Source organism: Oryzias latipes, chromosome 14 (assembly GCF_053564925.1).
Source record: "Oryzias latipes strain Hd-rR chromosome 14, Olatipes_Hd-rR_3.1".
NCBI classification, from domain to species: domain Eukaryota; kingdom Metazoa; phylum Chordata; class Actinopteri; order Beloniformes; family Adrianichthyidae; genus Oryzias; species Oryzias latipes.
Window position 1 is genome coordinate 21620011 of NC_136250.1, and position 205243 is coordinate 21825253.

Here is a 205243-nt window from a genome sequence, read left to right on the forward strand (position 1 = left end):
AAACCTGTCTCCACTGCAGCGTGGTGCTCTTCCCCACCTGTTTTGTTGTGTGTTACACCTTGTAGTTTTGTGCTGTGTGCTCACTGTGTGTAGTCATTTGTTTATATATGTTTTAAGTGAAGTTGTAGGGGTTAACTGTCATTTTATTTCACACATGTTTTCTCCTGTTTGTTAGTCTTGGGAGGTTAGTGTTTTGTCCTTGGTTATTTTTTTATTTTTTCCTTTTTCTTTCATTTAAAGGTAAGGTTACACATTTCAGTTGGGAGGGATTTTGTTTGTTATTTTGGCCTTGGTTCACCCTGAAACCTTTTTGCTTCATTTTTAAGTTATTGTTGGTTTGGTATTTATTAATTGGTGAATACATTTGTTATTTTGTACCGAGACAATCTTTTGGTGTTTGGTTATTATTTTAAGTCTAGGTAAAAACATTCACTTTCATCTTGTACTCCTCTGGGTCCCCCAAGACATCAAAAAGGGGCGTAACATTACTACAGAGACAGACAGAGGGCCGACCTCAGTTGGAGTCAATGCGTACAACTCACCCAAACGTAGTCCCTGTTTCAACTCAACAGTGTTACCTGTAAGGTTAAGCAATTGAATTGGTAAGTAGTTAACACCACCCAGTGAGGGCCCTTGGGCAAAGCTACTGCATACCTGCATGAATGATCCCGGTGATGGTCAGAGGGACCGTAGGCTTGAACTGGCAGTCACGCCTCTACCATCACAAAGTATGAAGGAAGAGTGAATGAACAATGGACACATTGCAAGCGCTTTTGAGCGTCTGGAAAAGCGCAGATAAATCCAATCTATTATTGTTAAGGACCCAGGCAACAGAAACTCCCTCTTTGACCCCCGTCACTGAATGCGCCGCCACCAATCCACTCTTTTCTGAAATATTGGGCTTTAAATAACCTTCAAAATCTAAGGACAACACAATTTAATATTGAACGGATTGTTTTTTTTTTATTTTTTATTGTTGTAACAGTTTACCTTTTTTTTTAATAAGTTAATTAGATGTACAAATGAGATTTTCATAGAAAATGTCAAAATGTGTTTCTACTTAAATTTGATAAGTCATTTTCTTAAAACATTGAGATTGTAATTGCTTTTAAACAAATGATTTTGTCACAAGAACAGGTAGACGGCTGGATCCAAGTGCAGCAGGTTTATTAGCTCAGCTCTGCCCATTCTCCACCCATTTTAAGTTCTTACTCAGGATTTGACGGTAGATGGTTCCGCCCATCCTCTCATCAACACAATAAAATAGCCCTGTGCAGAAAAATACCCCATAGCATGATGTTTCCCCCTCCATGCTTGGCAGTGGTTAAGGTGTTCTTGGCGTAACAGGCAGAGTTTCTCTTCCTGCAAACATGACAGGTTGAGTTGATGTCAAAGAGCTCCATGTTGGTCTAATCTGAACACAGCTCCTTCTACCAATCAATCAAGGTTGTTCATTGGTAAACTTCAAGCAGGTCTGCACATGTGCCTTCTTAAACAGGATGACTTTGTAAGCAGAGATGTTAATTGTGGTTTACAGTATTACCAATGGTTTTCTTGGCGACTGTGGTCCCAAACAAGTGAGATCTTTGTTGGGACCACAGACCTAAAGGTGGATCGATGGTCTTGTTCTGTGTTTTGTCCCAATTGCACCAACAGTTGTGACCTTAACCTCCAGCTTCTTGCTGATTGTTTTGTCGTCCATTCTGGTCTTGTGCTGGTCTACAGTCTTCTCCCTTAAAGCCTTCTGCTCCATGTTGGAGAGTTTGGACTCTGACTGATGTGCTGATTTTGTGGACAGGTGTCATTTTGTACAGGTGGATAGTTCATACAAGTATCTTCAGTTCATGTGTCAGGCTGATTAGGAGAGTAGTCTGTGTGAACCAGAACTCTTAATAGTTAATAGGGGATTAAATACTTAAAGTATTTCCCTCAGTGAAATGCAAATAAATGTATATACATTCTTTAAAGTCAATTTCTTGACCTTCTATTTCTCGTTATACAAATGAACCTACCATTAAGATGAAAAACTGTCAAATACCTATTTCCTTCACTGTAGCAAAAAGATGAAAGTTAGTGTGACAAACTTATTCCTTTCGGAACATCAGCTCCTAAAGCTGTCTGACACCAGAGTCCGAAGAGAGTATTTTAATCCATCTAATTATATATCAGCATATATAATGCAGCAAGTATTTAACATCAACTTTCCATAAATTAGTATCATAATCTGAAAACAATAACATTCCATGTTCTGGATGAGTTAACAAAATAATTAAAGACTAAATGACTAAATAAATAAATAAAACAAACATAATAATTATTTAAAAATAGACAAATACGACTGAGTTAAAGACCCTCTCCAATGAAAATTGTATTTTTAACATGTTCTTGTGTCATTTTCCTGATGATGGAGGTCATATAAAGAAAATTAGGATAAATCGTGGTGAATCAGGAGCAGACAAACAATGCCTGTATCTGTGACGTAGGTGCTAAAGTGTGAGAGCCAACCCATCCTGGTCTGCTCCATTTTGATGCATCCATTTGCAGACGACTAGATCCATGTAGGTCTATGTATTCCGCATCTGAGCTGGTATGAGGATCAAACCTATACAGCAGGATGGCTCTGACATTTCTCAATATTTTTGTTGCACAGCTAATGTTAGGTTGGGTTATAAGGGACTGGAAGTTAATGGGAGTATGTTTAAACAAGGAGATGATGGGAAATGAGGAAGGGCTTACTGCCCCCAACTTAGAGGTGAATTTCTAATGAACTGCTGCCGCTCTCCACAAACTTTGTCCTAAAAAACCAACAAAAGATTTTGGCTAAAAATGTCATAATCATCATTAAAAGATTTTACAATAATCAAATAATAATTACAATATAGTTGGTGATAATGAAAATAGTGACGAGACCTGTATGTCCTAATGATTAATTCTAGAAGTGTAGAAGGGGACAGTTATAGATTTTTAAAAATACACGTAAAAGAAAAAAGATTTTTCAGAAATAGATCTACCAACAGCTGATGGACAGAATTGTGGCATCGAGATATATCTATATATATCTTTTTAGCATGTTTCTGGGAGACATTTTAAGTTTAGTGAGAAGTTATTAAAACCTTTTTTTGAAACTGCTTTTTCACGGGACGCGTAGATGTTTAATTCTGACTCTAATACATTATCATTCATCTGAAACGTTTGGTGTACTTTTTATGATGAATCAAACCCATCAGTCAGTGAATTAGTGAAAAAATCCGTTAAAATAACAGTAGCTTGATGAAGCAGTAACTAACAGTCCTGCAGGAAAACGTTCCAACAGTTGAACGGTTTCCAGAGCAGCGATCAGGTGATTCTTTTCACTCCTTTTACATTCATTTTTATCAAATATTCTCACACCATAGATTCATCTACAATAATATTTATATTTGTTTTAAAATAGCAGAGGGTTAAATATGTGTGCTAGCTAAAAATGCTAACCGCTAAGTGCACGTTAGCGCCGTCAGGAGGGATTTAAAATGTTTCAAAGTTAATATTTAAAAAAAGATGGTTTAGATCGTGTTTTAATTTAGTTTCTTAATTATCAGCACGTTATTGAAACCACATGAGGTATCTGTATGTTATTTGAGCCGCATGGTAACGCGTGTTTTTTTATCCTCTAGACTATAAAGACTACAAACATGGACGAACACCGTTCCCTCCCTGATTCCATCAACCCCAATTATTTTCCAGCGAAACTCTGGAGTCTGGTGAACGACCCGGGAAATGAAGCCGTCTGCTGGGACAGCAGCGGCCAGATAATCATCATCAACCAGCAGCTCCTGGAGAGCCAGGTCCTGGCGTCCGGAGCCGCCCCCTACGCCGGCGCCTTCAAGACCACCAACTTCTCCAGCTTCGTCCGCCAGCTCAACCTGTACGGCTTCAGGAAGGTGGATCCCATGAGCCACGTGAAGCAGCAGGAGAGCGCCTTCTGTCATTATTTTTACAGCGCAAACTTTCAGCAAAACCGACCGGACCTGGTTGCGAGTCTCAGGAGGTTCACTGTGGGGAATAAAGCCAAGCTCCACGCCGGCGTGGAAGTGAAGACCCGGCTTCCCAGTCGACCTGGAGTGCGGGGAGGAGGTCAGCACGTGACCAAAGGTCAGAGAGCTCCATGAGTCATTCAGAAAAGAAACATCTACAGACTCCTGATGGTCATTGGTGTTTGGTTTGTAGAAAGCCTGTCCCTGCTCAGATCCGCCCAGCAGCTCCTGACCTTCTCACACAATTCTAGTCCAAGCCCGCCGCCCAAACAATACAGCGGAACGCCGATGCCACCAAAGTGCATGAAAAGGGTTTACTCTGCAGGTCTCTCCTCACCAGCTGACGCTGCAGGGACCTTGAACCCCTCCTGCACAGGTGTGCCTTCACCTGGCAAACTCCTGCACCATCATCAGGGTTTACTGACTCCAGCAAACCATGCTGGGAATGGCCTTTATCAACCTGGTTACTATCGGCCAGGTAAGGATGACACGCCAAAGACAGAAAAACTACAGACAGTCCCACTCAGGTCATCATTTGATGTATTGTCAAAGCGTTCTTAGAGGTATTTTAATTATGATTATGCCACTTTTAGCCGAAACCCCAAAACCTGTGTGGTTTTCTATAACATAGTATCTGCAGAGCAGCAGCAGTAGTTTATTAGAAATTCGCCTTTGAGTCGTGGCCGGGACAGTTGGCGCAGAGCAAGCCCCGCCCCACTTCCTGTCCCCCAACTGTTTCCATGCACTGGCTTTCAGTCTCTAACAACCCCAACCTAACACTACTGGTGCAACAGAAATGGTGAGCAATATTGCCGCTACCCAGTCGTACAGTTTTGATCCAGATTCCAGGTCAGACGAGGAAAACAAAGACCTACATGGATCTATTCGTCTACAAGTGGATGCATCATGGAGCGGAGCCGGGAGCTTGTGGCCTGCTGATTGTAGCTTCCATATCACTGCTTCGATCTTTTTTTCTTTTATGTCTGCTCCTGATTCACAATGACTTGAATAAAGAAATACTCAGAAATGTAATTATACACTTAATTTTATTTATATATGTCCTACATGATCAGAAAAATGCCATAAGAACATAGTCAAAACACTATTTTGATCAGAGTGGAACTGTTTAAAGACCTTTAATCTGACCTTTTCTTCTTATTTCTTGAGTTTGCCGCTGCTGCCACCCAGTCACCTCACCCCAAATACTGGGTCTTCAAACTGGGTTGTACTCCCCAAAAAACTATTACCAGGTACTGGAGGTCCAAACCCAAAAACTGTTGGATTCTGTGCATTGTTTACTCTGAACCAGCTTGTGCGCTAATAAAAATGTTTTATTTCCCCATTTTTAGGCTGGGTTTCCTGTAAAGAAAGCAAACACCAAAGGTTTAGAAGAAAAGGAGAACCAGGACGCAAAGATCTGTGACGTTAACTTGGACAAAGTTTTCCAAATTGCAGATGAGGTGATGCAGTCTTTCCCCAGCCCTCGTCTGGCTCCGGTTAAGACCCCTGTTGTTGTTTTGGCCCCTTCCTCCACCACAACAGCTGCTTTAGCAGCAAATGCATCCAGCAGCTCTGTGTTCAAACAGGAGGAAGCGTCTCCGCCCTCCCGCCTTCAGCAAACACCCAAGAGCGAGGAGGTTTTTCAGGTAGGCATCTGTAGCATCATCAGAAAGAAAAAGGCTTTCAGTAAATCTCCTTGTAATGTTACATCTGCTTAATGTGTGTTTATACAGTTTTAATTTATTGTACAGTCACAACATTATGTTTTTGCTCTAAATTGATCTCTTTTGTGTTTCTCTGAAAGGCTCTCGCTGGTCCTGCACCAGAAGAAGAAACCATAAACGTTGAGGTTTGCAACTCTTGAAGTAACTGCATTTCTTTGGTGACATCCTATCCCATCTCCTGTTTAGATCACAGCTTATTGATTAATTTTGGCTCAACAATTTGATTGGAGTTTTCCTATGACTTCACTTTTATGCATAATTACATCAGTCTGTTTCTACATATTTATTATTTGTTTATTTCTCCCACAAAGTTGTTACACTCTGTTCCAAATGCACATTAATGGTTGTGTAAATTCATCTCAATGGCACATTTTTAAGCTGTATTTTCTCATTTTAATCTTCTTGCAGTTTAAAAATGAATTGTAATTAGTTTCAAAAGGTGATTTGTTGGATGTTATAGTTTGTGAAAATATTGTTCCTCTACGAATTGTTTTCCTTGAGGTTTATCATTTCGCCTCCGGATTTGATAACTATTATAAAACATGTTGAAATGATTTGAAAATAAAACGTAAAATACATATTTCGGTTTATGTGTGACCGTTGCATGTCCATGTTTGGCCGCTAGGCGGAGCCTCTCAACCGTTTTCGGACGCGCAGCCTCTTCACAGCTCCGCCCAGCCTGCCTTAAAGTGTTGCGTTTGAGTGTACTCGGAAGCGGCGAACCTTTACCACATTTGGTTAATTATTCGGTTCTTAGAAAAAAAAAACAGCGGTCTTGCTTTGAAATGTATTTACAATGATAACTATAGAAATGGGAAAAGTTAAAGTATTATAAAGGTGGAATAAAGCTCCCAAGTACGTAAAAGCACATTTGCAACATTATTATACTGTATACGCGTTTTATGCATTGTGATTTATTTATTATATTTGGTCTTACGTGTCTTTATACAAATAGTTAACCTGATTTTTGTCATATTCAGTCATTCGATTTTCAGCGAAGTTTCCAAGAGAAGCGGGATGTCCGTTTGTACCTGAAGGCACCGGGACGACGAGCAGGTAGAGTGACAATGAGATCCCAGGGGAGCGACAGAGTCCTGGAGATAAACTTTTAAGGCGGTGTCATAACTGTACACGCCGTCTGTCCACGCTCTCGTCTTCAATCGGGAACTAAATGGAGGCTGGGGAACTTTTACATGAAACCTTCTGCACGCTTTCGTCCTCGAGCTCGTGCGCATTTTTCAATATACTGCGATTCATTTTCCGTCGGGGTTCCTTGAAGTCTCGGATCTAAGTTTTTTTCTTCAAAGCTGCACATTTTTTAGATAAAGGAGTAAGATCTTTATTTTATATAGTTTTCTATTATTAAAGGTGTTTACGCGCGGATTGAGCGCAGTTGACAGAGTTCAGTCGCGACTCTGTCTGTCTTATTACAAAGTAATAAGTGAAGCTGCGCTCGGTTTTCACTTTAAAAAGAGGGGAATGGAGTTGAAGAGGATATGCTTTGGTCGTTCTTCGTGAAAAAGCTCTTACACAACCCTCGCATGTGTTCGCCCGCGCGCCTCTGATCTGACCGGCGGCAACCTGTGGCCCGTTCTTTGAAGTTCAATTCATCGCTCCCACCGAGGATTTACCGCCGGTCTGCGGAGCCCCGGAGCCCCGGAGCCGGCCTCTGTCGACGCCTGATGCGGGAAGGGTCACGCAGCAGCACGGAGACAAACACGGTCCACAAAGCTCCCTGAACTCCTTGTTGCGCCTCGGTTCGGGTCCACCAGCCCTCACACTATGACACTGGATCCTAGCTCATTAGAGCCCGTCTTATCACGGAACATCTCCTCTTCCGAGCATTAACTCTGGTGCTGGATGGAAGTTCTGGGACCTTGGGGTTCTTCTGGAGGATCTCCGGTCCTGAAGATTTTGGATTATATCAGTAAAGTAGTCCATTCGAGGGGAAACTGAAGTGCGTGCACCTGCGCGCACGCGTCCTCGACCCCCCCCCCCCCCCATTTTTTTTTCTTCTTCTTCTTTTTTTTTTTTTTTAACCCGCAGTGCTCGCCTGCTTTGAAGTCCACCATGTGCGGCCGGGCACCGCCGCCACAGCCGAGGCCATGACCGTCCACCCGCGGCGCCTGGCCGGGCTCTGGCCGTGGCTGCTCATGGCGGCCCTGCAGGTGGTGCTGGGCCAGCCGGGCCTGGAGTCCGAGCACCCGCTCCTCCGAGCGCTCATCAAGGTGACTCTGCTGAAGCACGAGGCCACGGGGAAGCCCATCGTCGTGGAGGGACTATTCGTGGGAGGTAGCGCCGGGAAAGCGGAGGGAAGACTGATGCAGGTAAGACTCACCTGGATCAGACCTGACAGCGTCACGCGCCCAACATATCATATGTGACCAAAGCTTCCAGCTTAAATAAACAGTTTATTTCTTTTAATGAAAACACGTGGGTTCTTGGAGCAGTCTGTGTTTTTGGCGCCATGTGTTTCTTTAGAAACGGAGCACCTTTACCTGCAGATCTGGAAGCCTTGAGCGGTGACTGAGTTATGGTGCAGAGTAACCTGATATCACACCTCTGGCTGGGCATGTGATGACAGAATGTCTAAATTCCTTCAACAATAGTGATGACAAATGCCTTATTAAGCCTACTTTGTTTTAGATTTGAACTTTGGAAAACATGTCAGGCGGAGGAGGTTTTCCAGGGCCACACAGCTTTGTTTTGGAGCAACTCATTTTTTGGAGTTCACCTAACATCTAGGTGGGGTGAACTCTAGATATAAACCCACAGTTTTTCAGAATGTGGTGGATTAAAGTTCTGGGGCCACAAAGCTGGCCTTGTGTGGATTTGTTTGCGGTCTCCAAAGAAACGAGGCCCCCAGATATGAGAGGCTGTGAGATCTCGTCTCCCTTCACTCATCAGGTGTGGCTGTGTTTGTGAATGGTAAGCCTGCTGCTTTAGCTCCCCATAACCGATAAGGCTTTATGCGGCTTCTTGGAGGAGAAAGCCCAGCTTTGGGGATGGTGAAAAGCCGTCGCCGCCGCCGCCGTGCTCCCCTCCAGGTTCACGCTGTTTGTGTGTGGGATGTTGACAACATGATACACATCGCAGTTCTGCTGAGATCAAAGGCACCCTCTAGTTCACCGGGATTTCCAACTTTCTTTCAAAAAAGTCCTTCCCCCCCGCTTGCTTAAATCCTCACACGGTTTTGCAGATTGATGGGGCTTAGGGCCCAATGGAGGACAAAGACAGGCTGCTGTTTCCCTAAAGGTGTGAAGGAAGGTTCAGCATAATATTCCCATCTGTGGCCCAGTCAGCACGGCGGCAGTGTCAATCCCTCCTTCTTTTCTTCTTTCTGTTGCCTCCTGCACGGCTGCTATCGTCTGTTTTCTTGCAAGTCAGATCGCTGATTGTGGTTCGGTCCTGGACAAGGAGGGCCTAGTTTTTTTGGCAAACTCTCCTTTTCCAAGGCTGTTCTCACAAACCCGGTGTTATGCTGCAGGATTCTCTTTGTTGCAGCACAGGCCTGTTCAAACAGGTTTTTTTTCTTTCTTTTTTGCTGCTAAAGGCAGCTTTATGGTTCAGCTTTACGTCCCCGTCTTCTAGCGGATGAAGCAGATTAAAGATGGGAACTGCCAGGGTTTCCTGACTGTGCGGTTTTGATTCCGACCCAGACTAGTATCAATCAGGTTCAGGACCCACTCCAATGAAAATGGGGTTTTTAAAATGTTCTCGTAGCATTTTGCTCACGATGGAGGTCATATAAAAACAAAATTACAATTAAAGTTGCATTTCAAAGCATTTCCTAATTCAAATCGTGGTAAATCTGGAGCAGAGGAAAAAAATGGGGTTTGAAACAAACACCACTGGGAATGCTTTTTACATTGGACTAAGAGATGATTGGAGTGGGACCTAAAGCTTCCTGCTCTGCTTCATTCTGATGCATCCAGTTTCAGACAAATAGATCCATGCACGTCTTTGTTTTCCTCGTCTGAGCTGGAATCTGGATCTAAACTGTACGACTGGATATCTCCAATATTCTCACCATTTTTGTTGCACCTGTAAAATAATTTTGGGAATGGGAAGGGCTGTAAGCTAGCTGGGGAGAGTGTAAACAGAGGTATGATGTCAACAGTCTGTGCCAACTGTCTCATCCACATCTTAGAGGCGATTTTCTGATAAACTAGTGCCGCTCTGCAGAAACTATGTCCTAAAAAACGACGCAGGTTTTTTTATCTTTTCTAAAAATGGCATAATTATAATGAAAAACCACTGGGAACGCGTGTAAAATAGTTCAAAAGGGGATGGGAGTGGGTCTGTCAGCAAGTAGCAAAACCTAACTGGGAGCGACAGAGGTCACGGTTTTCTTCAACATATCCAGGTCATGAGACTTTGGTCCTCCTCTCCCTCTGATCTATTAAACGGTGATCTCCCTGGACGTGTGCCCTGTCCTCTGAATGAACGCGTTCTTTGGAACACTGGCTGGGGTCTGGCCAGCACTGTTTGGACAAATACAGAGGAAATGCAGAGGAATTTTGACTCTGTCTCTTCCAACACGGAGCTCAGCAGCCAGAGGAGTCCAAACACTTGCTGAACCATGGAGGATTGTTGATGGATGTTCTTCAGGTCTCTGTTGAGAGAAGGAGATGAAGCTTATCCTCTTTGCAGACACGGAGTCCAATTAGAGCCTAAATAGACTGTGATTAAAGCTCCACCTATTTCCACTTAAAGTCATCTTGACTTCCTTTTTTTTCTCCCAGCGTTGTAGTTTTGGCTCTTTGTATTTGGTTTTAATTGACCTGTGAGAGCCTCTTCAGGAACATCAGCTGTAATTAAGGCCATTTACTGAACGCCAGTTAACTCTGCACCACTTCACATTCCTCCGTCTCCCTCCATGATGTCCCTAAAGGTATGGAAGGCCTCCCGACTCCCCTCTCTCTCCGTCCCAGGCTGGTGTCTGCTTGCCCCCCCCCCCCCCCCCCCCCCCCCCCCCTTTCTCCTTCAGCCCTCAGCACCGCCGTTTGGGAAGCAAGGATGGGAGGGCGGAGGGGGCACTTGGGGAAAAGCATCAAAGTGGGTCCAGTTCCGAACGTGAGCTGGGATGATTAAAAGCTGAGATTGTTTACACTGCACTTCCCATATGGGCTCTCTCCTCCCCCTCCCTTTAGATTTCCTGTCCATACTTCCTATCTCCATGGACGAGATAACAGCCTGTCCAAGGCTCCTCGGGGCTCCTGGCTGCTTTCCGATTTGCTCATCACATGTTGAGAAAGGGGAAAGAAAAAGTGACAGAAAGCTGGAGGAGTTTCATTCAAAAGTCATAAGTTCTTCATTTTTCTTATCATTTTCTTATCAGACAGTCTTTCTGATGGACTTTGAAGGGTTTTCTATAGCTTTTGAACTTATATTAATTTTTTTAAGCCTAACAGACTTTAGAGGGTCTCAAATGTGTTTTTCTGCCTTTTTTTCTAAGAGAAGACCCACTCTGATTTAAATTGTGTTGTTGGTGTTCTCAACATGTTCTCGTGACATCTTTCTTTAAAACTTTTTAAAGAAAACCTTTAAAATAGTGAACGTCAGACACAACATGGAGCTTCTGTGTAAACTGTCTTCTTCTGAAACCAATTCGTGATTTTTTTTTTTCTGTAATCCAGATTGCTTTTTGAAGTATTTGAAGTGTGGGTTTGGATTCACCATCATTAGTCCAAAAGTAGGGCTGCATGGTGATGTAGTGAGAAGTGCTCTGGCCCCACTTTTCCTTTATGTGTTCTCTTCATGTATGTGTGGGCTTTTCTCTTGGTGCTCAGTTTTCCTCCAACAGTCCAAAAACATGCTTCATAGGTTAAATGTTGACTCTAAATTGCCTCTAAGTGTGCAGGTGAGTTTGTGGCCCTGCAGCAGACTGGCGGCATGTTCAGGAACCCCTCTGTGACCCTGAAAGGGAATCAGCGGGCTCTGAAGATGGATGGGTGGATAGTCCAAAAGCCAGGTTCTGTGGTGGCTCAGTCAGTGTCATGTCATTTCCCCTTTTGTGATGGCAGCATCCATCCATGCCAAAAAATGACAGTTTGTTTCAAAGATGGGAGATTTTCGTCCAAACAAATGTTTTGCACATTCTATAGTCACAGCTGCAGGGGATGAGCTGGTCAGATCCCATCAGCGGCGTTTTGAGGAAACGGGCTCTGCCCTATTACACGGCTTCATACATGTTTGTAGGGAGAATGACACCAAACCCTCCTCTGGAAGCATCGGTACCTCCAGATCCTCAGAGCCAGGATGTCAACATCAGCCTCAACTCTTTCTGAATTTCACTGCACTTTGTACAAAGGATGTCATGTTAGGAAATGAGATGAAATCAGCATCAAACGGTGTGTAACTTTTGGTTTAAACTAGGGCTGCGCGATATGAGGAAAACTTGCGATATTGCGATAACGATATAATTTGCGGTATATAAATAAATAGAAAAATGCCAAAAACATCATTCCCATTTCATTGCAACAGTTTAATCTGATTGGTCAAAGCATAAAGGGATTTATTTGATTCGTTAAAAGCGTCAAGCTGCCATAAGATTGTTTTAACACATTTTGGGTTTACGATTTATTGCGATATTCGCAGTCTTTTGCGATATACCCATTGCAGAGCTGGATATTGCGATAACGATAAATTTGTGGTATAATGTGCAGGCCTAGTTTAAACTAAAATCCTCTGTATTGGACCAACAGATAAATCTTTTTGAGGAACCACATTCTTGTTGCTCATGTCTGGCATGCAGTCAGGGACAGTATGGATGCCATGTGAGGAGCCCCTCAAGCACGTTGAAAAGAATACTGACCCTTTTCTGGTTAAGTGCCGCCTTTTGTTGTTTTTATTCTGTACAGTATGTGGTCACCTGCTCCGCCTGCCTGTGGTTACTTTCCTAAAACGACAGTGTTTTGTTGCCTTGAAGGGCCCCTAGGTGTGTCCAGGCGGAGAGACAGGCTGCAGACTAATGGTTTCTCCTGACAAAGCTGAGGCCTGCAACACAGGAAGCAGGGGCTCACGCTGTCCTGTTCAGCATCCTCCACAAGAGATAGCCGTCAGGCTGGATCTTAGGGCACTGCAAAGAAGTGAAAGGCAGGTAGGGGAAGCAGGGCAGATCTCTTAATCCTGCTGGGCCCCCTTCTTTTTTAGTCATTAGACCAGGTCTGGAATTCTTGAAGGTTACACAACGCATTCTTGTCTCCCCTCCATGGCTTTCCCCATGCAGATAATCGGGAACGATCTCCTTTTTGCAGGGTGTAGTCTTCATTGTCACCCATACTTTATATTAAAAAATAAAATAATTTTGAGATTTAAAAGCACCCAGAAGATGAAACAGGTTCACAACAAAGTGAAGGCTTGTTTGAGTGCTTTGTCATTAGATAAAACATTATAAAAACCTGAATAGCACACACGCGGAAATTGGTGGTAAAGCACTAAGTCTCTGTGTTTGCTGTGAGCAGCTTGATTGTCTGGCTCTTTGGGAAACCACCAGCAGGAGTGAATGCACTTAGCTCTTTTAGCTTGTGTCAATACGTTGCTGTGCATCCATTACAATGGAAAGCGGTGACTCACTGAAGGCTATAAATGTACACACAAACATACATTTATCCTCCTTTCATGCCGCTGCACCTGAGCCAGGCGGGTCGGGGGTGCTTTCAAGGTCAGAATTTCAACGCATTTTTCTGCTCTCAGCCAGAAAGAAAGCCTTCTCGAACGACCTTTCCGGTTTGGCCCCGACAGCTCAGGTCATGTAAAGCACCCGTCTCATTCCAGTTGAAATCGATCCGCAGGGAGTACGGTTAACAGTCGCCCGTTCGCTCTTGAGGAATCAGTACCACGTTTGGCAGAGGCTGACCGCCGTTCCATATGGCAAGGAGAATTCCTGCTTTGCTCCTGGGAACGTCGGTGCTTTCTGTTTTGTATCATCCCTTACATGAAGGGCTGTGATTACAGGGTTGGGCTGACTAGTTACATACCTGCCCTTAGGTTTCATCATTATTATATTTTATAAATAAAACTCCTGTTATTGTGTCTGTACAGCCATGCATGGGGCTGCAAGACGCAACACGTTGGGATGTTATATAGCCGTCGTTCTGAGCGTTTTATCTTCAAAGACTGATTTTTCTTACAAATACACGTATACCAGATTGGATTGAAGGTGCACTCTTTGTTAAAGGTTCATTATTGCTAATATTTATACTGTGGTATTTCAGTCCCAAAGTCAGCTTCTAATAACTTTTCCTGTGCCTGCAATGGCAAAAGCTGACTCTTCTCCTGGGGCCAACATCACAGGCTGCAAAGTTTTTCATTTCACTGCATCTCTTGTTCTTCCCGACCCAGCACCGCAGCTTTAAATTCTTTCTCCTCACCTCCTCTGCTCCCTTCTTCAGCCCTCTCTCCCTTCTTGGCGGTTCTTTAAAAAAAGGCTGAAGTTCATCGCGCGTGCTTCAGTGTCAAGGACAAAAATGGCTGAGTGCACTCAAACTGCAGGAAGCACAGGGCTCGCTGTGAGCTTGGAAGAAAAGAGTCATCGCCATGCCACAGATAAATGCGGTTTGACAAACTACCGCCCTCTCCCCAGCTCCCTGTGTGTCCTAAAGACACAGATATAAATGTAGAGGCATTAAAATCCCACTCCGATCATCTTTTGATCTACTTCAAAAGCATTCCCAGTAGTCTTTTAATTATGATTAATCCACCCTCTCCCGCTAGCTTACAGCCCCTCACCACCCCCAGCTCACTGGTGCCATAAAAATCCAATAATAGAGCTATCCAGCCGTAGAGTTTTATGCCCAGATTCCAGCTCAGACGAGGAAAACAAAGCCGTCCATGGATCCACCTGCAGGTGGACGCATCAGAATAGAGCGGGGAGCTTGTGGCCTGCCGCTGTAGCTTCGTCACACTGAAAAGCTTTCATCCAACAACGTTTTTTGACTGTTTCTGATGTTCAACAATTTGAATATAGCAATGCTCAGAAATGGAATTTTAAGATTAATTGTCTCTATAGATGTCCTCCATCATGAGAAACATGCCACAGGAAGATGTTCAAATCCTTTTCTTTGGACTGGGTCTTTAAAAGATGAGTGCAACTGCTTGATTCTGGTGAATTTTGAAGCCGTTTAAGTTTTCTCAGCTCAAAACCGATTATTTTTGAATGGCAGATGTGCATCCGTGGAGCACAAAAGTATCTTCCTTAAAGAGACGACAGAAACACATTTTCTACTTTTCTGCCTGAACGCTTGACTCGACGAGCCACGAGAGGAAGAGGCTTTACCTGCAGGACGTCGGTTTTTGTGTGCGTTTGTGTTTGACTCCTGTGAGTCCGGGATGTGTGTTTGTGAGCAGGCACACTGGAGGCCGAGCGCCCACACTGAGATCATTTACCAAACTCTATTAGGCTAGATCAAAGTCACTTAGATCTTTTAGTGCTGCATGACTACAAGAGCCACATTGTAACCTCAGATTAAGGGGAGATAACGCCGCTTACAAAAAATGCATTATGTCTCTGCGAGTCACATGGTCATTTTTAAACAGCATGTCCTGCTTTTGACCCTTTTCCTGTTTTTCAGAAATGCTTCAGTATGGCGGTCCTCATGCTATCGCTTTCACCACCAGTGTAATTCATTAAATTAGCAGCACAGAGCAGATTATACGATGATTAACAATGATTTAGTGCTGTGATAAACAACGAGCAGAAAAGTGGGTTCATCAAAGTTTGCTGCTTTTAATTGTGTCCTTGCAGTACCGTAATGTACCCGAGACCACCCATCATGCTTTGTTAGTCCATGCATAAGTGGTGTCAGGTGGACGTGTGAGCGACTGGCATATCTGTTCACAGCGGCACCAAACAAAGACATTTTGAGGGCCATGCGGTGCCAACCTAGGTGATTGTGTTTCTTGCGGCTGCTTCACAATAAAAGTCACCTTCTTTTAAGCCGCTTGAATGGTTTCACGTAAACCAGTGGCAGTGCTGTGAGAGAAAACACAGAGGAGAATATCAAGCAGATAGAATTACAGTCAACCTGCAAATGCTCTGCCTCAAGGTAGGACAGATAAGTATTTTAAGGTCTTTATTGATGCATAATTACTTCTGCTTCTTTTTTTGCTGTTCAATTCATTCAAACATGAAACCCAAAGTGCTCAGAGTGATACTGTATGTTGGTAAGTTTACATATTTTTAGTAGATTTTTTAAAATCAGACACAAGAGTTAGCAAAAATAAAGACATGAATTAAGATAAGCAAAAGTGCAGATTAAAACTATTTTTGCCAAGAATAAAAACATAAAAAGGCATTGCTATTAAAATGTTAAAGATTTAGTAGATAGGAAGGGGAGCAAAGAACAGCCTGACTAAAACATTTGCTGCAAAGAAAACGGCCGAAACTTTCTGTTGGGGAAAATGTCTGGGAAGTTATCTAAATGTGGGTGGAGTCAGTTTCCCTGAAGGAATTTGGGTTTATTCTGCTAAACTCCAAAAAGTCTAATGTGTTTAAGTTCAAACAAAATTAAAAAAAGAATCACAGCAGGCTGTGGTGCTTACTTATACAGCATGTGATGTTAGCTTCAGCGACAGCGAATAACCTCGACCTTACCTCGTAAGGGGGCCGTGTTATTTCAGTTATGTCTACATGAAAAGCTGCGAAGGTCAAACCTGATCTCATATAAACCCAGAACTTATATTGTGAAGGTTTTAAATTGTGGCTGATTTGTTCTTTTAAAATCTCATGGAAAAAAATGTATTCTCTTTTAGTTACAATTCAGAAAGTAACACAAACGTTTTACAAATTCTTTGCACACACCTCAAAAACAATTTAGGACTTGCTGTGACAAACTGGTTTTACTTTGGGAATGTTTTGTGTGTCAAGGACATTGTCCAACCTTGGTCCAAACTGGTGGTGTCTTTTTTTAAATCCTGTAATGAAAGCTGCCTCTAGTAAGAAAAATATAATTTTTCTGGCCATTGTTGATAGATCTGTCATATTTAGACCAAAATATTCAATCAAAGAATTAGAAAGTGCCCTTTCTAGACCCTCATGAGAGTTGACTGGGGCAACATTAATGGTTCAGAATCAAACGGTGACTATTTCACCCATTTTGAAGTGGCTGAACTTAAATTTAACTTTGAATCAAGGATATTTAAGTGGGGGAGAAGAACGTTTTTGTCTCCGATCCTCATCCTGATACAGTCCTTTGAGGGTACAGACCCTTGAAAAACCAACCAGTGTTACTGAGACCCTGCTGTTGAGGACGCATTAGGACAAGCCTCCAGTCCTTCTTGTTTTTCAGAAAACCTTCTCTTGCCTACTGCTTATTACCTGAATCTGTGTGTTCTACCAATGAGAGACAGCAATGGCACGGGTAGATGGAAAAAAAGTTGCATGATGGCGCTCGTCGACACCCCTGTTCTAGGACTAATGGACCATCACTGAGCATCCCTTAAGAGTTACTTTATTAGGGACAAACAACTGTTGGATACTAGAGATGCCACAATTCTTGTTTTAAAGGCAATCTCAATGTTACACCATTGAACTGAATGAGAGGAAGAGTGAATCGTTGGATCCTTACTGCATACCAGTGTGTTTACGGTAAAAGTTTCAAGCAGATGTGTAAGGAAGATTTATTATTTATTGTTGTATTTCATTACACCAGTTTTAGCATAAGCCAACTCAACGGGTTTTCTTCTGATTTTTAATTTTATTTTTTTTGTGCTACACAAATCATAGATCTAACTAAAAAAAACGTTATCCAAACCTTCCGGTTTGAACCAATCAGTGAATCGTTGCATCCTTATTTTGCTATACTGTAATTTTTTCCTTTATTTTTCGTGCCAGCATTCTCCATGTGGTACACGTTCGAATATCATCTCCAACCTGGAAAATGCAGGAATGTGATACAAGCAGATACATTTATACAGACTCTAAGCATTGATTCCAGTTTTAAGCGTTTACTTTTAAGCTTATAGTTTTAAGCTTGTACAAAAACTTTGTACAGGTTGCTCTTGTTTAGTGTGGTTTAGCAGATCAAAAAAAGGCAGTTTGTATCGAGGGAACCGGTCATCATTTTTCATTATCCCTTCCTGGTAGGAGCTGCTCCAAGACTGTTCAAACCAGTACCTGACAGTTCTCAAGACAATATAGAGCTGAAAAAAGCTATATGTACTCTTCTTTAAGATAGCCTGTATGTGAATCCAACTCCCAGGCTTCGTTGCCTCAAAGTCTGTTATTTAAACCCCCAGATTGCAGTGCGGGAGTGAAGTAGAGCATGGCGACGTGCTTTGTTCTGGGTTCTAGGTTAAGGTTAGCACAGCATTACACCGCAGCAGCCCTGAGCGCCACTCTTGAAGACTAAAGCAGAGTTGCGTGTGGTTTGCTGTTTGGTCTGCTCACTCTGAGATTAGCAGCAGGTTGGCAGGGGATCGGGTAATGACATGTCTACCGCTTTCAGAGTCCTTGGACTGTCTGAGGCGGCACGGCGACTTGAAAGAGAGGCACACACACACGCATACTCGCAAAAGTGTGGCCCCACTTCTTCTACCAGACAAAATCTGGCCATGAAGGATACTTAAGACACAGCCTGAGACAGATATAACACATTTCGTTTGTCAAATGGCACAATTTTAGTCCCACACATAACTGAACCAAAACAGTATTTTTACCCTTAAATGTAACTTTAATAAAACAGTTTAGTAAGCCATAGGAGGAAGTGTGCTGATAGTTTTTGTAACACTTGACTCAATAATTGGCATTTATCGTTCTGTTCACTTTCTTATATCATCAATCCCCTAAAAAAAGCAAAATATTACATTTTCTTGTGCTTCAAAGTCTTTGTAAAGACATTTAGGTTTCACCTGCTTCTTTTTGCTTCCTCACACTCTTGTCTGCTACATGTAGACATGTTTGTCAAGCGTGTAGCTCAGTTTGATGTAATTCTCACATTTGTAACTTTTGACCCTGTGTTTGTGTTATTTGTTCCCCTCTTTCTACTCAATTAGAAGCTCTTTAGTGAGCTTAACGGCTGCTGTGGTGTAATTACACCATTGCTAACATATTAACATAATGCTAGCATTTCCATGTGCAGCCTTCACAGAGATGTGAGGAAATACTTGTAACTCCTTTTAGTTTGCTTTCAGTTGATAACACACAATCATATTCAAGGATCATTCAAAAGCATTAGGACCACTTTATTACTACGTTGGGTTTTTATTGTATGGACAGGAAAAAAGACCCTTCTGGTCCCTGATTTTCCTCCAGAAATCTGAAATCCCGTTTGTCTACTTTAGCTTGTTCGTCAAATAGAAACTAGCTAACTAACTAGTCCCAGAAAAGTAGTTATTTTTATCAGTTTATTTTGCTATCTTGAATATAAAGTTTCTTATTGCATTGACTTTTTAATAATGACTTAATAAGAAAACAAAAAAAAAAAACGCTGCTCTAAAAATTTAAATTGTATTCAATTGATATCATAGATGATCTTGTTTTTGGAAGCAACAAGTTTGTTTACACCCTTCTGTGTTTATGAAGAAAACGCTGCACTGTGGACATCACTTCAGTGTGTCCTGTGTGACTCAGCTTCATGTTTATAAAGCTCAAGTCCCGATCTAAGAGCCAGGAGCCGAGCCAAGTGTTGCAGTGCAATGCCAGACTTATGTGAGAGGGAGGGCGGGAGCAAAGGGGAGGCAGGCGGGGGAAGAAACCCATCCACTGCAGTTCTCTGACCTACCTCTATGCTCCCAACTTGCACTGTTTGCCTACACAGTTAACTATTACCAAAAGACTGTGTACCTTGGCTTCAGCCCAGCACTCTTACACATACTGTGGGTCATTATCAAAGGAGCCCTGCATTACAAGCCCTGGAGTCCTTCCAAAAAGGCAACAGCTGCATTTTGTGCTGGTAGACCTATCGCAGCACGAAGCTCTATCTAAGCGCTCTCTGTCTACCGTCTCCCTCATACTCCTCTTTTCTTTGCTTCAAAGACTCTTGGCATGAAACAACCCCAACTGCCCTTACCCGTCCTTGCTGATCTCTCTGTTTACAGTCTCTCCCGCTAGCTTACAACCTCTCGCACCCGTAACCTAACATTACTAGTCCAACAAAAATATAGCAATATAGGAGCTATCCAGCTCAGACGAGGAAGACAAGGACACACAAGGATCTAGTTGTCTATAAGTGGATGCATCAGAATGGAGGAGAGCAGGGAGCTTGAGACTTGCCCATTATATTTTCTACGTAACAGATATGATTTTTTTTCAAACAACATTTTTTTCATCTGCTCCTGTTTTGAATAAAGAAATACTGTACTCAGAAATCCAAATTTAAGCTACATTTTCTTTGTATACACAAGAAAAATTATACAAAAACATGTTACAAAAAAACAAAAATACAATTTTAACCGCAGTCGGACTTTAAACAGGCGTAAAAGCAAGGGAGACTCCATTTAAACAGGCTGAAGGGAGATTTTCCATGTCTCTGGAAAATCTCATCTTGGCTAAATACACTTAACCTAACGTCAAAACAATTCAGATATGAATAGGGCTGGATGATATAGAGGAGGTAATGCTGGAAACTGGCGGGTGTTCATTTCAGACCTTTCAAAATAAAGGTCTTTTGCGATAGACTCATTCCACTATTGAGAAAAAGTTATATTGCGATATATTTAACTAACGTTTTATCGCCGAGCTCTAGATATGAATGTTAAACACTGCATTTCTCCAAATGATTGTTAAAGTAAACGTTTTAGAAGCTTTATTTATCTCCCTCATTATCACAACACTCAGGTTGTGTCCGAATCTTCTACACTACTCACTGCATAGTGCACTATATAGTGCGTTTGTCAGTTTGTAGTGCTGTCAGAATCAAGTGCCCTAGAAATTTCCCAGAAGTCTCTGTGATATACTAGTGTGCATTGATGCTCACTAGATTGGCAATAGACCACAATGCATTGCGTTTAAAAATTTTTACCAAAAAAAATTATTTAAATGTATTTTTTAAAAAAACAATCAATGTTTTTATCTTCAGAAGACAGTAGACTCATAAATGCTCGTCGCAAAATAACTCATATCAATTCGATTTTAACTTTGTGAAACCGGTGACGTCATACCCGCTGTTTAAAAAGATAGGGAGCAAAATATGCGAAATTGCTTTTAAAATCCAGGGCACTACATAGTCCTATACAGCACTATATAGTGTTTAAGTAGTTAGGGCTTGGGGGGGGGGATTCGGGCATAGGATCAGTTTTTAAGCTGTAGAGTAGAAAAATATTATTTCAGTTAATTACAGACCTTTATTATGAGGAACTAGTCCACTCTCTGACAATGTAGATGTGAAAAACATTTTTATGTTATCAGACGTTGACAAAGTCATGGTTTTGCCAAAACAGTAAAAAGACAACATTGATCTTTCAACACTACCCACTATTAAACTTGTTTTAACCCGTTGTTGAGTTAAAAATCTGAAAACCACCCTGAAAAACAATCTACGTTTAAGTTACATTTCAGACTTGATTTATTTTCCCTTTAACAGATACATAGATTGCAAGAAAGTCTTTCTGTATTGGGGCTCTTATGTAACTGTCTCTGGTGAGCCTTGTGAGAACCAGAAAATCAAAATTACTTATTTAAAGATAAGAAGACGGATTCTAAGTTGAGTGTGAAATATGAGAAACCAGAGCTTGTTGATAACTGGGTCATAATTATATAACAGGAATAAATGGTGGCGCTTATCTTTGTGTTCTGGTCTTTCATGGCCGGTGACACGTTCAGTAACTACAAGCTGTGCTTTGTCTCTGCATTTTCTATTTTTTTTTAACGTGGTTCTGTTAACACACCACAAATAAAAGTCATGCCACACAACATAATATCTCATCAAAATGGAAGTTCAGCCTTTTATTTTTATGCCGTTTTTGTCACAAGGAAATCATTAAGCTCCAGATGTTTTGAACTTGTGACCACATGTGAACCAGATGTCGTAGTGTGGTCACCTCCACTTAGATGCTTGAATGCATTTTGATGCCCCCTGTTGGTTGATGCTGATAGATGGTGGGTATAATGTTGCTCTAATTTTAGATGGTGCAGAGACTGTGTGTCTGTGACACTACTGTATGTCTGTTGATCTTTTGGTTGTGTTTTCCACACAACAGAAGTCTGCAAATGTGTTTAGTGTTTTATGTCACTCATTTGATCAGGTGGCAGCTGTGTTTCGCCTGAGCTGGCTGCGTCAGCTCACATAAACACTTTAATAGTGTATTTTCAGTTTTGGATTGTGGCTCCGGAGACGGCGTGTCAACAGAACGCTCTTTGAAGCGGGCGTGTGGCTCTGAAATGCTGCACAGTGTTGTGAGATATGACACATTCCTGTCCTGGTTAATTGGAGCAGGTACATCTGGAGAAACCACCTTTCCCTCTCACTGACACTCATGTGATTTTTCTTTTTTTAAATCATAAAGACGTGCCTTAAACCCAACCGACAAAAAACGCTTCAAACTTTGAACATTTGCAGATTTTTTTCGTTCTCCATCAGGAAGTCCCGTTTTTTTTTTATAAAGTAAAGCAAAGTAGGGCGATATCTTAAAAAACTTTTTATTTAACTCTTGGGCTTATGGTTCCTTCTTTGTCATTCTACTTTTTAGGCCCAAGGAAGTCACAATAAGACTTATGTTAGTGGCACTGAAACTTAAATTCTAGACTGTAGTGTTCCCTGTGGTATTTTTAATCATGGTTATGCCGTTTTTAACCAAAATAAAAAAACCTGCGTCGTTTAATAGGACATATTTTCTGCAGAATGGCAGTAGTTCATTAGAAATTTACCTCTGTGTTGTGTCTGACCAGTATTGGACCTATCCAGGACAACGAGGACGTAGATGGATCTAGTCGTCTACAAGTGGAAACATCAGAATGGAGCGTAGCAGGGAGCTTCTGGCCTGCCAGTTCCAAAGGCATTTTTTGTCTGCTCCTCATTCCCACAATTTGGATAAAGAAATAGTCGGAAATGCAATTTTAACATTCTTTTCTTGATCTATAACCTCCATCATCAGAGATTTGCCACAGGAAAATGTTAAAAAAACACACCAAAAACACAATTTTTATCCAAGTGGGATTTTAAATAGTATTTCTAATGTTATAAAATAACAAAAAGTAGCTATAAAATAAATAATTCAAATGCTTAATTCCCCCAAATAGTAGAATTGCTAATTGGTAACGTAAAGTACTTTCCTATAAATCTCTGTTTACTGATAATATTTTTGAAAGGTACACATAATGTTTGTTCAGGCGTGATATTGGAAAGCTAGGTTTATGAAGCCACAGTAGTTGTATCCAGGTAGTTTTTAACATAAAAGTGAATCAAGCTTTATTTAAAAAAAAAAAAATCCAGATTTTTAAAAAATTAGACAATTAGGCAATCAGAGTCTAGTTAATGTAGGCATCCCAAGCGCTCTTGCATATCATCTGTACACTCCATGTGAGCACCATTTTCTCAGTCAGTAACACCTTAGTCACATAAACACGTATGGTGATTGATTGACCTACAGGTTTTTGGATTGTTCAGGCCAGTAGAGGGCTGTAGACATGAGGGGCTGCATCTTAGGCTATGAGCACACCAGGCATGTGAAACCCAATCAAGAAAGCTTTAAACGCGGGTTCTTGAAGGCACACTTAGCCCATGGTGTTCACACTGGACAAACAGGGATGGGCTTCTTCTTCTTTTTCTTTTTCTACTGTTTACTAGTGTATGTCCCCCAGCTACAGTTGGAAGAGGCTTGGAGTAAAATGTCAAAGCGTTGTAAATCTTGCAAATTTTGCTCCAGGCTTTTTTTTCCCACAGCTCTTTCCTGATAAATGAAAGACATGGTGTCATATAATTCTGGCCGGGCACAAACTACATTATTAATTTCTCCTCCATGATCAATTTTCAAATGGTTGGCAGTTCCGTCAATTAAAAGGGAAGCCATCCATATGTCACTACCAAATCTGAATTCCTGATTGGTCAAAGTTCTACCAAACGTTCTACCTGGTTCAACTTTCAACGTGCGTTCAGTGGATGTGCCTCTTGTACGTAGAGCCCGAAAACCTGAAATGAGCCTGAAATGCGCATTTACACGCGTTTACATAGACTTTTCATTTGAAGTTGCTCGAATGCACATTGCCTGTGTTTTAAACGTAGCTTCAAAGGGGTGTGTATTGCAGTTCCCTTGAGGCTCGTGCGACCACCTTAAGGAACGTCATAAAAAATGGTAAAAGTGTTTCCTGAAGTATTTTAAGAAAAATGTAATTTGCACACACTTGTGACGTACACGTGATACTGTTGTATGGTGTCCTTATGCCAAACTACAGTCATTAGTAAGATTCTTTACTGACCATACACAAATGCTTGACACACAGGGTGTACAGGTGATACTTCAGTGCTGTAGAATGTTCACACAAGCTATACTCTGATTTTCAGGCTGCAAGCAAGGGATGTGCAAAGAGTTTTTAAGTGTTGGGAATGAACTGCCTGTAGAAACAAAAAGTGCATGAACATTATTTCTCTGCAGGTTCAGCGAGTGGTCTACGACCTTGCTATTATGCATGGGCGAGCTTCGTACAGGTTTGCCCATTTTTTGCATCCATACAGCCCATATCCAGCCATAAAGGCAGTTGGGATTAAGGATTAAAACTGGATTTATGGTCATTTCTTAATCTGAGAAAGAGTCCAAACAAGTTAGAGGATCCTCAGTACTGTTGTCAATGCCTTTTTTTTAAGGATGGGTTTCTTTTTGACCCTCACTTGCTACAATCACACACTCAACACACATACTGGAACCTGTTGTCCATCATCGTAGTTAAACTGATTTGCTTGCTAACATACTCATTAACACTAAGAGGCGGCACAGTGGTGCATTGCCCGAACTGACAGATCCCCATTGCCACAGAGCCATAGTGTGAGTATGGCTAATAACAGGACCCTTCAACAGGCTCCAATGTGTGGGTGAAAGTTGTAACAGGTGTTAAATGACGGCAGCGGCACTTCATAGCTGAGAGTCACTGAGAACTTCAGAGCAATACCACACCGGCCCCAATAGGGATTAATGACATCTCTGTGCTTCGAGTGTGCACAAGTCTTGTAGTTACTCAGCACTTTCTGACCATGAAATTGCTGCACTAAAGAGCATCATTTTGCTCTATTTGAGAAGGTGCTTACTTCACAAACCTGCTGATTAAGTGCAGGCGCAGACATTTTGTGGCCTGCGGCAGCACCGAGGGTGAAGGTTCGATGGAGAGCAAGGAAGAGAGAGTTTTTTCCTCCACACCTACCCAGTCTTTGTGCTCTCGCATAATGATTTCCTTTCGGGTCACCTCTCCAGCCTTTCAGGGCAGTGAAAGTGGATACGTCCAAGGCCTCTCTATTACATAGCCAGCCAGATAGGGAGTGCTAGATAAGTCCCCCTTGTATAATAAATGTTTCATATTTGATCTTCACAGGTGGGGCCAATCTCACAACAGCCAAAGCCAGGACGCCTCTCCTGGGACAGCTTGCACAAACACTTGATATTTAAGAGGCGAGGGACGTGGTTACGTGCCTTTTCACTCACCCCGCGTCATCATTTAAAAAAAGACACCCCCAAGGTTGTGTTTCCTCTGACTGACCATGTGGTGTAGGGGGGGATTAAAGGTTAACATACCCCTGCTGTTTCAGGCTTTATGGTGTGAATCGTGCCTAGAACCCTCACTTCATGCTTTGTATTCCTCCAGTTCTGCTCACGGGTTCAAAGTTCAGATTTGGGTCCAGACAATCATTGACATTGTAAGTCAAGAGTATTTTATTGAAAGAAACCTGACCTGGAAATCTCGAGGGAGTACAGGGATGCTGGCTCCAAAATATTTATATACTGAGGGAAATAAAATGTAAAGGCTGCATGTCAGCCCCCTTGTTAGCAGGTGTAAGGTTTCATGGCTGCGGTCCGAGTACGAGGCAAGTGAGACTTGGGAGGGAACCCACTATATGAGTTATGTTCCTCTGACTGCACGGGTCTGCGGTACCCGTTTCCCCTTCAGTGTTCTAAAGCAGTTAGAACTTGTTGCTCGTCATAATGAGGGTGAGGGTTTCTTTCAAGATTATTGGCTCCCCAATTCAGGGGAGCGTTCCTCTACCCGCCCAACAATGTCCTCTTCACACCACCCATCTCTTGGCTTGACGCTTTGACACTTTCCTCGTTGGTATGTTGGGAATACAGTGACCTGTTTTTATCTTTAGCGCCTATATCTGTTTCAGTTGTCATTTCTAATGAGTCTAATGGCTTTCAAGGGACTATATAGGCTGATAAACTGTGAATAGTTGATTTAAAAATGGTAAATATCAAAACAAAATTATAAATTTAAATCATTTGCTAGTTAACAAGTTGGAATTTAGACTTAAAACCGAATTTCTGCAAACATCACAACTATTCAATAAAATGTTGGATAAACCTACAATGCAGTAGTTATCATTCTTAATAAACTTAAACTCCTTTATAGGAATTATTGCACTACTAAATGGTAAAAACCTTATAATATTTAGTTCTACTTTTAACTGTAAAATTAAAAAAAAAAAAGATTTGAAAGGAAAATCTTTACAAGAAATGACTTTTTTTTCAAGATATTTGTTGCTAGATATGTCAAATCTAATACAAATCCAAGTACTTTTTGGCCAAATTTACAACTGTTAAAGCCATGTAAATTTCAGATTAAGAGATTTTTTTCTGTCAATAATTCAAAGTACAAAGCAAAAAAAATTCACCACATTCACACTTGGGCTGCTAGGATCAGTTTGATTTCTCAGATGATCTATCTTCTCATGGTAAAAGCCTCTTTAAACTGTGTGTGTGTGTGTGTGTGTATTGTTTGTGTTTGTCCCTATAAGACTTGGGTCTCGATTTGCTTGCAGTCAAACCCTAGCGTGAGTTGTCAGCAGGTGCAAGGGATTATCATTCAAAGGTCAAAGGAGGAGAAACTAGCACTATGTACTTACTAGGTTTTTTCTATCATATTATTTACAGAGGATACGAAAAGCAGATAAATCGACACACAGTTTATCAATACTTCTAAGCTAATACTTTGTTTATTTTGTTTTTGAATGTTTTTAATTTTGTTGTTACTATCAACATGACTGTGTTTCTTCTCAGAATCCACCAGATTGTGAGGGCATCTCTGGTCTGAAGCCATTTTCAAATCACCTCATACATTTTTAGTTAGGTTAATGTCTGGGCTCTGGCTGGACCATTCCAGACCATTTCAAACTAATACTTGCACCCTTTCTTTGTTGTTGATTTGAATGTATGCTAGCGGTTTTTGTCATGTTGACAAAAGAAGCTAAATCCTGAGGGATTCTGTGTTACACCGGAGCTGCTTTTAATTCCCTTTACTGTGGCTTAAACCCATGTTCCAGCTGAAAAAAACAACAAAGCATGATGTTGCCACCACCATGCTTTTCAATGGGTTTGATCTTTTGGTGATGGACTGTTGCTTTTAAGCTGAATTGAACAACTCAATTCTCCTCATGGTACATGAAGAGCCTGATGTGGCGCTCTAAACTACCTCTTTAAATGGACATTGCTGGTGTTTCCTGTTTCTTAGCATTGGGATATTTGGGATTTGTCAAAATGTCACACGGAAGAAATGCTTTTGTTTTTTGTATTGGGCTGCTCATATGCTTGTGAATTGTCTAATGAACGGTACATTTTAACTGAAAGCACAAATTCTTAGAAATCATTTCAGATTTGACAAGGAAAGACAGATTTGTAAATAAAATACTTGATAAAGAACAAGCAGCTTGTTGCTTTGGAGTAGGTAAAGGACATGTGTCATTGTAAATAAGAATTTGTTCTCAATTGACTAATCTGGTTTAAGTGAAGGTTAAATAAATGAAATAGGATGCAATGAGTGGCATTTGTGTATGATGTTAGAGCATTCTCTCCTGTCAATGGCAAAGTCCACTGAGAAGCTCAGGTTTGTGTTTTTGTTGTTTGTGTTTGTAACCAGCAGCGATGGAAACAGCCATTTCCTCTTTTATCTACCTCGGTTTCCTCCTCTATACAGGTCTAGTCATTGCAACCTGCATGTTTGGCTTCGTCATCATCTGCCTGCTTTTGAGTCTCAGATATTTTTAGATCTCTTATCTGATACTGTTATGGCAATGCAGAATAAACAAACCATTTGGATAGCTGCAGGCTTTTTGGTTGGAATCTAGCTGCTGGCTCTTTGATCATAGAGGCCTTTTAAGGCTGCCAAGACGCTTGAGAACCTGGGCTGGGCCGGAGAATCTGGAAGAACAGAAGCAGGGAGAAACCTGAGGTGTAAAATAGTGTAATCCCGTTTGGTTGGTTGGTGCCCTTGCAGACTGAGCAGTAATATGACCATGATGTCAAGCTTTTTTGCACTTACACTATGTGTTAATGTGGGTTAAGTTAACCTTTTGAAGTTTTCTTATTACTTCTTACTTTACATATGCTGTTTATTATACCGTTTATTGTGTATTAGTTATCTAGTAAGTCTTTTTATTTTGAAATGACAGGATTGTAAAATTCAGTGATCAGTAAGTGTTTCTTTGGTTCAGGAGACTGGTGTTAGAACTAGATTTTACTTTCAGTTTTGATTTAATTAAAGACTAAGGCTACGTTCACACTGCAGGGCGTAATGCTCAATCTGAGTTTTTGAAAAAATACGATTTTTTTTGCAAGGCCGTTCACATTTCCAATTAAATGCGAATTTTTGTAATCTCCTATGTGACCGTGAAATGACCCAGAAGTGACCCGCATGCGCAGAAGAGTACTCAAAGGGGAACGACGTCACTCGTTGTTTGCGGAAGTAGCTAACGTTAACAATGGATGTCAACAACAGTGTTGTCAAAGCGGAGCTCTTTTTGCAGTATTAAATTTATTTTCACGAAAGGAGCCAGCACAATTACAATTTACTCAATTTTAAGAAGGCACTGGAGCCACGATCGTCTGTACCCACTGTTGTGGAATGGGGATGTGTATGCGGTGGGGCCGCACGCGTGTGTGTAAGAGAGAGGAGAGAGCGCGCGTGCAGCGAGGTACAGAATGAGGGGGGCAGTGTGGGCGCGCATTCATGTTGTGTGTTATGAAGGAAGGAGAACGGTAATAAAAGAAGGCTTCCCCCAGAATGAATGCTATTGACTCTTTATTAACCTGCTCTGGAGAATCCTGGAGAATCTAAGGGTCCGAACGGGGAAGTGAACCCCAGAGGAGGGTCCGCATTGGGTCCCCCGCGCTTCTGACCACGGTCGGAAAGGGAGAAATAAAAAAAGTCATCGTGGGGAAGGTTCAACACCGCGCTCTGCCATTTCGCTGGGAATTTTTTTTTAAATCGCTCGGTTGCGATAAGAGCCCTCGAGTTTGGCCTGAATAGAGCGGTCACCCCAAATATTAATCCAATCGGTGACCTCGCTTTCCTTCCACTGACTGGTCTCAGCAGCATCGTCCACCATGATTGTTGTTTATGTTCTACTTCCCGCCTACTTCAACGCAGAATTATTAGAACTTTTGTAGCGTATCGATGACCTACGGGTCGGATTCATGTGGCCAGACGGAGGTCGCATTTGAAAAGATCGGATCTGTGTCGTTCAGACTGTCATGAAAAGATCAGATACAGGTCGCATAGGGGCAAAAAAATCGGAATTGGGTCATTTCAGCCTGCAGTGTGAACGTAGCCTTACTGTGGATCTCTCCTGGGTTAGTTTCCTTTTGAATATGTGCCATAAAGCAAGTAATGCAAACTGTCATCTTTTGATGTTTAATTGAAAGAAAACCTTTATTAACCTTTTCACATTGAACTGGTTTGTGTGTTGCCAAGTCTAATAAAGTTTTAAAATACAGGTATAATAAACTTTATTAAAAACAAACATTTAAACATTTTATAGTGCAGAGTCTCTGATTAATACATTAGCACCAAAGATGTTGCCGTCAAAGCTTAAATACCGCACGTTGATCGGTATTAATGCGATCAACGTGAATCAGCTAATTTTGACATGGAGAAAATCGACTTTTCATATTGGCTTTGAACCGTTATGCATCACATTACTAATGTAAAGTATTGCATATTTCAGTCAGACAACTCTTGCAGTAAAGAAGATTTATTTCCATATTTCTTTCAGTTTGGCAAAAGGCTCCGTTCAGATACATAAAACAAAGATCTCCATAGAAAACTTTGGGTATTAAACTATCCCTAACGGGGCTCACAGGTGGAAGCCGGGGAGGAGGGTGGGGTGACGAACACAGAGCTTGCGGAAGTGGATGAAAAGGATTGGACCGCACACCTGGAACTTTAGTAGGACGCTGAACAGGTGAGTTGATTAGACTGAACCGCCCGCAGGGAGGAGTAACCAGGTAAATGCACTGCTCGAGTTGCCTGCCTGAAATACTCCCAAGGTCATTCATTATTGCAAAGCTTCTTTTCTCCAGCTCATAATCTGATGGGGTTGATTGCACAAACCGAATAGACTGTATCACAGAACTGGACCGAGTGTGAAGTCAGTCATAGAAAATGGGTTACTTCTGTCACCATGTTGGAACCAGACGACATCAGTAAGCAGTGATTGGTTCTAGTTGGTCAAATCAAAATTTCTACAGCAAGCACTCTCGCCGATCCGGATTGAGTTTGTGGAAGTCCACACCCTTACCTCTTGAAAATAGCCTCAGTAGAATCAATAAAATGTTTCAAATGTTAGATGTGAGACTACGTAGTTTTATTGAGGCATCTGATTGGTCTGTTTAGAACTGGAATAACTTGCACTTCAGAAAAAATATCATGAAAAAAAATTAGGCTAATCAAAAACATGTTAAAAAATGTATCAGACAAAAAATGTTTATTTTGACAAATAGAAAGACTGAGTAATAGCTGCTTATTTCTCTATAGACGTCTATGGGAATTTGGCATCTGCCAGCGGGTACTTCTTGTCTGGAACAAGAGAGGGGCGAGGTCACTCAGTCCACTTCCCAGTTGAACAGTTAAGGTAGTGGAAAGAATGTAAACACCGGAGCTTAAAGCTGCGATGTTATAGGGTTAAGAATGATATGATCCCTAACTTTTCCCCAAATCAGGGATTAACAAAAATATTTTTCTCAAAGAAATGTTTGAAAGGATTGATCAGGATGCTTCAGTCATTTAGAGAAGAGAAGCGGAATGTTTTCTGTCAGGACTTGACCCACCCTAACTTATGGATATACAAACATCTGTTATGCATGAGAAGGTAAAATATAGCCTCGTGAGTAAAACCATGTTTTTTTTAGATCTTTCTCAACTATCAAATGTAAAACTGGAATTAGTTAAAAACACAACATTTCGTTAGTTGGGAGGGAACTTAGGTTTCTTTAATAGACTTTTGGAGGCAGTATGTTATGGGGGGGTGCCAGTTATAGAGTAGCTGTGTGTGGTTGCTTTCATTTATTGTGCAAAAATGTAGACTTTTGCTGACATTATGTGCATGTGAAGCTGTGCATGAGTGCTGTGTGGTGAGGTCACTGCTCATTGGCCTGTTTCTGGGGGTAAGGTTGGGGAGCAGTGATGCTTGCTAGAGAAGGGGAGTGTGGGAACCAAGCGGTCAGTGGGCAGGGGGGTGGGGGCAGGGGAAAAAAGATGAGGTAAATGTTCTGGAGCCCAACAATCAGCATGTTGATGTCTTCATTGGCTGGCCTATTTCTACGGGGGCTGCAGGATCCAGCAGGTCGCCGGGTCTCAGGGGGCCTTAGGAGCACAATACCATCACATCGGATGACGGATGGACTGCGCCGCTACAAATAACATGGAATCAGCCTATGGTATAGAACAGGGGTCGGCAACTGGCGGCTTCGGAGCCCTTTGCCTCTGTGGTTTTGTAAATTAACTATCATGTTCTAAGATTGTCGTGGTGCCTTTAACACCGTCGGGTAGTGCGAGGGGCGTGTCTGTTATGGGATGGAAAGTTCTTCTAAAAAGAAAGTGGTAATCTCGTAGGGGACACATGAACGCCCCCCCCCCCCCCCCCCCCCAAAAAAAAGCCTGTTTTTTTCCTAGACTAAAAACACCCATTTCCGCGTGAAATGGTATCCTGACAACTATCTGCTACTTTGACCGTATGTTGCGCTGTCTGTGTAGAACACGCTGGAGGGGGGGGGGGGGGGGGGGGGGGGGTTGCATGTGAGGGAAAACAACGAACAGGTAGAGAGGCAGGGGCGTGGCTTAGACTCACCTCTTATGATTCCAGACCCGCAACAACAGCTGCTTCCTGACAAAAAATAGTTCTCATCCATAAAATTAATATACTTTATTGGGTTTACTGGATTTAAAGAGAAAAAAATAGAAAGGAGTCAGCATCAAAGTGAATTTGTTTCCATCATCTCACTCATCAAACCCCTCTGTGTGTTTGACAGACGGAAAAGTCTATTCAAGAAAATGGACAAAAGATAGGAAACATAACGCTCATAAATAATTAAAATAAATAATGAAATAACAGCATGACAGTATTTTGAACCAATACAAGTGTTGCCAAATGAACTATAGCGATATTTCGGTGAAGCGATGTTTTTCTAACACCCCTGGTGTTGCGGATCCCTGTGATTTTATTTCTGTGGGAAACTGAGCCAAATGGCTCTTTGAGTGGTACAGGTTGCCGACCCCTGGTATAGAAGCGCGTACATCCCATGATAAAGATGTATGTCAATGTACTACACTGCAGCCATTCATGTTCAGTTTGCCTTTGTGCTAGTGTTTACTTGAACTTTATCAAAATACAAACCTGTCTAAATTATCAAGAATAGAGGAGAGGAAGGTAGAAGTAGGCAAGAATAGAGGACAAAACCCCAGTGCACCATAGTCTCCCCAGCTCCAAAATTACTAGCAGCCTATTAACAACTTTATTGTTAAGTTTAATTTAAACAAATTAACAGTAAGTTAAATATTCTCTAAACACTAGCTAGTCTGACAAAAAGCCTGTCCAAATAGGGATGTTATCTGTCTAACTTTGAATGTAGAAACTGTGTCGGCCTCTCTTACATGAGCTGGGAGTTTATTCCATAAAACAGGGGCTTGGTGGCTAAAGGCTCTACCTCCAACTATACTTTTATTAACTCTAGGAACCACAAGCAGTCCTGCATTTTGCGAGCGAAGTGTTCTTTTTGAGTGGTACAGGACTATGAGGTCCTTAATATATTACGGGCCATTTCATGTAAGGCCTTATAGGTGAGCAGGAAGATCTTGAACTTGATTCTAGAATCAACTGGGAGCCAGTGAAGTGAAACTAACACAGGAGTGATGTGATCTCTTCTGTTAGTTCCTGCTAACAATCTAGCTGCTGCGTTCTGAACAAGCTGGAGACTTCTTAAGGAACTCTAAGGACACGCTGCTAACAAAGAGTTACAATAATCCAGTCTAGACTTAACAAATGCATGGATGAGTTTTTCAGCATCACTCTTAGAAAGTATATTTCTGATCTTAGCAATATTCTGAAGGTGAAAAAAATGCAGTTTTACACGCCTGAGATATGTGAGCCTTAAATGATAAACGCTGGTCAAATAAAATCCCAAGGTTTCTAACTGTGGAATTGGGGGCTATTCTTATGCCATCCATGGAGACTATCTGATCAGACAGAGCATCTCTGAGGTTTTTAGGACCTAGTATAATGACCTCAGTTTTTTCTGGGTTCAGGAGGAGGTAATAAAATGTCATCCAGGTCTTGATGTCACTGATGCAGGCATTCAGTTTCTCTATATGATCATTTTATTTAGCTTTAATAGATAAATACAACTGCGTATCATCTGCACAACAGTGAAAATTAATGCTGTGTTTCCTGATTATGTGTCCTTTGGAGTAAAATACTGTGGTCGATAGTGTCAAAGGCTGCACTGAGGTCTAACAGGATCAGGATAGAAAGTAGTCCCTTTTCTGAGGCCAATAACAAGTCATTAGAGACTCTATCTAGTGCAGTTCCCGTACTGTGGAGAGGTCTAACTCCTTACTGAAAGGCTTCAAAGTGGCTATTGTCCTGTAGGTGGCAGTAAAGCGGCTTAACTACAACTCCTTGAATTTCTGATAAACTATTTCCGCTCTGCAGAAACTATGTCCTAGAGAAGGACACAGTTTTTATTGTTTTTGTTTTGGCTATAAATTGCATAGTTATTATTAAAACACCACAGAAAATTTGTAAAACGCCATTTTCATTCTGGCTTAAAGTAGCTGTTATTTTTTCAATAGTTCATTTTAAAATAAACCTGTACAAATAAATAAGTTCTAATTTGTTGAGAAATTAACTTTAAAGTCTCATAAATTTTCACAGTTCTTGAATTTTTATAATAAAATGTAATACTAGATTCAGAACATCACCCTTTCAGACGTATTTGGAAGGGAAATCGGACTCAAAACTGGAGTTGTGCATTTGTTGATGTTTTGAATCAGGGTTAAGTGATATATCAGACTGTGCTCAACCGTCTGAATCAAAAACATGCTCGGATGAAAGTAGAGCTGGTAGCATTTTTTGGTACTTATCAAAAGTAGCAAGAAGGTCTAAAAATAGCTTCTGTTTGGCTTTCTGTTACTTATTTGTTTTTACATCTTTCTGCATTTTTGTGCGTGTTCCAGGGATGCTTGTTTGGGCCCCACACCACTAGCAGCCTGCTATTTTTTTGAACTTATTTTATGCTTCAAACACCTAAAAAGGGATTTTTCTATTATTTCTTTCCCTGCATCCTGGTGTTTCTTTGTTAGGTAGATTGACAAAACCTTATTCAAATGTATTTATCACTTAATTTAATGAAATAATAATATATATATATATTTTTTTACATTTTACTGATAAAGAATTGGGGATTTTACAGTAAAGTTAAGATTGAAACATCTCCAGCTTTCTCGCTTTCTCTCCTGACTCATGTTGACATCATTGACTGTATAAGAGAACTGGACTGAGTTATTGAGACGTCACCCATGTTGGAAGCAGTAAGCAGTGATTGCTCCAAGTCGGTCTGAGCCCAAGGTTTCTATGGCAACCACTCTCACCAATCAGTAGTGAGTGTGTTGGAATTGTACACCCTTACCACTTGAAAGCAGGCTAGGGAGAATCTGTCAATCAAACGTTTTGAACGTTTGATGTGAGACCAGATACTTTTATAAAGGCATCTGATTGGTCAGTTTATAACTTGAATAACTTGTACTACAGATAAAAAAATGTGGAAAAAATAGGATTAGCAAGAACATGTAAAAAAAATGTAACACAACAAGAATGGTTATTCTGACCAATAGAATGACTGAGTAATAGCTGTTTATTTCTCATTAGAAGTATATGGGATTTCGGCTTGTTGGACCCTGCAGGTACTTCCTATTTGGAATTCCAGGGGAAGGAGACTCAGTCTAGTTCTCAATTACAGTCAATGGTTGGGACAGTTTGAATACCCATCTTAACTCCACCCCTTGAAGTTTAAAAAGAACAAATATGCTCAGTATCGTCCGTGAAAGGTCCCTGACCTCTGGTGGCTAACCAAGTCTCTGACTTTAGCCCCCCCAACTGCCTCTGCTCTCTTAAAAACACTCACAGCAGGAAGCTCGTGTGAAAGCATGAAGCGCCGTCACCAGCAGGCGTCAGATTACGTGGGCACAGAACCAAGCTATGTCCCCTCACTAACCAAGGATTTGCTGAGAAACCGTTGCTTCCATGCAACTGTTCCCTCAGCAGACACACACACGCACAAACTGCTGCTGGTCCTCACATCACAATTCTGCAGAAGTTAACCATGTGATAGAAATAGAACACAGCAGCCTTTAATGTTAGAGGCACTTCGAGAAAACACAGGCTGCTGGTGGGACTCCTTGGAATAAATTAGGGCTTGTGTGGCCAGCTCATATGCCACTATAAGAGAGCAGATCTTTGACTATTTTGAAGCTGTGGCTAATCAAACACAGTGTGGAGGAATGTCCCTGCGGGTTGCATCGTCTTTGAAACGCGATGTAATTACAGCTGAAGATTGTATTTTCTTCCTTTTTAGCTGCGATGGCGGTGAATTTGCAAAGCAGACTTGTGGAGTTTTCAGAGCGAAGACAATTGCTTTGGAGTCGTCACCTACACTAATGCTTCAGTGAGCATGAGCGTCCTAGAGAATAGAGCTATAAAACTTATAAAGGGACGCTGGAATGCAACAATCTCCTCATTCTAACACTATCGGGGTAAATAATAATATTGATGCGTCAGCGTTTGAAAAAGAGACGGATCCTCTTTTTGGAACCTGATCACAGTAAAGACAAAGCACCAGCACATAGTTCTGTTGTGCTGTACACATCGGTTTGAGTTCCATTGAGCAAGACAGTAAAAGAACATCTGGAAGATGGATAACACGCTGCTGCAGATAGCAGTAATTGTGTTATTGAAACTTGAGAGAGCCTGGATTCCGTTTTGCACGTGGGAAGCATACTCCGCATACCCCGAGGACACAAAACTAGAAATCTTCTGCATCAGATATGATCTACTATCAGCTCTAGAGTCTCATCCGTGACAGGCCGCATATACTGCTCTCACTGTGGCTCTGTGTGGTTCCTCTGGTCAACGATTCCACAATTAGTTTAAGATTTTTGAGACATTTCCTTCTGCCAGAGTCTTTAATGAGAGCGCTTCATTGTTAGTGAGCCTGCTTGCAGCTGTTGATGGAACTATCTGGTGTGTTTGGCTTGGTGCCTGAATTTGCTTCAGTTTCTTACAGGAGAAAAGGGGCGGGTGGTGGTGGTGGTGGTAAGGGCGCATTGGACATGCTTGTTGTAAACTGATGGACAGAGCTTGCTATGTCGCCATGAAAACAGGAACACTTTTTTTCCTTCAAGCGGCGGCGTTGGGGGGCAGGGTGGGAGGGAGGCTTGAAGTGAAAGTAACTCCCTGTTGCTTTTTCCTTTCCAGCTCAGTTGACATAAAGAGCTCATCCATTTTTCATCTCAGTGTTTTCCCTGTTTCCATAGAGTATAATCTTCTTGTAGGCTTGTCATGCTGGAGTGTGTGACAACATCAAATAGCAACGTAAACTCTGCATAATTCGCTGCCTCCTCTGTCCCCTCTGTCATTATCATCGCCCATCAAGCGGTGCTGACAGACAAAACACTCTTATCTGTTTCTCCCTGTGTGCTTTCCTCATGTGCTTTAAACTTTATAAATCCAACTAAGGCAGACAAAGCAAGTCTCAAATTACATTCTGCAGAAATGACTTTTGTGATCTTATTTCCAATGTTAAAAAAATTCCAGAAGCATGGAAACATGAAATTCCAGGTGCTGGGAGTGAGGCAATGGTCAACTGTGTGCAGCCAAAATACCGGAACACCTATAGAAAAGAACATTATAAAGATCATGTTGGCTTGTTTGGCTGCCTGAGGAGATGTTGGCCCTGTTAGCGGCCCTTTTGTGCGCTTTGTGTGCGCGCACAATGTGTCAGCGTGGTTTCTATGCCGGCAACAGCACAGCAGAGTTACTGTAAGTGCCCGGCGGAAAGAAAAGGGACCGGGATGAAAGAAGTCAGATTGCACATTCAGCCGGCCCATTTAAAGGAAGCGAAGCCTACACAGATTCCTGTCAGAGCGCACTCATGACCCCAAGACTACTCACAGGTGACACTGTGCACCCCCCACACACACCCATGATGCACCTCTCCACTCACCTCCCATTCTACCGTTCTTTCTCCCTGTCACCCTGTTTCAGATGTTTCACCACCTTCAGCTTGGCTTCCTATCAGTGGTCTTCATCTCCCTGGCTCTGGCGCGTTTCAGCACGTACAGCTTTTGTCTCTTATCACCGACCTGCACTGCTTATCAGACCCCCCCCCCCCTTTATGCTCAGGGTTTTTCTGTTTCCCTTTGTCTGCTGTCGGCATGCTTTTATGATTCTGCTGCTGATCAAAACAGGTCCTTCATCGGAAGGTTCTGTCCATGCTCAGCGGTGTGTCTCTACACTGAGAGATGGAGGGAGAGGAGGACCAGTGCAGTTGGTGAAGTCATAGACAGATAAGGAAAAGGATGATTGTAGAGAAATGTTTCTCTTTTTTTGCACTTTGCACCCTCTCAGTTTAGTATTTTTTCTTGACTTTTTGATTTACAGTTTTTGAATATTGTTAACAGTCAAAGTGTTGTGTCAGGACAATCAACTGGACATGAGGACAGGTACTTCCTGACGTTCCAAACAGGAAGTACCTGCTGGCTCCAAGACACCGAGATCCCATAGACTTCTATTGAAAAATAATCAGCTGTTACTCAGTCATTCTATGTGTCAGAATAACCATTCTTGCTCTGATACCTTTTTTTAACATGTTCTTGCTAATCCTATTTTTTTTTCATTATGTTTTTATCAGATGCCTCAATAAAAGTATGTGATTGGACCAACCCGGACCAAACACTGCTTACTGACTATTTCTGGTTCATAGTTGCATCTACTGTAAATTGCGAAAAAATGGCGGCTGAATTATTTCTTTAGAGCCAGAAGTAAACCATTTTCTTTGGGTGACGTCACACTTACTTGGTCCAGTTGTCTCATGAAGTCAAGGGTCAGGACAGTCTTTCCTTCTATTCACTGGAGATGCACACATGAGGAGAGGGTGTGGTGCATAGGTAGAGCGGTCAACTTTTGATCAGAAGATTGTTGGTTTGGTTTCTTGCCATGTGTCGGAGCATCCCTGAGCAAAACACTGAACCCTACATTGCTCCTTGAGGTTGGCGCCAGTGTTGGATAGTCTTACATACCTTCATTTTTTAATAATTTTTACATTAAAAGACTTCCTATTTTCAGGGACTATATCTGAGTTTTCCACCATACGGAGGGCTGTATTTTAGTGGCTGTATGTTAGTGACCAAAGGTCACAGGCTACGTCACACGCTAGTCAGGTAGTTTTCCTCACATGACTGCAGAATATAGATGTATGAGTCAGTTGGTGCCGTTTTAGGAGCTGTTCCTGCTGCAGCTGGTGAAGGCTGTAATTTTCGACATGAAAATTCAAGCTGTAGATTGATGTGGATTTTATTCCCTATCTTGGAATTGCATTATGGAGTTGACCAATTTAGTGATTAGTGGAAGTCAGCATGCTTCCTAAGGTCTTTTGCTATCACCATGCACCTAACATGGTTTTCTGACACTAAAATATCTGTAAATATGGTTTTCTACCCACAATTATCCTGAATAATCTCATATTCCCAATGAGACTGTACCATGTAAACGTGTTCCTTCAAACATTGTCTCATATGAAATAGTAGAAATTTCATGAATAGTAGAAATTTCATACAATAAAATTAATGAAAAACCAGGACAGTTCTCATATTTTGATCATGATGCGAGTTCTTAACCACAATATGTAATTTGGTCTCAATTGGGGTCACGGGGTCACTAAAATCGACCCAGCTCCTGTTTGACCACATGTTTTGTACACGCTGGGCATCACAGGGCCTGCAGGCGACACTGGTTGACCAAATTATGAATCTGACATTTTAAACACTTGTGGTTATGTGAAACCCTTCCAAGAGCTAGTCCATTGTTTTGGCGTCTACTGTGTGACTCCAAGTGAAATGTTGTGGGTTTTTTGTATTATTTATCGCAAAGGCAGCGTTACTTAGTTGTTGTTGTTGTTTACCTTTTGGCATGTCCACTCAGGGGTCGCCACAGCGAATCAGTTTTCACTGAGTCTCACAGACGGTTTGGCAGATATTTCGACACCGGATGCCCTTCCTGACACAACCCTGGGTTTTATCCGGGCTGGGGACCCAGGCAAACCCAGACCTGGGCCCCCTTTTGGCTACATAATTAGGCAGTGAAGGGTCTTGCCCAATGACCCACACTGAATTAAGCTCACTGGACCCTTTGAAAAAACGAACCCTGGTTTCCCATGTGCCAGTCAGCCTACACTCAGCCAACTGAATCATCCAGCTGTAGCTGCAAGGCTACTTAGTTGGCTATCAAATTTAATTCACAAATCAATTCACAGATCAAACCACAATTCTCACTTTTTCTATTGCTTTATAGCAATAATTACATTGACTGAAGTGTATAATTTATTACAATCTACTATATTTATAAAAATTGCAAATCTCCGACATCTCAAATATTCGTAGTTGTTTGAACAGATCGAGAGCATTCAGGTATTCGTTAAAGCCCTATTTCTGACAGCTTTGTGTCTCAACCCAATGTGATGCCAGTCTATGTACTGTAAATAGGATCAAACCCTCAGAGAATTAAATTAACCAAGTTAAATTGAATTCCTTCAACCTGCAACAATTTTGTCCTGGTTTTGCCCAACTTGACCGCTCGTTTACCAGCGGCCAGCTTACTGTGCATCACATCACTGATGAGAAATGTTCTCTTTTAGTAACATTTCAAAGAGAGAAGAAACATTCACTCGTGACTTGTTTGATTGACCATAGACTTTCCTTCTTCCCACTTGTGAAGCGGTAGAGAAGCAGTTTGCAAACCACCACCGGTCTGGTTTGGTGCAAAAATAAAAAATGTGTTGGATTATGGTCCAAAGACAGGTCTGAAGCTCTGGAAAGGCGGGCACAATTTTAGCTGCAGACTTTGGATGTTTTACTTTTGACCACAGACATTTTTTATAAATGACTTCCTGGGATTTTTTATAGGCCGCATGATTACAAGGTCGTCTCTGGAACTGCATCAATCAGGACATTATCAGCCTGATACACCTTCTCCCCAGGGCAGAGATTTTGCACTGGTGTTTTCTTGTTGACTTTGTGTGGAGGAGTGGACCTTTGAGAACATCATGCAGGGCATGACCAGTAGCTACATGGTAGGGATTTTATGATGGCCCTTTTGAATCACCAGGATTAGCTTTGTGTGCAATCTTCACACGTTGGTCTGAAGCTGCGTGTTTTGCTCAACTTGGAGGGGAAAAAAACTGTTAAACAAAATTTTACAGGTTTTTGAGGAACAGGTTTGTCAGCAGAAATGTCTAAGTGCTTGAGGCAGGGTTTTCTTGAGGGTTTCTCAGCTTGACTGGCACGCTAATGGCTCCTATCTGATCTCCTTCTTCTTTCCACCTTTGGCCCGATTGGCTTGAAGGACCGAATAGACGGCGTGCTTTTGACCGGCACCACACCAAATGGGTGCAGCAGCTCAGTTGTCAAGTCTGTGCTGAGGGCCTGATGTACTGCTTGGAACCTTAGCCCCTAATTAAACTTCTAAGAGGAGCGACCGCCTCTATTAAGAGCAGCGTGAACTCTGTGCTTCGTTCACCTGCATTTCTGCTCCATGTTGAGAGCTTGTAGCCCCTGGAAGGGGATCTCTCCTCCAGATGATCCAGTGTAAAAAAGCAGAAGCGATGCAGCTGGAATTGTTATCTCCTTTGATATTAGGGCCCATGTAATGTGGAAAACACCCAGGGCTAGCTCCACTTCCTGCTCAGATGATAGGGCTTTCACATACCAGTTGGTTTTTATAATCCCCTCAAGATTTGTAGCTTATTGCAATGATTTCAACCTTAGCTATTATAGATATTTCCCATTGCTGTTTAGCTGAAAGGAAAAAAATGGGGATTAGATGATGTTTTCCTGTTTCCACATCGTGGAATTAGATAATACTCCACTTAGGGAGGGAAAAACTGTCCCTTTAAAATAACATGCAGCTGTTTTTTTGACTATGGTCAAACTGGAAGGGCAGATAGAGCTGATAACAATAAGTGTTTGTCTATTTTTGACTTGTTATGTAGAGCTGAGTGATGAATGTCGGCCGATCTTTCTCCAAACTTCATTTTTTGCTTAGTATTTTCCTTTGGTTGGCGTGGGGGAGGAAGGGAGGAAGTGCTTTGAATGTCATTGCCTGTCTACCCAGAGGGGCTGCATGTTGGGACACCCCTCTTTCACCAACCCCGCCTCCTCCTCCTCACACCCCTTCTACTGATCTCCCAGCCTCTCCTCAGGCAGTAGCTCTGTCTCCTCTGCCGGAGCTGTCTGGCCCGGAAGGGTCCACGTAATTTGACAAACACACCCTCTTCATAAAACCCTGCCAACATCACTTCAGCACTCGGGAGTAATGAAAGCTTTCTCATGCTCGTTTAGCTGTAACTGTCTGTGAAGTGTGCTTGTGAGTGGATATCCAAAGTAAACCATGAATGTAGTGAGGTTTAGCAGTTTGTTTTTCTTTTTGTCATGCATCACTTTCCTTCTGAGGTTAGGACAGAACGGATGGAGCGTAAAGTCTTAATGGGGCATTTTACCCCATTTTACCCAGCTCACCCCAAACCATCTCGATTGGGGTCAGGTCCTATTGACTGTGGAGTCCAGGTCATCTGGCACCCCATCACTCTCCTTCTTGGTCACATAGCCCTTACACAGCCTGGAGGTGTGTTTGGGTGATTGTCCTGTTGAAAAATAAATGATGGTCCAACTAAACACAAACCGTATGGAATAGCATACCGCTTCAAGATGCTGTGGTAGCCATGCTGGTTCAGTATGCCTTCAGTTTTGAATAAATCCCCAACAGTGTCACCAGCAAAGCACCCCCACACCATCACACTTCTTCCTCCATGCTTCACAGTGGGAACCAGGAATGTAGAGTCCATCCGTTCACCTTTTCTGCGTCGCACAGAGACACGGTGGTTGGAACCAAAAATCTCCAATTTGGACTCATCAGACCAAAGCACAGATTTCCACTGGTCTAATGTTCATTCCTTGTGTTCTTTAGCCCAAACAAGTCTCTTCTGCTTGTTGCCTTTCTTTAGCAGTGGTTTCCTAGCAGATATTCTACCATGAAGGCCTGATTCACACAATCTCCTTTTAACAGTTGATTATAGAGATGTGTCTGCTGCTAGAACTCTGTGTGCCATTGACCTGCTCTCTAATCTGAGCTGCTGGTTACCTGCCATTTCTGAGGCTGGTGACTCGGATGAACTTATCCTCCTCAGCAAAGGTGACTCTTGGTCTTCCTTTCCTTGGGCGGTCCGCATGTGAGCCAGTTTCTTTGTAGCGCTTGATGGTTTTTGTGACTGCACTTGGGGACACTTTCAAAGTTTTCCCAATTTGTCGGACTGACTGATCTTCATTTCTTAAAGCAGTGTTTTTGAACCTTTTTTGAGCCGCGGCACACTTTAACCTTGACAAAAATCCCGCGGCAAAACTTGCAGAAAGACTCGCGTCTCTGAGCTTCATTGTATTGTTCACTTGTTCCACGGTCTGACACCGGACTCTGTGGAAAGCTACACCGCTAAAGACGAGCTTTAGCTGGTATTTTTGTTAGAACTGAGTGACTTTATGAGCAGAATCAGAACAAGGAAGTGAAGACTTTAACCACTTCTGATTGGTCAGACTGATGACATGTGATTAAGCCTTCAAGAATGATTGGCGGAGACAGTTAAAGGGGCGGGACTTTTCCGCAAACTGTCATAGCTGCAGGTAAATCGCGGTACAGTCATTCTTATCAAAATTTCTTTAATAGAATTAAATAAACACAAAGAAAAAGTAATTTTAAGATCTTTTATATTCCTAACTACTCAGTGTTTTATCAGGGCCTGTTTGGATGAACAAAGAGCTGATTTCCTGGAGATGGAAAATGTTTTTAGATCAGTTAATGATTTATGAGGGCAATTTCCCACGGCACACTTGGCCATCTCCCACGGCACACTAGTGTGCCGCGGCACACTGGTTGAAAAACACTGTCTTAAAGTAATGATGGCCGCTCATTTTTCTGTACTTAGTTGCTTTTTTCTTGCCATAATCCACATTCTGACAGTCTATTCAATAGGACTAGCAGCTGTGTATCCACCTGACTTCTGCACAACACAACTGATGGTCCCCATCCCATTTATAAGGCAAGAAATCCCACTTATTAAAACCTGACAGGGCACACCTGTGAAGTGAAAAAGATGTCAGGTGACTACCTCTTGAAGCTCATCAAGAGAATGCCAAGAGTGTGCAAAGCAGTAATCAAATGAAAAGGTGGATACTTTGAAGAACCTAAAATATGTAGTCATGAAAATAAAGAAAACTCTTTGAATGAGAGTCTGGGAGCTTGAGGGTCCTGCGCAGTATCTCAGCTGTTCCTAGCACGGCGCTTTTCTGGACTGAAAGGTCTGAGGTCTTTCCAGGGATCTGTTGTAGCCACTCCTCCAGCTTGGGGGTTACTGCCCCGAGTGCTCCAATTATCACAGGCTGGCACCACTGTCACCTTCACTTTCCAGGCTTTCTCCAGTTCTCCTTTTAGGATTAACACAGAGCTGACATCCTGGTAATGGTAAATCTTTTTAAATCCGTGAAAATAAACAATTTCTCACAGAACACCTGACCATCTCCGACTGCACACTGGTTGAAAAACACTGCTTTAATTCTCCGTGTCAGCATCAGTTGATTTACATACTTGCATAAAAAAATAACTACTAAGTGTTAATTTGCTTTTTTCAAGTTCAGAATCGCCTGGAATTACATTAATTGTGTAAATGGTCTAACAATTACGGTAGTTTGAAGAATGCCAACACTTTGTGCACTCTAGGTCACTCAGGTAAAGCGTGAGTGACCTAGAGTGCACAAACACAAGTCCACATACACAAATCCTAATATGGTACTGCTGGCTGTTTAGTTATTTACACAAAGGTCAAGATTTAAAACCTTAAATAAACTGTGTTTATGTGTTGTTATTTAGACACCTTCACCCACACCTATCAAACCTGTTCAACAAACCTTTATGAGAACCTGGTATTACCCCCAAGATCTACTTAAGCTCTTCAGGCGGTCTACAGAATGAAAGTAATTATGTAGTAATTATGAGTGCAAACCAAGCCCAAATCATCACTCCCCCACCACCACGTTGAGGTTTCTACTTCTTAATCAAACATGTCTGCCTTGCTTTCATCTGTTTATAGAACATATGCACATTCAGCTTCCAGAAGCAAAGATGTTCTCAGAGGCTGAGCTGAGAACATAGTCTTTGTAGACATTCCCCTGTTGGCAAATGTGACAAATATTTTTCTGTTTATAACATGATTTGCTTTCAAGGCTTATCCTCCATAGAAGCTGTTTCTGTGAGATCATTACTGATGCTGTGTGATAAGACACACTTGAGTCCTGCAGACCAACAAGCCGTTAAAGCTACAGCTTTTTTGTGCTGAGCGGGACAGGTAATAACTTGGTGATGACCAGTTAGTTAGCTCTGTTTGATGAGCTGCACCTGACAACTTCTTGTTACCTTATCTTCCATGGAAGCAGTGAGAGTTTTAGGACTCTTTTACACCCTTCTTTGGATGTTGTTGTCATTTGATTTAACTCATTTTTATTGTTTTCAAACTGGATACCAAAACCTCAAAGCTGAGTAGTCGGCCGGACAGCAGCTGAGGCTAAAGCACATGCTGTTTCTGACCATAGAGATGATTTAAACCAGCAAACTCGCTCATATAAGCTTTTTTTCTGGATGCTGAGAATAAGAGGATTGAACTTTCCTCTTGTTTAAATCTACACTTATTCTGTTTTGGATCATCTTTACTGTTCTGATAGGGGTGGAACAATTTATTTTAGTAACGATTCGATTCTAGTCATTATTTGTGGTTAACGAGATGATTTAGTGGAGATTGGTTCCTTTTGAATGATCCAGTTTGATCAGATTTACTGACCTAGAATGGATCCAGGACATCTTTAGCCAAAACTTCAACCAGTGTGACGCAGATATAATACCTGGTTCTGAACAGTGCAGGTGAAGTTTTCCACATTCCTTGGATTTCTTTAAGATAATCCAAAGTAAGTTAAATATTTGTACAAGCAATCAAGTAAACAAGAATTAATGTCAAACCATTCACATTTTAGTTTCCTAAAGTTCAGCCCACTGTTGTTTTTTCACGTCCATATTATACAGGGTTCATATAGGGTCTTAACAAGTCTTGAATTTGAAAATGTGAAAATAAGGCCTTCAAAAGTCTGAAAATTACGTTATCTTAAAAAATGGTGCCGTTTAAAAACTTTTTCCGCATGACTTTTCTGGTCTAAAGTTTTATTTTTTAACCAAGATGATGTAAGTAAAGCGTGTTATGCATGATTATGCTGGATGCCAACCGGTTATTTAAAAAAAAAAGAAGAAGAAGAAGAAGAAGAAGCATCAGCTTAAGCCTTTTGACACAGTGCAAAGTAGAAGGAGGTGAGAAGCTATAGCTGTGACCGGGGCTGAAAGTAAGCCGGTCTGCTTTGGTTAACAAACACACTGAGCATGTGCGACTTTCAGGGTACGTTCGATTTGTTGTTTAGGGACGGGCTAGTAATTCAGAGTCAAGGAGGCATATTTATGTGCAAATTTGTGATTAGTTAGTTTGCAACGTGAAAGGAAAAAACAAAATACCATTAAAAAACTAACTATACCACACTATATGGTCACATGTCTTTGGTAAATTTAAAGTGTTTCCACACATTATAGTAAAATAAACCTACTGTGCCTCAATCCAAATAATATTTTCCAAGATTGATAGAATCGATTTATTTCATTTTGAAACGATTTATAACGGTATAGGTCGATTTGATTTACAACTTGCCTGAGACAGATTGATCTGGTTGGATCTTAGGAATAGAAATCGATTCAATGATTAAGTTGATTAATCGTTACAGCCCTATGTACTGAGCATGGTTTGAACTAAAACTTAACACTTCAGATAAAATCTTGGGTTTTACCTTTTAATCTTTCAAAGATATGATAGAATGATCAAAAGAATAACCTATGGAAGCAGATTAATATTATTATTATTTTACAAATTAGTATCTACATAATTGGCGGCCGGTTTTGCTCGTGCTGGTTTGCGGCGCCTCCCCTCCTTGAAACCAGGGTTCAAATCCGGGCTGCTCCCTATTCCCTTCTCTGCTGCTGTGCTGGTCCCAAGTCCGGTTGGATTGAGAGGGTAGCGCCAGGAAGGGCATCCGGCATAAAAACATTGCCAAGTTTATGATGTGATTCATCCTCAAGGGAGGGTTGTTTCACTGTAGCAACCCCTGATGGGAGGAGCCGAAAGTGAAAGAAGAAGTGTCTACATAATTGATTGGACGTTGGATAATTGTTGCTGCTTGAAAAACTGTTTTACAGCTTTAAAATTTTACACTAAAATGACTAAATGATTTGATTTTAACCCAATAAACAAATACATAATGGGACGCCATTTTTGTTGATCCTAGTAACAAAATACAGATAATTCCCTCTTTTGATCCTAATCTTATTGGATATTTTTGATTGTTTTTGATAGTGAAAATTGACTAAAGGGTTTCGTTTGCCAAGTAACAAAAAGAGGTTAGTGACTCCACTTCATGATGTTAGTTCTGAAACAAAAACCGTCGGCATATGGGCATGACTCACGGTGATAATGAGCTGGCAGAGTGTCAGCATGACTGAACGTCAGCTTGAATCACACGTGTCTGCTTCTAAGTTTTCATTGAAAGCTGGAGGATGGAGCTGAATGCTAATATCCATAAAGCGCCACACCTACAGATTACCTGAAGCCTCAGCGGCGCTGGGCTGAACTCTTCTGCAGTCCCTGAAATGAATGAGTCATGTCCTCGCACATGCAGATGAGATCAGTGAACTTCAAAGCAGGCAGATGAGGAGGCACATTTTTTCCACTGTTGGAGGAAATCTGCACTATGGAAAGTTTATTGTCATCAATGGATGGTGGTACAAAGGCATACCTATAGCATTAGGAGTTTGGTGTTTCCAAACCAGCAATAAAACCAAAGTGGTTCTTTTTAAAAGGTGATTTTCTGTTTTGACCCCTGCCAGGCTGAAGTTTGACGCCATTAAAACAGTTTAGCTGGATGCCTCAATGGTTGTCCTTCCTGCCATAGTAGGTATTTGTGAGCGGGAGTGGGAGGGATGTGACCGTCAGGAGGTGACGAGCGGTCTTCAGGTCAGAGTCACCACTGGGACGGCTTGATGTGGTTTTTCAGGAGAAAGCAGGGGTGGGGTGCAGCCTGGCGGAGCGGCAGCTGGGCTCTGCCACACGGCGCTGATTCCTGGAAGGAGCTGGTTCTGATTTACAGCCCACCCACATAGCATAGATGGACCTGACCAGGGGAAAGCTACACTGCCGGGAATTTCATTTTTATAACCATGTTTTAGAATTTTATTGGTTTTCTCCGGTCTTTTAACTTGACCAAGACTTGTTGGCATAGCATTGTGTTATTGGGAGTCCCCTGAATGGTGAAAAAACCAGCACCCCTGATGGTGTGACTGTACAGACGTAACGCCATAAGTACTGATATAGTAATGGTTCCTTTTCCCAGTCTATCAAGTAATTTTATTTGATTGACAGTTTTTATAAAACATTCTTAATGCAGAGTGCTATTCAAATGCCTCTCCTATGTAAATAGTCAAGGGGCTTTATTACTTTAAATCTCCAGGAATGTTTTTTTCCTGCCTTAGCTGGCATTTTACTGGCCACTGCTGGACAGTTGGGGTTCTGCACCCCCGGTTGGCTGCAGCTGAGACAGGATTCTTGCATTTCCTTACATGTCATATTAGGTCACTCTCTTTTGTGTCTGTTCCAAACACACACATTCACAAACTGGCGGTCCCGCCACCCTCGGGGGCGACGAGGAATGAGATCCAGCAGAGGAATTGTAGAGGTTTAATGTGGGACTGCTGAGTGACTCTGGAAGCTTTTCAGATCGGGTTGCAGGACCAGCCAGCTCTGTATTGTGAAGAAGAGTCAATCTGTTTGGCTGAATGGGTCTTGAACTCATCAGTAGAGGGCTGATTGTGCTGTAGACCCCCGGACCTGCCTGTAGGCGCTAACTGCAGAATACCATTGTGAAAAATTCATTCAAAAGGAATGCCATTAATGATTTTAACCAGAGAAATGAATGAGATCTCAGTGATTCATGGCTAAAATTTTGGGAAAGTTGTGAATGAATCAGATGTTTGTCTGGTTTCTATTTTGTTTGTTTATAGATTTCACTAAGGTTGTTTTATTTTATTTTTCTAATAGCCCACAATCCCTGCTTAACTCTTACATGTTCCTGCCTAGTTAAACCTGTAGTGTAGGCCTGCACAATTAATCGCAAATTTATCGTTATCGCGATTTCAAGCTGTGCAATATCCATATCGCAAAAGTCTGCGAAAATCGCAAGAAATGGTAAATTTTAAATGTGCTAAAACAATCTAATGGCAACTTGAGCTATTTAATGAATTGAATAAATATCTTTATGCGTTTGATCAATCAAATGGAGCTCTTATGTTAGATGTTGCCCTCCTAATTAGACGAGGGTAATTTGGAGAATAATTTAAGGTATTTTGACTCTTACTTAAATTAAACTTTTGCAGTGAAATGGAAATGCTTTTGCTTTTTTTCCTAGTTGTTCATTTATTGCAAGTTAAATCGTCATCAGAATATTGATCACTGATATCTCATATCGCGAGTTTTCCTCATATCGTTCAGCCCTACTGTAGCGATATGTTCAAAGTGGGCTTGTGATGCGCTTTGACATGCTAAACGCGCATTTCCTCAATGCGTTAGCACACAGTGTTAACACTGGACAAGCAGGGAGGGGCTTCTCCTTCTTTTTCTTTTCTACTATTTACTAGCGCAGTGTTTTTCAACCAGTGTGCCGCGGCACACTAGTGTGCCGTGGGAGATGGTCAAGTGTGCCGTGGGAAATTGCCCTCATTAACTGATCTAAGAACATTTTTCATCTCCAGGAAATCAGCTGTTCATCCAAACAGGCCCTGATAAAACACTGAGTAGTTAGGAATATAAAAGATCTTAAAATTACTTTTTCTTTGTGTTTATTTAATTCTATTAAAGACATTTTGATAAGAATGACTGTACCGCGATTTACCTGCAGATATGACAGTTTGCGGAAAAGTCCCGCCCCTTTAACTGTCTCCGCCAATCATTCTTGAAGGCTTAATCACATGTCATCAGTCTGACCAATCAGAAGTGCTTAAAGTCTTCACTTCCTTGTTCTTAATTCTGCTGATAAAGTCGCTCAGTTCTAACAAAAGTACCAGCTAAAGCTCGTCTTGGCTGTCGATCAATACAGACCATGAATTTCTGCTTTTTTTTTTTTTTTTTGGATGCTGGTGTGCCGCGGGATTTTTGTCAGGGTTAAAGTGTGCCGTGGCTCAAAAAAGGTTGAAAAACACTGTACTAGCGCATGTCCGCCACCTACAGTTGGAAGAGACTTGGTTTGGGGCACAAACCTCAGTTACTAGTTTCTCTTCCATGATCAATCTTCAGATGGTTGGCACTTTTTCTTAATTAAAAGGGACATGCATACATCACTACCAAATCCAAGTCCCTGATTGGTCAAAGTTCCATCTGGTTTATATCGCAATGGACATTCAATGGATGCAGGTTTTGTATGCACAGCCCAAAAATAGTTATTAAAATGTGTGTAGCAATGAGTAAGAGGTTTGATGAAGTATTTACATAGACTTTCACTTGAAAATGGTCATTTGAATGCGCGTTTGAATGCGCGTTGTCAAAGGCGGTATGAACATAGCTGAACACTTTCTTTGGACTATCGTTTTTATAAAATCAACGTAAATCAGCTGATTCTATCGTGGTGGATGAGTGGCTTTGAAATATTTTAGGTTAGTAATGTGTTGCATATCTGTGCAAAGCCGATATGAAAAGCTGCTTTTCATAATCAGCTGATTCATGTAGATGGTCCAAACTGTCAAAGAGCGTGTGACATTTCCGGTGTTAAATGGTTAACACATAACGTTGATTCAGTCCAAGTTACATTTCAGCACCAAAGCTGTGAAACATTAATCATAAATCTGTGCTGACGGGAAGCTTTATGACTAAACCATAAAGGATCTTTTGATCAAGTTTGCTGGAACCTTCTTCCCAGAGTCTTGCTGACTGTTTTGCTCTGTTCTTTTCTACACTGTAAAATCTCAAGAACACAATCAACACTCTGTCCTCTATATGTGACAAACCCATACATGGCAGACATCAGTAAAGGGTCAGATTGGCGTTGAAGTGGAGTTTGAGGACAACTTTTGATCTGTTTATATCCTGTGTGCAACAAAAAACAAAACATTCATTTTTCATTTTTCTTCTCACGCTAACCCTAAACCTTCACAATAAAAGTTTGACTGACTACCAACGCAGCTTTAGTGGATCGAGAGCTGGAGTGTGAATTGATCCGTGCTGAAAACATGGACGTTTGTTTTTTTCTGTTTTGATCTATGTCTTGCTTAGTTGTTTGCGTTCCTTGAATGTAGAAGATCAGGTCATATTACTGCTCTACTTTCCTGCTTTGAGAAAAGAAGCGTTTGGCTCGAGGGCTGCAGAACTTCAAAGAGTGCAGGGCGGATGAACTGCTGCAGGCATTTCGTGTACCTTACCCACCTGATTGAAACAGTCTTTTCGCCGTGGGCCACTTCTGGAGTGCAGCATCGGCTGGCCCCGACAATCAGACAGCAGATCTCTGCTCCTGCAGGAGAGGGGGATGTCTCGGCTACCAGAAAACACTGGCACAAGTACAAATTTAAGACGTTGCCTGTGATGTGACAGTGCTGCAGCGATGACAGGCCGCACTCTTTTCTGGGCTCCCCCCACATGTTATTTTACAGAGCAGGAAAACAATGCCTTTAAATTACAATGAGCTTCTCTTTGAAGCTGCAGTGAAAAAACATTCCTGGGTTCTGTCATCGCAACTTATCAGAGTTCTCTCATTCTGCTTTGTAGTTATGTTAAAATACTGGAAAACCTTTTTTTTTATTGCATAATAATAGATGGAAAGAGTATACTTTTTACCGCCTGTTTTTCCACCAGACTCCAGTCTTGACTGCAGAGTTCAGTCATCGGACACTCAGAATCTTCTAACTAGGGTGGCACAGCTCTGTGAAAATAAAGCCAACTGCACCCGGGCTTTTCAGCGAACAGCAAAAGTGATAAATGAGGACATATACCACTCCAAACTGAAGCTTTTGAAAATGAAACAGCCTCTAAAATGTTTAACTGTGACAGAATGACAGGTTATAAAAAGACAAAGGAAATACATTTAGCTTTTATGTTTATACTTAGACAGATATTTCATCTGTGGAATAACTTAAACCACAAAAAGAAAAGCAAACGATTAAAAACATTTCTACACTTCCCCTTCCTGTTGCTGAAAGCTTGGAGCAGGGAGCTGCCATTTGAATTTCATGGCACAAATGCAATCTTTCTCAAACTGCTTTTTTTTGTCTGCTCCTGCTTCACAACGATTTCAAGAAATACTCATACATGGAATTTTAAGTTTCATTTTCTTAACAAATTTCCTTAGAAAACACCACAAGAACATGTTAAAAACACAAATTTTTGATTCTAACATAAATTGTACTGAATAGCCTATAAAGACTTTTTCTAAATTGTGTAGACTATTTTTTTACATGCAAAGATATGTTTTTTGTTTTTGCAACTCACAAAAAACTTGAAACACAAAAATAATTTGTGAGAATCTTTTTTAATTAAAAATGTTTGAGCTTTTTGTATTAGACCCAAAGTTGGTGCAGATTTATTGCAAAAGAACGACCAAAGAGAGCTGTTCAGATACACAAAGTGTTGGTATAAAGATTAGAAACAGAAGGGCTCCAGATAAATCCTTCTGCAGGATAAGACTGTCGGGGAAAGTAAACATGCAGCACCTGCGTGTCCCTCAGAAGCTCCGGGTAGGCCAGTCCATTTAGCCCTAACTGCTCCAGGAAACCATGTCATACTGGGAAGAGTCCAGGTGTTAATGTTTCCAACTTTACAAACATTAATGCAACAAAAAAAGACAGAGTTCATGCTGAAGCTTGGATGATCAAAAACAGTGTCAAACATGCTCTTATTTAAGTTGACGAGAAGACCCAAAAGTCAGCTCCTTATCCACACCAAGGACTCAAGATTGGTTTGGATAAAAAGACTGCAGCTTACTTGAGCTGATAGTAGGAGTTGGTGTGTTCCAAAGGGCAGCAGTGTTTACCTGCCCACTTGAGTAGATTCCTCGGTCAGCGGGCTCAGACGTTGAGGTACAGGCTTTGGTGCCTTCAAGTCTACTGTCTAAACCGGAGACATTCTTCGCCTGATATCTTAGTTGTGCTCTCAACAAAGACGCTGAAAGGCCATATTGAAGACTGAGTGGGGTCGGGTGGTGGGGGGCAGATAGACGGGCCCGCTGTTTTCCATCCGGCCCAGAAGGGGCGTTCTCGCAGAGGCCGAGCAGGTGCGAGCCTCCCCGGTTGTGGGTGTGCGGCCGTGGAGGCATGCGCCTGGGCAAATGTGTGCGCTGAAGTGTGTGCATTGGTGTCTCAGTAATAAATAAAGCATGTGTTCCAGGCTGAATGCTGCAGCAGGTCGAAAACGCACACGCTCCCTGTGTTTATTAGGCTTTCCTCGTTCATCAACGCAGCAGTAAGTGATGAGTGTGTGTGCGTGCTTTCGTATGTGTGTGTGTGTGTATATGATAGGGAAGATGGAGCGACTTCAAAGCAGCACGGCAGCATTCTCTCCGCCAGGCCTGTTTACACTGCTCAGTAAAGTCTGCATTCCTATGTCTCATTTTTCCATAGCATTCCATGAAGAGCCTACTGCACTTGGCTGTGTTCCCAACTTAGTGCACACACACATGCTCGCGCACACCCCCACATACTCACACACTCTCAGACATACTGTCCATGCATTCTTATGTGCACACATCTTCCCTGGGCCTTAAACACAACAGGGCCCAGCTGGGAATGAAATGCCTAGGAGTGGGGCAAGTTTTTGGGAAAGCAGGAGTTGTATGAGACGCCACGGGAGGGCAAGACCTTCTCCCCTGCGCTCCTCACCTGCTTGGCTGACGAACTCTATCGCTGTTGTTTCAACGCCGGAATCAAACATCTGTGCTGGTTTGTCTTGAAAAGCTCTCAGTGAGTTCCGGCCCATAAATCAGACAGCCTAACGCCTGCCTCACTGCCAAAGGGAAATATAGCAGTGGGAAAAAAACTGTTGTGCAGCCAATTACAAGGTGCGTTGCAAGCAGCGTGCCACATCAGAGATATTTCTGTGACTATTTATTGCTAAGAATGCATTAAGGACTAACGTGGTTAAATTCCCATTAGGAACAAACTCAACATTACCTCCGTTAGATATTGTGTGGAGCTGCACGGTCTGCTCTTTATTACTCCTTTCTGCCAACGCCAGTCACAGGTGGTTCCGGACGGGCAGCAGTGTGGACTGGAAGCATGGCGGCAGACAGTGACATCTGAGCAGAAAAAAGAATTCCCAAAGAGTTTTCCTCTGGATTGGTGTGCAGATATTCCATGACCGCATTGTAGAAGAACATGTCTTCTCCTATGCATGACTTTTGCATGTTAAATTAAAAAATAAAAGTGAAGAGGTTGTGAAAGATTTCCTCTATCCCAAAAAAAAGACACGAGATTGATTTGGAATCACATCCCATGCTAGTTGGAGGAGGTGTGGCGACAAAAGATATTTAAAAAGTCGGCTGGCGATGTTGATCCTGTTTCTATTCGTTTTGTGCAGATGGAAACATGGGAATGCCTCAGAGCATTTTCTTTATGAACTTATTCTGCTCCAACCTGGCAACCGAGCACAAACATTTACCTGAAATTATTTAGTCATAATTGTAAAAGTGAAGATGGATGTCATAATTAATACAGAGGAGGTTGTTTGTGTTACCAAGTACATAAACATAGCAACTAATAAGTAGAAAGTCTTCTTTCTAAGTGTTTTCTAAGTGTGTTTTTCCTTTTGGCTTTCAGGACTATTTTTCAATACATTAAGTTTGCATATACAGTATTTGTGTGCCAATAGCATTTCAAATGGTTCCTGGTCTGTCTTTTTACTCGCTGTGCTGTAGACTCTTATCTGTGCTTCAGATCTGTGTGCTACACACTCTTAACCAAATTTTCAAATTCCCACTCAGATGAATATTGTCTTTTTGGTGTGTGACATTTATCTCATGATGAAGGACACATGCAAATGGTTATACAAATGATACAAGAATACTTTGGCGTACAGATGGGTTTATTGTTATATCAAAAACTACAATAAAATTTCAGTTCTGTGGCTGCACGACATGCTCCATTATCATACCTCTGCTACTGTGCTTGGCCATTGGAACTAGGAGCTTCAGCTTCACAAATGCTGTCTTCCACAAATACGTACCTGGAAACTTTAACAAACTGGAAATTGTTCGTATCATCTTTTCTCTGTAGCAACAGCTGAAGAAGATTGTTTTGACCCAGCGCAAGCTAAAGCGTTGGTGTTTACTGTTTTCTGCAGGTTCAAATCAGAGCTGAACAATTGGAAAAAGACTCTGCACTAAAGAACTGAAGAGGATTAGAAAAAGGAATCAATTTTGCAAATTAGAAACAGAGAGACCAGAACAAGAGAAATGAGAGCATTTAGTTGATGGAGATTTAAGGCTTTCTGTGCTGGAAAAGACTCAGAGCTTTGATGTTTTAGTCTAATAAAAAATGGTGACATCTGGTGGCCAACTGAAGTGAGAGCAATCCTTTTTTTTGTCTTTCGCAAAACTATATTTTTGTACTTTTCTGACAACAATTCTTTGGTTTATAAAAAATCTCAAAGGAGTTGTATAGGATTCTCAAATATTTTTATCAACATTTCCTTGTTTTTCTACCCCTGAAATATTCAGGATGGAAAATATTGGTTAAATAAATCAAATAGCCATGTAAAGTGTTTTTCTTATGGACAAATAAGATGCATATGTTCCTAATTGGTGGCTTTTTGGCTTTTATCTCCTTACATGCTGATTTTCTCACTTTTAGCTCTGAAGCTGATAGTATCGACGTCATAAAAGCAGCTTGTTTTTCATTATATGGTAACTTTCTGTTTTTGTCTTCATGTCTGACAGCGTTTTTAAAACTTTATTACTTTTGTGTCTGCTCAGTGATTATGGTTTGTCATGCTGTGTGCTGAGTGATTATAGATCAGTTTGTCCTCGTTTTTCAAAGAGGGAACTGTGAAGAATGGTCCAAACTATACAACTCTAGTTTGTTCAGAACTAAGGAGTTCAGTTAACTTGCAAAGTGAGCTCTGGTGCGTTTCAGTGACAGTGTGAATGCTCATGGACTGTCCAGTAGACCAAAGAGTGAAGAGTGGTAGAAAAAGAGTGAAGTATGCAAGTCTGAAGGAATAAAAGTGAAGAAATCTATTGTGAAAAAACTTTGGAAGTGTTTTTTTCTCATGAATTTGCAAATGTACGGTAGTCAGAGTGGAAGTGTTTCAGTATAAAAACGTAAAGCCTTAGTCTCATCCACCTATATTGGGGTTGACCCGTACAGGTGGATGTGGGAATTTGGGTTGTCTGGAGGGTCCTATCTTAAGTGGAGCGCAGGTTTGTCTTGCAGTTCCCTTCAGGCTCGTACTCCCATTTTAAGGGTTGTCATTAAAAGTGGAACGTACCATTATCATGTGTGTGGTAATTTGTAAGGATGATGTACGTTACATATACCTATGACATACAGGTGATGCTAATACACAGGTGTACATACTGACTTCTTAACACACAGATGCCGTGTGTAGGTGATACGCAAGTAAGTGTGGGACGTCTGTAGGATGTCTACACAAACTGCAATCAGCTTGTCTAATTTTCTCATTGCACACTTCGCAGTGCTTGCAACTGCCTGTCACCTGCTACGACAGGTGACAGGCACTTTATGATACTTCATGCGGGCCACCTGCATGCCCAGTACAGGTACTTTGTCCTTTTTTCGCCTGCAGACAGCCCGTTTGCCCCCGTAAGGGCAGTTGTGACTAAGGCATAAGCTAACAGTAGCTGGAAAATCTTTGGTATGTCCTGCCCATTGTCTGTCTACGAGTGTGACAGGACCCTAACCGTGAATGGTTGACGCTTCAAGAAGTGTGACTTTTACGTTTGACTGCTGGTGTAGAACCAGAGAGTTAGCCTCTCTGCAGGCCAGTAGCCGCGTTTACATGGGCAAAAGTAATCGGAAAGAACGCCTTATCGGAAAGAAAATGCGTCATGTAAACGCGCCGTTCGGAATACTCTGCCCCGATCAGACTCGTTCGGATCAGAATTTCTTTCCGATCGAGATAGGTGGGTTATACCGATCGTTTATCCGATCGTGGAGCATGTAAACGGTCATTCCGATCGTGTGTCACTACTGCTCTGGTTTACGTCACGCATAGACGGTGTTCGCTTAGAGAAAGCTTTGGAGCGCATACGGGACCGACCCCCGTGAAAAAGCGCCGCTCGGCTCTCGCCCCGCTGGCTCTCGCCCCGCTGGCTCTCCCACACCCCTCACGAGGGTGATGCGGGGAAAGAGCGCTTGCCCCCCGACGCTCACTCGGTCCAATGGCACACGAGTGAGCAGAGCAGAACAGCTGGATTAATAACTTCGTGTCTGATGGGAGGAGGATGCTTTGTTACGTGTGCGTTTTTTTTGTTTTGTTATGTGTGTGAGAATTCAGACTGCGAGCCGTCCCGCCACTCTGGGTTTGCTGCTGCAGGACTCAGGAGAGCCGCCAGCTCACGCAGCGAGTTTGGGGAAGCAGAAATAAATAAATGTCGCTCAGTCCTTAGAATCGTTCAAACAATCACGTGGATTTGTGTTTCCAGTTGTGTCCCGACAAAATAAAGACTGATGTTATTCCCAGACATTTACGTGCAGCCAAGATGCAGATTGCTGCGTTTCATGGTCCTGGATTTTGTCCATCAGGCTGTGTTAGCCTGTGTTTATAGCCTGTCCTAACCCTTCTTCCAGCACTGATCACACGGATTAAATAAAACGATGAGCGAACATGCGCTTCATACTATTCATGACATTAATAAAAGCACGTTTGGAAGATCGTCTCGTATATTACCGAGCTGCTGCATAAAATAAATGTCTGTGGCAGCTGTTTGTTTAGAACGGGACCTACTTCCTCATCCGGGACTTTTTAACACTACTGCGCATGCCCAAATGATTCATTACGACCGAAAGTGTGAGCCATGGGAACGTTTGTTCTAATCGGAAAAAGGTTTTCTGATCCCATGTGCACGAGGGAATTTTAACCCGACCATTGATCCGATCAAGATATTCTGCCTATGTAACCGCGGCTAGTGATGAGTTGAAGGAAGCCTGGAGGCCTTGTGAACGCAGCGAAGAGAGATCACCCAAACACTAACAAACCGCGGTCACCAAGCCACTGACTTGTTGTTTATGTTCAACCATGTTAAATGTGTAGTTCACTGTTGCCCTGAGGCCTATGGAGCAGCTCTAGTGGTGGGGGTTCTATATTAATGCGTATGTATTGATGTTTGGAAGACCGCAGATCCTGTGCATAAACTTCACGTTGAGGCTTCATCTGATGGTGCAACCCTTTGCAGGTGGTCAGTGTTTGGACTGGATTATTTCTGTTTACGGTCAATGGTTTGTGTTTGAGATTTGGACTTCATTTCTGATCAATCGTACTGTGATGTCGTCTCCATGTTTTATAGCTCTGTCTTCTAACCTTTCATTGTCATCATTTGTTACATTCAAACACCTTCCTTTGTAAACATTTTTATACAAGCAGATCTTGACAACACTGCTCAGCTTGTCTGCTCAGAAGTATTGCAGACTCGTTTGGTTTACCCTGAAAGTCCTTCTTGTTGCCTGTGGTTAGGGCTGTAAAGAGTATTCGAGTACAAATATTTGCAACATCCAAGATTGCTGATTTGCAATCTTTACAGATCTAGAAGAGTGCAGTAAAAATAAAATTCAGACAGGGTAATTATTACTCTAAAATGCAGAGAAATGTCAGATTTCTAGTTTGTAAACTAAACAAATCGAATGCGGTTCTGTCACTAGAAGTAAATAAAGCTTCAGAAAAAAGTGTCAGAGAAGTTTCTAATTTTTTTAAAGTAAAACTTGACGTACATTTACAGAAGTAAGTTCTGAAAAAAAAGCATTTCAAATAAAAAAGTAAAAATAGAATAGAAATATGATAAATCTGAATTTAAGAATATTACACAAATCTTGTGATCATTTTCCTCTAAAGATGAAAAAAGTTTCTGACATGTCTGTTGGAAACACTGTTGTCAGTTTAAAAAAAAACTGTGAGTGTTTTGAGTTGTTACAGTTAATTGAGGTGTTGCTGTTTTTTCTTTTATTATCTTCTTGTCATCTATCTACTGTAACTTACTTTGAGGATGGAAAATCTGAACCTTTTCAGGATTTCTTGTAAAATGATCCAGAGCAACAGTGATGTTTATGTTTTGTTTCCTGCTTAATTTAACCAGGAAGTTGACAGAGAAACATTTGAGTGACATAGTTTAAAGTGATAAGTATCCTTTCTTTCTTTTAGTCTGATCTCCTGTTCTAAATAAATGTATAAGTGATAGTGATTAAATGAATATTATTTTGATTTTCATTTCATTTTTATTTTCCATTCAGACATATTTGATTGAAATTGTACGAATCGTGGTTAAGATCGTTGATCTTAATTAGTGACAAGTAACAATCCACAGCCGTATTTGCGGTGTAGTAGATCACCGTGAATGCGTGCGCTGCAGGTAGATATGTGCAGTTGCGTTTTCATTTGGAACCTGTTGTTTGCAGTGGCAATCTGCCAGGCCTGAATGAAAATCCGCGGCTCTCATCAAAGCACAGGTGTGGTTGTACCCAGATCCGTGCCTCTGTGCACAAAGTTCATACCTCTTGAACTTTTGTGCCTCGTGTTATCTGATAGAAACAAGGGAAGCGGCTCACACTCAAAAGTGGGAAAGGTGAGCAGAGGTAGCCGGAGAAAAACAACAGGACACAAACAGTTTTTCCCTCGTCTGCAGAGCCAGAACTCGGTTCACCTCTGCTTCATTTTTTTCTTTATGTCTAATTCAGTCAAGCTGATGGGTTGAGCTTGAGGAGTTCTGCCATTTCCAGAAAATGCTATTTCTGGGCTGATGAAAATGATTGTAAGATTGTGTTTCAGGATATGGCTGACACTGTCAATAAAGTGAATGGGAAAAAAAGACAGAGCTTTTGTTTTTACAGGAGCAAAGCACTAATCCCTCTTGTTTATCTGCATTTGCAGATAGAGACGCTTCAGATGACACTGTTGTTTCAACATGTAAAGAACATCTACCCTGCAGGTGTCATAGCAGCCATTTTCACTTTAAATCCGAAGAATTGTTGCATCATCTACGGCACTAAGGGCTGTGGGTCAGTATCTAGGCTTTTAGCGCCCCCACACTTTTCCACAGGCGGGTCACACTTGCACACATATGCTAACGTGCAAGCAACTGCACGTCCAGCTGCCTGTAGCGTTAATAGCTGCGCTTACACTCATTAACCAACGCTCTTACGCAAACCCTGACTTGCTAAATGATTCATTTCCATGGTTGCGTTTGGTAAAGCATGGGGTCAGGGTTAGAGTCTGTCGTGTTACCTCAAGCCATCTCATTTCTCCAAAGACGATGAGGGCCTGATTGCTGTACTCTGGCAACAATATTCTGATCTCTTTCAGTTCTTAAATGCGGATGCAGTACTTCTTTTGGCAGCTACCTTTCTGAGCTTTAAACAAACACATGTCTATACTGTAGAAGGTTCTGCCAAGGTGAGTACGGTAAGCTTTGATTAGACAGAAGCAATGTCGATCTTACACAAAACTAACTGAAGATAAGAGCTTTCCTGCTCTTTATATTAGCATTGATTAATCTTTTTTCTTCACTTTCAGGGTTGAATGCTGTGCTTTGGCTGACAGATCAGTCGCAGAAAAAAACTCAAATGTAGAGACACCTTTTCTGATTTTAACAGCTTTAACAGTCCCGCTTACAATTCAGAGGCGAATTTCTAATGAACTACTGCTGCTCTGCAGAAACTATGCCCTAGAAAACGCCACCGTTTTTTATTTTTTTCATTTTGGCTAAAAATGACGAAACAATTAAGAGATCACTGGGAAAGATTTTACAATAGATCACAGGATCAAGGATCAGGATCAACGGAGTGTGAATTTATTCATAAAATTCATCATTGAATTTTGTATTTAACCTTGTAGCAGTGCACAAAATGGGTGCAATCTTAAACTAAAAGATGACCATTAGCTCCACAAGCCAATATGTGAACCATTAACTATGTTTATGGCGCAAATAAAGGTTTATACAGAAAAAAACGCTTAAAAATTAATTACATTTTAGTTGTCATTGGTAGGATTTCTGTGGATTTAAATCCAGATGCTGGACTCTGCATCACTTTTTGCTTTCTAATTAGATCAATTTGATTCATTTCCTCACTGTCATATGCCCCTTCAGGGTTTCAAAGTCTCCTGACGGAACTTCTTTGAACCTTTCCTTTCCTTCTACACTTGGATCAGATGAAGGGAGGACCACGTACTGATGCATCGCTGTCATCTCCCACTGCAGCCACCTGCATTATTTCGATTGTTTTTGTGGTCGGCCTTTTAACCAGCAGGTCATCAGCAGCCTGGGACCTTAACAGCTGGTAATGGAGCAGTAGAGCTCCCCCCACTGACACAAACTGACAGAGCTGCCTGGGCCTGGTTCCCTGCTGGCTTAAACTATAAAAGCTCTTGGATTATTGGCAGATGAAGAAAGAAGAACCTCTTAAGTGAAAGGGGGAAAAAATATTGACTTCTTTCCACAGCTACTGTTTTTTCCCCTGTGTATTTGTTTGTGGGGCTGGTAGGTTCCTGGCTTGGGAATATTTTTGGGGTAGTCTTTGATTGAGCTGGAAAGGAATGCCTTTAATCGTGCCTACAAAGGAACCGAGGGACATGTCCCCGTCGGTTTTGCAACAGATTTACACCGATGAGGCGGGACAGAGGAGTGAGCATTTATCAGTCTGTGGGGAAAAGTTTGCATACTGGTCTCTGTGAAATGGAGACTCCGTGATTTGGTTTCCCAGGCTTTGTCTGTTTCAAGGCCAAACAAAAAGCCAGCAAAGACGCTGCAGACGGTCTTTCCTGCTGTCTACAGAGCAGCCTGGACGTGCCTTTAAGTGCTAGATGGTGGCACATGCAGAGAGCTGGCAGACACTGAAGTGGTGCGCACGCATCGAAAATAGAAGATAGTGTTTCATCTAGTCAACAATGCAAAACATAGACGGTGTGAACGTTGAGGTGGTTGCCCACATAGCCTCCGAAAGTCAAAGCGGCCACTCCTTCTGAGCCTGCTTGGCTCAGCTTTGGGATTATTATCTCTTTTATTAGGTATGATTGCACCGCCTCGAGCATCAACACGTTTAATAATCTTGCTGAGAACCAAACGGGATTGTGTTAACAGGACGATTCAAAGTGGCATTTCACAGTAAAATCTCAAAGTTGTTGCTGTTTCTCAGTGAGTCCAAGCACCAGGAAAGAAATGTCAGTGAGCGCTCTTTCTTTTATAGATAGAATTCTTCTTTCTTAAAGGCCACGTTGAGCTGAAAGCCTCTAATTTTAGCCTTGTAAATGCAGATTGGTGGGTGCAGCTGGCAGCAGCTCCTGCAGGGAAAGCCATGGGTTTATGCTGCCCAAAACTTCACTTCCTCTTCTGACGATTAAGGCCGCTTTTAACGCCTCTAACAAATTTTGAGTACCAGTACTTATTGCTGTGCTTTTTAGTCATTTTTGTGCCACTTATATTGGATTTTTGTTATTATTCAAAACTATTTTCTATTACGTTTCTTGATTCTCCTATTAGTCTTTTCTACATAGTTCAAATGTACTTTATTACACAACAGCTAATTCTTGGGTAACAGCCTCCAAAACAAACTCCTGTCTGTCTTTCCTGGCTCTTTTCTGTCCCACCACGGTTCTCCCAGCTCCGGGTTCAGCCTTCAGACAGATGCGCAGCAGTCCTTTGCAGTGCATTACGTCAGTCACCAACTCCAGGGTGACAGCTGTTGATGTCGCCCTTGGGTCTTTTTAATTTAGGGATTTCCGCTGGGTGAGATGAGGGGGGGACCTGTGAGCTCAGCGCACAGCCACATGAAGGGGCTCAGGCCAAACCAGGCCATCAATGGCCCAGATTGGGGTGGAAAGACTTAGAGCGGCATGGGTGGCTATGACCATCCCCATCAGGGTTTGGATGAGCTCTGGGTGATCTGTCAACTCCAAGGAGGACTGATCTACTTAAATGATCTTTTTTGTTTACAATCTCACGCCAGAGAAAATTCTATTTTCTACATTTTGTTTAGACTTATAGGGGAGGTAAATTCCATGTATGTGATTGATAGTTATTTATTAAAAAAATGTAATATTATTTTGTTATTTTACCAGATTTTTTTCAGTAATACTATTTTTTTTTGTTTTAAAAAGTTTATTTCTCAACCTCTTTAAATTTTAAAACAGTATTCTTTTATTTCAGGTTTATATAAAAACTTTACACATTTCACACATGCAGACATATCTTCACTAACTTATTTGGTCAAAAGAAAAATAATTCCAAGGCATTTTTGCCAGTTTTTTGCAATGGTTGTACACTTCAGCTTACTTTTTCAATAATATTCCTTTGTTTTAGTCTTGTTCTGTTTTGAATTTTTTCCCTGTCACAGTCATATCAGCTTGAGCTGTATAATCATAATTTCATTTTCTGTTCATGTCTTGTTTATGCCTTGTTCATGTGTTGTTCATGTTTTGTTTGTGTCTTGTTCATGTCTTGTTCATATTAAGTTCATGTCTTGTTCATGCTTTGTTCATGTTATGTTTATTTCTTGTTCATGTTTACTTGTTCATGTACTGTTCATGTTTTCTTGTTCATGGATTGTTCATGTTATTTTCATGTCTTCTTCATGTCTTGTTCATGTTTTCTTGTTTGTGTGTTGTTTATATCATGTTCATGTCTTGTTTATGCCTTGTCCATGTGTTGTTTGTGTTTTGTTTGTGTCTTGTTCATGTCGTGTTCATGTTATGTTCATGTCTTTTTTGTGTTCATTTCTAGTATTTGTTCTGTTTATATTCTGCTTACGTTTAAATGTAATTTTCAAATGTTGTAGTTCCCGTCAACAAGCCTTGTTCCCTGCACATTGGATCCTTCTGACATTCTTGGCTTTCTGTTGTCATGTAAAGTTTGTAGTTTCTTGCATCGATATATTACAAATTCATAAAAAAAAACATTTAGTCAACTTGAGTTAGAAGTGTCAGTCTAAATGTAAAAATACTAACTATCACTTATTAACAGGAGTTCTATTACGGCACACACTGACAGATGCTGTTTTTGTTGATGAAGTCTGAGTTGTCATTTTCAGCATTGATACAAATTTCAGTACTTTACAAACTCACTAATAATCAGTTTGCCGGATGAATCTAATTCTGCCTCTTGTTTGTGAAGAATCTGAAAACTGATGAGTCTTTGTTGTGTTTTTGCAGTATCACCCTCTGTCCCTGTGCAACACAAGCGAGGATGAGCGACAAGATGGCGACTTCATCACCATCGTCAAGCTGGAGCACAGGGTGCCCCGCTGCCTGCCGCTGCTCGACAAGGTACCCCCCCCACACGCAAACGCACCCATGCAGATGTGGCACTGATAAGCACTGCTCGCCCTTTTCTCTCCTTTGCTCCGTCAGACAAATAAAACGTCTTAGTCTGCCGTCTCCTCTCCTCTGCTCTCGGGTTTCGACATTAAAAAGAAAATGGTTTTGGAGGGAAATGTCTGGCTGGATCGTAATGTTTTGTTCAGAACAGAGGTCTCTTTGGTTGGAGCAGGAGGGGGTGGGCACTACTCGGCTTCTATGTAGCAAGTGGCTGAGAGCCCTGGCTCTGGATGTAAGAACTTGGAGTTTCAGCTGTCACAGGTCAGATCCTAGTCAGGCCGCCAGAGCCAGACTCCCAGTGTTCTCCATTACTGCTCCCTCTAATATGAAAGCAGCGGTTCAGATGAATGTGTAACTGTGACGAAGATGACCTACATCTCCCCTGTGTTTAAGCACTCTGCCATACACACAGGCTGGCATCCCCCAGCTTTAAAGCAGCGTGATTTAAGTGCTTGCTATTTTTCACTTGTTTTTCAAGTGGTGACAAATTAGCAGGCAGGAATATAGTTAGGCGAATGCCTTTTTTTAGCCTGTGTTTTCTTTTTCCCTAATTTAAAGCCATGTCGAGGAGAAGCTTGCCAAGGCGACGATGTAGACATTCCCATAGCTCCCCACGCTGCTCCTTCTCCTCCTCCTTCTCCTGTTAGAGCCCTGGGGAGGAGGGCTGTCACTCAGGACGGACTGCAGAAAATACTTTGGATGATAGACTATATGGAAACACAGTTTTGTGCCTGTAAACAAAACTTCCTTTTCCACTCCAATGCAACAGCACTTTTGAACAAAAGCCAACTACTTGAGCGTGGCTCCTTGCCTGCCAGAGTGAGTGTGGAAGGATCTGCATTGTTGTTGTGGTTGCTTGGAAAATATGCACTGCAAAAAAACTCCAATGCAGCCACCTGCATCCTGGCTTTCCCAGCCTGGGTCCGGCTGAGTTTGTTGGGTATTGAGTTCGCAGCTGTCGAGACGATTGCTCCCTGCCTTCTCAAGCGCATGAATCAGACGGCGTGGGGTGTGCGGTGCCGGCTCGCCTCTGCACCTCTATGGGACTTGTTTACAGTTTAGTCTGACTACAACCCACTCTGCCAATCTATAGATACTCGGACGGCCGCAGTCGGCTCACGTTGCACCACATTGACTGAGAATAGGCTATAAGCTAAACAAAGTGGCATTTAAACCTTGAATGAGTAAATTTGGTTGTTGTTCCTTTGGTTTTTAGGGATTCCTGCGCTTTTTGAAGGGAAATCCACTCACTGACCTGTTCCGGCTCCTTAGCCAGTTTTTCAGTCCTTGTGTTATATTGAGGTAAAGAGGAAAAGTATTTCTTCTGCTCCATGGCGATGATTTTACTCACAACTCCAAGGTATATTTCTAATGAACAACTGCCACTCTGCAGAAACTATGTCATTTAAAATGACACTGCTTTTTTATTTAAATTTTGGCTAAAAACAGCATAATCATATTTAAAAGACCACTGGGAATCCTTAGAAAATAGATCAAAAGAGTGGGACTTTAAGGGCCTCTTCTTGCTATTAAATATGAAATCAACAAAAGGTCTTGCTTAAAAAAAAAACCAAAGGACATTATGACCGCCCTCTTTGTTACTAGGACAAAAGAACTAAAGCCGTGTGCTTAAGAGACAACTGAACACCTGATGAGTCAGCAGCAGCTTAAACCACCTTCAGCTGTAACAGTTAAGTTAAAGGGAAATTGTTTCTGTCTGATATTGCACTTGAAAGTGTCTGCTTCTTTTTAAGGTTTGTTCATGAGCAATTTTTGAATGATTATGTAATCACAGCATGGTTTATGAATTTCAGACAAAAAAGACCTACGTTTTATTTATGTTTATAAGTTTAACTAGCCACAAAAACATGAGCACGCTGAAGTATTGTTCGTGTTTGTTTTTGTGTAAATCAAAAATGTTGTATCAACAAAAATGTTTTATTCTTTTTTATGTGATTAAACTGTTTCACTTTAGTTAAATGTGTTTGTTGGACACTTCACCTTAATGCTATTTTTGTTGTACTTATATTTTAACTGAACTTCAAGTTTTTCTAAAAGTGCTGAAATTGAATTTGTCCTTCTGATTAGAAAGATTACTTGGACCAAACATTGGAATCTTTGACTTTGATTCTTCTGTTCTCCAACACAAACCTTGAAGAAGAACTAAACTGTTTGTCTCTGATTTCATCAACGTTGGTTGCGTTGGTTGTGCTTCATGACAGTTAACAGCAGTGCAGTAAGTGACGCCGTCACATGAACCCAATGCATCATGGGAGTCGTAGTGGTGTTGATGCCGGACAGACTCGCGTCTCTGAGCTTCATTATCTTGTTACACACTTGTTACACGGTCTGACACTAGAGATGCTGCTTGGAAGATCAGCAATAGTTTTGAATGTTTACCACTTGTGAAAAATATGTGTCATGGTTGAATGTTGGCCTTCAGATGATCAAACAATTGAATTGTTTCCAAGTTGGAACTTCTCTGATCTTACGTTTGTCTTAAAGTCCCACTCTGACCATCTTTTTATCTGTTGTAAAAGCGTTCCCATTGGTCTTTTAATTATGATTATGCCGTTTTTAGGCAAAATAAAAAAAATACTGAATCATTGTCTAGGACATAGTTTCTGCGGAGCAGCAGTAGTTTAATAAAAAATTCACCTCTGTATTGACATTGAGCAAACACGCCCCCAATATCCGTCACGTCTTTATGCGCTCTCCTGCTAGTTTAAAGCCCCTCACAACCCCAGCCTAACATTACCGATGCAACAAAATGGTGAGCAATATCAGAGTTATCCAGCTGGACAGTTTTGATGTCAGCTTGGACAAGGAAAACCAAAATCAACATGGATCTAGTCGCCTGCAAATGGATGCATTAGAATGGAGCCACACAGGGAGCTTGTGTATTTTCTATTTAACAATTAAGCTCCTTTTCGTATTAGTGCTGTGCAAGTTCATGGTGTCTGTATTATTAACTGACTTCTTGGGTCTTCTGACACGGTTGTGTCTGATAACAGAAGAACCAAAAAGTCAGGAAGCTCCTTTTCAAACCGCATTTTTCATCTGCTCTTGATTTGCAATGATTTCAATAAAGAAATACTCAGAAATTCAATTTTGAGCTTCATTTTCTTGATCTACAGTATGTCCTCCATCTTCAGAAAAATGCAACAAGAACATGTTAAAAACACCAAAAACAGGATTTTCATTGGAGTGGGTCTTTAAAAACTGTCCACAGGCGTTATGTTGTATCCTGTAAGTGTCCAGTTTTTTTCTAATCTGTGTTTCAGATCCAGATTTTCTTTTTGCAAAAGCTCAAATCCAAAACCTAAAATGCTCTCCTCGATGGCAGCAGAGACCGTAGGGTTTCTCTGCCAGGGTGTTGTGCTGCTGTGGAAGCGATCTGTCTGCTCCATGCCTGACTCGTCTGTTTACACGGAGGCTCTGGAAATGTTTTCAGCTCCAGAACAACACTTGACTCCGGGAGAAAAGGCATTTCTGCCAGGAGCGCTTGTGTTAACTCCGCGGCATGCAGAATTGACTCTGAATAAGCGCTCTAATCTGCACTTTTTGGGATGACTTCTTTTCTCTCCAGCTCGGGCAAACAGCATGAATTCAGAGTCATTATGTGAAAACTGCTCCTGCGGTGATTGAGTCTTTGGCCCGTGTCTGAACTTGTCCATTCTCAGAGAGCTGGTCTTATTGATTCTGCTCCTCAGATGAAAAGGCCTTTGGACTGCTTGTGCAGTAATCCTGTTTTCTTTGCCGGGGCCTTTCATGTCCATGCGTGTGTGCACACTGCATGTGTGTTAGTGGATCACATTGTTTCAAGTGTGCTTCCATAGATTCATCTTAACTTTGAGCTGACAGCAGAGTATGTGTAATATTTGAACTGTGTGAATGATGACTTCTTAAAAAAACCTTTTTTCCAGAATCTAATGACAAAATAACATTTTTGAGAATTAGAAGGGGGATTTTTGGAAAATAGTTTTTCACTTTACAGAAAACAAACAAACAATAGGATTCTGGAGTTTTTAGTTCAAATATGAAAATAACTGTAAAGAGGCCCAGTGACCATTACGTTACCATATTAAGTTATTGAAGGAACCAAAATGATTTGTCTGTTTTTATTTGGGCGGCGTATTTTACCCAAAAAAACAAAAAAACAAAAAAAAACCTATAAGGAGATCAACAGCTAGTAAATGTCCAAAGTAACTCATTATAATATTAAGATTTTTGGATTTTTTATTTTTAACCTGAGACCTTCTCATTGACTTTTTTAAAAAGACCAAAGCAGTTCACTGAGATATTTACCTTTTAAGCTTTTAAAAAAGAAAACTGCAACTGAAAAATATGTCCAAAGGGAGAGGAAATGGAGGCATTTTTCTAAAAGGAGTGAACAAATAAATGTTTTGTGTTTTCTGTTTGGCTTTTAAAAGTGTGAACCTTCCATTGAGGTTGGAAACGTTGCTCCTTTTCACAATGTGCAGCAGGTCGTGGAGCGTCGCATCATGCCTGATAATGCTGTTTATTTTGTGCTTGGCTGCCATTGATAAAGTAACATAACATTAGTTTAAAAAATATGATTTTTTCTTTATTTACAAAAAAAGGATATAAGCCACAATTTCTTGACATAGTTTGCTATTGTAGTAAAAACGACTTACTTATATAGGGTTAACCTGCTGAGGTCTTCATCTGATATCCTAAGTCCAGAGTTTGCAGCTTATTTGAGAGGATTTAAAACAGACTGAAAGGGAAATAATGGATTTCTTCTTTTTTTGTCTGTTTCGAATCTCATTTTCTAGTTCTAGAGGATAAAACCCAAAACCTGAGGAAATCGGGATTAGTCTGCATTCACCTCCCTTTTTTGTTCAGTGGCTGAGCCCGGTGTCTCTAGCTCAGTGTTTTTCAACCTTTTTTCAGCCAAGGTCCACTTTTTCCTTGACAAAAATCCAGCGGCACACCAGCAACCAAAAAGTTTTAAGAAAGACGGACTCTACAGTCTGTATTGATGTACGGTCCCTGCATGAGCTCACGTTCCTTTTTAAAAAAATAATAATAATTAAGGGGAATGAAGTATTAGGCTGCAGCTGTTTTTCATAAAAAATGCAATATTTTGTTATAATAATATTTTATTAATGTAGTTCAAAATTTGCCCAGGTAGTTTTTCCCCCCTCCAGCTTATTAAAATGCAATTTCAGCTCAATCTCACCAAAACCAAATACAATGACATTCTTTCTAAACTGCTATTAATTTATTTTTGTTTTTGTTTGTGCAAGAGCAATTTTTTAACAAATACATAATCACAGCATGCTGGATAAATGTGTCTGTCAGGCACGTCACCTTAATGCTGCTGTTTCTTTTATTTGTTATTATATTTAAACTTAACTTTAAGTTTTTCAAGAGTGAATAAAGTCTGAAATTGAATCGTCTTTCAGTCCAGACATTATTAGAAAGCAGTTCTTTCTTTTGTAAAGACGACTTTGGACCAAACACCGGAATCTCTGACTTGAATTTCTTTGCTCTCCAACACAAACTCGAAGGAAAAATAAACTGTTTTCCTGCTGTCATGACAAACATTTGCAAACTGCTAGAACAGATGTTTGCGTATGTTGTGTCACATTAACCCAATGCATCATGGGAATTGTAGTTAAATGCAGTGGTGCTGATGCCGGACAGAGTCACGTCTCTGGGCTTCATTAGTTTATTCACTGTTTACACAGTCAAACAACGAATCCCGCAAGAAGGTACCAAGGTGCACGGATGATCCGTGATCCGTTCAGATCACCACAGACTTGTGTCGCCGTGGTTGCCTCCCTGCTCCCTTCTCTTTCCTCCCTCTGCCTGCTTCATTTAAATCAATTGTCCTTTCACATCTAACCCGATTCGTGCATCAAACCCGCATTCTCCTAAGTCGCTGCTGGACTGTTTGTCCAAAAGTGTGTTTAGATATCTGACGCTCCCGCCGCGTGTGGGCGGAGCTACCGTCAAACTTTTTTTTTCTTGCCCTCCATGTGAAAGTCAAGAAGATGTTGAGAGATCTGGTGTACGTATGTTGAAGAACTCCACAAAGTTGCCGGCAAACTACTTAGTGTGAAACCTGCGCCTTTTTTGACGATATTCTGGTGACAATAAATGTTCTGTATCCGGGAAAATGAATCATTTCCTGCAGCACACCTGACCCTCTCTTACGGATCTGTAGTGTGCCGCGGCACACTGGTTGAAAAACACTGCTCTAGCTCATCGGAGACAAGTCAAAGAGGAAGAACATCTGGAAAAAGATTCCCTTTTCAGCTTTTGAGAGAAAATGCAAAAAGCAGCAGGTACACAATGGACACTTTAGTTGGTTTGAAATGCGTCAGCGTTTAAAGACTTCACCAACTGCTTTGATTTCTGTCCAAAAGTCTCTTTTTGTTTTTTTTGCTACACCCAGCAAGACCAGTTGTACATTTGGGCTCCTGTCTGGTTCTTCTGCCAGTTGCAGCTCCATTTATGAACTCCTGCAGGCTTTGCCTTTCCTTTTATTAATATGTTTGTAAAGACATTGACTTTTTGAAGCCCTGCAATAAAACTTTCCTTCGCATGGAAACCATCAGAGTTTAGCTGTTTCCAGAATCAGATCATGTCTACAGCATTAAAACGTTAAAAAACCATCTGGGAAGGGGATGAAATCTGTTATTTGGTACAAGACTTTTATTTAGGCGTCATTGAAGACGCTCGTAATGCCATGATTTACTTGTAAACAGAAGAAAAACATAAAAATCAGCTCAGACTGGAATGACAAGGCAGATGTAGACAGTTAAGATTATGTCTTAAAAACTAAACATGTTATGAATGACACAAATTTAAAGTAGGATTATGTGGACAAATTTAAGGTTAGTAATTGATTGAGTTATTTGCAGAGTTGAACTGAAGATATTACAGTTTCAGTGGTTCTGTCACAGCTGTTGTTGTGCAGAAAAGCATCATTATTTTGGGGTTATGCTGCACTCATCAGCTCTGCAAAGAAACAGATCGCCCATCATTCTGAAGGCAACCAAAAGACGGATGCACAAAACATCCCCAAAAATCCACAACCTCTTCTTGGACTGGCATGTAATTGTCCTTAAACGTCTGGAACGTTCATGGAAGAGGCCTTTAGCTTGATGTTTGGAAAATCCCCCAAACAAGACACGACAAACGGCTGTGTTTACTTCTTATTTAGGATCGCAGAAGCTTTGGCTTTTGCAGGCCTCTCATCTCCTTTAGGACTTCTATGATATGCCACAGAGGGGGTGAAAGACTTTCTCATTGTTGTACATCAATGTGCTGCAAAGAAACTGAAGTATTTCTACAGTCTTAACTGCTGGGACGTCTTTCTAGTTTTTCCACCAAATTTGATACTGATCCTTAAATGTAAGAGTTACAATCAATAATCATCATAATTTTTTTTTTTTACAACAAAAATTTGATTCACACTAATAATAATAAAGGGATTTCATGTGATATTTAGGTTTGTTATTTAAATATCGTACCAAAAAATGGAGATGTAATACTGTAATATGGAACCCATGCCAGTTTGTCTGTTACACACTGATCTGCCACCTTGTGTAGATTGTGTCAGCATTTCTTTTTTATATTTATGTGTTTATTTCAAACTGAAAAAATGAACATAAACAGAAGTATATACGATACATGACTACATGTTAAGTTAGAAAAGGGCTTTAAATTGAGTTTGACAATTTATTGAGTCTAAGCCTCTTTTTTCAATTAAATCCAAACTTAAATTTATACAAACAGGTTTTGGAAAGAATTACAACAAAAATACAAATACACCGAAAACAATCAAATATGGTAAAAAAAAAAAAAAAAAAAAAAGGTAAAAAAAAGTATTTCACAAGAAATAAATGATAAATGTTGCAGCTTTTCCTGGTGATCTCGTTGTCTGATTAGCGTGTCTCCTTCGTTCTTTCATTTCTTTCACTTTCTGAAACAGATGGTGCTCCTACTGTGAAAGTATTTTTCCAGAGCCAGATTCTTCTGTCCCATGTTCTTTTCATGGTGATGCAAATATCAAACACTTGCAGGGTTTTTAATCAAGCCACACAATGGCCACCTTTGTCAGGCGGCTCTCTCATCCACCTACACAAGAAGAATCACAGTCCCGCCCTGCACCAACAGGAGCTGTGCTCACTGCTGTTCTTCCTGTGGTTTTGGGTTCAGCTTGATAATATCTATATGCATTTAACTCATGTCTCCATTGATGTGTGCAGAAAATATGTACTGTGCTTCTTTTAAATCACCCAGAGTCTGCAGGATTGTGAATAGGGGAAAAATATGATTGTAGAATGAATGATAATAATTGTTTTAGATGTGATAACAATTTCAAAACCTTAAAATATTAAGAATAGGACTTTTAGAGAACACATTTAGAGGTGAAAAAAAGGTCAAAGGATGAAATGTAAACCATTAATCTTTTCATTGGGAATCTACAAATCTGGATTTGCTTTATTTGTCTGGCAAATATAGTCATATATAAATCTGTTTTTATTATCTGACCGGAGCATTAGCATAACCTTCAACATGCTTTTTATCAACCAGGACAAAACAACTGCTACTGCCGCCTAGTGTTTGCTTATAGTACTGCAGAAAATAATAAATAAAACAATAAAAGAATCAGAGTGCGTAGTTAAGAAATCTGCTTGACAAGAGCTAAAGGATTTTGTAAGTTATGGTTGCTTAAAAATCAATTTTTTGCTTCTTAACCCTTGTACTATCTTAGATGACCCCACCCTTACATCGACGTGTTATTCCTACCATGACAATTCAATTCAATTTTATTTGTATAGCCCAAAATCACAACAACAGTTGTCTCGATGGGCTTCGAAGTAAAACATGAACTCAAAAGGATCATGAATACAAAGAGTTCAGTAGGAAAATACTAAAATGAACTAACAAACTGACTAAGCTATACTGGCATCCCTGCCCTTAGACCCCCCTTCGCGGTAAGGAAAAACTCCTAAAAAACCGGATTCCGGAAAAAACGAAGAAACCTCATGGGTGCCCACATGAGAGAGGGATCCTCCCCCAGGACGGACAGGCGATTTACCAGAACTCTTAGAGAAGAATGAACTTATCTAACACTACAACTACATATATAAAGTCCAGCAGACAAGCTTCATCCAGCCGTGGTTATCGGGACAGTCAAAGGCGCGAGTCGAGCCTGAGACAGGAACCACAGCCAGGTGTAGGAGCAGGAGCAGAGACGAGGTACTCGGTCAGGTACAGAGCAGAGACGAGCCAGAGGCAGGATCCACAGGGTGGATAAAGGTGGAAAGATTTCATATAATCCATGGACACCAGTGAAGATCACAAATCATTGAAGAAAAAAGGTTCAGAGCACTGTCTAGTGGGTCTAGATGACCCAACTCCCAATGGTAAAGTGCCTAGGATAGCACAAGAGATAATGGCTTTTATCTCTAACTTTCAAAATTAATGATTACATGGCACCAACACATCAACTTCTTTTTTTTAATGATAGGCAATAATCACTTATGTGTTATTTTGTTGTAAGAAGTTTCACCTTATTTTGGTTTAGATCACAAGTTATACTAACTCTGTTGTTTATGAGCAGACAAATGTATCTAAAATAGTACATATTTCATTGAATCCTATATCAATTTGAATATTTAAATGTATATAGAAATCTAGCTCTAAATTGAATCAATTCAGGTATTGATTCATTGAGTGTGACATGAGATTTATGCATTTCTAACACCAAAGGCAAATAAGGGCAAACTGAAAAGCAAAACTTATATTGGGAAAAAAGAATTGTAAATGGAGTGGCAAGAAAGAACCGATCTTGTTGAGCCTATTTAGCTGAGGGGGAATAGTCCATTCTCAGAAGAAAAACACATTTCTGTGTTTCAATTGTCTTAGTATTATCTGAAAGAAATACAAAGACAACAACAAAATATGCAAACACACACAAAAAAATCCTACAGGACAGATGGGTGGATCTGAAGATAGTTTAAAAATTGAAAGTAGCAATTATTTCCCTTTGTCCATATTTACAAGATTGGGTAACATTTTATATTAAAATTCCTTAACAAGCTTTGTTAATGCATAGACAAGCATTATAATAGAATTTTTAGGGTGTTAGTAGGACATTTATTAGTACAATAAGTCTACTAAGGTTAATTAAATTACTTAGTTAACACATTTACAAGTATTATTATTAGAATGTTCTTAAGATGCTAATGATACACTTATTGGCATTATAGACGCCTAACAAATATGTCAGTGTTGATAAGCTCAGTAAGATGTATTAACAACCTTTGTTAACACATTAAGAAGTATTATTATTGTTTGGGGTTCTAGTAAGGCATTTATTAGCTTTATAGATGTCTTACACAAGCCTAAGTGTTAATAAGCTTAATAAGTTTTATTAACTAACTTAACAAATTAATAGGCTTTATTCATGTGTAAGATGCTAGTAAGATATTTATTAGCATTATAGATGTCTTCCAAATACCTGAAAGTGTTAATAAGATTCTTTAACATCTAAAGTCAGACCATTGTCTTCAAAGTACATATTACTAAACTGCTTATAAGCTTAACAAATGTATTAATTAACTTTGTTAAAAGTTTATTAAATGTTTTGCAGCACCTCATCCAAAGTGTGGGACGTTTTTACCACAAACAACCACAAAGCATAAAGCTTATAAAAAGAACTTTATAAGAAGACTTATTGTACTAATATATGTCTTATTAACACCCTAAAAAATTCTATTATAGTGCTTTATGCATTAACAAAGCTTGTTAAGGAATCTTAACATAAAGTGTTACCAAAGATTGCTCCCAATAGACTCCACTAAAGAATATTTTGGATTGAAAGAATTCTTGAACTGAAGACATGCTTCTCAAGCCTCCTCCTCCCTGGACTGCTGCCTAATGTTTTCAGCTCATCTGTGTAAAGATAGAAGATGATCTGCACATTAATAGCACACAGAGGCTTTATTCAAGCTGTTCCTTGGCCTTACTTAAAGAGGACTGACTTATTGTGAGACAATTTCTCGCTTCTCACAGTAGAAGTTCACAGATGGGGTGAAATCTGAGTAGTACGGCAGTAACTTATAGGTACAATTTTCTACCTTTTAATAGGAGAACTGCTGGTACTTTAGAAGTTAGCAAACCACCGACTTATTACAAAGGTCTACTTGTGCATCACAGCATATGCCAAGTAGACTTAGTAAGGACAACCATCTCATGCAAGTTAGTTAGTGTAGCATTGAGATGAAGCAGATGAATGAACACAACATTCTAGAACATTTGCAGCAGGGAAAAAGAGAAAGGTTATTTTGAGCTTTCCAGTGAAACTGTGAGTTAGACAGGACTGCAGGCAGCTGCTTAGCACGTCACCTTGAACTGAAGCATTGTTGGCGTACAGGTCTGTTTAGCGCTGTTGTCACTCTCACCAGTGAGGTGTGAGTGATTTGCAGAGGCTCTCTGTTGCACTTTCTCTCCACGTCTTGCTATGGCCTGTCAGTTTATTGCCAGCATTGCTTAGAGAAACACCAGCTCTGGGCTAACAGCACAGCAAACCTCGCTCTCCACATGGACGTAAGATTTGGAAGACATTAGGACTGCACGATATGAGGAAAACTTGCGGTATGCGGTATTAGTGATCAATATTGCAATGACGGTATAACTTGGGATACGTGGACAAATAGCAAAACAACCAAAAACATAATTTCCATTTCACTGCAACTGTTAAATTTAAACAAGAGTTAACCCTCGTCTACATAGGAGGCAAACATCTAACATAAAAGGGCTTGTTTGATTCCTTAAACACTTCAAGCTGCCATAAGATTGTTTTAGCACATTTAATGTTACCATTCATATCGATAAATTTGCCATTAACTGTGCAGGCTTAGAAGACATGTTGTTTAGCTCGAGAGGTGGAGATCTCAGATCTCTCCTTTTCCAACGTCTGTCGATTAGCAGCTTGCTGTTTCCCCGTTCTCACTTTTCTGCTCCTTCCTTTCCCGCCCCCCTGTTCAAAATCACACATTGGTTGTGTACCGGGTCCACATGGTTACTTTAGGCATGAGGAGCTAACACAGCGTGTCTTTCTGCACTGGCACTGGAGGATCTCAGCATCTTAACCACAGATGTTTTCAAGCCCAACAGTGAGATTGCATCTGTGCCTTTCAGTGGGAACAGCTTTTCAAAATAGAAGCAGCTGGACTATCACCTGTTTATGTGAAGTCCACAGGAAGACACTTGTTTCATTGTTAATGGAACGCCTTATTAAAAGGATTTTCACTTTCTATTGAGCATTTATTTTGGTTTATGAATGACCAATATTTTTTCATAATTGCGCTAGGGAGGGAGTTTCATGAAGCTGGTCTTCATCTTCCTTCTTTGGACTGTGGAGGAAGTTCTGTTGACTACAGTTTAGCAGAAGTTGCTGCAAGAATCGACTGATGTGTGCAGGAAATCAGAAGGTAGAGTTGGGACTTGGATTTAACCAAGTGTAGGTCTCTGCTTGTCAAGTCAGATCATCAGTATCCGGCTGATCTGCTGCAATTAATTCTTATGGCCTCATCCTATGTTCTCATCAATGACTGTATATGAGAACTGGACCGAGGGAGTGTGACATACTCCGTTCTATTGATTTACGGCTCCAACCAAATCAAGTTAATTCAGTCACTATTTTTTCGCGATACGGACCTCGCCATGTTGGAACCAGAACCAGAATCATTGGTCTTAGTTGGTCTGAGTCAATGTTTTTATGGCAACCATCTCAACAATCATGAGTTAGCTTGCTGGAAGTCCATACCCCTACCAGTCCCTAAAACAGAGATAATCAGTCAAGCACTTTGAATGTTCGAAGCGAGACCACATACTTTCATTGAGGTGTCTGATTGGTCAGTTTTTGACTTGCTACAAAACAATTTAACTTAAAATTAGAATTATGTTGAAGAAAGGTATCAGATCAGAGATGCTTATTCTGACGATGGGATGACTGAGTAATAGCTGTTTATTTCTATTTAGAAGTCTATGGGATTTTGGCATGTTGGACCCTGCAGGTACTTCCTATTTGGAATTCCAGGGGAAGGAGACTCAGTCTAGTTCTCAATTACAGTCAATGGTTCTCATACAACTATTGTTTTTGTCCCTGTCCTTGACTAAGGTGATGGAAACTGGTTCTGAAAACAGTTTGCTAAATCTAATGCTAATGGTCTGTTAAATTTATTTGGATTGTAAAATCATATACATAGTTAACTTTACTGTGAAGTGCTTCCTCTTGTTTCCTTACAGTAGCTTTAAGATTTTAAATATCACTAGTTTAATAATTGTCATTCATATTTTGAAATGAAATATTACAGATTTCAAAGTTAACATCTATGTTAAAAGTGGGCCCTGCTTGTAATTCGCTGACACCGGGGTTTATATCTAGCTGATTTGGAGCCAGATTTTCGTCTTTTTCTTGCCTCTGTGACATTAATCAAATCTCCGTGTTTCTTAACATAAGTAAATAGGTGGAAAAATGCCCTTTAGTTGTTCCATTATGCTCATTCTAGAATTCTCTTTTTTATGTTCACCTGCCAAAAAAAGGTCACACCCATGTTTGAGCACAGCTTCAACTCAAAATAAAAGTCCACAAACGTTTTCATTTAGATCCAACCACACCGGTGAAAAAAGGAGGAACAGTGTAAAGATGGATCATTGTGCATTGACAAGTACTGTTATTTTTTTAAGCCTGTCTGAAGGAAGAAGTGAAAATGTCGTCCCGTGGATACAGTTGCTTGTAACAGAGAGTCAAAGTTCATCAACATAATTTTTGCGTTTAATTAGAAGCCTTTTTTTCTTTTAATCGTCATCTTAAAAATGTTGGAGATTTCTACGGTCGATTTATTAACATTGCATCAGATTTTCTGAAGCAGCAGTACAGAGACTCGGGATTTGAGCTGATTTCCTCAGAAAGATGACAGATCGTGTTTCCACAGTCAGCTAAGGTTTTTTCTGGTAGGAAAAGTGAAAACACTCCTTTCACATATCATTGTGCACTTGTGACTGTACACACACCCATGCATGAATGTTGTGCTGGTGCACATAGGAGCATCTATGCACGCAAGGCTGTTTATCTAACGCCTGAGGACAAACACACCGCCCGCTTTTAAGGCAGTCTCAGGCATTCAAGAATGAATGCGTCTGGAGGCATTCATAGAAGGTCGACGGATCTCACTTATCACTTCAAAGGGAGCGTGCAAGGGTCAGGGTTTCATCACGCTGGCGTTTGGTGCATTGGATCAGGAGAAAATGCCGCGCTAAAAATAGGATGCTGTCTCATGATCAGAAAGAATAACAGAGTCCAGATGATACCAATCTGTGCCAAAGCTTGGCTGCTGAAATTGCCAACTTTGGGCTACCTAAATGGCAACAGTGGGCCACATTGTTTGAAATAGAATTAATTTTAGAATTTCTCTCATGTTTCATCTGAGAATGCAACACGAACAATTCAGTATCAATAAAACACCCTCAAACAAGCACCGAAAAGGTAATTTATGAAGCATCGGTCTTTAGACCCAACGACGAGCAACAGATTTTGTTTGAATCCTTCAAAACAAAAGTGGCACACTAGCATCCCTGTCATCTCAAAGCTACAGCATTTTCGACTAAATGACATCTGCTAACCCAACAACACTTACTCAGAACCCTGAGCTGTATTGAGTTTGTACCTGTTTTAATAAATACCTGTTAAGTTTTGGCTGCCATCATTAGTTTGCCTTTAGCGAGATTTTGGCACAGCTCAGCAAATACTATTTTACAGAAACAATGCTTTAATATTAATCTAAATTAGAGATTATGTATTATATATTTAATAGTTTGTTATGCATCATGTATCATGGTTGAAAATCAACATAAAAGTATTAGTATGCTTAAACGACCTAAATAACTCACAGCTATTGGAAAGGTTGCTGCTGGTAGATTAAATACTCTGTGTATGTTGATTGGTTTAAAATTGTTCCAATGAAGTTAAAACAACTTTGAACCCTATTTCTTTGGGATTTGAATTGGGCTGGGTTGATAAAATCGATAAATCGATCTGAATTGATCTAAGCTTAATAGTTCAATAATCGATCCATAAAAGTAGAGATCGATCTTTTATACCTTTCCTTTTCCAGTGATCTAACACTGCTCTCATGAGATTTGGTGAGATTTGGTGAGATCAAGCTTTGAAACAATCACCATGTACAACTGTAAAACTGTTCACAAAATACAATCGGGAGGTTCCTGGAACATTACTAATATACTCGGATACATTTACAGTGTCATTTTAACAATAACAGCAGTTAAGCCAAAGTCTGCTAACTTGATGCTAACGTATAATGTAATTTCCCATAGGATGGCTAATGCTAACGCTTGTCTAAACATACAATGCTGACCATGTGAACAGCTTTATATAATCACAAGCATGAATTTAACTATTTAAAGGAACTTTTTTTAAAGTAACTATTTGTGTTCTGAAGCACAGTCTTTTATTCAAATAAAGTGTAATGCTATAGTGCGAGCTCCACCTAGTGGCCAAACTGAAACGCCCTCCAGGAGAGGCAGAACATTTTCTTTGTAACATGAGCCGCTTTAGAGCCTTTACAATGTTAAAGATCTGCACATTTGGATTGGACCTTTTCCTTTAGAGAAGTCATGTAACACTGTATGCTGTTAACAATCTCATTGGCTTATTATTTCATTAATACATTTTTACAGTTTGTTAACTGTATCAAATTAATATAAATATATTCAACACCTGTATAGATTATTATTATATTTCTACACAAATATGTGTAAACCGTGTGAATTCAAGATCGAATCCAATCGAGTGGATCGAAAGGATCGCAAAAATTGTGAATCGAATCGATCCAGGCTCTGGCAAATCATATCGAATTGATTCTGGAAGTTATTGGTGATACCCAGCCCTAGATTTGATGAATTCCTTTGTTGATATTCATACTACAGTTATTAGCTACAAGGATGAAAATCTCTGATTTCTGATTTAGCAAACAAGTTATCCCAAGAACAATTACAGGACTCCCTCTATTTTACAAATAACCATTTATAATCATAAACATGACCATTTTGTTTTGATACGGTTTGATCAGCCCATGAGAATATTTAACTCTAGAAAAATGTGATCTTTGTAAATCAGAGACAACTCCAGTTGCAATTGAATAGTCCAGGCTTTAGTCAAAGAGCTTTTTTAAATGTTTGACCACTGTTGTCCATCGCCATGCCTTTGCACACACTAAGAAGAATTAGAAGATTGGTGGATGCTCATCTGTACTATTTATTTGCTGTATTATTCAGCTTTATTTAGTCATGAACATTATCATTGGGATGTAAATGCTCCTGGCCGTCTTTATCCATTGCTTCTCAGTCCGCCTGCAGAGCTGCGGATGTTTTTCCACGTCTGGATGGCAGAGAGAATCATCTGATGAGTGCTCGTTGGCCCTGCAGTAACAACTGTACCATGTCTCTGCCTCTCCTTGATGAATGAGGTGTTCATAGAGCAGTAACTTATTATTACCGCTCTATTAGTCCTTTGATCTTCCAACAGTTTGAACCCTGGAGATTTTTAGAGGGAGGTTCGTCAAAATAGCTTTGCAGATGGGCCCGGTCTTGCCTGGGATGTGGGGAGAGGAGGCCTGGAGGTGTGCAGGAAATCCAGAGAAGCGACACCGCAGTCTAACCGGCTGCTGGTTCCTAGTGTTTGAATGGATCTGAGAAACAGCTTGTGATATTTTTGTGATTGATCTTCGGTGTTTTTGATTGCTTTGTCACCTTGAAGATGGATTCTCCTGCAGAAGATTTTGAAGAATCTTAGCAGTAAGCCACAGGCCGTCAGCCTTGCCAGGACATTCCTCTTTTAATGACAAATGTGAGGAGGAAGTCTTGTGGTGAAACATGAAGACGGGAGAGGAGAAGGGGAACAGGAGCAGGTCAGGGAGTTGAATGAGTTGATTCCGGGGGGAGTGGCAGGGCTGGCCAGTGGGGGACGCAGGGTGGTGTCCTGGGACCAGGTCTTCCAGTCCTAATCAGCCCTGTTGACAGGAAAACGGGTTGCTTTGATTCTGTTACGTCTTTGGCCTCTTTTCTTGCCATTGATGGCATTCCAGCTTAATTCTCTTTCCAGTGGCCCATCCTCCATCAGCGCGTCTCTCATTGTGGAGCCTGAGCCGCCGGCCCTCTTTAAGATCTGCATTAGAATGTTGTTTTTATATAGCAGCAAGCGGAGGCATGTGGAGCTTCTTTTGAACTGCTCTGCAAACAGATGGAGGTTTTCATGCCGCCTTTATGAGATTAAGCGAAACATTCCCATGAAAAAAGACATTTCCTTGTGTCCTTTCACCCTCACTCTGTCTCTCTCTGTCCCTTCCTTTTGACTCTCCTCATCTCTGTCCCCTTTAGCTTTTGCTTCTGCTCAGGCAGAGTCAGTGTACGCAGATCTGATCGCTTTGCTGCGCTGTGAACAGTGTTACTCAAGTGGAGCTTGTGCCAAGGCCTCACCTCGCTGCCACCCCTCTTTAACAAGGGATTGACAAAACACATTCACAGGCTGCTAGAGTATGAGATCCACTGAGACACAATGAGCCTATTTAGTTTTTTGGTTTCAAAGAAAAAGGCATCTCTTTGCTCTGGTTGCTTTGGTGTGCAGCCATATCTTCAACCACATTTCATTTAACAGCACAATTTTTACACTTTTCCTCCCTAAATTGCTGTCCATTTGCTTCTGCTGCTCCTGAAAAGGAGAACGGATCATGAGCCATTTATCACAGCACCTCATGTTTTAGAGATACTCTGAGCTTTTTCAGCGTTTCCACTTAATTTGCATTATTATACTGAAAACAAGAGATTTTAGGATCACACTCTCCAGTTCTCCAAGTCTACTATATAAATTAGCTAATCATCGGCAAAAAGTTAGATTCTGTTTTAATTATCAGCCTCACAATCATTTTCCTTTTTAAAGTCTGAATCTGTGTTTTTATCACATATTTTCTTTTCTTTTGTTCTGCACCTGTAGTCCACAACAGTACTTTGAATGACAGTAAAAATAGGAAAATACAGCATTTATTACATCATAAGCTCCACATCCATCAAACTCCATATTTGCTTCATCTTTATTGTTTTCTCTTTAGGCGGTTTAAAAATAGAAATATTACCAAATGTAACATTACTACATGATGATCTGGTGTTCGTGTTTCGAAGAGCTGTCCATCTTTCACACCTATAATTTTTCTTTTTTCGTAGAAGAATATTATTTTGATGAGAAAACGCGGTTTTGCTTTGAAAATGTTTTATCTATTGAGGATAAATAAATATGCTGTCATTAAGCTGACACTCAGCTGTTAAAGTGCCACTCTGATCTTATTTGGATCTGTTAATCTTTAGAAAAATGCCACAAGAACATGCTAAAAACAGCAAAACACAATTTTCATTGGAGTGGGTCTCTTAAGTGTCAACTAAATAGTCCTTCAATTTTTTAAATACTTGAAGCATTCACATTTACACAATAAAAGCTTCATATTGTCCTTGCATTCATTGAAGCTAATCGCTGTCTCCGCTCGTTTACCCTACAGTGTACAACTGACAGCGTTATGGGGTCGGTGTTCAGTGCAGATTAAAGTGGAATCTTGCAGTAACCACTAACTTTGCGGGACAATCTATCTTGCTTTTATCAGCGAGCTGAAACCAGAGAATCACAGTGGATTCTGCTACTGCTCGCTATCATTTAAAATGACTGGATTTAAACCACCAGGGGGTTTAGTTAAAACAAGTGAAGTGACGGATAAAATGCGAATAGGTATAATGTCATCTATTCCATGAATGTTAAACAGATCCCTCAAATCAAATCCCCCCCAGACACAATGTTGCCAAATGTTTCAAACATTCCCAAAACGTCATGACAACAGGAAGGGTCAGAAGATATGAGATAACTTCTAATTCACTAGAAATTGTACTTTTGCAAATTCCATGAATTATCTGGCATTATTTGTAGCAGCCCAGTAAAATACAAACTACTTTTTTTTTGATTCACCAAGTACGAAAAGTTTTTTATTTATTCGAAAAAAGGCCTTCGGATTTATAATTTTAAATATTTTGTATATTTTTACTTATAGAACAACATAATTAAATGTGCTAAATGGGAAAATGGGAATTAATTCTTACTAAATCAATTTTCTGATGAATCAAATGATTGTTTTTTATTCAGCATTAAATAGTAAAAAAATGTGCATAGCAATGAGAAAACACAAGTTCAGAACCTCGTGTGTTTGGTGTCTTTTTTCGGTTGTGCTTCTGTTATTTACTTCTTGGGTGTGTAATTGTGTAAATCGGTTCTGTAATTGATTTTCATGATTGGTGTTTTGGAGTTGTGGATGGAAAGGAAAGGCTGAGGCAGATGTGGAGAGAAGGGAAACCTTTGCTGTCTTTGATGAATCTTACAGCTGAGGATGGTTCTGGTGAGCTTGAAGCGTCCTGTATCCGTGCGATGAAGCATGTCTGATGAAGCAGAGCCCCCTTTCCTGTTTTTCCATTTGTATGCATCTATTTCCCACTTTCAGAGTCAATTACTTTTTCTTAATTATTTCTCCCTCCATGAGCCTTTTTTCCTTTTTTTGTCTGACTTAAAAGTAAAGGTAATTTATGGTCAAAATACTGTTTATTATATTACATTTATGGTTTGAAATTACCTGCAGAGTTCAAACGTTTAAACCAATTAATGGATTAGGTACAAAAAAGAAAAAAAGAAAAATCACTTTTAGGATAAAGCAAGTTATTTTAAAGGGATATTTTAATATTTTTTACATTTGACTTTTAACGGTTTGAAACACTTTTGAAATATAAGTAACTACATTAAGTAACTGAATAAGTTAAAAAAAATCTTTAGTTGCTAAAAAAGTAATAAAAGAAATTTCAGCACAGTTTGCTCTTCACAGTGACAATTTTGTTTAATATTGTGTTGAGTAGAGAAGCCTCAGTAAATTGTACTTTAGGATTTAAGATGACAACTTATTACAGTTTTAATATTATAGTAAGAAAATTCAAGCTTTCTATTTTAATGTCCTAGAATGAAAAAAAAAAGTAATTTTCTTTCTTTTTCAGAGTGGCAAAAACAAATTATCTGAATTTTGCAGTTGAGCCTAAATTAAAAATCTTTTTACTCTTTCAGGAATCTCACTTTTAAAAGTGTTCTCAAATAGAATATAACTATTGATCCCACAAAGGGGAAACATTTTTATTTGCTTTATTATTTTGTTTTCTTCCCGTTTTTCCCTCACAAAATGTACAAATATATGATTTTATTTGCCTTTATCTCTGCTTTTGATCAATATGAATTCATTATTTTTGGCTCATGTGTATTTATTCTGAATTCTATTAACTTTAGCAAGCAGGAAAAAAAAGCTAATAAAACAAAATAAGAAGAGCATGGCCATCATGAAAAAACCAACAAAAGTAAGGATTTCCTCACTTATTTTCATTACTGCAGTTACTTTGTGAGCTCAGAAAACCCCACACTGACTGAAAAGAACCTGAAGTCCGTTTGGGCTCAGAACAGTTCAGGAAGCCGAATCATCAAAGCTGAAGGTCAGACTAGAGCCTGAACCCGGTTCATAGAAAACATATCTTTGGCTTTTGTCAGGAAAAAATTTAGGTTGTAACTGTTTAACTTCCTTCCGTTCCAGATGAGAAAGTAGTGATGAGAGTTCAGAGAAAAACAGAGAATTTAGTACTAAAAAGCAAGAGGAAGACGTCGTGGGATGCAAAAATGTAAACAGAAATGAATGAAGCAGCAGGAAAATGGAAAAGCTCACGTCGGTCATCAACCTTCTGCATTTCAAACTCGATGATGTAAACATTGGTGTGCTTCAGGCGTTAAAATGGATGGTAAAATGTGTGTGTTTAGGGGAGCCTCAGCTTTTCTGCTGCAGCCCATTCCTAGACCGAATTCCTGTAGGCTTACAGGAGCTGTTGAATGAAATGGAGGGCTCAGGACAGGAATGATGGAGGGGGCCCTCTGCTGTGGGAGGGGTGTCAGTCTCTCATTTACTGCCCTGATTAAATAACAGGATGCTTTATGAAAACAAGAACATTATCTGCCTGTTAGAAGGCGGGGAAAGGCCCTCTGATTGGCTTCCCCCGAGTCTTTGCGCCGTTTGTGCGGAATGTGTGCATCTCCGCCTCTGCTGCTCCGTCTGTCAGGACTTCATGAACACATCCCACCTTCAAGAAAACTGCAGACTCAAACGCCGACCTTACTGTTACAGCTGAAGCCTTGAAATGAGCTTCAGTTCTAATCAGAGAAGGATCCAAACATGTGACACACACACCCAGCAGTATTATTCATTCTTCTCGACTGGAGTGAAGTGGTGGAACATGGAAGTGTTTGTAGGGTACCTCTGGATTGAAGAGTTAGTCAGAGGGGAGGGTTCCGGGTAAATGAAATAAAAGAGTACTGATAATGTACAGTATACACACGTTCATCTGTTTCATGTTCAAACAACAGTTTTTTGCTCATTAGACTTAAAATATAACACACAAAAACATTTCTTCTGCATTACTAAAAACTTTTTCCCATCAACATGAGCTTTCATACAAATGTCCATAGAAAGGTTTATGGTTTATGGTTTAAAATATGAAAAATAAATAAAATTTCAGCCCAGGTTGAACAAAAGTTATTTAAAAAAAAAAATTGTTTGAGGGATTTGTTTTTTTAAGCATTTAAAGTAAATGTCTGGAATTTTCTTAAAGTAAAATGAATAGGGTTAAAAGCAAGTGGTTCATTCTTATGTTTTATCTCAAATTCTATCTTAAAAAACAATAATCTACAAAAATATGCGTCTTGTACATTTTTTTCAACATTTTAAATCTATGAAACATTTTTTCAGCTGGTTGAGCAGAGTTCTGAATAAACTGAAATCTTTAAACTCTGGTTCCCTCTATTGGTGACTTCTTACATCAACGTAATATGAAGATAGAGACAAAAATACTTAAATATTGCAGCTTTAAAAAAAAAGCCAGGCATAATTATACTTACCGTGATGCAGTAAATTAGATCAGAAAAACTTACAACTATTGTTTTTCGGGGAAGGGGGCTCAGAAAAAGCTCAGAAGGGTTTAACTTTTTTCGTCAATATCACAGAACAAAATACTTAAAGTATGTCTGTTTTTAAATTTTGCTGAACAGAATAGAATTTAATTCAATTTAATTCAATAAAATGTTTTTGATCCCACGAAGGGAAAGCAGATAGATAATAAATAACACTAAAATATACCTACAACAATCACAAAAACAATAAATTATTTTTTAATTTTTGTTAAAAACTCCTTTTTAGATGTAATAACTAGTTATTTTTACTCACATTAGAACTGGGCAAACTGTTTTTGAGGTAAATGATTAACTCACAAAATTAAAGTAAACGGCTCCATTTTAATTAAAAAAATGTGTGTTTTTTTCATTTTGATCTTTATTTAAATGTTCTTTTTTTACTTGTCTTTTTATATTTTAACTGTTAAAAACATACATCATATTAGACTTTTATTTATTTATTTTTGTTCTGGTCCATATTGTAACTGTGATTGATTATTTTTTCCCTGTTACATTTAAATTCAATCCTTTGATGTTTATTTCTCTAAAATGGATGACCTTTATCAATCTGTAAATGTTTTCTGTAGATTTTGACCTGCGTTGAAGTGATAATATCAGACGACTCGCGTCTCGCTCCGTCTTTTCGCTCTTTACATTTCAAATGTGGATCACGCCGCTGCTAATGAGACATCGATGGATCCACTTCTCTGTTAGCATGACCAGCTTCTGGAGCTTGTGTGTATGCGTGTGTGTGTATATATGCGTGTGTGTAGGTCACAATGTGTGTGAGACACTGGTAGATATGATTTTGATCCAAGCCAAGCGCCCTCGGGCTGGAAACTTCTCCTCAGCAATAGAATCTGCTCACCTGTCTTAACTTGCCCTCCTCATGCAATTTGCACCCCCCCCCCTTTCTAGTGGCCCCACTTCAAAGTACTCCTATGAGTAATGGATACCCATGGGGCCACACCTTTCCCTCCTCCATGGAGCTCGGCTGCCGCTCTGCCAGCAGTGAGCACTCAGCAAACATACGTTTGCCAATCATTCACACACAATTAGACTTAAATATACAGCTTCTGCACAGGGTAAACAATATTTAGCACCAATGCAGTGCTTAGCTTGATGTCATTTACCAAACCAAGACAAGGCCATTATCTCATAAGTGACTCTCAAAGCTTTTTATTTCCTTTCGTCTATCTTCAGTTATACTAGCTTGTGTTTTTCTATGTTATATTGTTGGAGTTTCAATAAATACAATTAAAAAGAATCAAATTATTACTTAATGCCTTTTTTTCTAGCCACTCCTCCAGTTTGGGGGTTACTGCCACCTTCACTTTCCAGGCTTTCTCCAGTTCTTCTCTGAGTCCCTGGTATTTCTCCAGCTTCCCATGATGTTCCTACTTTCTGATGTTCCAATCGCTTGGCACTGCCACATCCACCACACACAGTACATACTACCTACTACCTAAATGTATGTATTCTTGCACTGCACATCAGTTCTGCTTGTTTCAGATGAATAGATTAATTTCAAAGCATTTCTGTAATCTGGTTTGGTTGCCATGTCAACCATCCCCTTTGGAAAAAATAATAACTTGGGGATCTCAGATGAGTTTCTATGACGATGGGAAAGTAGCTTTCCAAAGCACGGTCTGTTCAGAACATTCAGTCAAGCAGAAACATTACTTTGTTAATTGTTATATAAAATATGAATTATTATGCCAGGACTGCTGCTAAAAAAAAGTTAGGTTGGCTTGAGGTGCTTATTTTCTACCCAAACCCAGGGGGTAAACTTTAAAGCGTTCGCTTAGTCTGTTTTTATTTGAATCAAATAAAGACATGTCAGAATGAGCTGCAACAGCTCCTGAGAAGACGCTAACTTCATCTACAAAAGACTTTCCAAATACTTCAAAACATTTACAGATTTTCTCAGTTTTGATTTGTGAGTTTTAGCTGTTTCTGACATGTACAAAGATGTTTTATCAAATATAAAAGCTTAATAAAAACAAAACTTAGCATAGTTCCTTTAGACAGAGCCATGTTGTATTCTAAGAAAAAAAGTGTAAAGAAAATATAAAAAAAAACAAAACAAAAGTTTAAACAAGCTAGTTGGTAAATTAAAAGAAATCTGCCACCCAAATGATTCCATTATTTTACAAAGAAAAACTATAGGTGTTGTTTTAAATAATGATATTATGTTATTAAATCCTGGAATATCTTGGAAAGTTGAAGTGTTTGTAGGACCAAAAGTCATAGCTAGAAAAATCTGAAAGAGCTGAATATTTTAATAGTTGAATGGTTAAAAAGCTGAAACATTGTAGGAGTTAAGCGACAAAAAGTGTCTGAAGATACTATAATAACGAAAGAAATAAAGAGAAACAGGAAAACAATGTGTTGAATGCTTTATAACATTCAACACATTAACTTTGTTGTTGATTCCCTTTAATTTTCACACTTGACTTTCTCCAGTTGACTGGACATTTCTACCATAAGAAACAAGCCTTAGTGACAAGTTTCCCTCAAAATCCTGTTCGGGCAAAATTGTGTGAACATTATCTGGACACCTGGAAAAACTTGGATTACAATGTTTCCTCTGGTTCACAAAGGTCACATGACTCACACTAGAATGACACATACAAACAACCGGTCATAAGTTTTCATTTTTGTCATCATTTGTGTTCAAAGGTCTCCAAACTGTGACAAAGTTGTCTCACATCTTTCTGGATCACAGAAACAGAATCAGACAACTGCCACAGATCTTCAGCGATTTTGAGAAAAGCTTAGATTTTTTCACATTTTTTAGATTTCATCAGGAAAAGGAGCCACCTCTCACGCAAGGACATAAAGGATCACTGCAAATATTTACTGTGGAAACTCCTTTGAGTCTGTAAAAACAGTTGTTGCTCAGTGAGATAATATCCCTAAGATTTGAAATAATCTCCTAAACTTCATGCTGCCGCCTGCTTTGACCTTTTTTGGTCATTCTTTTAGAAAAACACATTTTAATCTTTTTGTATTAGAAAAAAGACAAAAATTGACAAAATAAAATTGACAAATAATCATAAAACAGAAAATTTGTAAGTATAAGCAGATTTTATAATCAATTTACTAACAGATTTGAACTTTTCTGGTCAGAATTTTTACTTAAAAACCATCAGTCCATTCATTTTCATTTTTGTATATCCTCGGTTTTCTTCAGAAATAAACTTTAGTATCTGTTTTATGGATGTCCTCTTTCTGAATTATACATAAATGTACATTATTGAAGACTTTTTCCTCCATATGATCCCTGCCTTCAGGCGTTTTGCATGTTGAATCATGCTTTTCTTCATCTCAACTCCCACCTTAAGCCCTAAGTATAATGAATGTGAAATCACCTTTATCATGGGGAAGCATCGGTGTGTCATCAGCCTCAGCCGTCTCAAACCCTAAATTTAAGGCCTCATTTTATTTTAGCTGCTGATGATTGTGGGATGAAGGTTCGGTAAATGAATATAATGGCGAGGAAGAGATGACTGGGCATCAAAGGATTAGCTTCCATTTCCCACCTGAAATCATTGCAGCAGTGAATACCTGAATATTCTCCGCCTCTTTCTCTTTCAGTTTTTGACTCTTGACCCTTTTTTTTCCCCGAGGACACAACGTTGGATCGTTGTCGGCTTTTTTATGATATAAAGGCAGAAAAAGTCAGTGGATTTTTCTCTAAAAGGATTTTCTACGGTTTTCACCGATAATTTTAAGAATTCAATCAATTCAGTTTTGAATTGACATTGTTTATACATTTAGACATATTTGTATAGAAATACAAAAACAATCTATATATGTTTTAAAGATATTCATATTAGTCGGATACAGCTCACATACTGAAAAATGTATTAATGAAATATTAGACTAGTGAGATTGTTAACAGCATACGGTGTTACATGATTTCTCAAAGGGAGAAGCTCCAACAAAAGTGTGCAGATCTTTAACATTGTAAAGGCTCTAAAGTGGCTCATGTTACAAAGACCTGCCTCTCCTGGAGGGCATTTCAGTTTGGCCACTAGGTGGCGCTCACACTATAGCATCACACTTTATTCCAGAAGACTGGAGCCTAAAAGGGAGCTTTAGACCACAAATGGTTACTTAAAAAATGTTTCCTTAAAATAGTTTGGAAAAGTCATGCCTGTTGGGAAATAAAGCTGTTCATTTAAACAATGTATGTTTAGGTCGATCAAGCGTTAACATTAGCCATCCTATGGGAAATTCTATTATTCGTTGCATCGAGCTAGCCCACTTTGTCTTTACTGCTGTTATACATTCGGTCACCAGAAAAGGAAAGACATAAAAGATCAATCTCTACTTTTATGGATCCGATTATTGATCTATTAAGGTTTGATCGATTCCGATTGATTAATTGATTTTTTCAATCCAGCCCTAGTATTTACCAAAATTCTCTTATTATGGGAAGTTTGTTTCATTGAAGAAAAACCAAAGCAATATAATTCTTTCATACTCAACGTAATTTTTAAATAGAAGACTAATTGTATCCTCCAACATTTTATGAATAAAAATAAATAAAACTGTCAATGCTGGGGGAAAAAAGGAAAAAAAAAAACATTTAAAGAATTTTAAACTTGACTGAAGACAAGTTGGGAAAAATGTTCCAGGTTGTTGTATTGAACCTAGAAGCTAGAAGTTCTTTATGATTCTTTTTGTTTCCTGCTCAGAGCCTCAAAGGAGCAATGGTTGGAACTTTGTGGTTTTCTCTGTAAATAAAACAAGAAGAAATGGCGCAATCTGCAGCCTTCCTCACCCAAATGAACACATCCAAATGTGTTGAGTGCAGTCTACCCTGAAATAGAAAAGGACAAATTGTTTGTGTGAAAAGCCATCTAGTGGTTCGCTTGTGAACTGACCTGGCTGCAGTCCCTTTTGTTTTTTAACCAGCCTCACACAGAAAGTCAAAATAGCCTCATTGTGGCGGCGACCTTTGACACTTAGCTGCATACCCCCATGAATGCCAAACAATAGTTTCAATAGTTTGCAGCAATGATGCACTAAGGCTACGTTCACACTGCAGGCTGAAACGACCCAATTCCAAATATTTTGCCCCTAAGCGGCCCAATTCCGATCTTTTCATGACAGTCTGAATGACACAGATCCGATCTTTTCAATTGCGACCCAGGCCCCGTGGGTTTGCCGTCCTGATTCCGAATTGTAGCTGTTCTTTTCAATTGCGACCGCCGTCTGACCGGCCAGGCGACTTGATTCCGAACCGTACGTCATCACACTGTAGATCACAAAAGTTCGGTTTTACTTGGAAATGTGAACAGTCTAGCAAACAATTCGGATTTTTTCAAAAAATCGGAATTGAGTATTAAGCCCTGCAGTGTGAACGTAGCCTAAATTAATTGATGAATGGATAAAAAACAGATTCATTCATTCATCCATTCATTTTTTTTGAAAAATGAAGAAAAAATGGGGAAAAAAACGAGAATTTTAAAATATCAACTAAATATAAACTCCACTTAAGGTTATGGTTTTGGAAGTTAATAGAAACTCCTCTGTGACATTCATAAAAGCAGAATGAGTCTTTTCTGCACTAGAGTTCATTACAGTGTTTGTGTTTACACAGGATAATACCGTTTTAGAGCCAGTTTTGGTTCTTTTTTATGATGACTCGGCAGCTTTTGGGCTGCCTCTTCCTTTGGTGTGTCTGTCTGCTTTTTCCTCCGGTGTGTTCGTCACGGCGTTTGCACACTGCTGTCCACAGCCTATTCACCTAAAACTACACTTTCACTGATAGTTCCTTCACTCATCTCATGTTTTCCCACAACCTCTATCAAAAACCCAACCACTTTAAAAGTTGGAGCAGACCACGGTGGTTTTCTCACTGTTTGTTCGTTTGTCGGTGATGATGTCTTTGCTGTACAGTTCTTTGAACCGCAGCTATTTTTGCTGCCTCCTGTTGTTTTTACTCTCATGCCAAATAGTCTGTAATGACATGTTAGATTGTACCTTGTGAGGACGGGTGTTTACTTAACTGCAGCCGTTTCCGTTCCTTTTCCGGTCGTACCAAACCCGGATACGCTCAAACACTTGTTTGAGCGGTTGCTGCCCTCTTAGAGTCAGGTTTGTGTTTGTGTCTTCTGTCAATCGGTTTGTTTCTGGATCTGTGGCTCTGAAACCACTCAGTGACACAGTGGAGCCTCCGCTACTCCCACTGTGGACCACAGAGGGTCACTACAGAAGCAAATTGTAAATGGCGTATTTTTATATAGCCCTTTACTACTTTCTCAGAAGGTCTAGAGTGCTTAATAGTCCCTGTCCCATTCACACACACATTCACACACTGGTGGTGGCTCTGCTGCCGAACACTAGCGCCAACCTTTAACCACCAGGAGAAATGTAGGGTCCAGTGTCTTGCCAAAGGACACTGCAACACAAGTGTGGATCATCCGATCAGAGGTCGACCGCCCTACAGTGGTAGACTCCAAACTGGGGAGTCAAGTCTGTTGGACTGCTTGCATTTGAATGGAGAAGTTTGAACTGTTTTAAACATCAAATTCCCACAAGTGTGTGACTGCTCCCCATGTAGGCACATGCATGTACTGTAATTACACTTGAAATGAAAAAAAGAAAGCATAGCTTAGAGCCCCTTGAGCTCTCGTCATCATTAGTGCCGTGTGATAGAGAACTTGGCCTGGTGTGGGTTTATCTTGGCAGCTACTTAATTGATGAGTCGCTCATGAAACTCTTGGATTTTTCTCTATCTTTTGCCAAAAGCCTTTAGAGCTTTTGTAAATCACTTTGAGAGATAAGAAACATACCTCCACCATCACAGGCTTGAGAACCCCCCCCCTACTGTTCATTGACACGATCAGCACCAGAGTGAACGTCACAAGTTGGGGACACTTGACACCATTGGCTGCATTCCATTCAGATTAGTTTGACGTTTCCGCTGCTTTTGGCAGCAGTAGATGTAAAGCATAGTCAGCATTCCTTACTCATGTGAGGAATGCTCCACATATTTATGGAGGACTAATCAGATCAGGACTTTAAACTTCGTAAAAACTCTGACTACTGATCAATGCCAACACTTTTGGTGGCACCATGACACATGATGGATTTAAAGTCTCACTCCAAATATCTTTTGATCTATTCTAAAGATGGTCTTTTAATTATGATTATGACATTTTTAGCCAAAACCCAAACAATCTGTGTTGTCTTCTTGGACATAGTTTTTTTTTTGTCTTGGACAAAGTTTCTCCAGAGCAGTAGGAGGTCACTCGAAATTCGAAGGCAAGTTTTGGGCATGACTTGAAACAGCCCCACCCCTTTCCTCCTTCCTTACACTCTCTCCTACTAGCTTACAGCCCTTCAAGCCCCCAACCTAACATTACTGCCACAAAAACGGCGAGCAATATTGGAGCTATCCAGCTGTACCGTTTTGAGGCAGAATCCAGCTCAGACAGGGAGAACAAAGACGTACATGGATCTAGCAGGGAGCTTGTGACCCGCCCAGTGTATTTTCCACGTAACAAATAGAATGATTTTTAGACAGCATTTTTCATCTGCTCCTGATTCACAACAATTTGAATAAAGAAAATACTTAGAAATTTTATTTTAAGCTGAACTTTCCTTATACATGTCCTCATTCATCAGAAAAAAGCCACATGAACTTGTTAAAAAGCCCAAACAAACCTGATTTTCATCAGAGTGGGTCTTTAGAGCAGATGCCATGCCGTCACTATTAATTGACAACTTGTGAATGTAAACATGTTTTCCTGCAGGAAAACGATAATCTTGCAGATCCATGAGGCTGCAGGGCTTTATTTAATCAGTTTTATTGTTTTTGTTGTTTTGTTTGGGGACAACAGGATTTCTGTTTTTGCAGAAATGTCACCAAAAAAACTGAACTTTATGCTCACTTTGCAGCTGCAACCCGTACTCAGACAATTCAATTCAATTCAATTTTATTTATATAGCCCAAATTCACAACAACAGTCGTTCTCAGTGGGCTTCGTAAGTCTTGTAAGGTAAACATACAATCAAAATGGATCATAAATTCATAGAATTCAATAGAATAATTCTAAAACTTTAACTAAACTGACTAAACTTAACTGGCATCCCTGCGCTTAGACCCCCCTTCGCGGTAAGGAAAAACTCCTAAAAAAACGGATTCCGGAAAAAACAAAGACACTTCTTTCTTTCTCTGATGGACCGAACTACAAATGCTGACGATAAAGAAGGGATGTGAAAGGGTTGACCGCAGTCCTAATGTTTCCTTTGAGCTGTTTTTTCTAACGTTTTGCACAAACCACAGTTGGTTTGGAAGACCCAAGACTCTCTATGCTGTCATTTCCCACTTTCGGCTTCTCCCATCAGGGGTCGCCACAGCGAACGAGTCGCATGGTAGATTTGGCAATGTTTTACGCCGGATGCCCTTCCTGACGCAACCTTCTTAAACCGGGCTTGGAACCGGCAGAGGTAGAGAAGGGAACAGGGAGCAGCCCGGAGTCGAACCCTGGTTTCACGAACGGAAGGCGCCGCAAACCAGCACGAGCTAAACCGGCTGTCATTTAAAGAACTGAAATGAGTGACTGGAGTAAAAATCTCCCTGATCTGCCCTCTTTGAGTCATACCCTGTAAAAGGACCTCAGGGAAAAGAAGAAGCTGCAGTGGATTCTCATTTCAACACAAAACTGGCCACGTTTGCCTGATGGGGAGTCTTTTTCTGTCATTCAGAATTTTCTTTTTATCTTCAAAACAATGATCTTACAGTGAATAAAAATACAGATTGTAAATTTGAAAAACAGACTTTGTAAGTTTTTTAACAAAATGTGAAAATTTGAAAACAGTTTTAAACTTAGAAGTACACTCTTTAAAATTTTAAAGAAACATAAAAAATAGAATAAACAATAAAAATATATATTTTGAATTAAAAAAAATACTGAAAATTTGAATTAAAAGAACAAAACCAAAAGCTGGGACTGCATGAAAAATATTTCATGCATATTGTATTTCTAACAGCTGCTGTTTTGTATTTTGAACTTTAGTTTTTTTTTTTTTTTCATTTCTCTCCCTATCTGATCTTATTCGAGCTAACAATTTACAGTTTTAATTTAGACTCTTTGTTTGGAGTTGACCCTAATTTTTCATTGGAAGTGGTGCTTTCAGCCCAATTCTCCAGCTGCTCAGGGCTCGCTTGTGTGGAGCAGCAGGTTCATTCTAACAGCCACAGATCTTTTTACAAAGTGGGTTGTGGCAAAATCTCTCAATAAACATTACAAAGAAGAATGTCAGACACAACTTATGAGGGGAAAGAACTTTGGGTTACAAAAGGAAACATGAAAAGCTGATCTCCACACTACGTAGTTTGTCCAGGTGGGGTTACCGTAGTGTGACATTATCCTCAGTCGAAAGGACCCTGAACGGTTATTGCAGGCCGAATGGTTATGGTACCTACACCGGAACAGCGTCTGCTGTTGGCACCATCAGCTTTGTATTTGGCGTACAGTGGTGATAACGGTCTCCCAAAGTTTGAGCCGATATGACAACACCAAAACGTCTGTCATCCGCTGTCAATCATGTCCTGGCAGCCGATGGGTTCAAAGCCCCACCCCCACATATAAGTAGGGTCCACTCTGAAAACAAAAAGTCTGCAATTGAAGTTGGACAGAAATGGAAAAAACAGAAATATAAAATGCAAAGCTGCAGCTCTTACAAACATTTTTTTTATTTGGTAACAGTTTTAAATTCATTAGTTTTTATCCAAGATTTAGTATTTCTTCAAATTGATAATACCGGTATATATTTTTCAATGTTTCTTTTAAGATTACAATGTGTACTGTGAGGGCCTCTAGTGTGTTTTCAGCCTCAGATGTAAAGGTGGCAGAACTGTGGCACACTTGACTCTGTTGGAGCTGAAACTTGGCTGCCACCTTGTGATGGCTGAAGTTGTGCACACTTTTGCTAGTGGTGAAGCTAAATTTTGGTCAGACGTGACCTCTAAAAACATAAATTGCCTTCTGTTTCCATAAGTTTGTTTTTATTGAGACACTTTACAACGATTGCATGTGGCGTGTTAACTAACCATCTCCTTCTGTGTCCTTCAGGCCCGCATGGCATTGGATAAAGGAGCTCAGGCTGTTATCTTTGATGTCAGCGATGACGCCAACGCCGCTGCCGAGGTAAGCTCTCACCATTGGCTATTTATTTACATTGTGAAACCGGAATACCACATTCATGTCTGTGGGCTGCATTTCTGCAAACAGCTGCGGGAAGCAAACTCCTTTTCCCGTCCGGTGGTGCTGGTGGAGGCTCAGGGTGCTGAGGACCTGATGGGTTTGGTCAACAAGAACGAGGAGGCCAATGTTGTTATTGAAATCAAAGTGGAACCTAAGTGGGTAAGCACACTCATCAAAAAGCTCAGACAATTTAAGCAACTACTTTACAAAAAAACAAATTTTCAGAAGATGAAAAGGAGGAACTTTGATGCTTCTGTGCTGGAAGATCCCAGAAGCTCAGTAGTGAGTGAGACAATGTCACATGTTCACATTAAAATCTTTTTTATATTTTTTTTATTCTTAAGTGGCTTAAGCCTCTGTAAGGCTGTTGTTAGCTGAACCCCAATCTTTTGAACAGATACTTCCTTCAAACTCCTTTCTATAAGTCATTTTTTGATAAAGCTTTGCAAATACCCTTGATTAAACAATGCAGGCCACTTCCTGATGACAGTGTTACCAGATTATTGTTAATTATCAAATTTATTAGCAATTTATCCATGATTTCAGCTTATTATTTAGTTAGACCCCCCCTCAGTCATCTTTTGATCTATTGTCAAAGCATTCCCAGTGCTCTTTTAATTATAATTTTGCTGTTTTTGGCCAAAATAAAAAAAAGAAAGTCATAGTTTCTGCAGAGTGGCAGTAGTTGAAATTCACCTCTGAGTTGTGATGCAGAGCTAACCCACCCCCACTTCCTGGCCCCTATACCTGAGAGCTCTCTATTAACATGCTCTCCCGCTAACTTACAGCCCCTCACACCCGCAACCTAAAATTACCGGGGAAACAAAAATGGTTAGCAACATTATAAACAAATAAATGAATAACATACAAGTAAAAACTGGGATTAATGCCAGACAAACAAATTAATAAACCTTACTGGACTGATATAAATGACTAAAATGGAAATAAAAGGCTAAATACTTAAAAACAAATAAGGTAAGAAATAAAAATAAAAAAGTAGGAACACATTAAATAATATAAATATCAAATAAAAGCCAGATTATAAAAGTAGGTTTTGAGCCTTCCTTTAAAAACATGAACAGTCTCTGCAGCCCTGAGGCTCTTGGGGAGGTTATTTCATGGGTGAGGAGCATATTAACCAACACAAAGTTGTGTTAAACTATGTCAGCCACAGCAGATCAGCCATAGAAGCCCCCTGCTGTTAGAAAAGTTTTAAGTGCCATATCAGGCTGCACAGTGGCGCAGTTGTTAGCACTCTTGCTTCACAGCAAGAAGGCCCCTGGTTCAAGTCCAGCCTGGGGGGCCTGAAACAGAACACATGGGGGACCTTTCTGTGTGGAGTTTGCATGTTCTCCATGTGCATTCATGGCTTTTCTCCGTCCAAAGACATGCTTCATTGGTTAATCTAAATTGTTAGGTGTGAGTGTGTGATTTTGGTCCTGCAACAGACTGGAAACTGTCCCAGTCCTATGAGTGGGGTTAGGCCTGGGGTGGGCAACCTCTTTGACTCGTGGGCCACATAGGGTTGTAAAATTCGATAGAAGGACCGGACCAGGAGCAGATGAGTGGAGTGTTTTGGTAATCCACCTTATAAGAGTAAGAAATAACATGCAATCTGGATGAAAACATTTTGACTGAAAATTAATATGTATTTTTGAACATAAAATGTTTGAGTTTTTATTTCAAAACTGTGATTTTTGTTCTCATTTTAGAGCCAATTGCACCGTTTGATGGACGTCATGTAAAACCCAAACTTAGAGAAATGCTGCGTTCATATGGTGTTTGAATGATTGGAAAAATGAAAAACAACAAATCTTGCAACACCACATGGAGGCTGGAGCGGGGTCCCAAACTTTTTCTTGTGAGGACAACACAACCTTTGTCCTCTCTGATTTGTCTAATGTTAAACTTCTTTAGGTTTTTTTTTATTATGAAGCACTTTGGGACCCTGAAGGAGCTGTGAAGTGCTGTATGAATAAAGTGTCATTCATTCAGTTATTCATTCATTTATTCATTCAGTTTTTCATTCATTCATTTAGTCATTCATTCATTCAGTTATTCATTCATTTATTCATTCGGTTATTCATTCATTTATTCATTCATTCATTTATTCATTCATTTATCAATTAAATCATTCATGTATTCATTCATTTATTCATTCATTTATCAATTAAATCATTCATGTATTCATTCATTTATTCATTCATTTATCAATTAAATCATTCATGTATTCATTCATTTATTCATTCATTTATCAATTAAATCATTCATGTATTCATTCATTTATTCATTCATTTATCAATTAAATCATTCATGTATTCATTCATTTATTCATTCATTCATATATCCATCCATTTATTCATTTATTTATTCATCGATTTATTTATTCATTCATTCATTCATTTATCCATCCATTCATTCATTTATCCATCCATTCATTCATTCATTCATTTATTTTTTAAAAAGCAGCAAAATCTCTAACAGAATGAGCAAAACGGCAAAAGATGAATTGCGACGTAGAAAGGAAACACTGTCTTCTGTTCTACTTGACAAGAATCTTTTGTGTTGGGAAACAGACTGCAGGATGACTGAAGGACAGAGTAAACAATGTTGTATGTGGGTCTCAAACGCGTGGCCAGACTGAAAAGAAATGACTGACTGAAAAAACAAAATATCTGTGTACATATAACCTCATTATGATTATTACCATCAGTCCTTTCTATTTTCAGCTCCATTATGACGTGAGCATCCTGCTTACCATCATCCTGGTCATTTTTACTATCGTCCTGATCTTTGTTTTCCGCTACAAGTGCAAGTCCAACAGAACCTGGGTGAGTGACGGCCCCTGTCGGTTCTGTGGGGATCCAGTTTTCTTTTTTTTCTGATCTTTTCCTAACAGTCTTCATCCGATCCTCAGGATTCTGTCCACCAGCAGACAGTTCAGGCTATCAACCGGCTGGAGACAAAAACCTACAGCACTCAGAACTGTTCTGGCTCACAGCGCCACCGGGGGGCCTGGGGATCGGCCAGCAGCTCCAACTCCAGCCCCGTCTGTGCCATCTGCCTGGAGGAATTCCAGGATGGACAGGTGTGGGAGGAAGGGTGCTGCATCTGCAGGCTTAGCTGCCTTTGTATTGCTGGTTTATCTACAAATGTCTGCTTGTTTTGTTCCATCCCAGCATCTTAGGATCATCTCCTGTGCTCATGAGTTCCATAAGGCCTGTGTGGACCCGTGGCTGCTGCAGCACCGGACATGCCCTCTCTGCATGCACAACATCATGGGTGAGGCTGAGCATCCTTCATTTTTAGTTTTCGTGTGATACATGTACAGATATATCATTTTGCCAGTACTATTGTTTTCTTTTACAGTACATTACTTACAGGGTATTTAAGTTGTATTGACATGGTCCTTTTTTGTACGTAAAATATCGTTTCTGAGTAATCGCTCTCTCCTTACAAATGGTAAGTACCATAAAATACACCGTAACTTAACATGTAAATGTCTCATACATTACATGGTACTGTCTGTGTACATACTCTGATGTCATTAATAGTAAATATCACAAAAACACAACACAATAAAGTACAACATAAGTACTATATAAATACCTTTCCTGTTACATCTGCTAAATACCATGAAACACACATAAACCTATTAGGTAAGTAGATAAAGGTTCTGGGTACTTCTTCACATTATTTCTAATGTAGAGTCTGTTTACTTACTATTTGTTAAACATGGTAAATACCAAAAATCATACAATAAGTTAACAAGTACATTTAAGGTACCTACCCTGCCCTTACATGTAACAAGTACCACAAGAGACACATTAACTCACAACAATGGGTGCTACAAAAATACCCAGTAGAACCAAATAAAAACACCTAAATACACGGTATCACATAAGTACCCGGTAGGTGCCACGCAAAAACCCACCCTGTAAGTAGAGTTCTGTAAAAGGAAACATTACTGTTTACCATCAACAGCTGGTTCTTTTTTAAACACTTCAGAGATGGAATATGATCTTTTTTGTCTAAATTCTCACGACTGTCCTTGCTGTGGTCCACAGGAACCGAGCGCCAGGCTCAGAGGAACAGAGCCCAGCAGAACTCAGAGCAAAGCCAGGGCTTCCTGCACTCTCAGCCTTACAGTAACCCTCAGCACCACCCCTTTCCCCAACATGCCATCCCCTTCTCCATGAGGCCCCTTTACCCCCACGGGCTCTCTGGACCTTATCCTAATCTGGGCCACTACAGCGGCTCCTCTCCTATGGACACTCAGACTCTACATTTCCTCAGCAGTAGGCAGCTGGGTGCAGGCTGTGGATACCACCACCCTGCAGAGGTTCCTGGGAGGCCGCACAGAACTGGAGGCAGCTGCAGGACCCCCACTCACCACTACACCCCTCGGCGGTCCTGCCACAACTACCGCTCCTTCTGTCCAGCTCAACGCAGTGCATCAAGCTCCAGACTGCAACACGCCATCTCTGTCACACCTCAGAGCAGGGGGGTGGCAGCCCGCAGCCGGCAGGACGAGGCCAGCTGTTCAGGGGGCAGCTACCACACAGACCGGAGTGGGTACTTTCCCGATGGGCCGGCCAGTGACTCCAGCTCAGGACCCTGCCACGGCTCTTCCAGCGATTCAGTTCTCAACTGTACTGATGTCTCTCTGCAGGGAGTTTATGGGAGTTGGTCCACCTTCCGCAGTTCTCTGAGTAGCGACTATGACCCTTTTGTGTATTACGGGCCGGGTGCTGGGCGGCTTCCGAACACAAACAGCCCTGAGGTGAGTTCTCAGGTCCGGCCCAGGTCTCTGGATTCTGTGGTGAACAAGGCCGGCTCTCCTGAAGAGCAGCCACAGACTGTTTCCATCCACTACCACCGGCACCGACACCACCACTACGAGGAGGGGGAACACAGCCAGGGCCCGAACAGAGGCTCCGATGAGGAGCAGGGGGCTGGCGCTGCTGCTGCAGCACCTCTCTCTGCCCTCATCAGGGACAAAGACTCTCCTGTGTGTCCCCCAAAGAACAGCTCATGCCACTGCCTCAAACCAGAACCCACTGGTGGGCTTAGTCCTGGGACTGAATGTCAGGACCATGACCCCAACTGCCCCTCGGTACCTCCTGTCCTTGTGTCCCCAATCCCTCTAAAGCTTCAGTCCCACTGCTGCCACCAGAGTCACGGACACCTCCATGCTCCTCAGGGGCGGTTGGGGGGCTGTCTGCTCGATGGTCCCTCTGTCCACTTCCACCAGAGCTTAGATCTGCAGGATGACCGCAACATCCACATCCACTACGGCGAGGGTCCAAGCTTCTGCTGCTCCCCCCCTGAGCTGCACCCTGCCCTGCTCCCTGTGCCTCTCATTCTGGACTCTGGAGGAATGGAGGACTGGCCGTGCTGTGCAGGAACGCATGTTGTGTGGCAGAAACAGGTGCAGCAAGCCCACTCAGAGCCTCAGCTTGTGGGGGCTGGGATCCCTATGGACAGAACGCCATGTAGGTTCCACCAGGGGCCGGCTGGCGACCACAGCACAGACTTTTGTTCATACTTCCCATCATTACACAGCAATCAGGGTGGGTATCACTCTTTGGATACTTTATTTTTGGTCAGAATTGACATTGTTTCCCAGATTTAAAAACACTTGCTGTGGAGGGTGTGTCTGAACATTGTCTAAAAAGCTCATTTGGGAGGTTTTCCACCAGCAGCTGAAGTGGTGAAGCTTAAAGACTAACAAGCATCTTTGAATTAAAATGATGCATTTTTTAGCCAAAATCCAGAATCCTTTGTCGTTTTCTAGGACATAGTTTCTGCAGAGCAGCAGGGGTTCATTAGAAATTCACCTCTAAGCTGTGGGTGGGACTGCTAGCGCCCCTCTTCCCATCGCCCATCTGTTGACACTCTCTCCAACTAGCTTGCAGCTCCTCACCCTCCCAAACTCACATTGTCGGTGCAATAAAAATGTCGAGCAATTTTGGGGCTATCCAGCTATTAATGTAAATGTTCTTTATGCATGTCCATCATCAGAAAAATGCCACAAGAACATGTTAATAACAACAAAAACTCAATTTTCATCAGCGTGGATCTTTAAAAAAAAACAACACTTTTTTTTTGCATTTTAATGACTTTTCTAAGGATTTGCCTCTATGGAATTTGTTTCTTTTTCTTGATTACCAAGAGTGAGATTCTTAGTGTCAGAGCTGTGCAGCACCATGGCAGTAACGGATCCCCTTGAATCAGCCAAAAGCTCCATCAGAGCTCCACTACACAAACAAGCCATGGAATAATTGGGGATTATGTGTGTCGATGCCAGTGTCTTTGGTTTCCTCTGCTTTGCGTCACAGCTTGAGTGTGACTCAGCTGCTCTTGTGTCCGCAGGATCAGAGGAGGAGTCTGGGGTGTAATGGCTCCCGCTGCCACACAGGAGTCCGAGCGGAAAAGCCTCTCCTCGGATCGCATTTCTTCTTGGAATTCCAGCAGCAATTGTTCTGACGGCGTCTCAGCTGTCCGCAGAAGATCTCCGATTGCCAAGATAAAAATCTTTATTTTGGAGTAACCCTAAACCTTCTGCGATATCTGATAAGAGTTCACACTTAATGATTTGCTGGTGTGAAAGACGCAGTGTTTAATGGGGAAACAACTGTTGCATCTCATCTGGGGGAGCACTCACCAGATTCCCATGCTCCCTGGTTTGGGCTGGCAAACGATCTTTGCGTACGGTGTTCATCCTGCATGAAGTGAGACTCCTGTCTCTGCGTCACACTCTGTAAAATAACTTGATTAAGGGTAAAGGTACGTCATATTTGTTTGCGTGATGTTTGCCTTCCTCCTGAGGCCAGCTTCGGCTAAGAACTGCTTTTCTCTCCAGCCTACCTCAGCTCAGATTTGAATCCCCCTCCCACAGGGGAGCCTTCAAAGGTACTGCTGTAGTGATTTCTTTCTCTCCCAAACATGTAGCACCCTTATACTCAGCAAAAAGGAACCACGTCAGCCTAGTTTGTACAAACGGAGAGAAAAAGATTCATGTGTCGCTTCCAAAGCAACCATCCATCTCTCGGGTTGTTGATCCCTTTGGGGGCTTGTTTTCATTATTTCAATAATGGCAGCTGTTTTGTTTCTGTTTGTTTTATAGAATTTTTTTTTCACTTTTCTAAAAACCTGGTCTGACTGAATAATGTTGTTGAAAGCTATACCTTATGTCATATTTCTTCCCGTGGAACAGTGGTCTCTTCAGAAGGATGACAGCCATACCCCCATTTCCCAAAAGTGTTCATTAAAGTGGCCTTCACATAAATAGCGCTTTATCCGTTGAGTCATGCCGGAGGGTTGATCAAATCAATCCTAAAAAAAAAAAATGAGATGAAAGTTGTGCCATGAAAGCTGGGCTTTTTCTGCCTTACAGACTGAATAAGCTGAGATCAGATACAAGGATTCTGTTTGATTTGCCTCAGAGAAAATGTGAAGACCCTTTAAGTGGCAGTCAGACTGCAGCGGGCGCAAGGCGGCAGTGTAACCCAGTAGCACTTACTCAACCCTTCACAGGATGTGCCTTATTCACTCAGACTAAATCAGGAAGCTCCCAACACACCGCTCTTACCTGTTGAACCAAAGAAACAAATGTGTGTGTGTGTGTGTGTGCCGTGCCTTTGTTTCCTGCTCTGCCTTGTCCTTTGAGCCTGTCACTAATAGTACACTAACATGCTAAAATGAAAGTGCAAACATTTTGCTGAGGGTCTTGTGGAAGCTGCTTCTGCAGTCTGTCTTTCTCATACCTCACTCTAAATCTTCAGCTACAGCATGAGGGCCTCTTTTTTATTTTTTTTATTCCCATACAGTCCCAAAAACTCAAATAGACATGACTGAATATTAGCAGCACTTTGGCTCCAGATTTTTTTTAATAAAAGGAAAAAAGAAATCATGTAATATTATTGTAAACAACCCCCCCCCAAAAAAAAAAAATAAATAAAAAAAATCAGCAACAGGTGGAAAGTAGCATTTAAACACCATCCGGTGGGATTACGTCCTTTTCATCACGTCGGTCTTGGTTTTGTTTGGCAAGAATTAACAGTTCAACCTTTTTTTCCTCCTCTTTTAATATTTTCTAATAGAGAAAAGAAATAAAAATCCTTTCTGAACGTGAAGGGATCTGTCAGTATATTTTGGATACTTTGTGTACAAAAAGAGAACAACAAAACGAAAATTAAATAGTGTTTAGTGTATTTTATATATAATAGACATTTCAAAACAGTGACATGACACTAATATATTTATTTACTAATATATTTATCCATTTTGTCCAGGATTGAAAGAATGGTTTCTGTATAGACTGAATGTTTCTGTATTGAAACTAACAGGTGCCATTGCAATGTATCTGCCTTACTTCATTCCAATTATATGCAAATAAATTATTTTGAAATAATATCAAAACTTGTGATTTTCTTTTACGTGTTTTGGATGCATATTAGCAAATAAATGTTTGCAAATTAATTTGGGTTGAAATAAATCCAAGCTGACTCTGGATGGAGTCTGGATGCAGATTCACAGGATCAAATTCGTTTTTTAAATCTGGGGAGCAAAAAGGAGACACGCCATCAATATTTTAAGTATAGTTGAAAACCCATAAATAGCTTTATTTAATTAGTTAATTAGACTTTTTTATTTATTTATTTTAGGTACCATCAATTGTCAGCGGCCAAAAATAAAAAACCTAAAAGTAAAAAAAAAAAAATAGCAGTTCAATTTGAGCCGAATGGATCTCCAGGGTTAAAAACATCTTTAGAAATGATGGGCCACTTGGTTAGATTTGAACTGATTTCTACAGCTTCCCTTACCCACGAGGTGTAATGAATTGATTCTACATTTCTGGCTCCAACGTGACGGCGTCCATATCACGAAAAAAGGGGGACTGAATTGACTTGGAGACGGAAGTAAAACGATTTTCTATGGGTGACGTCATACTCACTCAGTCTGGTTCTCCTTTACCGTTCTGCGAGGAGGACCAGATTTGGTGAGGGGAAAATGTGTGAGCGCCAACCAGTCAGCCTGCATCCTGTGACCCTTTCTAATAACAATAAATGCAAACAAACCATTTAATGGACATTTTATTGCAATGGGATACTTTTCATTACTTTGCTTTGAACAGAAATACACCAAAATTATTACCAAATGAATTACAAAATAATTACAGTGATTTTCATATCTAAATGCCAGACAAGAAAAAGTATGTCTGAGAAAAAAAACTTTCGTCAACATTAAATCTGGGGTCGTGTGTAATGTTGCACATTATTTATTATTATTTTCTAACTGTAAACTTCTAAATTGAAATGATGTGAAAAGGGAAAAGAGCACAAATAGTTATCTTTTTCAAGTGTGGATCACAGAAACAAATAAACCGGTTCCTCTAGGCTGTGAAGGTCAGGTGGCCACAGGCTGCCTCTACAACGGTTTATAACATAATTTAGCCAACCACAATCAAGAAGTTGTGGTTCTTAGAAAGGGGCCACATATGACGGGAGTCTGCGGGCCAGTAAATATTTGAACACGGGACACATTTCCCCCCCGAGCCGCACTTTGGACATGCCATAGAGTCAAAGCTTATGATGACCAAAGCTTATTTTAGCAGCCTAAATAGCACAGCCATAAGGTGAGCTTTTTCAGACATTAATCCACAAACAGTTACCTAACTTTTAAACCTCAGTCTCTCAAATTCACCAAACAAACAACATAAAAATGAGTGTATTTATCAAGACAAACTGAACCTTCCTCTCTCTGTAAATGCTTGAATTGTGTGATCTGTGTTGATCACTGCTAAAATGTTCCCTGCAGACTTGAAGCCAGGGTGTGAGTCTGGCAGCAGCTTTCAGAGCATCAGTAAAAAGCTTTGGTCTCTCCTTTGGGTGTCACCGCGGTGAGGTTGCCCCTGGCATCCTGATCCTTCTCAATGGCCTCAAAAAGAGACTTGAAGTTTCCTGCCCCAAAGCCCTGGAAAGAGAACAGACATTTTGGTTCATTCATTTGTCTGGGAGGTGACGTTAGAAGGGTTTGATCACAGGCTGAGGTTAAACAACGTCTTGAGGGTTCCTTGATAAAAATACACTTTGAAAATTAATAATAGAGACATGTCCATAGGTACTGATAGAATGACTGTTGGTAATTTATCTTACAAGTCTTTGCTGTGGTTCAGACTTTCACTTTCATGCAGGTCGTCCACATGTGTTGACGCTGCAGAGCAGCAGGGAGCGCTTGCTCGGACAAGCAAAAGGAGTGCAGGGACTCATAAATGATGTGCCACAGGGTGCAAACCAATCCACAGATCCCCCCTGCTGGTGAGCAGCAAGCCTTTCATCTTTCATCTGTGATGGATTTAATGAGCTTTTACAAGTGGGCTCGTCTTCTGCACTTCACACTGGGTGGGAGCAGGAAACAGGTGTTCAGGCAGCCCTGATTCTTGACGGTGGCAGACGCAGGAAAAAAAGGCTTATGGGACTGTAAATGAAGCCAGTCAGCATTCTAATACCCCAGGACCAGAAAGCCATACAAAGATTTTACTATTGACATAACCTCCTACATAATTCAATTTTAAAGTTAATGCAGATTTGAATAAATTAAAAGAACTAACTGGGATTATTTGACCAATGAATTAATCAATTTGCTTTAATTAGGTTTATTTAAAAAGCATGATATTTTACAAACAGGAAATATATTTAACGTAATTTTTATGGATTCGTGTTTGGATTTGTTCTTTATTTTCTGATGAAGTATTAGTGAATGAAGTAGAGAAGATGCAGGTTTTTTAATGTTACGCCCTTATAAAACATACAATGAAATTATAGTCTGAATAGTACAGGATGGACTTCATTTCTTTAGATCTTTTTAAAAATTGAATTTGATTTTCAACATTAAGTCTGAGCATCTATTATTGAGGTAAAACAATAAAAAAAAAAACTTTTACATGTTGGTAGATAAAATGCAAAGTTTGAAACAAAGTTACAAATCTTTTAAAGAGAATGAATGGTAAAAATGTTATTTTTGAATGAAAGATTGAATTGATTAGTGCTGTTAATGTTTCCTTTTCCCCCCAAATTTTAAAATAAATAATAAACGATTTTCTTACCTATATAAATATATTTTACAGTCTACAATTTACTTTCTTGTTGTAGAGAGGAAATATTAGCACTCACAGCGATGCGTAGAGGTTTAACAGGGGAACATTTTGAAATGAAAGGGTGCACACATTTGTTTTTAAAGCAACGACATAATGCAATTTTAAAAGCTCTCATTTGGTTTAGAAACAAATTCCTCCAAATTGCAAATACTTACAATTCCAGTTTATATTCCTGCGGGCTAAGGCCAGTTTGATTCATATCATCAATCCTTGTAAAAATGTTAATCTTGTACAGCTTTGCCACCTTTTATGTGTTTGTGTGTATTTATATTATGTGTATTATTAATTTTGCAGTTATTTATTCATGTTTTTGGGATGATGTAATTACTAGACATTTTTTACTGCAGAATCTACTAAAATTGGTATCAGATTAGGTTAGTTGCCCAGCCAGAAATGAATTCCTCTGGCCTCACAGAGGGTTAGCCCGGCCACGAACTGATGTAAAACTGGTCACAACAGAGACGGGAACGACCTTTGAACCCCTGAGGAGTGACTCACAAAGTGGTTTTTCCTTTGTATGACCTCCAAGAAGAGGGTTGGTCTGTCCTGCACAGGCTTGGTGAAGATTTGAAGAAGGTAGCCTTTGTCATCAAAATCTACCAAGATTTTCAGCTCCTATAAAGCAAACACAGGTTAAGGCCGTGTCACACAGCCACTATGTTCATTTTGCACCTATTGCACAAATGAAAATTGGTCATACCTAAATGTATGTGGAAAAGTGAGAAAAGTTGTGGTCTTTAGATGAAATATTCACAGATGCATCACGAATAAACCACGCAAAGAACACGTAAATCAACATAGAACATGAACTGTGCGTGATCATTGCACTTGTTTACATGCAAATCTTTAGTGATTCGTGCATCAATCATGTAATTTTAACATGATATGCGCATGTACCACTGAAGTGAAACATTGATGGTACATGCGTGAAAAGTCCGTTTGACAGATGCGGACATACCTGTGATGGTCTTGGAAAGCCACAAATTTGCATATGCATCTAGCAAAAATCACGCACAATTGTGTAAGATTTATGTAATAATTGTGTATAAACTACATAGACTACGCATAAAATTCGTAATTCTTAACTGACCAAACATTGTGGAATCTGAATTTACGTAAAGACCCGTCGGCAAAAACCCTCAACGGACATCTGCGCACATCAACGAAGGACGAACGCAAGAAACACATATGAATTACATTACGCATGTATAATGAAAGACCGAAATTTCATACATGGAAAATGCGCAAAAATGTACGTGGTGGCTGCCTGTAAATAACATAGGAGGTCTCAAACAAATGTTCAGTTCTAAAAATCCGGTTAGAAAGAACAGTCCCCACCTGTAAGCGGTCAAGGTCCTCGTCCACCTTAAAGTTGGCGGCTTTGAGTTTCTTTCGAAGGGATTCGTAATACGATTCAGGCGCTGAGAGGAACTCCATCCCTCTTTCCCGAAGGTTCACAATCTGTGATCATTTGAAATACAGATACAGAGAGTATTCAGAATGTATTCTGCAACAATTAAGAAAATGGTTGATCAGAAGATGCTCACGGCCTGAATTATGTTGGATGTGTTGAGGGCAATATGCTGAACACCTGGTCCACCATTATAATCAACATATTCCTGACAGGAGAGAAACCGGACACTGAGTACAAATCTAAAGCAGATCCTCCCAATCTGCTGGATTAATGTCACCCAGGAAACGGCCCACCTGGATTTGTGACTTCTTTTTCCCCATGGCAGGTTCATTGATGGGCATCTTAATAGTTTCTTCATAGTTGGTCACCACGATGGACCTTAAAGCGCTGTACTGTGTGTGAATCTGTTTGTCATCGATTGACCAGAATCGGTGGAACATCAGACACTTCTGATACCTACAATTTAAAAACCATACATCAGACTGCAGCTCTAAAAACAAGAGCAGCAGTCATTGCAGCCTCAGGCCTGCGCCTGCGTCTGCGTCTGCGTCTGCGTCGGTCCAGTGTTTGGAGGGGAATTTCACACACAGGAGTCTTACCAGTCTGAAACTGGCACCATCTGGTCATCTGGCTGGTTTCCCACAATGTGATCGATGAATTTCAAACCTGCTGGTGGACTAATGCAGAAACAAAAGCATGGGTCAACTTTCACACCATCTAGGTTATTAAAAAAAATTGAAACTCTCTTGCAAACAACATGAGGTCATAGTGTGTCACAGGCAGATTTGAGATTGAAATTGTATTTTCTCTTTCAATTTAAAATATTTTAGGACAATTTTTAGGAGATAATCAGCTTTATTAACTGTAGGACCAACAACATGTTGGCAGGACATTGCATAAGGTCCACATAAATGTAGTGATATCTGCATGCCTGAGGGATCAGATTGTCTATAAGTATTTATTATATTTTATTACCCATCACCCCCACTCTTGTGTGAATTCATGAGCTTGTGCACAGCAATGGTTAAGATATTTAAATCCCTTTTATTCTATCCTGGAAAACCGTTTTCAAACTTTTCAACATTTCAAAGTTTGATGTAAAATCATTATTATTATTATTGTTAATGTTTTTCCTAAAACAGACGCTCTGTTTTCTGTCTCCCTGCTGAGGCAGCTGCTAACAAACCTTCTCCTGTCTCACAACAGATGTTCCAGTATTTCTCTTTTCTTTTTCTCTTTTCTGTCCTCTTAGCTACCTACCTGTTACATCAGATGGTAAATAGACTCTGATAAGTAAGAGGCAACTTGCACAGCAGGAGGATTAAATGAAAAATCCTTTGATTTTGTTTGTTGGTCACTTTTTCAAGTCCAGCTGGGTCAATTTGGCCTCATTGGAATGATCTGGGTTATATTGAATGAAAGCAAATGCAATAAGTCTCCCGTTGTTTGTCTTTGTGCCTCTTCAACAGCCAAATTGGCGCTCTTCAGCCCATCCTTCATCCATGAACTGAGTATGATTTGAATCACATGTCTTTATTACTGTCATTGCTTCCACTGTGTCTCGTGTCTAGACCTTAATCCCAACCAGAGTCAAATTTTTTAGGCGTATGAGTAAATGACAAACATGTCTTACGAAGGATATAAAAATGTGTCTAATACTGCAATCATTTTTTATATTCATGCCAATGATTTTTAAACACAGTGGATGTTTTGTGTCGTTTTCTGTGTTGTTTTTTTTACTGGATTTGATTAATACTATTAAGTATTTCATAAATCTATATTGGATTGCAAGCTCCCATTAAAAATTCAAAAGCGGGAAGAATTTTTTTTCTTTTTGGAGCATTAACATGTTTTTGGACTCACAGTTTGGGTAACAGAGGATCCCTGAAGAGGGGCTCTTTGTAGTCTGGCAGAAAAAGGCCTTTATAGGGTCCAAGGTACTCAATGAGCGTGTGGGTTGTGTCTCCATACTAGAACAAAACATTTTCACGTCATCCTTCATTTCTACTTTCTTCTGTACATTTACCAAAGGCTTTCAAACATGAGTCACCCTTTTTGTACCGTTTGAATCACGCCATATTTAACCCTCCCGTGGCTGTCCTGCTCCACCCATGGCTCCTTGACAATCACAGCTCCTCGCTCCTTGGCCATCTGCCAATGAAGAGACAGGGATTTGTTTGAGAAAACAGCACAAAAACAATCCCTTCTACCTTCAGAGAGCCCTCAGGTGGATGAAGAACGCATAGCTTCTTTATATTTATGGAGTGCTCATCCTGACTGGTTCTGTAACTCTGCAGCTATCTGACAGTCAACAGAGAAAGCTCATGCAGGCCTCCAGTCTGACCTTGAGGGAGGTGAAACGGTGAACTTCAGCAGACTGCTGGTCTGTTTGCCTCTATTTCACAACACATATGTGTGATGAGTGTGCGGTGTGTCTCAGATGTTTACCCCCATTCGATGACCTTAGCTACTACATATGATTTCATCCATCTTCAGAACCCACTATATCCCTGTAAGGGTCACGGGGTTGCTGGAGCCTATACCAGCTATTGTTGGATGAAGGCGGGGTACAACCTGAACGGGTTGCCAGTGGGTGGCAAGGATAAACGCTCTCTCACATGCACACCTAGGGGCAATTTAGAGATACCGATTAACCTATGAAGCATGTTTTTAAACGTGCACGAGGAGAACATTCCAACTCCACAGAAAAAGGACCCAGCCAGGATTTGAACCAGGACTTTTTGCTTTGAGAGTGCTAACCACTCCACCACTACTGTGCACCTTACTGTATGTGATTTATGAATAAAAATAATTAGAGGAAATAAGTGAGTTTAAGTGAAGTGATGATTCTAAACCGTGACTTCAACATTGCATTGTTTAATCAACATCAGCAGTTACCCAACATGTTGAAACAAGGAGGGAAATGAACTCGACTTTAGTGCAGCTTCTCAGCTGCATGGACTTTGCTTTGTGATGTTTGTTTTTGGTCCTTTTGCTTTTTTTTTTAACTGAATCTATATTTCTTCACTCATGTGATAACCTGAAAAATGCAAAAAATGTCTTTATGAATTCCAATCTAAACCAGATTTCAGTTATTTTAATAACTTTCCCAACTCCTACTGTAACTTTACAGATCTGAAGTGTGTTTCTGTGTTTTTTAATGTGTCCCATGGATAAAAATACTACAGTAGGAGCCGGTAAAATGGAGACTTTTGCCCAACTTAAGCTCAACCCCACTAACTAGTATGTCATTTACCTTGACTAAGAAGTCACAGTCCTCCACTTTGAAAGCGATGTCTTTGACCGCGTCTCCGTGTTTGATCAAGTGCTCCCCCATCTCTGGAAGAGGATGAAAGCCCGCTTACTGTAATTCATCTCTGAGATGGCTTTCGTGTACCGATGAGGTAAACTTACCTTCGTTTCCAGGATTTAATGGAGACTGAAACTGAAAAATGATCTGTGTAGGAGAAGCAGAGTGTTATGTTTTTTACGCATAATTCATCATTCACCCAAATGGAAATCCAGACCTTGTCCTGTCGGATGACGTGAGACACCATCTCACGGGTGCCGGTCTCTAAACCCTTGTACGCCAGAGGTTCAAAGCCCATCTTATCACAGTAGAATGAGGCTGCCTGCAAAGTGATCAGACTTCAGATTCTCTATGGTGCAAATCAATCTCAGCTGACAGATTTACCTGTATGCAGTCTCACCTGCTTTGCGTTGCCAACCCAAAAGGTGACATGATGGAAACTTATAAACTTTCCTCTTGGAGGCTGGAAGTTCAACAGAAATATTTCATGTTCTTAGATATTTGAAGACTATTGCATATTGACTGGAGGGGTTTGGGCCTTCTGCACAACAAGGGCATCCATCAATTGAAGATATGCACCCAGAAAGACAGAGAAACTGAACCTCACCTTCTCCCCTTTATCTGTATAGCTTGTCTAAAAAGAAAAATGAGAACCCAACATTATTTTATGCTCGACATTAAAGCCTCAGGTTGAATTTCAGCTCTAGAAGCAGCTGGTCCCATGATCCCTCGGCTCAGGGACGATCCAGCATCAAACAACTCATGACAGCCAGCCGTAAAGGATCACAGGGAATTCTCTCACCATGTTGTCCGCAGGTGTCCGTTTAAAGAAAACAGGTTAAAAACCAGTGCTTGGTCTGAAACAGTTCAGACTACAAGTACTGACCCAATGACCAGCTGTGATTGGTCCACCAGGTTCAACACCCACCTGTCCACCTCCTCGCTTCCTATTACACTTAAACAAAGAAAGAAAAATCTGCAACAGTGTTCCGGGTTGTATTCTGAGACTTTCCTCTGAAAAACTGCTAGCACACAAGTGCATGAAGCCCTATTTTTTTGAGAAGCGACAAGGGGTGGAAGAGGGCAGATAATTAGATGTGGGGTGTTACCACATCTGGTACATTGTGCAAACCCTTCAATGGTAATATAATGTTTGTTTGTTTTTTTTACTAAGGAAATTTTTTAATAAAAAGTACAGTAAAGTAGTGTAAGATGCAAACATGTGAAAAAAATTTCCTAAAGCAAATTAAGGAATAAAACAGTTTCCTGTAGTCTTATTGTAAATAAATAAATAAATGGAGTCTGCTGATTGAAATGAAAAAATTTAAAAACTTTAAGTAGTCTAACTGTTTTTGAAAAATTCGGATTTTGTATTTCTAATTTTTTTATGGGCCAAATATATTGTCACGTCTTTTCCTTTAAAAGTATTTAATAAGTGGACTTTTCTTGAAAATTTTGTCTTGTGTATACAATATCTTCCCAAAATCATGATTAGGTTATACATGATTATATATGATTCATCAGAATGCAGATCAAGGAAAGAAAAAAAAGATCTCATGTTTTGATGATGTAATATATAATGTAATATGTAATATAATGTAATATTAAAAAATTGACACAATAGGACAATCCACAAAGGTATTTGATACTACTTGTAATGATAGATTTATATGGTAATAAAAATATTATATTTCATTTACTTTTTTTTCTTTTCGCATTGGAGAAAAACAACTGCATTCTCAGTTCTCACCAGCAGAGGGAGCCAAACTGCCAAGAATGAACCTTATATAGAACTAGAACTTTCTAAAAAAAAAAAAAAAAGGGAACTAGAACTTTCTGTATGCATGACAGGTTTGATATTACGGAAAGAAATTGCCAGATTTTTAAACTGTTAATAAAATATTACTAAACTATTTAGTTTTCTGATTTACTTTTATTTAGATCAGTAATATTTTCGATTGAGTCCAAATCAAAAAAGAAGGCTGAATATTTTGAATTACTGAAAACGATATATATGACTGAATCATTTATATAAATTGTTGCCCTTTTCTTCTAAAAGGCTGTGATTGGTCGCCATAGCGCGCAGTTTTTTTCGCTGCTAAAGCGCGCGCGCGCGTGTCATTCATTCTCTGACTTCTCGGCTGTTCTCTCCCGCCTTAAGATGTGAGCTTCCGCACGTACCGCGCCGTTTGTGTGCAGCCGTTTGTGCCGCGCTGTGATTTTCTATTGGTGCGCCTCGGCAGTCAAGTGATCGCTGATTGGTCAAACTGTGGGCGTGTGCGAGTCACTGTCTCGAGTTGTGTCAATTCTGATTGGCCGGAACGAAAACTATAACGTAATTGGTGGAGAGGGTTTTGCTTTCTTTGCCCCCATTGGCTGACGCTGTTTTAACCACACAAGAATGCGGAAGTCGAGTAGTGTACTGAGTCACCGTTGTGTCACCTGATTCTTTCTGAGTGAGTAACTCGATTCAGTTTGTTTAAACGCAGTAGGTTTTAGCAGATGTATGTAGTGTGACATGTTGTTTGTATGTCAGGATGCTTTTGTACTGGCGGCTCTTTTAGCTCCTTTCTCGGTTTCTGTGCTGTAAGAATTGTGTTCGCCAGCTTCTTTCAACATTGCTATCCGGCAGCTAGCATCCTGCCGGCCTTTCAAATATTGCACATCCTCAATGATAACAGGTTTCGGTTTGTTCAGCGGCCGTCTCTGGAAACGCCATGAAGCTGTAGAGGGGCTGTTGTCTACTTTCACTTTCACCCTATGGCTCTTGAAACTTTATCCTCTCGGTTCCTGTAGTTTACACCTGTTGGGTTGTCCGGTAACAAGACCACAGGATTCATTTGAGAACTGCCAGCTTCACTCCATTAAAAAAAAAGAAAAGAAAAACAACAACAACAACAAAAAAAAAACTCCTACTACAGGAAAAATGCCGTGGAGGTTTGTTGAATTATGTAAGTTGATTTCCAGTAAGGAGGAAGAGAAACTGGTTTTGCAGATATCCCCTGCTGTGATTTATTTTTAAATCATGGCATGAAGATCTGAGGTCTGTTTTAAACTCATCTTCAGCTTGGAATTTATTTAAGCTAAATGTTGTTGTAGTTAGTAGAGGTGCAATATTTCATTTTAACAATGATTTGCAACATATCATCTGTGGTTCTAGTCAATAAATATTGGTTCATTTTGAACGATCTGATTCACCCAAAATCAATCAAAATTATCATATTTTAAAACGTCAACCTGTCAAGTTCACCTGTTTGCTTGGATTATATGGATAAATCCTCTTCAGGGCTTTCCAAACCTGTTGTTTAAGAACTTTCTGATTTTAGTAACTTTAAGCACCAACCAAATTATTAAACATCAAATATTGAAAGACAAACATATTTCATCACCAAACTTTAATCCCCACGGGTGAAGTGTGTTCAATTGAAGTGATGTTCAGTTGCTGAAGGCCTCGCATGAACTTTATTAAAGACTCACTCTGATCATATTTTGATCTATTGTAAAAGCGTTCTCGGTGGTCTTTTAATCATGATTATGCCAATTTTAGGAAAAATCTATAGACCTCTGTTATTTTCTAGAACAAACTTTGTGCAGAGTAGCAGTAGTTTATTAGAAAGAGGGTTGTGGTGGGGACTGTTGACGCAGAAGTAAGCCTCCACTGAAATCCCATCATCCCCAGGTTTAAACTCTCTCCTGCTAGCTTACTGCCCCTCAAAACCCCAGGCTAACATCAGCGGAGCAACAGAAATGGCGATCAATAGTGGAACTATCCAGCTGTACAGATTTGATCCAGATTCCATCTCAGATGAGGACAATGAAGACAGTAATATATATATTTGTCTGTAAGTGGATGCAGCAGAATAGAGCTGAGCAGGGAGACTTTGCCCCGCCCATTTTAGTTGCTGTGTCACAGCTGAGAGCTTTTTCAAACTGCATTTTTTTTCATCTGTTCCTTATTCACCACAGTTTGATTAAATATTTCAATTGAAGTGGGTCTTTAAAACGATCTCGTTTTAACATAATTTTGTTTTTTGTGTTCAAATTTTGTACTATAGTGATTTTAATGGTTTATATGTGAAAAGAGTTAGGGGAAGGAAGGGCATCCGGCGTAAAACATTGCCAAGTTAACCATGCGACTCATTCTCGAGGGAGGGTTGTTTCGCTGTGGCGACCCCTGATGGGAGAAGCTGAAAGTGAAAGAAGATCTGTGAAAAGAGTTAAAACTTAGAAAATTAAAAATGAAGTGTCTGAGATAATCTGTAATGTTCCCAGCCCTGATTTCTGCATACTGGATCCTAAAACTCAAAGATTGCATATTTAGGCTGTATGAGCAAGAAACTGACATTATTGTATATTTTTAACATCGAGAGACTACATTAACAATGAGAGAGAAGACTGCAACAAATGTATGTCTTTATGCTTCCGCCTGGTTTGGTATTTGGCATACATTTTAGAGGATCTACTTTAATGCGCATTGACCAATACCCAATGTTGTGCTGGTGTCATATGATTGTGAATCAGGAGGCAGGAAGAGACACGCCAAATCACTCACATGCTTTAGAAAGCTGTTGGTTTTACCTGGAAGCCCTTCTATCATCACATTCTTTGCCAAAAAGATAACTCCCCTTTTGGATGTACACTTCTGATTTCCAGAAAAGATGTTTGCTGTTTCAACATGCAAGCTGTGGCTCACAGTGCACTGAGCTTCTCCATAAGTGGAGATGTTCCACTGAGAATTTGCTCTCTCAAGCTGGTGATCGTGAGCTTAGCAGAATGGTTTTCTGAAAGATTCATTTGAAGACATACTGAGTTTTTCTAATGTGTCATGTTTTGTTGTGCAAAAGTTGCAGTGAAGATTCTAATATTGTTGACAAAATGTTTATGAAAGTGTGCAAGAGAAAAATAAGCTAGTATAGAAAGTGCTGCCTTGTAATACTTTGTTATAGCACTATTCAGTATAGGAAATCCATACATATATATTGTTTGACAATGCCATTCTAGACACGCCCAATCACATCTGTTCTCAAAAGCTAAGCAGAATTGTCAATAGCAGACTGTCCAAGACTGTCAGGAGCTTTAAGTTACTGCAACGTCAATGGGCTACTCTTATACTAGGTACCCCCCACCCCCCACGTTCCATTCTTGCTCAACTTTTTTTTTTTTCTAGCATGTTCTGGCTGCTGTTCACCTTTCTGTATATCCTGTCGGGGGGTAGCCATAGTAAATCAACTTTACATGATTCGCACATTTAGTTTGGCAGAGATTTAGTAATTCATCCAGGCTGGGGACCGGCACAGGGAGACCCAGACTTGTGCCTCCTTGTGGCTACATAGTTGGGCAGTAGCATGAAGGGTCTTGCCTAGGCACCCACACTGGATTTAGCCTATCGTACCCTCTGGAAAACTAACTCTGGTTTCCTGTGCGCCAGGCCTACACAGAGCCAACTGAGCCATCCAGGTGCTGTTTGACATGTTCTTGATAATCCCCCCCCCCCCCCCCCCCCCATAAACTGGCCAATCAGATGCCTAAATAAAAGTAGGCGGTCTCTCGTCAAATGTTTAAAATGATTGGCAGGCAGTGTAGCCTTCTTTCATTGAAAGGGGTGTGGACTTCCAACAAGCTCACTCCTCATTGGTGATTTACTGTTTAAATCTGGCTCCAACATGTCGGCCTCCATAGAACAATAATATAGGGACTGAACTGAGTTCACTTCATTGGAGCCAGAAGGAAGTCATTTTTATGAGTGACGTCCCACTCACTCAGTCCACTTCTCATATACTCAGTGGTTTCCATGCACCTGTCCCAAGCCCGGTTAAAAGCAAAAGTTCAAGTTGGCTGTAAAATTCTGAGGCCAAAATCAAGTTCAGATTGTGGGGTATTTGTCCGTGGGATCCCCTGAAGGGAGGATCTACGAGGAAAAACAAGTAGCAACATAAACCATTAAACTATGTGGATTGGAACAGAATGCATTAGTTTGTTTTTTGATTAATGTAATCTTCAGTCAGTCCCTTTTCTGTGCAGACCAGTGTGACCTCTGGGACCTGGATCAGTTTATTGAGCAGCAGGTCTTTGTTCTCAGGCAACAGGTTCTGAAAAAGTTGAACTTTTAAGTTATCAACTCGATTGTTCGTTTGAAATGAATAAAGGAAAAAGTAAGAGTTAAAATAAGGAATTGGTTTTAGACCTAACAGCCTTTTGTAACTTTGTTGGTCTGGTCATTTCCCTGCTGCCTTTGTGTTTTTGTCATCGAAAAGGTTATTCGGATCAAGTTCTTGGTTACCTGAAATGTTCCATTGCTCCCCTAGCTCGGTCACCTGACAAGTTTCCTTGATTCTGAAGTAACTTCTCTCTCTTTGAGTGCAAAGTTGTGGCGTTTGGAGTGTTTAACTGCCACCTCGTGAGGTTTTCTCCAGCTGCCGCTGGAAGCCACGTCTTCTGATGAGCCAGTCGAGGGTTTGCTGTCAGTGGTGGATTGTCAGGCGTCTGCGGCCTGTAGTACGGCTTCTTTTCACTGGAAGCAGTGAGGCACAGCAGGGAGAAACCGAGTAAGCAAGGGGGAGGGACGTAGGGAGGTATGTCAGTGGATTACAACCAGTATGTGTTAGAGAGACGCTCGTCTCTCTGATTTTTACTGCAGGCTTTTCTCTCTTCCTAAAAAGGGACTGGAGTTTAGGCACAAATTCACACTAGCTTTCAGGTAAGAAGACATTGAAACTGCTGTTTTGATGAGCTGAAAGTATTTTTTTCGTCTTTTTGTGTAGCAGTGTGCAAAAGGGGGTGTGTCAGAGGAAAAAAACTGAGCGTAGGGAAGTGAGAGCACTGTGCTGCACGGGGAGATTTGGGGTAGAGTTTCAGTTTGTTATGGCATTTAGTTTGTTAGGTCTGACCTATATACGTGGAAGTGTATGTGTTTAGGTCTGCAGACTGTTATACTTGGACAACAAGAGAGAATGCGAACCTATTGTCATGCAGATTGAAATGTAACAGTTTGATCTATTTTTTTGGCTCATACATTGAGTTTCAACATGGCTGCAGCACAGCAGATTTTTAGAGATTCTTGCACAGAAAAGTAGAATTACAGGCTTAGTTAGTAGAAACGTCATAACACACTTTGATGGTGGGACTGTGTAACCAGATCTTCTGGTCTTTGGAGACATGTCTTTGAGTCTTCCGCCTGCCTGTAGTAATCTGTCCAGGAGTTTTGAGGCTGCTTCAGCTGCAGTCATGTCAGCTGGTGTGTTCCAGCCTTTCTTTAGTGGTGTCAGAGTACACGTCTGGCACGTTCCTGCGCATACGCTAGCAGGACCACACATGTGCAGGGTTTTTGCTCCAATTTGACCTCATTCATTCAGAGCTCTCCCTGAAAATGTCTGCTGGAAGGGGTTTGACGTGTGTTTCTAAAATCAAATATTACATTAGAGGCTGTGTATTTTTTTAATCAATTCTTTCTATCATTGTGAATGCTGTACTTTGATTTTTTTTATAGCTTTTTTACAGTGTCATACACACCCCTAAACCACCTACGCTCATCTGAAGGTGGTGTGTTTTTATTTTGATAGGATCCATTCTTGGCACGGCCGAGTCCAGTCGACAGGAGGAGAAGGAGGGATCTGAAGAGGAGCGCCCCGAGTCACTCCTTAAAGCACTGGCTGGCAGCATGGTAAGCCAACTCCACTACTAGTGGGGATTGTAAATGTTAATGTTTATTTTGCTGTAGATTGCAGTTTTTATCTGGTTAAGAGCTGAAGGGGCACGAGCATTTCAGGTCATGTGATAAGAGCGCTTTTCAGGTCTTTGTGTGTTGAACCAGAGGCTTTGTTATGGAAACGCCCAATGAGTAAAACGGCAAGTTTGGGTTTTTTTTCCCAGAAAATGTTGCTGCAAGTTTAAACTCGACTCAAAGTCTTGGAGACGAGTTTGAATTTCAAAACTATATTGATGTTGTTCAAGGGAATACAGTTCAATTTTATTAGTTTCAATTAGAACATCGGATTTGATCATACAGTAACTTATTATAAAATATTATCCTTTTTGGTTGTATTCTCCTGTTATTGTGTCCACAGTTCCCATAACTTCAAACATCTCCATCACAGAAACATTTATTTCTTCTCATTTATTGACGCGATTAGAATTTTTGAACTTGTTCATCTTTGATCTTCTCTGCTTTGTGCTTATAGTCCCACTCCAATCATCTTTTGATCTATTTCCATAGTATTCTCACTAGTCTTTTAATTATACCGTTTAAAAATAAAAAATAAAAACCTGTGTGCTTTGTTAGAAATTAGCCTCTGAGTTGTGGGTGAGACTCTTGGCACGAAACCCCCACCCCCACCCGTTGCTGAGAGCTCACAGTTTACATGATGTCCCACTAGCTTACAGCCCCTCACACCCCCCAACCAGTCATTAGCGGTGCGACAAAAATGGCACACAAGCTAAAGTCCTTCATGTGTTCATTCTATATGAACTGAATCCTGTCTGTGATGTCATCTAACGCTAAGAGTGGGAGGTCTGTCAGTAGTCTGAACTGCTACTTGTAGGATAGATGACCAAGATTATCAAGACGTTACACAAAAGATTCTATGAAACTACACAAAAACAAGAAAATCAACTTCTTTTATTGCAGAATTTTTTTTGAGCAATTCCTCATTCTGAGCAGGAAGGCAGCAGCAGTCATTATCTCACGTATTCTTTTCTCAGCAGGGCTGCACATTTGTTGCATGTGGCTGCAGATTCCCACATGTTTCTGCATCAGAGGAAGTTCTGGGCTGCAGGTAACAGATGTTGCACCGCTGATGTGGCTCCCTGCCCCGTGTCTGGGCTCCATGGTGACCTTGACAAAACTCAGAGCTTGTGACATTTATTTAATCCCACTCTAAATTCCTAAAGAAAAAGGAGTACTTGTTTCTAATCATCTTGTCATTGTTGTAAAAGAATGAATACAGAATGGAAAAATCTTTGTTTCACCCTGTAGTGGGCGCTATTGTTATTTAGCCTACCTGATTGTATTATTCACCAAATATGTGAAAGGTGAGATTCATAGAGATTCATGTCAGGTTTGTTTGTATAACAAGTTAAATTCTTGGCATTCATAAAAATGTATTAGATATATGAAATATAAAATAAAAAAAAGACTAATAAAATAATAAATTCTGCCTTCAGAAAGGTGGAAGAAACTGTGATGACATTGGTGGCAGATTCCTTTTGGACAGAGCTTTTCTGAGGCAGAAGCAGGAAGTGCAGCAGGAGGTCGAGTGTCCCAGGGATCTGGTCAGCTGTGTCCACAGAATGTCACCATGGCTGGCTGCCCGGCTCTCAGCCTTTTTGTGGGAGCTTAATTGATCGCAGAGCTGATTAACAAATAATGTGGCCGCCGGTGCAGGCAAAATGACTGCCTTCCTGTGTAGAAGAAAAAAAAAAATGGAATCTGGGTTCAGTTCTTCCCTCATTGTGTAGCACTTTGCTGTGGCTGGAGTTACAATCCTCATGTGTAATCACACCTGAATAGCCGTGGCAGGTGTGCCAAACACACCCAGAGTTCTTCAGTCACAGGAAATCATTCAGTCTTAAGCTGCAGGCGGTTGGACAGCTGTAGAATAAAACTGCATCAGCTCTTAGTTTGTTAATGATTGACAGTGGGAGGCTTTCAAAATAAAGGTTCCATTCTTATGTAGTGCAGTGATGTTGAGTTGATTCAGTTTAGTAAGAAAAATGGTTTGATTTTATCTTGGCCTTATATTAAAGACAGAACGTGAGGATTTGATGCTTTTGTTTGTTCGTTTCTTGTTGTCGGACATGAGGCATGTGATCACAGCCACTGTGCATTGTAGTGCACTTATTTGAAAGGCGTTTCAGAGTTATTGTCCCAGCGACAAACCCTGATGGGTGTTTGTGTGGCTGCACAACTTCATCTCATTTAGTTCCATAAGAGTTCAATGGTCTGGACGAATGGTTCATTTCTGTTGTTGTGTGAACTGACTCTTCAGTCAGCAGGAGAGCTCAGTGAAAGTGAAGCTCTCTGGTTAATTTAAGGTTGCAGTCAGTGCGGTGTGGATATAAAAAGAATATTTGCTTTTCTGTCACCTGTTTTGTTTGAAGTCTTACTTGTAAGATTTTGTGTTTCAAACAGTTGATTTAAAACAATCCTCTCCAACTCCAATAGTGCAACATTCTGCAGCAGCAAACACTAATGAACTATTATTTAAGCGACAAAACGGTAATTTAAAAATGACCAAAGGAACACATTTGAAGATTATTTTTAAGCATTCATGTCTTATTTCTGTCTTTTTTTCTGCAGTTTATCCGAATGTCAACATGTAGGTTAACATCGCTGACTCGCTGGCCTATTTACCTAAAATAAAACCAAGACACAAGCGGACGATTCTGGTTCTCAGTTTCAAACTGGACCCTGCATCACCTTACAGTATTCTTCAAAACTCATTAGGAAAACAAAGATATATGGTTATTAATAGATTTGGATAAAAAGTCATGCCCCCTCACCCTCCGCGGGTGGTTTCTCACCCAAGCCCGGGTCCTCTATCAGAGGCCTTGGAGCTTGAGATCGCTTCTAAAGTAGATAAAAATATCATTAGAGTAGGACTTTACAATCCTTCAGAAGAAATTGCCTGTTTTCTATTTTTTGCTTCTAGGAATTCAATTCGGCTCAATCCATCTGTTGTAAATCATTACAAGAAAACGTTAACCAAGAAAAGACTTCAATGATTTGTTTTCACTTTCTATTTCACAGAAAAGAGGAAAAAAAAGATTTAGAGGAATTACAGGAGTGTGCCGCTCTGTTTAGGGCTGTATTGTTTTGAGGACAAAGTCTCTTTCCATTTTGTCTCATGAGTTTAATTGTCCCTCTGACTGTAGATTCAGCAGGATGTAAAGCAGCTTGTGCACACGCCTCACCTTGGTCTATAAACTAAGTATCAAAGATAAACCTTGATTCAATGATGACAGTTGTAATGAATGACAATACTTCAAGAAATCAAGATTGTTCAGCGATGGGCTTCATTTTTCTGTGCTTTTCAGTGAGACGAATTACCTTTTTCTTCCTGCACAGTAAACTATGAAACATGGTCTATCTCCTTTATTTTTTACTGACTGTTTGCCCTGGAGCCATAAACCAACACACCTGTGCAAGTTTTGTTTTTTAAAAACACTTTTCAACTTGTTTTTGTACTTGTTTTTTTCCAGAGAAGTTCCGCTTTAAGGCTCCGGCAGGATTGAGCCGTTATCTCATCTGACTCTTTTGCGAAAGACTAGAAACAGCATTTGGAAACAGACGTTAACGTCTGAGGCTCAAGATCACCTCAGCAGATCTGTTTCAAAGGTGACGTTCAGGCGTTAGTATGTTTAATACAAGTTCATGCAGCCAGGCTTTCATTTCACTCATTTTATGGGTTTAGCATGTTTGGTCAATGCATACATTTTGAAGTCAGTTGTAGCTTATCAGTGAAAAAGCTTTAAGCTCCATACATCTAAGAGAAAATCAAGAGAAAAATACCACAACACCATGTTAAAAGTACCAAACACCCAATTAAGCTCCAATCATTTTTTGATCTGAAAGAGTTCACAGTGGTCTTTCCATTACGATTATCGTTTTTAAAATAAAGAAAAACCTGTTGTTTTCTAAGACATAGTTTCTGCAGAGTGGCAGGAGTTCATCACAAATTCACCTCTGACTTGTGGGCGTGGCCACCTTTCCCCTCCCTATCGCTGAGAGCTCTCTGTTAACATGCACTTCCACTAGCTTACAGCCTTTCATACCTCCTGCCTAACTTTGGTGGTGCGACCGTTTTGAGTCGGGTCAGATGAGGAAAACAAAAATGTTCCTGGATCTATTTGTCCACACGTGGATGCATCAGAATAGAGCAGAGCAGGGAGCTTGTTACCCGCCCAGCATATTTTCTTTTTCCCGTTGCATTTTTTTCATCTGCTCCTGATTAACAAAGATTTGAATAAGGAAATACTAAGAAACATTTGATTTTAAGCGTCATTTTCTTTATGCATGTCCTCTATCATGAGAAAAATGCCACAATAGCATGTTTAAAGTACCAGAAACAGCATTTTTATCGGAGCGGGTCTTTAGGCGTTTAGAATAAGTTCCTTTGGCTTTCTTTAGAGCATGTGGCTCCTTATTAATAGCTTTAATTCCAGTTTTTTATTGTTTTGTTGTGTGTTCAGGTTATGTTGCACCCATACAAAGGTAAGAATGATCAAAGCAGATGAAAAAAAGAATCCTGTTCAGTCTAAGATTAAAATTTGGTCACAGTAACCGTAGAGAATCTATCATAAAAAAATAAAATTCCGTTTTTTTGTGTTGCGGTCCGCATCCAGCTATGCTGCATGCAGTGCATTCCTGCTGGTTACATAATTTGGGGGTCATGCAGCTGTAGGTGATCGGCTGTCACGACTCTTTCAGGGAGGAGGCTGGAGTAGAAAGGGGGAGGGGCACTTTTGCCCGCCGTAGTACACGGAGAAATGTATGTGCTGCATTGACCTTCCAGGTTTCAAAGCACAATAAGACTGTGCTGCTCTGATGTGCTGCAGGGTCTGTCCCCTTTGGGGGCGTGTGTGGGGGTGGGGGTGATGTCAGACAAATGAGCAATGATTTTCTTGCAGAAAGCTGCGTGACCTGAAGTTCAGTTATGTTGATGTTCCACTTTCCATCAACTAGCATAGGCGTGTTCCACCATCCTGCTCCAGATTCTTGTTTGTTTGTACAGTCGGCTTGTTCAGAGCCTCTGCTTGACTGACAGCTGCAGCATCCTGCAGCTGATGTCAGATGGTGCACGTGCAGAGGTTAGACCGACTGCCGTCTCCCAGCGTTGCCGCTTCACGGCTAGGAGTGAAGCCTTTTAATGTGCGGAGGGAGGGATGGAGGAGTAGAGGATGAAAAGGAGTTGGAGAGGAATGCAAACATGGGAATGTGAGGTAGATGCTCATGCAGAGGGCGGAGCTTAACAGGCTGCTTTCTCCTCTTCCTTTCTCTCCTCCCTCCTCTTCTCCTTGTGCTCCCATCTACTCACTACACTTCTGGGGATGCATCTGCAGCTATCTTTGCTTTTCTTTTTCGGTTTCAGCTCTGCAAATTAGAAAGATTACTGCTTTTTTCTTTGTACCGTCTATGGACTATCCTCCTTTTCCTCGAGGTGCAACAGGAGCGCTGTTCAGACTCTCCATGCTCCTGCTCCCCTTTCTTATGCCGTAGATGGAGGAGGGGGGGGTGGTTTGGATAAAGAATCCTGAATGAGACAAGAGTGTTTTCCCTTGGCACCTCCTGAGACGGGGATCTGTGCAGAAGGTGGTGGAGGGGAGCGTGGTGGCAGGCAGATTAGAGCAGAGGAGGCTGGGAGAAGAATGGTTATGCCGGCTCCTCGTGCTCTTGTGCTGCTGCTCTGGAGGCTGCGTGTCACTCTGGCACAGTCCTGCCTTTCCTCGACATGAGCGTCGCAGGAAGGGTGTCCTGCTCCATGCTAAACTGCTTCGTAAGTCCCTCTGGCTTCTATTCTGGTTTTCATTGCAGTTTCGAGTCTGGTTTCAGATGGGTGCGTAGTAGAATCCTCCTCATTTAGCCGGATCTTTGCAAACACACAGCGCCGCTGCAGTCAGAAGCATCCCTGACTTCATGGAAACCATCTTCATTTCCCTCCCTCCTGAGAGTAACTCTTGTACTCCTCCTCCTCCTCCTCCGGTGTTGTGCTCTTGGTGATTTGACAGAAGGAGACGAGGAGTCCCGTCTTGAGTTGGTCAGGTAAATTGTTTGTGCTGCTCTGAGTTGGTACACAGTGTTCTGCTGTTCCTGGGGCTGACGAGTTATCGCCGTTAACTGCAGTGGACCTGGACAGAACAGGTGCTTCACTTGGAGTCATCTTCATACAGAGCAGAGACTTGCTTGAATCTACTCAACTTAAATTAATTTAAATTAGACTGTCTTCCCGTTTATTGAAACTTTATAACAAGTTTAACGTCTTTGTGCTGTCTTTGTTTTATGCTTTAGTAGAAGAAAATATCTTTTTAAATAACTGAACTTGCATCTTTTATGTTTTGGTGACTTCTACTGACCAAACAGCACACATTTTAATAGTTTTTAGGAACTTTTTTAAATTTATTGAAATGTTAGTGTATAGTGATTAGTCAACGACAGCTCTAGGGTTAGGGGTCAGCAAAGGACAAGCAGCTTTGGTAAGAAACCTTTGGAAGATTCTCTTTTCCATCTTAATTCCATCTAATCATATTTTATCGAGCCTATGCATACAAACATGCATAGAGCAAAAACAAAACAAACAAAAAGCTAAGACGAATAAAAAAGCAAATCTATAGGCAAACACATTGGCACCACAACCTCTCCAACTTGGTTTTTAGGTCTTCGCCAAACGTGAGGTCAGCTTGTCATTCATTACATGCATAGCTTTACCATCATGTCTTTAGTTGGTCCGTTGCTATGCTGCAGCGTCTTGCAAACAAGGCAGCATTCCAGTGTAGTTCTTCCTGCAATAATTAAATGGGATCTGAGGTAGCTGACCTTTGTCAACTTACTCCTGATAAAGGTTATCAGTAAAACTTTTAAAAACAGTGTTAGACACCTCTGTCACTTTCTGCTGAAATTAATAAAGTAGTGAAGATGAGGTTCAAATACAGAGTGAAATCCTTTTAGAGACCCAAGTGGATGACTATGGTGGAAAATAAGACGTTTGAAAACAAAGAGATGTCATATTTACCAGAGTCACAGGTAGAAGAAAGTGTCCCAGCACAGACGTGAAACTAAATCTACCAAGCATCAAAGAGTCCTTTTCAGAAAGAAATTGAACCTATTGACCCTCATATTTCACACGACTGAAAATGATTTGTTGAAGACATCTTGGAATCCACAGATTACTAAGGAAGCTTTGCTGAATCTCGTAAATGTGTTCCAATCATGATGTAGTCAAAATTCCAAGGAGCTTTAATCAGTGAGATTGTGCAAGAAACATTGTTTGGAAAACTAGAAGGGAAAAACCCAATCAAGGTTTGTGGAGCACTGATGGACTCTGGGAAATTTTATTTGAACTTAACTGCTTGGTAAAGAGCAGAACTGCCACTATTTGAAGACGATAACACTGTACTGTTTATAGCAGTCATAGGAAGTAATGTGTGATCTTCTCAGTGACTCCTCCCTCGGTTTCCTCAGGAAGCGGTTGTGACCAGGCGTACACAATTTACGGCCCTTTCTAATATATATCTGCGCTGCAGCTGAGTCAGCACTTCTCGCTCTGCGTCAGTGTAATTGAGTGTCCACTAAGTGGATCACACCTCTGTCAGTCTTCCCCAGCAGCAGCAGCAGCAGCAGCAGGCTGCAGTGTTTGCATCACCATCACTTTGTTGTGACCTGGCAGGGCCATGTGGTGTCTGCACTAAATGGAGCTATTAGGAAAAGCCTGAGTGATTGGTCGAGGTTTTTCCATTACTCAAATCATACGTGCTTTCAAAATTAAAGCTTTTTCAGCCGTCACTCTTGGCTGTTTTAATAAATGCATCGCGCGGGAACCCGTGATCTTTAAAAGGTTTCTGCTCAAGTTTCATGACAGTGACACCATGACCACAGCGCGCGGAATTTTAGCACCAAGCTACACAATACCATCAATATATAAGCTGTGGTTCATCTCACCCTAATATGTAGTAAAGCAACACTTTTGAGTTGACAGTTTTATCCCTCGTCTACATGGACTTTCAGTCTTGTTTACCTCTCTTGACCAGTTTCTTTCAGTACCTGGACTGCGGCCCACTTCTTACATTCAAATGGAACTGATTGTTCTGAATATGGTGAACAATCAAATATTCATTTAGTTGGAGAGGATAGGAAAAAAAAGATTACTTTTTCCTTTTTTTTGCCAGGGGCCTGTAAAAAAGAAAAAAAAGTAAAAATTCTTCCCACTTGGCAGATTTTCTTTAAATATGCAAAAAAATAAAATAAAATAAATCTGCCAATGGGATAAGAAAAATAGTCTTACAAAGAATTCTTATTTTATGAAAACAATTTTAGTCATTAAGACATCTTTTCTCATACTGATTATTTTACCAATGGAAAAACTTTTTTGACAATATTATTTTTCAAGACATAAAATAAGAAAAGGGTCTTCTTACTTTAAGATTTAGTTTTAGTATATTAAACTTTCAATTGTAAAGTTTCTATTTTGGCTTCTCAGTTGAGATTTTCTGTGTTTTCCACCTCTATTGTTGTCCTTTTCCTTGGACTTTTTATGCAGAGTATTTCTTAACATTTTGACATTCAGTCTGTCGGTCTGCTTCTGCTTTTTAATGCATCCTCCTGATGAGTCACTGTGGGCTGAAAAGCAGACCTGTGTGTTTGTGAGTGTGTGTGTGATCTGCGCACACACTCAGGAGGTCACCTCTGTTCTGTTCTTCTGAAACAAAGCCCTACTCAGATTAACACAGTAATCTGGCTAGGGTGGCAAATCGTGGAGAAAACACATCGGCATCTAAAAAAGTGGTGGTAGTATCCATGGCAACGAGACACTTATTTGTGTGCCGGTTCTGTTGAGTCTCGGCTAGCTTAGTTCTGCAGAACGACCAATTTAAAAAAAAACAAAAAACTAGGCACATGCACACCAGATTTCCAACGTGGTGCCTCTATTTTCTTGTAGTAACAATCCTCCCTGCGTGAAGCCTCTTCTGCAGGGTTTTTGTGCTTAGTCATGGAGGTCTGCCACAATGGCTTCCTCTCTAAGAGATGCTGTTGAGGCAGCAGTTATGATGACATGGAGCACAGAGTCTGGGCCTTATATTTAATTAATGCGTGGTGGCACATGTGTGTGCGCGCTCACAGGCCCTTCCAGCTTTGGAAACAGTGGTCAGACAGAGGCGGGGGAGTGCACTGCCTCGCAGCAGTGACGAAGCAGAAATGTGTCGGGCGCAGGACAAGCTGTCCTCCATCTTTTGCTACCGTTATGGAAAGGAGAGCATTTCTTCTGTCTCTGTAATCGTTTTTTTTAAGCTGATCCTTTACAGCAGAGCAAAGATGATTGGAGTCTTTGCTGCTTGAGTTTGTTTTAAAATGAGTTGCAGATAAACGCTCATTAGATTTTGATCTCCAATCTATTTTTAGTCAGGGTTGCCATAGAAGAGCAGCTGAAATCAGCACAGAAAGTGAAGACATTTGTTTGGTTGATTACTTTCCAGTAGTGGTGGCTACTTTCTTAAGTTTTTGTGCTAATTTTAATTTCGTTGGCCTGTCAATGAGTCAAATCTAGGGCTGCACAATATGAGGAAAACTGTGCAATATTACTGATCAATAATGATATGACGATATAGCTTGTGATACATGAACAAAAAAGAAAAACATAGCATGACTTAATACATCATTTCCATTTCATTACAACACTTTTATTTAAATAAAAGTCAACATATACTCCACATGACCCTCTTCCACATAGGAGGCTGGCATAAAAAGGGTACGTCTGATTGGTGAAAACCGTGAAATGCTTACCGGTAAATGGTTTAATTTAATTTTTTAATACTTCAAGCTTGGACTACACAACATGAGGAAAACCTGCGATATGCGATATTAGTGATCAACATTGCAATGATGATATATCTTGCGATATATGAACAAATGGCAAAACAACCAAAAATATCATTTCTATTTCGCTGCAGTTTAAATTTAAATAAGTCAACTTAACTTAAATTATACTCCAAATGACCCTCGTCTACATAGGAGGCGAACATCTAACAAAAGGGCTTCATCTGATTGGTCAAATGCATAAAGGGATTTATTTCGATTCGCTAAATACTTCAAGCTACCATAAGACTGTTTTAGCACATTTAAAGTAACCATTTATTGCAATTTTTGCCATCTTTTGCGATATACATATTGGCACAGCTTGATATCGCAATAACGATACATTTGCTTTGATTTATTGTGCAGGCCTACTTCAAGCTACCATAAGGTTGTTTTAGCATGTGTGTAAACCTTCAGGTTATAACATGGTCGGGGTAAATACTCGGTTCCTATTGGCTGCTGGGTGTGGATTAAAAAGTGGTGCACCACTAGAAAATACTAAAAACTGATTGAATATTTATTTCTTTTGTAAGTGACCATGTTATTTTCTGATAATGCACACTTCGTTGACCATTAACCCTTACATAACAACTTATTGCAATTTGTGCCGTCTTTTTACGTTTGGATCATGCTAATGAGATGGGGGGGGGGGGTGACTTAGAAATGCATGTATTAAATTATACAAATGGTTATATACCGGTAGTGGTTATAGGTTATATAGTGGAAGTATTGCATGTGTGGAGGATTCCTGGATGAATCTTTGGTTCCTCCTATTGCTACATTTGTAGTTAAGAGTCCATGTTGTAAAAATTTGAAATCACTAACAGTTGGAGGTAAACTTACTAATACTAAGGGCCTTCCATTTCCTACTTTTGGATGAGGCAACAGCTCTTGTTGGGTTTGTCTGTTGCCTCAGCAACATGAAAGCTGCCTAGCGCCTCCTCTACAAACCTCACTCACTGTTGCCGTATCCACAACACAGCTGGGCTTTCCTCTTGATGCAAACAACCAAAGCTCCTGTGCCGGACAGAGGCAGCTTATGCTGACCAAGAAGCTGAACTCAAAACTCTCAATTATTCAAGTTGAAAGCAGTCAGAGACACCAGTAAAGCTGCTAACTTTGCATTTACTGCGCTCTTTAGGGTGGCGGTTGGCGTGTCTTCTTTCTGCACTGTTACTCGTGGATTTTGAAACTGATGACATCTCAAAGTGCTTAACATTTGCAAACCTGCTCTGCGTGCTGGAGGGTGTTGCAGACCACAGGAACGCAAAGTCAGTCTTGCTTCATAACTAGTTCAATAAACATCAGGTGGTCTATATGTGTTGGTGTGTAACGTTAAATGCTTTGGCTTCTTAAAGGGATCAACCCTGAATTTAGGGGATAAATGATGCAGAATGTTAGAATTTAGGTGTTTATCAAACTTTCCTTCAAGGATTTGCTTCTATTCATAGTTGATTATGATAAAATCCAAGATCAAGAAAATTCTACTTTAAAAAAAGTTTTAACAAATGTAATCCCTTTGCCTAGTAAAGATCTGCTTGTTCTAGTTATTTTATCATTTTAAGTACAAGGCTAGAGGAGGAGCAAACCCATGTGGACTGCTTTGGAACCAATTTAAAGGTTTCTCTGATTGTGGCTGATTGTGAAGAAGTGTCTAACCTCTCTTTCACGTGAATCATCTCTTATCTGGAATCGTGGAGGTAAAAAAAACACGTTAACACAAACATGGGTGTGTCTTTAGGTCAATTGAGGTTTCATTTATGCCGCACTTTGTTCAGGTCTGGAGGTTGTTCTCAGTCCTGGCACAGCCTTTTTTCAGCCATCACAATGGTCGCTTAGTGGAATTTCTAATCTAAGAGATGCAGTAGGAATGACCTGAGTATCAGGTCTTTTCCTGTCTGTTATTGAAGTGGCACTTTAATTAGACATGAAGACAGTGGAGCGTTCTCCCCCCAGATGACATCGTGGAAATAAAATCTTGCATAAACTTTCCCTATTTTTATTTCGTTTCTGCTTGTGTCGACCTTGCAGTCTAAGTTCACCTGAGGAATTATAGTTGCATTCTGTTATTTGGCCTCACAGAGACAATCTGCTGTTAACTTCTGAGGATTTAAAGGACTCCAGATTCCCCCTCATGCTATCTTGACTGACTCCTCAAGGGTGTTTTGGTATTTTGCATGAAATGAACTGGAGCAGGGATTCCAGGGACTCTTAAAGAGTCACTGTCCTGCTCATTTTCCAGCTAACTTTCTCCTGTTTGTTGCTGATTACCTGGATCAGGTTTGTTTATTCCGTCAGAAACTGGACTCGCCTGATCCAGCTACTGAATCAGTGTTGGCTGGAAAACAGGCTTGTTCTTAAGGAGCAGAGTTTCAGACCCCTGAATTAGAAGGTTTAAATTACTGGGTGGTTTGGGAGCATAACTGACCGCAGCGCTCTGATCCTCCATGTCAAGTGAGCAAATTTCACTCACTCAATTGTGTTATGGCTACTGATACTTTGACTTAACTTATAAGCTTAATCAGCATAACATCGTAAAATGTTCCCCTATTTTAGTATGGATATTCACTGGATTTTCCTTTTCTTTTGAAGGCCACTAACTGACCAACAGAAGCCACTGTCATTGTTTATTTATAGCTTGTCCTTTGTTGACATCCTGGATCTCTATTTGCATTTTTGTTATAACTCTAAAAAGAGTATATTTTAGGTTAAAAGTCCTAATGCAGAGTCTTTGAGTTTGTGTTTGCAGTGGTTGGAGCTCGTCTGATGGCAGCTGAGGCTAAAACAATGTTGGAAAAGTTCTTGTTTCTGTTCATGTTTGTGACGTCCTCCACTCTGCAGACAATCTAAGGCACGTATTGATTCAATAACCACGTTTTGATTATAGTAACTAAAAAAGCTGCAGACATTCTGTTTAAAATTGCAGAACACAATAATGTAAATAGGCACAATCGGCACTAACTCCACATGGTGAATAGATGGTCTTGCTTTCAATCTAAATGTTCAAGTCTTTTCATTTTCATCGATGTAAATGAGTGCAAGACTTGTGCAAGACTCAAAAATACAGATTTGCTCATACTTTATGTGGTGTGTTTTATTTTTACGTCAGGTGGAAGCCGGTTGGAGGCTTGTCTGTGATGGTGCGGTTTACATCTGTTATTATTCAGGACAGTGGGGGTGATCTTAATGCAAAGCTTGATTACCTCTTTGGACTTTGACAGATGGGATTGTTTTCCTCTAAGTTGTTGTAAGATTTTCAGTTGTCTTCATATTTGTCCTGTTGTTGTCCTGCGATTTGACAGGAGCATCCAGACACGAATCAGCAGGACCTCCTGTAGTTTTCATTAGCAGTCATGCGATCATAATGACACAAGGAAACCAAATCCAGCAGTGAAGTGATGGTTTTTGTTTTTTGAGTGCTGTCCTTTTACACATAGATAAAGGAGAACAAGGGTTGTGTGTTTTTCCTCGTCTGCGTGGACTGAAGTGTGACATGATGAACGTGGTCTTTGCAGAGCACCAGCACCCAGAGCTGTCGGGATGGGGTCGACTGCCCTCTTTGTTCCTCACTTTCTTACTTCTGCCTCTTCGCTATTTGGGCTAATTTTAGCAATCCATTAAAACGACAGTTTGAATGTGTTGTTAAGAAATTATAAGGTTATAGGAGTATAGTGTAAGGTTAAAATGAGTAGTCGCATACAAACAAAAAAATATCTTTCATCTTAAACTTAGCAGTATTTTAATATTGCAATATTAAAATTAATATTTCATGTACATTTTGATGGTTATAATTTAGCTTAGCAGTCAAAGCCATACACCCAGATCTGGTAGAAAGAAAAGGCCTGTTACCTCAGGGATGGCAAACATGTAACCAATGCCTTTGTCACAACTTCCCTTATGGGTGGATATGGGTGGATATGGGCTGTCTGCGGGCAAAAAATGGACAAACCTGTATGCGGGTGGCCCGCACAAAATTTCAAGACTGTAGAACACTCTGTGAACCCATAGAGAAAAAAATCACACACATTTATATCTACTGGCATGCGGCAGGTCGTAGCCAAACATAAACAGGCGAGGAGACGCAGGTGCGTCCGATTTCTTTTTTTTTGGTGGTTGTTTTTTTTTTTTTTTTAATCCCCAAATACTGCAGATTATGCAGGTAGCCTGTTCGTGCTGTTCAAGTGATAGTTGCGTTCCTTAATCACAGATTTTCCTTAATCACATCACTTATGTATATTGCCTGTACACCCCATGCCTGCAGCATTTGGGCACGGTCAGTATGAAGTCAATGTGAACACTTTACAATTGACTAGAGTGTGGCATAAGGACTTTGTACAATAGCATCACCTGTATATCAAATACATGGAACTTACTTCACAATACACTCACCACACACACAATAATGGTATGTTCTAGTTCCATGATGTCCTTTAAGATGGCCATATGAGCCTCAGGGGACCTGCAAGACACACCTGTGTTCGCACACATTGAAGCACTTTTTATGAAGTTTTATGTATAATTTTAGTAATAACTTGTTGTTGTTGTTGTTTTTTTATAGGTATGAATGTTGCACTGACCTGGAGGCACTTTTAATTTCATTGTACGTACGAAAAATACGTACGAGTATTTACCGTACGAGTGATTGTAACGAAGTCCTTATTCTGATTTGAGAACTAAAAGGAATGTGTAAAGTACTGCACGAGCAGATGGGGCATCAGGCAAATGAAAGGTTTTGCTGTCCTATAACCCTGCTGCAGTGGTCAGAATCCTGCCCTGCAGTAAACAGCGGTCCAAGTTTGAAGAATCCAACAGAGCAAATGAGTTCCTAGTTGCTCAAACAGCTGGGATTTTTCATGTTTGTTTTTATTAAAGGTTGCTTAGAGGAGCTTTTAGCAGAATTCTCCCGACATGCAGGTACTTCCAACTACTCATGAGTCATGAGTATGTCAAAAAAACATCCAAATCTCCCTGTTAAAGGTCTAAACCACATGGAAAGATAGCCTGTTAGTTAAATTTAAACTTTTACCAAGCCGGATGCTTTTAGCTTGGCCTCAAAAGTGGAGGAGGTGTCTCATTGCAAACTGGAAGCTGGTTGGTGTGAGCAGTAGGAAAGTTCTCGACTCTTCGTCTTGTTCTTGTTGGATTTCTGTAAGTCGATGAACGGCAACATTTCAGTGATATGAGGCCAGATTAGTATGACATGCTAGTTCAAAGTGATAAAAGTAAACAACTATTTCAACACCAGTCAAAAGCCTGCCCCCCCCTTTTGTTTTTGTTTTGCAACACCCCGGAGTCAAAGTCTAAAGGTTTTTGCAGTCCAAAGCCCGAAAGCGTTTTATCTTTTTACAGATGCGTTGCTTATCTTCACTATGTCAAAGTTAAAGGAATATAAATGGTGAAAGGTTCCCCTCAGCATTTTGGTGATGATTATTTATCAGTGAGAAGAATGTTTTTCAGGATGAAATGGTAAACATTGAGGCCCCCCCCCCCCGACCTCAGCGGGTCAGCTGTCTCTCATTGACAGTCAGGTTTACATCTGCTCTTGTCAATTTTTTACCGTCTACGTGATTTCTGAGTTAGCTGGAGAATGTTGTGAAATTTCCCTGAACGCTCCTGCACAGCAGCATGTTTAAACCCTAACTGTGAGAAAATGACTTTTCTGGTGCTCATCATTTATCTTTACGTGTTTTTCTTTCATATCCTTCAGTGTTAAAATCTTGTCAGTCCCTTTAAGGAGAATCCCATCGCTGAGGTGCCCTTTGTCTTGTGTTTGTCTGTCAGGGTGAAGAGGGGCCTCCCAGTCTGGAGTACATCAAGGCTAAGGATCTGTTCCCCCAGAAAGAGCTGGTGAAGGAGGATGAGAACCTTCAGGTGAGCCCAACAGTTTGCTGTGGAACTCGTGAGAATGAGGCAAAGGCATCATCTGGTACTTTATTAAGTTTTCAGTTTTAAAACATAATACAAACAAATTCAAAACCCAGTCCCCCACCCCTCCTGCTGTCAGTTGCATATACACCAATATCCATTTAGTAAAGAAAATATAAGGAAATGAAATGTTACAAGTGATAAGAAAAGAGAAACATGAATATATAAAATCAGTCACGGTATAGGTGAAATAACATATAAAAAAACAAAACAATAAGTAAAGTTCAAATATATTAACACACGTAAAAAAAAGATTTTTTTTTTTTAAAAAAAAGAGGCATCATTCTGTCACACTTGTAGATGGTAGACTAAAAAAGTTGAGAAATGGTCTCCATACCTTTTAAAATGTATGTTCTGATCGTCTCACAGTGAATCTTATTTTTTCAAGTTTAAGATGGTAAAGCACATCTCGAATCCAATGTGATAAAGTGGGTGGGGCAGCATCCTTCCATTTAAGAAGAATGAGGCGTCGAGCTAGCAAAGTTGAAAAGGTAATGATCCTCTGACCACCTGCAGGCAATGTCGGAGCCCCACTGTTTATTCCAAACAGAAATACAAGTGGGTTTAAAGTTAGTTTGACTCCCAAGATGCAGCTAAGTGCCTCACAGATATTTCCCCAAAAGCACTGTATTTTAGGGCAGTACCAAAAAGTGTGGATTAATGTTGCCTCTGATTATTTGCATCTGTTACACAGTGAATCAATTTGTAGATACATCTGAGCTAATCTGGCTTTGCAGAGGTGAGCACAATGCACAATCCTAAATTGCAGTAGACAATGTTTTACACACATTGAATATGAGTTAACATTCCTCACAAAATTTTCCCAGTCTGTTTCACTGATGGTTTCACTAAGATCCTGCTCCCAAGATGTTTTAAGGCTTTGCATCGAGGGAGACTCTGTGACTGAGATCATGCTAAACAATTTACACACCGATTTCTTCCGAGTGGGATTGAAGATCAAAATATTATCCAGAGTATTTTGAGGAGGTTGGATAGGGAACCCTGTGATGGAGGTCATGATGAAATGACACACCTGCAAGTATCTAAAAAAAATCGAAGCTAGGAATATTATATTTGTAGACCAGTTGTTGGAAAGAGGCAAATTGATTATTAGAAAACAAGTTGTTAAAGGTCTTCAAACCTTGTCGCCGCCACCTCTGGAATGCAGCTTCCAACAATGAAGGTTGGAAACATTTATTGGATGCTATTGGAACTTGCAAACTCATCCCTAAGTAACCAAAATGTTTTCTGAATTGATGGAAGATTTTAATCGAGTTATGTACTACAGGATTATCAATAGTCAGAGGTTTAGCCAGTGGAAGTGTTGCACCAATGACTGATGGCAACAAACCAGGCCCAGCAGAAAGTTTCTCCATCTCCACCCATGGCTGTCCAACATCATTGGAGTAATGTGCCCAGTATGTCATACAACACAGATTAGCAGCCCAATAATAATAATAGCGTAGGGTTGGAAGTGAAAAACCGCCATGCTGTTTTGTTTTCTTCAGATGTTCCTTGCGCAACCATGGCTTTGTATCATCTGGTACTTTGAAGGATGATGGTGACTTCTGCTCTAAAATACCTCTCTGAAGTGTGCATGTGCGTAAAAGCAAGAATTGATTGACAAGATAATTCTGCAGGAGTCAAAACTCAACAGGCAGAGGGCACGCTGAAGATCTGTGCCCCCTTTTTTTAGTTTTAAAAGAACATCTTGTTATATCTCTCGCTGGTGAAAAAAGTATGACGGATTTTAATCATTGATTTTTAGACAGGGCGGCCGTGGTAGAGGGGTTGACTTCTGTTAGGAATATCACAGGCTCGATTCCTGCCCGGCCATGTGTCGAAGTGTCCTTGGGGAAGACATTGAACCCCACATGGCTCCTGATGGCTATAAGTTGGCATCACTGCCTTTAGCGTTAACAACTCTGGAGCCAACTTTTCCAATGACAAGTCTGTTTAAACGCTTATATATGCGTGTTTCGGGCTTCTGCGTTCAAGACATTCATGCATTGCTACGATCATTTCCACTACCATTTTGGCCTATAGGCACAAAATGTCTGATCAAGTAACGTTCACATCGTCCTCAGCAATGTGCATTTGATCGTTGAGCAGAAGGTGGTGTTTTTTGCCCGGCTGGACACAAAGTCTCTCATATATTGGAATAGAGCTGGGATAGCAAAAGCCTGGAGCAAGATTCGCACCGCTTCAACATTTTGCACCAAGCCTCTTCCAACTGTAGGTGGCGGATGTGCGCTAATATTGGGTAGCAACAGTCCAGTGTGAACACCATATGCTGTATATGCACGTCAATGTGTGAGCGGAGCATTAGGCAGCAGTGTGTGAATGTGTGTGTGAATGGAACTGTGAATGTAAAGATCTTTGGGCCTTAAAGGAAGGTAGAACAGCACTGTAGAAGTACCGGTATATACCATTTACCATGGCATCATTTGTATAGAAGTCCTCTTATCTTTGTTCCTCTGAGATTTTGAGCTTCTTCCTATCTTGGTGGTTAATGAGCCAGACAATCATGTACCCTGTTCTCTGTGAAGGGAACAAAGGAAAGATGCAGGGTGGAGAGATTTGCCTCTATACTCTGTATACTCTGTCTTTCAACCTTGTGGTTTGGAGAGGAGGCATCATTCCATCAAACTGCGGAAACCGTCAACCTTCTCAAAGTGCTGCTGTTGGTGCTGAGAAGTTCGGGGCAAAAGCAGAAAACCACCAGCTTTGATGGGAGGAAGGGCTGCATGTTGGTCCTCACACGAACATTTTCTATAGCTATAGCGCTTCCCTCCCCTTGCATTCACACATTCTGTCACATGTCTACACTCTTGTGCTTTCAGTTGTCATTATGACTTTCTCTTGCTCCATATTTTACCTTCATATGCGTTCAGGCAGATTTTTTTCTGGTTAATGTGTACGCTCGTCCTGATATGAAGTCTGGCACTACCGGAAGTCACGACTCTGGTTTTCCTGATCGTAAACCCCCCCCTCCTCCTCCTTCCTCATGTTTCAGCTGCTTAGGCTTGGCAGAGGAAACGTGACACAGTATCTGCTGCTGCTCTCCCGGCTCGTTGTGACTCATGGCTCCTCTTTGGGAACGCAGTTTGCTTAATGCAGTGGGCCCAGTCTGTACAGCATGTTAACTATGGCGTGCTCAGCAGGACACGTTGGGCTGTGGAGAAGCGCTCTCCTGCTTCACAGACCTCATCTCGTCCGTTTCTGCAGCTTTTGAGGCCGGATCAAATGCCAAGTCGAGCAGTAGTTCCTCTACTAGTCCGATCCATAACTGTCTGGGCCCTGGATCTTGTCCCCTGTTACCTAAGAAATGTCAGCGTTACAATTAATTATGATCTTGTGAATAATTCAGTATGGGACTATTTCAAAGATCTTATGAGTGCTGTCAGGAAGGCTTTATTTAGCTCTGCAGGAGCGCAGACGGCTTCATGACACGAGTCGAACTGTACTTTTAGTCCGTCTGGACTCATGACGCTGTCTTTTTCTGAAAAAATCATTCAGGAACCTCAGTCATTGAGTTTTTGTAAGATCTCTTAATTTTTTAAGATGAACACTTAAAGAAATGTATATCAATATATAGACATTACATTTTTTGCCGCTTTCTGTTTTATTTGATACACGTCTGGTTTGTTTATTGCTCAGCTGGTTTCTGTGGAGTGTGACCTGCTGCATGTCATCTGCATGCAGTGAAGGTCCTGCTGACTTGGCAGTGAATGCTAATGCAGGATGAGGTAAGGTTGTTTTTGAGCAGCCCTGTTGTCCCTACTGCCACACGGGATCTTCAATCATGACGTGGATGGAATAAATAGGTTTATTCTCTCCATTGTGTAAAGAAAAATACAATTTATCGGCTACAGCTTGTTCATAACTGGGCTGTACGCCCTTTAACCAAGATCTCCAATGTGGAATTTTAGTTTATAGATGTCCTGATGGAATTTGACCTTCATTTTTATCAGAATTACTTTTAGTCTGACCCTCCCAGAGCCCTCAGTTCCTCAGGTGCAGGTCTCACAGCGAGGCCACATCCCAGCACTGTTGGCCTCGCCTGTGGAACGGCCTGCCTGAGTTTGTGAGGGCTTCACCCTCAAGAACAAACTTAAAATTCACATTTTAGCTTTGTTTTTAAGTAGTTTTTGCATTTCCTCTTCTTCAATTTGTTTTTATGGGCTTTTTATCCCCAGTTTGTTAGTGTGTGTTGGGAGGCTTTTATTTTGATACCTATTTTTACTATTTTATGTAAAGCACTTTGAGGTGTTCTGGCGTAAGAAAGGTTCTCTATAAATAAAGTTAAATTTGAATGTTATCTTTGCATATGTTGTAAAAGATGATCGCTTTACTAACAGCACAGCAAATCATATTAGTCCTCTTGAAAAGCAGCACAAACTCATCGGCCAGGACGGTAAATGTGAAGCTGACCGCGTTAAAAGTGATTAAAAGCTTCAGTTTGTGCGTAAACTGTGCCGGGGTTTGGAAGTTGGCAGATGTATCCGCGTATCACCGGCTCACAGATAATTCCTCTGCCTCTGAACGATATGAAAAAATGCCTCTGCAACCTTTTTTGGAAACCAATTACCTTAATGCAGTCAAGGACAGGACTTCCTCTGACTAACAAAATGGGTTTGAGTAAGAATTTTAATGGCTCCCTCTCTCAACACTTCAGTCAGCCCCCCCCACCAAAGCCATGCCTGTTGTCTGCCGGCTCATTCAGGCTCAGCTACAGGTCCCCGATGTTCACAAAGGTTCCTCTGTGCCAGTCCTCGGTGCTAATTGGACAGTTCCACATGCAGGCTGGTTCACATCCATCTCTTCCTATTTTTCTGCATGTCAGAGCGCCCGGTCAGGTCTGTTTGAAGCTCTGTGACCAATGTCAAGTCTTTCCTCTAGCTTTTGACTCCTCCCTTCAGGTCGCCACAGCGGGAGTTCTAACCATCCAAGAATTCAGATATTGCATGTGAAACAAAATCCCCCGGCGGCCGAGTCGCAAATTAAAACCATTACAACGCAGTATTCTTTATTAACAAATAACGGTAACAACTAAGTACTACCTCTCTAACTGATAAGCTAACCATATAGATGTTGTAGAATGACTGTGTGTATGCGTGTCAGCACGCTGCGTGTGTAGGAGGAAGGAGCGCGCACAAGTGTGTTGGGGGTGCGTGTTGATTGTTCTGCAGCGGACCGCTCTGGAGCTGCACGCGGGTTTCACCTGTGCTCTCTGGTACAGACATCTTCTCAGAATATTATATATTGCCCAGTAATAAACGAGACTGCAGACAGTTTGTCACCTTACCGGTAGCCATGAAGCCTGACACCCATGAAGAACACGGGGCAGGAGGCTCCACCTTTGTTTACACAGACACGTAACTTTGCGCTGCACAAAACATTCGTTTGTGTTTGGTGTTATGGACACAAAAGTGTCGCGCACTCAAGAATGCACGCAGCTTGTAATGGAAATGAATAATTAGAACGCAGTAAATTTGTCGTATTTTCTGGCGAGAGGGAAACTTCTGTTGTAGAATGAGGATGTGTATGTGCTGCTGAAAACGCACGCTTGTGTGTAAGAAGAGGGAGCGTGTGCGGCGTAGAGTGAATGAGAGGCGCGGCGCAGGGACTGAAGGAGATAAAACGTTTCCCCCAGAAACCCTTGAAGTCTGAACACAGGACCAGCAGAAAAAGTAAATTATCAGCAAAGATGAATGTGTTTAATGTGTTTATTATAGTTCCAATCATGCACCATATGCAGAACTTCCCAAGAAAAAAAAACTTTCAAAAAAATATACGTGCAGTTATGTTGTGATGACCTCATTACCATGGTGATGTGGTTATTTTCACACCCCTACGTCCAAGTTTTGGTGAATATCAGGAGAACATCTCAACTTTAATCATCTTTTGATCTATTCTAAAAGTGTTCCCAGTGGTCTTTTCATTATGATTATGCCGTTTTTAAACGAAATTTTTAAGTTATTTTCTAGAACATTGTTTCTGCAGAGCGGCAGGAGTTCATTAAAAATTTAGCTCCAAGTTGTTGCCAGGACTGTTGGTGCAGAGTGAGCCTTCCCCAACCCTTTGTTTCCACTCTCTCCCACTACCTTATAGCCCCTCACACCCCCAACCTAACATTAGTGGTGCATCAAAATGGTGAGAATGTTGGAGCTATCTAACCCTACTGTTTAGATCCAGATGCCAACTCGGACAAGGAAAATAAAGACGTACGTGGATCCAGTCGGCTAAAAGTGGATGCATCAGAATGGAGCAGAGCAGGGAACTTGTAATTTTAAGCATGATTTCTTTACATGTGTCCTCCATCATGAAAAAATTGCCACAAAAACACACTACCTTATAGCCCCTCACACCCCCAACCTAACATTAGTGGTGCATCAAAATGGTGAGAATGTTGGAGCTATCTAACCCTACTGTTTAGATCCAGATGCCAACTCGGACAAGGAAAATAAAGACGTACGTGGATCCAGTCGGCTAAAAGTGGATGCATCAGAATGGAGCAGAGCAGGGAACTTGTAATTTTAAGCATGATTTCTTTACATGTGTCCTCCATCATGAAAAAATTGCCACAAAAACATATTAAACTCTGGAACAGGATTTTTCATGAGAGTGGGTCTTCAAACGTTTCTTTTGGTTTTCATCTCTGCAGGTGCCATTCCCAGTTCTTCAGGGGGAGGGGGTCGAGTATCTTGGTCATGCCAATGAAGCCATCATCGCCATTTCTAACTACAGATTTCACATCAAGTTCAAGGAATCCGTCGTCAATGTGAGTGCTGGCAGAGAAATGATCATTTCTGCTTTAGTAAATGGTGTGTGCGTGCGTGCCCATATGTGTGTGTGTGTGCAGGGTACCACGCCACTGCGAAGACCAATAGCGGTTGAGAGGAGGATTCAGTGTTTATTTTGGACGAACATGAGCTTTTTTTCCTTTCCCCCACTTCAACTTTACAAATCTATAACTGCACTAATGAGGCAAATAAACCTACAAATAAATGACTTGGCCTCCCCAGTGAAGTGGTTGTAGCTGCACTCCAGCACACAGGGCTGTTCAGGAGCAGCAGACAGTAGAGGTTTAAATGTGACATCCAGGCTCCACGGCTCGGCCTGTGCTGGCGCTGAGGTCCAATGAGCCGCTCCTGCTGACGTCAGGATTCCCTCAAACACAAACGGGTCAATTGTTTGCATTCACTGGCAGCAAAATACCTCCTCCTCCTTGATGCCTGGTCATCTTTTCCAGAAAGACTTTCTAAAACAATGAAAGAGTTTTAAAAAGTAACCCATGAGTTCAGATCCCTCTAATCCCTAACTGGGTTATTAGCTAAATCCAAAATGAGCTTGACTCCTACTCTGACACCACTCAGACAAAGTGCACGACTTACAGCAGGCTGCAACCTTTCACCCACACCTTTTGCATCAGTCCATATTTCAAGTTTTCTTACCCTTTGCTCTCACCTTGTATGTCTTTCTCTCCATGCATTTTGTTTGTCCTGAAATTCTATTCCACTGGTGTCATTCGTCCTGCAAACGTTTTGATTTTTTTTTCTTATAACTCTTCATTTTCCTTTTCTATTTTTTTTTTTTTGGTTTTAATAGTTGTTTTCATTTCCCCCTGTCTTGTGTTTCCTCCTCCCTTTCTTTCTCTCCGTGTGCTCGATGGTGTCACTGTGTTTTAGACCTTGGCAGGTGTGGACACAGACATCTCTGTGAGTACCGTGTGATAAAACACCACCCTCTGCTACAGTCTAGACAGCAGCAGAGCTTATTCTGCACTGCACTCGATGACAAAGCATGGAGCAGTGTTTTTCAACCTTTTTTGAGGCAAGGCACACTTTATCCTTGACAAAAATCCCGCGGCACACCAGCATCCAAAAATTATAAAAGGAGAAACTCCATAGTCTGTATTGATGTACAGTCCCTCCACAATCTCACATGTATTTTTGTGATAAATGCGGCTGAAAAGGCTGAAAGTTGCAGCTGTTTTGTCTAAGAGTTGTAATTAAAGTAAAGCTAGTTTTCAATAATAATATTCAACTAAATTATTTAATATTTTACCCTGGTAGTTGTTTTACCCTTCAGTTTATTAACTTGGAATTTTATGTAACCTCACAAATAAACAAATATATTCTTTCTAAATTGTGATTTAGTTATTTTTTATAGTTTTTTTCAATGTTAGTGCAAAGGTAACTGTAATTTTTGAAAAATTAAATGATCACAATATGTTTGATAGATTTTACTCAAAAAGACTAACATTATATTTGTTTTCTGTAGCTACACAAAAAAGTGAACATGTTGAAGTTTTTTAGTTTTTCTCTGGTCCTAATCAAAAATGAAGTCTTTGAAATGGTTAACAAAAATGTTTTATTTCTTTTTAGATGATTAAATTGTTTGAATTTAGTTTAATTGTGTCTGGCCACCTCACCTTAATCCTGTTTCTTAAATGTTATAACTTCTTCTAAGTTTGACGTATAAAAAAATCCAGACGTTATTAGAAAAGTGTTTCAGTTAGAAAGAATACTTGGACCAAACTCTGGGATGTTTGGCTGTTCATAAACACAAACCTTGAAGGAGAACTAAACTGTTGACCTCTGATTTCATCAAGAAGATGGAAAAACTGTTTGGTGTGTCTTCGTTGTGGGTTCAAGACATTAAACAGGGAAGACTCATTGTTCGCTGAGACACTGTCACTTTAACCCGATGCATCATGGGAGATGTAGTGCGAAACTGCCACCGATCGCAGACTCTCTGAGCTTCATTGTTCAATTGTTCCACGGTCTGACAGCGGATTCAACAGAAAGCTACACCGCTAAAGACGAGCTTTAGCTGGTATTTTTGTTGGAGCTGAGGGACTTAATGAGCTAAAACCGGAACAAGGAAGTGAAGACTTTAACCACTTCTGATTGGTCAGACTGATGACGTATGATTAAGCCTCCAAGAATGATTGGTGGAGACAGTTGAAGGGGAGGGACTTTTCCAAAAACAGCTGAAGCTGCGGCTAAATCGCGGTACCGTCATTCTTATCAAAATGTCTTTAATAGAATCAAATAAACACAAGAAAAAGGTATTTTTCTGTATTTTTTGTATGTATTTTTTAGGTATTTATGATCTTTCATATTCCTTACTACTCAGTGTTTTATCAGGGCCTGTTTGGATGAACACAGGGCTGATATCCTGGAGATGGTAAATGTTTTTACATCAGTGAATGAGGGCAATTTCCCATGGCACACCTGACCATCTCCCACGGCACACTGGTTGAAAAACACTGTCAGAGAACGGCTTGAACTCATGAGTTTAATTCGATAATAATTTATTTAAAGTAGCAGTTATATGGGGTGACCTAAAGTTAACACAATGTTAAATAACTTTTTATCTTTGCAACACGCACACATTGCTTTTTTATAAAGGTTTTTTGGGGTGGAATTGGAAGTGAATGAAAACCTCTGCAGCGAGTCTCTTCTGGACCAGAGGGTGGTTTCTTCTCTGCAGATGTGCTGTTTGCTTCCACAGCGGGACATCAGGCTGACGCACACGCTCTTTGTCTCCCCCTGCAGGTGCCTCTCAGGCTCATAGAGGGCGTGGAGAGCAGAGACATGTTCCAGCTGCACATCATCTGCAAAGATTCGAAGGTTGTCCGGTAAGAAAACCGGCTTTTTTCTGCACTGTGCTACTCCAGAAAGCATCACAGCTGCCTTTTGTAGTTCTGCATTATTTAGCAATTTTTTATTGTGAAATTCAACCTAGAATTATGGTAATATAGTATAATAGAATATAATAAAAACAAACTAATCAAACAGGCCTTGACAAAATATCATTAACTTTTTGTGTTTTTGTAAAAAGTTTTGACGTTTTAGATCAGTCTAATGTTTTGCTGTCAGAGATTTTAGCTTATTTTTTGGGGTCATTATTGTTAGATCAATGACCTGCAGCAGACCAAACTCTCTGATAGTAAGCAGCTCATTTGGCTCCAGAATGCCTTGATAGGCCTATTTTAATGAACCTGCACATATTCAAGACGCAGCAAATCTCCAAAGTCTATTTCTCTGTCTGTGTTCCATGTTCAGAGTGGTACAAACTGTAGACTGTAAACAAACTGACTGATTTCAGGTTTGAAGAGTCCTGGGATTCTGATTGGAGGACACGTGTCAAATTATGACCATAGGTTATACTTTTTATGTATTGCTTTCAGTAAAATGTCAGTCTTATCAGTAATTTAATTAAATGTCAGCATTTCAGTGACCATTGTGGCTTTTTCTTTGATTAACAGAGGGGATTCTAATAGTTTTATGGCTGATGCTTCATTTAAAGCTAATGTTTGGACCTGTACTTGCAGCGCCTGCCGCTGTTTGGCTTAAAATCAAGCGTGTCAGCTCTTTGGTGCAGCACAGCATGGAGTGTCTTTTTATTGTGGTATGCACAGCCTCTGACCTAAAGCCAGACACGCCCTGTCTGTAAACAGTGGGGGGTGGGGGGACTGGTTTGCTCAGAAACGAGAGTCGAGGTTGGTCAGTGTTTGTTAAACTTAACAAAACTGGAACACAAGTTGCATTAAATAACTAGCTACTCTTGTGAACCCCACAAGTCTTTGCAATAACAGGATCAAACAATCTTCAGAGTCGGTCCAACCCTCCCCCCCCCAGCCTGAAACATTAACCTTGAACAGCAGATGGCAGGAGGTGGAGCTCGTCCTTCAAAAGAAGAATCTAACCATTACAAAAATGTTTTTTTTTTTGCTTTACCACATAGAAGCACTTCTGTTTACCTCAGAGCGAGTCTGCTACATCGCTTCAGTTCCTTGTCTCTTCTGTTCATCGTGCGTCTGTGCGTTGATGCAGCACAGAGGATGCAGGGGCTGAGAATAAGGACAGACGGACTTATGACATCGAAAGTCAGGGAATAACATAATAAGAGTTGTTATTTTGTGCCCTAAATGAAAGAGGTACATCACAAATGTTTAGGGGTCTGGTGAGGGAAATACTCTGCTGCTGCTGATGACAGGAAAGCAAGTGCTTAACAAATGACATATTAGGCTTTTCTCAGCCAAAAGCAGAAGAAAATAACTACCGTAAAAATTGTCTTGAAGATCAGGACACAGAAGCTGTCAAACTGCTAGATGGACTATTTGGACTTGATGTAAAACTATTTTTTACTATAAAAACTACAATAATTTTTTTCACTGTTAAACATGAATTTTAATGAAATTACCATCTCAAACTTAGTAGTTTTCAGATCTTTGTAACAGGCCCCGCCCCTTCAGTGCATCATCAGTCACCTGAGCTTTACAGGTGCATTTTTAAACCTTCTGCTCCACAGATGCCACTTTGCAACCTTTAAGCAGTGTCAGGAATGGGCGAAGCGGCTGAACCAAGCCATCGCCCACCCATCGCGGCTGGAGGACCTGTTCGCCCTGGCCTATCACGCCTGGTGCCTCGGAGGCAGCGCAGATGATGAAGACCAGCACGTTCATCTGTGTCGCCCAGGTGGACAAACTGTCAGCTCTGAGGAGAGAGTCCGCTTTCAGATCTCTTTTTGCACTGACACTCCCGCTGTACTTTTTGTTTATGTGCAGGGGACCACGTGCGCCACCGAATGGAGATGGAGGTGAAGAGGATGGGCTTTGATACGCAGAATGTTTGGAGAGTGTCAGACATCAACAGCAACTACAAGTATGTCTCAGGTTTTCCCATTGAGGCTTTTTTTCTGAGCTTTTTGATTTAATAATAATAAACTTTATTTGTATAGCGCTTTAAATGGCACACAAAGACGCTTTAATAAACTTTTTAATTGAATCGCTGTCGTCATGGTGTAACAGCTTACAAGAGGATGATCCTGTAGGTTCTTGAAGGTGCATTCACACTAGACAAGCAGGGAGGGGCTACTTCTCCTTCATTTTCTTCCTTTTCTACTTTATACTAGCGCATTTCTGCCACCTACAGTTGGCAGAAATGTTAAAATGGTGTCAATCTCGCTCCAGGCTTTTTCTTTTGCAGCTCTATTCTGATTTATGAAAGACTTGGTGTCATAGAATTCCAGCCTGGCACAAACTGCAATTATTAATTCTCCTCCTTGATCAATTTTCAAATGGTTGGCACTGCCGTGAATTAAAGGGGACGCCATCCATAGGTCACCACTAAATCTAAGTCCCTGATTGGTCAAAGTTCTGGTTTAACTTTAATCACATGTTCATTGGCCATTCTGGACCTACAGCCCCAAAAGCAGTCGTAGAAACTCTCATAACAACGCATGTATGTGAAGCCCTTAGACTTTTCATTGAAAGTGGTTGCTTAAGCGTCCGTTCCTGAGGGCGATGCGAACGTTACTTGAACATAGCCTATGAATTTGAACTGACATCCGTCTGTCTGAGTGAAGACAGCAGCTGCAGTTCAAGTACAGTCCGAACTCCAGGGTGGGATGTAAACAACAGTAGGATCCAGTTAAATCAGGAAATCTGCATTGTGTGATCCTGTTGACCTTTTATCTGACCTTTCAGATCAACATTACTTTGTGAAACTGTGTTTATAACCACAAACAAACTCAAACACAGCATCTGAAAACCCCACAAAGGAGCATGACAATGCAGAATCCCTTCCATTGAACTGGTAAAACAGTCGATAGCATTTCATCTTTCACTTTGACACGAACTGCAGAAAAAACCTTTTGAAACAGATTGAACCTGTACATCACCATGTCCTTTGCTGTCTGAACACATAAGGCTGCACAAAAAAAGGTCAGTGTTTTTGGAGAGGGGGGCTGTGAGAGCTCATCCTGCTGAAGGAGACAGACACCCAGGACTACAGGATAATTAAACAAGCTGCAACATGCTGCGGACCGTGACTCAGCACACTCTTTCACTTTGTTTGCTCTCGCACGCACAGACGTGCACGGCAGTCTGATCTCTCCCTCCACAGACTCTCGGCAGGTGGGCAGGAATTGAGATCAGGGGAGATAGGAGAGCAGAGACGGATGGAGGCACACTGAGATTTGTTCTGAATTATTGCTGCAGGAGGAAGTCATGAAAAAATGTCTCACCTCTCGTTCCTTCTGCAGGTTGTGTTCCAGTTATCCTCAGAAGCTTCTGGTTCCAATATGGATCACCGATAAGGAGCTGGAGAGTGTGGCTTCTTTCAGGTCGTGGAAGAGGATCCCTGTGGTGGTCTACAGGTGGGTTTGCTGACACGCTGGTCAAGGTAAAGCAGCCAGTTTTGTCTGTAGCTTGCTAATGATCTCATTTCATCTAATTTGTGTCCCAGGCATCAGAAGAATGGAGCAGTGATTGCCCGTTGCAGCCAGCCTGAGATCAGCTGGTGGGGCTGGAGGAACACAGACGATGAATACCTGGTGACGTCCATCGCTAAAGCTTGTCAAATGGACTCTGGAGCCAAAGCGCCACTGGCGAACCGGCAACGAGGAGAAGCTCCCGACTCCTCCGACAGTGATTTTGGTAAAGCTGCTGATCATTTTCTGAGTGCACAGTCTCATTGCTGCAAGAGGGGAGGCCGGACAGATAAAGAGTTTTTGTGTATGATATCTTTTTGAATGTTTTCCATTGAACCTAAACTTTTTTCGGAAGGTGATGGTTAAAGGTGACCTTCAGTTCTGTAGTCTTCTCTGTTTCTCCTCTGCTCAGATCAGTATGGAAATAGCCTTAACAGTCTGGACTGGTGTTCAAGTCCGCAACTTAAAATCAAAACTTTTTAGAATATGTTCCAGAAACTTTAAATTAAAGACCCACTCCGATCATGTTGTTTTCTAAGACAGTTTCTGCAGGAATTCATCAGAAATTCACCTCTAAGTTGTGTCCGGGACTCCGGCAACGCCGCCCCTCTTCCCATCTCGTTGCTGAGAGCTGCCCCTGATTCTTCATGATTTGAATAAAAAAAAATATCCAAAAATGCAAGTTTTAGCTTTATTTTCTTTATATTTGTCCTCCATCATCAGACAAACAGCCAAAGGAACATGTTAAAAACACAATTTTCATCGGAGTGGGTCTGTAAAGGCTTTAATGAGTGTTGTACTGTTAGAACATTTTGTCTGTTAGTAAATTTCCTGCAGAAAAATACTTTTGAAAAGTTCATGAAGCTGCACCAAAAATCAGTTTATTTTTGAAGTTTAACCCCACATTTTGATGTTTTTCTCTTGTTGTACTCTTTAAATAAAACCAAAGGAAAACAATTGTAGCAGCTGAGAGTGCAGCTCGAGCACAAACAACTTGTTTTTCTTATTTTTTTAAATTAGCAGTTTGTCAAAAGGAAAGCTGAATTCATCCGAGACAAAGCTTCAGTTTCAATGGAGCTTCTACTTTTGGTTTAGAGAAGGCCTGCAGTGTCATCTGAAGCACATGTGGAGTTGTAAGTGGGTTTAAAGATGCTTTCAGGTTTCGTAAACACCCCCTGGGATGTCCTCCTGCTTCCCTCTCATCACCAGTCCCTTCATCTCGTCAGCAGGTGGACTAACTGAAGTGTCTCCTGCTTCTTCTCCTCAGACTCCTCGCTGACTGGAGGCTCTGGCTGTGACGAGAACACCGTCCCCCACAAACTGCTGATCCTGGACGCCCGCTCCTACACGGCTGCTGTGGCCAACAGGGCCAAGGGTGGGGGCTGTGAATGTGAAGGTTTGTCACATCAAACATTTCACAGAATGTTTCCATACTCAGGAGTGTCATTGTTTGTTAGCGGATCTGTGACTCTGTCAGCAACTGAATGAGATAATAGACCATCAGAATGTCTTTGTTCTGGTATAATCATTCTTTTTCGTGGAACCTGAAATGCTGCATCTTTCAGGCTTTTCAGAATTTGTAGAAAGTACTATCTGGGTCGGTGTTTATGTCCTGTGACCTATTTCTGAATTTTCTGTTTGTGTTCAGAGTACTATCCAAACTGCGAGGTCATGTTTATGGGAATGGCCAACATCCACGCCATCCGAAACAGCTTCCAGGCTCTGAGGACAGTCTGTTGTCAGATCCCGGATCCGGGAAAGTAAGTTGATCCGTCCGACCTTTCTCTCTGCAACCCCCCCCCCCCCCCCCCCCACCTCCCCCTGTTCTAATGGCTACAGGAACGGTGAACGCTGCAGTGGAGCTGTACCGCTCCTGCTGGGGCAGCCAGCTGCAGCCGTGTCTGTGCTGTCCGGCCTTTCTGTTTGTGTTTCGGTTGACTGTGTGCTCTGTATAACATAACTTGTGAGAATGTGCCCGAAAATCCAGAGGCGTAGCTCCAGGTTTGGTTTGCAGGTACCTGTTCTTGCTGTGTAGTTGTGTAACAGACCTTCCTGTGTTTGCAGCTGGCTGTCTGCACTCGAGAGCACCCGCTGGCTGCAGCACCTGTCTGTCATGTTGAAGGCATCCACTCTGGTGTGTTCAGCCATGGAGCGGGAAGGTCGACCCGTCCTGGTTCATTGTTCAGACGGGTGGGACCGCACACCGCAGATAGTAGCCCTAGCCAAGATTCTGCTGGACCCGTATTACAGAACTTTAGAGGTAAGCACGCCTGGTTTGAGGGTTTTGGGGGTTTTTTTGTGTTTTTTTTACAGAATCATCAGAGCCCCGTGAATGTTCTCAGGGTTTCCAGGTGCTGGTGGAGACAGAGTGGTTGGACTTTGGTCATAAGTTCGGGGACCGCTGTGGCCACCAGGAGAGCGCGGATGATGTGAGCGAGCAGTGTCCTGTCTTCCTGCAGTGGCTGGACTGTGTCCACCAGCTGCTCAAACAGTTCCCCTGCCTGTTTGAGTACAACGAGGCCTTCCTGGTGAGTGCTTTTCCAGGCCCTGCCTTTGAGAAACGACCTCAGCAGACGTTTTTAGGAATACTCTAAACCAGAGGTGGGCAAACTATGGCCCGGGGGCAATATATACCCTGAAGTACATTATATTGGTAATCCTTGTTAATGTTTTGTTTGGATGCAAGAAGTTATCCTGCATTCATGTGCTGTTGGTAGATTTGTTGTTTTTCTGATGTTATTGTGTTTTCCCAGTCAAACAGTCATTTTTCCTATCATTCCAATACCACACGAAGACACAGCATTTATCCAAGTTTGCGTTTTTTTTTCCCTGAGAGACATCACCCGAGAAATCCAATTGGCACTAAAATGAGAATAAAAGCCACAATTTTGAATAAAAACTCCAATGTTTTTTTTTAATATATATATATATCTATTTCCAATCCAAATTAAAGCATGTTTTCATCCAGATTGCCTGTCATTTCTGTCTTTTAAGAGGTGGATTACCAAAACACTCCACCATCTGCTCTTCATTCGGCGCTTCTGTCCATTTTTTAGAACCTTTGGTGGCCCACGGATCAAAAGGTTTGCCAGCCCCTGCTATAAAACAAAAATGTAGTTTTAAAAAAAAAAAAGCAGTTTACATGGCGTATACTTGTATAGCGCTTTTCTACCTACAAGGCCCTTTACAGCGCTTTACAGTCCCAGACCCATTCACCCAGTCACACACACATTCACACTCCGCTGCCGAACAATGGCGCCAGCCTACCACCAGAGGCAAGGTGGGGTTCAGTGTCTTTACCAAGAATACTTCGACACAGGGGGTGTGCAAGGCGGGAATCGAACCTGCAATATTACGATCATGGGTCAACTGCCCTACCGCTGCACCACGTTGTTGCGGTTCATCTGCTGTGATTGGTAAACAGCAGATGAATTTTTGAAACAGCCTGACTTGACGCGTCTTATCTTTGTGCGGTTTAGGTCAAGCTGGTGCAGCACACCTACTCCTGTCTCTATGGCACCTTTCTGTGCAACAACGCCCGCGAGAGGGAGGCCAAGAACATCTATAAGCGCACCTGCTCTGTGTGGTCCCTGCTGCGCACCGGAAACAAGAACTTCCAGAACTTCCTCTACATCCCCAGCCATGACACGGTACCCCCACCCTCCCACCCCCCCCATTTTACAACAAACGGCAGGCTGTGATTTCCAGCTTGAATGCTCAGAATTGTTGATTTCTCCTGAAGTCGTCCGCGTCTCTGTTCATCTGTCAGGTGCTGCAGCCTGTCTGCCACACTCGGGCACTACAGCTGTGGACAGCTGTGTACCTGCCCACCTCCTCCCCCTGCACGGCTGTGGATGAGTCTGTGGAGCTCTACCTCCCCCCGTGCATCGCAGGAGAGGAACTCACCTCCCGCTCGCTGGACAGGTATGTCTGCAGAGGGCATGGCTGTGTCGCCGATCATCTGTGTCGGCAGTTTTTGGTTTGTCAAAATACAACAGGCTGTTTCCAAAGTTATTTTTGTAGGCCTTTAGCGAAATCACAGTAGCTGCTTAAAGACCACTCTGATGAAAATGATGTTCTTTAGTATTTTTAACATGCTCTTATTGCAATTTTATGACGATTGAGGACAAATATGAAGAAAATAAAACTAAAATTTGTGTTTGAGAATTTCTTTATTTCAATTTTTGTGAATCAGAAGCAGACAAAAAAATACTGTTGAAAAAGAGCGTATTTTTGATGTAGAAAATATAGTCAGCAGGCCACAAACTCCAGTACTGCTCCATTCTGATGCACTTTCCATTTTCAGATTAATACATTATATATAGATCATTTTTTACTCGCCCGGGGAGTAGGTTAGTGTTGAATCGCCACTTTCAGAAACTATGTCCTAGAAAACAACAAAAGTTTATTGATTTTTGGCTAAAAATCGCATAATCATAATTAAAAGACCACTGGAAAACCTTTATATGATCAGAGTGGGACTTCAGGCTGAGATTTCTGAAGACTCAGACTGCCCTCTAGTGCCCACAATTGAGAATCGATATTATTACTGCACATGTGAGTGGTAGGGGTATAACATGTATGTATTATATTTATTTTAACAACTTTCTATTTGGGTTCATTTTGAATGATCTGATTCGATCCAATTCACTGGCCTAAAATGGATCCAGGACATCTTTAGCCAAAACTTCAACCAGTGTGACTCAGAGAAATACCTGAATACTGAACAGTGCAGTTTTCCAGATTTCTTGTATTTCCTTTAAAATAATCAAAAGTAAATTAAATCTGTACAAACAAACAAGTAAGCAAGAAAAAATGTCAAATCCATTCACATTTTGTTTTACCGCATTAAAGAATCCAAAGGGAACATTATTTCTAGCACACTGTGTGGTCACATGACTTTGCTGAATTCAAAGTGTTTCCACTCATTGGACTGGAATGATGGACTGATCAGTTTTTGCTGACATCACATGTTTGTTGTCTGCTGTGATGCACTTGGTCATTTTTACAGTAAATCAAACTTACAATGCCTCAGTCCGTATGGTATTTTCCTGTATCGATTTGATTATCAGTTTTAAAACTATTTTTTAATGATATCAGTCAATTCTTCTCTGACTCCGACAGATTGATCTGCTTTGAATAGAAATTGATTTATTGGTTAATCAATTACTTGTTACACCCCTAGTAAAGGGTATTTATACATTTCCTGTTTTTGTGTTCATCCCTGTTATCCAGGCTTCCTAAAACACGCTCCATGGACAACCTATTGTCTGCCTTCGAGAACGGCACGCCCCTGACTCGTACATCAAGTGACCCTAATCTGAACAAACACTGCCAGGAGGACCGCGGTGCAGCCGAGGCCTCGTCGGCCTTGTCTGCGCACGGCTCTGATGACCCAGAGGAAGATCAGTCTGACCATCCGAGTCCCACCCAGACTGCCGTGGTTGTCCCGTGGGCAGAGGACCCTGAAGACGGACGGGCGGAGCCTTGTCTCACCACACAGCCACTGCCCTCTCCACCCCTCCCCTCCGTCAGTCGGGACTCGCACACCTCCTGCTCCACTCCTGTCCTCCACCAAGCTTTAGCTCACGTCACCGACCTTCCACTCCCTCCACCTCTGGAGGCTGAGAGCCCCTGCAGGACTGCTGACGGCGCTGTGCCCCCCACTCTGGACTCAGAGCCATGCTTACCTCTCCCCTGCAAGAACGCCCACCCAGCAGCCAATACCCCCACCCTGCTGCTCAACGGACACTCAGATGCAAATGCTGTTGCTGACTCTGCTGTGAAGCAGCCAACCCCTCTCCCCATGGAGGACTCCACTGAGACTGTCACTGGGGAAGCAGAAGCCCCTCCCACTCCCCCACCCCCCACCCTACCTTCCACAGCCTCAGGTCTTCCACAGGAGGAGCCGCCCAAACCACAGACTCAAGTTTACCCCCACAGACAGACGGAGGAGCCGATGAAAGGCAAAGGGGGGGACAGCGCCCAGCTGTCGGCCCGCCCCCTGCTCTGTCAGAACCCGCTGTCAGAGCTGTCCCTCCTGGGATCCCACTGGGACAGTGTCCACGGTCTGGTCCAGTCCGCCTGCAGTCACCCCGGAGTGAGCCGGGCACTGCAGCCCAACACCTACCAGTCCCGCCGGCTCGCCACCAAACTCCTGCATGCGCACGGCTTGACTGTGGGGGGCGGGTCTCAGTGCTCGCGCAGGGAGGCGCTCTGCTGTCCCAGCAGCCCTGTGCAGGTGGGGTGGCCCTCTGCTGCCAGGAGCTACAACGGCCTTTGCGTACCCGCCATGGCTACCTTAAACAGCTACTCACTAGCAGCCCACCAGTTCCAGCTGGCCTCCTTTTTTTCAGCCTCGAGCTCCCCTCCTCCCCCACAAGCGCCAGCCTACCTGGATGACGACGGGCTGCCGGTGCCGCTGGACGCCGTGCAGCAGCGGCTGCGGCAGATCGAGGCGGGGTACAAACAGGAAGTGGAGGTGCTACGGCAGCAGGTGAGGCAGCTGCAGATGAGGCTGGAGAGCAAACAGTACGGAACCCCCCCCTCAGAGCCGGACATCGACTACGAGGATGACATCGTGAGTATCCTTCCTTCTGTAATGATGAGCATGTTTCCTCAGTGAAGCTGCTTTAGACGGGAAGTGGTCAGTCAGTCAGTCAGTCACTCTGCTGCTCTCTGCTGGTGATCAGACGTGTCTGCGGGAGTCGGACAACAGCAACGAGGAGGACTCCCTGTCCACCCACAGCGAGGACCGTCTGTCTGAGGGAAGCTGGGACCGAGTGGAGCGCAAAGATGCAGAGGTCAGCAACCCCCCCCCACTAAGCCACTGCCTCTGTTTGGGGCGCATCCTGATGTGTGTGTGTGTGTGTGTGTGTGTGTCTGTGCAGGTCACCAGGTGGGTCCCCGACCACATGGCTTCCCACTGCTTCAGCTGCGACTCTGAGTTCTGGATGGCTAAGCGGCGTCATCACTGCAGGTGAACCCTTTTCCCTGTAATGACGGCCTCACGGAAACATCAGCAGCCGCAGACAAACCTGCAGAAAGATGACAAACATAAGCACAGTTCGCACAGACAGCATAAATCAGGGCTTTAGGGTGAAGTCTCAGCAGCAGACAGTTGGCCTAGAAACAGAAAAAGAATGTTCTGTTTGCCTATTTTTAGAATAGAAGCTGCTGCTCCTTTCTGACAGTTGCTAGTTTACTTTTAGTGTAGATTTCTATTATTCCTCTTTTTGTCCTTTAAAGACTAAGGCTGAGTTCCTTTTTTGTTTTAAAATATTTTAATGAACCACATCAAAATAGAAAATTGCCACTCCAGCACAGTTGCACTAATTTACACCTTTGTTTTCTCTTATTTCATTAAAGTGGCTCTTGATCATCTTCTAATCTATTGTTAAAACGTTTCCAGTGGTATTGTAAATATGATTCTGCTGTTTTTAGGCAAAATCAAAAAAAACCTGTGTTGTTCTTTAGCACATAGTTTCTGCAGAGCGGCAGAAATTTGCATCCCCAAAAATACGGGACCAAGAGAAGACATTTCATCTTGAAAGGCAAATCATAGATGCCAATAATAGACTGAATGTCTGCCTGCTTCATTACTGTAACACATTGATGCTTATTTAGCTTTGTGAAACATATTCAGATAACCATAAAGAACATCCTACAACTCAACTCAACACTTTTTATCACTAAAAATCACTGAATCCGTTAAATTCTTCATCTTCTACTGAGCGCAGCTTCTTCTTCAGCCTTGCTGTCAGTAGCAAACACTGACACACCTACAGTGCCCTCTAGTGGTTGTTGCTATTTATTTTTGCACCCACAGCCAAACTGCCAAAAAATGACTTGTGCCCAAAAATACTGTAATTTTCCTTATATATGTCCTTCACCATCAGAGAAATACTACAAGAACATGTTAAACACACAGTTTTAACAGAGTCGGACCGAGATATTCTAACCTAGAACCAGTTTCCATCCACTTTGGATATGCGTCTTATTGTGTTAGTATGGAAAGAAACTCCATGAAACACATATTTGTGGTGATAGCATTGTACACTGTAGATCATTTTAAAGGGTTATGAACACTTTAGTCATAACTTCAGGTTTGATTATTTTTTATTCATTCTATTTGTATATGTTCAATGTATAAAAAAACAAAAAGTGACAAAAAAAATTAATTTGACGTTTGGTGGGGAAAAAAATGGTGAAAAACCCAAACCCTAACATAATGCACTAAGAGGAAAAGGCTGTAGATGTTGGATGGGTGGGTAACTTGTAACATAGCAGACATTAGTGTGATGTGATTGAGATTACATATTTGATTTTAGTATTCTGGTTTGATCCCCTGAGGCAGCAATGAGATGGTGATTCGGAATAATCAGATTTATTTTTGGCTAAGAATTTTCCTCCCATGTTCTGAAGTGGTGTAGGTGCTAATTTGTTGACACTGACGGTGGGCGTGGCCTGTGCTGCCTTTCCAGGAACTGTGGGAACGTGTTCTGTAAAGACTGTTGCCACCTGAGGCTGCCCATCCCTGACCAGCAGCTCTACGACCCGGTTCTGGTGTGCAACAGCTGCCACGACCTGCTGCTGGAGTCCCGCACCCGCGAGATCCGCAGCCAGCAGCTGAAGAAGGCCATCGCCACGGCGTCCAGCTGAAAGGAGCGCAGACTGACCTGCCTCTGACCCGCGGGGAGCCCTGCTCGCTGTTCAAGCCTGCTGTCGTTTGGCTGCACTTATGAGGATTCGAAAGGCTGGATGTGGAAACGGGGACTGGAAGATGAGCTGGAGGCCCGTTACTATTGATGGGGGGGGGGTTGCTTCCTGCAGAACAAAACCCTCGTGTTCAAAGACCTTTTCAGGCTAAGTGCTGCAGTGTCCTGCTCCCCCCGCGCAGCTCCGCCCCCCCCAAACACCTCCTGACAGACGCCATCTCGCACTTCAGAGGACAATCTACGCCCACCGTGAGTCGGGGACTCTAAAGCCTTCACATGCACCTGGAGGCTTGGACTTCTAAAGGATTGCTGCTACAGTATTTAAAGTCTAATTTTGTATTTTTGTGCACTAATATCCGTCGTGTATTTGAGGGAATCTGAGACCAAACTTGAGCTAAAGGGAGAAATCTGCTGTTTACTTTGTCTTGTTTTTGAGCCTGAATGTAACTGGATTCACTCTGTGTTCACGTGCATTCAGTGGGTCGTATCAATGTTCATTTGCTGCGGCGTGTTCTGGAAATTCTGTGTACTGAGATTCAATGTGGTTCTGTCCTTACCGGCGCTCTTCTCCAGCGCGCTCATGTTGCGGCGCGTGATGGAAGGAATCTGTGAAGCCATTGAACGGTTCATGCAAAGCTTGATGTGACTGAGGACCCCCCAGACTGCACAGACTGATCCTTACGGTCCTCCTCAGGCCAGTTCAGAGGCAGTCTTCAAACAGTTTGGGTCTACTTGTTCCTGGAGACTAAAGAGTGCCATATTTCCTTCAGTCTACTCTGAAAAGCCGCCTTCTTCCTCGTGGACACGGCGGGTTTCTAATTGGCCACATGTGTGTTTAATGAAGCAAATCCTTAGCTGCTTATTATAAACAACCTAAACTAAACTTATGGTTTTAGAACGATGGGATCTAAACTAAATTAGCAAACCTTTGGGTTTTTTTCTATCCAGCTAATATTTGAGGTGTCTGGTTTTTTTTTTTTTTTTGCACAGTGAAGTGCAAAATCCTTCACGAGGGGCTCAGACGTGTAACATACATAGTTCTCGGATCCGTAGCGGTGGCTAAAAAAACCCCATCACTTAATGAATAATTGTCGAAAAGAAATACACTGTAAAAGTGAAATCCAATTGTTTGAATTAAAATCTATCGATGATCTTTTGTGTCTTTTTTTCTGCAACTTTTTGTCAACGTTTTTTTGCATCTTACATCAAAACAAAAATGTATCAAACACTTTATGTTCATAATAATATGCAAAAATTAGGTGATGATAAACTTAAAGTCCCACTTTGATGATTTTTTGATCTCTTTTAAAGTATTTCTAAATGGTATTTTTATTATGATTATGCCATTTTTAGCAAAAACCCGTACATGCAGCTAGTCGTCTACAATAGGATGTATCAGAATGGAGTGGAGCAGGGAGCTTGTGGCTGTCAGGAAACTTTTTCTGCTCCTGATTCACAACGATTTGAATAAAGAAATGCACAAACACAATTTTAAGCTTAATTTTCTTTATTTCCTCCATGGGGAAAAATGCCACAAGCACATTAAATTTTCATTTGACTGGGTCTGTAAAGGATGGGCTTAGTAACTCTAGTGTTTGTCCACTAGGTGGCGCTCTTCTATCAAGAGAATCAATCCACAGTTTTTCTCCTTACTTTATTTCCCCCTTAAGTAGATTTGTTCACACTGACCCCTGATGGAAATGAGCCTTTGAAATGCTGATTTGATTGTTTTATTATGAAAACCTAATTTCTCACAGTAATTAAGTGTTGCTTTCAAGTGTTGCTTTTTTTTTTCTTCCAAAGTCAGTCACTCCAAGTTCACTGCTTTTACCTGAGGGAGTATTTGTGCTTGTTCAGCCCTTGACACTGACCTATGAATGATTCAAGCAGGAAAAGTCAACCACCTCCAAGCATTAACCAATGTTCATGCCTCACACAAGACGGAAAACTTTGCAGGAAACAGTTTCAAATCTGCTCTGAGTGATCAGGTATGAAGAGAACTGCAGATGAGGGCAAAACCAGCCTCCTAAAAACTTTAAAAGTCCTTGGAAAAAAAAACTCAGGAACTTACCAAGATAAAAAAAATGGTTATTTGAAACGAGCAGAAATGGTAAAATGTAAAAAACTCCATATTGGAATCTATATTTCTTCCTTTTTTTTTTTACATCCCAGCTGCTCCATTAAATTTGATCAAAGTTTTCAAGAGGTAACTCAAGGTTTTCCTTTTTTCTTTTTTTTTGGGGGGGAAATTTCTGCTGATCTGTTCTCACTCAGCAAGATGAATAATTGAAGGTTCTACACGGTGAAAAAAAATAAAAGTGACAGCTCAAATTTTTTCTGGGTTTAAAAGTTAAAGGCACGTATTAGGAACTTTGACATGTCAGCATTTTTTTTTTAGCTGGGCCTATGGGAGACTTTTAAAAAGGGTCAAAGTTTGGAATGAACTCAAACCTGAAGCAAATACACAAGTCAATGTTATAACTCGGGTATAAGTTTGTGCTTCTCTAAAACCATGAACAGTTTTGAGGATCGATGGTAAAGGGCTGAAATTGGGTTTTAATTCAATATGGTGCAGAATCCTGATGCCAGCCTCTCTTGCTGTTATGGAGATCTTTTTTTTTTACTTTACAAAAGTTTATTGACAATAAAAATAATTAAAAAGAATAATTAAAGTCAGCACTTGATGTTCCAATCTTTGTCTGACACCTTTGCTTCTTCTCAGTGAAACACACTTTTCAGTCATTTAGTGTGAAAAAATGTGGGTAGTTTTAAATGAAATGATCTTTTCAAATGTAATTCTAAAAGTCCGATTTCATGTCTTTGATCAAAAAGTCCCACTACGACGATAAAGGAGCTTTAGCTGTTGCCCAATTGTCTTTTTCTTACCTGTGGGACTCCTTTTATAAATAAATCTCGCTCATTTCCAAACCCCTCCAAGCCTTTGTCTCAAAACAGCATGACAAACCTGATTGAGTTGTTCCGGGGCCCCTGCGCTCTAGGAGCCCATTGAGAGCCCCATCCTCACCTACACGGACTTTATAGAGGCGATAACTGGAGTAGGAGGGGCCAGGCTGTCTTTCCTCCCTCTGTGTGCTGATATGTAGGTATAAGACCCCACGCAGGAATGTGATCGCATCAGAATATAATCGAGCTTTGTGTGTCTGCTTCTGTGCGTCGAGCCGGAGCCGCTCCAACATGCACCAGCTGCTGATCTTGTACCTGGCGTGCGCGTGGACGCTGTGCGCGGGATCGGGGGGTAAGTGGAGGACATTCCTGTTCATATTCACCTTTGGTGGTGTCTGTACATTTGAGAAACTGTTAAAAATGTGACAAAATGGGATGTCAGGTTTCAGAAATGCGCCATTATTCAGCTTTTGGTTTTAATTGTCTGTGCGTCCTAAAAACCATCAAAGGATGAATCTGTCTCCAATTCAGTCCGTGATGTTGGGCTATTGTTAAAATCAAAATAGACTGAACCAAATTAAGACTCAGTGAGATAAAAAATGAAAACAAGTACAATTTATGCCGCAGATTAGTGATCTAAAATAAAAGTTAAAATGTCGGAATTTATATCAGAGGCTTTGAAGAAAGATAGTCAGGAAAAAAGCTTAAGAAAATAATGTTTTCTGGTTAAAGTAAAGGGTAAAGAGCAAAGGTATTAGCCCACACAAACACCCCTTCTCTGCGCACCAGAACGCGCGCAGCCTACGCGTCTCCATCATGCGCACTTGCCCCGGCCGACATCTCCAACATGTTGGTTACCTCTTTCTATGCTCTCCTGAAGAATTTAGGCTGCGGGTACCTCGGAGCACCCCAACCCTCAAAGCACCACCTCTGCAGTGCACCTGCTCAGATCCACACACAGCCGGCCCACTGTGCGCTCGCGTCCTCCATGCCGCAGAGTCGCGTCACGCACAAACGAGCGTGGAACCTGAGGCAGACAAACCGTGGGTGCATTGTGGTTAGGTTGGGGTTCGGGGTTGTCTTCACGTCTCAATGATGTGGCGAAACCTAAAAAATGTTTTCTTTCCAAAATTCCCTTTTTTTACGCACAACAACGGTTTGGATGATTATTGTGAGCGCGCGCTGGTGTGCGTGCACCCGTGCGTTGTTCGCGATCACATTCATCAGACGGGGCTTGCTTGTTGTCCGCGTGCGCTCCTCACGGCTCAGTTTTCCCTCACATCCACAACAAGTCATTCATCGCGTTCACCCTCCACCGCCGCAAAGCTTAGCTCTGATTGGTGGAAATTTGTGCGGACAGAAATCTGACTGGCTGAGATTTTTAAAAACTCATTTGAGGCATGTAAACGATTTTTCGTTAAAAATTAAGATTGAGTTTCTACCGACAATATAAAGCAAACAAAAATTTGTATGAAATGAGATGCCATGACAGGATTCTGTTCTGTTTTTGCCTAAAAGTCCAAATTCACGTTTTACTTGGTTTGTATGTTTTTACATTACTTTTATGAATAAAAAATGGACCAAAACTATACTTTTTTCGGCAAATACTAATTTTAAAGGATTCTTTTTGTGCCACCCATTTACCTTAGAGTTTCTATAGGAAGCATCTTCCTGGTCATGTGAACAAATGTTTTATTTGTGACACAACAGCCCAGTTTTATCTATCGGGGGAAAGTGGAAACATGGAAACCAATTTATAAATACTAACCCCCCCTCCCGTCATGGAAGGAGGGAGGGGTTTACTGATGCTAAAGATTGACTCTGGCCACTTTGATGACAGGATAAAATAAATCACAGATGGAAATGTTTAGGAAAAGAATGACAATTCCTGTGTAAATGGAGAATTTATTATTTTTGAGGCTGTGAATAACTGTTTGTCCCAACTAATAAGACAACAATACTCTGCTTACATTTGAAAAAAATAAACAATGAACACAAGGACTTGTTTAAAAAATATTGGACCAAATGTTGATGATGCGGATGCCCCCCTTCCAGGATGTGTACTCAGAGAAATTACACCCATTATGCTGTGAATGCATGCATGCTGATGTCACCCGGGGGTCTGTTTAAATCTGAAAATGAATGAAAACTTTTTTTTTCATCACAGCCTTAAAAAATCAAATGCTTCTCTGTTTCAGATTGGTGCTACCAGTCCGAGTTTTCCTGTGATCATCAATGCAATGGTAGGATTGAAACACGTTTCTCTGTTTTCTGCAGCTTTAGAATCATTTCTGGAAACTTACCCCAGAAAATCAGTAGCAAACATTTATATTCAGATTACATCAACCCCAACTTGACCTTAAAATCTGCAGCTGAGTTGCTTGACACAAAGAGAAAACTTGCAAGGTGTTAGGTCTTGCAAACTTTCTTTAAGCACCAAGTCCTTGTGGATTATAAATCAACAAAGCTACTGTATGTTGAAAATAGAAATAAAATGTAAAAAATATAGAATAATTTTAGAACTTTGAGATTTTCTTGGTGACTAAAAGTAACATTTAGAAAGGTCAAAAAATGAAAAAAAAAGATCAGATCAAGTATTGAACCTCATTTTGTTGCTGCGTTAGATTATTTTTATAAATATTTGGAAGATGGAGAAGAGTAGTGGAGCAAGGGTGGATACATGTGGAACACCATTCCAGAAACCTCTGAAAACTGGTTCATCCCAGTGACTTTTGTCTTGAAGTTGAGTCATGGTGGCATTTACATTCACACTGGGCATCTGACGACCATGATCATCATGATCATTGAACGCGTTTAGCCCATGGGGTTCACACTGGACAGTCGCTAGCCAATACTACTGCATGTCCACTACCTGAAGTTGCAAGAGGTGTGGTGTGAAATGTCGAAGCGGTGCTGTTGAATGTATATATTTTCTTTAGTATTCGAACTTCTTTTTTTTAAGATGGTTTTTATGTTCTGCCATTACACAATTAAAGTTGTTTGTGTTAGGATCTTTCCGTGTGCCATTTCAGAAAAGTGATCACTTCAGCAGTAAGGAGAGAAGTGTGTGGAATATGACATAATTTGATCATGAAAGACAGAACTTCCTATGATTACAGCAGAAAATAATTTTCAACCACCTTGTGACGTAAAGATAATTCACTTACCATGCAACTGGGGACACCTAAATAAAAATGCGAGGCTGGAACAGTCACCCTTAGGAAGAGCGGTGTGGAGCAGAAGGGTTGTCTGTTTCCAGCTCTCCTCGGAAGAAATCATACCTGGCTCTTGGTGTCTGTTTCCTTTAATACTGTCTTGTGTTTTCAGGAATATAACCTTGACAGGTGCCATTCTTGCAAATTTTGCTGTGATAAATGAAAGACTTGGGCAACAGAATTCTGGCCAAACCATTACATATTATTTTTCTCTATGATCAATGTTTAATGGTTGGAACTTCCATGAATGAAAAGGGACGCCATCCATATGTCACTACCAAATCCAAGTCCCTGAGTGGGTCAAGTTCAACATGTTTAACTTTTTAATGGCAGTTCAATGGATGCAGGTTTTGTACATAAGAGTTTTGAAGTCCTTCCCCTGTACTTGCTCCACAACCCTAATGAAAGCCATCATCCCCATTTGTGATTAATTGAATTTATTGTTTCAGTACCAGAAAACTGGGACCACGCCAGCAAGAACTGTGCTGGAAGAGACCAGTCACCCATCAACATCGTCACCAGAAAGACAGTGAAAGATGACCGTCTGACTCCTCTCAAATTCCAGAACTACCAACACATATTCAGAGGCTTGATCAAAAACAACGGCCATTCCGGTGAGAAGAGTTGTTAGCCACGTCTGTCCGCAATTACATACTGTGGTGTGAGCTTTCCATGCTTGTATATGTTCCAGTCCAAATTGGAATTTCTCATCCCAGCACCATCTCAGGTGGGGGTCTTTCAACCACTTACAAAGCAGTGCAGTTCCATCTGCACTGGGGCAGCAATGGAGGTCCAGGATCCGAACACACCATTGACGGGGAGCAGTATCCCATGGAGGTGAATTGTGGACTGAGTGCACTGATGAGACCTGCACAAATATAATGCTACGTTCACACTGCAGGCATGTTTGCTAAACGTGGGTTCTTGAATCCACGTTTAGCCCACACTGGACCAGCAGGGAGGTGTTCTTCTTCTTTTTCTACTCTTTACTAGCTCATGTCTGCCACCTACAGCTGGAAGAGGCCTGGTGTGAAATGTCAAAGCGGCGCAAAACTAGCGAATCTTGCTGCAATGTATGAAAGACCCTGTCCAGGCACAAACCACCATTATTCATTTCCCCTATATGATCCATTTTCGAACAGTTGGCACTTCGGTGAATGAAAAGTGATGCCATCCATACAGCACTACCAAATCCAGGTCCCTGATTGGTCAACGTTCAACCTGATTTAACTTTCAACGTGCAGTCAATGGCCACGCATATTGCATTTTGTACTTAGAGCTCAAAGACGGTCTTAGAAACTTGCATAGCTACATTTGAACGCGAGAGTATTGGACGTGGATGCCTAAAACACACATTTACATGAGTTTACGTAACTTTTCGTTGCAAGTGGTCTCCTGAACAGGCATTTCCCAGGGCAGTGTGAACGTAGCTTTAGAACTATTCTAAACCCTAAAAACTGTCAAAATGTTGGTGTTTGTGATGAATCAAGCCTGAGTTTGTATAAAATGATGGCAGGTAACAGCTGTTCTTTTGTCTCCTCAGCTGCACATCGTTCACATGAAGAGCCAATATAATGACCTGCCGACGGCTCTGAGGGATAGAGAGGGAGTAGCAGTTCTAGGGTTTTTCTATGAGGTACCTGGTTGACGTTTTTCCTCAGACCAGCATCTTGAAGCAGGTTTGTAAATTATAATATGTGTTTTGCTATTTTAAGATGTCCAACAGCCCAAACCGAAAGTATGAGACGCTCATCAACGCACTGAGAAACATCAAATCTGCACGTGGGTATAAAGTTCTGCACCCATGGTCCATTTCAGTAAGTTTCCCTCTGACTTATTGTTTTTTTTTGTTTTCAGATGGAAACACTACTCTGTCCCCCATCGCCTTGGCTGAATTGATCCCCCCTGAGCATAATATGACCTCCTACTTCCGTTACCGTGGTTCCCTGACCACCCCCGACTGCAGCGAGTCTGTTGTTTGGACCGTGTTCGAGAACCCCATACCTTTGAGCATGAATCAGGTTAGCACTGCAGAGACACTTGAGAATCCCACCTGATGTGGTTTTTTTTTTTAAACCTCAGAAAAAAGAGCAGCTTTTGGATGGTTCTATCCACGCAAAACCTTCAGAACCTCACTTGTGTTTGCTCTGCTCCTTCAGCTGAAGGCTTTCTCTGAGCTTCGGTTCCAAAACGGGAAGCCCCTGGTGAAGAATTTCAGGCCACTCCAGCCCTTGAATGGTCGGGTTGTCTTCCGCTCAGCGGGCGCAGCGGTTTTGATCAGCTCCTCCCTCCTCATGGTGGCCCTCGCCTTGGTGCTCGAACTGTCCCAACCCAACTAGAGCGAGGCGCCCTCAAATGCACTGCGACCTTCAGAGACTCCAAAACGTTTTGCATCAATCCTCAGCCGAGCCTTGTTTCTAAAGTGTTTATTGCATGGTTGGTAAGATGATAGACCCCGTTTCAGTGCAGGAATCACCTGGCCCCCTCCATCACCACCACCCGGTGGTCTTCCCTTGTGTCACAAATGACAAAGGTGTCCCAGGACGACCTTATGAAAGGTGCTGTAAGGGTATGATCAGCATTCATGCATGAATAGTGGAGCAGTAAAACATATTTCAGCATTATGAATGTTCCATGAAACAGGTTACCAAACACTGAGGACAGCAAAATCCCTTAGTCATGCCATCACCTTTTCTAGCCTTCAATCAAACAGCAAGACACCAAACACATGACTAAAGTACTCATTAAACCTTATCCACCTTGTCCAATGTCAGGCAAATTTAGTTTCAGCGAATGCCACAGTGGTCTGCACTCCCGAGTGCCAAAGCAGGCTCCATGACCAGCGCAGAGTACATTTTTACCAGAGCACGGAGTTATAAATAATCCAGCTGAGTCACAAAAGTGCGTTTCAACGCCAGCGGTCAAAGGAGTCAGTATTTGGCTTTTCCTTCAAAGGAAAGCTGTTAGTTAAACAGCTGGGAGCAGGACGGACAGTCACTGTCTGCTGGAAACACCAGCCAGCAAATCCATGACGAACTCCTGCAGGATGTTCTGAGAGAAAGCTGCAGCCTCTGTGCTCACACGGCTGAAGATGAGCCGAGTCACATAGAGGCTGACAGTTCAGCTTCACAGGGATACAGGAAAAAGCAACTGCAGAGCTGTTTCACAAGCATCATGTATCAGATGTTTAGTATGAACTACACCTTTTGGAGTCTCAAAGCCAGTCTGCCAGATTCCTACACACAAACTGAGATGATTGGAGTGCGTTCGTGGCTTGTATCTCACATGCACTGAATGTTATTGACTGAATTACATTTTGCATGGTTGCCCTGTGCATTCAGACGAACTTCTACTTTATTCTGGCGAGAAATCGGCATAATTTCCTGGCAGAATCCGTAAAATTCTGTTTTTTTGTTGTTGTTTCATTGAGCATCAAGTTAAATTGTTATGCTGTCATTGTACACATTTATACATGTACTGTATGTTTTATATTGATTTGAGACAAACATTTCTTGTTATTTATATAATGCAAAGTTTATACAGAATGCAAACCCATGTGTGAAGCATGACGTTATTCAAGACTTATGCCCTTTAAGTGTATAAGAAGTTGTGTTGCTTGAAAGTGTCATCATTGATATGAAGAATGTGTTCTAGTAAAACAATAAAATGTATGCTTTTTTAAAAATGGCTTCTTCTACAGATTTTAAACTCATAAGATCAGGAATCTGCAGCCTTCAACACTTAAAGAACCGTTCAGTTAAATTCTTTAAAGGGCCTATATCATGCTATTCGTGAGCCTCTTATGGTAAATAATATCCATGTATATGATAATATATTACCTTCAGCACAAAGAAGACTTAAAAAAATAAATTTTAGTTATCTTCCTGAGTTCTTTTCCAACACGGACGTAAGAAGACTCAATCTCTGAGGCTCCGCCTTTCAGGCCTTATGGGTGCCGCCCATTTCATGACGTCATCCTAGAGTTGGCCTCAGCAGTGTGTCTGATTCGCCCACAAAAAAAAACAGCAACCAACCTTTTGCAAAGAGGGATGTGCATATAGTGCATTTAAAAGGAAAGCATTTTTGCCAAACACCACTAGCTCCATGGAGAAAGTGTGTGTGAGTGTCAGCCTGGGGGCGGTGCTGGCAACACAGATTCTACCCGGAAGGGGCTGTTCTCATTGGTCTACGTCAGCTCGTTAGAACCCGCTCGTTTCTTTTGGATTGGGAGGGGCTCATGCTCAGAGTGCAGATTTTTTAACCCTTGTGCCATCTTAGATGACCCCACCCTTACATTGACGTGTTCTCCCTACCATGACAAAGGTGGATAAAGGTGGAAAGATTTCATGGACACCAGTGAAGATCACAAATCATTGAAGAAAAAAGGTTCAGCGCACTGTCTAGTGGGTCTAAATGATCCAACCCCCAATGCTAAAGTGCCTAGGATAGCACAAGGGTTAATGTGCCTAGGATAGCACAAGGGTTACAGGAATACTCAGAAATGTGTGAATGGAAATACCCCTTTGGGGTTTCTTTTCAAGAAAAAAGAAACATTATAATACATTTAAAAGCTCAAAAATTAGATTTTGCATGATATGGGTCCTTTGCTGACTCCCCTAAAAAGTCAACAGTGGTTTGCCAACTGACATCAAACCAATTTTCCTGACAGTCATGCGGGTGAGAAATGAAGATGTAACAAAGGATTTAAAGGATTTATTATCAACACAACAACTTTCTTTATACAACATGCACACAGAGAACTTGGTGTGAGCAAGATGAGCCAACGCTGAAGATTGAGGGAACTTTCCTTCAAAGAAAGTGGCTAATCAGCAGAGTACATTTGCTCAGGGCCTCTAGAAGCGTCTAAGGACTCAGGATGGCTTTAAGATGGTTTAAGGATGATGGCCTTAAACGTGTGTCGGTTCAGTCGCTCCTCCAGCTGTGCTAACAAACACAAAGACTGAAAAGAGTCAAAGCATGGGGGAAAGCTTGCATTTCCACGTTGTTGTTTTTTTATTGCTGTATGTATTTATTTTATTTTTCTTGAGAAGGCAAATCACATTCAGCTTTATAGTGCAAAATTTACATTGGTTATGCCTTATACCAAAACCAAAAAGCAACTTGAAAAGTGGAAGGAAAAAAAGGAGAAAAGAAAGAAACACATTGCACCTGTTAGCAGAACTCGTCAATATACGGTAGACTTTTACAAAACATTTGTCTGAAAAGATTTAACCTATTTTCTCTATTTTGACTTCATTTTAACAGTTTTTCTGTCTGAATTTTGAATTGAGAATGAAAGTTTTTCCATCATAGTGAGTAATAGTGATCCATTCCTGTATTGTTGGTGGTTCCTGTTTGTACCATTCTTTTTGTACCAGCCTTTTTTACATGCTGCCATCAGAATGTATAATAGCTTTTTATCCACATTGTTAAATCCCTCCACAATTCATTTACAAAGATACGAAGCTTCATGGAAAACTAACCCTAAAGATGTTCTGCAGATGTTTGTGAATTTCAACCCAGTATTTGTGAACAGCTGAACAGTTCCAGCATTCATGGAAGTGGTTGACCCCTTTGCTTCTACATGTCCAGCATGCATCTCCACTGCTCAGATGCTGAGCTAGAGTGATGAAAAGTCTCAGGAGGTTTTACCAGCAAACATCACACCAAGAATTTGACCCGGTTGTGACCCATCACACCTGACATGACCTTTCCAATTCTTCTTCTGCAATTTTAAACTCCATTTTTTTTTTAACATCACATGGATTTTGCCCTCCTTCTTGCATCATAATTTTTTATAACCTTGAGATAATTTTAGTTGGTGACTTTAATTTGGTTAAAAGTGTAAATGTTTGCAAGAATTAGTGCTGTTTTTAGATGGAATTCTAATTTTGTGGGTGAAATAATGTCTAACCTTTAAATGCCTGAAGGAGTCCTCTGGGCCTCAAACTTTTGGAGTGGAGTGAATTGCTCACAAAATCACCAAAAAATGTGTCCCAAAAAACTTCACAAAGCCTTTCTTTGCTCAACGGGTTATTCTTATGTTTTTTCTTTTTGATGTCTTGTTTTTTTAATGGAACTTTACATTTAGATACATGATTAACAAACCTTCCCACCTTCCATTGGGTGGCTGGGCACCCGCCTCAGAGATGGGGTGAGCTCGGAGCTTGGAGTAGATCCTCTGCTCCTCCACATTGAGAGGAGCCAGTTGAGGTGGCTTTGGCATCTGGTCTGGATGCCTCCTGGATGCCTCCCTAGGGAGGTGTTTCAGGGATGTCCCATTGGGTGGAGCCCCCGGGGAAGACCCAGGATACGCTGGAGAGACTATGTCTCTCGACTGGCCTGAGAACGCCTCAGCGTCCCCCCAGAGGAGCTGGAGGAAGTGGCTGGGGCGAGGGAAGTCTGGGCATCTTAACTTAGACTGCTGCCCCCGTAACCTGGACCCGGATGAGTGGAAGAAGAGGGATGGATGGATGGATGGATTAACACAAAACATAAGGCAACATGCTGACGATAAATGTTGATGAGGGAAACAAAAAGAATAGAGTTTTGTGTTTCTTTAAAGGTTTATGCAGAATTTTTGCTGCTGATTCATACTGGCAACTCTAAAAAGCTAAGAACTCTTCCACCAAAGTCTCTGTTTCCATGACGCCAGTGGAACTTTATCTTTCTGAATTAAGATGCAAGTTTGGTAAAGGAAGGATCACGGTATGGGGTTTTTTTCTTGGTTGTTTTTCTTTGGCTCATAGCTTTTTTTTTTTTTTTATACAGAAGATGTAAGAAATTGTGCGTATCTGCTGCTTGTGTAATTTCAGTGTTAAATGTGACTCTCCTGTTTGTTCTGCAAAAACACTTCTCAGTTTGCTGATTGATTCTATCTCAGAGCTTCATTTTTGTTTAACTACTTTTAACAAAAGTTAATTTTAGTCCTGATTGAACCGGATTTCTTTGAAGAGTCAGGCCTTCACGTGCTCCACAAACACACCCTTTCTTATTGGCCTCTGAAAAGTTGCAGGTCCATCTTCCACTAATTTTAAGTTTCCCTCCTCTTTCTCTTCAAACCCCCCCCCCCCCCACCACCACCACCACCTCTCTCCTTATAATTAAGGAACAAATAGCGTCATTGTGATGGACAGGCTTTGAAGTGTGATGGCTAAAGGAGACCGAGAGAATACCTCCTTCATCTATCTCTAAAGCCTTTTCATGGCAACTTGGTATCTACCAGGGAACAGAAAAGAGACCAGAAAAAAAAACATTTCTTCAAGAGCTAAAGCTTCCTGTGTCATCATGGATGTCAGTCAACCTTCAAGAAACCCAAAAAAAGGTTGTCAGGAAGACACTGAGTTGTTACTAAGAGGTTTAAAAAAAAAAAAGCAACATTTTCTAAGCTATGACAAAGGTGGATAAAGGTGTAAAGATTTCATGTAATCCATGGACACCAGTGAAGATCATAAATCATTGAAGAAATTTCTATTTCTAAGCTAATTTAGTTTGTGTTCTGAGTCACGGGGCACAGTTAATCTGCCTTCATCTCTTTCCAGGTAAATAAAATGACTTTTGATCCCACACAGAGGGATATTCACTTAAGAAAAAAATACTTTATTTTACTGGCACTTTGGTGTTTTTGCAGGACAAATCAGAAGTTAGCATTTTAATCAGAGCTATTTAAATAACGTGCAGTGTGTCAGGGACACAGATTAGTCCTTTAACCCTTAATTAATTTGACATAAACCCAAATAAATGTTCTGCGCTGTGTTTTCAGAAAAAAAAACCAGCAAGTCAGTTGATTAGTTTGATCAGTTGTCTGGGTGTTTAAAGTCTGTTCTGAGTGCTGAAACCATTTGGTGGTTTAACACCCCCCCCCCCCCCCACACACACACACCCCCAATCCAACCTCTTAATGGTCAAGTAATTCTGGTAATCAACAATTCAAAAGTAATGGCTGATTTTGATTATTTAATTTTCAATTAATTTTAACTTACTGTCACTTTTGAACGTTTCAAGTCATTTCTGTGAGCATTGTGGACTTTCTTTCTTTAACTGAGGGATTACCAACAATTTTGTCCACCACTGTATTTGCCCATTTTGAAAAATTCTGGTCCTTGTTGACTTTATATTCAGCCAGCGTGAAACACAAGAACCAATCCTGCATAAAGCTTTTTTAGTGATGCACTGAAACAAAATGATTTTAAGCTGTGAAACTTTTATGCTAGATCTGCAGAAAGGCAACCACCCACCCACCCAGCCAGGTGCAGAGGAGGCCCCCCTACAGGCGCCCCTCTAGCACCAGGAGGCATAGGCGAGCCCAGCGTCAGAGCCCCCAGGCCACAGGACAGGCGCGCTCGGCCGTACTCGGCGGCAGCCATTGGGGCCACCGGGCGCTGGACCCCGAGACGCGAGCCAAGGACGAAGCCAGGACCCAGAGGACCCAGGAGCAGCCCCCGTGCCCGACCCAAGCAGCCCAAATCAATGGAATTTCTGTATGTTTAAAATAATTTCAATCATCTTTGTCCTCATAATCTCTGTATTTTGTGCATTTTCTGATTAACCCTTGTGCTATCCTATGACCCCACCCTTACATTGACGTGTTCTCCCTACCATGACAAAGGTGGATAAAGGTGGAAAGATTTCATGGAATCCATGGACAACAGTGAAGATCACAAATCATTGAAGAAAAAAGGTTCAGCACACTGTCTAGTGGGGTCTAGATGACCCAACTCCCAACGTTAAAATGCCTAAGATAGCACAAGGGTTAATTACCACGTAAGTAGGGAGGGAAGGCAGGATTGAGAGATTTTTGTCCAGAAGAAGAGGTGCATGGACATCATTTACAAGTAAGGGTAAGAACAGTGTTTGAATTCTGTGCGTGTGTGCACAAGTGTGCGTGTGCATGCCTTGAAGGGCAGAAAACTTGTGATCTGTAGCAATCATTTACATTCATCCTTGGCCCAATATGTACTTGTTATGTGTATTAAAAGAATGATAATTGAGATAAGAAACACAATCAGTAGTAGTAGGCAGATGTATTGCTAATATATATTTCTAACCCCTTGTGCTATCCTAGGCACTTTGACATTATAAGTTGGGTCATCTACAGCACATATTTGAAAGAGATGGTGATCAGGTAAGGGTTTTTTCAAAGGGAACCTACACATTTACTCATCTGTCCATTTCTGGAGCAATCATTTTTAATATCCTCCCAGCCATCATGAAGTGAGATGTCCGTTTTTTGCCGCACAAAAACCTCAAATCCGTGGAAGTGCAATGGCCCTGTATTTTAGTGGATGTAACCTTAAAGAAACCGTTTTTAGCAGACATGTTTTGTCCGTTAAAGATTCCTTATCCTAGAAATAATAACAATGTGACCTTTTAGTATCACAACTTTATGCAACACGAGTACGACATAGTTCACAGTAAGTGCAACAACAAAAGAAAGCAGGTTTCACACTTTTATCAGGTTACAGGTTACAGTTCTGTGACAAAAGAGGGGGATATGTTTGAAAATCAAGGATCAGATACGATTATGTTAGCTTAAGTAAGCAAATGTAAAATGTGATCAACTGCAGGAAATTTGCCCTGTTGGAGAGTGCTCTGAGACAAATCTAAGGTGTGCATGAATACACAAGTGGATGAAGGCATCAAGTCAGCAGGAAGGAGCTTCAGATGGGTTCCTGTTAGTAGAAACAAAGGTACGTCAGTTCCAGGTTGCCAACAACTGTTTTGTTTCGTTGCATTGTTCTCCCGGCTCGTCAGGTAAAATAAATCAGATAAATAAATCAAATTGCTTCTTAGAAAAAAGACAATGTACAAACCATAAAATTTGGGATTATGCTTTTATCAAAGTTTATGAGAGTTCAAAGTGAACATAGAAACTATAAAGCACACTTAAAAGCCCCAAATTTTTTTCTAAAAAAACGACAGTGTGCCTTATAATCTGGAAAGCCTTATGCATGGATTAATGCTGGTTTGTTTACTAATATCTAAGAAATTTTGAGAGGGGCACCACGCACTGTCAGAAATTTGGCGTGTTTTTTGCACAAGTTGCAAACAACGTTGGGTGTTATTATTGTAAATACGCTAACATGGCTAATGTGTAATGGAGTCGGACTGTGTTTATTTTTTACATGTTCCGATTAAGGTTGGGAGTTGGCGAAGTCGCCACAACATTTGTTTTAGTGGTAACAGTTTTTTACGTGTTGCAAACAAGGTTGGGAGATAAAGGTATTGTAAATATGCTAAAGCAGCCAACATGTAGCAGTTTTGTACAGTTTTTTTTTTTTTTTTTACGTGTTCCTAATAAGGTTAGGAGTCAGCAAAATCACAACAAAGTTTGTTTTATCGGTCTCAGTCTATTTTTTATGTGTCGCAAACAAGGTTAGAAGTTAAATTCTGACTGACAGACTTATCTCTGACCTGTAAAGTTCTCCTTATATTTGACATACAGTAAGTTTTCAAATAGTCAATTCATTAACGTTGCGCCCTATAGTGCGGAAAATACAGTATTCCTGCTCTCAATAGTTAGGAGGTATTTACAGATGAAAACCAAACAGGACAGAGTTCCTGCCAGCAAAAGGTGATCTGAAAAGACAACATGATCATGACTGAACACTGTTCATCCTCTTAAAGCGCTGCAGCAAAGTCAGTTCTGGATGCTGTGGGCACACGAGGAAAGGGGGATTCTTAGTTTGCAAATGTGATGACTCACACAGACCAGTCACAATGACAAAAGAAGGCTGTTGTCTGCTCTTACGTCATAACCCCCACCCGTTAGCTCTCCCCCACAACCGCCTCCATCCCATCATTTCCAATAAACCCTCATAACAAAAATACTCGAAAAAGGCTGGTTTTGGCTTAGCATCAACAGGCAAATGAAGGGAAAAAACATATCTTTAAAAAAGCAATATTTGTACTTTTACAGGAAGTTGAGACACCCAGCCACTCGTGCAGGTTAAGAGCCGCCAGTCTGAGGAGACTTTTATAATTTGGAGATTTAACCCTTGTGCTATCTTAGATGACCCCACCCTTACTTTGACGTGTTTTCCCTACCATGACAAAGGTGGATAAAGATGGAAAGATTTCATGTAATCCATGGACACCAGTGAAGATCACAAATAATTGAAGAAAAAAGGTTCAGCGCACTGTCTAGTGGGTCTAGATGACCCAACTCCCAATGTTAAAGTGCCTAGGATAGCGCAAGGGTTACAGGTATTTCCCTTTGCAACCTTGAGATGTGGTCTGGCTCCACAAAGCACACAACATGTAACACATTAAGCACACAACATGGTTAATCTTTCAAGGTGAGCAGTCAATTGGTTAATAATTGTAAAGCAATCTCATTAACAGCGTCCACAGTGTCTGCCGCATGAAAGGGCAAACACTCCATGATATTGTGAAACGATTACAAACATGTGGACCAATTAGTTCTGCTTTGCTTCACCCCTGAGGGTTTTCTTTTTTTGACCAATTATCATACAAGGAAGCAAAACAGTTTGACAGCTCATGAATTGGTATTATGGAGGGATTTGGAGAAGGACAAAAACAATAACTGCAAATTAAAGGGCCAGCAGAGCTGCAAAGTTGCATCTCTTTTCTCATTTTCCATGTGTCAGATTGGGGTGATGCTGATGCATAGCTTCAGCAGAAAGAGCTGTCTGAATTATGGGTAAAAGAGAAGTTGTGCGGTAAAAACTTTATTTCCACACATTTCATGATGCAAACGAGCTGTCAGCTGAAGGGATTTCCAAGAAACTGTTTCTTAAGAAAACCACTGTTGGATGTTACAAACTGGAATTTGAGTGACATATATTAAGACTGTCTTTCATTTAAACAGTTGTGGTTTTAAAGCAGATTTCTTTTTTTTTCTTTTACCTCTTGGTGCTGCTACCATTCATGTCTATGACTTCTTAAACATTATGACATAATTTCTTAAAATCCTCATTTTAGGAGATGGTATAGCTTTAGTTTTGATTCTCTCTTTTTTCCTCTGTCTCTCAGAAACTGGTCTAATTGTCTGGGCTAATTGTGTCTGAGTTAGCTTGATTTGGAAAGTCTTCTTTCAGGAAGCTTTATTTCAGTTTCTTGCAAATTATGCAGCACCAGTCAGCTGCTCATATTGCTGTAAACACTTTAAACTGTAGGTTTAAAGAACATAAAGGATTTCCTATGTAACCCTTGTGCTATCTTAAGCACTTTAACGTTGGGAATTGGGTCATCTAGACCCACTGGACCAGGGGTCGGCAACCAAAATGTTGAAAGAGCCAAATTGGACGAAAAAAACAAAAAACAAATATGTCTGGAGCCGCAAAATATTAAAAGCCCTATTTAAGCCTTGTAATGAAGGCAACACATGCAATATGTATCTAAATTAGCTATATTAGCCTACTATCAAAATGACTAAGTTGCTACAAATACATAATGAGCATTATTAAGGATTAAATGTATATTTGCCCTGCGGTGCATTCTGCGGAGATCGACGTATCACGTGACTGTTCTGTTGTGCAAGTTTAACTTCATTACAATATAAATGAATTATGCTTCATTGTTTTGTTAAAATTAAAGAAATGTAATAAAGAAATCCGATTTTTGATGTCATTTTTATTTTGAGGATTCGAACACAAAACAATAAAATGGAACGTGCATGCCCCATGACAGCCAGCCTGCGCTCGAATGACAGAACAGCTTCAAGCATTTGCGGCGCCTGCAGACTTTCATTCAGCTCGTTTCGGTGGCTTGTCACAGTCATATCCACCAAAAATTGCAGCTTTTCCAGCCACTAAGTATCTTCCAGTTGCGGGTATTTCAGGTCTTTGCTTTTCAGGAATGTTTTCACGTATTCTAAACAGACGATAAAGTAACGCAAAACATCACCCCTGGACAGCCATCGGACTTTGTTGTGTAGCAGGAGATCAGAATATTCGCTTTCAAATTCATCAAGCAATGCACAGAACTGACAGCGGTTAAAAGTTAAAAACAAGCCCTGCTGGTAGAAACGTGTGTCGTAAGCTATGACGCAAATCTCCATAGACAAAAATGTTGAAGTTTAATTTTGTAATGACTCAGCTAGACGGTCACATAAGCGGAGTAGCAGCAGCCAAACCGCTTATCAATAGGCTTCTTTGGAGAGCTGTCCGTGCCTCACACACCGCACGACCCCGGACAGCCACAGTGACAAATTAATAGCAACAGAGGCAAAATTTCCTACTCAGTAACAAGTCTATTTAATCCAGCACACACAAACAACCCAAACAGCATGGAGCTCACTTCAGTTCACAACACTCTTACTCAAGGTTTTACCCCAAAAGTCCCACTTCCCATGAGCCTTAGGGGCTGAAGGCGGGGCTAACCCCCAGGTTGCTACAGTATTGCAGTGGCGGTCATGTGCATTTTAGGTCTCTTAGCAGCAGGGGATTGTGGGACGCAGTCCCCTGATCTACTTAGGGCTCAGCATGAGCGTTTCTGTTTTCCCACGTTTCTTTTCACATGTTTTGTTGTTCCACCTTAGTTTATTCTTCCTGTTATGTTTGCTTCTTTTTGTTGTACCATGAGTGTGGAAGGGGGAGAGGTTGATGAGGCCTGTGCAATGTTCAATGTAGTGTGTGTTCCAAAGAAACGGGGTTAGGAAAGGTGAGTATGCTGTCAGCTTCCCTCACTACCCCCTCCTCTCTGAGACTGTGCGGAGTCGTGTGATGTCAGAGACACGAACTGTTCCCCAGCGTTACTTCTTCAAACTCTTCCGGCGTTGGATAACGTTAAGAATATTTGTGTCTTGTTTTTCCTCCTACAGAAATCATATTAAAACAAAAAGTATATTTCTCTCTCCCATCTTTTTACATTTTTAAACATTTTTGAAAATGCTCCAGGGAGCCACCAGGGCAGCGCTAAAGAGCCGCATGCGGCTCCGGAGCCGCGGGTTGCCGACCCCCGCACTAGACAGTGCTCTGAACCTATTTCTTCAATGATTTATGATCTTCACTGGTGTCCATGGATTACATGAAATCTTTCCACCTTTATCCACCTTTGTCATGGTAGGAAGAACACGTCAATGTAAGGGTGGGGTCAACTAAAATAGCACAAGGTTAATCAAGTTGATAAAACAAACCAGCCTCCTGCCATGTAAACTGAATTTAATAAAAAAAAATTCCTCATAAAGCACCAATTCACAGCCATGGTCAGTAAACAAAAGTGCTACATGAACCCAACTTTTTTAAAAAGTGGTATAATCTAATTTTGCTCAAGTCCTTCAAATTAAGCCAACATATCCTTTTTAAAATGTGAATGTTATTAGCATGTCACCATGAATGGTTTTCAATGTAAACCCCCATACTGAGCATGTGTTCAAACAACTGCAGAGGAACAGAATGAGAGGAAAGCTCCAGCATGACCAGGGTGCATAATGGAGAAGACTGGAAAGAGACAATACAGTGACAAGATTTGTCTGATGACTTTCAAGCAAAGTCAAAAAATTCCCAAACTAAAATAAAAAATGCAGATACACAAATGAATCAATGGCAAGAGAAGCTTTGATGCAATTTCAACAAGGACGGTCTACCTCACTTCCAGGTACACTGAGTTGCTACATTTCTCTACACGCCATGCCTTTACTATCAAGAATCCCTATGAACCAATAGCTGAAAAGCCTGCATTCTCTTTTCAAACAATCACAATCCTAGTTTTTACCTTTAAGTTCATAAATGTTTTCTCTCTGCATTGCAGACAGGTTGCTGTCTCTCCTCCATCTAGTCATTAGTAAGGTGCGAGTACTGGCTCCTCACTGACCTCATGCAAATGCCACATGCATGGGGTGTGCAGGTGGAACGTAAGTGCCTTTAGGATGCCCAAACAAACTATGCTCTTATTGTCTAATTCCTAACCCTCTGGCTGCAATCACGGAGGCCACACGTATCTCTTTATCTGTACTAATAATGGGCCCTTGTGCATTGCGCAAGAATAGACGGGGGTTGAAAAAATTTCAAATCCATACAATGTGCCTGCATCTCACCTGCTTCAACCTTATTTTACACTTTTGTGTTGTATAAATGTTCGCTATGAATTTTTGCCTGCAGCATGCCCTTGGAGAAAAATGTGCATGAAAATGTTTGCTCTATGAGATCAGTGGTTGGTCTGCATTAACATTTTGTGCAGTCCACCTGGGTGCCCGGTACAGGTTTGCCCATTTTTCATCCACAGACAGCCTGTATCCACCTGTTAGGTGGATATGGTGGAAATTCAATTTTGCACTTGTATCCCTTCACTTTCCCCCCTCCCTCTTTATTTCTTTTTCTTCTACCCCCCCGAACACAAATATCCACCTATAATCTCTCGAAACCATTTTAGTAAAAGCCCTAGTGCCTCCATAAATGGGCAATTTTCATCAAAAACCTTAGAGTTGCACATTTAGGAAAGTAAAAATCAAGTTTCTAGTTGCAACTTCATTACTTCATTTTTGCGTCTGTCTGTCTTTCTATTGCAGCATCACTTTTTAAGGAAGTTATCTTTGAAATTGTGCAAGTAAGTGATAGCATGTAGCTCTGCCCGTAAAACTGAGTTTCTTAGAATCCTCATTTTAGCATAGGTTTTAGCTTTAGTTTTGCTTCCCTCTTTTTTCCTCTGTCTCTCAGAAACGGGTCTAATTGTCTGGGCTAATTGTGTCTGAGTTAGCTTGATTTGGCATACTGAAATTGGAACAACACAGCAGAAAACTGTCTGACTCCAACTGATGCCACCCCTTCTACTGTATGTTTGGGACCCAAACTTAGGTTTTTGCTGAAAGATGTTGAGGTTTTTTCAACAGTGTCACAAGGTGAAATAATTTCCCTGTCATGGGATCAATAAAGTTCTATTCTAAATGACTGACACATTTTCCCTTCCTGCATACCTGGGTTTTTCTCCAGGCACTTCAGCTTCCTCCCAAAGTTCAAAGACATCGTAAGGTAATTGGTGAATTTGTGGTTGCATAGCCTTACTGACTGATGACCTGTGGCGTGCCTTACCTTACCCTAAAAGTAGTTGGGATGGGCTCCAGCAGCCCCATGAAAATGAATGGATGGATAAATGATTGACATCATGACATGCAATCATGCGTTTATGCTAAAAAAACATAACTACAAAATTCCTGCGAAGTTTAACATTTGTTTTGCTCATAAGCACTAGAGGCAGAACAAACACACACATTCAAAGTCTTCTTTCAGGAAGCTTTATTTCAGTTTCTTGCAGATTATTCAGCACCAGTCAGCTGCTCATATTGCTGTAAACACTTTAAACTGTAGGTTTAAAGAACATAAAGGATTTCCTATTTAATTAAGTTGGTAAAGCAAACCAGTCTCCTGCCATGTCAATACAGTGACAAGATTTGTCTGATGACTTTCAAGCAAAGTCAAAAAATTCCCAAACTAAAATAAAAAATGCAGATTCACAAATGAATCCATGGCAAGAGAAGCTTTGGTGCAATTTCAACAAGGACGGTCTACCTCACTTCAAGGTACACTGAGTTGCTACATTACTCTACACGCCATGCCTTTATCATCAAGAAGCCCTTTGAACCAATAGCTGAAAAGCCTGCATTCTCTTTTCAACCAATCACAATCCTAGTTTTTACCTTTAAATTCATAAATGTTTTCTCTCTGCATTGCAGACAGGTTGCTGTCTCTCCTCCATCTCCAAGAAGGACATGAACCTTAACCCTTGTGCTATCTTAGATCAGTGTTTTTCAACCTTTTCTGAGCCACGGCACACTTTAACCTTAAAAAAAATCCCGCGGCACACCAAAATCCAAAAATTAAAAAAAAAGAGAAACTCATAGTCTGTATTGATCTACAGTCCCTCCACAATCTCACATGCATTTTTGAGATAATTGTTGCAGAAAAAGCTGGAAACTGCAGCTGTTTTTTCCTAAAAGATTCAATAAAAGTTAAGTTAGAAGATTTAAAAATAGTATGATGTGTGTTCGTTGGTTTCAAGACGTTTAACGACAGATCTCCTTGTGCCCTGTCACTCTCACAACCCAATGCATCATGGGAGATGTAGTACATAAAACGGCCGGAGATCGGTTTTCGGAGCTTCATTGTTTTGTTCACTTGTTCCACGCTCTGATACCGGACTCTGTGGAAAGCTACACCGCTAAAGACGAGCTTTAGCTGGTATTTTTGTTAGAACTGAGCGACTTTACGAGCTAAATCGGGTCAAGGAAGTGAAGACTTTAAGCACTTCTGATTGGTCAGACTGATGACATGTGATTAAGCCCCTCAAGAATGATTGGTGGAGACAGTCAAAGGGACGGGACTTTTCCCAAATACAGCCGAAGATGCAGCTGAATCGCGGTACGTCATTCTTATCAAAATGTCTTTAATAAAATAAGATAAACGCAAAGAAAAAGTATTTTACGATCTTTTATATTCCTAACTCCTCAGTGTTTTATCAGGGCCTGTTTGGATGAACACAGAGCTGAAATCCTGGAGATGGGAAATGTTAATCAGTTAATGAGGGCAATTTTCCACGGCACACTTGACCATCTCCCACGGCACACTAGTGTGCCGCGGCACACTGGTTGAAAAACACTGTCTTAGATGACCCCACCCTTACATTGACGTGTTCTCCCTACCATGACAAAGGTGGATAAAGGTGGAAAGATTTCATGTAATCCATGGACACCAGTGAAGATCACAAATCATTGAAGAAAAAAGGTTGAGAGGACTGTCTAGTGGGCCTAGATGACCCAACTCCCAATGTTAAAGTGCCTCGGATAGCACAAGGGTTAATCTAATGTTTGCAGACATAACAATGTGCATGAAAATTTTGCTCTATGAGATCAGTGGTTGGTTTGCATTAACAATTTGTGTAGTCCACCTACGTGCCCGGTACAGGTATGTCCATTTTTCACCCACAGACAGCCCGTATACTGAATTCAATTAACATGTTTCATTCAATATAACTTATAATAAGCACGTTTATCCTTTTTCTAATCTATTTTCAGATTTCTTAATTAAGATGTAAGAATGTAAACTGGTTTAATTTCCTATGAAATTTTGAATCTTTCCTAAAACAAAGTTTTTGGTTTTTAAATTTAAATATCCACCTGAAATCTCTCGAAAACCATATTAGTAAAAGCCCTAGTGCCTCTATAATTGGGTAATTTTAATCAAAATTCTTAGTAAAAATCAAGTTTCTAGTTGCAACTTCATTACTTCATTTTTGTGTGTGTCTGTCTTTCTGCAGCATCACTTTTTTAGGTAGTTATCTTTGAAATTGTGCAAGTAAGTGATGGCATATAGCTCTGCCTGTAAAACTGAGTTATATTATAAAGAATTAATCATCATTCTAGGTGACATCTTGATTGTCTGTTAAAGACTCACTCTGATGAAAAATGTCATTTTTGGTGTTTTTAAGATGTTCTTGTGGCATTTCTGTACATTTATAAAGATAAATAATCTTAACATTGCTTTTCTCCGTATTTCTTTATTCAAAATACTTTTAAATGAGGAACAGATGATCATATTTGAAAAAGAGATCATTTGAAGTCTAGAAAATAAACTGTGTGGGCCACAAGCTCCCTGTTCCGCTCCATTTTGATGGATCCACTTGCAGACAATCAGATCCAAGAAAGTCTTTGTTTTCCTGATCTGAGCTGGAATCTGGATCTAAACTGAACGGCTGGATGGCTCCAATGTTGATCAACATTTTTGTTGCACTTGTAACATTAGGTTGGGGGTGTGAGGGGCTGTAAGTTAGCGGCAGCGAGTATGAACAGAAAGCTCTCAGTAGGGAAGGAAAGGGGAGTGGGAGGGTGGCGTTGCTCCGCATCAGTTGCCATTGGATGCAGTTAAATTTTTACATTAAATGAAAACTTAAAGTTAAAAAGGTTTTCTTTGAACTTTGTGAATTAATTGGTAGGTAATATTCAACATTTTTGAGAAACAGGATTTGGCTGTAATTAACAATATTAAACTTGAAAGGCACAAAAAATGTAACTATATTTCACATTCCATTTAACAAATCGATACAGAGTTTTAACAAAAACTGTATAGGCATTCAGATTTATTAGGAATCACTGGAACACTCTTGTAAATTTTTAAATGTAAGCAATAAATTAAAGATGTTATGGTGTGTTACGGCTGTGGCCGTATTTGGTTTTGGTTTGTTCTGTTTGTTCTGTGTTTTGTGTATTATTTCTTTATCAGAGCGGGACTTCTGTGTTTTGTGGATCTTTGTTTGTATGTCTGATTATTTGCAGGTGTGGTGCATGAAGGTGTGGCCTCAATTTGGACAAGCTGGTGGAGGCAGCTTTAAAAGCACCATTTGGACATCCAGTCGGTGGGAAGGGAGCCTTGCTGCAACAGTCTCCACTGCAGCTTGGCACTCTTCTCCATTTTGGTTTTGATTTTGATTTCACCTCTTGTTTAGTTGTGTGTTGCACTTTTGTATTTTGTATTTGTAGTCCTTCGTAGTTTTGTCTGTGCCCACTCTGATTAATCTTTTGGTTCATAGTTATGTTAAGTGAAGCTGTAGGGGTGAACCGCCATTTTCTTTAGTACATGTTTTCTCCTGTTTTTTGTTAGGTTAAGGAGGTTAGTGTTTGTCTTTATTTTTCCTTTTCCTTTGTACAGGTATGATTACATGTTTCAGTTAGTTGGGGTTTTGTTTGTTATTTTGGCCTGGGTTCACCCTGAAGGCTTTTAGCTTCACTTTTAGTTCTTGTTGGTTGTTTATTCGTAAATAAATTTGACATATTTGTATGGAGACATTTGTTTGGTGTTTTGTTACAGTTAAATTATTAGCCAAAACTTTTCTTTTTTTTATGTTATGCCGCCTCGGTGCCCCTAGACACAATGGGGGTGTAACATGGTGACATGTCAACAGCAGAATGAACATATCTGGCTGCTGGAGAAAGATAGCTTTGTTTTTAGCACATCTAGCCAGTGAGAAAAGTTTAGATGAATGAGGGTCAAACATGTCAAATGTACAAAATCTACAAAACTGAGCAGCTTTGTCGCAAGTCCCTGGTTTATTAATTTTTAAATGTTAATGCTCCATAGGGGCTTGACTCTGTTTTTATACAAACATGCTTTCAGTGTTCCCCGAGTCTGAAATAGTGATTCTGCTGTGCAATTCATAACTTTAGTCTTTCTGCTGGCTTGTACAAATGAATACACATTTTGAAAAACTGAGCAGCTTTGATAATGAAAAGGTCAGTGTGAGATCTCCTCTCCAAGGGCAAAATGCTCAAACACACCAAACATCTTCCGTTTCTTGTTACGCCTATTGATTATATCTGAGATCAGCCAATAAGAACACAGGTCAGGCTACCGAGGAAAAAAAATTCCTGTTACTTCACTTTCAGGAGGTTGTGCTCATTGCCTTGGTAAACCATTGAGAACAAAACTCTTTCCTCATCAGTTTCCCAGCCTGTGGCAGAGACCAGAGGCGCAGCTCAAATTCAACAATGACACTTTTACGCTGAATGAGGCAGGCACTCCAGTTTCAGGGAGAATGCAGGATTCAAGGCTTTACTGAGTTTTTAGGCAGACTCAACACTTCTCAGTGACACATGAACATAACACAGCACATGTAAACAAGCCACATGCTTAGGTGAAAAAAGGAGATTTATTTTAGAAAACAGTTACATTAGACAATCGGAAAAAATACTAAAGTGTGTAAGAGGTCAGATTTCCCAGTGTTATCACATAAAAGAAGGTTTCTCACAAACTTTTTAGACACACAGCCCCCACCACCACCACCACCCCTGGTCATCTGTCCAGCAGCCTCTTGGCAGCTCTGCAGGCCACTGCAGCCTCTCACATGTCTGCTTTGAGTTCATTCAGCCTTTTTGCTGCTGGCCTAAAGGAGACTCTGGGCTTCTCTTTCCTCTCGCTTCTGCTGACTTTGTGCTGATTTGGAAGGAGACACCCAGAACTTTTTTGTAGCAGTCTGAACTTCCTCCACACAAACCCGCTGCTCCGTTTGTTTGTTTGTTTGCCTGTAAGTTGGTGTCCTCATTCTGCCTTGAATGATGTTGTTCAGATGACAACTTTTGTCAGCATCATAGTGTTTCGTGGCTGTTGATCAGGGAATCACACAAACCCAATATGACGCTGGAGCTGCAGGCGCATGTCAGTGGTGTGCAGGGACTGCATGAGACTTGTATGCATTAGATAAAAAAAGAATCCTCTCTGTTACGAAGGAAAACATCCCAAATGATCATCTCCTGCATCCTGATACAGCTGATACATATGCAGTTGTTATTTTTCTCATGGCTGATCACAGATTAAACAAATATTTATAGCAAAAAGAAAAAAAAACAATTTTAATTTATAATATTGTTTTTTGTTTCCATTTTTATTTGTCCCCAAAACTTCTGATTTTTTTTCTATTCTATTTATAATAAAATGTAATGTAATATAACATGCTGCACGGTGGAATAGTGGTTAGCACTCTTGTCTCACAGCAAGAAGGCCCCCAGTTCAAGTCCTGGCTGGGGGACACAAATGGGGGACCTTTCTGTGTGGAGATGGCATGTTCTCCCCGTGCATGCGTGGGTTTTCTCAGGGGACTCCGGCTTCCTCCCACCGTCCGAAAACATGCTTCATAGGTTTACTTGGTTACTCTAAATTGTTCCTAGGTGTGAAAATGGGAGTGTGATTGTGGCCCTGCTACTGACTGGAAACCTGTCCAGGATGATCCCTGCCTTCGACCCGTGACCCCAAAAGGGACAAAACAGGGTTAGAAGATGAATAGATGAATGAACAGAAGAACGAGAAGGACCATCCTTACAACTACAAACATCCTTTATTTCATTTTAGAAATGTAGTTGCAATTTAGCTATGGTAATAAATCAAAACTACTATAAAGAAAAGTTTCTTTTATCCAAAACACAAGTCTGTAAAAAATGATAGGTTTTCATATTGTCAGAAAAAAATAAATATTAATGGGAATGAGATAGGGGTCATCTAAGATAGCACAAGGGTTAAATGTATTTAACCCTTGTGCTATCTTAGATGACCCCACCCTTTCATTGACCTGTTATTGCTACCATGACAAAGGTGGACAAAGGTGGAAAGATTTCATGTAATCCATGGACACCAGTGAAGATCACAAATCATTGAAGAAAAAAGGTTGAGCGCACTGTCTAGTGGGTCTAGATGACCCAACTCCCAATGTTAAAGTGCCTAGGATAGCACAAGGGATAAACCACCTGCCCATGCATAAGGTGTGAGGGTGTTAAATGATATGACCAACAAGCTGGGTTTTGATCATAGAGTTTTAGCTGGCCAAAGTCTGTAGATAAGACAGGAAGTTGTTTCACACCTGTATTTCTCCCAAACAGTGTAAACGTAGCTCTATGTGTGATGAAAGTGCAGTCTGGAGAAAACATTTCATAACTGTGAAATAACAAAAAAGTTAGTTTTTTGCAAAACGATCCTTTGTGATTTAGCACATTCTTCCTCAAATAATAAAACAAACAAACAAACAAACAAACAAACAAACACACACACTGGCCCCATATTAGTAAGTTGGAACTGGGTTGGACACCTTTTGCCTTCAGAATTGCCTTAATCTTTGGTGGCATAGATTTAACAAGGTACTGCAAACATTCTTCTTTTGCAACTTTTGCAGGTTTTTCTTATTGATCCCTTTTAAATACAAAAACATTTCCAAAACAAGTCTGAAATAATGATTTTGTTGTGCATTTCATAACCTTAGTCTTTTTGCTGGCTTGTACAAATGAATAAACATTTTGAAAACCTGTGTAAAAAAAACATATTAAACATTGAGATGAAAATAATGAGAAGGGGCCAGGATCATTTAGGATATTTGCATTCATTGTTTTGGACTGTCTTTCCGTGCGGGGACATCATGCAGAAGGGAGCAATATTTATTCTTTATTGAAAGTTCTATTTTTACTTGTTTCATTCATAAACTCTTTCACTTATCAGCTAACCACAGTTGTAGGAAGAATCTGTCAATGAGATAAACTTGATTTGCTAGTGTGCAACCAAGATTTTGTCTTTCTTCCTGGATCTCTGCTTTCCCACAGACAAAGCGGCATCTGCTAAGCCATGTTTGGGTTTTTCTGCTCCTGAATTTGCTCTCCGATGAGCGACTCTCAAAACACGGGCCCCCTGGATTATTAATATTTATCACTCGTACATCCTGCCGCGAATTATTCTCCAGAATAGGATGTGATTTTGTCACTAGCTGAAAAAATGAGATGTTGTTTATTTATGAAAGCTGGGGCGCCTTTATGAGGGACATTATTTGTGCCTCGCACACCCTCACTGTGACCTTCGATTCAGATGAGAAAGTAATGGCGGAGAGAGAAAGACGCTCTGCAAGTGACGAAGTGATCTAATGAGTCTGCTGGTGGGGATGTAAAGCATTGGTTTGAATAGGCGTGAGGCATCCAGAGCTGCTCTTAGCATCTTATTTTCACAGTAAATTGAATTCTTAATAGGATGATCGTAACTGCCTCAGAGACAAACACACAACCCTGGACAGATGAGATTCAACACCACAGCAGGAAGGCTGCCAGCCTGCCCTGCAGCTTCTGGTGCCTCACCTTATTTGCCTAATAAGTCGAATAAAATCAGACATTAATCGAATTAAACTTAGTAACATTGTCATTTTTAGAATTTATTGTGTGGACCTGCCAATTTGGGTTCCATTTTTCTTTATCTTTATCCTTGTTCAGTTTGTATCCATTTTTCTCCATCTTCCCTGCCCACACCAGGTTTATGTGTTTGATTAAAGCTGCTCTCTGTTGGTTCATTATTTCTTCAGTGTGTAAGTTGATTGTTTTCCATTAGTCAGTGTTGGGGTTTCACCTTTTGGTGACGTTATATTTAATTTGTTTTCTAAATTAAGTGTCTGTTAAACTGCTTGTCATTTCCTGCATTATGCTCCTCCAACACCACCTTTTCCCGCCAAGCTGCACTAGTTCAATGTGAAACACTTCCACTAAGAGTTTGAAGCAGAGCAGCACGTCTTACAATAAAACTCATTGATGTGCAATAAGCATCACATTTAATTCTTTTCATGTCATGGTGCTTCAGGGTGTTACCTGATTTACCCGAGAACAGGTACCAGCTCACCTTATCACAAAAAGTATGCTTAACAGAATATGCTTGACATTGGTTTGTTTGTATGTACAAGTATGTATGTATGTATGTATAAGTACAAAAAAGTATTTAGTTACCGGTAGTCAGAAATTGTGGAACTTCCCCCACTTAAAAAGATGAAGAGGCGTGTAATTTTCATAGGTATACCTCAACTATGAGAGACGAAATGAGAAATAAATCCAGCAAATCACAGTGTCTGATTTTTACAGAATTTATTTGTAAATTATGGTGGAAAATGTGCAGCACCACGGCAGTAGGCCGGTCGACCTCTGATGGGAATATTGCAGGTTCAATTCCCGCCTTGCCCGCCCATGCGTCGAAGTGTCCTTGGGCAAGAAGCTGAACCGCACCTTGCCTCTGGTGGAACTTGGCGAATGGGTTTGTGACTGTTAAGCCCAATACAAGTATACGCCATTTACCATTTACCATACATAACCTGTAGGAGATGTGAAAGACATCACACTGCTAATAAATGTCTTTATAAGGAGCTTATTAACACCTATAAAGTATTTTAAGACATCTACAAATGTTAAACATTTTCTTAGAAATGAAGGCTTTGCAAATGCCAATACATGTCTTTATAAGCACGTCTAACACTTATAAGGTAATAATAATAAGGCATCTAGAAATGTTAACGAGTGTCTCATAAATGTCCTATAAAGGCTTAAGGAATCCTAGTGTAAAGCATTACTGTCTCATGTCCAAAAAAGATTTACAGAAGCTGATTTTTGCTTAACCCTTGTGCTATCCTGTGGGGTCCAGATGACCCGATCCTTACATCGACGTTTTATCCCTACCATGACAAAGGTGGATAAAGGTGAAGAGAATTTCATGTAATCCATGGACAACAGTGAAGATCACAAATCATTGAAGAAAAAAGGTTCAGCGCACTGTCTTGTGGGGTCCAGATGACCACACTCCCAATGTTAAAGTGCCTAGGATAGGACAAGGGTTAAATCATCTGCAGGCTGGACTTCTGTAACTTCTAGAATAGTTTACTGTTTGGTTCTTCATAGAAGGCTGTCAGAAAGCTGCAGTTCCTTCTGATTGTTGCAGTTTTTCCCAGAACCAAAAGCATTACTCATAGTACTCCTGCCCTGCATGGCTACCCACTAAAAACTGAATTTACATTGAAGTACTGCTGCTAGTTCATAAATTACTGAGTAGTGTGGGTTTATTTAAACGCATTTGGCCACTTTGTGGTTTATAAACCCAGAAGAAGTCTGATCAGGAAGCAGTGAGCTGGCAGAGTCTTGATTCAGAAGCAACAGAGTGAGGCTGTTTCGAACCGTTATCCTACACACAAATGGAACCAGCTTCCTGATGAGCCTAGTCATACAGTCCAAACTGAAGACCTGCTCTTCTCTGGTCCCTTTTGCTAGACCTGCATTTTTTCTTTCTTCTGACTGCAAAAAAATTGAAATGCCCTTTTTATACTACAGGTCGGTTTCCCAAAACTAAAACATAAACATGTTATGCCTTAGTCAGTTAGTCACTACTGCACTTATGGGTGAATGGGGGTAGGAAAACCTGCACAGGACACACAAAAATGTTCATGCGGTCAGTAAGGAGCCAGCACCTTACCAATGACTGAAGTGTGGCATAAGAGCACCGTACGACAGCATCACCGGAATGTCATATGTTTGTGTAATATACAATAGTCATACAAATACTTTACAATACACGTACCACAAACATGACATTTAATTTTCAAGATGTCCCTAGAGATGGCCGCATGAGCCACAAAGGACCCAGACTACCTAAAGACATCCAGCACTCGCACTGGTTGACTAAGGCTTGAGCTTCAATGAACCGGGATCCTTAGCTGTGTCTTAATAAATCCATAATGATGACAGACAGATGGTCCTGTGACAGCCACCTCTCTAGGATGCTCCCTGCCTTTGTCCAATTGCAGTAGGATAGGCTCCAGCGACCCCAGAAGGGATAAAGCAGGTTTAGTTAAAGGATGGAAATACAAATAAAATGTGGGGTTTATAATTTTTAAGAGATTTTAGGTTTTATTGTTTGTGTGTGTTCTTCTTTTTTTTTTTTTACTTTTGCGCAGCTTTAGTGTTTTATTATGGCATCTTTTTCTTGAAGTACCTACATCATCGTTTGAGCTTCCTGATTGTAGCTTGGCTGCTCTAAACTCCACAGCCTTCTTGTTTCATGGTTCTAGTATGGAAACAGCCTTCAAAGTCATAAAAGAACTTCTGAGATGGATTTCTTCAGCCCTGGCATATAAATTGAGAAATTACCTTCATAAATCAACGAGACACCAACTTTGCAGACATAAATGTCAACAAGATTTACGAATGTTGAGAGTGAAAGGACATCGTAAGAAAAATGATTTTAAGAGGAGTTAATCTCACATGGTTGCTAAACTGCATCAACCAAAAATGATATTTTTATGCTGGATCATTTAAATGTGAATACATTATTTTGTAACAATATTTTAGTTTTAAACAAGTACTATGAACTTTTGACCCACAGTTTGTGGTATAAAACACAAGTTTATAAGTTTTAACGGCACATAAAATCCTGTAAACTATACCAATCTACCAGAAAGTTCTTGACTGTTTCTCAGTACAGAGAATAATAAAAATTCTGTTGCGTCATAAACTCTGACTTCAGGCTTAAATCACCCACTTTGACTCCCACAGAGGCATTGTGTCACTCTTGTGTTTGTTTGAGGGCAGGTACTTGGAGCAGGCTTGAACTGATAACCTTGACCTCACAGGTCCCTCACACATTGTATGAAAAGAGTAGGGGGCACGACCTGGGAGAGCACAGGATGACATAGGTGATGAATTCCTACACAGCTGCAGGATGAGGGACATTGCACAGACCCAACACAGAAGGAAGATGTGCTTGTTGTGTTTGTTCACAGATGGGAGGAAAGAGGATGAGTTGAAAAAAAAAATTGTATGCTCTGATTTCATTCAGTCAGATCACGGCAATTGTTGGAGACAGATTTCATACAAGTTATGGGATGTTTCACAGAATGAGGTGTTTTCATCCTAGAACCCTTGTTTTACATTTATCATTGGAAGTTTTATTCAGCATTGTTTGTTATTGGGGGCCTGGGTGCAAGGCTACAGCTTTCCCATAATAAATGGTCCCTTTCAACCACTGCCAGTGTATGGTCAGCTTTAACCCTTTAACCTCAGAATGACCAAACAACATAGAACTTCCATGTATAAGCATGCACTGCAGCCTCAATCAAAGAGCACAAGAATGTTGTGAGTACCATTGACTGTATATGAGAACTGGACTGAGTGACCCCTCCCCCTCGGTGTTGTAAATAAGAAGTGCCAGCTGGTCCCAAAACCAAAATCCCGTAGACTTCTATAGAGGAAAAAACATTTATTACGCTGTCATTTTATTTGTCAGAATATTCTAGCCAAACCAAACATTTTATTTTCTGTTTTGGTAGTTAATCAAGTTATAAACTGCTCAACTATTTCTAAAAAACGCCCCTGTCACCCTTCTGTGGGTGGTTTATCACCCAAGCTCGGGTCCTCTACCAGAGGCCTGGGAGCTTGAGGGTCCTGCGTCGTATCTTAAGGCCCGTACACACCGGGACGAATATTCACCAGGCATTATTCGCCAGCGTTTTTCGCCACGTTTTTTGTGTTCACACCCAGGCGATTTTCGCTGACGATGAGCCGAGCGAACAAATAATTTCATTCACTGACATTAGATGGCGCCTAATGTAAACACAAATACTCCTGTACACAAGGTGGCGCTGCGCAACTTTACGCTTCTTAAACTCGCTTTTCCCTCAGAAGAAGAGAGCAAGTATTTACGCGCTTGTCAGAATCATACAAAGAAAACATGAATATTTCAAGCACCAGTTGCTCCAACTGGTGCTTGGTTCGGGGATATTTTAGAATGTCCGTCATTATTGCTTCGCGGCTGTGTAGATGCAATCGGCGTCTTCTTCGCTGGTATGTGTGCTCAGCAAGGCAGTTTTGTGTTTGAGCGCCCCCAAGTTATGTTTTACTGTAACTTCAGAAGCTCCAGACACGTGTGCAAAAGCGCCATTCTCATTGGTCGAATAGATTTCGATGCGACGCTTTAAAAAAAAAAAACGAACTCGAGGTGTTTTTTTTTTGACGCTTTGACGCGTGGCGTTTTTTCGCGTCGGTGCGCACACTCTCATTGGTGCCCTTTGTTTAGTCACGACGCGTTAAACGTCGGCGAAAATTGCGCGCGAAATTCGTCCCGGTGTGTACGGGCCTTTAGCTGTTTCTAGCACTGCGCTTTTCTGGACTGAGATCTCCAAGGTCTTTCTAGGTATCTGTTGTAGCCACTCCTCCAGCTTGGGGGTTACTGCCCCAAGTGCTCCAATTACCACAGGCACCATTGTCACCTTCACTTTCCAGGCTTTCTCCAGTTCTTCTCTGAGTCCCTGGTATTTCTCCAGTTTCTCATGTTCCTTCTTCCTGATGTTTCCATCACGTGGAAACAGCTTTTTCTGGTGGTTTGTTGAGGAAAACCCTATAAAATTGGTCAAAGATTAATGAGAAAACACGCGTTAAAACAACAAGCATGTTAAAACAACAAATACAGACATTTACAATAAAATACAATTCTAATACACTGGTGACATTTACCTTTATGTCTCTATCCAACTTTGTCTCTATAAGTCTAAAGTCAAGTAAAATATTCACAATTTTTCTTGACACCTCCGTTGCCGTTTTGGTATAGACGGATTTTGCTACAACCCACTTTGTAAAAAGATCTGTGGCTGTTAGAATGAACCTGCAACATGAGATTCAGTTAGTTTCCACGACTGTCATTTTCTCTTGGTTTTTTAAATCCAATAAACTGCACATCTTAACTTAAGATGAATTTAAACACACAGACACACACTACAAAATTTAGTGCTACCTTTTGCCCTTCGTAGGAAGGGGACAAATCAGATCTATCCCAAGGACACTCTGAGCTTCCTGAACTTGGATAGGATAAAGAACAAGAGCAACAGTTTTAACCGTCTCATGAGGCTGACAGCGGGGACACTCATCAGCCTTTGAAAGAGGGTATTAAATTAATTAGTTATATCTCTCACAAGTATCTTGTATATTTCAATAGAAAAAATCCATCACAACTTACAAATGACTTATCAGGCTTAATGGGCAGTTACAGTCAGAATATCCTAATTTGCAGGAACACATAGTTCAAGAAGTCAAAATATCTTACCCATTTATTTACATCCTCCCGTGCATTTTTCCAGTGGCAAAAATGTTCTACAATGTACGCTGTCTGCCATGATGATCCCCATTGCCAAGGTCACCATGGCAGCTCTTTAAAATGTCGCAAACCTGACCAAGCACAGGTTGCCCTGACAGTTGTAATACAGCTCATCTCATTCACCAGGAAAAGAGAACGTTATTTTAGTATCTGTCTAATAATTAATAATTATTCTGGTAATAAATTCATCTTCAAAAACAGTGGCATCTATGTGTTACAAACGTAAATGCATTAGCCGTCTTACACATCAAGTCGCATTGGTACTTAGGTTTAACTGTGTAATTCTTCGATGTCCTTTGAATGGTAGCCTTTCTGCTATCTGGACTTTTTAATTGAAGGTGAGGCTATGATAAGTCCCTTGTGATATATAGTGGGAAATTTGGATGTAGAAGTCATTCATGTTTTTCACAAAGAACTTTGTTGGCGTGTAAAGAAGTTTAAATAATAAATCCAGCAAATCACAGTGTCTGATTTTTACAGAATTTATTTGTAAATTATGGTGGAAAATGTGCAGCACCACGGCAGTAGGCCGGTCGACCTCTGATGGGAATATTGCAGGTTCAATTCCCGCCTTGCCCGCCCATGCGTCGAAGTGTCCTTGGGCAAGAAGCTGAACCGCACCTTGCCTCTGGTGGAACTTGGCGAATGGGTTTGTGACTGTTAAGCCCAATACAAGTATACGCCATTTACCATTTACCATACATAACCTGTAGGAGATGTGAAAGACATCACACTGCTAATAAATGTCTTTATAAGGAGCTTATTAACACCTATAAGATATTTTAAGACATCTACAAATGTTAAACATTTTCTTAGAAATGAAGGCTTTGCAAATGCCAATACATGTCTTTATAAGCACGTCTAACACTTATAAGGTAATAATAATAAGGCATCTAGAAATGTTAACGAGTGTCTCATAAATGTCCTATAAAGGCTTAAGGAATCCTAGTGTAAAGCATTACTGTCTCATGTCCAAAAAAGATTTACAGAAACTGATTTTTGCTTAACCCTTGTGCTATCCTGTGGGGTCCAGATGACCCGATCCTTACATCGACGTTTTATCCCTACCATGACAATGGTGGATAAAGGTGAAGAGAATTTCATGTAATCCATGGACTACGAAGAACGATGTCAGCGTGTAAACAAGTTTCTACGAAGAACGGTGTCAGCGTGTAAACAAGTTTCTACGAAGAACGGTGTCAGCGTGTAAAAAAGTTTCTACGAAGAACGGTGTTAGTGTGTAAACAAGTGGCGTAAGCGTGTAAACAGGTTTCTACGAAGAAGAGTGTCAGTGTGGAAACAAGTTTCTCAACAAGTGTGTAAACATGCGGACCAATCACTATCTTACACGTCATCAGACTAACACACAGCCAATCACATAATGTGACCTCATCATTAGTCGCAGGCCCAATAACAGTTATTACAGGCACAAATAAACAAGTCTCCTGGAACAGACAGCTTCATTGCCGAGTTCTATAAACAGTTCTCTGACAATTTAACCTCATTTTTACGAAAAGTTTTTAAAGAAAGCCTTGACAAGGGTGCCCCCCCCCCTCCCACTTTATCTCAAGGACTGAGTACCTTGATTCCTAAATAATCTTAGATAATTGGCGACCAATCACATTATTGAGTTGTGATTATAAGATATTGGGATTGATTCTTGCAAATAGGATAAAGCCTCTCTGAGATACAATTCTTGACGAAGATCAGTCGGGATTTATGCTGAATCGTCATATTTCAAACAATATTAGATTAATTTTAGATATATGAGATTACTCAGAACTCGTGCAGGATGACAGTCTCATTCTTTTTCTAGACTTTTATGGAAATTTTGTAGAACACAATTTTAGTATTGCCGCATTAAACAAACTTGGTTTTGGTCAATTCTTCTGCAATGCTGTTCAGACTTTATATTTCAATAGTAATAGTTCTATAAAACTCACTAGCGGAACTTCTCCTAGGTTCTTTTTAAAACGTGGGATAAGGCAGGGATGCCCTTTATAGGTGTATCTGTTTCTTCTTTCAGTACACATACTCAATTTACATGTCAAACTCAGCTTATTAAAGGGTTTAATTGTTGCTGAGAGGGAAATATTTATAAGTCAATTAGCAGACGATGCAGCTCTCTTTCTTCGGGACATTTCACTAGTAGTTGTGGCAATTGACATTTTCCAGTCCTTTTCTAAAGCTTCTGGACTTACACTTTATTTAAACACATGTGAAATTCTGGCTGTTAGAAACTGCTCGTTAACATCTATTCAAGGTATTCCTGTGAAAACGTCTGTAACATACCTTGGTATTCAAATTACTAAAGATATGCAATCCAGATCTTCTAAAAATATCATCTCCTTTAATAGATAAAACCCCAAAAACCCTTGACCAATGGCTGCAAAGAGATCTATTTCTGAAGGGAAGAGTTCTGCTTACAAAAGCAGAAGGGATCTCTCGTTTGACCTGTGCTGCTCAATCATTAAAGGTTAATACGCAGTCTGCAATGCAATTAATAAATATTATATAACTTTTTATAAATAAAACTCTCCCAAAGTCTGTTACTTTAAATACCTCTGATTAAGGTGGCTCAAATTGTCTTGATTTTAATGCGCTTAATAATACACTCAACGTAATCTGGATTAAGAAATATTTAAATAACCCCACATCTATTTGGAACTTTATTCCACATTTTGTATTTTCAAAGTAAGTTGGCCTTAACTTCCTGCTGTGCTGTAACTACAGTATTCCCTTTAGTTTTTTCATTAACAGATTCTATTAGTTTGGGCAGTGATTTACAAACACAACTTTTCTCTGCAGAGTTGTATTATTTGGAATAACTGTGATACTGTTTATAAAAACAAACTACGTTTTTCAGTAACTGGTTTAATAATGGCATCATTGTCCTCAGTCAACTATTCAAAGAACCTGGATTATTATATAATTACCCAGAATTTATTATGCAGTATAATATGCAGTTTAGTATACACATTTGGTTTCTGTTCTATCAGCTACTTTTTATTAGGTTGATTTTATACCTAACATTGAATGGAAATAGTCTGATCTTTACAGCTGGGATGGTCAGATTGACGCCTGGTTATGGCAGAGCCCCTGTCGAATGCCCATAACCGATTGTTAGAGATCTGACAGTGGCGGTGGGATGGCAGCACGGGGGCAGGGGGGTGGCAGTCTGAACTTGGACAATCATCAGACGATTTTGTGGAATTTGGAGACCCTCCTATCAGTCAATCATTGCATCAACTGACCGATGTCAAAAAAATGTCCGTTAACTTTTTCTTAACCTCAGTCGTGTGGCGTGTAAAAACGCAACTGTCACCTAACGATTACAAATGCCACCGGGTGGCCACCCGCCGAATTTGCTGAAAAACTGGCACCTAGGTCGCCGCGCAGTGTTATTTTGGGATATGTGACCATATGACCCTGAAATGTAATGTTATTGGCAGATTTCATTCATTTATTTTTTTCCATCAGTTCACTGAATGTTTAATGCATTAATTTATTAACTTTAGGAAAACAAGACTACAATTTCCACAGAGATATTTGGTAAATGTTGCTGTCAGTGCATTTTCTTCTTGTGATAGAAGAGTTGTTCTAACTTTGATAGAAACTTGTTCATCTGCGGTTGTGCGAGCTTGACAAAACAAAGACTGATCATGCTCCTTTTTTAAGAAAGAGTGTGCATTTGTGTGTGTATTTTTATGAAAACCTTCCAAACATCCGATGTGTTGCTCTGTTTTTCAGCCTCCTAAAGGAAAGGAAGCAAAGTGTTTGAGTGTGTCTATGCAACACTTATCAGAATTTCCTATATAACTTCATAACAAACCTATTCGCTGACAGGAAAGGTGGATGTGGATGAAAATGCGGACGAAGACATGGATGAAACAGCAGTTAATCGGTTTGGTCTTTCACTATGACATCAAAAAAAGAAGGCTAGAAGAGAGCTGTGATGGTTGGCTTTGATGGTTCCAGACAAGCAGAGGGAGGTCACTGAGTATTTTCACAGCTGAAACTCCCTGTGTGTCGCTTCACTCTGGGGAACAATGACCCTCACCAGCAGGAACCTCTGTTCTATTTTCACTTCAAAACACAGAAAACACAATGGAAAACAACACAACCTTCATGCCATGACCAGGGCCTGGGACCACAGCTAATCAATGTTTTTAGGAAAACTGTGTATCAGATCATGAATGGATTCATTTTGTCAGAAATATTGTACAAAATATGACTAAAGTGCAGATTCATAACAGCCTCACGGAAAATGTGTCATGGAATAAGAAGTAAATATCCCAAATACATTTTAACCCATGTTGAATAAAAGTTTGTGGAGAAAAATCACAAGCGTCACAACGCCAACATGCCTGAAGGAATAGTAAGAAGTTTTGTGAATGTGGGAGGTGCTTTGGAAATATTGTTTCTGAGGAAGTCCAGTTCTGAGAAGAATTGAAAAAGACTTTTATTTTCTGCGCTCCGGATGAAAGTGGGAAATGTGCGTCAATTCTAACTGTGATATAATGCTTTTCACCACTGCGGCACAGCTTTGGAGGTCAATCATTAGCATTCAGTGATGATAACCATTATCAACTCTTTGGTGGAGAAGTGAGCTTTTTTTATCCTAAGAAATATGCCAGTAAAAAGATAAGATAAAAGCTCCCATCATCTCTTTTATTGGTTGTGAAACTGCAAGGCAGGTAAAAAAAACTCAGGAGAAAAATTCCAAGATTTCTTTTATTTCGATAGCGTCCTAATTGGTGGATGACATCACAAATCACTACAGAGACAGCAAAACACCTTGACTTATAGAGATGAAAGCAAGAATGAATTTTGGGAAGTGCATGTCAATTATTATTTATTAAGACTAAAAGATGCATTTCTAAAATAAATCAAAAGTAAAGTCGAAGGAGATGCTAAGGAAAAAGCAGATTTTTATGCAAAGTACATGCAGGATAAATGCAATCAAGCTAAACATGAATAACTTTACAGTGAGGTTTCCCAGCAGTGAAACAGTTTCACCTAAAATGGCATATTCATAAACATATTCATCTTTATCCAGTGTGTTAAAGACCCACTCCCATGAAAAATGTGTTTTTGGTGCTTTTATCATGTTCTTGTGGCATTTTCCTGATAATGGAAGACATATAGAAAGAAAATAAGCTCAAATGTGCATTTCTGACTTTTTTTTGTATTGCGAATCAGGAGCAGATGAAAAAATGCAGTTTAAAAAAGAGCTTATTTGCTGTGTAGAAAATATGCTGGGCGGGCCACATGCTCTCTGCTCTGCTCCATTCTTATGCATCTACTTGTAGATGACTAGATCCATTTACGTCTTTGTTTTCCTCGTCTGAGCTGGAATCTGGCTTAAACTGTACGGATGGATAACACAGGTTACACCGGTAACAATTCTGAGGCAAATTTTTAAAGGCCAATTTCCAAGGAACTACTGCTGTTCTGCAGAAACTATGTCCTAGAAGTCAACACAAGATTTTTTAATTTGGCTACAAATGGCATAATCATAAATAAAAGACCACTGGGAACGATTTGAAAATGATTGGAGTGGGACTTTAACACAAAACTGTTGTTCCATACTCTTCAGGACAGAACAGATAAAGAATCGGTTTAGAACTGTCGACACAAAATCTATTGTACTTCTCGTTAAAGGTTTCACCCACACGCTAAAATAAGATCATATTTTAACCTTTGACAGAAAAACATGGGTTTGCTCCACAACAACACAATGCTGACACCACTTTTTAACGAGTTAAGAAGCAGAATACTGTTTGTTTTTCGTAGGTCTTTGTTGTCATTGCCAGAGAGCACTACTGTGGGTGTTCCAAAAAACGGTTCCATGCTTTGCAAAAACAAACACCTGCAGTGTTTTAGAAGCGTAGCGCAGACACAAGCTTCACAAAGGAGCACAAACACACAACAGAGAGTGTGATGGAGACCCAGAAAAAGCTTGGATGCAGCGGCTTTTACTTCCTCTCCTCCCTGCGTAGGAAACCCCAGCGTGGAGTCACAGCTCTGCGTGATGCTGCAGAGATGAATTATTAACCACCTTTACACACAAGTCTTTACACTTCCTTAATGCTATTTATTTCCTTCAACATACCTTTCTGCCACCTGATCCTGTACAAATAAATTCTATTTATTTGTCTGTATTTAATGTCCACTTTAAAGGGTAATGTTTCCGTATTTAATTAGACCATGTATAATGACAGGAAAGGCTTTCTATTCTGAAAATCTGTCGTCTTTGAAACAGTTCTGATGTTCCAGCTTGAGCACAGGTTCTGCATCTGCGTTGGATCATTCACTGAAGCATTTTTATTGATTTCATCGCTGTGTGGGTGATCACACTGCGGAGGGTAACCCTTTCAGTCTCCCCTCAGGTTCATCAGTATGCGTCCTTTAATCACAACTTATTATTCAACGCCCACTGGCTATGAATTATTCAACACTCTGATTTCCACATGAAATCTGTGGGGAAAAAAGCCAGGAGGAATATTCCTCCTGTTACTGCTCTTCTCCAATCATCCTCCTCCTCTCTGTCTCTGATGTACAGTTGTAAATCTGGACAATGCAAGACAAGGCAGTTACACAAAATCAAACACCTCCTACTTGTACACTGTTCAGAGGGTTTTAGTCTGAAAACTGAGACTAGCTTCACACTTTTCTGGAAAAATGCATCATGAGCCTCTGTGAATAAGCACAGAAGACAGATTTCAAAAGAGGTGGCTTTGATTTTGGATTCATTGTTTTGCTCTTTCAAATCTCTGCAGAGATGGCTAATAACCTTATTTATCATAAACTACAATGTGAGAATCAATCAGCTGTGCAGCTGATCCCTGTTACAAAAAAGTGATGAGATATCCAAATTGTTCAACTTCCACAGATTTTCATCTCTGACCACATGACTACAGATGGCCATTAACAGGTTGTGTTGAACCTTTACCCCCCACACGGGTATCAAAACAACACACTGACTTCCTCGTGTCTTTTTTCTCTGCTTGACAGGGAGGATAATTGGAAACTGGATTTGAAATCGATCGAAGGCTCGTGTGCGAGTGTCTGCACAACAAGAGGTGTGCTTCTGCTGGCTCTTTAAACTGCCCTCCATCCTTTACCTTATTCATTTACAATACATCTGGATTTTTACATTACTTCTCGTGAATTCTTACCAACCGCAGCTGCAATGAGAATGAATGAGTCACCTTCTTGAATCACTGCAGCTTTAATGGAGCTTGGAGAAAAGCGTGGATCTCTGCTGAGTTTCTGCAGGCTCTTGATGGCTGCCAGCGCTTTGACAGCGGGAATCTCTGGCAAGAAAAAGCTGCAGCAGGACTTAGATGACTTCCTCTCCTTCCATGCATTCGCCCACACAGCCAATCTGCTACTACTTCTGTCTATTGAGTCTCCTAAGACACCGTGCTGTGCAGATACTACCGGTATTTTATTTGGGACCACTGGGTCTACATTCAGTAGTCAGAAATACAGCATTTCCCTTACTTACTCTTCATATGTTAACGTATAATCATATTAAATAAAAAAAAAATTCCCAAAGCGGCCACATCAGCCTGTTTAATATCCCCTAATCTGATTTATGAATATTTCCACATAAAAAGTGCATAAATTTTGTACACCTGTCGTGTTTGCTCCACCCCGATGAAATAGAGCTTTTGGTGCTTTAAACATGTACTTGTAGCATTTTTCTGATCATGGGGGACATTTATGTAGAAAATTAAACTTAAAACTGCGATTCCGAGAATTTCCTCAGTCCAATCTTGTGAATCCAAGCAGATGAAAAAATCCAGTTTGAAACTGAGCTTATTTGTTATGTAGAAAATACATTAGCCTCCCTGTTCTGCTCCATTCTGATGCATCCACTTGCAGACAAATAGTTCCATGTACGTCTTTGTTTTCCTCATCTCAGCTGGAATCTGGATCTAAAATGTACGTCTGGATAGCTCCAATGTTGCTCGTCATTTTTGTTGCACCACTGATGTTAGGTTGGGGTTGTGAGGGACTGTAAGATAGTGAGAGAGAACAAAGGGAACAAAGGGATCATGGGAAATGAGCGAAGGCTCACTCCGCACCAACAATCCCACCCAAAACCTTAGAGGAGAATTTTTAAGGAACTACTGCCGGTTAGCAGAAACAACACACGTTAATATCAATAATCATAATTAAAAGACCACTGGGAACACTTTTACAGTAGATCAAAAGATGATCAGAGAAGTTCCAATTCATTAGTGGATAAAAGCAACAACAACCTCTCCATGCATACTGACTGTTTATTATGAATGCACAGAAACATAACTGAGCAAGAGGATTTTTATAAACAGGCAAACATCCTTTTTTGCTGTTTCAGATTCTTCTGTAACATTTTCTCTAACTCTGCAAACACAAAGACACATTTTTTTTAGAATACCTCTGGCCAGTTGAAATACTTTTGTCTTCAGGGGGCATCTTTGTGGCAACTCCAGTTTTTAACAGATATTTTGATATCACTGTTTTCCATGGAAAATTGACCTTTACCTCTCTGTCTAGGAAAACAAACTGCGTCCAATGCTGTCCAACACAAGTAGCCGAACAATAAACACATGTAGACCCCATCAATCCACCTATTGTAAAGATCAGTTTTATCAAAGCCCAAGGTCTTCTGATGTCAGAGGTTCAGAAACATGCAAAATGGAGACAAGGTCATTTCAAGGACCTTTAAACTGGATTGTTTGTAAATGCATGATTTTTGATGATTTTGAATACATGATATCAAGCTTAAATCATGACAAATTTATGTAATGAAGTCTAGAACTCAATTTCTAAAAACAATTTTCTACTAAAAGCAGTAATATTTAGAAAAAAATCAAGAAAAAGGTTTGATAAAATGACAATCATGCCTGACCGCCTCCCAAATATTGACTTTTTGGCTCAACATTAACAATGGATTGAGACTATAATGATTGACTATGATTATAACCCATTAGTTATTATTAATAACTACAAAGTCCTGTTTTAAAAGGAATGACCTCCATAACTTCCAATGGAAATATCACCATCTTTCAAGGAATTTGAAATAACTGTTGTAAATCTCTTTTGCAGGACTTTATTTATTTAAGATTTTATTTTCTCCTTTTTTCTAGAGGAACACTTTGAGTTTTGCTCACTGATTGGCTTTACCTCGGGAGCTCACCCTTTAAAAGTTGAGCTAAAGGTAGATTGTTTGCGCACCAAAATAAAATAAAATAATGGTTGTCCTTTTGTCCCCTGAAATTTCCCACTGCAATCTAAAGGCCATGCTTCATGTAATGCTGGTTGGGATTGGAGCTTTGAGGAGCCCACTTAATGCTATGTACATTAGTATTCGTATAAGTATTTGTATTTGTATTCATATTCATGTTCATATTCATATTATTACAGCGGGGAGTGACTGTGTGCCCTGCGACAGACTGGTGACCTGTCCAGGATGTACCCTGCCTTTGCCCAACAGTAGCCAGGATAGGCTCCGGCAACCCCATGATCCCAAAAGGGACTTAGTGGGTCAGAAAAATGAATGGATGAATTATTACAATGGCAGCTGCTTATCAGATGTAATATGGAGCAGTGAGTGTTTATCTGAACAGAGCAGACAGTGTACCGAAAAGCAAATCTTCATCTGAATGGAACCAGTTAATTAGTCTGTTTCTGGTTATACGTACATCACCAGTTACAATGGACACAAAAATTAACAACTTTTAAATGACAGTTAAATGTTATCAATAGTGAAGGAAAATCTCATTATGTGCTTTTTTTATAATGAGAAAAATCTCTGAGACAGTTAGCTCATGCAGAGGCTTTAATACTTTTTAATAGATAATCTCTATTGTTTACTCTTATGGAGTGCTAACAAAGCCACAATGACTTTTTTGGAAACCATATCTGAAGGATCTTATGACTTTAAACCATTGTGTTTTAGTCCTTTTTTTTCTCTTTTTTTCTTATTGTTTTCTACATTTTGAATTCCCTTCTTTAGACTTATTTATAATACATGAATGAATATTCTTGGAGAACTATTTTTACACTCTGTGCCTTTATTTTCTGCAGACTTACAAATTACTTCCTAAAAATAAACCAAGTAGAGGTTTACTCGACTATAAGCCGGGGAGGGGGTGACAAAAAACTGACATGAACTATTTCAAGAGCTGAAAATAGCTTGAATTATGAATATCAAATAGGGCAAAGACAAGAGTGCTACTCTTTCATCTGATTGGGGTTTGTTTCTGAACATTTTATCTTTATAAAACATGACAAAAAAGACAAAAAAATCCAGGTAAAGAGATAGTGAAGTTTGCAAAAAACAAAGCCATTGTATTACAACAACTCCTTTGTACTTTTAAAAATTTCTAAGCCATTTTTAGCAACAGAAACATTCGCCATTACTTAGAAAGCTTTTACTTAACCCAAAAGCTAGAGTTAATATCCTAAATAAGGTCTGCAGGTAAACTGGGAACGTGCCTTTTGTGTGTTGGTGCAGAAAGATGATGGGGCTTATCTGAACAGACTGCAGATGGCTACCAAAAGTCAAATTGTCAGACGCTCCATGTTGCGCGTCCGGACCACTAAAAAATGCACCTGGTGTCTAATAAACCAAAAGATGTTGAGAATATTAAAAAACGGGGAATATCTGTCATTCAAGATTTGCAGGTCATGATAACAGATTTCATGAAGACTTGCTCGAACACAAATGGTTTTTGTGGGAACCAGATCTGATCAATGGCTCTGCTGCTGATCTTAAAGGACTTTTATTTTGAAACAGTAGTGGGAAATGGCTCTAGAAAGACTTCACACAGGAAAATCCAGTGAACTCTCCATTAGCCTTACAATAATTTCAGGCAGATGGGAATGTTTTGTATTGTTTGGATGAGTTTGTCATTCTGCATTACACTTTATCAGACATTATAGCCTTTTTTAGGTCAAAAGCAGAGTGAATTAGGATTTTGGGGCCAGCGGGAAAAACTCTCCCACTCACATAAAACAGTAGATCAAACTTCATAGCGTATGCTGTCGTGCTGCACCAGCTTTATATGTCAAAGAAAGAGGGGGTGTAAAGATACCCAGAAATTCATCAAAGCTAAAAGATGAATTATGGATTCTTTCTACGTCTGAGTTTATGTAGCAAAACCAGAAGACATAAAAGAAAGAGGATAGTGCTGCGAACAAATGAGAATATTTAATAAAATATTAGTTTCAAATAGGAAATAATCATCTTTGCATTTCTGATTTTCTTTAAATATTTTTTTAAGCATTTAGCTATTGTTTCTTTTTTCATTGCACATCCCAAATTATTTGTTCCCAGAACACAACTTATTCATGAAAACTATGAAAACATGGCAGTTTTTGCCACCGGTTACCGAAGTGGATGGACCAAAGTCTTACAAAGATAAGAGATGAGCAGATGTTCATCATTTGACCACATTACCAGCGCCTTCATTCCAAAACACGACTGTGGTTATTGGGCGCCATCTATTGGACCATTTTCGTACCACATCTCTAATCTGTCTAGTGCAGGGGTGTCAAACTCATTTTGGTTCGGGGGCCACATTTAACCCGTCTGATTTCAAGTGGGCCGGACCAGTAACATAAAAGCAAAATAACAGCTTTGTTTTAGTTTTTTACTCAGTTGGAAAAAATGCCTCAATCAACATAGTAGCCTAATCACTTGGGGCCAATGGATCTCAAATAAAATTAATTTCAATTAAAAAAAGTTGGTCTATTCAAATTAATACAGACTGAATATTTTACATCACACACTGAAGCAATCCAGAAACTTTTCTTTATGGTAAGTCTCGTAGTGGTGCTGAATGTCATAAATCTTTGAGCACTGCGATGTTGATGACATACAAAGCATTTGGGTTTTGCATTCAGCTTCGTGAGAGAAAGAAAGAAAAAACTGTCCATTTGTCCTGGAAGGCTCTTCACTCCACTTCCAGTTTGACAACATTTTG

At 40.7% G+C, this 205243-nt stretch overlaps 5 protein-coding genes across 17 annotated transcripts; 4 read left to right on the forward strand and 1 right to left on the reverse strand.

Annotated features, from left to right (window-relative positions):
- Positions 1–3199: 3199 nt before the first annotated feature.
- On the forward strand, positions 3200–6315 carry hsf5 (heat shock transcription factor family member 5). Of its 4 annotated transcripts, none has more exons than XM_004076599.5 (6): positions 3200–3340; positions 3654–4131; positions 4207–4491; positions 5181–5263; positions 5363–5659; positions 5818–6315. In XM_004076599.5, the coding sequence occupies exons 2-6, from the start codon at positions 3672–3674 to the stop codon at positions 5875–5877; spliced, it is 1185 nt and encodes a 394-aa protein (XP_004076647.1). In that variant the 5' UTR covers positions 3200–3340; positions 3654–3671; the 3' UTR covers positions 5878–6315. The 4 variants fall into 4 exon arrangements, with proteins under 4 accessions (XP_004076647.1, XP_078786494.1, XP_078786495.1 ...); XM_078930368.1 differs by having other exon boundaries at positions 3222–3340; positions 3724–4131; XM_078930369.1 differs by lacking the exon at positions 3200–3340 and adding an exon at positions 3469–3600 and having other exon boundaries at positions 3724–4131.
- A 509-nt stretch (positions 6316–6824) lies between these two features.
- Positions 6825–104887, forward strand: rnf43 (ring finger protein 43). Its single transcript, XM_023962313.2, has 9 exons — positions 6825–8064; positions 63944–64057; positions 96332–96406; positions 96491–96622; positions 99193–99294; positions 99381–99551; positions 99643–99745; positions 100531–102036; positions 102839–104887. The coding sequence occupies exons 1-9, from the start codon at positions 7843–7845 to the stop codon at positions 102862–102864; spliced, it is 2451 nt and encodes an 816-aa protein (XP_023818081.1). The 5' UTR covers positions 6825–7842; the 3' UTR covers positions 102865–104887.
- A 657-nt stretch (positions 104888–105544) lies between these two features.
- Positions 105545–113269, reverse strand: hpda (4-hydroxyphenylpyruvate dioxygenase a). The gene is made up of 14 exons (XM_004076600.5): positions 113151–113269; positions 112956–112982; positions 112749–112811; positions 112566–112670; positions 112453–112495; positions 112295–112377; positions 111100–111189; positions 110902–111008; positions 109638–109715; positions 109332–109494; positions 109172–109243; positions 108963–109085; positions 108123–108239; positions 105545–106441 (listed from the first exon to the last, which is right to left on the reverse strand). Exons 1-14 carry the CDS (start codon positions 113151–113153, stop codon positions 106328–106330), a joined length of 1188 nt encoding a protein of 395 aa, XP_004076648.1. The 5' UTR covers positions 113154–113269; the 3' UTR covers positions 105545–106327.
- A 1229-nt stretch (positions 113270–114498) lies between these two features.
- On the forward strand, positions 114499–158930 carry mtmr4 (myotubularin related protein 4). 10 transcript variants are annotated; one of them, XM_023962308.2, is made up of 20 exons: positions 114665–114804; positions 119908–120008; positions 135690–135779; positions 142501–142617; positions 143525–143554; positions 145400–145482; positions 147159–147325; positions 147415–147511; positions 148893–149006; positions 149096–149286; positions 150328–150456; positions 150709–150820; positions 151125–151320; positions 151403–151588; positions 152540–152710; positions 152830–152984; positions 154296–155640; positions 155753–155863; positions 155951–156039; positions 157544–158930. In XM_023962308.2, exons 2-20 carry the CDS (start codon positions 120006–120008, stop codon positions 157719–157721), a joined length of 3564 nt encoding a protein of 1187 aa, XP_023818076.1. In that variant the 5' UTR covers positions 114665–114804; positions 119908–120005; the 3' UTR covers positions 157722–158930. The 10 variants fall into 10 exon arrangements, with proteins under 10 accessions (XP_020564695.1, XP_023818076.1, XP_078786491.1 ...); XM_023962311.2 differs by lacking the exon at positions 114665–114804 and adding an exon at positions 115178–115299; XM_023962309.2 differs by lacking the exon at positions 114665–114804 and adding an exon at positions 118908–119045.
- Positions 158931–160808: 1878 nt separating this feature from the next.
- ca4a (carbonic anhydrase IV a) lies at positions 160809–167581 on the forward strand. The gene is made up of 8 exons (XM_004076698.4): positions 160809–161033; positions 162880–162924; positions 164346–164510; positions 164588–164733; positions 165440–165532; positions 165612–165678; positions 165754–165917; positions 166056–167581. The coding sequence occupies exons 1-8, from the start codon at positions 160973–160975 to the stop codon at positions 166233–166235; spliced, it is 921 nt and encodes a 306-aa protein (XP_004076746.1). The 5' UTR covers positions 160809–160972; the 3' UTR covers positions 166236–167581.
- Positions 167582–205243: the final 37662 nt, after the last annotated feature.

Coding starts and splice junctions, on each gene's coding strand:
- ca4a (XM_004076698.4), top strand. CDS start 160,973: ATGCACCAGCTGCTGATCTTGTACCTGGCGTGCGCGTGGACGCTGTGC. Junction 164,511..164,587: donor CAAAAACAACGGCCATTCCG/GTGAGAAGAGTT, acceptor TATATGTTCCAG/TCCAAATTGGAATTTCTCAT. Junction 165,533..165,611: donor TTCTAGGGTTTTTCTATGAG/GTACCTGGTTGA, acceptor TGCTATTTTAAG/ATGTCCAACAGCCCAAACCG.
- hsf5 (XM_004076599.5), top strand. CDS start 3,672: ATGGACGAACACCGTTCCCTCCCTGATTCCATCAACCCCAATTATTTT. Junction 5,264..5,362: donor CCCCAAAAAACTATTACCAG/GTACTGGAGGTC, acceptor CCCCATTTTTAG/GCTGGGTTTCCTGTAAAGAA. Junction 5,660..5,817: donor AGAGCGAGGAGGTTTTTCAG/GTAGGCATCTGT, acceptor TTTCTCTGAAAG/GCTCTCGCTGGTCCTGCACC.
- hpda (XM_004076600.5), bottom strand. Junction 112,671..112,748: donor GGGTTGGCAACGCAAAGCAG/GTGAGACTGCAT, acceptor ATCACTTTGCAG/GCAGCCTCATTCTACTGTGA. Junction 111,009..111,099: donor AATATGGCGTGATTCAAACG/GTACAAAAAGGG, acceptor GTTTTGTTCTAG/TATGGAGACACAACCCACAC.
- mtmr4 (XM_023962306.1), top strand. CDS start 121,066: ATGTGGCTGCAGATTCCCACATGTTTCTGCATCAGAGGAAGTTCTGGG. Junction 149,007..149,095: donor ATCCCTGTGGTGGTCTACAG/GTGGGTTTGCTG, acceptor TTTGTGTCCCAG/GCATCAGAAGAATGGAGCAG. Junction 152,711..152,829: donor ACATCCCCAGCCATGACACG/GTACCCCCACCC, acceptor TTCATCTGTCAG/GTGCTGCAGCCTGTCTGCCA.
- rnf43 (XM_023962313.2), top strand. CDS start 7,843: ATGACCGTCCACCCGCGGCGCCTGGCCGGGCTCTGGCCGTGGCTGCTC. Junction 96,623..99,192: donor TCAAAGTGGAACCTAAGTGG/GTAAGCACACTC, acceptor TTCTATTTTCAG/CTCCATTATGACGTGAGCAT. Junction 99,552..99,642: donor AGGAATTCCAGGATGGACAG/GTGTGGGAGGAA, acceptor GTTCCATCCCAG/CATCTTAGGATCATCTCCTG.